The sequence below is a fragment of the Hypanus sabinus genome, chromosome 25 (genome assembly GCF_030144855.1).
Source record: "Hypanus sabinus isolate sHypSab1 chromosome 25, sHypSab1.hap1, whole genome shotgun sequence".
Classification (NCBI taxonomy): domain Eukaryota; kingdom Metazoa; phylum Chordata; class Chondrichthyes; order Myliobatiformes; family Dasyatidae; genus Hypanus; species Hypanus sabinus.
The window spans coordinates 19221744-19510101 of record NC_082730.1 but is presented as its reverse complement, the minus strand read 5'-3'; the positions used below and the strand labels follow the sequence as shown (position 1 = coordinate 19510101).

General features: G+C 42.7%; 1 protein-coding gene and 1 non-coding gene across 2 annotated transcripts; both read right to left on the bottom strand.

Annotated features, from left to right (window-relative positions):
- Positions 1-57584: 57584 nt before the first annotated feature.
- On the bottom strand, positions 57585-287014 carry cntn2 (contactin 2). The gene is made up of 23 exons (XM_059950245.1): positions 286889-287014; positions 207121-207263; positions 173243-173387; positions 170606-170781; positions 165927-166022; positions 160735-160944; positions 139248-139353; positions 132771-132952; positions 122419-122555; positions 120677-120806; positions 118639-118789; positions 115757-115884; positions 114996-115171; positions 109498-109618; positions 98005-98163; positions 93542-93691; positions 82419-82489; positions 79717-79951; positions 78793-78908; positions 76406-76592; positions 74823-74935; positions 71150-71315; positions 57585-64562 (listed from the first exon to the last, which is right to left on the bottom strand). The coding sequence occupies exons 2-23, from the start codon at positions 207173-207175 to the stop codon at positions 64462-64464; spliced, it is 3111 nt and encodes a 1036-aa protein (XP_059806228.1). The 5' UTR covers positions 207176-207263; positions 286889-287014; the 3' UTR covers positions 57585-64461.
- Positions 222425-222585, bottom strand: LOC132381318 (U1 spliceosomal RNA). The gene has a single exon (XR_009508007.1). It is a non-coding gene; the product is annotated as a U1 spliceosomal RNA (small nuclear RNA).
- Positions 287015-288358: the final 1344 nt, after the last annotated feature.

The following is a 288358-nucleotide window of genomic DNA, read 5'->3' as shown; positions in this document are numbered from 1 at the left end:
TATCACCTGCCTCTCTAAGCACAATAATATGGTTGTTCCATTTATATTTCTCAATAATGATGGCACTTTGATATTCCTCGGTCTCAGCCCTCCACCTTATAACTTCTGGAGCAACATATAGAAAATGCTGGAGGACATCGGCAGGTAAGGCCACATCTACGTAGATGTATGAGCAGTCAACATTTTGGGCCAAGACCCTTCATCAGGACTGGAAATGAAGGGGGAAGATGCCAGAATAAGAAGGTGGGTGGGAGGAGAGCGAGGATAAACTAGAAAGTGACAGGAGAAGCCACAGGTGTGTGGGGATGAATGAAGTAAGAAGATGGGAAGTGAAGAGGGGGAAATGACAAAGGGCTGGAGAAGAAGGAACTTGATAGCAGAGGTGAGTGGACCCATTTGCAGAATATCTTGAGTTTATAGCTTCCAGGTCTTCTTTGATAGCTCAATTCAATCTTCTGATGAGCTTCGAATGGGGTATTCCATTAGACACCCTCCCATGTGATCACCCTTCTACTTTTAAATGCTGTAATTGTGCCTGTCTCTATTAAGTCCCCTGATAGCTCATTCCAGATACCAACCACCCTCTGTGTGAATAAGTTGCCCCTCAAGACTCTTCTAAATATTTCCCCTCTCATTTTAAGCCCTTTAGGCTTGGGCTCCCTTACCCTGGGGAAGGGACTGTGGATATTCACCTGATCTATATTCCCCTGATTTTATGAAGCTCTACAAGGTGATCTCTCATCCTCCTGTGTTCCAGTGAAAAAAGTTTGATTATCTCCAGCCTCTCCTTCTACTCCTTTCAAGGGATCCAGTGGTAGTCCCTATTGGATCACAGGTGGGAAAGACAGCAGATAGTTGTACTCACCCATCGCAGAAGGAAGTAGACCGTGAGGCCATGTCACCTGACAGGTCGGTCTGCGTAGCAGCATCTCGACTGCGCCTGCTACAAGCGTTTCTCCGTAGCACTCGGACAACAACGTGTCCTTCTTCACCCTGGAATATTTCAATCGTCTCGTTCTGTGCGCCTGTGGAGATTTCTTCTCCATTCACCTGTTGGATTCACAAGACCATTTGAAACATTGTTGGTTTTCTGTTCTGTTTAGCTATCTCAGCAGCTCAGTGGCCAAATGCATTACCTGGGTTGAAATGGAATCACCAATTGAACTCTCATTCATTGAGTCATAGAGTTACCTAGCATGGAAATTGGCCCTTTGACTCAGCTCATCCAAACCTACCAAGATGTCGACCTGAGCTAGTCTCAATTGCACGCATTTGGTCTATGTCCCTCTAAAATAGGGGTTCCTAACGTTTTTATGCCAAGGGCAATACCATTAAGCTTAAGGGATCTGTGAGCCCCAGGTTGGGAAACCTGCTCTGCTCCAAGATGTTTTAATCCACTCTCCTCAAGCTGAAGCTGAGTCATGCTCTGGTTGCTGCGGGCTTAGCGTCTGCGAGCCTTGTGGCGATCTGCCCCTCTGTGTGACGGACTGAGACTGAGGCTATGGACCTGCTCCACCTGCTCTGAGCTTTGGGTTCATGGACTCAATTTTGTTCTGAATGCTTGCTTTATTGTTTGCATGTATTGTTTTTCTCTCTGCACATTGTTAGACTTCTTTTGAATTGGGTTCTTTCAACTTTCTTGTTTAGTGGCTGCCTGTAAGCAGATGAATCTCAAGGTTGCAAAACTTATACATTCTTTGATAATAAATATATTTGAACTTTGAACCTTTACCATACATGTGCCTGTCTAAAAGCCTTTAAAATTTTGTAATGTGCCCATCTCTACCAGTTCCTCTGGCAGCTCGTTTCATATATCTTCGCTCACTGTGTGAAAATGTTGTCCCTCAGGTCTCTGAAAATTTCCCCTCTCTCCTTAAATCTGTGTCAGTTAGTTTTAGACTTCACTAATCTGCTAAAAAGTTTGTGGAAGTCAGTACACTGCATTGGCAATTGGTAACAGAGCCTTCAACATAGATGGTTGGTAAGAAATAGACACCATTAGATGTATCATGCCATCACACAAGAGACATCTCTCTTTGTAGCCGGGAGAACATCTGAAGTAGAGTCGTAGAATTGTACAAGACAGAAATGGACCCTTGAGTTCACTTTGTCTGGCAGTGCTGACGAAGTGTCTCAGCCCAAAATGTTGACTGTTTATTCTCTCTGTAGATGCCACACGACCTTCTGAGTTCCTCTGGCATGTTGTGTGTGTTACTGTGGAGTTTCAGCATCTGTAGGATTTCTTATGCCCACCCTGTCCATACCCTTCACTTCTTTCTTTCTCAAGGTGGCTGGGGTTCTGTCGGAGTCTGTGATCTACATCTACACTGAAACTGCGGTTCTTCACTGCTCTGGGTTCCCACTCTTGGAGCTCGCTCAGTGGCCTAATGTTTTTAACATCTCCAGCAGTGACCTGGAAGATGTGTGCCCTTGTGGTGTGACCCTGCGGCCCTGTGGATGACCCGATTCCTCATAGGTGTTGCCAACTGAAGCGTCGCAGGAGATTGGAACCTTGAGACAGTGGGTGCGGCCGTTGGAGGCCTCTGCACTCGAGCAACCTTTCTCTCTCGATGGTGGGAGAGAGCTTACTGCTGATACTTGAGACTGGAGAACTCCAAAGTGACGCTGCAGACGGTGACATTGAAACAGCGAGCTGTTGGTCCCCCTCTTGCTGTGGCAGGCGTGATGCCTCCCTCTCCATTGTCAGTGTGAGAGAGAACCTGTCAGAAGTCGAGGTGCGGGGAGGAACAGTGGTTTTTGATGGACCTTAGGTCAAGGTCTCTTTGGGGGCTTTGCTATTGGTGGTGGGGAGCTGATGATTTCTCCTGGAATAAATGGGGGGGGGGGGTTGATGCTTCACTGCTGTTTGTGTGTGGGAAGAGGGGTTTTGGGTTCTACGTTTTTCTGTCATTCATTCTTTGCGGCTTCTGTTTCGAGTGTGTCTGCTGCGAGTAAAAATTTCAGGTTGTATTCTGTATACATTCTCTGATATTAAATGGAACCATTGAACTATCTGCACTAATCCTAATTGCTTGCATTAGAACTGCATCCTTCTTTGTATTGCCCACTTAATTGTCTGTCTAAGTGCCTCGTAAACATAGCAATTGTATGTGATTCTTCTACCTCCTCTGGCAAAACGTTTCAGAGGGAATTTACTGTTGAACATTGATCATTGAAGATGTCTTGGGTTAGATCCAGTTGCCTATTAGGATTGGACAAGGTTTACAGAGAATTTAATCAATCTTTGATTGCTTCTTTCATCTTCAGCAGGGTCTCCTGGCTTTTGGGGTGGAGTGGTACTGTTGCGAAGCACATAGAGCTGTTTTAAGTCTAAGTGAACAGCTTAGTCTTCGAACAGTCTGAGCCTGTTTCAAATGCTCAAAGGCCCCGAGTTTGATTCTGACTTTCAGTGCCACCAATTCTGAGTTTGCACCTTCTCTCCATGACTGAGTGGTTCCTTCCCATATCTTGAAGAGGTGTCGATTAATAGGTTAATTGGTCACTGTGAATTGCCCCTAGTGTGTAGCTGAGTGGTAGAATCAGGTGGGAACTTGATGGGAATGTGGAGAAAATATAATGGATTAGGGTAGGAGTAATCAAAGAGTGCTGCCTGTTTCTATGTTGTGTTGTCTCTAACTGTGATTGTTCCTGCTGTCACCCCACAGAAGTTATTACAGTACCAGTTTGGTAGGTGATGTTTTCGTTCACAAGAGTGGTTAATGATGGATGAATGCAGGATCTCACCACCCACTGCAGTGTAAAACCCACTGGCCTGTGCATCTTTTGTGATTCAATAGACAGCCTCTTGCCTCGGAGTGAGAAGACCATGGCTTCAAACACCACCACAACGACTTAAGAATAAAATTTGTACTGAAACGGCAGTACGAAAGACTGCATGCTTTTGCGGAACGTACTAAACTGAATGAAAATATGAGATTATTTAGCAAACTAGAGACATGAGAGTGCTTTGAATCTGGAGCAACAAGGAGGAGCTCAGCAGGTCGGGCAGCATCTGTGGAGGGAGATGAGCAGTCGACGTTTCAGGTCAAGCCCCTTCATTTGGTCCCAATTTTCTGCCGTTGCTGTTTTGGGATCTTGCCATGCACGGCCAAGGTGTCGCATTGACCTCCAGAACCCACCCTAACACTGAGGTGTGGGGTCCATGAAAGGCAGGGCAGGAAATATAAATCAATTTCAAAATCTCTTTCTCTTCGGGTGGTTTAAAACGATGATTAGACTTAACTAAGGTCAGGTTCTGACCCCCTCAGCTGAGTCCAGCACTCATCTGAGTTGAATTGATGCGCAGGAGTAGACCATAATGAATGTGGATCGCTAGAAGTCCATCGAGGAGCAGGCTAATTCTATTACCAACTGATTGCATTCAGACAAAGTGCAGACACAAGTGAGCTAGTAATGAAACATAACGCTGTAACTAAATTGAGGAAATCCATAATGTAATTAAGCCGGCCATTTATTTTTCTCCATGAAGCCAGATGAAAGTTGACAGCATTAAAGAGGACACCAATGATGTAGGGGAATAATTTGAGAAAATACTGGACAACTGAAAACTTGAGATGTGAGTGGGAGCAGGAGAGACAAGTGTGAGCCCATCTCAAACTGTGAACTTCAGATAGGATTGTTCCTTATGTAACGTTGCCGTCAGTTTGCCTCAGTCAGCACACTTTCTGCCTTTCCATATTCCAATCAGCTCTCATCTACAGATCTGCAAAAACAGAGGCTGTGGACACTTGATGTCAGGAGCATCGGAATGCTGGAAATAGCAGCTCAGGCAACATCTACGGGGACAGAAATGGAGTTAACATTTCAGCCTAAAGGTTAGAAATACACTCAAGAGCCACTTTATTTGGTGCACCTGTACACCTGCTCACTATTGCAAATATCTAATCAGGAAATCATGTTGCGGCATTGAATAATGTGTAAAAGTTTGCGGACATGGTCAAGAGGTTCAGTTAGCACAAAGACAAGAAAATTTCACGACATGTGCTGGTGATAATAAACCTGAATCTGATTCTGAAAATCTGAGATGCTGGAAATTCAAGCAACACACACAAAATGCTGGAGGAACTCAGCTGGTCAGTCAGCATCGATGGAAAAGAGTAAACAGTCAACTTTTCAGGCCAAGACCCTTCTTCAAGATGGCTGAAACATCGACTATTTACTCTTTTCCATAGATGCTGCCTGGTCTGTTGAGTTCCTCCAGCATTTCTGAATGGTCCATAAACTCGTGAACACTGTGTCATTATTTTGCTCTCTGTTTGCATATTTATTACTGTAACCTATTGCATTTTTTATGTATTGCACTGTACCTGTGCTGGAAAATAACAAATTTCACGTCATATCTAATAATAAATCAGATGCTGATTCTGATTGCACTGAAGCAAGTACGGAGGCTTGGAAAGGGAAGAACAAAAGTACTGTGAAGGAACGTGTCAGCGTGGGCGATTAATTGGAAAAGGGATTGATGGCACTGGATGGTCATGGGGAAGATACACAGCAGTGGAATTGAACCTGGGTTGCTGGTGATGCAGAGCACGTATTATGTGTTTCAATGTCTTATCTAATGTGCCTGCCACAACCACTGCTTCTGGCAGACATTCCAAATATGCTTTACAGTGGGTAGTTGAAACTGCCCAGTGTATCACTGACTGCTTACCTGCCATCAAGGACATACATACAGAAGCTTGCCAGAAAAGGGCCAGTAACAAAAATGAAAGATCCCACCCACCCTGCTCAAGGACTGATTGCCCCTCTCCCATCAGGGAGGAGGCTGCATAGCATCCACACCAGGGCCACCAGACTCAAAAACAGTTACTTCCCCAAGCCTCAATACCTCTACCCATGAACCCACCCCACCACCACTACTTCAACATTTCCTGCCACCTTATGTACTGACACTCCTGTGCTTGACGTCACTTTGTGTCCTGTATATACTATCAGCTTATGTATATAAGCTAATCATATGTATTTATACTTATTGTGTATCTTTATTCTGTTCTTTATGCTTGTCGTGTTTTTTATGCTGCTTTTGATCTGGAGTAAGTATCATTTGATTCTCCTTTGCACTTGTGTATTGTCAGTAACCAATCTTGAACCTTCAGGTCCAAGACTCAGGTCTGTCATAGGCAATGAATGTAAAGCCAGGGTTCCTGGTGATCTTATGTTCAATTACCACCCAGCCGTCAGCTTCCTCCTGAATTAAAGAACACCCAGTCTCGCTTTCTGTAACCAGCAACAACGACCTTATCTGCTGCATCCCTCTGTGCCAGGTTCTCAGCTGCCTCCATTTTTGACATTTCCTTGCTCTTAACTCCTCTGGCCATTGAGGGGCAGCAAAGCACCAGCTGATGAAAGGTTCTGCCCTGATAGGTGGACTTAATAACACGCTTCACGATTTTCTTTACCACAGGGACACAAAGCTGCAGTCATTTTGTGCCTTTGGTGTATTAATCCTACCTGGGATGTTTTACTGAAGTTTAATTAGGCTAGAAGTTTCCATTGAATCATATGGGAACATAGGAACAACAAAGAAACAGTTGGAGGAACACAATGGGTCAGGGAGCATCTACGGTGGGAAATAGACAGTCAACATTTTAGGTTGAGGCACTAGGCCTAGATCAGGCATCTTGACCTGAAATATTTACTGTCCATTTCCCTCCACATATGCTGCCTGACCTGCTGAGCTCCTCCTCTGCTTTGCTTTTCTGTTGCTCCAGATTCCAGCGTCTGCTATTTCTTGTGTCTCCCTGAGGACACAGGAGGCTCAGTGACAAAGTTAGCTGAGGTGAGAAGTACTAAAGATCATCTTAAACATGGCAGAGACCATTTTCAGGCTAGAGAGGAGTGCAAGGACCCTTTGAGTGGCTTGGTGAACCTTCCCAACATAAGCCCCTGAATCCTCTAGCATTTTGTATATAAGCTAATATTATGTGTTTATGTGTGGGTTGCCCAATACTTCCAGCATCTACAGAATCTCTTGTGTTTAAGATTTGCTGCTCCACTGTGAAGTCTCTTCGCAGTGTGCCTACCCTGAAGAAGTCCAGATCCACTCATTGACAGTTCAGCTGGACCCTCTCTCACAGTTTTCCCCTCCACTATGAACTCTGCTGCTCCCCAGCTCTTCAACCACGTACACTCACTACAGCAGCCAAGTGTCCTATGAGATTCCTTCTTCCTCAGCCCTTTACCTCTTCCACCTATCACCTCTCAGCTACTTACTTCATCCTCCTCTCTCCCCAACTCATCTACCTTACTCCTCACCTGGACCCACCTATCACCTGTTAGCTTTAGTTATTCAGAGATACAGCACGGTAAGAGACCTTTCGGCCCAGAGAGACGGTTCTGCCCAATTATACCATGTGACCTATTAACCTGCGAACCCATTCATCTTTAGACTGTGGGAGGAAACCGTAGCACCTGGAGGAATCTAATGCCACCAGGGAAGAATGTATAAACTTCTTACAGACAGTAGCTGGAATTGAACCCTGAGAGCATTACAGTAACTGCAACACCACTATGGTGGTGGCTATGGAACTTGTACTCCTTTCTCTTCCCATTCCCAGACCTTCTGAGTCTGACTTCAGTCCGCTTCTGTTTCAGTCCTGATGTAGAGTCTCGGCCCAAAACGTCGACTGTTCAGTCCGCTCCATGGCTGCCTGACCTGTTGAATTCCTCCAGCATTTTGTGTGTGTTGAGCCAAACCAAACCACGGACTGACTTCCATTACTGTGCCACCAGGGAGAGAGGCAGGGGTGGGCTTCGGCAAAGCGGAACATCAGTTTGCTTCATGGTGCCTCTGTGGCAGGACGTGGGTCCTGATCCTGGCCTTATAGGAATCCTGCCAGGGGTGTAGGTGAATCCAGGATAAGGCTTTGGTGAGATGCACCCTATGGCTGAATAAATGCTCACCCCAACATGAGTTGTAGCCACTTGGAAGAAGGTCATAAGACATAACAGCAGAATTAGGTTATTTGGCCCATCGAGTCTGCTCCATCATTCCATCATGGCTGATTTATTATCCCCCTCAACCCCATTCTCCAGCTCCTCCCTGTAACCTTTGATCCTTACTAATCAAGAACTTATCAACCGTTTTAAATACTTGGCCTCGAATTTGCTTGTTTATTGCTCTTGATTCCAGCTTCTGCAGTCCTTTGTGTCTCCCTGAGGGTCGGTGATAAAGTTGGCTAAGGTGAGAAGTACGTCTTAAAGGTGGCTGAGAGGGGAAGATAGTTTTCAGGCTGGAAGCAAGAGTGCAAGGCTTGGCGAACTTTCCCAACATAAGTCACTGAGCAACATCTGTGGCAACATGTTCCACAGACACAAGTGTGGGAGGAAGGACAACATCAGTGAGGAACTGAATATTGACTAAGAATCCAATACCTTGATTGATGGTCATGAATCAATAGTGGAGGAAGTACACAGCTATGGACATATTCAGCAAGCTGCCTTCTCACCTAGAAACGAGAGGGGGCAGTCAGTCAGCTGGTCTAACTCACAAAGAGCAGAGCGCATATGGGAGACACAGAACAATCTCCATCACTGTGCAATTGAATTGCCAGCAAGGGAAAGGGAAACTTGCATTCATAAAACATTTCTCATCTTCCTCTAACGCCAATGTTTTACAGGCAATGAACGACACTTAGTGCCCAATCACTGAAATAGAGCAGTGATTTTAGGCACAGTATGCTGAAATATGAAAGCGACCAGACATTCAGCTTAAGTGATGTCTGAAGGAGGGATAATATATCTGCATCTTTTGTGCTGTGGAGTACTTTTGTCTTTGCCAGAGAGAACAGGAAGAGCCTCGGTTTAATATTCACCCAAAGGATGGTGGGAATGTGGAAAGAGCTGATGGAGAAAGTGGTTGGACAGGCACATGAATAGGATATGGGCCAGACATGGACAAGTGGGACTGGCTTAGATGGGCAAATTGGTTAGCATGGATGAGATGGGCCGAAGGACCGGTTTCCCATCTGCATTCATCTATGAGTCTAATATCTCAAATAGGGGTAGCACCTCTCTCCAGTCCAATCTGCCAGAACCATAGGCCGCTCACTCATCTTCAGTCCTCACCGGACACTCATCCATCACCTGTGGCTCCAAGGAGGTTTCTGCATGTGATAGTGGCCACAACCCGTTACACAGCGAGGATAGCCTGTGGATCTCACACTCCGATGGGATAGGGACATGCCTGTCCCAGCCTGAGAAGCCAGCTCTGGTGGACTGGGCAGGTGAGATCCAGTGGCCAGGCAGGTGGTTCTGCAGCTCTTCATGGAGAGCAAGCTGTGCGACAAAGCACTGAAGAGGTCACGGTCATCTGCTGCAATCAAAGGAAGACCCCAACTGTGACGACACCCGTATCACTGGACTAAGACTTCCAAAGTCAAAGAGAGCGGAGCTGCCCCGGTGCAATGGTTTTTCACTTTAAAAACTCTCCCGCACAGGTTTTGATGCACATTTCTCGTCATCTACTGAGAGACTGCACAAATCTAACTCTCATCGTCAGATACAGAGGACAACCGATGTATCTGTATCTTCAACCACAATGTAGCACCTCCAAGTGTGCAGCGTGTCCTTGGCTCCAGGACGAAATGCACTTCATATACTGCAATGGGGTACGCAGCTTTTAATGGATGCAGGGGCGCAGCAGCTCCTGACTTCAGATGCTGTCCGCGTGGAGTTTGCACGTTCTCCCTGTAACTCTGCAGGTTGCCACTGTGCTCCAGGTACCTCTCACGTCCCAAAGACATGCGGTCTGGAGGCTGGCTGGTGTGAATTGAACATCGAACATCTAAATGGCAGAAGAATCGAAGAGGAAAGGAGAGGGATACTTACTAACAGCAACTTAGATGGCAGCCAATCAGCCAATTTCAGCTATCTTGGCTCTCAAATGAGCAATCCCATCAATCTCCTTGCTTTAATGAAATAAGCAGAGGGGAATGGGACTGATGGGAGCTCAAGTGGCCAAAATGAGCCGAGTGACCTCCCAGAGGGCATTTTATTAGGTACAACTGTATAACTGCTTATTAATGCAAATATCTAATCAGCTAATCATGTTGCAGCAGCTCAATGCATAAAAGCATGCAGACATGGTTAAGAGGTTCAGTTGTTGTTCAGACAAGGTATCAGAATGGGGAAGAAATGTGATCTAAGTGACTTTGGTGCTGACAAGGTAGTTTGAGTATCTAAGAAACTGCTGATCTCCTGGGTTCTCCACCCATAGCAGTCTCTAGAGTTTACAAAAAATGGTGTGAGAAACCGAAAATATCCAAGAAGTGACAGTTCTGTGGGTGAAGATGCCTCGTAAATGTGAGAGGTTAGAGGAGAATAGCCTAAGTGGTTCAAGCTGACAGGAAGGTGACAGTAACTCAAATAATTGTGTGTTACATCAGTGGTGTTCAGAAGAGCATCTCTGTTGCACAACACATTGAACCTTGGGCTACAGCAACAAAAGACCACGAACGTCCACTCAGTGGCCACTTTATTAGGGTCAGGAGGTACCGAATAAAGTGGCAGCTGAGTGTATGCTGCCATAATTAAGTAAGAAAGAATGATTCAGATGAATAAAGTTGAAGCAGGCGGTGATGTTATGTACAGTCTGGCTCAGCCCTGGGCAATACGCCTACATTATCCTGCTGCCTCCAAACAGATGGGGGAGGAACACAGGCTGTGGTGTTCTGCGAATAATAATCTCTCCTTCACATGTCTCAGTGCGTGTATTTGCATTGCTTTGAATTGCCTGTCAAATATCAAACCCGCAGCAGCGGGATTTTGCAATGTTTTCGGAATTAGAGGTGAGATCTCCACTGACAGGCCAGGGTGGGAGGAATTCATCTCTCTTGATGACTTTTTTTTTGTATATCAGCCCGGAACAGGTACCTCAGAAATCTCAGTTTCTCTCCACCGTTGCACAGCAAGCATCACTCAATGTGCTTCATGCAACCTGCAGAATCTCCAGATCCTTTCACAGCACTTCCTTGTCTGAGCCAACCTCTCACATTACATCCTCTTTATTAATGAGCAACACTCAAGCTGATGAAAAGGAAAATTTCATGTGCTGGAAATGCACGAAGAAAATAGAAAAATCTGGAAGTGTTTCAGAATCACTCCCCGCATCCCTTTTGAACTTATTCTCTCTCACCTTAACTGCATACCCTCTAAAGGTGAAAGATTAGCTCTGTTTTTCACATGTGGATTGAAATGTACAGTGAAAAGCGTTACTTGCGTCAAATCAAATTAGCGAGGATTGTGTTTGGCTATCCTGCAAGAATTGGCATGCTTCCGGCATCAAAGCAGAAGTGCCCACAACTTACTAATCCTAACCTGTACGTCTTTGGACTATGGGAGGAAACTGGAGTGAACAAAATAGAGAGAGTACAGGGGAGATTTACTGGAACGTTACCTGGGTTTCAGCACCTAAGTTACACAGAAAGGTTGGACAAGTTAGGTCTTTATTCTTTGGAGTGTAGAAGGCTGAGGGGGGACTTGATAGAGGTATTTAAAATTATGAGGGGGATTGATGGAATTGACGTGGATAGGCTTTTTCCATTGAGAGTAGGGGAGATTCAAACAAGAGGACCTGAGTTGAAAGTTAAGGGGCAAAAGTTTAGGGGTAACACAAGGGGGAACTTCTTTACTCAGAGCATGGTAGCTGTGTGGAACGAGCTTCCAGTAGAAGTAGTAGAGGCAGGTTCAATTTTGTCATTTAAAAAAAAATTGGACAGGTATATGGACAGGAAAGGAACGGAGAGTTATTGGCTGAGTGCAGGTCGGTGGGACTAGGTGAGAGAAAGCATTTGGCACGGACTAGAAGGGCTGAGATGGCATGTTTCTGTGCTGTAATTGTTATATGGCTGTATGTTATATGGAGTACTTGAAGGAAATCCACATGGACTGCGGGAGAACTACCAACTCCTTTCAGACAGCGCCAGGAAGCAAGCCCCAAGCGGTGATTGCAGCTTTGGCCCTAGGAAAAGGATGCCAGCTATCCACCATATCAGGCAGCTTCTGCGTGACGAAGAAGCAGGGTGTACAAAGTACAGAGTGAGAAACAAGCTGCTGCAGGAACTCAGGCAGTGTCTCTGCAGGCAGGGGGGTGGTTGACAGTCTGGGTCGAGACCCTGCCTCGGAACTCATGCAGGATCTCGACCGGAACGGTTGACCAAGAGGAGGAGGTAGAGAACCTAGAGATATGGTGTCATGCCAAAAACCCTTTCCCTCAATGTCAGCAAACCAGAAGAGCTTGTCATTGACTTCAGAAAGCGGGGCAGCTTACAGTCTCCTATTTATATCAACATTGCTGAGGTCAAGACCGTTGAACGTCTCATGATCTTAGGAGTGAACTTCAACATCAGTCTGTTCTAGGCCCACCCACAAAAAGAAAAGTAATCACCAAGAAAGCTCACTGGCGCCTCTGCTTCTGTGAGACGCTAACGAAACTTGGCATGTCTTCTTTGACCTTCACCGACTTTTATCAAAGCACTCTGGAAAGAAACATAGAAACATAGAGATCTACAGCGCATTACAGGCCTTTCAGCCCACAATGTTGTGCTGACCATTTAACCTACTCTAGAAACTGCCTAGAATTTCCCTACCGCAGAGCCCTCCTGTCTGAATGCATCACCGCTTACTTGCTGTGGCAATGCTCTGCAGATGACCACAAGAATCTGCAGAGAGTCATGGACACAGTTCAGCTTATCATGGAAACCAGCCAGCTATATAGACACTGCTTATCCATCTCACAGCATTGGTATAGCAGCAGCACATTCAAAGACCCCAGCCATCCCGGGCGTTCCCTCTTCTCTCCCCTCCTCTCCTCCCATCAGGCAGAAGGTGCAAAAGCCTGAAACCACGTACTAACAGGCTCAAGGACAGCTTCTGCTGCTGTTATAAGACTACTGAAAAGTCCTTTAGTATGATAAATATGATCAGAATCGGATATATCACAGGCATATATTGTGAAATTTGTTAACTTTACAGCAGCAGTACAATGCAATATATAATAATTGAGAAAAAACTGAATTCATATGAACACACACACACACACACACACACACACACACAGACACACACACACACACACACACACACACACACACACTCACACACACACACACACTCACACACACACACACACACTCACACACACACACACACACATATATAGATGCCATCAAATAAGATGGACCCTTGACCTTTCCGTCTACCTGCACCTTACTGCTGTTTGCACTGCGCTCTCTCTGTAACAATAACACTTTATTCTTCATTCTGTTATTGATTTCCCTTGTACTACCTCACTGTTGTAATGAAATGGTCTGTATGGATAGGATGCAGGACAAGCTTTTTACTGTCCCTTGGTACATGTCCTGAAGAAGGGTCTCGGCCCGAAGCATCGATTGCTTAGTCCCTTCCATAGATGCTGCCTGACCTGCCGAGCTCCTCCAGCATTTTGTGCGTGTTGCCTTGGTACACGTGACAATAATAAACCAACTCACCAGTTTACCACCCCTTCTGCTTCACAGATGCTGCCTGACATGCAGAGCTCCTGCGGCAGTTTGCTTTTTGCCTTACAAAGGGCAGGTTTTGCTGATGGGCTACTGACCTGGAACACGAAGGTGCTCTGCTCCTCGCCAGTGTTGTGTGACCTGCCGAGCGTTCCCAGAGCGTCTGTTTTTACTGAGTGCTGAGTTCAGGATGCGCATTAGGTAGGCTGGATCAGTGGGATCCCTTTGTATGTGGGCCCACTCAAACTCCACTCCCCCCCCCCCCCACCCATTGCCTTCAGCAATCTGTCGCCTCGATTCCCAAATATTTGCTTGTGAATGTTTAGCAGATTCTCGAACACAGACTGAGCCTGTAAATCTTGAGTTTCCAGTTGAATTATAGCTCACTGTTTGTTCTGTTCAACAGCTACTAACCTAGTCCCATCTTCTACACTGCTACACCCTTTTCTTTATTGAAGCCACTTGCTAGGCTGTATTTTCTCTCCCAAGATGTTATTGTCTCTTTTTAAAGCTTGACGCTGAAAGAGTTTGGGACATTTGCCTGTAGAAAGCACCATAGCTAAGCTCATTAGGACCTTATTAGTCATACAGTAACCAAGAACAGAAATGGGTCCTTTGGCCCACTTAGTACACCTCTCATCAAACATTAAGTTAGAGTAATCCGACACAATAGACATACAGTTGAAACAATGTGCTGTCTTCTCATTGCTACCATCTGGAAGGAGGTACAGAAGCCTGAAGGCACACATTCAATGATTCAAGATCAGCTTCTGCCCCGCTGCCATTTCTGAATGGACACTGAACCCATGAACACGACCTCACTACTTTCTTACTTCCTATCTTTTGCACTACTTATTTAACTATTTAATCTATATCTATACCTACCATACACCACAGTATTCCTTTACTCTCTATTATCATCTATTGCTGCAAAGTTAACAATGATGTTAAACCTGATTCTGATTCTGATTATGAGCAGAGTAGTTGGTGGTTACGGCACCAGCTGTAAGATTGGGGTTCAATTCCCTTCGCTGTCTGGAAGGAATCTGTACGTTCTCCTTGTGACCATGAGTGTTTCCTCTGGGTGCCCAGGTTTCCTTCCAAATTCCAAAGACATATGGGTTAGTAAATTGTGGGCACGCTATGCTGGCACCAGAAGCTTGGCAATACTTGCGGGCTGCCCCCAGCACATCCGCAGACTGTGTTGGTCGTTGATGCGAATGACAAATATCGCTCTATGTTTCAACATTTTAATGTACATGTGACAATAAAGATCAAATCAAGTTTAATTATCATTCAAGCCATACATAGATACAGCTGAATGCGACATCGTTCATCTGGGGCCAAGGTGCCAAACATTCAAAATAGCAAGCAAACATTCAAAAATAGCGAGTAACATAATTCAAAATAGTGAGCAGGGAACCACAGAACCATAGAACAATACAGCACAGAAACAAGCCTTTTGGCCCTTCTTGGCTTTGCTGAACCATTTTTCTGGCTAGTCCCACTGACCTGCACCTGGACCATATCCCTCCAAACCCCTCTCATCCATGTACCTGTCCAAGTTTTTCTTAAATGTTAAAAGTGAGCCTGCATTTACCTTTTTCACTTGAGAAAAAGAAACATATATATGATCCAAGACCCTGAGTGACAATGTCCAGCAACTGATGGTACAATCTTTCAACAGTGTACGGATAGCACAATATAGCACATGCAATCCAGCCTGACATTCCAGCACTCAAACACGAGCTGTAATCAGTAACCTTTATTCTTTAATCTTTAAATTGCACTTAATTCTCTCAAATTCTCATTAATCCCTCCCCTCCTTTACCCATAAATTGAACCAGGATGGGCTGAATGGCCTAGTTCAGTTCCAATGTCCGATGGTCTAAATTCTATCATCCACCTACACACTACCGGCAATTTTCAGCAGTCAATTAACCTGTCAACCCCAACATCTTTGGAAAATGAGATAACATTAAAAGTCAGGGGGGAAATGCATATGGTCACAAGAAAAACATACTCCAGAGGTTAGGGTCACTGAAACCGTGGGGCAGTATTTGTACTGGGTGCTCCATGGTACCAAGAGTTATTGGAGAAAGGGTCCCGGTATATTGTTATAGGTCAAGTGTTCCGACTGATCTTATCTATTCTTGATTGCTTCCAACTCTGATTTAGAAGTCTGCAGGTTAAAATTGTGCTCCCTGGACTTCAGAACTACTCTGGGGTGATATTCTACAGTGGTACAAGGGAACAGTGCAGAGTCGAAGAGAGTGTATTTCAAGTGAAGGATTAAACCAAGTCCCTGATGCCAACTTAAGATCGGAGTTAGGCCATTCCAGTTCAATTTTAATTGTCATTCAACCATACATGAATACCCAATGAAACAGCACTACCCTGGGCCAAGGTGTAAAACGCAGTACCATCAGTCACACACAGCACGAGGCAATATAGCACATCTAATATATCAATAAAATACAGTCACACAAAGGCAAATATAATCCAGGACCCTGAGTCCATGAAGGTTACAGCAGTCTGCAGTTGAACACAATACAGCTTGTCTTTTGCTGAGCGAACACTGGGGGCAGCACTGACTCCAGCTTGGATGCCACTCCACACTGCCCCCGGTGGAATGCACTGACTCTGACACCTCTCTTCCGGGCGGCTGTAAACAGGTGACACCATGGATCGAGGCCTAGTCCTTGCTATCCTGCTTTTTGCCCCTGCCGCCTGCCAATAAATCAGTGCATCGGACTTGCACCATTGCACATGAACAACATCCAACAGGATCTTGCAATCGCAAGAAAAGGGAATAAGATGATCATTCTTGGACCGTACACCTCCTTCACACACTGACTCCACTGATGCCTCCCTGACGCGCCAAGTCCAGCTCCTTCAGTTTCTCCACCAATGAGGAACTGGCTTATGGGGGAGACCTGCAGAACTTTAAGTTCTTAATGTCCAGCAGTGGCTTGCAATCATAAACCACACGTTTTGAAAAAGGCAATAACACTTTTGGTTGACCACTGCGATTTTACCAGAAGTCCCATTCAGGTATTCGGTTGATTGGTTATCCCTCTCAACTCTATTCTCCTGCCTTCTCCATGTAACCTTTGATGCTTTTATTAATCATGAACCTATCAACCTTCACTTTCAATATACGCAATGGCTTGGCCTCCATAGCCATCTGCGGCAATGAATTCCACAGATTCACCATCTTCTGGCTAAAGAAATTCTTCCTCCTCTCTGTTCTCAAGGTGTGACGCATAGCCAAGTGGTTAAGGCGTTGGACTAGTGGTTTGAAGGTTGTGAGTTCGAGCCCCAGCAGAGGTAGCGTGTTGTGTCCTTGAGCAAGGTACTTAACCACACATTGCTGCAGTCCACCCAGCTGAAAATGGGTACCAGCGAAATGCTGGGAGTTAACCTCACGGTAGACTGGAGTCCTATCGGTGGGGAGTGGGGGGGAAGTCTTGTACTCTCAGTCATTTCACGCCATGGAAACCAGCATAAGCACTGGCCTGATGAGCCTATATGGCTCAGGACAGACTTTAATTTTAACTACGTTCTCAAGGGACATCCTTGTGATGCATCTGATGTTCTCTGATCTAAAGTGGACATCAAAGTTCTATTTGAAGAATGATAAGGCTGTCTAATAATGTCTCCATTATTTATCCCTCAATGATATAACCAAAGCAGATTATCTCATCATTATTCCATTATTTTTATGGGAGTTACCTACATGCAAATTGGTTGCCACCTTTACAGTATTTCAATAGTTAGTAACTTATTGGTTGAGGTATGTGATGCACCATCAATAACTCACTCTGAGACGTAAAGGCGAGATATCGGCTTTTATTGACTGGAAGAAGGAACAAGCAGTGAGTGACCACCATACTACATCCTGGAGACTGAGAGGCCGGGCTCAGGCCTCAGATCGCCTTTATACCGGGGTCTGTGGGAGGAGCCACAGGAGCAGTCAGCAGGGGGCGTGTCCAGACAGGTATATGTAGTTCACCACAGTATGTGAGGCTGTGAGGCAAGTGCAAGACTGCTCTTTCTATATACGATTCTAGGGACGTAAATTGCTAACATTATAGACCACTAAAGCACAGAAAACAGGCCCTCCAGCTGAACTTCTAGCTGAACCATATTGTCTAATTATGGTAGTCCCATATGAATGTATTTAGCCTATATCTCTCAAAATCTTTCTTATCTACCCATCTGTCCAAATGTCTTTTACATCTCATAATTGGACTTGTCTCCTCCATTTCCTCTGGGAGTTTGTTACTCTGACCTCTGTGCGAAAACGTAGTCCATCAGGTCCCTTTAAAATCTTTCTTCTCCCACTTTAAACTTACACTCTCTGGTTTTAGACTCCTCTGACCTGGGAAAAGACATCTGTGCCTCTCATAATTTTATAAATCTCCGTAAGGTTATCTACAGTACCTTCATAATATTACTCATGACCATGATACTTTAATTTATCTAATTTGGTCAGATAGCCCCCACCCCACACTATCTATTAGTCCCATCACTGCACTGTAAACACTACAAACCACTTTTTAATAACAGTGTTTATACATGCCTGCTGGTATTGATATATTTATGCACATTTTATTCCATTTCCATACTTTGACTTATAGCTTTATTTTTTATATAATTCTTTATTCTTCATAATTCTCGAATGTTTTGTTTTGTCGGATGTTGCACCGTGACCAACTCGGCACAGTGAATTTCTAATACATTTATATGGCGAATTAACTTCATTCTTGATCAGCTGGCCCTTTAGGGCCCAGACGTGCACTTGAACCTCCTCGGGGAGTCTGAGGAGATCTCGGGGATAATGTGAGTGGTGCACAGAGAAGGACAAGTACTCATCTCCTGCAGAGGAGCTATAAGAACACCAGGTTCTTGCCACGGGAGAGTTAATGGTGATTTCAGCCTCTGCTGTCCATCTGTGTTCCCTTTTCTGAACCACTCAGCTAATAAAGCTTAGTGCCAGCCATCCAAATTTTGATTAATCCTTTCTAATCCCTGGTGAAATTTTGATTTTTGTCACCTGCGTCTGAATTTCTGGTTCATAATTAGAAATGCCTAGCAACAAATAATTACACTGGATCACTTCTTAAATCTGAAGTGGAAATCTGCAGTTTTCGTTGGATACTAATGTTTGGATTCAATCTGTCTACTCCATATTGGAGCTTGTCAACCTTGCTCCATATGTCCACGGTAAAGAGTAAGCTTTCATAACTTCATGATCAATATTTTCAATTAATGTGTTTCAATGGGGTTACCCAGTGAAGGGAATTAAGAGCACGTTTTTGCTCCTTTCATCTCCAAAGATTGCTTCATTACAACAGTAAGTACACTTCACTAACGTTTTATTGGCTGCAAAGCTGTTTGTGACCCTCCTTCGCACAATGCTGGAGGAACTCAGCAAATCAGGCAGCATCTATCGAGGAGTTTAAACAATCGGCGTTTCGGACCAAGTCCCTTCACCAGGAGTAGCTGTCCTAATGAAGGGTCTCAGCCCAAAACGTCAACTGTTTATTCCCCTACATCGATGTTGCCTGACTTGGCTGAGTTCCTCTAGCATTTTGTGTGTGCGTGGCTCAAGGTTTCAAGCTTCTGCAGAAACTCTTGTGTTTGCGCTTGTGGCCTTCCTCCCTTATCAGTCCTTTTCACTTTATCTTTCTTACCCCCCTTTCAAAAGTTATTAACCCTTTGGACGGACTGGTACGCAAGCTGCCACTTACATACCAGACCAGGCAGAAGGCTCAGAGGGACCTGGGTTTCTGATCCAGCTGTAGTTTCTCCCTACTCTGCTGAGCAAATCAGAAATGTGTATAGACAGCCTCCTGGGTGTCAGGCTCAGGCTTAGAGACTGAAAGGGATCACATCTGACACCACTGAACTTCAGACATTGTGTGCACTGACAATTCCTCACTCTAATCATTTTCCCTCAATATTGCACACTGGGTGTTGAAATCCCTGACTGACATATCAGGATTTCTAAATTCATTTATATTCTGAAATGAAAACATTATACAGAAAATACAGTATTTGATTTTGTATCTTTATGCTTAACGGAAATCTTAATGCTCCTTAAATATACTTGTCTTATACATACAAAGAAGAGCAAAGACAATTCTTAAATACAAGAGGTTCTGCCCCCTTCCTTTCCAGTCCTGATGAAGGATAGCTCACTGTTTATTCATGTTTATAGATGCTGCCTGACTTGCTGAGTTCCTCCAGCATTTTGTGTATGTAACAAAGACAATTCTAATGTCTTTTCCATTCCTGGCTGTGTGGTCGTGACTGCGGAGTGTGTGTGAAAACATTCTTCAGTCCATTAGTGAAGTTGATGAAAACTAAGGGCTTTGTTATAAAACTGACAACCATCTCACATTCATCCTCTTCTGGCATGTTTGTTACTGTGGGTGTCACTGACAAAGCCAGTAATTAGTGAACATCCTAATTGCTTTTCATATATTTGGTATGTCAGCAAAGGCTCTTGAAACTTTCTGTAGATGCACAGTACTTTGGTTGTATCACTGCTTGGCCTGAATGTTCCAATGTGCAGGATCACAAGAGACTGCATAGGGTTGCAGATTCCACCAGGTCCATCATGGGCACAATCCACCCCAGCACTGAGGGGATATCCAAGAGCTGGTACCTTGAGATGGCATTGTTAAATCAGATTGCTGCAGGGAGTAGGAATGGGCTCCCTCACCTCCAACCCTCTGACCCTCAACACTGGAGCCCCACAGGGCTGTGTCCTAAGCCCCCTCCTTTAATCTCTGTACACCCATGACTGTGTTGCCACCCACAGCTCCATTCTGCTAATTAAATTTGCAGATGAGTCTACATTGATTGGCCTTATCTCAAAAAATAACGAGGCAGCCAACGGAGAAGAAGTCATCACCCTGACACTGTGGTGTCAAGAGAACAACCTCTCCCTCGATGTCACAAAAACAAAGGAGCTGGCTGTGGCCTACAGGAGGGATGGAGGCAGGTTCACTCCTATTGACATCAATGGATCTTAGGTTGAGAGGGTGAGCAGCTTCAAGTTCCTCGGCATACACATCACCGAGGATCTCATTTGGTCTGTATGTACTGGCTGTGTGGTAAAAAAAGCACAACAGCACCTCTTTCACCTCAGATGGTTGAAGAAGCTCAGCATGAGTCCTCAAATCCCAAGGACTTTCTACAGGGGCACAATTGAGAGCATCCTGACTGGCTGCATCTACCTGATATGGGAACTGTACCTTCCTCAATCGCAGGACTCTGCAGAGAGTGGGGCGGACAGCCCAAAGCACCTATGGATATGAACTTACCACAATTCAGGACATTTACAGTGACAGGTGTGTAAAAAGAGCCCGAAGGATCATTGGGGACCCGAATCACCCCAACCACAGCAGCTACCATCGAGGAAACGATACTGCAGCATTAAAGCCAGAGCCAACAGTCTCTGAGAGAGCTTCTTCCACCAGGCAATGAGACCGATTAATTCACACTGACACAACTGTATTTCTAAGCTATATTGACTGTTCTATTGCACATATTGCTGTACATCTTACTGTACATTCTATTTATTACAAATTACTATAATTTGCACATTGCACATTCAGACGGAGATGTAACATAAAGATTTTTTACACCTCATGTACGTGAAGGATGTAAGAAATAAAGGTAGCTCAATTCAATAAAGACCCTCACCATCTGCAACATGTCCTTTTCCTGTTACGACCATCAGGAAAGAGGTACAGGAGCCTCACTCAGTCCCAGTAGAAACAGACTCTTCCCCTCTGCCATTTGATATCTAAATGGCTTATGAATGCAATCTTGTTTTCCCATTTTTTGTACAATTAATTTCTCTTGTAACTTAGAGTAAGTTGATGCAAAATAACAAATTCCAAACAAAATAACTAAGCCGGTGATAATAATTCTGAATCTAAGATGGTATTGAGTTGTCTTCTGAACTTTTGACAGGTAGTTCCAAGATGTTGACAGTTCTATTCCACTTTCCGCTCTGCTGATGTCTAACTCTGCCTCATTCACTCCCCACTCAGCTCCTATGTGCAAACTTCATAAGAAATTCTGTACACTGCACACTAGTGGGCAAGTACTACGGAGTCCATGGTACTCCACGTTCACTGCCTTCAAAGTCTGGAGACCAAACATTAGGTTCAACGACTCAAATGATCTGATGTTTTTTAGAACAGTCAGCTTTAAACTTTTCTGTGGTGGGTGGAGCACTCTATAGATATTAACAGATGTGGAGAGACCCTCTATAAATATTAATCTGCCATTGGAGACATTGCACATATTAATCTAAACCCTGCGAGCCTGTGTAAATATTAATACACATCCTGAGACCCTTTTCAAATATTGATGCACAATCTGGTCCTGTGCAAGTATTAATCTCTGCCTGGACATACTGTGAAAATATAGTTACCAGATACTATCTGTTTGGATAGCCTCCAACCTGGCGGCATGAACATCGATTTCTCTATCTTCTGGTAATATTTCCCCTCTCACTTCTCTCTTTCCATTCCCCACTCTGGCTCCCCTCTTATCTCTTTTCCTCACTTGACTATTACCTCTCTCTGGTGCTTCTTCTCCTTCTCTTTCTCCCATCATTCCCCCTCCTCTCCTATCAGGTTCCTTCTTCTTCAGCATTTTACCTTTTCCACCTATCACCTCCTAGCTTTGCGCGCCATCCCCACCCCTCTCCTCCTTGCCAACCCTTCTTACCCCTCAGCTGGTTTCACCTATCCCCTGCCAAATCCTGTGCAGGTATTAATCTATGCCCAGACATACTGTGGGAATACAGTAGCAGATAGTGGACAGTGCAGTGATGATGTCTCCTTGTGTGGAGAACAACTCAACTACCCCAGCAGCACATTTCCCAAGTTACTTCCATCATTTATACCTGCGTGGGTAGCCTCCAGCCTGACGGCATGAACATCAAACCTGCCAGTTTGAACTCCTTTCCCTCCTCCCCAACTTCTTATTCTGGCTTCTGTCTCTTTCCTTTCCAGTCCTGATGAAGGGCCTTGGCTGACACGTCGATTGTCTGTTACTTTCCATAGATGTCGCCCAATCTGCTGAGTTCCTCCAGCATTTTGCTTGTGTTGTTATCAGACACTCTTTGTGCTAATCTAACTCAGAAATACTCTGTATAGATCATTTGACATGCAGAGAGACCCTGTTTCCCTTTGCTCCCAGTTAACTTTTACTAACTTGTCACCAATTCAGGCTTTAACAGCCTAGTACCATAAGCATGAGACAAAAGCACCCTGGGTGACAGACTTTCAACAAAGATTGTCTTGAACAACTCTCTCTCTGCTTACCTTCTCCCTGCTCTGCTGTCACGCACAGAGCAATAGCCTCTCTTAATGTCATTTAAACTCAGCCGCTGGAGACATTAACTTGCTATTGTGTAGCTGGGGCCTGGACAAACAATTTGGTTTGTGAGGGATTTATTATCAGCCCAAACCCTATTACCGTAATGCAGGGCAGAAATAGCCAAATCTTGTTAGGCTCAGACAGCACCCGACGCAGCACACGGTGCCTTTCTTCTTAATCAAATCAATTAGCTTCTTTCAGATGTCTCTGTGCTTTACAGACAGATAACTCCACGTGCAGGTCCCATAGGTCGTGAGTTGCCAGCTGTGTCTCAGTGGGTTGCATGCGCACGGCACTGTGGATCCAAATCCCACTGCAGAGACCTGAACACAATAACCCAGGCTGTGTGCCCTGGCGTGGCACCATCAGAGGTGCCAGCTTGCAGACAACGAGCTAAGCAGAGGCACTCCCGGTAGATGTACAAGATCTCTGAGCATCATTGTGGAACTTCGGAGAGACCTCCTGGTACCCTGACAAATATTTATCCCGAAGCCAGTATCTCTAAAAGCAGGCAATCTAATCATTGTTCACATTGACTACTCCATTTGCTTTATGACAATGTACTATCTAGCTTTCAAAGGCACTTAACTGGCCCTAAAATCCTCAGGAAGATGTTGAGATGCTGAATTGTAGGGAGGCAATGTATCAATACGTGCTCCTTTTCTCAACGTTCAAAGTTCCCAGTAAACTTATTATCAAAGTACATATGCTTCTGTCACCATATATCCCCCTGAAATTCATTTCCTTTTAGGCATTCGCAGTAAACAAAGAAGTACAATGGAATCAATGAAAAGCCACACACAAAGACTGCCAAACAACCAAAGCACAAAAGAAGTCAAACCGTGCAAATAGAAATAAATAGTCAAACAAACAAACTAATGAATCATTTATCAGAATATGAGTTGTAGAGTCTTTGAAAGTGAGTCCATAGCTTGTGACACACAAGAGAAAATCTGCAGATGCTGGAAATCTGAGCAACACACACAAAATGCTGGAGGAACTCAATGGGCCAGGCAGCGTCCATGGAAAAAAGTACATGAGACGTTTCGGGCCAAAACCCTTTGTTTTCATTTTCGGTACAGTGGTTCTAGAAATTTTGTGAACCCTGTAGAATTTTCTCTGTTTTTGCATACATATGACCTAGAATGTGATCAGATCTTCATGTAAGTTCTAAAACTAGATAGACAGAACCCAATTAAATAAGTAACACAAAAAAATACTTGTTCATTTATTTGAGAAAAATGATCCAATATTACATGTATTTGTGGAAAAAGTATATGAATTTCTATATGAGCTTCTACAAAAGCTATTTGGAGTCAGGCGTTCCAATCAATGGGATGAGATTGGAGGTGTGTGGGTTGTAGAGATGCCCTGTCTTATAAAAAAGACACGCAGAATCAGGTTACTGGCAGAGCCTGCTCTTCTCATGAAAGACGTGTTTATGGGCACCATGCCTCAATCAAAACAATTTTCAAAGGATCCTAGAAGAAGTGTGGAGATGCATGAAGCTGTCAAAGGCTACAAAACATTTCTAAAGACCTGAGTGTTCATTAGTTCACAGTAAGAGAATTTGTCTACAAATGGAGGAAACTCACTATTGTTGCTACTCTCCCTAGGCATCGGAATCCTGCAACAATCACACTAACAACACAGTGTGCAATGCTGAAGGAGGTGAAAAGGAACCTAAAGGTTACAGCAAAGACCTGCAGAAATCCCTAGAACTTGCTAAAGCCTCTGTTCATGTGTCCACTATAAGAAAAACACTGAACAAGAATGGTGTTCATGGAAGGACACCACGGAGGAAAGCACAGCTCTCCAAAAACAAACATTGCTGCACATCTCAAGTTTGCAAAAGACCACCTGGATTTTCTACAATGTTTCTGGGATAACGTTTTGTGGACAGATGAGACAAAAGTTGCAACTTTTTGGCAGAAATGCACATTACTATGTTTGGAGGAAACTGTATTGGCACTGTACACTGCACACCAACACCAAAACCTCATTCCAACTGTGAAGCATGGTGAAAGGAGCATCATAGTTTGGGGCTGCTTTGCTGCCTCAGGGCCAAGACAGCTTGTAATTGTTGAGGGAAAAATGAGTTCAAGATTGTATCAAGACATTTTACAGGAGAATGTCAGGGTAGCAGTCCGTCGTGTGAAGCTTAATAGAAGTTAAATAATGCAACAAGACAATGATCTGAAACACAAGAGTAAATCAACAACAGAAGGGTTTAAGAAGAAGTAAATTCATGTTTTGGAAAGGCTGAGTCAAAGTCCTGAACTTAATCCTATAGAAATCTGATGGAAGAACCTGAAGTAGGCAGTTCATGCAAGGAAGCCCACCAACATCCTGGAGTTGAAGCAATTTTGTAAGGAGGAATGGTGTAAAATTCCTCCAAGCTGATGTGCAGGATTGATCAACAGTTACTGGAAATGTTTGGTTGAAGTTATTGCTGTGCAGGGGGTCACACCAGTTACTGAAAGCAATATTCCAACAAATACATGTAATATTCGATCATTTTTCCCAATAAATAAATGAACAAGTATTATGTTTTTTTGTGTTATTTATTTAATTGGGTTCTCTTTATCTAGTTTTTGGACTTAAGTGATGTTCTGATCACATTTTAGGCTATATTTATGCAGAAATAGAGAAAATTCTATAGGGCGTACAAACTTTCTAGTACCACCGTAAGTTAAGTTATCCACATTTGGTTCAGGAAGGTAATATTTGTAGATAATAACTGTTTCTGAACCTGGTGGTGTGAGAACTAAAAACAGTTAATACCCTTCAACTGTCAGGCCCTTGATCCAGTGTGGTTCTGTCAGAAGGTTTTGCTGAGATCAGTTGGGAGAACAGGATTCCCATTGTCAGCAAAAGGGGTAACTGTGGCAGATTTGGCAGCCACATGGGCACTGCCGCCCTTTCATGGCATGTGATATAGAACCACCTGAAAACTATAGAACATAAATCAAGATGGGGCTCTTTGTTGTGCTTATCTAATTAAACTAGTAATTTAATGCTTGTTGCTGACACGAGACCAGTTATTCTGTACGTCCTCCATTCCCTTCATTTATGTGCTGAACTAAGAGTCTTTTACATGCCTCTGTCATATTCTCCTCCCTTACCACCCCGGGCACCCACCACCCTGTGTAAAAGACTTGCTCCTCACATCTCCTTTAAATACATCCCCCCTCACCTTAAACACATGCCCTCTGGAACTAGACATTTCAGCCCTGGGGAAAAGATATTGGTTTTCCACTCTATCTATGCCTCTTCATAATCTTACAAACTTCTCCCCTTCAGCCTTCGCTGTTCCAGAGAGAAAAAAAAAGCCCAAGTTTCTCCAACTTCTCCGTAAAGCATATGGCCTCGAATCCAGTAGTACCTTGGTGAACCTCTTCTTCACCTCCTCCAATACCTCAATGTCCTTTTTGTAATGCAGCAACCAGAACTGAGTGTAATACTCCAGATGCGGCTTTCAACATAACTTCCTGATTCATGAACCCAGTCCCTCTGGTATTAAAGGCAAGCATGTCATACACCTTCTTTACCATACGATTAACCTATTTAGCCATTTTCAGGGAGCTGTGGATTTGGACCCCCTAAACCCCTTTTATGTCACTATTAAGGGCCCTGCCATTAACTGTAATGCCCTTTACATTTGATTTCCCAAATCTCAACACCTCACACTTGCCCTGCCGTCTCCAGCTGTCAGTTCTCCACCTATATCTTCAGCTGATCGATAAATTCTACTGGAAGCTCATTCCACACAGCTACCACTCTCTGAGTAAAGATCCCCCTCGTGTTACCTCTAAACTTTTGCCCCCTAACTCTCAACTCATTTCCTCTTGTTTGAATCTCCCCTATTCTGAATGGAAAAAGTCTTCCCTTATCAACTCTATCTATCCCCCTCATAATTTTAAATACCTCTAACAAGTCCCCCCCTCAGCCTTCTACACTCCAAAGAATAAAGACCTAATTTGTTCAACCTTCCTCTGTAACTTAGGTGCTGAAACCCAGGTAACGTTCTAGTAAATCTCCTCTGTACTCTCTCTACTTTGTTGACATCTTTCCTACAATTCGGTGACCAGAACTGTACACAATAATTTCTTCCCTCTCCGCCCATTTACCATCCACCTCACCTGACTTCACATATCACCTAGCTTGTACCCATTCCCCTCTCTCCACCTTCTTATGCTGGCTTCTTCTCTCTTCCTTTCTAGTCCCGATGGTCTCAGCCCAAAACATCAAATCTCCATCCCTCTTCCCAGATGCCACCTGACCTGCTGAGCTCCTCCAGCATTTTGTGTGTGTTGCTCTGGATCTCCAGCACCTGCAGGACCTCTTGCATTGATGGGACAATGCCTTTGTTCCAGAGATGCCAGCTGAGCTTCTGAGCATCTGCTGCATTGGCTGTTTTGGTTTCTTTTTTCTCAATTTTCCCTCTGGCTCATTCGAAGTTTGTGTTTTCTTCAAGTTTCAGCTGGCCGAGTGAATGTCCTTCGAGTACTTAGTCAGAGGATTGTTGTTTCATCTGGCCATGAGGAGGCAGAGTGTAAAGGAGCTTGAAAGTAGGTGAAAAGGGGATGTCAGGGGTAAGTTGTTCACACAGAGAGTGGTGGGTGCGCGGAATGCACTGCCAGCAACGATGGTGGAGGTGGATATAACAGGGTCTTTGAAGAGACTCTTAGATAGGTATATGGAGCTGAGAAAAATGGAGGGGTATGTGGTAGGGAAATTCTAGGCAGCTTCTAGAGTAGGTTATACAGTTGGCAAAACATTGTGGGCCAAAGGGTCTGTAATGTGCTGTACTGTTCTGTGTTCTATGTTTCTACATTGTGGTGGGATCAACATGCACACAACCAGTAGGATTCTCTTGATAATCAGCAAGAGAAATAGGTAACTGGGCACTGATGGGATCTCTGTAACCTTACCTGAGCCAGCTAGTGACTAGCTAGAGCATTTCATTATACTTCAAGGTTCAAGGGTCAAATTTAACGTCAGAGAAATGTATACAATATACATCCTGAGATGCTTTTTCTTCGCAAACATCCACGAAAACAGAGAAGTGCCCCAAAGAATGAACAACAGTTAAACGTGAGAACCCCAAAGTGGCCCCCCAGCTCCCCACTCCCGCGCGTACACGGCAGCAAGCAACAACCCCTCTCCCCTCATCAGCAAAAAAAAATGCTCATCAGTACCATCACTGAACCCAAGTGTGAGCTAAGCAATAGCAAAGACACCGACCAAAGTTACCCCAAAGGCTTTGCATTTCATCGGAAATTCAACAACTTATAGGTTCTCTCTTTCCCTGGCAAGGGAGAGGGAGGTGTCCCTCATTTTCACAGCGAACGGGAGACGTAACAACAACCCGCTGGTTTACGATGGCCGAATAATCACAATGAAAGGAATACGTAATGGAAAATGTACTCAGATGTAGGCTTGGAATTCAACTTTTAAAGGAGCCAAGTGACGGATCAGATCAGATTAGTTCACTGGCATGTGCTCCAGGATGCAATGAAAAGCCTGCAGTCTATACTATACATGACATTAAAGATCACAACCATAAATGCAGCACCAGTGCAACAGAATGGTGCAAACTAGGATTAGGGTTAGGTTATGCAAAAAGAAATGTTGAAGTCACAGTAATAGAAGAGATTGGAGTACGTGGCAGCACCTCCAGGAAAGGGGTTTGCAAGAAGGATGGGCATGAGCCCTGTTAAAACTACCCGTGAACAGACCAGCTTTGTTCTTGCTCAGTATGACCATCATGTAATTTAAGTTCTACCCGCCACAGCAGGGAGGGATTTCCTGGTGGCTTTGTCAAGCATCATCACTCTGCCCACCATAACATGCAGGGTTTCCCGGTGACTACCTATTTTAATTCTACTTCCTGTTCCCATTCCGACATGTCTGTCCACAATGAGGCCATTCTCAGGTTGGAGGAGCAACTCTACATATACCATTTGGCAATGACAGAATGAATATCGATTCCTCTAATTTCTGGTAAGTTCTCTCCCCTCCCACTTCTCTCTTTTCCAATTCTTCATTCTGGCTTCCCTTCTCCCCACCTGCCCATCACCTCCCTCTGATGCCCCTCCTTCCCATTTTCACATTGTCCACTCCTCTCTTATCAGATTCCTTCTTCTTCAGCCTTCACTCTTTCCACCTATCACCTCTCACCTTCTTACTTCATCATCCCTCTCCCCCACCCGCCCACCTTCCCCCTCACCTGACCACCAATCACCTGCCAGCTTGTGTTCCTTTCCCTCCCACCACATTCTTATTCGAGCTTCTTCCCCATTCCTCTCCAGTCCTGATGAAGGATCTTGGCCTGAAAGAGAGACTGTTTATTCCCCTCCGTAGATGCTGCCTGACTTGCTGAATTCCTCCAGCATTTTGTACGCGTAGCTCTGGATTTCCAACATCTGCAGAATCTATTGGGTTTACAGAATTTATGCTGCTCAGTTCTGCAACACTAATATGTGTGTGAAGCAAGAAATTAAGAAGACAATTGGTATGTTTGACCTCTATTTTAAGATTTGAATGAAGAATAAAGCATATATTATTGCATATATATTGTACAGGGATCACACCAGGAATGCTGCACACAGATATTCTTGGAAAGAGGGATTCCAGTGAAGATTCACTGTTCCTGGATGGTGGCTTTGTCATATGTAGAGAGATTGAGGAGGCTGGATATTGTATTCTTCAGAATCAGAATCAGATTTATTATCCCTGACATATGTCATGAAATTCTCTGTTTTGCAGCCACAGTAGAGTGTGATACATAAAAATATCCATGTTACAAAAATACATACATAAAATCATTATGCAAAAACCAAGCAAAATGGTGGGGTAGTGTTCATGGGTGCATGGACCACTCAGATATCTAATGGTGGAGGGGATGAAGCTGTTCTTAAAGCATTGAGTGTGCGCCTTCAGGGTCCCGTACCTCCTCCATGAGAAGAGGGCATGTGTTGGATGGTGAGCGGCCTTTGTGATGGATGAGGCATCGCTGACTGAAGATGCCCTCGATAGTGGAGAGGCCAGTGCCCGCGGTGGAGCTGGCTGAGTTTACAACTTGTGAATTTAGAAGGATGAATAGCATTGCACTGAAACATACAACAATTTTCCAGGATACAAAGAGGATGACTGACAAGGCTACATTCATGGCCACCAGGGGTAGACCATTTGCGAATGAACACAAGAAACATTAAGGGTATTGAGCCTTTGGAATTCACTACCCTGAAGGTCTATGGTATCATAGTTTCAAACTTTGAAATTTGACCCTAAATTTAACCACAACAGATACTGATAGCTGTCTAGATATTAATAAATTCAAGAGATATTGGAGGAAAATAGCGGGGTTCTGGAAGGTGAGCCATAATTTTGATGTATAATGGAACAGGCTTCAGAGTCCCAATGACCTAACCTTGCTGCTAACCACTCATGTTCCTGCATTCCTATCCCCAACTCAGCTTTTAACGTTTATTCACAAGTTGTATTTGTGAGTAATTACTGAACCTTCCTTCATCATCCTTTCATGCAGTGAGTTCAGCTCTTGACTTGCTGTGTCAATGAAACAGACAGTTCTTTCCCAAGCTCAAGCTCTTTTGCCAATTACTTTAAATCTGTTTTCCTTCACTAAAATCCTGAGGGTAGGATTGCCAATTTAGAGAGAAAAAGAAAAAGCCCTAGCACACTGCTTTGAGATGAGGAGGCTGGATTTAGATGAGTTATCGCCTGAGATGGGCTCTTAGAAACATTGATCTCCCTGAACTCACAGTAAAGCAAATCCTAAATAAACAAGTTTGTGCTGTTGTTACTGCCATCCTGTTTACCAGATCATCTCAGACATTTATCGCCTCTATATATAGCAAAAAAGTTCTTCTGATAATCTGTCTCAATTTTACCTTTCGTTAATTTCGGTTAAAGTCTCTCTGGTCCTATTTTCCTGCCTAAAGACAGAGATGAGGAGGAATTTCTTTAGTCAGAGGTTGTTGAATCGGTGGAATTCATTGTAACAGATGGCTGTGGAGGTCAAGTCATTGGGTCTATTTAAAGTGGAAGTTGATAGGTTCTTGGTTAGTCGAGTGTCAAAGGTTATGGGGAGGAGGCAGGAGAATGGGAAAATAAATCAGCACAGCACATCACAGAAACCAGTCTCCTCTCTATAGACTCTGTCAATACTTCCAGCTGCCTCAGCAAAACATCCAGCTTAATCAAAGACCCCAGCCATCCCAGATATTCTCTTCTCTCTCCTCTCCCATCAGGCAGTAGATACAAAAGCTGGAAATCATGTACCACCAGGCTCAAGGACTGCTTCTACCCCAGTGTTATCACACTCAGTGGAGCTCCTGTGTGATAAGGTGGACTCTTGGCCTCACAATCTACCTTGTTATGATCTTGCACCTCACTTTCTCAGCAGCTTTTATACTTTATTACTTCTAGATAACCCCACCCCCATCTATTACCTCAGTCACTGCACTGAACTGTAAACACTTTAAACCACTTTTTAGAATATATTTACATTGTAAATATAAGCTAATGTTTATGTATTTATCCACATTTTATTCCATTTCTGTATTTTAACCATATAACCATGTAACAATTACAGCTCGGAAAAAGGCCATCTCGGCCCTTCTAGTCCGTGCCAAACCTAGTGCCACCGACCTGCTCTCAGCTCATAACCCTCCATTCCTTTCCTGTCAGTATACCTATCCAATTTTTTTAAAATAACAATATTGAACCTGCTTCTACCACTTCTACTGGAAGCTCGTTCCACACAGCTACCACTCTCTGAGTAAAGAAGTTCCCCCTCATGTTACCCCTAAACTTTTGCCCCTTAACTCTTAACTCACGTCCTCTTGTTTGAATCTCTCCTACTCTCAATGGAAAAAGCCTATCCACGTCAACTCTATCTATCCCTCTCAAAATTTTAATTACCTCTATCAAGTCCCCCCTCAACCTTCTACGCTCCAAAGAATAAAGACCTAACTTGTCCAACCTTTCTCTAACCTCTAACTTTATTTTTATTTAATTATTTATAATTGTTGAATTTAATTGTTAATTCTATTGTGTGTTGCACCACAGCAAATTCTTAATAAATATTTGGTGCTGATCCTTATTCTGCATTGTTTTTGTTTTCACTTATTTTACCTCACTGTGTAATGATTTGATCTGTGTAAATCATATGCAGGATAAGCTTTTCACTGCATCCTGGTACATGTGACAATGACAAAGCAATGCCAGTACTAATAATGGATTCTCTGGGGTGAAAGCACTTGTTGATATTTTGGGTCGAAACTCTGCACCAGGGTTTTGGTCTGAAATGTTGACAAATCATTCTTCCACCCGCAGAAGTTGTTTCCTAACCCTAACCCACTGAGATCTTCCAGCAAGTTACTTCTAGCAGCGCTGAAGGATCTGCCATTGTGTTGCTCTAAACCTATTGCCTTTTGAACTTCAAGGTTCACGTTTAAAGATTCAAGTTAGTCACTTGTACATCAAAGCACGCAGTAAAGTTCATTGTTTGCATTAACAGCTTAGTGCTGTGAATAAACTCTTCTTGGGCTTCTATCCCTGACGAAGACGGCAGAGCCTATCATCGAAATGTCAGTGATTGGCTGGAAGCCCGAGAAGAGTTTATTCATCATAGACGCCTGGAAAGCATTAGATTCTTTTTTAAGTTTGGACTACCTTCTACCATCTCCCATCCTCTAAAATAGCATAATAACAGCTTACAAGGGATTTAATTTTATTCCCACAACCCCGGCTGGTTTCTTTGCTTGTGACTTTCTCTTGTGCCTCATTATTGACCCTCTTGCTTCTGATGACTGCAGCTCTGCATCCATTCCACAGTAACCCTTCGCTTCTAAATCTTCACTTTACTCGCTCCAAGGAGAGACATCACCATTGCCCTGGTGCACTTGCTCCTCTGAATGGCCCACAGGACTCTGAGCAGGAGCTTTGCATCGGCTTAATACCTCAATGAAGACGCAGCAGTGAATGATAACAAACCGATCAGGCAACTCATCTCATCTTGGTCTCAGTGTTTAGTCAGTGGTGAAATAAAAATTTCGCGGAATTGAATGCCCTGCCAGGGATGACAGTAGACTTAGATATATTAAGATTTAGATGTAGACTTAGGGGTATTAAGAAACTCTTAGATAGGCCAACGGATGGTAGAAAAATGGAGGCTATGTAGGAGGGGATGGTTAGATTGATCTTGGAATAGGTTAAAAGGTCAGCACAATATCATGGGCCAAAGAGATTGTACTCTGCTGTGATGTTTTATGCTCTAAGATCTATGTAATACAAATCCACAAAATGCCACGGGCAGGGGTCAGCGTCTCTGACAATGCAGCACTCACTCAATGCGGGCTCTGGGACTATCTGTCTTGATTACATTCAGTTACTGTGCCTGGCGCAGGCTTGAGTCGACAGTTTTACATCACAGGTCAGGACAGCCGCTGCTGAAACGTGCCTGACAATCTGCTGTTGCTCTGTCGTCTGGGTGGTGCTTCTGTCTTGGGTGGTGGGTATCGAGTCCCACTGCAGGGATTTAAACAGTGGTTCCAAGCTGACACTCCAGTTCTGTACAGCTGCTGTGTTTAAGGAGGAATCCTTTGGAAGAACTGTTGAACCAAGCCTGTCTTCATGGAGGGATGCAAAATACATGTCCTAACTATCAGGACCCTCGCCATCCAGGACATGTCCTCTTCTCATTATGACCATCAGAGATGAGTTACAGGAGCCTGAAGCCACACATTCACCAGTTTAGGAATAGTTTCTTCCCCTTTATCATCAGATTTCTGAACAACCATTAAGCACTGAATACTACCGCACAATCTTAATTCCACGGATGCAGCCTGACCTGCTGAGTTCCTCCAGCATTTTGTGTGCATTGCTTTGGATTTCCAGCATCTGCGGCATCTCTCGTATTTATGACCTCACTATTTTGCCTAGCAACCATGTAGAAGATGCTGGAGGAACTCAGCAGGTCAGGCAGCATCCATGGAAATGAATAAACAGTCGACTTTTCGTGCTGAGACTTTTCATCAGGACTGCAAAGGAAGCGGGAAGGTACTTTGCTGTCTTTTTGCACTGATCATTTATTTTTAAAACTTTTCTCCCTGTAGCTTATATCAAATGTTTATGTATTACACTACACTGCAGCCATAATAGAACAAATTTCATGCCGTATGTCAGTGGTAATACTGAGTTATCGATCATCGCACATTAAAAAGATGCACGGACATAGCAACCCGCTTAGAATATCTAGTCGTTACTTCATTGCCATTTTCTGAAGCTTGCTGCGTGCATGTTGGCTACACATCTCCCATATAACAGCATAACATTTTTCAGACCGTTTCACTTCAGAGATCTAGCTTACGTGTTCGGCACAGACAATGTCAGCCAATGGGCTGACTCATCTGCTGCACCCTTCTGTGTTCGACTTGCTGCTTTCTACTTCGAGGCATCGTGGGGCTTGCAAATGACATGTTTCCCCTACTTGCTGGCCTTACCTTGAGCTGGTCACAGGAAGACAACATCAGTAGCATCGTCATGGACTTTGAAGGCTGGATAAGTGCTGAAGGATAAGAACCTTATACTGTTGTAAGACTTGGGTGCTGAAATTTGCAATGGCAAAATAAATGAGATCTCTCCAAATGACCCTTTTTGCTCTTCCCCTCTTGTCACTTGAAGGGTGTCACTGACTGACTGAAATGGACAACTGTCGGGCTTATTTAACGAAGCACATTTGTTTGTTTAGCTTGGGGGCAGGGTAGGCAGGGGAAGCGGAGACTAAGAAGGCTTGAAGCCCTCCCTGTAGGTCACCCTCAGCTGAAGTTTCTCTTAAGACACATTTATGGTCGCTAATGAAAGGTCCAATGCGCCTAAGTGCTTTGCCTAATGCCTTCGCAGCGTGTTTGCTGAATAAGTTATTCCATGCTGTGGGCCGCTGGGCTGTAACCATCTCCAAAATAAATTACAAAGCGGTTGATAGCTGTAAAGGGAAATAATTTAAGAAAGCCTCTTCAATTCTCTCTGTCAATCCGATAATCTTATTGTTTCAGCAGGACAACTATTGTGTTCGGGCTGAGGCTAATCTAACTAAGGCTATTGGAAAACAACCCCAGATCTCTACGGGATATCATTCATGGATCCTTAAAGCATATCATTAACCAATTACTTTGGGATTTTGGGAAAGTGCTCTACAGTGCAGAAACAGGTCCTTTGGCCCATCTAGTCTGGGCAGAACTGTTATTCTACCTGGTCCCATCGACTCACACCTAGACTTCTCATCCATGTACTTATCCAAACTTCTCTTCAATATTGACATCAAGCCCATTCCACCACTTCTGCTGGCAACTTGTTCCATGGTCACACCATCCTCTGAGGGAAGAAGACACCCCTCAGGTTCCCCTCATATATTTCACCGTTCACCCTTAACCTATGACCTCTAGATTGTTCCCCCCAACCTCTCAGTGGCATGTACCTGCTTATCTACTGGGGAAGTGGAAGGCCCAACGTTTGTGAATCTGCAAGTCCACTGGAGACCAGAGGCCCGGTAGAGTCCTGCTTAGGGTTGGAAGAATGTGTGTGTGTGTGTGTGTGTGAGTGAGGAACAACTGGGGCTGGCTTTGTTGTTGTTTTTGTTGCCTGTGCCCTGTGTTGTTCTGCTGAGCATTGTGGGAATGTTCCTAAAGCTAATGGCATGGGAGTGGATTTGTCCTGTGGGAGAGGGAATACCTCTCGCCATTGGCCAGTGCCATCTCGAGCACTCTGCACTACCATGTTTCCATTTTAATCTGGTACATGGCTATGATCCTAGCCAGAGAAAGCACTACAGACTCGTCAGCCATGACTAGATTCTTTGACAGGTCTTAGCTCAAGACCTGACTGAGTTTTGACAAAGGTTCATTGATTAGAAACATTAACTCTGATTCCCTTTCCACAGATTTCACTTCAGCCCTGTGAGCATTTTCTGTTTCATCCTAAATGACCGGTCCACCCATTCCATTAAACACCACTTGCCTCGTTCCTTAAGCCCACAAAGGAATTTTTAGCATCCTCACTACCCATTGAGAGGCAGTGCATGCACCTCATCCTCAGTCTCTCACACCAAATGCTGGGGGAACTCAGCAGGCCAGGCAGCATCTATGGAAAAGAGTGAACAGTTGACGTTTTGGGCCGAGACTTTTCATCAGGATGTGTGCCTCATGTTTGTCATCCTTGGTGTGAAGCGTCTACTGAAGAATGTAGAGGTGTAGAGTTGTTGAGAAGACACATTGAGTTTCTAAGCAGACTGCAGAGAAGCTGTGCGTCTCTCATGCAGAGGAAGTGACGTGTATTTCAGCAGAATGTAGAGTAAGAGCAAAGGTTTAGTAGAAAATAAAGGTCAGTAACTTTCAATTTGTTGGTGTAATCATATCAGATGATCTGTGCTGGAACCAGCAGGTAGGTGCCATCATGGTGGAAACAAGGCAGCATTTCTATTTTCTTAGAAGTTTGTGCAGATTTGACACGTCATCTGAAACGCTGACAAACTTCTATAGATACACAGTGGAGAGTGGCCTGACTGGTTGCATCATGACCTGGTACGGAAGCACCGATGCTCAAGAATGGAATGGTCTACGGAGATGGTGAACACAGTCCAGTCCATTCCAGGAAGCCCCCCCTCACCACTACACAGGGCGCTGCCACAAGAACGCAACACCCATCATCAAAGACCTACACCTTCTAAGTCATGCTGTCCTTTCGCTATGACCAACAAGCAGGAGATACAGGAGCCTTAGGTTGTACATCACCAGGTTCAGGAACATTTACTACCCTTCAACCAGTGTGGATAACTTCTCTCACCTCAACTCTGAACTGATTCCACAGCCAACAGATTCACTTTCAAGGATTCTACAACTCATGTTCTCAGCATTATTTATCAGCACAATTTGCCTTCTTTTGCACATTGGTTGTTTGTCAGTCTTTGTTTATGTGTAGTTTTTCATATATTCTATTATATTCCTTCACTTTCTTGTAAAAGCCACAAGAAAAGAATCTTAGCGTGTTATATGGCGATATTGAAGATTGAAGATTCAAGTTTGTTTATTGTCATTCAGGAGTACAAAATGATTGTTGCTCTGGATCTAATGTAGCATAAAAATAATAAAAACAAAATAAAAACACAATAAATCTAAACATAAAAGCAATCCTATAAAACACAATGGACACGTTAGATGCATCGACTGATTGTATTGTATGTACATTAAATGACGCTAGTGGTGGTGGGTGGGTTATGGGTGGAGGTGTCGATCAGCCTGACAGTTCGGGGGAGGTAACTGTTTTAGAGTCTGGTCCTGGCTTGGATCCTTCATTGCCTCTTCCCGGATTCGAGTGGGACAAACAAGCATGTACATACTTTGAGAATAAATTTACTTTGACTTCTACTTGTCAGCAAGAATCTAGAGGGGACGGAACAATGGTTCCTTTCCTATTGCTTGGTTCCACCAATAGCCTTAGCCGCACTCTGCTGCGAGCCAGATTTACTAGATTTACAAACTTTACCAGATTGTTCATTCAATTTGAGCTGGTAGACATCTGACAACATCAAAACGAGAACTGCGGCAGAATATTGATCTCTATTCCATTACTGCCAGGAAACAAATACAAGACATCTTTTAAATAGACACGTGGAAAGCAAATTGTGTCGGTGCCCCACGATAACATATGTGAGCTGCTCAGTGGCAAGTAGGTTGAGGCTCTGTGGTGTCGATTCTCGGTGAAGTACAGAGAGAACATAAAATTAATCAGTGTTTAGAGTCATAGAGCACTAGAGCACAGAAACAGGCCCTTCAGTCCACCTAGCCCATGCTGGTCTATTATTCTGCCTGGTTTTATTGAACTGCACCCAGTCCATAGCCCTCCATCCATGTAATCATTTAAATTTCTCTTAAGTTTTGAAATTGAACCCACATCCACCACTTGTGCTAGCAGCTTGTTTCACACTCCCACCCCTTCTAAGTGAAGTTCCCTCTCATGTTCTCCATAAACTTTCACCTTTCACCCTTAATCCATGACCTCTAGTTCAAGTCTCTTCCACCCACAGAGGGGAAAAAAACTGCTTGCATTTACCCTATCTATATCCCTCATAATTTTGTATTCCTCTAGATTTGCACATCCACGTACATGAGAGAATCCTTTTTTTTTCATTTCACATCAAGCATTAAATGGGTGTGATTTCTGATTTTGGGATTTCAGGTTCTATTGTGTTGACTTACAAAATCAGGAATTATAATATTGAACAATAACAAAAAGGCTACAATTGCAGGCCTGTGTCTTGTTATAGGAAAGGAAGGATACGTTTTACAAAGCAAGCTAGTACCAAGCTGAAGAAGGGTATTGGTAATTGGTAAGTATTAGTGTGGAAAGACTAGACATAATGCAGTTATTTTTTCCAGCAGCAGAAGAAAATGAAGGGAGATTATTAGAAGTCATTGCTAAAATTCTGAATGGTGTAGTTAGTAAAAGTGGAGAGGGCATTATTTAACATTTAGCTCAGGATGAGGAGAGAGGGTACAAGGATTTTTTAAGATAGTGCTCTAAATGCTTTACCTGCAATGGTAGTGGGTTGTACAGTAGTGTAACACTTTACAGGTCTAAAGTGAGACTTAATTCCTGCAACTATCTATAAGGAGTTTGCATGTTCTCCCCATGATTGTGTGGGTTTCCTCTGGGTGCTCCAGCTTGCTCCCACATTCCAAAAGACATACAAGTTAGCATCAGTAAGCACAGGCATGTTACACTGGCACCAGAAGAATTGGCAGCACTTGCAGGCTGCCCCCAGCCCATCCTTGGCTTGTGTTGGTTGTTGACTCAAATGACTCATTTCACTGTATGTTTGGAAGTACAGGTGACAAATAAAACTAATTTTTATCTTTGTAAGCTAAGGGAATTATTTGAAGCATATCATAAGACCATAAGACATCGGAGCAGAATTAGGCCACCGGCCCATCAACTCTGCTCCACATTAGTTCGTGGCAGATTTATTTTCCCTCCCAACCCCATTCTCCTGCCTTCTCCCCGTAACCTTTGGCACCCTGACTAATCAAGAACCTATCAACCTCTGCTTTAAATGTGCTTAGTGACTCGGCCCCCACAGCCGTCTGTGGCAATGAATTCCCGCAGATTCACCGCCTTTAAGCTAAAGAAATTCCTTCTCATTTCCGTTCTAAAGGGACATCCTTGCATTCTGAGGCTGTGCCTTCTAGGCTCTCCCATATTGGAAATGTTCTCTCCACGTTATGAGGAGGATTTGAAAACTCAACACAGATAACACAAAAAGGTCAGGTCGAAGCAAGGTCACTGGTACAGCCAGGGAGTGCTCTATGCGGAACAAATATGGCAATGTGCCGTCTCATTTCTGAAACAGGAGTGATGAATGTCAGCTCTGTGTTCATCTTTCTGCTACCCCGGGCAGGCTGACCAAAATCAGCTGTAACTGAATGGCAAGTAACTGTAGGATCTTGATCTTAAGCCACAGTGTCACATTTCTAATGTAATTTCCATTCTTTAATGTGATTGGGAACGGTCTGAGAAAGCAGCTTCTTCTTGTATAAGAGAGTTAAGTTGTAAAGAGGACTGATTGGCTCATGTGTTCTATAGTTGGTCCAAAACAGTGCTCTCAATACTCCAAGTACTATCTGACTAGTGTCAAAAGTCCCAGCATTGCATCCTTGCTTTTATATTCCTTCTCATTTCCATTGTGAGTTAGGGGGCAAAAGTTTAAGGGTAACTCGAGGGGGGTTTTTTCTTTACTCAGAGAATGGTAGCTGTGTGGAACGAGCTTCCAGTAGAAGTGGTGGAGGCAGGTTTGGTATTGTCATTTAAAGTAAAATTGGATAGGTATATGAACAGGAAAGGAATGGAGGGTTATGGGCTGAGAGCAGGTCGGTGGGACTAGGTGAGAGTAAGCATTCGGCACGGACTAGAAGGCTGAGATGGCCTGTTTCCATGCTGTAATTGTTATATAGTTATATATGGTTATATATTCTAGTCCTCTCAAAATGAATTGCATTTGCCTTCCTTACCACTGACTCAACCTGCAAGTTAACCTTTAGGGAATCCTGCAGGAGGACTCCCAAGTCCCTTTGCACCTCTGAGCTAGTTCAGAGTTCTTCATACTATTCCCTCATGCCTCATCTATATCCTACACCCCCCCCCCCCCACTCCCACTCTCGATCAACCTTAGTTCGTTTTCTGATCATTGCTCTGGGCACAGACACCCACTCCACCCTCACTGCCTCCGTCTGGTAACTTTTACAACTACCTCATCATTGCTGATTCGCAAAGTACTGACTTACCCCGGAATCAATACAGAACTCTCCAATCAGCCTACTCTTCTGCCTTTTCACTTTCTGCCTGGCTGAGGGCAATCAATAAGATCAGAACTCTTTACTATCTCAACTCTGTTTTCTTGTTCCTGCTCTGTATTCCTTGATCCACCAACTTTTATTTATTTAGAGATTCAAGAAGGCAACAGGCCCTCCCAATCCAATGAGGTCTTGCTACTCAGTTCTATCCATGTGACCAATTAAACTGCAGGTCTTTGAAATGTGTGAGGAAACAGGACCATGCGGTCACAGGTAGAGCGTACAAACTCCTTACAGACAGCAGTGGAATTGAACCTGGGTTGCTGGCACTGTAATGGTGTTATGACAACTTCAAAGCTACCTTGCCACCCTTTCTTTTTGATTTAGTTAAGTTTGATTAATGAAAAATCTATCCAATTCATCCTTGATTGCACTCAAGGTCTGAACACAAATTCGCAATCTTCTGACTGAAGAAATTTCTCCTTGCTTCAGTTCAAAGTGGCCAATATTTATCACTAGCCTTTGATCTCTGAACTCCTCCCCCTTCAGTGTAAGGAAACACAACTTGACATTTAAGAAATTGACCATTTAAGGAACTTTTGAATGGAGTCATGAACAAATTACAGAAACTTTTCAATTTTTCCGTGAAATTTGCAGGAGCTATAGCAGTGGAAAACAAATAGAGTGGATCTCAAAATCACACAGCATTAAATTTGCTTTCACTGCTGGTGTTTTCAAACAAGTTTAGCTGCAGAATTATTGGATTGGGGAGTGAGTGTGTGGGCTGGGTCACTGGCTGAGAATTAATTTGGGTGAAGTTTTGATGGATGGAAAGTAAAAAGGGCATACGGGGCAACTTATTTGCAGTCAAAATTTCCCATTTTCTGAAAGCCACAATGGAGAGATAGGCAGGGACGGGGCTGGAGAACTCGCGGGGGAATGGGGAAACAGCAGTGAGCAGCTCTCCTACAGAACAGACTGTATAAAGTGTGTGATACAGACCTGCTGCTGTGCATGGCTACATCAGCCTTGTTTGCTGATGTGATTTGCTGCTTTTTCAATTAGTGAGGACCTGAAATAACTGCCTTTGTACTCAGGCCTCCCATGAAGCCACGAATGCAGTCCATCTCCTGCTTCCTCTCTCCATCTCCAAGAAACCTCAGTCAGTCATTACCACTCTTCACCACCAACCTTAAACATACAACACAGGACAGTATAGCACAGGGACAGGCCCTTCATTGTGCTAAACAAATTAAATTAGTAATCAATTAGTAGCCGGCTAAACTAATCTCTGCTGCCTGCACTATGTCCATATTCTTCAATTTTCCTCACAATTCCCCAATGTAATTCCTCCTCTGTGCATCAGCCGGTTTTAGGCATAAATGTAGTGCTGCCTTGTTATCGAATGAGCTCTTAAAACTTTTATTTAGACAAACTTTCTAACATTGTGGGGACCTTTTTTGAATGACTTTCAAAATCTTTGATTTGTTATCAAGTACAGATGTTGGTTAATAATATGTTTTACTATATGATAAGGATTTTTTTTCCTTTTTCCTTCTTTACCAAACAGCTTTTCTCAGAAGTGGGTTTAGATTATTTTTGTATAGTAATGAAATTATACTTTTCAAAATTACGATTCAATTTAATTTACATGAATATGGGGTAATGAAACTAACTATAAGTGTGATTCACATATATTGTAATTGATATATGATACACATCCTCCTGTGTATTCTTTTTTGTAAGAAATCAATAAAAATATTGGAAAAGAAAGACGAGCCTTCTGTGACATCTTGGCACAGGAGCAAGTCCTACAGTCAAATGGACAGTGTAGCTATGGGAGCAGGTACCATTCTTCGCAGCAAGGACAATGAGTTTCAAAGGCTGTGTTGCTCCTTCCTGCCAGGGTTTAGGACATCTCTTCTGGACTGGAGAAAGGCGGAGTGGGAGGGGAAGGATCCACTTGTCCAAGTCCATGTAGACACTTCTGTCATTGGCAGGACTGGGAAGGAGAGTCTACTGTAGATTTACAGAGCAAAACTGATAAGCAGAGCTAAAAGGGAGATAATCTCTGGATTATTACCTAAAATGTGACCAGATCAGGTTACCTCAATATAGGAAACTTTACTGAGGATGCAGAGGAGATTTACCAGGATGTTGCCTAGACTAGAGAACATGCCTTGTGAGGATGTCGACTTAGGTTGGCTGGTGGCGCAGTGACATCAATGCCGGACTCCGGAACGGAGGTTCCCGGGTTGAAATTCAGTCAGGCCATTCCTGAGTATGCTTTCCATCTGTGCCGCATTGAGTGTTGTGCTCCGAACTCGAACTCGTAAAATAAAGAAAAATACCGCAAAATGTCTATGTGAGGAGTGACGCGCCACACAGTCTTTCGTTCCGCCCCTGGTAAAGCATGAAAATGCCCAACACTGGCCTCTCAGGCCGAGTCGACGTCATCATCATTATCATCATCATCATCTTGTGATGATAGTTTGAGCAAGCTAGGGCTTCTCTCTTTGGAGTGAAGGAAGATGAGAGGTGACTTGATAGAGGTGTACAAGATGATATGAAGCATAGATCGAGTGGATAGCCAGAGACCTTTTCCCAGGATAGAAATGGCTCATACCAGGGGGCATAATTTTAAGTGATTGGAGGAGAGTAAGGGGGCAAATATCAGAGGTAAGTTCTTTACACAGAGTGGTGAGTGTGTGGAAGGCAACCCCTAGGGCAATGGTGGAGGTGTAAACATTTGGAGCATTTAAGAAACCCTTGGATTTACAGATGTATGATAGAACATAGAGGGCTATGTGGGAGGGAAGGTGTAGATTGATCATTGTAGGTTAAAAGGTAAGCACATATATCATGGGCCAAAGGGCTTATGCTGTGCTCTAGAGTTCTATGTTCTATTTGCAAAATTGGCAGAGTAAAGATCAGTTTTGAGAAGTGAACTTGTGGATCAAAAATTAGGAAAGGTGAAATGCGCTCTGATTCATGGGTCACTGACGCCAGTACAGGGAAAAGAGGGATGGGTCATTCGAACTATGCCAGAGCAATGCTGGTTGACTTGCATAAATATGACAGGAAAAAGGATTTTATCAAATTATTGAGAGGTTTGGGGTCCAGTCATGGGAAGTTTAATAAATGAATATGAAATGAGAGGAGAGGGGAGGCATGGTAGTGAAATGCTTTACAGCGCCAGCATTCAGGGTTCAATTCCTACTGCTGTCTGTAAGGAGCTTGCTTGGCTTTCCTCCGTGTGCTCCGGTTTCTTCTCACATTCAAAAGACTTATGGATTAGTAAGGGTATCTTGGCACTGGAAACATGGCGGCACTTGTGGGCTGCCCCCAGCACATGGTCAGACTCTGTTGGCCATGAATGCAAAGGAGACGTTACACTGAATGTTTTGATGTGACAAGTAAAGCTAATCTTTATGGTTAGTGTGGATATAGCGAGTAGAGAGGGAGGATTGATGAAAACCTCAGTGCTAAGGGTCCCCTATGGAGTGATGATCACAATAGCTAGGACATCGAGGGGGAGATCCAAGGGACATCATGACAGGAGGGGAGGGAAAAGACCAGCAGCAGAAAGTAAACCTGGAGGAAATAAAAAGTGTAAAAACTCAAATGTAATTGTCTTCACCTTGACCAATGCAGAGGTTGTAACAAGATGGATGAATTGATGACACAGATGAGTGTGATCTAATAGGTGTCACAGAGACATAGTTTCAGGACATCCGGGGGGGGGGGGGGAGACTCACAATGTTCCATATTGTTCAAGATTCTAAAAGAATAGGCAAAAAAAATGGAAAAGAGGTTGGATATCCTCGCTAATCAAGGAGGATGGATAGTGATATAGATGCGGGGTATGGTGAAGTGAAATTGAGTTAGGTGCAAACAGTGAATAACAGGGGCAAGCGGACAAGGGTAGGCATGGTCCAATGGATCCCAAGGTGTCCCCTTTTAAATAAAGGGAGCTTTCTCTGATTGTCTGCTGGTGGCTAATGGTATTCCAAATGGGTTGGTAGTGGGACCTCTTACTGCTTCGTTGTATGTCAATGATCTGGATGATGGAATTGATTGCTTTGTGGCCAAGTCTGTGGGTGATACGTGGAGGGGCAGGTAGTGTTGAGGAAGCAACGAGTCTGTGGGAGGACTTGGGCAAATTAGGAGAATGGGCAAAGAAGTGGCTGATGGTTTAGTGTCCAGAAGAGCATGGTCATGTACTTTGTTAGAAAGAATAAAAGAGTAGACCATTTTCTAAACAGAGAGAAAAATCAAAACCTTGAGGTGCCAAGGGACTTAGGAGACCTTGTGCAGGATTCTCTAAAGGTTAACCTGCAGGTTGAGTCAGTGGTGAAGAAGGCAAATGCAATGTTGGCATTCATTTCTAGAGGAATAGAATATAAGAGCAGGGATGTGATGTTGAGGCTCTATAAGGCACTGGTAAGGCCCCACTTGGAGTACTGTGTGCAGTTTTGGGCTTCTTATTTAAGAAAGGATGTGCTGATGTTGGAGAGGGTTCAGAGAAGATTCACTAAAATGATTCCAGGAATGAGAGAGTTAACATATGAGGAACGTTTGACCGATCTTGGACTGTATTCCTTGGAGCTTAGAAGAATGGGGGGGACCTCATAGAAACATTTTGAATGTTGAAAGGCATGGACAGAGTGGATGTGGCAAAGTTGTTTCCCCATGGTGGGGGAGTCCAGTATGAGAGGGCAGGACTTGAGGATTGAAGGGCGCCCATTCAGAACAGAGATGCGAAGAAATTTTTTTAGCCAGAGGGTGGTGAATCTGTGGAATTTGTTGCCACGGGGGCGTGGGACTAAGTGGGAGAATGGATCAACTCATGATAAAATGGCGGAGCAGACTTGATGGGCCAAATGGCTGACTTCTGCTCCTTTATCTTATGGTCTTATATTAGCATTCATTTTGAGAAGACTAGAATATAACTAGGATGTAATGCTGAGGCTTTATAAAGCACTTGTGAAGCCTTACATGGTGTATTGTGAGTAGTTTTGGGCCCCTTCACTGACACTGAAGAGGGTTCAAAAGAGATTCACAAAAATGATTCCGGTATTGAAGGGCTAATGTGATAAGCATTTGATGGCTCTGGGCCTGTACTTGCTGAAAGTTAGAAGAATGAGGGGCTCTCATTGAAAACTAAAATGTTGAAGGGCCCAAATAGAGAGGATATTTCCTATAGTGGGGGAATCTAGGACATAGGCCACAACCTCAGAATAGAATGCAGATGAGGAGAAATTTCTTTAGCTGGAGGATGGTGAATCTGTGGAATTTGTTGCAGCTGTGGAGGCCAGATCATTGAGAGTATTTAAGGTAGCAATTAATAGATTCTTGATAAGTCAGGGTGTGAAAAGTTACGGGGAGAAGGCAGGAGAATGGGGTTGACAGGGAAATGGATCAGCCCTGATCAAATGGAGGAGCAGACTCGATGGGCTGAATGGCCTAATTCTGCTCCAATGTCTTATGGTCTTATGGATAAATTATAAAGGGGAAAATGTCAAAAGCATGAAAGAAGGGAGCAGAAGTTATCATGAGTGATCTTAATCTGCATTGACTGCATTAATCAGACTGGAAAGGTTATCACAAGGAATTAGTAGAGAGCAACAAGTGATGCTTAGAGCAGTATGTTACAGAACTTATCTGGGAACAGACTTTGAGAGCTTGGTGTACTTAATGCTGTGGTTAAGAATCCCCTGGGGAAGGATGATCTCAACATAAACACAATAGATTCCGCAGATGCTGGAAATCTTGAGCAACACACACAAAATGCTGAAGGAACTCAAAAAGTCAGGCGGCATCTCTGGAGAGGAATAAACAATTAACATTTTGAGCTAAGAATGAAGAAGGGTCCATAGGTGCTGCCTGAACTCCAGCACGTTGTGTGTGGTGTTGGAATGTGCAGTGACTCTTGTGAGCTATCCTCAGCACATCCCTGGGTGGGTTGGCCGTTAACACAAATGATGCATTTCACTGTATGTTTTGGTGTACATATGATAAGTAAATATGAATTGGAATCTGAAAGAAAGTTAGTAATGAGACATAACTGAGAAGTCATATCAAAACAAGCAGCAGAAGCTTCTACGGGTCTATAAGAAGGAAGAGGGCAGCTTAGGTAAGTGTGGGATCTCTAGGCAGTGAGACTGGGGAATTAATAATGAGATGTGAAGGACAACGGATAGCAGTGCTAGAGTGACTTCTCCAGGGCACAAGCCTGGGTGGAAGGTCTGGAGATCCTGGGTTGGCCAATTATCAAGATCCCCCTCTTGGACTCACCGGTGTAGCCCAAAGGAAAGCTTATGAAGCAATAAGCTTGGCACCAGCTCGGCTGCAGAAGCTGCCGGAAGGATGTTCAATGACGTCCAGCCCCTTTAGGGGCTCCACTCCGGATTTGCTGTCTGGGTTTACTCCCGTAGCCTTTGTCTCTCCCGAGGCTGCCCACAAGGCAGTGGGGCTATTTACTTATAGCTGGGGAATTAATAATGAGAACAAGGAAATAGTACATAAATGAAATAAATACCTTGTACCTGCTTTCACTGTGGAGTACGCTGTAAAGCCTACTTTCTGTACAGAAGAACTGGGAATGATGCATGTCCTGAGAGACAAGAGACTGGAGAAATAATGGGATGGAAGGGAGAAAGGTGACTTGGTCTTGATGGTTGAGCCCTGGGATTTAAGATGCATGCCTGCAGAGATGGTGTAACCACTGGTTGAAGACTTTCAATATGGACTGAGTTCTCAGAAGGCACTAATGGACTGCAAACCACAGACGTGACTTCACTGGTTTCGAACGGGGGATGACAAGGAAGCGGGTGACCTGTTGTTGGCAAAATGCAGCTCATCAAGGAAAAAAGTAGCAAGACATTTAGAAAGCTTAACGTGATCAAACCGAGTCAGTATTGTTTTATCAAAAGTAAATTACATTTAGGAAACTTGCTGGAGTCTTTTAGGAATGTAGCCATCAGAATTGATAGAGGGGAATCTGTAGAGGTAGTGTATTTGGATTTTCAGATATATTTGAAAAAGAGCCACCTAAAAGATCGGTGGGCAAGATAAGAGCTAATACCAGTGTACTGGAGGAGGGCAACATGAACAGCGTCTCCACCAAGACAGAGCAACACCAACTCCAACTCAGGTCATGTCATTCGGATGCCTGACTCATGTCTCCTGAAACAGACCCCTTGCTCCCAGTTGAAGGAGGATCAGTGAGCAAAGGAGACGCTTCAAAGGTAACATCAAATTCTAGCTGAAGAAATTCAACATTACAACTAAAAACTGGGAGGAGGTTGCACTCATAGATACCCCCGGATGAAATCTGTTCAAGAGGGAGGTGCACTGCATGAAAACGACCTCTGCTGTGCTGCTGAGAATGAGCAGCAGCTGTGAAAGGAGAGACCGAAAACCAGAAGGCCCAGCGCTAACCACGGCCACCACTTACTCTTGTCCACAGAGCGCCAGAATATGTGGATCCAGATCAGCCTCTACAGTCCCCTGAGGGCCAACAGACAACCCCTTAGAAGAACATTGTACTCAGATCGAACTGTTGGGGGGGGGGGGGACGTGTGTAAGGATGGTTTGAAGATTTGTTTTCACATGAGAGACAGAGAATTGGAATAAGTACGTTTTCTTTTGGATGTAACTAGTGGAATGCCCAATAGACCTTGTTATTTATGATTTATATTCTTGAAGGTGAGGTGGTGCAGAGGTTAGGATTTCCAGGCTTGCTGATGACATGAACATAATTAAGTTGGAAGTAGGTACAGAGGAGATGTCAGGGGTAAGTTTTTTTAGGCAGAGAGTGGTGAGTGCGTGGAATGGGCTGCCAGTGGTGGTGGTGGAGGCAGAAACAATAGGGTCTTTTAAGGGACTCCTGGATGGCTACGTGGAGCTTAGAAAAATAGGGGGCTATGGGTAAAGCCCAAGCAGTTCTAAGGTAGGGACACGTTCGGCACAGCTTTGTGGGCCGGAGGGCCTGTATTGTGCTGTAGGTTTTCCATGTTCCTATGTTTCTAGATGGGAGGGCATAGAACATAAAATAGTACAGCACGGGTGCAGGCCCTTCAGCCCACAAAGTTGTCCAAACCAGCTAAAAAGTAAATCAAAAACACCTAAACACTAATCTCTCCTACCTTCCCAGTGTCCATATCCCTCCATCTTCCTCACATTCATGTGCCTATCTAAATGACTCTTAAAAGTCTCTAATGTATTTGCCTCTACCACTATTCCAGGCATCCACCACTCTGTGTAAAAAAACTTTCAACCTACCCCTCTCACCTGCAATGCATGCCCTCTGGTATTAGACATCCCTGCCCTGGGAAACAGATGCTCCCTGTCTACTCTATGCCTCTCATAATCTTCTAAACCTCTAACAGATCTCCCCTCAGCCTCTGAAGCTCCGGAGGGAGCAGCCCAAGTTTGTCCAGCCTATCACGATAGTGCATGCCCTCTAAACCAGGCAGCATCCCAATAAGCCTCTCCTGTACCTTCTCCAAAGCCTCAAAATCCTTTTTATAAAGAGGTGACCAGAACTGTACGCAATACTCCAGCTGTGGCCTAACCAAAGTTTCATAAAGTTGCAACATAAACTCTTGACTTTTGAAGGCATGTTACAATGAAGTATTTAGGACTCTGCAACAGGATATAGATAGGTTGAATGAGTGGGTGAAAACTTGGCAGATGAAGTTTTCTGTGGGAAAGTGTGAAATCATACATTTCAGTAAGAAGAATCTAAATGAGAATTATTCTAAATGGAGAGCGACTGCAAATGAGAAAAGTACAAAGAGCTCTAAGTGTTCTGTGCATGAATCGCAAAATGTTCGCTGGCAGGTTCAGAAATTCAATGGCAGATTGACCTTTATTGCAAAGGGGGTTGGAGTTTAGAAATAGGGAAGTATTGTTACAATTGCACAGGGTTCTGGTGAGGCCACAGCTAGAGTAATGTAAACAGAAGAAATTATGCAGATGCTAGAAATCCAGAGCAACATACACACAATGCTGGAGGAACACAGCAGGTCAGGCAGCATTCATGGAAATGGACAAACAGTTGGTGTTGGGGGCTGAGGGCCTTCTTCAGGACTGGAAAGGAAGGGGTTAGATGCCCGAAGAAAGGTAGGGGGAAGAAGGATAGCTAGAAGGTGATAGGTGAATCCAGGTGGATGGGAAAGGTAAAGTGCTGGAGATGAAGGAGTCTGATAGGAGAGGAGAGTGGACCATAGGAGATGTGAAAGGAGGAGGGACACCAAGGGATGTGATTGGCAGATGAGAAGAGGTAAGAGGATAGAGTGGGGAATAGAGAAGAGGGGAGGTGGAGGGAATTTTTTTTAACTGGAAGGAGAAATTGATATTCATGCCATTAGGCTGGAGGCTACCCAGCCAGAATATAAGGTTTTCCTCCTCTACCCTGAGGGTGGCCTCATCATGGCACAAGAGGAGGCCATGGACCAATATGTCGGAATGGGAATGGGAACTAAAATCTTGGGTCACTGGAACTTCCACTTTTGGCAGATGGAGTGGAGGTGTTCGATGAAGTGGTCCCCCAATTAAGGACTGTAGAATACTGTAACACATGTTTGGTCCTTTATTTAAGAAAGAAATTGTAGTAATGAGGGGCTTGTTTTATCATGAAGAGTTATTGAAGTTCAATTTGGAGTTTAGTAGAATAAGGAAGTTCTTACTGAAGCATATAAGGTCAAGAGTGGACAATACTCTAGATGATGAGATGTTTTCACTGTTTGGGAAAAGCTCAAAGGAGGAGACATAATTATGTGACTGGGGAGTGATCCATTAGAAAATGAGGTGTGTAGGATATTATTTTTCATGCAGACGGTGGTGAATCTCTGGAATTCTCTACCCCAGAGAGGGTTGTGAATATTCAAGGTAGGCAAAGAGGATGTAAGTAGTTTTTTGAAAGATCAGAGAATTGTGGGCAGCACAGTAGTGTAAAGGTTAACACAATCATTTTAGAGCGCCCGCGATCGTCGATTGGGATTCGATTCTTGTAAGGAGTTGCACATTCTCCCTATAACTTTGTGGGTTTCTTCAGTGTACTCCCAAAGACATATGGTTATGGCTAGTAAGTTGTGGGCATGCTGTGTTGGTGCTGGAAGTGAGGCAACACTTGTGGCTGCTCCCAGCACAATCCCTGGACAATGTTAGCTGTTTGACACAAGACTCCACATTTCACTGTATGTTTTAATGTTTCGACGTGCATGTGACAAATAAAGCTAATGTTGTTTAGAGGACTCTGGGAGACTGGCACAGAAGGGGAGATGAAGAATGAGACAGGCACTTTTCATCAGCCATGCCTACTTTGATGGTTAGGTAAGCTGAGGAGCTGATTGACCTCCTGCTGCTCCTATTCTTTTATGTTCTTCTGATCTATTTATTGAACTTCAAAAAATCTGCTGCTGGGCAACAAAAGCCTCTGCTTCTGAGAGGGTACTGCACCATCAGAAGGACTGTGCTGAGGCCACAAGATTTGCTATGCTTCCCGACACCAACATAGCATGCCCACATCTTGCTCTCTCTAACCCATGAGTCTTTGGAATGCGGGAGGAAACTGGAGCAACTGGAGGAAATCTAGACAATCATGAGAAGAATGTACAAACAGAGAGCGGTGGAAATTGAACCTTGATCTTACGGGTGGTGCTGTAGTAGCTTTACACTAACCTCTATGCAAAATGCCCGTGATGAGAGAAGGCTGCAGAATCTCAGAGCCATCTGCTCTCTTTGAGGATCCTACACTGCCTTGCTTCATACCTGGGCTTGCTTTCCGGAATTCTCTGGCTCAGACTAGGAAACCCAGATTACACCTTAGGCCATGTATCCTTGTCTCAGTTTAATCACATGCCCAGATACACTGATGAAGCATGCATACAGAATTAATATCACAGAGAGATTGAGAGCTTTTCTGAGCAGCCTGTTCCTGTGATGTACACTTCTGTGATCACAGTGGGGGTGAGACTCCCTTCCTGTCCCTGCAGAGCAATTCTCTGTACCTTCAATAACAGAGTTGTCAATGTCATTTTTGATGTTTGATTTGGTATGGAGAACTTTTCTCAAAAGGCCCACTTTATTCATCATGGATTAGATGGGCCGAAGGGCCTGTTTCTGCGCTCGAGTGCTCAATGACACTGTAATTTTCCAATAGACTCCATGGAAGGCAACAATGTTATACTTTTCCTCTCTCTCACTTTTGGCCAAACTTTCATCTCAAACAATGAAATTGAGTGAAATTATCCCTACTGGTTCAAGAGCCTGATGGTTGAGGGCTTATAACCATCCCTGAAACAGTTAGTGTGAGTCCGGAATCTCCTGTACCTTCTTCCTGTTGTCAGCAGTGAGAAGGGGGCATGCCCTGTGTGGTTGGGGTCCCTGATGATGGATGCTGCTTTTCTGCAACAATGCTCTGTGTGGATGTGCTCAAAGGTTGAGAGAGATTTATCTGTGATGGACTGGGCCATATCCACTACTTTTTGTAGGATTTTCTGTTCAAGGGCAATGGTGTTTCCACCCCAGGCTGTGATACAACCAGTCAATTTTTGCTCCATCACACATCTATAGAAGTTCGTCAAAGTTTTAGATTTCATGCCAAATCATTGCAAACTTCTAAGGAAGTAGAGGTGCTGCCATACTCTCTTTGTAATTGCATTTAAGTGCTGGACCCAGGACAGATCCTCTGAAATGATAACACTGAGGAATATAAAGTTGTTGACCCTCTTCACCTTTGATCCCCCAGTTTCTTCCTCCTGAAGTCAATAATCAGCTCCTTGGTTTTGCTGACATTGAGTAAGAGGTTGTTGTGGCACCACTCAGCCAGATTTCCAATCTCCCTCCTATATGCTGATTCGTCACCACCTTTGATCTGGCCAATGACAGTGGTGTCATCAGCAAACTTAAATATGGCTTTGGAGCTGTGCTTAGCCTCACGGTCGTAAGTGTAAAACGAATAGAACGGGGGGGGGGGGCGAGCTGGCAGCCATATTGTGCGCCTGTGTGGATGGAGATTGTGGAGATGATAGTGCTGCTGCTCTGAACCAAGGGAATCGAGAATCCAATTGCACAAGGAAGTATTGAGGCCAAGGTACTGGGGTTTATTTATTAGGGGAGGATGGTATTGAATGCCAAACTGTAGTCAAAAAAGAGCATCCTGATGTATGCATCTTTGCTGTCCAGATGCTCCAGGGTTGTGTGAAGAGCCAATGAAATAGAATCTGCTGTGAACCTGTTGTGCCATTAGGCAAATATGGAAGGATCCAAGTCACTTCTCAGGGAGGAGTTGATGTGTTTCATCACCAAACTCTCTAAACACTTCATCACAGTGGATATACTGTAAGTGTGACTGGGCAATAGTCATTGAGGTAGGATACCACGTTCTTCTTAGGCACCAGTATGACTGAGGCCTGAATGAAGTATTTGGGCATCTCAGACTACCAAAGCAAGAGGTTAAAGATCTCAGTGAACAGAATTATGAAGAATAAAGAATTATATAAAAATAATATTAGTTGAAGTATGGATAGGGAATAAAATGTGCATAAATGCATAATACCAGCATGTACTCTATTTATAAGATAGACAAATTATAAGTGGTTTAAAGTGTTTATAGTGGGGTGCAGTGATGGGGGGGGGTGTGTGGGTAATAGACAGATGGGGATGGGGGAGCTAACTTGAATGATTAACTCCTTAGGGGAAGAAACTTTTAAGATTGCACAAAATTTTTTGTTTTTACAGAAGGGAGAAGGGAGCTTTTGGCAAAGGCTGTTTGCAGGATGCGTAGTGTCTGCAATGATTTTGAAGTACTGCGATGTGTCTAAATGACATCTGGGAGGGGAATTTGCCTGCCTGACAAATGGATTACGTGCTTGAGAGTGTCAGAAAGTGGATGAAATAACAGTGGCATGACTGGGCTGTATGGCAGGAATATCCGTGAAGTGGGTGGCCTGGGACGGAATCCAAAGATATTGCTCCTCAGGAACATTCCTTGCAATGCTTGACCTCTGTGTTTGTGTAGATGTCTCTGCTGGTGGGAGGTCCAATGGGACAACAAACAGACCCAGAGCAACTGCCCTCCCTGCTGGAAGGGACTAAGGGGCCCTGAGATGTGATTTTGCTGGTGATTTTGCATGTGATTTTGCTGGTGGATGTACGGTTATGGGGGAAGCTTAGGCAGGATGGAGATCAGCAGGCTCTTGCTAACAGCTCCCAAGCCAGTGCTGACAAATGTTCTGGTGTAGGTTCTTCAACCTGAAGTGACGACCCTGTTTCCCTTTGAGGAGATGTACACGTGAATGTTTTGTGTGCTGAGAAACGACTTCAATGAGGACTTCCATCAGGGAGGAGGTACAGGAGCCTGACGACACACATTCAACATGCCAGGAACAGTTCTTCCCCTCCACCATCAGGTTTCTGGATTTCTGATCTGTCAATGCACCCATGAACACTACCTCACTATATCATATGGTCTTTTGAGAATGTTTCATTTTGCTTAAAAAAACTCCAAAAAAACAAAAACTAATTGAGAAAATAGCTGGGATTTTCTTCATTTATTTGGGCCACTATCTTGCTTAATTGGGACAAGAGAGTGTTGACTAACACTTTCTAACTAGCATTAATCGTATTCACTTGTGTGGCTGTTAGACATTACATCATGTTTAAAGTGAACAACTTTTAAATAGCATCAGCTGCGTGTGTTTCTTTTCAAAAAGCAGTGAATTTTGTCACAGATGAGAGATAAGCAGGAAGACAATTCAGAATTGTTTTGCTCATTGTGGTTTCAAGTGTTCAGTCTTGGAAATATGAGAAATGGCTGGGAGTGAAAATGAAATGATTACTTCAGCAAGCTAGGAAATACAAAGACTTGGAAGGTATACCGTAAGTTTGAATGGTACAATGAACCGAAGGATGCAACAGTTTCTAACTAACTAGCATCTGTTGCATACACTTGTGTGGTCTTTAGACACTGCGCCCTGCTTAGACTGAACTGTTTTTAAATAGTGTCAGTTGTGTGCATGTTTGTGTTTTGTAATGTATTTGGGCCGACAGACTCCGAATTAAAAAGCAGTGATTTTTGTCACTAGGAAGGCAATGAAGGTAGTTCATCAGCTGCGCTCAATTTCTGCACTGATTTTGTTCATTTACAGTCAATCAAAAGAACATGGCATCAAACAATGTATGAATTCTTTTGTCGATTAGGAACTAATATACCATTTTATTGTACTGTAGTAATATTGACAGTGTTCTAATTTGTTCCATATCTCATTTAAGTACATAGTTTGTTACTCAGTTAGACATAGTTTGTCATTTTTAAACTATTTCCTTGAAAACTGACTAATTTGGGGCAACCACTTAATTGGGCCAAGATGTACTGGTCCTGATGTGTCCCAGTGAACTAGAATCCATTGTATATATTATATAGTGCATATTAATATGTATAAATTTATAAAACATACTATTTATTAATTATTGTATATTTTATAATTTATGGTATATACTATGTACTACACTAAACTGCTGTCATGAAACACCAAGGTTCATGACATATTTCAGTGATGATAAACCTGATTCTGATTCTGAATTTGAACCATGCATTTTGCAAAGGTATTGCTCATCTAAAGATACTTGTAATAATTTTTCCCTCTGCCAGTCTTCGTCCATTAATTGACAAGATGTGGCTAGTCATGAGTGTGTTGTTCTTTTCGTTAGCTTGACATGGGCAAATTAGTTGCAGTGTAGAGTCATTGAGTTAAACAACATGGAAATAAGCCCTTCTGGCCTACTTGTCCCATGATGGCCAAGCTGTCATCTTGAGATGGTCCCATTTGCCTGTTTGGCCCATATCCCTCTAAACCTTTCCTATCCACGTACCTTCCCCAGTGTTTTTAAATGCTATAATTACACTTGCCTCTACCACTTCCTCTGGTGCTTTCATCTCCTATAGTGACTGAGCATCCGAAACACCTCCTGGGCGAGAAGCACTTTGGCACATAAGATCAAGTAAGCGCTGGAAACATCAGTCCCTTCTGTCTAGAGTTTGCCTTTTCCTCCTGTGACCCTGCTACGTGAGCCATGAAACACACACTAATTGGAAGGGTGTCCCTGAGGTTTACAGTTCTGTTTGTTCTTGTTCCACTCCGAGTCCCTGACTTGAGAACCCGAGGCAATGAGACATTGAACTAACAGCTTGTTGGCTATCCTCTCAAACTTCCAGATTGCTATTCTTCGTCTTATATACTGCAGCACACAGAGCATAATGAAACATTCCTATAACCCTTTAAGATGTAAGCACAGAATTAGGCCATTTGGGCCATCGAGTCTGTCCCACGATTTGATCATGGCTGATTTATTTTCCCTCTCAACCCCATTTGCTTACCATCTCCCCGTAACCTTTGATGCCCTTACTAATGAAGAAAACATCAACCTCTGCTTTAAATGTAACCAATGACTTGGCCTCCTCAGTTGTCTGAGGCAATGGATTCCACAGATTCACCACACTCTGGCTAAAGAAATTCCTCCTCATCTCTGTTTTAAAGAGATGTCCTTGTATTCTGAGGCTGTGCCTTCTGGTCCGAGACTCTTCCGCTACTGGAAGCATTCTCTCAATGTCCACTCTATTTATGCCTTCCGATATTCAATAGGTTTCAATAAGGTCCCACCCCCTCATTCTTCTAAAATCCAGTGAGTACCGGTTCAGAGCCATCAAATGCTCCTCATATGTTAGCCCTTTCATTCCAAGGATAATTTTTGTAGACCTCCTCTGGGCTCTCTCCAGTACTAGCACATCCTTTCTTAGACATGGAGCTCAGCAGTGCTTCCAATACTCCAAACGTGGTCTGACGTGGCCTTTGTCATTACTCTTTGGCTACTGTTTTGGTAGCGTTTACAATTTATCCTGCATTGTTATTGTTTTACTTTATCCTAACTCAATGCAGAGGGTAATTATTTGATAAGTATGAACAGTATGCAAGACAAGCTTTTCACTGTAACCTTGGTAGATGTGACAATAATAACCCAATACCAATAAACCAATACCCAATATTTCTTCTTAAGCAAAACCATGTTGACTTGAGCCTATTTATCATGGAGCTCCAAGCATTCCAGGGCTTCATCCTTTATAATGGATTCTAACATCTTGCCATCCACTGAAGTCAGGCTAATTGGCCTAACATTTGATTTTTTTTTTTGCCTCCCTCACTTCTTAAAGAGTGGAGTGACTTCCCAGTAACCTAAATGTTGACATCAACAGACAACCAGTGGGTTGAGTAGCATCTGTGGAAATTTCTGATCAAAATTCTGCAACAGGACTGAGACTGGAGAGGTGAGGTGGCCAGTGTAAAGAGCTGAAGGTGGGTGGTGAGACAGGAGCCCTAGGTGATTGTCAGAAGATGTGTAAAATGACAGGCAGGAGGTGCCAGGTGGAGGAGGGGAGCAGGTGTGGAGTTGTGATGAAGTCACAGTTGAATGGTAGATGAGGGCAGACAAAGAGAGAGAAAGAATAACCACAAGGGATTCTGCAGATGCTGGAAATCCAGAGTAACGCATACAAAATGCTGAAGGAACAGTAGGTCACGTAGCATCTATGGAAAATAATACACAGTTAATGTTTTGAGGTGAGACCCTTTATCAGGACCAGAAAGGAAGGAGGAAGAACCAGAATAAGAAGGTGGGGGATGACAGGAAGGGATAGGAGTACAAGTGGGAAGGTAGGTGAGGCCAGGTGGGGGGGGAAGGTAAGTGAGTGAGGGAGAGAGGATGAAATGGGAAGCTGGGATGTGATAGGTGGGAAAGGGACAGGGCTGAAGAAGAAGGAATCTGATAGGACAGGAGAGTGGACCCTGGGAGAAAGGGAAGGAGTAGGTAGGCAGCGGGTGGTGATTGGCAGCTGAGAAGAGAAAAGAGGGGAGCCAGAGTGGGGAATGGAAGAAGAAAGAAGGGGGAAAAGGAAAACTCACCAGAAGTTAGAGAAATTGATATCTATACCATCAGGTTGGACACTATCCTGAAGGAATATGAGGTGGGAGTGGCCTCATTGTGACCATTTGTACTACTTAAATCTGATAGATATCTTGGCATTTCAGGAGCAGAAGGCTGAGGGAGCTCAAGATGGGGTTCCCACAGATGGATGCCCACAGGGAAGATCTGGGAGATGCCATTAGTGTGACGCCAGCCTGAGTGAAAAGATGTAGGTCTAGGACCCGGATGTAACACAGGTAACCCGGAGACATTCTCAGATCAATTTCACTCCAGCCATTTGATAATCTTTGTAATACTTTATTAGGAAGAGGTTGTGAAGGCCAGATTCTTTTATTTATAAATCAAATACAATATAGTACATTAGTGTGCCTGACGATCCAAATTGATGAAGATGATTCATTCAAATTGAGGCAGAAATCTCTTGAGTTTCTCTATTTGAAATGACTAATCCCCCAGTTAGAAGTACAGATATTGGTCTTATTATTTTACCAGTTAATATGAAGCATTAATTAAAGAAAATAACATTCATTTATCTTAATTAGTGAATTTATTTACATATTTCCACCAGTTGTCATTCTGACTCCCAAAGGCAAAGTTCCAGGAACTGCCTAGCTGCTTTCTTTTGCCAGTGGCAGAGTTAAGTCCACGACTCCATGGCTTCCCTTCGCCTCACCAGCCACCCAGCAGTTGAGTACAACACCATCACCGGATATGGGCTGCCTTTTAGCCATTGCCAAAGCACAGCAACATGATGCCATTCAGCCCCTTAAAGTCATTCTGTCACTCTGTGAACTCATGCCCAATGCGAATCCACCATGCCCTGTTCATCCACCAGCTTGATTACCTTCCTCAGTAAGGTCTATCTATTCCGGATTTTGTTACAATTCCATATGGCGCCATGTATGTTTAGCATCTAATCCTGATCACTGGTAAAGACTGATGGGCACAATTTGATCTACGATGCCGCCTACCATACTGGGCACTGAGTTCATGTGTTGAGTTTAAGAAGTGCAACTCCACAGTGTCTTCAACTGAAGCCTACCAATGCCAATATTTGGCATAAGGCTTGAATGCTGTTAGTGAAGTGAATGAGTCTCTCACAGACTAAAGGTGAACCAAATGTAATTAATACTAGGCTTTGAAAGCATTGATTTTACACCAGTGACACTCCACCTCAGAGGAGTACAAAGTGACACAAGGCATACATAGTGTGGGTAGCCAGGGATCTTTTCCTAAGGCAGAAATGGCTAATATGAGGGGGGGCTTAACTTCAAGGTGTTTTTACAGGAAAGTATAGGGAAGATGTTAGAGGTAGGTTTTTACACAGAGTGGTGGGTGAGTGGAACACCTTGCCAGGGGTGGTGGTAGAGCAAGGTCCATTAGGGACATTTAAGCAAATATTAGACAGGTATATGGATGATAGAAAAATGAAGGTCTATTTGGGATGGAAGGGTAAGATTGATCTTGGAGCAGTTTGAAGGGCCAGCACAACATTGTGGGCTGAAGGGCCCGTACTGTGCTGTACTGTTCTATGTTCAATGAATGTAGCTGCCAGCTCCTTTCCTTGATGTGGAAGTAAAGCTGAGGGGGGAGTAAGTGGGTAGCACTGCTGTATTAGCTCAGAGATATGCGCCTGGTGCATCTGTTGTGCATTATCTCACAAAAGGAAGGGATTTATCATCCCCAGTAAGGTATATATTCTTGTTCTAAACTTGCTAAGAATAGCATAATGTTGAATTAGAAGAAGAATGGATTGGTGCCAGGTTCCCAGATCTAGGACTTCATTCACTACAGTTGTCAAAAATTAACAGTTACAGGGTCATCTGACTCACAGAAAGGCAGTGAGTACAATGAAGGTACAAACGTTTCGATGCCATGAAAATACCTTCCTACTTATGAAGTAAATTCACAGGGAATTCAGTCTGTAACACCAAAATTCTGCATGTTATCTGTTTAATGTAATCACCTGCCCACAATTTGACACCAAGCTGCACACCCATTGCATCTCTGAGTTCCATAGCATAACAGTTTTTTATCTGTTCTGGAAACAGCCATCTCCTTGTGATCAATTCAACAGCCCCAATGCACCCCATCCCAGTGACAATTTTCAGACCTGAGGTCCTGCAAAACTCAGCTGCCTGAATCTTACCTCAGGTTAATTCACACAAAACCACTCTGCATGCTGCCCCACTTCTGCCCTGGTTAAAGCCTCACTTTTAAAAATGCTCATTTTCGAATCCCTCACACCGTAACTTCCAGGTAATTTTAAACACAGAGTCATACAGCAGCCCACCAATCCATGACAACCGGTGGGCATCCATTGTATTAACCCCGACTTCCAGCTCTTGGCCCAGATGCCTGGCTGATTCAGATGTTCATCCTTGCCCATCTGAAATGTGTCACCAACTCTGCTGCCTGTAGTACTTCACTCTCTGGGTGAAAAAGCCCTCATCAGATCCCCTCTGTACCCCTGACTCTTACTCTAAATCTACAGTATGTCCTCTAGTTTCATCTACCTTCCAAATGTGTTTCCTACAATCTACACCGTCTATACCTCTCACAGTTTAATATACTTCAGACATGTTGCCTCTTAACCTTCTCAGGGAAAATGGACTTAGCCTCTCTAATATCACCTCATAACTGCTCACTCCATCCTAGCCAATGTCCTGGTGAATCTCCTCTGCACATTCTCCAGAACCATCACTTCCTTTCTATACGATGGTAAACAGAACTGCATACAGTAGTCCAGTTGAGGTCTAACCAATGTTTTACAAAGCTGGGGTATAACCTTCCTGCTCGTGTATTTGGTGCCCTGACTAGCTTAATTAACAGAAGGATATTGGCCTGAGGCCTATAAGCCTGGCCCCAACAGATCTCTAGCTGCCTAGACCCTGAGTTTATTTATTTAGAGCAGGGATCCCCAATCTTTTTTTATGCCATTAAGCAAGGTTTCTATATACTCCAGGTTGCAAACCCCTGATTTAGACATAATGTGAGGAACAGCCCCTTCCAGTTCAACAAGCCACACTACCCAGAAATGCACCTATTTAACACAAACCTAATCACAGGACATAGAAACATAGAAAATAGGTGCAGGTGTAGGCCATTCAGCCCTGCGAGCCTGCACCGCCATTCAGTATGATCATGGCTGATCATCCAACTCAGAACCCTGTATCTGCTTTCTCTCCATACCCCCTGATCCCTTTAACCACAAGGGCCATATCTAACTTCCTCTTAAATATAGCCAATGAACTGGCCTCAACTGTTTCTTGTGGCAGAGAATTCCACAGATTCACCACTCTCTGTGTGAAGAAGTTTTTCCTCATCTCGGTCCTAAAAGGCTTCCCCTTTATCCTTAAACTGTGACCCCTCGTTCTGGACTTCCCCAACATCGGGAACAATCTTCCTGCACTAGCCTGTCCAATCCCTTTAGAATTTTATATGTTTCAATAAGATCCCCCCTCAATCTTCTAAATTCCAGTGAGTATAAGCCTAGTTGATCCAGTTTTTCTTCATATGAAAGTCCTGCCATCCCAGGAATCAATCTGGTGAACCTTCTTTGTACTCCCTCTATGGCAAGAATGTCTTTCCTCAGATTAGGGGACCAAAACTGCACAGAATACTCCCGGACAATTTGCAATGACTAACTAACCTACTAGTAGAATGACTTCTCTGAAACACTCCACTTCTCTACCACCCTTTCCTTCCCTAAAATGTTTCCAGAATTTTGGCCCATTTTTTTTCTCACTTCACACATGGCTAACAGCCATATGTTGTTTGACTATGAATTTGTGAAGAAAGATTGATGGTTTACCGGATAGAAATTCCATAGAAATGCTGAATCACGTTGTTAAGTCCAACTCTCTCTGCAGCATTTAAATGGTTGCTTGGTAACCAGAGAACTGTGGGAATACCTTCACCAAGTGGACTACATAGTGACTCATCAGTCTTCTACGAGGAATGGGCAATAAATGCAGCTCTTGCCAACAGTCATTCAAGTTCTGTGAATGAATTTTAAAATGAGCATCAATATGTGTAATTTATGGCGCTATGCAGTCAGTGGCCTCTTTTTAATGTACCTCCTGTGCCTAATAAAGTGGCCTCTGAGTGTACATTCATAGTCTTCTGCTGCTGTAGCCCATCCATTTCAAGGTTCGATGTGTTGTGCATTCAGAGATGCTCTTCTACACACCGCTGTTGTAACGCATGGTTTTTTGAGTTAGTGTCGCTTCCTGTCCGCTTGAACAAGCTTGGACATTCTCCTCTGACCTCTCTCATTAACAAGGCATTCTTGCCCACAGACTACCGCTCACTGGATGCTTTTTTGTTTCTCGCACCGTTCTCTGCAAACCCTGGAGTCTGCCGTGCATGAAAATCCCAGGAGGTCAACAGTTTCTGAGGCACTCAAATCCCAGCGTTGAAGGTCACAGAGATTGCAGTTATTGGAATTAACTGTATGCTGAGTACCACCTTATAAGACCAAACAAAGACTAATCTTTTGAGCTTCTCTTCCCATAACCCAATATAACTCAGAACAGATTGTTCCTCTAAACTATCATATCCAATTTAAAGGGTTTGCCTATGGCTGCAAAAATGTTATGGGCAGAACGCTTCGGTACTTGGCAATGCCATTGTAAATGTTGGGCTTATATTTGACCATGTTGCAATGTTAACCAGACTTAAAGGACCCTAGTTAGGAAGCTAGCAACAAGATGTTAAGCATTTGAGAACCTCACCTGATATAGAATGAGGTTTGGAGAATGAGGCACACAGGGGGTAGTTTGCAAATTTCTGTTCACTGCTGCTTCCGTTTATCCCTTTTCCTAAACTTTAAATGGGTAATCCCTCCCGAGACAGCAGGTATCTGTAAAGGTGCACTCAGCATGGACGGAATGGTGTAATGAGAGTTAAGCACAGAGTGCCAGCAGACTGTCTGTAGCTCCAAGGCATTATCGATGGGTCTGCTCACTGACTGCAGGTTTGAATGCTGGTACTTTATGACGGTGAAAGACAGTACGCTGTCTTCATCTCTCCGCAGGGACGTGGTGGCATCTTGAAAGGTACACATCCAACAATTTCCATCTCCATTCCACTGTACTGGCTTCACACAACCTTCTTTTAGAAGACTGCCGGCACTCTGCCCCCACCAGCCCACCAGTACATCCCAGTTCTGAGACTTAAAAAACAGCTTCTTCCCCTTTGCCATTACATTTCTGAGTGCACCATGAACTCATGAATGCTACCTCTCTATTCCTCTTTGCACTATTTATTTATTTTACTTTTTATTTTGTAACTTTTTTTTATTGTGTCTTGCCACAAAACAACAGATTTCATGACATTAGTCAGTGACGATAAACCCGATTCTGATAATCTCTTTAGGGAGACAGTGAGACCCTGAAATACGACAGGTGCGTGGTTTTCAAACATTGAACCAGTCAAAGCATTTGGCCTCCATCCCTCCAGTTAACCAAATAATTAAATTAAATAAATTAAACATATTAATCTTCTCCCAGTCAGGGAAGAAGTTGAACTATTAACTCATCCTGTACAAGCCAATGAACAACCCCACCTAAGTGCCACAAGCCACTATTTCTCACACCCCTTTTACTATAGGTTAAGCTTGTTTCATCTACTACATCCTTCCATTCTCACAGACCAATCAGTATCCTCTTTACTACTTTACTCTACACAATCCTACTCTACCCCATTGGTCATCCACAGTGACTTTACTTGGAGCCAAACTGGCTCCATGTAGCCAACCAACTATAAGGTTTAATAAAATCTCATCGCTGTTTCATTGCATTAGCAACCTTATGATTGTTGCTGCACTATTTTTCATCTTGAATTCAACTCTGGACTGGTTGTCAACCCGTCTTCTACTTTGATATACAGCGGTGCCAAGGGTATCAGATGATGCCACGATCCTGGCAACTGCATAGTCTGCAATGACGGTGCATCTCTTTATGATGTGATTGGCTATCAAGGTCAAATCTGCATTGTTCTGTTATGTTATGGCTGAGTGTTCAATGAGCCATGGTCTCTTGTCCTGTATTTGGATCGCTCAACTGCAAACTATACATGCTTGTTTTTTTTCTCTTATTTTTTAAGTGAACTTAAATTTACTTTGAAACTTGCAACATTGCTTGTCCTCACAGAAAGGGCTCAATAGGTAATGATCACAATTTCCTTGAACTGCAGATGGCTTCTAAGGGTATTTGATTAATTAATATCGTGAGTTCCGTGACCTCTCCCTCTCAAATTCTTGAGTCAGGCTTTATGACATCTGGGAGCAAGTGTAGGCCATTCAGCTCCACAAGTTTCCCCTGTTAATTTAGATCATGAGATGATCTGCACCTTTACTCCCATTAGCTGCCTCAGTCAAACATGATAAACCTCATCTAACTTTGCCCACGCTCAGACTGTTAATCCTGGTGAGAATCACAGAGACCTCATCAAACAGTAAGTGTGGACCATCATACAGAAAACACTCTATTAGAGACCAAACCCAGCTTAACCTGTTCACCCATGCATGTCTTCCACTGAGGGTCACCATGACAACCATAGGAAGCATCACATTGGGATGAGCAGGAAAGCTCATGTGACAGTGGTTCTGAGGTTGGGAGGGGTCAGGGTAATTTGGAAGGATTTGTCATTTGAGTAGGTTCCTTGTTCAAGTGATTAGGAAGAGAAATTCAGGAACTTTCAAGATCCAAGAGCCAAAACCAAAAGATGTGAGAGGTGAAACTGTGCAAAAGGGACAAGTTCCACAGAGAAGCTGGTACATCACAATACCTTCTTGGACCTTGGAAACCATGTAGCCAAAATCTCCTGTCTGGAATAGGCATTGTATCTACAAATGTACAATACTTTGCATATAAAAGGAAAGATTGTTCTATACAGCTCAGTCTCTGGTATATTATTGTCCAATTTAACTCCCCAGGTTACAACCTCCAAATCAAATGGATTATGAAATCTTATTGTTGATGTTTCCCATTTTTTTTTTACAAAATTTTTATGTTTCTTACCCCAATTCAACAAATGTATGAAAGTTTCTACCTAAAATTGTAAGACAAATGTCACATTTTTAATACTATAAACAGTTTGGTGTTGGATGACTCATCCTTCATTGGAAAATGGCGTGCAGCAACGATTCAGGTGAGTGGTTGCAGTCAGAGTTCCAGGCAGCCAATAGTAATAAGTGTTAGTATGGCAGTGAAGAGAACGTTGTGGAGGACTTGCATCCCTGAGTCATTCACCATCATGCTGGTACCTGCAGGTTAAGAATGATGAGATCCTTTAAAAACTTGTCCAAAAATGACATGCAAATGTTCACACATTGAAGATTGTTGACCGATATCACCTCATATACAATGGCACTGGTCAGTAATTGTTAATAGAGCCTTCCTCTATGGTTCCTCAGTTTGTGTAGAACCCTCTGTGTTTAAATGCAGAAGAGATGTCAGCAGAGTGAGAGGGCCTGAGAGTTGAGTAAGATGTGCCGTAAATATGATTATATCAGGGAATTGGAGATACATTTACATTTCTCACTGCCTCGGTAAAGCAGCCCAGGTAATCAAAGATCCTTTCCACCCCAGGCTTTCTCTCTTCTCTCCCTTCCCATTGGGTAGAAAATACAAAAACCTGAATTGACATACCACCAGGCTCAGGGAGAGTTTCGATCCTTGTAAGATCAGATGGACTGTTGACTTCACTGTCTACCTCATCGTGGCTGTGCACCTTATTGGCTGCCTGCACTGCACTTCCTCTGCAACAGTGACACTTAATTCTGCTCTCTGTTCATGCTTTTTCTTTGTACTATCTTGACATGATGTAATGATCTGTATTGGTGACATGCAAAACATGTGACAATAACAAATCAAGGTAAAAATTTACTAGTGTTGTAGTCCAGTTCTGAATTACCTGGATTCTCATTTGATGTGAAGGAGCGGCGAATTTGGGTAACAGTAAATGACGGCAGCGACATGTAGGGACGGAATTCCTCTGATAAATCTCTGGTGAGGGAAGTAATCCTGGTGCTTAAGGGTGAAAGGTGAAGTATTTAAGGGGAATGTGAGGGGAAGCATCTTCACTCAGAGGGTGATGATAGTGTGGAATGAGCTGTCAGCACAGTGGTGCATGCAAACTCAATTTCAACATTTGAGAGATAATTGTATAGGTAGTGGATAGGAGGGGTATGGAGGGTTTGGTCCCAGTGCAGGTTAATGGAGGTAGGCAGTTTAAATGGTTCAGCACAGACTAGATAGGCAGAAGGGCCTGTTTCTATGCTGTACTTTTCTATGACCCTATGATTTTTCAATCTTGGTTAGAGGAAATTGGTACGGCCAATTCCCAATTAGCTTTTAAACTCTGATGTGGATAATTCACGGTCAAGCAGGAGTCACAAAGTCATACAGAAAAGAATCAGGCCCTTTGTCCCAACTGCCCTGAGTATGGATGTCTGGAAGTTGAAGCTTGAAGTCTGTAGCCTGAAGACTGGAGTCTCGGAGGTTTGTTCTGGAGTTAGAGGATTATCCGTGTATGTAGGAAAGGAGCTTCTTTTCCTGTTGCTGTTTTGTTGCTTGTTGATCAACGGAGCATTTTAGCATGTACATTGGTGTTGGAATGTGTGACAACATTTGCAGGCAGCCCCTAGCACATTCTTAGGTTGTGTTGGTTGTAAATGTAAATGAAGCATGTTTTGGTGTACAAGTGATAAATAAATCTGAATCTGAATCTCAGATAGTCAATGCCATCTGTGTATTTATTGTCAACCTTCTCAACTTTGCTACAACAGGGTGATATAGAGGTACATTTTGCTGTCTCACAGCTCCAGTGAACTGGGTTTCTGGTGCTATCTGTGCAGAGCTTGTACATTGTCTCCTTGACCCCAGTGCTCCTGTTTCCTCCTGCATTCCAAAGATGTGCTGGTTGGTGGATTAGTTGACCCCCTAATGAAGCCGTGTTTCAGGAGAGATCAGCATGGAGTTGATGGATATATGAGGGCGGATGGGTTACTAGGAAATAATTGGAGGAGTGGGATTGATTGCACTAAGAGCTAGTATGGATCTTTTGGACTGAATGACCTCCTTCCATGTTGTAAGAAATGAAGAAAATGCACAGGGACACTGTACATTGTTTAACACCATCTTCAACTCCCAGGTGGGCCTGGAGAGTGGATTGATGTCCAGTCCTAAAGTTCTGCGGCAGATTCTGAACATACCCAGGTGAACCTGGTGGTATGACATCAAGTTCACAAACATTGGGTAACCGCTCTCCCTCTGCCCCTTTTCCCCTTTTCTCACTCCCCTTCTGATCCAACTGGACTCTATCACATTACCTGTTTCACCTTCCACACCCTCTCCACACACTCGTCCCACTGATTTTCTCCACTCATATCCCTCCCTTTATATCTGGCCTGATTAGGAACTATCATTCCACTCATCTGTCTACCAGCCCTTCCCACCTGGGTCCACCTATTGCTTGCAAGCTCTCGCCCCAACTCCTTCCCTTCACCTTGCCCTTCGGGTTCTCGCCCTTCTATTTTTTAGCTTTGGTGAAGGGTGAGGGCCCATTCCTCTCTACAGACGCTGCCTGACCTGCTGAGTTCTTTCAACTTCTTGTTTGGTATTGTCAGTCTGCCCATCCATCTCTGTCTCTCAGATTTTGATGTGATATTGCAGATAATTGAATTAGTATTGATATTGATATCAAAGTTATTTGTGTAACTTTCATTCCTTTACTCCATGGTTCACTGTTCTTTCCTGTCAGATTCCTTCCACTTCAGACCTCTACCTCTTCTACCTACCCCCTCCCGGTTTCTCACATCATCTCCCCTCCTCCCCCCACCCATCTTCCCTTTCACCTGGTCTCATCTGGTGCCAGCTTGTACTCCTCCTCCTTCCACCCCACCACCTTCTTATTTTGGACTCTGCCTCTTTCCTTTCCACTCCTGCTGAAAGGTCTTGGCCTGAAACATTAACTGTTTATTCCCACACCCCACCACCCATGAATTCTGCCTGGCCTGTTGACTTCCTCCAGCATTTTGTGTGTGTTGCTGAAGATTTCCAGCATCTGGTGACTCTGCAGAATTATGAGGGGTATAGACAGGGCAAATGCAAGCAGTCTTTTTCCACTGAGATTGGGTGGGACTACAACTAGAGGTCATGGGTTAAGAGAGAAAGGCATAAAGTTTAAGGGGGACATGAGGGGCAACTACTTCACTCAGAGTGTGGACCAAGCATGTGAACTTGATTTTAACATTTAAAAGGAATTTACATAGTACGTGGATAGAGGGGTTTGAATGGCTGTGGTCCGTGTGCAAAAAGATGGGATTAGGCAGTTTAAATGGTTTGGCATGGACTAGATAGGCCAAAGGGCCTGTTTTGGTGCCATACTTTTCTATGACTCTATGAATATAATCTCTTGAGTCTCTGATATGGCAAATAATTCTTAGGTGAGTATCTAAAGACAACCCTCCTTATGTTCATGCAGGTATCCTGTACTACCAGATATTGAAAAGTTTAGATAAAATGGATATGGAGAGGATGTTTCCTATAGGACCGGGGGACACAGGCTCAGAATAGATGTACGTCCCTTTAGAAATGAGATGAGGAGGAATTTCTTTAGACAGAAGATGGCGAATCTTTGGAATTCATTGCCACAGACCACTGCGAAGTCATTGGGTATATTTAAAGTGGATAAAAGGGTGGCAAAGGTTACGGGGAGAGGGCAGGAGAATGAGGTTGAGAGGGGTAATAAATCAGCCACAATGGAATGGAAGAGCAGATTCAGTGGGCCAAATTGACTAATTCTCTTCCTATGTCTAATCGTATTAGGATCTAATGAGTCAGGAGGGTATGGAGGTTAAATTGTTCCCCTCATTTTAGCCTCTCCTTTCTGCCATTCAGGGGAGTTTATATTTGAGCTGACAGAGTGCTCAGGCACGAGGGAAAGACAGCTTACTTCATCTTAAACATACTGTTTATCACAAACATCTGACATCACCAGTTAAGCTGAGGCACAATAAAACGTGTCAGATTGCGGCTCTCCTTTGTTTACAAGCATATGAGAGCTCAAGCAGACGTTACTTATTGACGGCAAGGCATGAGGTAATAGTATTCCAATCTGTCTGGAGCCTCTCAGATATTCCCTGTGAGAGTAATCCGATCTCAGGAGAATCCCCTGAGTGCTGCAGACACAGAAACAAACACTTCACTGAGGCCCAGGGGAAGGGGAGAAGGTGAGGAGAACCAGGCGGAGGAACGTCCTGGCCTTGACAGGGATGGCTCCGTTCTTTCAGTCCAACATTGGTCAGAACCACTTCTCCGAGGAGTCCAGTGAAAGTCCCCGAGCCTCTGTGATCATGGCCAAAGTGTAATCCCCTCTTCAAGTGGACTCAGTTTATACTTTGAACACCAGAAATTCTGCAGATGCTAGATATTCAGAGCAACACACCCAAAATGCTGGAGGAACTCAGCAAGACAGGCAGCATCGATGGAAAGGAACAGCCATTTGGTGTTTCGGGCTGAGACCCTTCATAAGAACTGGAAAGGAATGCGGACGAAAAGGCAGGAAAAGAAGATGGGGGGGGGAGGGGGATAAGTATAAACTGGAAGGTGATGTGCGAAGTCCCAAGTAGGTGGGGGAAGGGGGGATGAAGTAAGAAGCTGGGAGGTGATAGGTGGGAAAGGTAAAGGGTTGAAGAAGAAGGAATCTATTTCCAGTCAATAGGGTACAGAAGCCCTTAATGCTGCACTGACTCCAAAATGTGCAGACTCCACCTTGCCTCTGCCCTCTGATTATCTCCCGTTTGTTTCAAGGTAAGTCCTTTCTCCAGCCCCCAATTCCTTCCAATGAAGCAAAGCTGTCCATTCAAGATAGGAGATGCCAGTCTGTTCCTACAATGATATATTTATGTTGCTTTTTCATGTTTTTCTTGCAAACTTTGTGCATCTGATGCTATGTGTCTCTGATACTGGTGCAAGAAAGGTTTCTGCTACCCTTGGGCAAACATGCACTGGTGAACAAGACTTTGATTCTTGTTAGAATGTGAACTGGTTACAAAAGGTTCACGTAGGGTCAATAGAATAGTTAGACTGGGGGAATTAAATGTAGAGCAGGTTCCCCAACCTTTTTTATGCCATGGACCCTTCCCACTAACTGAGGGTCCATGGACACCAGGTTGGGAATTCTTGTTGTAGAGAGAAAGGAAGTAGCTGGTATAGACCCGAACAGTATTTTGAACCAGATGGGCTAAATGGCTTTGTTTTTATTTATGTATACAGTCTGTGGCCACTTTTTCTGGTACGCCTGTACACCAGTTCATTAATTAAATATCGTATGGCAGCAATGCAATGCATAGAAATATGCAGGCATAGTCAAAATGGGCAGGTCTTGTTCAGACCAAATGTCAGAATGGGGGAGAAATGTGATCGAAGTGACTTTGACCGGGGAGTGATTGTTGGTGCCAGGCAGGGTGGTTAGATTATCTCAGAAACTGCTGATCTCCTGGGATTTTACGCACAACAGTCTCCAGAGTTTACAGAGAACAAACAAAAAACAGAACAACCAGTGAGCGGCAGTTTTGTGGGCAAAAACACCTCGTTAATGAGAGAGGTCAGAGGAGAATGGCTAGACTGGTTCAAGCTGACAGAAAGGTGAGAGTAACTTAAATAACCACGTGTTGCAACAGTGGAGTGTAGAAGAGCATCTCTGAACACACAACACGTAAAATCTTGAAGTAAATTGGCTACAATAGCAAAAGACCACAAACATACACTCAGTGGCTATTTTATTAGGTACAGGAGGTACATGATAAAGTGGTCACAGAATGTATGTATTCCATACATTGACAATGAACAGCAAGGACTTATTTATTAGTTGAAATGAATTAGGCATCAAGTTCAAAGTAATATTCACAAAACGCAGGAGGACTCAGTCCTAATGAACCCTCTGCCTGAAATGTCGACTGTTTACCCTTTTCATAGTCGCCACCTGGCCTGCGTTGTTCTCAGGCCAGCATTTACAGATTTTCTCGTGTTTGTCAAAGTAATATTGCTTCTGCGATCATCAAAGCTGATAGAATGGACTCGTGACCTCACTATCTGTCCTGTTATGATCTTGCAGCTTATTGTCTCCCTGCACTGTGCTTTCTGTATGCATGTTGTACTTTATTCTGCATCCCTTTACTGTCTTCCCTTGTTCTGCCTCAATGCACTGTGCAATGATCTGATCTGTATGAACAGTATGCAAGAGAAGCTTTTCACTGTATCTCATTATGTGTGATAATATTAAACCAATCCCAATTTCAAGTCTATGATGAGTTATTTACTGAGAAAGACACAGAAACAGGCTACTTGGCCCACTAAACCAAAGCTCACCACTACCACTTGTACTCTAAATCTACCCTAACTTATTTTATTCTTCCAACTTTCCAATCAGCTCCCCCAAGATTCTACCACACTGTGGCAAATTAACCCAGCAGCCGGCACATTTTCTTGGGACATGGGAAGAAACCAGGTCATCTGAAGGAAATCCAAGTCATCAAAGGGAGATTGTGGATTGCTAGAACCCAGGTAGCGCAAGGTGTGAGACTGTGTCACTCTATCCTGTGTTTCAATTCCGAACCTAGGTATGATCTTCACAATACAGCAGTACAAAGTTTCTCACATTTCTCGGGAAGTGTACTGTCACAGGAGCAACCAGGCAGGTAGTGAGTGAGTTGTCCCTGCCTAAGCCCACTTCAGTTTAAGACTGGAAGTGACAGCAGAGCTGGGAGAAATGCACTCCTTATAATTGGGCTCGAACCTCATTGCCAGAATGCCCTCGTCCGGTCCCACTTCCGGATGTTCCACTCACCTGAGCCTTTAGATATCCTGATTTTTGCCGCTGCTCCGTCCCCTCCTTCCCCGGACGCTCTGATCATTACCAGGTAGCTCAGGTCCTCGGAAAACGGCAGCTGCACAGAGTTTTTGTTGGTCTCTGTGACTTTGATGGAGGATTCGTCTTCGGGCTTGTACAGCACCTAAAACAACAAGCGGCTGCTGTTAGAAAATCCCCTGAAATGATCGGGCCATGGAGCCCATGTATCTGTTTCCCAATTCAGTGAGGTCCCGGAGGCCTTCCAGCTCCTGCACCATCCCCTTAATGCTTGATTTACAAGGAGAGCATCACTTATGAGGCCAGCTTGTGCGAGCTAAGGATTTTCTTTCTCAGGCGAAGGAGGACGAGCGGTAACTTAATTGATGTACAAAATGATGAAACGTACAATGACTGGATGTGATGTTTTATGTTCTGGGAATCAGGATCAGATCAGGTTTATTATTACTGACATATGTCATGAAATCTGTTGTTTTGTAGTTGTAGTACATTGCAAGACATAAAAAAATTAATGTAACATAATAAAAATATATAAACAGTGCAAAAGAGGTATAGTGGGGTAGAATTCATGGGTTCATGGACCATTTGGAAATTTGATGGCGGAGGGGAAGATAGTATTCCTAAAATGTTGAGTCTGAGTTTTCAACTTCAAGTAGGAATGAGAAGGGGGCATTCCCTGGTAGCTCCCAGGAGTCCTGAATAATGGATACTGCTATTGTTTCTGTTGGTTAGCCAACAAATTCTGTTGTGTTGGCCGAAGAAGTCTCTATTGATCTTACTCCAGAACATTCACTGAGAGTCCAAGATTTTTAGAAGAGTGAATTCCAGTTTTGTAACCTCTTTACCAATATATTTCTCCTCATCTTGGTCTGACTGGCTGATCCCCTTAAGCCAAGGATCTGTCACATTTACCGCGGCACCACCTGCTACTACGCGGAATGCTCTGCAAAAGGTTACTTACTACTTGAGTTGTTTGGTGGGCTAGTTATTAGCCGGGAACTTCCAGTGTTTTGAATTGTGAAGTTGGATTTTTGATATTAAGTGGAATCCCCAAAAAGGTCAACAGAGAAATGAAATTAGGTTACACAGATTATTTTGAAAATTTTGAATATTATTTATGTATTGAGATACAGCGCAAAATAGGCCCTTCTGGCCCTTTGAGCTGCCCCACCCAGAAATCCCATGATTTAATCCTACCTAATTATGGGACAACTCACAATGGCCAATTAACCTACAACCAGTTTGCTTTTGGGCTGTGGCAGGAAATCGGAACACCTGGAGGAAGCTCACAGAGTTACAGGCAGCGGCAGGAATTGAACCTGGGTCGCTGGTACTGTACAGCGTTGTGCTACACTGCCATGCCACCCTAAAAAACATTAAGATGTTCATGATCCTTCCCAAATTCTACCTATATATTTAATTGTTTTTCAATGTTGTTACAGACTCATTCAGAGGTGGATGAATCTTCAGAATTCTGTATTTCAGAGAGTTGTGGAGGCCAAGCCATTTAATTCATCCATATTCTCCTGGGTATCCTTCCTTACTTATTATGGCCCAGAAAGAAGATATTCAGCACTTTAGGTCTATTCTGGTTGCCAGTAGAGTGATTCCATAAACCCCTGTTCCATTCCCTATTCCTGATATTCCCCGGCACCCTCCCAGTGTTCTCAATTCCATCAGCTCCTCTCTGGTCCTTTTGGCCACGTCCCTACATTAATTTACAGAAGGCAATTAACTGACCAAAGCATCTTTAGGGACTGGGGCACCAGGAGGAGAGCCATGTGGTCACAGAGAGAATGTGTAAACTCAAGCGAGAGTGCACCTGAGGCCAAGACTGAACACGGGTCCCTTGTGTTGTGAGGTAGTAGAACTAATTGCTTTGACACAATAATGAAAGGGTATATGCAGAGTAATGGCACTGAGGTAGAAGATCAGCTTTGATCATATATAACATAGAAACAGAGGACAGTACAGTACAAGAGCACATGGTCCCAAACCAATTAAATTACTAATCAAATGGCCAACTAAAATAAGCCCTCCTGCCTACACAATATCCATTTTCTTCATTTTCCTCACATTCATATGCCTGTGTAAATGTTTCTTAAAAGTCCCTAATGTATCTGCCTCTACCCCCACACTGGCAGCAGGTTCCAGGTGACACTTTGTGTGAAAAACTTGCCCCTCACACCCCCTCTCACCTTAAGTGCATTCTCTCCGGTAGTAGAATAGTAGAGCAGGCTCACAGAGCCAGATGGCCCAGTCTTGCTCTTTTGCTGCACAAGAAAGCGCCACCTATCTTCAAGGACCCCCCCCCCCCACTGTCCAGGCCGTGCTCTCGTTTTGCTGTTGCCATGGGGAAGGAAGTACTCCTGTGCTTTAGGTCTCACCCCACCAGGTTCAGGAACAGTCGGGCTCCTGAATCAGTGTGGATAACTTCACTCACCTCGACACTGAACTGATTCCGTGATCTGTGGAGTCACTCTCAAGGATTCTACAACTCATGTCTCACTATGATATATCCCTGTTGATCTATCCACCCACCTTCCTATTTACTTATCTATTTACCTATCTATCTATCAATCTGTTTATTTATTAATTATTTTTATATTTCTGCAACTTGTTGCTTTTACGCATTCATTGTTTGTCATTCTTTGTAGTTTGTTAATTGATTCTATTGTACTTATTTGTTCTATTGTGAATGCCTTCAAAGAAATGAATCTCAGGGTGGTGTATGGTGACATATGCGCGCTTTGATAACAAACTTACTTTGAACTTTGTACATCAAAGGATCAACTTTCTTCACCAGTTACACGTATTAGGCATATGCTATGGTGTGTTAGTCAGGGCGTGGCATGCAACAGAAAACCCCATTCAACAATTATTAAGAATAAAAATTCATAACACCTCAGGCCTGATTTTATTCTCACAAGTCAATGAATATGTTGTAAAAAAAGATCACTCCCTACTTTTACATAGTTTTCTTATTTCGATTGTTCTTTCTCATCTCTCCTGAGTGTATACCTCAGATAATTATTATGTGGAGATTTGTGACAAATATGATTATATGATATATATGTACAGTATCTGAAATACATCTTATGGAAATGTTTGATGATAAACTTCAATAAAAAAATAAATTACAAAAAAAGAATAAATATTATACAAAAACATTAAAGGTTGGAGTATGAATATGGAATAAAATGTGTATTATTATATAAATACCAGCAAGTATTTACAATGTAAATGGCATTATAAAAAAAGTTTAAATGGTTTGCATTGCAGTAGTGATGGAGGTGACAGATAGAGGGCACTGGGGTGGGAATGGCTGATCAGACACTTTTAAGATGGTGGGAAATTTTGTTTTAACAGCCCTACAGCACTTTCTGGGAGGGAGCTTTTGGGAGAGGTGGTTTGCAGGGAGGGTAGTGTCCACAATGATTTTTCCTGTTTGATTGTTGGCCCTGAACGCATACAAGTCCTGCAGTGATGATAGATTGCAGCCAGTGACCCTTTCTACTGACCTGATAGATCATTGTTGTTTTCATATATAATGAAAGTAAAATACATGGAACCAGACAGTCATGGCTGATGTGAGAATTATCAGATTGCAATAGCCATAGATCCCGGATAATGGGAACACAAAATTGCCCACCTTGTATCCATCCACGGTCGATTCATTCTCAAAGGCCTTGACGTGGTCCCATTTAATCTTGACCCAGGAGCCGTGTGCCTTCCAAGTGATTTTACTTGGTGGCCGGTTTGGAGCTGAAAAAGGAAGAGGCCCATAACTTCTTGAGACAGGTGACCTGATAACTCAAAAATCTCAAAACAATCAGGAACTTGCCTCCAACATGCAGGAGGCCCTCAGCAGTATGGAGTGAAACGGAGCTTTGACATTTTGGGCTGAGACCCTTCATCAGGACCCTTGACTATTAGTCACCTCAACTCAGCTTTCCCCACGGCCCTGGAGAGAAAACCTAAATCTCTCAAAGGTAATCACAACCCACTAAAAGCACCCTGGTCAGTCCTCATCAGAGATTATAATGGCAGCTTTCAATGGATTCAAATTTTAAAAAGGTTAGTTTCTTTTTAGTTGTCACATAAAATCAAAACATTTAAACGCATGTGAAATGCATTGTTTGTGTCGATGACCAACACGGTCCAAGTTGTGCCTGCGGTCATTATCCAGCAGAGGTGGCATAAACATGATGTCAACATTGAGTGATGACCAACCACACAACCACATCTTTATTTTTGACGTTTCCCAAGGGAACATTGATAGCAATAGGTTTACAACACAGGTTTCAAATATAGGGCAGTAGGATCTTGTGCATTACAAATAAACTGGGGAGGTTTGTAGGGAGTTGGCACATGGTGTCACAGCTTCCTGCATGCATGTGGCCAGCTCCCACAAGGTGGCATCTGAGAGCTAGTGATCTGCATCTCCTGGGGACTGTAGAATTGTTTGAGAAGCTTCACCTCATTATGTGCTTAAAAATGCTATAACAACTCTGAGGTAACAAGCCTTGTGGCCTTGGAAGAGAAGCCCATTTTGCAAGAGCTTCAACGTTTTGTGGATGTGGTTGTGTTTTTCATACTGACTTTGGCAATTCTATAGCTTAGAACACAGAACATTACAGGCCCTTCAGCCCACAACGTTGTGCTGAACTGTTCACCCTCTCTCAGATCTATCTAATCTTTCCCTCCAACATAACCCTCTATTTTTCCATCTTCTGTGCCTATTTCTGAGTTTCTTAAATGCCCCTAACATATCTGTCTCGACCATCACACCAGGCAGGGCATTCCATGCACCCACCGCTCTCTGTGTATATAACTTACCTCTGATATCCCCCCCCCCCCATACTTTTCTCCAATCACCTTAAAATAATCCCTCCCCCCACCCCCCACACCCCAGTATTAGCAATTCCCATCCTGGTAAAATGTCTCTGGCTATCCAATTGTTTTTTGCTCTTCTTATCGTCCTTCGCTTGAAAGAGGAAAGCCCTAGCTTGCTCACCCTATCTTCATGCCCTCTAGTCCTGCCAGCATCCTGGTAAATCTCCTCTCTAAAGCTTCCCCATCCTCCCTATAGTGATGTAGCTGGAACTGACAGTTTTATAGAGCTGCAGCCTAACCTCACGGCTCTGAACTCAATCTCCTGCAATTAGCTTGAAGAACAATACCTTGCAGCTTGTCTTCAACAGTTCAAACTTCAGGTGTGTCCAGCGTACTCACGTGCTTTCCTGGTGACAACGGTGGTAGATGAGCTGGATGGTCCACTCCCTGCACTGTTGTAGGCTCTGACCTCCACATGGTACAGCGTACTGGGCCTTAGGCCGCTGACCCGCGCTGTGGTTTCTAGACCCGGGGTCCTCACTCGATCTGCCGACTCCTCCTTATCATTCCCTCTCCAATACCTGATCTTTGGAGTTGGGAGGAAATGGAAAGATAGAAGAGGGAAAAGCGGGGGGGGGGGGGTAAGGAAAATGGAGAGTATTACAAGAAAACACTGAGCTGAAAGAGAATCTGGTTGGGTGAGGGGGACTTGCTCTCTGTAGATTGGGTGATAGATGTTTGGCAGCAAACTTTACTTCTCGGTGGGACCTCGCTGCGTTTTCGTGGGGTGGCATACAGTTAGCACCTTGCTTGACAGCGATCAGTGATCAGGGTTCAATTCCTGCTGCTGTCTGTAGGGAGCTTGTCTGACTTTCCCGTGCTCCAGTTTCCTACCATATTCTACAGATGCAGGGGTTAGGGTTAGTGAGTTGCGGGCATGCCATGCGGGCGCCAGAAGTATGTTGGCACTTGCAGGCTGCCCAGCACAAACCTCGCTGATTTGACTTGCTGCAAACAATCCATTTCGCTGTGGGTTTTGATGTCCATGTGATAAATATGAGTTGTATAGATAGGGCAATTGTCATCAGGCTTTTTCCACTGAGGGTGGGTGAGACTGCAACAGGAGGTCATGGGTTAAGGGTGAAAGGTGAAATATTCAAGGGAAACATAAGGGGGAAATTTCTTCACTCAGAGGGTGGTGAGAGTATGGAATGAACTACCAGTGCAAGTGGGGTCATTTTCAACACTTAAGAGAAATTTGGATAGGTACGTGGATGGGAGGGGTATGGAGAGCTATAGTCCAGGTACAGGTCGATGGGACTAGGCAAATTAATGGTTCATCACAGACTAGATGGGCCAAAGGGCCTGTTTCTCTGCTGTAGTGTTCTATGGCTCTAGATAAAGCTGTTCCACTTGCTCCATAGAAGTCAATGGGACCAAATGTACGGTTGAGATGTTCTCCCTATAGCCCTGCATCAAAGGCAGGCATTCATCATCTTCCCTGAGTTTATGAAGATGTCTGTAGGCTATTTGTCTCAACCTTTCTGTGCTCTGCATCTGGCTGAATACACACAACAGTAGCTAGGTGAAATTTGGCTTATCTACTCTTTGACCACACATCCGAAGTATTCTCCAGTCAATGAAATCAGTTGTTAGAAAAGAAACCATAGCTCTTTTTCATTCTGGAAATTCCTACAAACAGTGAATTGTTAATAACCAGTTTGGTGACATTGGTTGAAGACCATTGGCCAAGGCAGAGAGAGTGATCCCACAAGACATTGCTGTGGGATTTCACACCTAAGGGAACAGATGGGAACTTAGTCTAGTTTCTTATCCAAACAATCAGCACTATGCTGAGAGAATTAGCTTAGACAAGGTGCTCAGCTCTTGTTGTACAGCTTCAGTCCATAATCTTCTAACTCAGAGTTGAGGGTGCCATCCATTGAGCCACACTTAATTTCAGCTTAATTCTTCCCAGTCATTTTTCTATTTACTTATTTAGAGATACCACACGGTAGCAGGTCCTTCCATCCCAATGAGCATGCACCACCCAATTAGACCCATGTGACTGGACATCTTTGAAATGTGGGAGGAAACCAGAACATCTGGATGCACCTGAGAAAACCCATGCGGTCCTGGGGGAAATGTATGAAGTCCTTAGAGACAGCGGCAGAATTGAACTATGGTTGTTGAATTGAACCCATGCTGCCCCCCCCTTACTCTATACTTCTTAAGAATATGTTGTTGAAGATGTTTTCTTCAATAAAATGAACATCTTTGAAATAAATCTGCTTTCTTTAATTCCTGTCTTAAAAGGTCAAAGTTTAAAGTAAACATTATCAATGTACATATATGTCACCATATATACAACCCTGAGATAAATTTTCTTGTACACTTCCTCAACAAATCCATAATAGAATAATAAGCACAATAAAACCAAGGAAAGACTGCACTAACTTGGGTGCTGGCAATGAAGGGAGACATTAGGGGTGGTCACTGGGAAGGGAAGAACTTTGTCCACTGGACAAGTTGTTTTGTAGAGGAAGAGAAGCCAATGGGAGGTCCATTGAGGACTCGGATACATTGCCCTTCTTGCCTGTCAGTCTTTTCTAGCCAATCAAACTTCATTTGTCAGTCTTTGTTTATGTATTTTTTTTGTAAATGTTATTGTATTTCTTTATCTTCCTAGAAATGGCTGGAAGAAAGTCAATCTTAAGGTAGTATAATAAATTTTACTTTGAACTTTGAACCTAGCCAGGCAGAGGACAGACAAAAGGACAGCTCACCTCATAGCCCAGTAGTATACCATTCATCGTGACCTGACCGACTGGCTTCCAGCTAACCTCAATTTCGGACGATGAGATGCTGATGGCTTTGACCTCAGAAGGGGCAACGCTGGGCTCTGAAGACAGGGAGGAAAAAACAATTCAGAGATAAATCAGATTCAATAAGAACTGAAGAAACATGCTGGAAAATTGTGGCACAGTGGCAGCGGATTATCGGAGAAACTCATTGGGGATTAGGGAATAACTAGGCAATTACTAAAATTCACCGCCTTCATTGATAGATGCAGGTGGATGAGAGAATGGAGGGTTACTGATATCCATTAAGTTCTCTTCCATAGATACTCAAAAGAAATTGTATCCTCATCCCTTTCCCAGTATCTAATTCTGGGAACTACATCTCAGTAACAAAAAAGCATTGCTTAGTTTAGGTTAATGTCAAAAATGCTCAAAGGAGAGACAATAAGTTGCAAGACTACAGCCCAATAAGGGGGGGGGGGTGATGGAATGGGGCTGATGGGATTATTTGCCTGGAAGATGGCATGGATGTGATGGGCCCACTGGCCTCCTTTAGAGTAACTGTAGGTAGGAGATGCAGTGAGGTTTAACAAAAAATCACAAGTGAGAAGGCATTGTTCTCCTTGGAGCAGAGATGTTGTAATTTATTCAAAAATTTCCATGAGCGAGGCCATTGGCATTCATAAATGAGTAGACCCAAGCTAAATAAAATCCAGTGGGGAGAATACTTAAATCTTGGCCAGCAAATTTCAAGAAACAGACGCTTTATCCCCACTCTCCCCCCCACCTGAGAGAGTGACAAATGCAAAAAATAATATGTGAAAGGAACTAATTGAAAGATGCAGGAAAAGTGCAGGGGAACTGGATTAATGGGTCCAGTTCAGTAATGGGGGTGATCACTGGACTTACCTTCTTCTGCAGAGTAGACAACTATGATCTGGCTGTATGGACCCTGTCCCTTGTTGTTGAACGCCTTCACTTTCACCTCGAACCGGCTATACGGTACAATGGTGTTATTCTGGTAAACGTATCGGGAGGATTCCGCTCCGAGGACTTCAGCGTTTTTCCACTCTCTTGTTCCCTCCTTTCGAAAGGTAATGATGTAACCAAAGCCTTCACCGTTCTGGTACTCACGAGGCACGGGCTTAATGCAAACCAAAAAACGAACAGCAGCTTTACAATCAGACCCCAGTTCCTGGCTGTCCTTCCTCAGGGGTCTGCTAATCCCTAGAATGCTTGTTCCTTCCTTGTACCCGTACATACAGTTCACTCCATTCCCCATCTCAAGTAAGTGCTTATGCTTCCTGATGCTCCACTCTAGATTTCTCTGGGCTATTCAGGGTTAAGTATGACTTTCAACCATAAGACCGTAAGACACACTGTAGGAGCTGAATTAGGCCATGTGGCTCATCGAATCTGCTCCACCATTCAGTCATGGCTGATTTACTTTCCTTCTCAACACCATTCCCTTGCCTTCTCCTTGTAGCCTTTGACACCCTTACTAATCAAGAATGTATCAACCTGAGGTTTAAATATACCCAATGACTTGGCGTCCACAGTCGACAGTGACACTGAATTTCACAGATTCACTGCCCTCTGGAAAAAGAGGTTTCCCCTCATCCCTGTTCTGAAGGGATGCCCTATTTTGCGGCTGTGCCCTCTGGTCTAGACATACTCTCAATGCCAACTCTATCTCAACCTTCCAGTATTCGGGAGGTTTCAAGAAGATACACCTTCATTTTTCTAAACTCCCGTGAGTAGAAGCCCAGAGCCATCAAACAGTCCTTACACATTACCCTTTCATTCCCTTTATCCATGGCTGTACACGACATGGTTGTTAGCAATTTCCGATTAAAGAACTCATAAAAGTGTTTCCTCTTCCCAGGAACACTGAGACCAAAATTTAGGTCCTTTCTTTTAATACTAGGCAGTGAAAATTGGACAGGTTGGGTTGCTTCTCCAGTCAAAGGAATGGCAAGGCTGATCTGCTTCAGCAGTTTAAGATTATAAAGGTTTTGAATGAGATCAGCTCAGATATTTTTCCTGGATGAGACTAGAACAAGGGGACGTGCATATTATACTGTATAATTACTAATAAGTCCAAAGGGGGAGAAACTCTTTTACTCAGACAGTGTATATAATGTTCAGTTAATATCACATTGGGGAGTTGAGTTAATAACAAAGATGTTTTGGAAGGGAAGTCAGTTAAATACAGGAGGGAGAAAGGAATGGAAAATTAGAGTTTTGAAGGATAGAAAGGTGCACAGTAGCATAGCGGTTAGCGTAATGATTTACAGTGCACCAGCAGTAAGATCGGGGCTCATTCGCGGTTTGTAAGGAGCTTCTATGTGGGTTTCCTCCGAGTTCTTCACATTTACATTCATCACATTCCAAATTCAAACCAGCTGGGATTGGTAAATGGTTGGGATGCTACGTTGGTGCTGGAATGCCAGTGACTTCACTGTATTTTTGGGTGCTTCGATATACATGTGACAAATAAAGCCAGTCTCACATTTATCTTTTCACGATTAGGATGAGGTGGTTAGTTGCTAGGGAATCTGACCCATTGGGGTCAGAAGAGAGGTGGCGTGGAAGGTTCTTACATCAGAACAGCGAGTTGCTGGAGCGAACTTACTCTCCCTCGACAGAGAGGGAGAGCCTGTCTGAGATACCAAAGTGCTGGGTTATGGACTGTAGATTCTACATCTAGGTCTCTTTGGGGGCTTTTGCTTGCAAGATTGTGGGGAGGGGGTAGGGGTCGGGGCTCCTGCTGGTGTATGGGGGGAGGTGTTTGAGGTTCTGATCTTCCTGTCTTTCTTTGGGGCTTCTTGTTTTGTGGATAACTGTGGAGAGTAAGAATTTCAGGTTGTATACTGTATACATTCTCTGATATTAAATTGAACCTTTTAAATCATTTGCAAGCTGTATATGTTTTAAAATTGCAGAATCATGAAGTAACATCGGACAGAAAAGTCTTTCAGCTTACCTTGTCCACACTGGCAAAGGGACCCACTGAAGCTAGTCCCATTGGCTCACATTTGTCCTCCAAACCATTTCTATATCATATACTTCTCTGAGTGGCTTTTAAATGCCATTGTTGCACCTGCCTCAATTATTTTCTACAGCACGTTATTCCACACGTGCACTTCTCTTTGAGAAGTTGCCCCTCACATCCATTCTTGCCTTAAACCCACGCCTTTTGATTATCGGTTTCCTTTCCCTAGGTAAATGACTTTGTACATTTAGCCTGTCTAAGCCTTTGATGGTTTGATGTACTTCGATAAGGTCACCCATCAGTCTGTTATACTCCAAGGAACAAAGCCCTTGCCTGCCCAACCTCTCCCTATAGCAGAGTCCTGGCAACGTTCTCATAATTCTTTTTTGCACCCTTTCCAGCTTAATGACAGGGTGACCAAAACTGTACAGAATTAAAAACTCTCCAGCTGTGTGCATGCATCCTTTATCCCAAACTTTACGTCAGCAAGAAAGAGAAAGCCTTGCTCACCTACTTGCTCAGGTCAGCTTTCCATTTAGACTTTCTGATGTTCTTTCTGCGGCTTGAGCACCCTACCCCACCTTGTGTTGATTCTATTCTGGGTTTTATTACTTACCGCCCACAGGATTGTCACCTCGTGCTGATTGCCACCTCCCCCACTGATGTTCGATGGAGCCACAGTGGGAGCTAGGAGACACAAAGAAGAGTATCTGTAAGCAATGTACTGAAGATGGTGTGGCATTGTGCATCTATTCAGACCTCAGTACAAATGAAAAATGGCAGAGACATTAACTCACTGTAATCTGTTCAACACCACTGCACAAGGTTGTAAGATCCAACCCAGAGACCTATCCCATCAGCACAAGTATTTTTCATGTGGAGATGTGAAAACATGGCAGTGTTTCTATTTACTTCAGAGTCTGGAGAATTTGGCATGACATCGAAAACCCTGACAAACTTCTGTAGATGAGAAGTTGTAAGTGTAGTGACTGTCTGCATTACAGCTTGGAGTGGGAATACCAATGCCTTTGAATGGAAAATCATGCAAAGAATAGTGGATCACAGTACATCACAGGTAAAGCCCTCCCAACCACTGAGCATATCTATATGAAATGCTGTTGTAGCATCCATCGTCAAAGACCCTCACCACCCAGGCCATGCCCTTTCCTTGCTGCTGCCATCAGCAGAAGGTACAAGAGCCTTATGATTTGTACCACCAGGTTCAAGAACAGTTACTACCCCTCAACCATCAGGCTCCTGAACAAAAGAGGATAATGACACTCATCTATTGAGATGTTCCCACAACAAATGGCCTCACTTTAAGGGCTCTTTATCTTGTTATTTCTGGCTCTTGTTATTTATTGCTATTTATTTATAGTTGCATTTGCACAGTTTGTTGTCTTCTATGTTCTTGTTCTTTCACTGATCCTGTTTACAGTTACTATTCTATAGATTCGCTGAGTTTTCCAGCAGGAAAAAGAACCTCAGGGTTGTATGTGGTGACATGTATGTATTCTGATGATAATTTTTACTTTGAACTTTGAGCTTTGGAGAGACTGGAGTGGAACTCGTGTAACTGAGCTTGTTGGTAAACAGAATAATGACCACCTGACTTTAATCTCTACATTGCAAAAACACAAATGCTAATAGAACAAATAAGCTCCATTAATTTGTTGAAAGTATGAAATTAAAAAAAAATGCTGAAAATACCCCATGCATCGTGAAGCATCTTTGCAGGGAGAAATAGAGTTAATATTTCAATGAGCTTTCATCAGCACTGAAAACACTTAGAAATTAAACCTTCAAGACTGGAGAATGTCAGAGATGGGGTGCATAAACACAAGAGATTCTGCTGATGCTGGAAATCCAGAGCAACACACACACAAATGCTGGAGGAACTCAGCAGGTCAGTCGGCATCTATGGGAATGAACAAACTGTCGAGACTCTTCTTTAGGATTGGAAAGGAAAGGGAAAGATGCCAGACTGAAAAGGTGGAGGGAGAGGAAGGATGATAGCTCAAAGGTGGGTGGGAAAGCTAAAGGGCTGGAAAAGAGGAATCTGGTTGGAGAGGAGAGTGGATTAAGGGAAAACAGGGGAGAAGGAGGGACACCCGGGAGAGATGATAGGTAGATGAGGAGAAGAGGAAGAGGCCAGAGTGGGGAATAGAAGCAGAAGATGGGGAAAGGAAAAAAATTACTGGAAGGAAACATCGATGTTCATGCCATCAGGTTGGAGGCTATCTCGATGGATTATATCTCCACCTTGAGAATGGCCTCATCGTGGCAAAAGGGGAAACCATGGACCCACATGTCAGAGCAGGAATTAAAATGGATGGCCACTAGGAATTTTTGCTTTTGAGAGATGGAATGGAGGTGCTGAGCAAAGCGACCCCCCAATTTATGTTTGGTATCATCAATGTAGGAGCACCAGATACAATAGACCACCACAACGGATTTTTAGATGAAGTGTTGCCTCGCCTGTGGGAACTGTTTGAGGTCATGAGGAGAGATAAGGGAGGAGATGAGTGGGCAGGTGTAGCATTTCTGCCACTTACAGAGATACTTGCCAGGAGGGAGCTTAGTGGATGAACAGACAAGGGAATCACAGAGGGGATGATCCCTGCAGAAAGTGGAGAGTGGTGGGGAGCTAAAGGTGTGTTTGGTGGTAGGATCCTGTTGAAAATGGTGAAAATTGTGGAGGATGATGAGTTGGATGTGGAGACTCACAGGGTTGTAGGTGAAGACAAGAGAAATTCTATCTCTGTTAAAGTCATTTTGAAGACATCTGACCTTCACATTCTGGCTCTTATCTCTCTTATGACTAGGAGGGCGCTCTTACTTAAACGGAAGGATGCTACTCCATCTAATCACGCTCAGTGGTTATGGGGTGTTATGGCATGCTTAAATTTAGAAAAAATTCGTTGTCCAATTTCTGAATCTAACCAAGATTTTCAAAATTTGTGGGGATTGTTTTTGAATTATTTTCAAAACCTTTGATTTCCCGTTAAAGTACAGATGCTGGTCAATAGCATATTTCACTATCTGTTATGGTGTTTTCCCCCTTTTTTCCTTTACCAAACAGCTTTGGCTTTGGTAGTGGGTATAGATTTCTTTTTATATATATAAAAAATTATTCATATCTCAACATACGAATTAATCTAATCTACATGAAAATAGGGTAAGGAGTTCGTAAATGTGATTCAAATATAATGTATTTGGTATTATTATAGCTTTCTTTTGTTTTATAATAGGTATTTTCTTGAACTCTGTGTAGACATTAATTGATAAAAATATTGAAAAAAAAAGTCGTGGGAAGATGGGGTGAGTGCGGATGTCTGGGAAATGGAGGAGATGCGGGCGAGGGTTGTATCAATGGTGGAGAAAGGGAAACCCCACCCTTTGAAGAAGGAGACATCTCTGGTGTCCTGGAAATGAAAGCCTCATTCTGAGAATGGATATGGTGGAGATGAAGGACTGAGAAATTAAAATAGCATTATTATAGGGTGGGATTGTCAAAATAGCCATGGGAATCGGTAGGTTTATAGAAACATAGAAAATAGGTGCAGGAGTAGGCCATTCGGCCCTTTGAGCCTGCACCGCCATTCGGTATGATCATGGCTGATCATCCAACTCAGAACCCTGTACCTGCTTTCTCTCCATACCCCCTGAGCCCTTTAGCCACAAGGGCCATATCTAACTTCCTCTTAAATATAGCCAATGAACCGGCCTCAGCTGTTCCTGTGGCAGAGACTTCCACAGATTCACCAGTTTATGAAAGATGTCAGTAGACAGTTTGTCTCCAGAGATGGGGACAGAGAGATTGAGAGAGGGGAGAGAGGTGTCAGATATGTACCAAATTAATTTAAGGGCAGGGTGGAAGTTGGAGGCAAAGTTGATGAAATTGACGAACTGAGCATGGGTGCATGAAGCAGCACCAAAGCAGTTGCCGATATACTGGAGGTTATCTGAAATTTTTGACATCAATTCCTGACAACTGTTTTGGCACTCGATGGAAGAATAAATAGTTCCTGGAGCAATCTCTTGCAATCATTCCCAATCTTACTTGTACTGATGAAATTGGAACAGACTGAAATGTTAACTCTATTTCTTTCTAATCAGTTGTTGCCTGACCCCGCAGGGTATTTCTAACATTTTCTAATCGAATTTGAAATTAATTTGGTTTTGGTTCTGATTGTTGGAGAGGGAATGCTGGTCTAAATACCAGGCGAGTTTCTCTGCTCTCCTTTGAGTAGTAATGTGGGATCTTCTAGTGACTCTCTGAACCTGGCCCCTTAATATCACCTCCCTGAACAGGAAGACACAGTAGCATCTCCAATTCCTGAGGAGAATGACAAGGCTCCTCTTCCCCCATCTCAACTGCATTTTACAGTAGCACCATTGCATCCTGACAAGATGCATCTCCATCTGGTACGGAAACATTGAACCAGAAGTCCCTACGGAGGACTGTGAGAATGGCTGAGAGGATCATAGGGGTCCCCCTACCATCTACTGGGAACATTTATCAGGAGCGCTGCGGATATAGGGCCCTTAGTATTACTAAGGATCCCTCCCATCCATTCAGTATCCTCTTTGACTTTCTACCATCAGACAGAAAACTCCGATGCGTAAAAGCAAGAATGGTCGGGATGGGAAACAGTTTCTTCCCTCAGGCCATTAGGCTTTTGAACCCCCTGCTGTATCTCATTCGGAGTGTCACTGGCTAATCTGTTCTGTACACGACAATATTTAATTTGTGCACTTTAGTTTGTTATTTATTCATGATTCATCTGTAGATTTTATCCTTAGTTTCATAAGTTATGGTGTGTTATATGTGTGTTACGTGAACTGCTGTGCTTTACAACCTGGCCCGGAGAAACGTTGCCTCATTTGATGGTATACCTGCAGATAGTTAAATGGCAATAAGCTTCATTTGACTTGACGTCCATGGGGATTCTATTGCCTTATCTAAAATGCATAATCTATGAAACTGCAGATACTAGCCATGGCTTTGCACTGGAAAGCGCTGGGTTCCGTCACTCCTGAGAAGTGACCATATGATCTCTGTTGCCAGTTCCACCCCAATAAAAAGGGAATACCACAAAAACCTAAACATTCTTGTGTATGAATCAAAAATGGATTGCAGGCGGGTAAGGTAAGTAGTTAAGAGGGAAAGCGTCACATTGATCTTTACTGCAATGGACCTGGAGTTTAGAAATCAAGGAAGAATAGCTACAGTTGTTTAGGGTTTTGATGAAGGCATACCTGGAGTGCTGTGCACAGTTTTGGTCCCCTCACTTAAGAAAGCATTCAGTGGCACTGTAGCCAACATAAAGGAGCTTCTCCAGGCTAATTCCTGGAATTAGACGATTGTCCAGTCAATAAAGGCTGAATAAGTTGGGTCTCTATTTTATATACAAGGAAACATAGTTTTGACATTAGGAGCCAACCATTTAAAACTCTGATTCATAGAAATTTCTTCATGCAGAGGATGGAAACTCTTTGGAATTTTCTATCCCAGATAGCTGAGGAAGCTAAATCATTAGAGATATTTAAATTGGAGGTAAACAACTTCATGAAAGATTGGGGAAGTGAGAGTTTGGGGAATTGGAAGAAATATTAAGGTCAGGAGCAGATCATCTAGAGTCATTTTGAATGCCAAGATAGGTTTGTGCATCCAGGTGGCCAACTCCTGCCCCTAATTTCTTGTGTTCTTGTATGGGAGGAATTGTCCTTTGAGGAAAAAAACAATGTCTCTTAGATGAATGCTAAGCTATTATTGCAGAATTTTAAACAAAACAAGGTGTTCCCTTTGGATGGCACTTAATCAACATGAAGAATGTTTAGTGGGTATCATGATAGCAAAGCAGCAAGCGTAATGCTTTACAGCACCTGTGACCTAGGTTCAATTCTCACTGCTGCCTGTAAGGAGGTTGTTCATTCTCCCTGTGACTATGTGGGTTTCCTCGGGGTGCCCTGATTTCCTCCCACATTCCAAAGACCTACAGCTTAGTCTATTGGTCATATGGGCATTGTAGTGCATGTAGGCTCATTGGGCCGGAAAGGCCTGTTACTGTGCTGTCTCTCAAATAACAAAATAAAATTTTACAGCTGATTCTGGGAGATTGCAAAGATTAGTTGCTGTGTTTCTACTTCATTGATTGAAAATAGCTTATCTATATGAACTCAACCTTTTCTTAACTGATGATGGTTTTGCACGCGCGCTCACACACGTGCGTGTGTGTGTGTGTGTGTGTGTGTGTGTGTGCCTAGTTCGAAATATCTCATGCTCTGAACCAGAGGCAAGTGTCCTAACTGCTGAGATCGTTCGATAGTTTTTGGCCAGGGGTCACGAAGAGGGAGGGGTTTGGGGAAATAATAAATAGACCAACCTCATGTTATTATCGGGGATTTAATTAAATTTGACAGGATAAGCATATTATAATTTCCTCCAGGACTTCCCTAGCTCAGCTCATTGATTGAACAATTGCACAATTCCAGCCTGATACATTAATCAATAGATTCTGCAGCTAGAATCAGTGGTCCTCTCAAATCATTAGAATCTCTACCCATGTTTTGTTGATCATACTATTGGCCGCAGGAACATTGATATTTGTAATATAAATGACTTGCATGTGAATGCACAGGGTTAATAAGTAAGTCTGCTGATGACACAAAATTCAGTGGTGTTGTTGAAGAAGATACCATAGATTACGAGCAAAACGTAATAGCTAGGGAAGCTGTTGGAGGAGCTGCAAATGGATTTTAACACAGATAACACAGGCGCGAAGGCAGAGGGGCAGCATTGCTCTGTTGGTAAAACACAAAATCAAATCATTAGAAAGAGGTGACATAGGGGTCAGAAGGTGTTGAATCTTTGTGAGTAGAGCTAAGGAACTGCAAGGGTAAAAAGACACTAATGGGAGTTATATACAGACCCCAAAACAGTGGTATGGATGTGGCCTACAAATTACAATGGGAGATAGAAAATGCATGCAAAAGGGCGATGTTACAATAGTCATGGGGGATTTAAGTATGCAGATAGTTTGGGAAAATCAGGTTGGTGCTGGATTTCAGGAGGGAGAATTTCTAAAGTGCCTATGAGATGGCTTTTGGAGCAGCTTGGGGTTGAGCTCACTAGGGGATCAACTGTTCCGGATTGGGTGCTGTGCAATGAACCAGAATTGGTTAGAGACCTTGAGGTAGAAGAACCCCTGGGGGCAAGTGATCATAATATGATTGAATTCACCCTGAAATTTGAGAAAGAGAAGCTAAAGTCAGATGTATCAATAGGGTAAGGGGCATTACGGAGGCACGAGAGAAGTGTTTGCCAGAATTGATTGGAAAAGAACACTGGCAGGGATGATGGCAGAGCAGCAATGGCTGGAATTTCTGGAAGCAATACGGAAGGCACAGGATATATACATGCCAAAGAGGAAGAACTTTTCTAAAAGAAAGATGACACAACCAAGGCTAACAAGAGAAGTCAAAACCAGCATAAATGCCAAAGAGGGGGAATATATTAGAGCAAATATTAGGGGAAGTTGGAGGATGGGGAAGCTTTCACAAATCAACAGAAAGCAACTAAAAAAGTCATTAAGAAGGTAAAGATGGAATATGAAAGTAGGGTAGCCAATAATATTAAAGAGGATACCAAAAGTTTCTTCAGAGACATAAAGAGTAAAAGAGAGGTGAGAGTGGATGTTGGAGCACTGGAAAACAATACTAGAGAGGTAGTAATGGGATACAAAGAAACGGTAGATGAACTGAAAAAGTATTTTGCATCACTCTTCACATTGGAAGACACAAGCAGAATAGTGGAAGTTCCAGGTGTCAGGGGTCATAAAGTGTGTGATGTTACCATCACTAGAGAGAAGGAAACTGAAAGGTCTGAAGGCAGATAAAGTCACTTGGACTAGATGGTGTACACCCCAGAGTTCTGAAAGAGGAGGCTGAAGAGATCGCAGCAGCGTTAGTAATGATCTTTCAAGAATCTTGGATTCTAGAATGGTTCTGGCAGACTAGAAAATTGCAAATGTCACTCTACCCTTCAAGAAGAGACAGAGGCAGAAGAAAGGCAGCTATAGGCCAGTTAGTGTGACCTCCTTGATGTTGAACTCGATTATTATGGATGAGGTCTCAGGGGTATTTGGAGGCCCATGATAAAATAGGCTGCACTCAGCACGGTTTCCTCAAGGGAAAATCTTGCCTGAAAAATCTGTTGGAATTCTTTGAAAAAACAACAAGCAGGATAGGCAAAGGAGAATTGCTTGTTGTTGTGTACTTGGATTTTCAGAAGGCCTTTGAGAAGGTGCCACACATGAGGCTGTTTAACAAGCTACAAGCCCATAGCATCACAGGAAAGATTCTAGCGTGGATAAAACAGTGATTGATTGGCAGGAGGCAAAAAGTGGGAATAGAGTGAGCTTTTTTTGACAGGCTGCAGTGATTAGTGGTGTTGTACAGGGGTCTGTGTTGTGACTGATTCTTTATACGTTATATGATAGTAATTTGGATGATGGAATTGATGGCTTTGCTGCAAAGTTTGCGGACGATATGAAGATAAATGGAGAGGCAGGTAGTTTTGAAGAAGGACTTAGATTAGGAAAATGGGCAAAGAAATAGCAGATGGACTACAGTGTCGGAAAGTGTATGATTACACACTTTGGTAGAAGAAATAAAAGGGTTGGCTATTTTTTAAATGGAAAGAAAATACAAAAAACTGAGGTGAAAAGGGACTTGGGAGTCTTTGTTCAGGATTCTTCAAAGGTTAATTTGCAGGTTGAGTCCGTGATAAGGAAGACAAATGTGACGTTAGCATTCATTTCAAGAGGAGTAGAATATAAAAGCAAGGATGTAATGTTGAGACTTTTATAAAGCACCGCTGAGTCCTCACACGGAGTACTGTGAGCAGTTTTGCGCCCCTTATCTTAGGAAGGATGTGCTGAAACTGGGGAGGCTTCAAAGGAGGTTCATTAAAATGATTCCAGGATTGAATGACTTGTCATATGAAGAACGTTGGATGGCTCTGGGCCTGTTCTCACTTGAATTCAGAAGAATGAGGGGTGACCTCTTTGAAACCTATCGAATGGTGAAAGGCCTTGACAGAGTGGATGTGGAGAGAATGTTTCCTCTGGTGAGAGAGTCTCAGACTTGAGGACACAGTCTCAGAATAGAGGGGCGTCCTTTTAGAAAGAAGGTGAAGAGGAATTTCTTTATCCAGGGAGCGGTGAAACTTTGGAATTCATTGTCACAGGCAGCAGTGGAGGAAAAGTCTTGATGTATATTTAAGGCAGAGGTTGATAGATTCTTGATTGTCAAGTCAAGGGGCTTTTTATTGCTATTTTGACCATAAACTGCTGCTACAGTACACAGTAAAAACGAACCAACAGGACCATGGTGATACCATGATGATACCATGGTGATACATGAAACAACACAAAACTACACTAGACTATGTGAGACAGCTCAAGGCTACACTAGACTGTGTAAAACAACACAAAAACTACACTAAAGACCTACACAGGACTACATTAAGTGCACAAAACAGTGCAGGGCAGTACAATAGTTAATAAGCAAGACAATAGGTACAGTAGAAGACAAATTTCAATAAAGTAATAAATGATGTAGATGTCAGTCTAGACTCTGGGTATTGAGGAGTCTGATGGCTTGGGGGAAGAAACTGTTGCATAGGCTGGTCGTGAGAGCCCGAATGCTTCGGTGCCTTTTGCCAGATGGCAGCAGGGAGAAGAGTTTGTATGAGGAGTGCGTGGGGTCCTTCATAATGCTGTTTGTTTTGTGGATGCAGTGTGTAGTGTAAATGTATGTAATAGTGGGAACTGAGACCCTGATGATCTTCTCAGCTGACCTCACTATCCGCTGCAGGGTCCCGCAATCGAAGATGGTGCAATTTCCGAACCAGGCAGTGATGCAGCTGCTCAGGATGCTCTCAATACAACCCCTGTAGAATGTGATGAGGACAGGGGGTGGTGGGAGCCCCCACCTGCTTCCATGGCTTCACATGACCCTGATCAGGGGACCAAGCAGTTTCCAGGCCTTGCCCAAAGGTGACCAGCAGGCTAGCGGAGGGAAGTAGCGCCTTACACCTCCTTTGGTAGAAACACATCTCCACTGCACCTCCCTATTCAAATGGTAACACTTAAAAAATGCCAAATTTTGGGAGGTCTTAAACTCATGGAGTTACACAGCACGGAAACAAACCCTTTAGCCTACTGTGACCATCAAGTACCTCTCCATGCCACTTGCTGCAAAGTGGACAAAATTGATTTCAGGCAACACACACAAAATGGCAGGCCAGGCAGAATCAATGGAAAGGAGTACAGTTGATGTTTCAGGCCAAGACCCATCATCAGGACTGAAGGGTGTGTTGCTTGGATTTCCAGTATCAGCAGATTTTCCCTTGTTTGAAATTGATTTCAGTCTCTGTTTCCAGACAGAGAATGTGTTGAGGCTCTCTGAGATTCCACCAAAGTTGGCCAGGATCTCTGGGAATGTGCCGCTGTTTGATAAAATCAATATTCCCTGGGATTCTTTAGGAATGTACCATTATTTTTATAGATATATTATTATTGTTAGTTTTCCCATTTTGATGAATGGTGTTTAATTTGAAATGTTAACCATTTCACTCCCCACAGACTCTGCCAGGCCACGTTGTACAAATTTCAAAACTCTAGCATTTTCTGAATTTCCACCTTGTTAAACCTTTGCTTCAACTTGCCAACATGTGATGGAGTTCCCTGGATGTTGCAGGAGCTTGCGTTAAATAGTACTAACATAAAATCATTAATAAGGGATTTCAAATTTCATTTGCAATGTCCTTGTGCTGTAAATTCCTCCAAGATCCCTTTATTTTTTTCAGTCCTTGTTTCGGGGTTGTCCATGACTTTAATTCCACCACCAATGGTGGAAATGCTCCAGAATTCCCTCTCTAGGCTTATCCGTCTCTCTCACAGCCTTTAAGATGTTTCTAATCTATTCGTCCATTTTATTGCAGTCAGCCACCCTGTGGCATTTTTGTTTCTTTAAACGTGTTTAAAATCAGACATTATTTTTTATTATTATGAATGTTGGCTTAGTATCGTCATGAGCACCAAGACGGAATGAAAGGTTTTTGTTTACCTTATGAGAATACCTTAAAGAAGTACCTTATGAGAACAGGTTGAGTGAACTCCGCCTTTCCCCCTTGGAGCGACAAAGGATGAGAAGGTGACCTGATAGAGGTGTGTAAGATGATGAGGGGCATTGATCATGTGGATAGCCAGAGGCTATTTCCCAGGGCTGAAATGGCTAACACGAGGGGGCACAGTTTTAAGGTGCTTGGAAATACGTACCGAGGGGATGTCGGGGGTAGGTTTTCCACACAGAGAGTGGTGGGTGCGTGGAATGCACTGCCAGCAGTGGTGGTGGAAGTGGATACAGTAGGGTCGTTTAAGAGCCTCTTAGATAGGTACGTGGAGCTTAGAAAAATAGAGGGCTATGTGCTAGGGAAATTCTAGAGTAGGTTACATGGCCAGCACAACATTGTGGGCTGAAGGGCCTGTGATGTGCTGTAGATTTCTAAGTTCTATGTCTACGTGCCATCCAGGCAGATCTTGTCATACATTACATTATCTGTACATTAACATAGTAAAAGGAAGAAGAATACAATATATCATAACATATCATAAACAGAATATGATCATTCAAGGAAGGGGATGTACTGAGTCTGTAACTCTTACTTACCTGCTTCTTTGGTGCGTATTGTCTGTGAGGGCAGGCTGGGATCACCAGTGCCCAAGATGTTGCTGGCTATGACTCGGAATTCATAATCCATCCATGGGATAAGGTTTATTACCCAGGCTGACTCCAGGTTGCCTTCTATGTGCTGCGGAGCTAAACAGATGCAACCCCGAAGAATTAAAGATCTTTTAATGGAAGATAAAGATTAGCTTTATTTGTCACATGTACATCAAACCATATAGTGAAAATCGTCGTTTCCGTCAACGATCAATACAGTCCGAGGGGGAGCCCGCAAGTGTCGCCACGCTTCCGGTGCCAGTGTGGCATGGCCACACGTTTTACCTGTGCGTGTACGGAATGTGGGAGGAAACTGGAGCAGCCAGAGGATCGCGCTGCCCTTCTTTGGCTTTCTTGGTTTCGAGGCTATCCGGGGCAGAAGAATATCTGAGTTGTACACTTTGATAATAAATGGACCTTTGAACTCATGCTGTCATGGGACGATTCCTTGCTGCGGGAATGCACCCCGACTGCTGCTGCTTAAAGTGTCACCCTATCTGTTCTATCCACATTAGGTGATTGGCTCCTCCTACTTGAACGCGATGGGCGTGAGACTCATGCCGATAGGTGCTATGTGCTGATTATGGGATGGCAACACTATAACACCTTGAAGAGATTATAATGTAAAAGATAAAAGTCAGCAACTACCACAATTAAAGCAGGCCGGTATCGATTTATAAGATCCCTGTCTTTTGAAGTGTGAGTGTGAGTTCACAGAGGACAAGTACTGACAACTTCACTGACCCACCCACAATTCTTGCTGCTCTCAGTGACAGGTTGAAATTACGCACAGGCAGAAGGGATTTAGTTTAACTTGGCACTGCATGCTGGTAGACCTAATGGTGGGGCTGGAGAAATGCATAGCAGACATTTTAACCCCACAAAGCCCCCTTTATGATTGCTAAATGGTGGGGGAGGGGGGTGAAGGATTACCAATTCCTGCTCGACCTAGTCCTTGGGAATTAAAAGCCCACAAGCATTTAAATAGACTTTCCTGTTCTTCTGCTCTGAATTCAATATTACTGAGACAAAAATGACTGCGCAATCATGATTTCCAATGCCCCCTTTAACTCCGAACCCAGGACTTCTGCTCACAGCAGTTTCATGGAGACTTACATCTTCAATTCTTGAAGGAATCTCATTAAATGTAACCCCTGAAATTTCACCAAGAATTCAGTGAAATTGACTCCCTGAGCAGACAGTGTTGAAGCCAAGTCTTTGCTGACTGGACCAAATGCTGGTCTGAGGGTCTGTAAATCTCAAAACACCTAGAGATGTGAAAGTACAATTGTAGGAGAAATGAGAACATTAAAGAAATGAAAAAGAACAGCATTCTCCATACCATAGCCACCCACGGCCAATTACTTCGGATGAGAGGAAAAGGTTCATACCTCTGCAAACTAACAGCTCCTGGCAAATTACAGTTTGGCCTTTTGTGTGATTAAAATGGAATGTGGGCTCCAGTGAATTGAAAATGATTGATTTCAGCACCCTGGCTGTGACTTTCAGAGATCAGCAAGCCCGTACCACTCTGTACACTGCAAGGGGTGTATAGTTAAACAGAAACCAGTGTGGACAACAGGTGGAACCCTCTAGCACCTACATGGGTGGATTTTCTCTCTTGAGCAAGGAAACATTGATGAAAACAGCTGATGAAAATCAGATGAAAGTAAGTATCAGAATGCATAAACCCTTCTCAGGCTTCCAGCGGAGTACAGTGTCAATTTTAACAGATGTTTCGATGACAAGCTCCACATCTCAACAGGGATGATGCCCAGGCATTTCTAGTCTGGTGGTATATATACACACAACTCCCGTTGTCTGGCCCTCCTGATTGGTTAGTCCTCAACCAATCAGGTTTCTACTGTCCCACCTTGTTTAAAATCATACTCCCAGGTAGGGCAGCAGAAATCCAATTGGTTGAGGACTAACCAATCAGGAGGGATGGATGACAGGAGTTGAGTATGTATACCCCTGGACTACTCGTGCCTAGGTATCATCCCTGATGAAGATGATAGAGTTTGCCATCAAAACGTCAGTTAACGTTGACACTTGTAGCCGACTGGAAACCCGAGAAGTGCTTTGTGTCATACATGCCAGAAAAGCACTAGATCCTTTTTTTTAAATGTCAGAAATTCACTTGGGGGAAAATGAAAGCTACAAGTAAAAGGGAAGAGAAAAATCACTGATTTTCAGGTTGCATGAACTCTGGATATTCAGTGGACAGTGGACATCTCAGTCCATCCATCGCACAGTGCAGAACGAACTCTTTTGAGACACAACAGACTGCAGATGCTGGAACTGGCAGCCACACATAAGGTGCTGAGGAATTTAAAGAGTTAGGAAGCACCTATGGAGTGAAATGGGTTTGAGTTTCTCGCCCTGAAGTATTAACTGTCAATTTCTCTCCAAAGATGCTGTCCGGCATGTTGGGTTCCCCTAGCATGTTATGTGTTTCTCCAGGTTTGCTCTGGTTTTGCAGATACCTGCAAAGAGACGATTGTTGTCGGGGATTAGTGTTTGGAGCGTTTTTCTCTTGGCTCAAGTTGGGATACAGGAAAACCCGGGGCCAAAGCCTCAAAGTAATGGGTCACCTATTTCTGATAACATGAGGGCGTTTTTCTTCTCTGTGTGTGCTTTGAAACTTCCGGAGCTGGCAATGCAGAGTCATTAATTGTATTCAGGGCAGACATAGATTTTGTGCAATGGGGAATCAAGAATTCTAGGGAATTCTGGGAAAGAGGAGCTATGTCCAACAACTAGATCAGCCATGAACCTACTGGATTGCCCAGCAGGATAGAGGGGGAGCTACACGTCCTTCCTCCTGTTCCTGTTCTTTATATGGGAGGCCATTCAGCCCCTTGGCCACCAATCAGCATTCTTCCCCTTTACTTCAAATAGTTCTACATCTATTGGCAATGAACCATCAGTTTTAACATTAAATTGATTAATAATGAACCTTATGAAATATTTTAATAGTTCTTTCCTGATAAGGTTTGGTTCCAAGCTTATGGTTATATTTTGCGTCTTAGATTCCTTGCGTCCCTACAGTTTAGTTCCTATATTAATAATTAAATGTACGTGTTGATCCACAATGAAACAGGGATATCGTGCTGCTCCATCATTGCCTAGTCTTCAGCTATACAATGGGTGGATTATATAACCATATAACAATTACAGCACAGAAACAGGCCATCTCAGCCCTTCTAGTCCATGCCGAACGCTTACTCTCACCTAGTCCCACCTACCTGCACTCAGCCCATAACCCTCCATTCCTTTCCTGTCCATATACCTATCCAATTTTTTTAAAATGACAAAATCGAACCTGTTTCTACCACTTCTACTGGAAGCTCGTTCCACACAGCTACCACTCTCTGAGTAAAGAAGTTCCCCCTCATGTTACCCCTAAACTTTTGCCCCTTAACTCTCAACTCATGTCCTCTTGTTTGAATTTCCCCAACTCTCAATGGAAAAAGCCTATCCACGTCAACTCTGTTTATCCCCCTCATAATTTTAAATATCTCTATCATGTCCCCTCTTAACCTTCTATGCTCCAAAGAATAAAAACCTAACTTGTTCAATCTTTCTCTGTAACTTACGTGCTGAAACCCAGGTAACATTCTAGTCAATCTCCTCTATACTCTCTCTAATTTGTTGACATCTTTCCTATAATTCGGTGACCAGAACTGTACACAATACTCCAAATTTGGCCTCACCAATGCCTTGTACAATTTTAACATTACATCCCAACTCCTATACTCAATGCTCTGATTTATAAAGGCCAGCATACCAAAAGCTTTCTTCACCACCCTATCCACATGAGATTCCACCTTCGGGGAACTATGCACCATTATTCCTAGATCACTCTGTTCTTCTAAATTCCTCAATGCCCTACCATTTACCATGTATGTCCTATTTTGATTATTCCTACCAAAATGTAGCACCTTACACTATATAATGTAACAATTCAACACACACTAATGTAGAAAGAATTGGTCTACTCCAGGGGCTCCCAGTCTTTTTTACAGCATGGACTTCTACCATTAACCAAGAAATCCTGAAAGCCTGAATCAAATCACTTTTGTTATTCCAGGCAACTCTACCATGGACGGTCCCAAGACCGGCCACGAAAGGAGGGTTGGCTATGGAGCTGGCAACCCCATCTCAGAGCTAAAAAATGCCAACAGAAGCTCCAGAGACCTCATCCCTGGGAGAGGAAGAATCTCTGAAGATGGATTACACTTGGTAACAACTTGCAAGACAGGCCCGGGGCGGAGGATTCTGGCGAACTGCTGTTGGTGGCCTATGCCCCAGCAGGGGGTGACGGGCTGAGGTAAATATGTACTATACCAGCCAGGATCAGTCCCAAACCTATAAAGAGAACAGACAGAGCGTGGTGTTGACTATACCTGTCCTGACACTCTTCCACTCCTCAGATAGCAGTGTCCTGGCTTGTATTATGTACCTGCCGATTGGGCTGTGGTTGTCGTAGCCTCTGCTCCAGCTTAGCAACACAGCTGTATCATTGATTTCCTTCACCACAACACCTCCAGGAGGACCTGGTGGACCTGGGAAATAAACACAACAACATACATTTATATAACTCCAAGGCCTTGACCATAAGCATCTGTTGCTTAGCTGCATTAGGACATAATATAGTCAAAACCTTGGTCATGAAGACAGGTTCTAAAGGGCACCTCAGAGGTGGAAGTAGAATCAGAAAGGCTAAGGGAGCGAAAGACCTCAGGGCTCATGGCTGTTGGGTGTGTGGCTGGAATGAAGGCAGGACGATGATGATTGCGACTGATGCAGCATATCATTTAACTCTCCAACACAAAGCTATGCACTGTAGGTGCTGGAAGCGGAGGAGGTAGTAAAGCAAATGACTTTGGGAAAAGTAGCAAAGGGGGGGGGGGGCAACAGGCTGATACAAAGAACTTGCAAAACCTGCCTCAGCTGTAGACCTTAGGACAGGTCTCGAAAATAAATAATGGAAGAAAAATATCTAGAGTTGAGAAAGGAAGGGCTGAGAATTGAGCCATAGAATCAGAGAATTGTACAGTATAGAAACAGGCCTTTTGGCCCACTGCATCTACGCTGGCCATCATGCCTATACCTAGTTATCTGAAGGTTGCTAGTTCGAGCCTTGGCTGAGGCTGCGTGTGTGTCCTTGAGCAAGGCACTTAACCACACATTGCTCTGTGACGACACTGGTGCCAAGCTATATGGGTCCTAGTGCCCTTCCCTTGGACAACATTGGTGGCATAGAGAGGGGAGACTTGCAGCTTGGGCAACTGCCGGTATTCCCAGGCTTGCGCCTTGGAAACTTTCCAAGGTGCAAATCCATGATCTATCGAGACTAACGGAGGCCTACAGACATATAATAATCTCACTTGCCTGTATTAATCCCATGGTCTCCAGATTTTCAGCACCACCAAGTTCAGGAACAACTACCTTTCTAAAACCATCAGGTTCTTGAACTGGCCTGCACAACCCTAATCCTACATAAGCAATGGAACACGACTGGTTTTGTTGCTGTTGTTCCTGTCCGCGCCCTGTGGTGGTAACCTTGCCGTTTCTTTAGCATTTTTGTCTGTTTTTTTATGAGGCTGTATTACTAGCTCGGTGCTCAACCCAGCACAGATGGAAAGCGTGCAAGGAGCCGGCCGGATTCGAACCTGGGGTCACTCGCCTCGAAGTCCGGTGTGGATGCCTCTACTCCATGGGCCAGCGCACTATTGGTATTGGCTTATTATTGTCACATGCACCAAGATATTGTGAAAAGCTTGTCTTGCATACTGTTTACACATTATACAATGTGTTAAGCTGGAAGAAGGTAGAACAATAACTTTGCAGAACAAAATAAAAGTTAATAAATTTATTTATTTAATAATAATATAAAAGTTACTGAAAAAGTGTAGTGCAGGTAACAATGATCATTTCGAGGTAACATGGACTTGTCACTGATTATACTTTTTGCATAATATCTTAGACAATAGGTGCAGGAGTAGGCCGTTTGGCCCTTCGAGACAGCACCGCCATTCACTGTGATCATGGCTGATCATCCACAATCAGTACCCCGTTCCTGCCTTCTCCCCCATATCCTTTGACTCCGCTACCTTAAAGAGCTCTTTCTAACTCTTTCTTGAAAGCATAAAGAGAATTGGCCTCCACTGCCTTCTGAGGCAAAGCATTCCACAGATCCATAACTTTCTGGGTGAAAAAGTTTTTCCTCAACTCTGTTCTAAATGGCCTACCCCTTATTCTTAAACTGTGGCTTTTGGTTCTAGACTCCCCCAACATCAGGAACATGTTTCCTGCCTCTAGTGTGTCCAATCCCTTGATAATCTTATATCTTTCAATCAGATCCTCTCTCATCCTTCTAAATTCCAGTGTATACAAGCCCAGTCGCTCCAATCTTTCAACATAAGACAGTCCTGCCATCCCGGGAATTAACCTCGTGAACCTACGGTGCACTCCCTCAATAGCAAGAATATTCTTTCTCAAATTTGGAGACCAAAACTGCACACAATGCTCCAGGTGTGGTCTCACCAGGGCCCTGTACAACTGCAGAAGGGCCTCTTTGCTCCTATACTCAACTCCCCTTGTTATGAAGGCCAACATGCCATTAGCTTTCTTCACTGCCTGCTGTACCTGTACCTTGTTTGTACAGGCCTTTTCTCCGGCATCCTGTCTAGTTTCTTTTCTATGTGTTGTCTGTATCTTTGTGCCTGAGATACTGCTGCAAGTTTTTCATTGCTCCTGCACCTCAACCATAAATTTGACTTGACTGCAATCAGGTACCTGTTCAGTTCTTCCTGTCCCTACTGCCTCCTCTAGCAGCTCATTCCAGGTACAACCTGGTCATGCTGTAAAGAATTTAGTCCCTTAATCCAACCCCTTTCATAGATCTCCTTTAAACCTCCTCTTAACTCCATGACCTCTGGTTATCAGCAACCCAGCTATGAGAAACAGAAACTACTTATTTATCTTTTCTATGCCTCTCATGTGAAACAAAAGCAGTTCGCAAAGCTGAAAGCAGCCAAATGGATTTGGAACTATTTTTAAGCCGCGATATTTTTAGGATGTTTGATTCGCAAGCAAGGCCAGTATATCTTTCCCCATTCCTAATATGGGGAACGGGACCATCGAATCGATCATTTTCAATCTTAAAAGATTGACTTTTATTGTTATATTCCTGAAGCACAAAGTGTGTTTTATTTAACACAAAAGTCGATCTGTGCATGACTGTGGAATCTATGGCTAAATTTATGAAATAGGCAAAACCAAGATCAGTTGCAAGTCAATTGATCTCAAGCAGGCCCTGGATCAATTTAGTAGGCATTCCCGAATAGGGTGAAAATGCTAACATTTCTGTCAGCTTCCCAGAAAGTAAAAATTGATTAGATTTCTGTTATTTTTTGTTAATCGGTATGAAGTTTTGGAATTGTTGTAATACGATGACCTGAACCAGTGTGGATCACTTCACTGACCTCAACTGAACTGATTATATGACCTTTAGACTCACTTTCAAAGTCTCTACAATCGATAGATCACTTTTCTTCCCAATTCTGATGTTTGGTCTGAACAAGAACTGAACCTCTTGACCATGTCTGCATGTTGCTATGCATTGAGTTGCTGCCTCCTGATTGGCTGATTAGGTACTTACATGAACGAGGAGGTGTACAGGTGTACCTAATAAAGCGGCCACTGAACATACTTGCAAATCAGGGTGTCGTACAGTTCGGAGAGGAGCCTGCACGTGGTGTCATGATTTTTTTTTTGTTTTACGGCAGCAATACAGTGAAATCTATATACAACTAAAAGTCCCATGCTCTGTCTGCTTGTCTGTTTGTGACTTCCAATTAGCGCAAATGGTGCATTACAACAGCACTTTTTTTTTTGTTAAATCGACTTAAAATGTGCTAACTTACAGAATGCAAGCAAAGTTCAGGATCATATACGTATAAAATTGCTTATTTGCCAAAATCAACAGCCCCGCTTTCACCCGAGAGCCAATCCACCATCATGGAAATTGGGACGCGACACCACGACGCATGAGCGCGGCCAGCCTCAGCAGCGACACCAAGCGGAATGAAAGGGCAGGGCAGCTCTATTTCGATTCTCTCAAAGGGTGCCCCAACGGGTCACCCCATTGTCTAGTACTAGATAGATATCTGATGGATAGGGGAATCAAGGGATATGGGGACAAGGCAGGGACTGGGTATTGATAGTGAATGATCAGCCATGATCTCAGAATGGCGGTGCAGACTCGAGGGGCCGAATGGTCTACTTCTGCACCTATTGTCTATTATAAAACTATAAATTTTAATAAAAAACATTTTTTTAAATTTTGCAAAAAGAGAACAAAATAGAGAGATGGTGATCATGGGTTCAGATATCTATGGTAGAAGGGAAGAAACTGTGCCTAAAATTTTGAGTGTGTATCTTCAGGCTCCTGTACTTCCTCCCTGATGACAGCATGTCCTGGTTGACGATTGTCCTTCCTGATGGATGCTGCCTTCCTGAGGCATGGCCTTTTGAAGGTATCCTCGATGGTACGGAGGCTGCTGTCCATAATGGAGACGACTGAGTCTACAGTCTTCTGAGTGTTTCATGTGTGCGATAATCATTCAGGTGTAGAAAAGCAAAGGATAAATTGTAGATGGAGGAAAGGTCGTGGAGTCTGAAGATATGAATCACTCATGTAGGTTACCCAGCTTCTGATTCGCTCTTGAAGCCCAAGTGACTGGTCCATTTGAGCTTCTGCCAATTCATGACCACTAGGATGTTGATGTTGGCAATTTACAGTACGGTTCTTTCTCGTATTGTAGATAGACAGTTTCTGTTACTTATGTGACATAGATTTTATTCACTACTTATTGTCTCTTGCCCGAGTGTTATCCACAGTTGGCCTTGCGGCATACATGCTGCAACGAACATAGATCGTTACGATGCAACGATCCCTTTGGATCACGATGTTGTGCCAATCTCCTAACTTGCTCCAAGATCAATCTAACCTTTCCCTCCCACATACCCCACAGCCCACCATTTTTCTTTTGTCCATGTGCTTATCTAAGAATCTCTTAAATGTCCCTAACGTATCAGCCTCAACCACAACCCACACCAGGGCATCCAGGCAATTATTACTCTCTGTGTAAAAAATTCTCTGATATCCCCTCTATGCTCTCCTCCAAACACCTTGAAATTAGCAATTGTGACCCTGGCAAAAAGGGTTAAAGATTTAAGGTGCATTAATTATCAATTTATGTATGCAGTATATAATCCTGATATTTGTCTTCCCACAGACAGCCATGAAACAAAGAAACGCCATAGGATGAGATCAAAAGAGATGTGTTATGGTCCGGTCCGGTCCGGTCCGGTCCGGAACCCGCTTTCCAGGTCTTGATCTGGTCCATGAACTCCGGACTCCAGGTCTTGTAGCCGCCCCTCCTTTTACCCTTGAGCCCAAATAGGATCATCTTGGCTTAAGGAGGTGCACCTGATGGCAATCGGCTTGCAAGTGGATATAAAGGGCTCTGGAACTGAGTCTAGTTTGAGGAAGTGGTTTTGTCCTGGTCCTCTGTTTGTCTTGTTAGTGCTGTTTGGCTATCCTGTTTTTGACCCTGGCTTGGAGTACCCACTGTTAATCATTGAGTTCTGTAAGTCTGTTCTTGTGGTCAGCCTGGACTGAGCTCCCTTCTGATCCCTTGCCTCTGTTGGGTAAGCAGGCTGGACTGCTGTTGCCTGGTGGGGGGGGACTCTGACCCTTTCCTGCCCCTCTCTTCTGATGGGTGGTGCCCTGCAACCTGCTGATGTGCTCTATGTTTTGCCCAGGCCCCCATGTTCCTGCCTGGGAGGTGGCCCTGCCCAGGAGCTATGTGGCCCACCATGAGGACTCTGACCCTTTCCTACCCCTTGCTCTCAATGGGTTGTGCCCTGTGACTTGCCCAGGCCCCTGTGTTCCTGCCTGGGAGGCTGGGCCCTGCCCAGAAGTAATGTGGCCCACACAGGGGACTATCCTCCCAGCATTCCTTGTCTTATAGACCCATCCTTTAGCCTAGCCAAGGTCCTGCCTTTGCCATGAACTCTCTGAACCCCAGGATCACCTTTGCATGCCACGGTCTCCCCATCTTGTTCTATCCTTCAGTTGTACTTGTTCTACCCCTGGTACTTCAGTGCCTGCGTCCTGCATTTGGGTCCAGTCTTCATGTCCCCTTGTGACAAGATGTCAAACAACCAATGTGCAGAAAAAAAAGAAACAAACTACACAATTGGCACAAAGTGAGTGAAAAACACAGAATGGAAAAGATCAAAACCATTGAAATAGTCTAGGAATGTTAGTAAAGTTTAGTTCAGTTCAATTTAGTGCTGTTTTTGTTGACTACAGGCTACAGAACCAGTCCACCCTGATCAAAATTGCACAAAATAGAAACAAAAAAAGGAGCAGTGGAAACCAGAAAAACATCATAACATGAACTACAGAGACCAATCCACAAACTATGTTCTTTAAACCAAGACATCAGCACCCCTCCAGCAGTAGTGAGCGAGGGGAAGAGAAAGATAATTGATCTTTGATAAGCACAGCCATTGTCCTTTGTGATCTGAGGGTGCAGAATTGCAGGAGGGTTGTGGGAAAGGTGGCAGAGAAGGAGCATGAGGGGTGGGGAGTGTGGCTGGGTGTGTCTGCACCCAAACCACCCCAGCCACACCCCCTGCCCTGAGATGCCAGGCAAGGTCATGTGATTCCAAACAATTGGTTTATTGATCATTATAGAATGTCTTTTTGTGGGATCCCGCTCGCTCCCCTCTCCCTTCCTCTTTCCCCAACCATAACTCCTCTCTCACTGCCCACTGTCAGTCCACAGTAGAGACCCATATCAGGATCAGGTTTATCATCTTTCACATATGTCATGAAATTTGGTTTTCTTTGTGGCAGCAGTACAGTGCAATACATAAAATTACTACAGCACTGTGCAAAATTCTTAGGCTCCCTAGTGTGCGTGCTCTCTCTCTCTCTCTCTCCCTCTCTCCCTCTCCCTCTCCCTCTCCCTCTCCCTCTCCCCCTCCCCCTCTCCCTCTCCCTCTCCCTAAAATTTTTGCACAGTACTATATATCACCATACTGTATACAAGCTTGAGATTCATGTTCTTGCAGGCACTTACAGGAAAATAATGAAATGCAATGGAATTTATGAAAAATTATAAATAACAAAGACTGACAAATAAGTAATTGCACAAAGAATAATAAAAAAATAAATAACACTGTGATGTAGAGTCCTTGAAAGTGAGTCCATATGTTTTGGAATCAGTTCATGTTTGAGGTTCACCAGATTGATTCCTGGGATGGCAGGACTTTCATATGAAGAAAGACTAGATCGACTAGGCTTATACTCACTGGAATTTAGAAGATTGAGGGGGGATCTTATTGAAACTTATAAAATTCTAAAGGGGTGGGACAGGCTAGATGCAGGAAGATTGTTCCCGATGTTGGGGAAGTCCAGAACGAGGGGTCACTGTTTAAGGATAAAGGGGAAGCCTTTTAGGACCGAGATGAGGAAAAACCTCTTCACACAGAGAGTGGCGAATCTGTGGAATTCTCTGCCACAGGAAACAGTTGAGGCCGGTTCATTGGCTATATTTAAGAGGAAGTTAGATATGGCCCTCGTGGCTAAAGGGATCAGGGGATATGGAGAGAAAGCAGGTACAGGGTTCTGATCAGCCATGATCATACTGAATGGCGGTGCAGGCTCGAAGGGCTGAATGGCCTACTCCTGAACCTATTTTCTATGGTTCTATGTTATCCACTCTGGTTGAGCAGTAATAACTGTTCCTGAACCTGGCAGTATGGGACTTAATGACCCTTCCGGATGGCAGCAGCAAGAAGAGAGCATAGTCCGGATGGTGAGGGTCCTTGATGATGGATGCTGCTTTCTTCTGTCAGCGTTCCATGTAGACATGCTCACTAATGGGGAGGGCTTTCCTGTGATGGAGTCCTCATGGGCACCAGTACCAAACTGGAACAGCTTGGCCACAAACATGGCTAATTCAGGAGTGCAAGCCTTCAGTAATACGGCGGGGATACAGCCTAATCCAGCAGTCCCTGCTGTTCTAGTGCTCTCAGCCTTCTTCACAACACATGGTCAACTAAGCTAAAGGTTGGCTTCTGTGATGGCCAAATCTCAGGGAGAAGCCAAGTTGGATCATTGGCTCCATACTCTGCCCGGAGAAGTTTAGGAATGTTTGAGCTTTGTGTTTATTCATGTATTTATTTATTGAGATGCAGTATGGAATAGGTCCTTGCCACCCAGCAACCCCCAGTTTAATCCTAGCCTGATCACAAGACACTTTGCAATGACCAATTAACATAGCAAATGGTAGGTCTTCGGACTGTGGGAGGAAAATGGAGCACTCAGAGGAAACACACAGGGAGAACGTAAAAGCTCCTTACTGGTAGCAGCAGGAATTGAACCTGGGTCAGTGGTACTGGAAAGTGTTGTGCTAACCACTATGCTACCGTGTCACTTAGCAGCATTGAGTGAATTCCTTTCCCAGAGGGAAGTTAGAGGAACTGTTGAATGCTTACTCTTGGAGAAATGTGGCTTCAGGACAACATCCCATGCACCACAAATCTTCAGGCCAAGCTATTGAGGGACTTATGCTGATATAATTTTATGACTGTATGTGTGGGATCATAACTATATGCGCACATTGGCCTTAGAGGAACATGGTTGAATGAAATTACACTTGAACTTGAACTTGATTCAAGCAGCTAGTTCATCATCACCTTCTCAAAAGCAATTAAAAAAGGGCAGTAAATGTTGGACTTGCTAGCAAAGCCTATATCTTCCAAAATAAACAACTAATGAAGTAAGTTGAATGATTCTTCACTGTTAGTCAAAAAGACTTTTACTACTCCCCAACTGCAGTATCTTTAAATCATTAGCAAAATTGTAAAGGGAAAATAAAACGCACTATGTGGACTACAACAACCAAATTCAAAGGTTATATTGCATAATTTTTATTAGAGTGTGCAGACTCAGAATCAGAATTAGGTTTCATATCACTGACATGCAATATGTTGTGGAATTTGCTGTTTTGCAGTATAGTACGCTGCAATACATAAACAATTATAAACTACAATAAGAAACATAAAAATTGAAGTAAACACATAGTGCAGAAAGGGAGCGAAAATAATGTAGTGTTCATGGGCTGCAGGATGTGTAACTGAACATTTTAAAATATCCCTTAGATGCTGGAATTCTGAAATAACGGAATTAGAGTGGAAACGAATCAGAGTTAATGCTTCAGATCCTAAATCCTATCCGAAGTATCTTCACAATTTTACAGGACCCTGCTGAAAATGAACCTCTGCACAGTTTTGATCTCTTTATTAAAGAAGACAAATACTGGCATTGGAAACAGCAGGATACTCAGCGAGTTAATTCCCAGGATCAGAGGGGTGCCCATGCTGATATTTTACAGATTAATCTTGGTGACTCCAGGCTAGTCCTAAAGAGGCTGGGAATACCATGTGAGATTGACTCAATGGCCAGGGGACTCCAGGAGACCAGATTAGAAGGATTGAAATGTGTAACCATGGCAACAAATGGCCTACCCAATGTTGGTGCTGGCAAGCTGGTAAACAAAAAAAAATGACATTCCACGGAGAAAAAAAATCCAATCAAACCTTGTTTTTGCCTTGTTTCCTTAAGAAAACAAAGCTGTGGGGAGCGATTGAAATGAAAATGCGATCCCAAAGGATTAGCCTTCCCATTTAATTATTTGATGAAAAGAACCTTTGTGGGATTGAATGCTTATGGAAACATCTGTCACACCAGCTGCTTGCTGGATCTAGAGGCCCAGAACCCATTGAAGTAACCAGCCATTTATCTACCTGCAACTGATTGTATGTCTTTTCCCTGTGACACTTGCCGCATCAGAAAGATTTGCAATTAATGTGGGAGGCTGAAGAAATTAATATACATCAATTGGATATCAATTAAAAGCTGAAAATTCAAATCCGAATCCCCAGTGATTTGAAAATTGACAGTGGGCCCATCCATTAACACCAATAAACACTATATGCAGTAATTATCCAGTAAAGCTTTTCCTTCCACTTTTCTTAATTGAAGGAAGCAAAAGGGAAATATGGCCTCAGCATCCACCCTATTCAGAGCCCTCAGAACGTTGCATATTTCAATAAAATGATCTCTATAAAAAAGGCATCAAAAGATACTAGAGGGTTACTGCATGAGAAACAATTCTCTGGTGCCTCAAGAAAGCACATCTATCAAGAACACTCACTTCTATAGGTGTGTGGTGGAGAGTATATTGACTGGGTGCATCACAGCCTGGTATGGAAACACCAATGCCGTTGAACGGAAAGTTCCAGAAAAAGTCGAGGATATGGCCCAGTCCATCACGGGTTAAGCTAGCCCCACCACTGAGCACATCTACATGGAGCATTGTCGCAGGAAAACAGCATCCAGCATCAGGGACCCCGCACCACTCAGGTCAGGCTCTCTTCTCTCTGCTGCCATCAGGAAGAAGGTACAGGAGCCTCAGGACTCGCCCCACTAGATTCAGTAACAGTTACTACCCCTCAGCCATCAGGCTATTGAAACAGAGGGAATAACTTCAATCAACTTCACTTGCTCCATCACTGAACCGTTCCCAAATCCTAAGGACTCACTTGCAAGAACTCATTATCTCATGTTCTCAATACTTATTGCCTGTTTATTTATTTATTATTATTAAGTTTTTTTTCTGTTGTGTTTTATAGTTTGTTGTCTTTTGCACACTGGTTGTCCGCCCTACTGAGTGCGACATTTCCTTGATTCTAGGGTGTTTCTTGGATTTTCTCAGGGTTGTAATGTAACATATATGTACTTTGATAATACGTTTTCTTTGAATTTATTTGGGACACACCCTCTTTTTAGTACCAGCATTGCAGAGGAGGTACAGAAGCCTGAAGACCCACTCTCAATGATTCAGGAACAGCTTCTTCCCCCCCAACTTCAGATTTCTGAAGGGTCCATATACCTATGAACACTCCTTCATTATTCCTTGTATTGTATTTTTAGAGTAATACTATGTCTTTGTATTGTACTGCTGCTGCAAAACTAATTTCATATCTCGTAAGTCAGTGACAACAAATCAGATTCTTGTTTTATTATTAGATACCTTGAATCTGTTTACCACAGAAGCAAGTTCAGTTTAACTAACCATTTTATGATGTTGAGCATGAACTATTGAATTTACCCTTAATCTTCCTAGTTCTAAGTAGGATGATCCCAACTTCTCCAGCCTTCTTGGGAATCAAAGGGCAGATTATTATCTAAATTGAGAGAGACTGCAAACGAGTGAGGTACAGATGGATCTAGGTGATATTACGCATGAGGCACAAAATAGTAGTAGGTAGTATAGCAAATAGTTGGTTTGGATTGGCATCTTCAGCACAGACATGGTGAGCTGAAGGGCCTACTCTGAAGAAGAGTTTTGACTTGAAATGTTGACTGCCTATTCCTCTTCATAGATACTGCCCGACTTGCCGACTTCCTCCAGCAATTTTGTTATGTGTTCCACTCTTCCTAATGTACTATATTCTATGAAAGCAAATGGCTCGTTAGCCTTCATGATAAGAAATCGTGTTAGAAATCAGAGGCAGAAAGTATTGTTAAAATTGTGTGGGCTGTAAGTCAGTCAGCATCCTTTGTACTGCATACAGGTTTGGTCTTATTATTATAGGAAGGTCAGACCAGAATTGGAGGAAGTCCAGATGGGCTAATTCCGGGAACGAGAGGTTTGCCCTTTCACAAACGATTGAAGAAGTTGGATCTATATTCACTTGGAGGTAGAGGAAACTTATACATTTCCAATAAACTGACCAATCTTCCTTACCTCGCACCACCAGTACTGCAGATGCTGAGGCGCCATCCACTACAGTTTGGGCTGTGCATGTGTATCTTCCGGCATGTTTCAACTGCACGTTGGTTATCTTGAGGTCTCCAATAGTTTCCCGCTGCAAAGAGAGGGAAGGAGATAGGTGAACGGGGGAGTCTGTCTCACGGAAGATCTTTCATTTCCAGGACTTAAACAATTCCTTTGGATCCGGCATCTGGAAGATTGTCACTAGTAACTCAACAAGATATTGTCTTACACTATCTGATGCTGCCGTTCACTTGCCAAATCCACCAACAGATTTGACAATTAAAATTCCACGGTGCGGAGGAGGAATACGTCAGGAATGTAATGTTAGCTTCGTCCCGTGGAATCAGACCCTGAACTTCTCCGAGTTTCAGAATCAGGTGGGAGCTACAATCACAATGTTCAAGAGACATCTGGATAGGTACATAGTGAAGTTCAGAGGAATACAAACCGAATGTAAGGAAATAGGGTGACACGGTAGCGCAGTGGTTAGCACAACGCTTTACAGCGCAGTTCCTGCTGTTGTCTGTAAGGAGTTTGTTCGTTCTCCCTGTGGCCATGGGGGTTTCCTTTGGTTCCGTGGTGGTTAGAGGGTTAACTGGTCATTGTAGATTGTCCCGTGATTAGGCTAGGACTAAATCGGGGGATTGGTGGGTGGCACGTATTGAAGGGCTGGAAGGGCCTAATCTGTGCTGTATCTCAATTTAAAAAAAAATTAAAAATGAGATTAGCTTAGGTATGCAACTGGTTGCATGGATGAGTTGAGTTGGCGCCCATTTTATCTACGTCTATGACTCTGTAATTGGCATGACTGATATTCCCTGATGGAACAACAGTAGTTACCTGGCATTTCCTTTCTTGGTAGAATTGATCCAAATCTCTTGACATTGCCAGCATTAGTTCCTATTCATATGTCATCCTAGAGCGTACCCATCAATTCTAGCTGCTGGTTTAACCTTCGTTTTACAGTTCTTACATGAAAGTGGTCACGGGTAAGCAGGCCCAGGTTCTACTGGGTTGCACTGGTTCCCTTTAGCTGCAGCTTGGCACAACCAGTGATGGGTTCCTGGGCACACCTTGTATTTGGCACAACTCACCATTTCACGATTTTGTTTTTACATTGGGAAGCAGATCCCAATCAGCGTAAGAGCCTCCTTCCCCTCACTGCCTAGAGATCGCAAGGCTTCAAAAACTTAGGGAGACTCCTCTGCACAGCACCATCCAGAGACAGAGAAGCAGCTTCAGCGGCAGGTTGCTGTCAATGCAATGTTCCTCAGACAGGATGAAGAGATCATTACTCCCCAACGCCATTCGGCTCTACAATTCAACCGCCAGGGGCAAGACATGTTAAGTGCTGGGGTTAGGACTGAGCTTAAGTTACCACTCAATGCACTTTAGTATAATATTTAAGAACTTTTTAAAAGCTATTTATTAATGCTTTTTGGGAGGGTGATTTTAGATGCATATCATATTTATACTGAGTTAAATACGTAATTAGTAAATATGTAATTAGTTTTGCTATAATAAGTGTATGGGACACTGGAAAAATGTTGAATTTCCCCTTGGGGATGAATAAAGTATCTATCTATCTATCTAATGGAAGCTGGGTGTAGAGTGATGGAGTAATAGAGTTCCACAGTACCAAAATGTTGAAGGCCAGACACGGACAGTTTCAAATACAATTAGTCTTTAAACTTACTATGCAATTAATTATTTGACACTTTCGGTGTGTTGTTTGTTAGTGCAAACAAAACATTTCAATGTTTGTTTTGATGTACAGTACGTATATGTGATCAATAATTTAGAATCTGAATTATTATTTTAATAGTTATTTTCAATAATTACTTGGTGAATCACCACTTTGTAATTTGTAATCAACACATGCTTAATTTTTGTGACAATAAGATGAATTAATCAAACTTCATCAGTGTACCACACAACTAGCTTCAGAGATAAATATTTTTAAAATTAGGCTGCTCAATTATATAGGCTTAGGGAAGAACTCCCTTTAGGTAAGATGGAATATGCAAAAAGTGGACAGAGGAAAAGATTCAAGGATTTTCTTCCTTTGAAGAAATGCAACACTACCACTGATTCTGGGACTGTTATGGTCCGGTCCAGAGCCCACTTTCCGGGTCTTGATCCAGTCCGCAGACTCCGGACTCTGGGTCTTGTAGCCGCCCCTCCTTTCACCCTAAGCCCAAATAAGATCATCTTGGCTTAAGGAGGTGCACCTGAGACCTATCGGCTTGCAGGTGTATATAAGGGGTTCTGGGACTGAGTCTAGTTGGTTCACCTTGTTTGTCTGGCTATCCTGTTTTGACCCTGGCTTGGAGTACCCACTGTTAATCATCTAGTTCTGTAAGTCTGTTCTTGTAGTCAACCTGGACTAAGCTCCCTTCTGATCCCTTGCCTCTGTTGGGTAAGCAGGCTGGACTGCTGTTGTGTGGTGGGGGGGGGGACTCTGACCCTCTGTTCTGATGGGTGGTGCCTGCAAACTGCCCAGGGGACTATCCTCACAGCATTCCTTGTCCCATTGACCCATCCTTTAGTCTAGTCAGGGTCCTGCCTTTGCCATGAACTCTTTGAACCCCAGGATCACTGTTGCATGCCATGGTCTCCCCACCTTGTTCTATCCTTCAGTTGTTCCTGTCCTGCCCCTAGTTCTTCAGTGCCTGTGTCCTGCATTAGGGACCACTCTGTGTCCCCCTTGTGACAGGGACACCTCTGGTCCATGACCACTGAGATTGGAGATGGAGTGATAGAGATTGAAAATCTTGAGTCCATTCATCAGGATCACACAGAAGCCCTGGAAGAAGTGCACTACCTTATAAAAAGCTTTAATGCTTCAACCCCATGAGATATCTCTATCTGTGAAACTTCTATCATTTTCCTACAGTTGGTCCACCTTAAAACCCAGAGAACTGCAGTGGAATTAAGTCATGATGGGTCCCTAGGGACTACCAAAGAAGAAGATAGTAAATCTGTGGAAAGAGAAGGCCCAAAAAGGCTAGTGTCAATTTGTTCCAGAAATGACATGTCACAACCATGGACTCTACTGTGGGATCTACAGTGTAAGCTGTGTAACAGGCTCAGCAATTGTGCCTGTGAGTATGCATGTCTCTGCTAATTACTGTTTCACTATGGTGGTATTTGACTCCCTTTTCATTGTAGTCTTGTTGAGATTTGACCCAAAACACAGTAGTGTTATGCTCCCTGCTTACCCTCAACCTTCTCTGGGAAAGAGGGCTAACATTTCGATTGATGCTGGAAAGGAGCAGTATTCACTTAGTTTTTGGGTATTGCCTTCAGCTGCAGTGTCAGCATCTAACTTTCAGTTTGAGAGGTTTAGTTAACGGCCCTGTTGGTCTGGTACTTATTGTTTTTCTACAACAGTTCTCATTCAAGTCGGTGAACTGTTGACCCACTTCAGTGCTCCTCCCTCTGAATTGGGCCACATCTGAAGGTTCTGATGTGACAACAGTGCAGAAACATGTACACTGTACAAATCAACAACCTTGCTGTTTGGAGCATATTCTCACTACCTCCTTGTGTAGGGGGTTGGAAGGAAAATCCCATCAGACAAAGGAAAGCAAGAGTGAGTAAGGATGGGAAGTGAGAAGAGACCAGGGCAATGGAAATGTGGAACTTATCATGAAGGGATGAGTATGGGGGAAGAGAGGAGGTAGGGGTAGAATGGAGATACCCTAAAGAAAAACCTGTTGAAAATCTGACTCTCTTGTATTTATTTGGAAAATGCTAATTTAGTTTGAACTGCAGAATAAATGATTATGTAGACAGCTCTAAATATTTTAATTGCTTATTTATTATGCACTGATGTTCCTGTAATATTTATGCTTAGGAAAACAGTTATTAACAAATGAATGGTATATTTTCTGCATGATTCAGCATTCTTTGATAAATCCCTCTTGTGAATGGATCAATGTATATTTCAAAATATATAATGTTGGTAGAACTCCCTGAAACAGCAAAAGATCCCAGGATACTTCATGAGGCTTATCAAAGACCACAAGGAGGGCTGACCAGAGGTAAGTATAGATCTAAAGGCAGTGATCGAAGCAGAGAGGTTGGGGAAGAATTCCAGTGTCTGGAGTCTTGGCAGCTGAAATCTAGATCACTAATGGAGAGGGGCCGAAAGTTGAATCATGTGATCACTGAACAGTGTGCCATAGAAATAGGCCTTGTGCCATTCCTTGACTATGATGCCTATCCACACTCGTCCTCTTAGCCTGAAATCATCCTGTATCCCTCTCTGCCTTTCAGATCTAAGTAACTGTCCTAATGCTTCTAAGCATTGCAGTTGTATTTCTAAATATGCAGCCAGGGGAGGAACTGGAAATAGTGAACATCACCTCCCAGCTTCTCACCCCCTTCCCACCCACACACCTTCTCCATCACCTGTTGCCAGCTAGCTTGTATTCCTGTCTCCCTCTCCACTTTCTCATTCTGGCTTCTGCCCCTTTCCTTTCCAGTCCTGATGAAAGGTCTCAGCCTGAAATGTCGGATATTTGTTTCCCTCCATAGATGCTGCCTGGCCTGCTGATTTCCTCCAGCATGTTGTGTGTTGCTCAAGTTTACAATCTGCTTTGTCAAACTGTTAAAAGTGAAAGTTAACCTTTTTTTGCTTAAGAGTTTTGGATTTCACAATGATGTTTATCATTGTATTGGACAACCTCTTTTCCATGAGACAGAAGAATGAAGAATGTGAATAATGACTGACATTGTGCTGACCGGTGGTGTAGTGGCATCTGCACTGAACTTCAAGGCGATTGGTCATGGGTTCAAACCCGGCCAGCACCTTGCAGGGTTTCCAACCCTGCCGAGTTGAGCATTGAGCTAGCATCTTGGCCTTTTCCTTAACATTTGTTTTATAAACGGCAAGGTTGCCACTTGATGCACAACAAGGAGCAGAGAGGAACAACGATTGACAGAAGTACATTCTGAGAAATGGTAACAGGAAAGAAATAGAGATAATTGTAACAGGCAGTAAGTGTTTCTAGAACGTTCTATTTTTTATTTCAGTTTTTCATTATCAATAATTTCACTAAAATGACAGCATTTGTGGAAAGAAAAATAATTAACATTTCAGGTCAAAGTCCCTCTGCTAGAACTCTTTATTGAAGCAGAAACTAAAATTATTTTCTGATGTCCTTTAAACTACCTCCCTAAAGCTTTCCGATTCTTCCTCCTCAACAAAGTTTTATCTTTCCCCATTTGTTTTTCCAACATTTTGCTGAAGTGCTCCATGAGATAATTTTAATCGATGCCTTTTGCATTCAATGTTTGTGAAGAAAATGCAACCTCTGAAGTGACATGAGAGAGTTATTTTTTAAGATCAGTGGTTGACTAAGCGTGTCAAGTCAGAATGTTTGACGTTGGGTGTACATTATTGAGGGGATAAACAACTGCTACTTGGGTCTGGGTGTTGTGCTTTGAGTGTTTATACTCACTGTGGAAACACGTTGGTAATGGTCCCGTAAAACATCAAAGTCGATAGGCGATTCATTCACTGACCAGGTGAAGGTGAGGTCCATGGTGGGATCATGACTTGCATGGCACTGCAGAATAACGTCTTCTCCGAGGTTGATGTCAGCATTGGATGGGGCCAGAGTAATTTTGGTGGCATCTGAGGGGAAAAGTGGGAGAAATAGACATTATGAATCAAGGAAGTGGGTTGTTGAGGGAAAAACTGGAGAACAGGAAATGAATTGGATCATGTTTAAGGTGTCAGAAAGGGAGCTAATCAGTACATACAAAATACTGGAGGAACTCAACAGGTCAGGTATACTTCCCTTAAATTCTGGGCTGAGACTCTTTGGCAAGAATGGAAAGGAAGAGAGAAGAAGCTAAATTTAGGAGGTGGGGTGAGGGGGAGGAGTACAAGTTGACTGGTTACAGGAGAAGCCAGGTGGGTGGGGGATGGGGGTGAAATGAGAAGCTGGGAGGTGATAGGTTGAAAAGGCAAAGGACTGAAGAAGGAATCTGATAGGAGTGAAGCAAAGGAAGGAGAAGAGGCACAAGAGGGAGGTGTGGAGAAGAGATGAGAGGAATGAGGAATGGAAGAAGAGAGAAGGGAAAGTGGGGAGAAATTGATGTTCATACCATCAGGTTGGAGGCTACTCAGATGGAATATGAGGCACTGTTTCTCTAGCCTGAAAGTGGCTAGTAAGAGAGCTGAAATTGCCTTGCTTTGTGGTCCATGCTGACTAACCTCTGACTGACACAGTGCCAGTGCTGTTCGCTTTTCCCAGAAAGTTCTCCGCAAAGCAGGTATACTTCCCTTCATCTGTTCGACTAATGTTCGTAATCCTCAAGGTGCCATCTGCGGTGATGGTCACTCTGCAAGAGAAAAGCAGAGGCTTACAGGAAGGACAATAGTGGGTTGAAATTGCCTTCAGATACATCCTCCTGGCCAAATGGTTGGGTTCAAGTGGATGGCAATAAAGAGAATTTGATCTGGTCACAGTTTGCATCGGGCTTGGAATTTCTCAGACCACAGGTCCCATATTGCTCACCGTCCTTTGCAATGTATGTGGCTTCCAATTCCTCAGTAGGTTAAAGGTCGTACTCATTTTTAACCTTCAGGTTTCACTGCATCAGAGGCAATTTCTTCAACACACAAAATGCAAGAGGAGCTCATTAAGTCCAAGAGCATTATGTTGAAAGAATAAAGTCAACGTTTTGGGCTGAGACACTGCATCAGGACAGTTCTGATGAAGGGCATTGACCCAAAATGTCGATTCTTTATTCCTTGGGTGCTGCCAGTCCTGCTGAGTTCATACAGTGTTTTGTGTGTGTGACTTCAGATTTCCAGCATCTACAGAATCTGTTTAAAATTTCTTCAACATGCATCTGTACCCAGAGCAGTGCCATAAGCCCCATCTTCTATACCCCCTTTCCTGTCATTATATACTCACATTTCCACACCAATCAATGCTGAGCACTCAGTTGCTCTGTTTCATTTCTTCCCAAAACACATCTCCTTGCTTCCTCAGCCTGCTTTGAAACACTCTTCAATTATCCCTGCTTTTACATGGTTTTTCTTCCTATTTGTTTAACTGGCACCTTTTCCCACAGTTCTAGAACAGTTAAGATTGGGAAATTAGTTCTTTAGTGAATCTATCCAATTTTGAGATGCAAAAGGCTGCAGGTTGGAGCAGCAATCACTCTGCAAGGGGAGCTCAAGTCATGATGTTGGGTTTCAACCAAAACAAAGTCAAAATCAAAGTAAATCAAAATAAATTTATTCTCAAACTGTGTGTTTATTACCATATGCTACCTTGAGGATTCATTTTTTTGTAGATAATTACAGGAAAATAAAGAAACACGGTACAGCAGAATTTATGATAAAAATTACATAAAGATTGACTAACAACTAATGTGCAAATGAAGACAATTGTGTAAGGAAAAAAAATCAATAATATTGAGAAACTAGGTCGTAGAGTCCTTGAAAGTGAGTTTGTAGGTTGTGGAATCGGTTCAAAGTTGTGGTGAGTGAATACAAGAGATTCTGCAGATGCTGGAAATCCAGAGCAACACGAAATGCCAGGGTTATCTCAGCAGGGCGAAGCAACATCTATGAAAATAGATAAATGAATAAATAATTAAAGTTTCAGACTGAGAACCTTCATCAGAATTGGAGAGGAAGGGAGAAGATGACAGAATAAAAAGCCCCCCCCTCCCTTTTTTATGTAAGAAACTAGGAAGTGTTGGGTCAAAAACATAGAAAGGGCAAAGTTGTAGAGATGAAGGAATCTGATAGGAGAGGAGGGTGGACAATGGGAGAAAGACAAGGTGAAAGATGAGAAGAGGTAAGAAGCCAAAGGGGGGGGGGGGTAATGGAAGAAGGAAAAATTGATGTTCATGCCATCAGTTTGGAGGTGACTGAGACAGATGCTACTCCTCCTCCAAGTGAGAATGGCTTCATCATGGCAAAAGAGGTGATATTATAACAACAATAATAGGAGAGGAATTAAAATGGTTGATTACTGGGAAATTCAAAGCGATTTCACCCAATTTACATTGGGTCTGTCCAATAAAGGAAGAATCATCGGGAGCGCAGGATTCAATAGATGACACCAACAGATTTGTAGGTGAAGTTTTGCCTCGCCTGAAAGGACTGTTTGGGGCCCTGAATAGATGTGAGAGTGAAGGTGAATGGACAGGTGTAGCATTTCTCTCTCATGGATGAATATGTGGCTTAAGGAAGATTGGTGGGGAGGAATGAATTGATAAGGTAATTATGGAGGAAGTGATCTCTGTAGAAAGCAGACATTTTGGGAGAGGTAAAGATGTGTTTGGTGGTAGGAAGCTGTGGAGAATAATGCACTGGATGGAGGGGCTTATGGGGCAGTAGGTGAGTGTAATTATCCATGTGGGTTCAGGAGCCTGATGGTTGTAGGATAGTCATGGTAAAATGTTGACTCTTGTCCTGCCACAGATGCTGCACAAGTTCCTCCAGCATCCAAAATTTCATTCAACTCCCCATTCCCTATGTCATTTTAATCCTTTTTGTTTCTACAAACATTAATCACTTCCACACCTACATAAGCAGACATTGTTCCTAAGAACAGCTAATAGGAAAATAGTTCTTAGCTCTCAAAGAATCATACAGTCCAGAAGAAGGCCATTCAACCCATTGTTCCTATATTGGACCATTACTTTGAGTTGCCTTTAACCAAGGTCATGCAAGATTTTTCATTTCATCCCCAATTCTCTTGAAGAATACGGACTTATATTATCCTCTCCTGGGAATGTACACACAATATGTAGACTTTCTGTAGCTCAGCACCGCCTCTGAAAAGGGTGAAGGATGGAGTGCTATGGGGGAGCCATCAGAAGAATAGAATCAACTGGAAAAGCTTGTTCAAAAAGCCAGTGCAGAAAACACTATGTATCATCCCATTGATCAAAGAGCATGCTCTTTGGTCCTCCTCTGTGTCCCCTACAACCAACTAACCACCAGTCCAATTTCATTCCTTCCAAAACAGGATTAGGTACACCTTGAACTTTGGCCTTCACCTAAGGTAGTCAGTGGCAACATTTCACATTCCTAGGGTCACGAGGCACATCAAGGTTCTTTGACATATTCACCTGCTGTTGTTGGAGAGAATTTCCGTTCCTTTGCTCCAAAGGATGCTAGGTTTTGGAGCAGACCGTGGGCTGCACTCAATCATCACCTCTCCTCCACGAGCTGCCGGAATGAGCCTTCTCACTGGGTTCGCTTGGAAATCCGGATGAAAAGCTAGGAATGAAATATTGTAAACCACTGAAATGAAATATTCCTTGGAAATTAGATTCAAAGATGGTGCTTGATACTGGGCTCTCACACAGCGAGGGAGGCCTGACTTCCATGCTAGGCTGGACACTGGAATTTTACACACTGTGGGACAATGGACTCTCACACAGAGAGGATTTTAAATGCCTATAGTGGGGCGCGCAGGTTTCCCACACTGCGCTGAGCACTGAACCTATGTGCAGTTGGGTAGTGGATTCTCACCCTATAAAGGAGATAGGATTTCCACAGAGAGTAAACAGTGTAGAGGATTGTTGAACATTGGAGAGAGACAGTGATAGGATGCAGAAGTGGGCTGAGAAGTGGCAGATGGAGTTCAATCCGGAGAAGTGTGAGGTGGTACACTTTGGAGGGACAAACTCCAAGGTAGAGTACAAAGTAAATGGCAGGATACTTGGTAGTGTGGAGGAGCAGAGGGATCTGGGGGTACATGTCCACAGATCCCTGAAAGTTGGCTCACAGGTAGATAGGGTAGTTAAGAAATCTTATGGAGTGTTAGCTTTCATAAGTCGAGGGATAGCGTTTAAGAGATGCGATGTAATGATGCAGTTCTATAAAACTCTAGTTAGGCCATACTTGGAGTACTGTGTCCAGTTCATAGGAAGGATGTGGAAGCATTGGAAAGGGTACAGAGGAGATTTACCAGGATGCTGCCTGGTTTATAGAGTATGGATTATGATCAGAGATTAAGGGAACTAGGGCTTTACTCTTTGGAGAGAAGGAGGATGAGAGGAGACATGATAGAGGTGTACAAGATATTAAGAGGAACTGAGTGACAGAGTGGACAGCCAGCGCCTCTTCCCCAGGGCACCACTGCTCAGTACAAGAGAACATGGCTTTAAGTTAAGGGGAAGGAAGTTCAAGGGGGATGTTAGAGGAAGGTTTTTCACTCAGGTGCGTGGAATGTACTGCGTAAGTCAGCGGTGGAGGCAGACACACTAGTGAAGTTTAAGAGACTACTGGGCAAGTATATGGAGGAATTTAAGGTGGGGGGGGTTATATGTGAAGCAGGGTTTGAGGGTCAGCACAGCATTGTGGGCTGAAGGGCCTGTAATGTGCTGTACTATTCTATGTTCTATGTTTAAACAGCGGATGATACACGGTGAGGGCTATTGAATTCTTGCCCGGTACTGGATCGTGGCTTCTATGCCCATCCTGGACACTGGGCTTTCACACTGAAGTTGACTGCGAATTTGTGTAATGCTGTCACTGGGTTCTCACTCAGTGATAGACACTGAACTCTCAGGCTGGTCTGGGTTCCTGGACTCTCACACAGTGAGGTTCACTGGAGTCACTGGCTCCACGCAGTGACACTCCAGCACTGCTCTGGAGGCTGGCTTACTCTGTGTGTGAACAATGAGAGACACAAGGCTCTCCAGTGTGCGATAAGTAGCATCAGACTCTCACACAGTGTCCAGCTCTGAATGCTTCAGTGCTGGAAATCCCACTCCTGCACAGTGCTCAGTGAAGTAGAACCATTTAGGTCAGGGCAAAAGGAGTGGTCATGGAGCAAATTCTTACTTTATATCCCAAGTTTTCAGAGAAAGGGCACTTACTAGAGAACTGCTCCTTATGTTAAAACTGCAGCAAGAAAGCAGAGTAAAAAGAGGATGCAACGAAAGCTATTCCAATGATGGGAAAATGGACAGTAATCAATCCACATCTGAGAATGCCTTTTCTCATACAACAATGCAGACTGTGGTCTTGGTTACAGGTTGGAATGTTCCCAGTTGCATTGCCAGCATTCACTGTCCATTGTTACTCCGTGAAGCTTTCAGTAACATCATGGAAAGCATCTCAGAATCTGGAGACTCAAATGTCAAATGTCCAACCAACCTTCTACTTTCAACTCTGCATTCGCATAAATAGTTCCGTGTTTGTTCTCAGCAACGCACTGGTACATTCCCGAATCCTCCAGAGCCAGTCTTGAGATCTTCAACGCGCAACTATTGACTTCAAAGCGGCTCTGAAACAGTTAAAATGGAGACCCAATGAGAGAGAAGCAGGTGATAAAAGTGGAAAGAGAATTTGGTTCTGAACAGCCACCCTTCACTTGGTGTGAATAAGACCGGTGGAGTTGGTCTCTTTGGTCGATGACCAGGAAATGGACTGATCAGCTGGGGTTTCCTCTTCTGTGATTGTGTAGTTAACTCCTACTGGGGATTGTGTGTAACACAGGATAAGAATGTAGAGGGATTTTCTGTTCTTAATATGTGAAGACTTCAGTGTCCCTGCTGGCTGTGTGAGTAAGTACCAGGCCCTGAATATGTAAATTATGGCCTGGAATTATATGTAAAGGACACTGGGACAACAGTTATACATATGAGATCATTGTTATTTAATTGCCCTGAAGATGGAAGATTGTCAAGACTGACAACAGAGATTGATCAGATGGTGTGCACACCATCCTCTTTCATAGACTTTATTAATGTCATTCCACTCAGAGGCCATTCGTCCCCTTGTGGCAGTGCTAGGCTTTGAAATAACCAATTGATCTCACTTTTCTGACACCCCACTCCTTCTGCCCTACTTCCAGTCAACTTTGCAAAGGTTTTCCCTTGGTCTATCTTGGAAAGGGCATTGAACCAGTATCAAAGCCTACTCTGATGCCCATGGCGATTGAGCAACCAGCCATATCTCAGGCTGGAGGCTCATCGAAAGAACAGAACGCAACACACTTCAATGTGGTGGATGACATAATGGTGATTATCAATCGTTATTGGACGGGGCTTCTTTGGAAAATCTAAAAATACCCCAGGGTCTTTGCTAATTTGGCCAGTACTAGAAACAACCTATGCTCTGAAAAACAGTAAGTTATGACTTTAATGTCCAGTTTACAATGCAGCTCTAAGTTGATCAGTAGAATTCCTGCTAATATGCTCAACAGGTTGAACTTCTTGAGTCCTGGTAAAGTTGCACAGCATCCAGGCTAGCCAAGGGTATTCCCAACCCCTTTTCTAACTTACTTGCTCAACCATATTCTGGGAAAGAAAGTGGTTAGTATCGAACACACACCATCAAATGCAATGTTGACTAAATGATTTGCATCCCATCTAAATTCTATCTCCACTCCCTTCACCACCTCTGTGCAAAAGTGCCACCTGTAACCCATGAACTCTGGATAGAAGATACGCAGGAATGTGTTCTCCCAGTGAAACGATATGCTGTCCTAACTTGGATATAAAAAAATGATATCCTGTCATTGGTGCAGGGGTAAAATTCCAGCAGCACAATGGGATAACTGCATGATAGGGACTTCAAAGGTTCATGGAGAAAGTAGTTCTTAAGCATCTTAGGAAAAAAAACTGGAGAATGAGGAATAACTGGCGGTTTTTCCATTTAATGTCCCGAGAATTAATACATTGAATAAATTCCTATTGAAAAGGATGGATGAAAACATGGCCAGGAAATACCTACATAAAATACATACAGAAATTTAAAGGTCAATAAAATAAATACCAGGAAGCCTCCGACTGTCCAATACAATTATCCCAATAACAATATATAACTACAGACATGGTTCTTCTAAATCAACATTCATGACCACATGAGTGGAAAATACTGCTAAGTGTGCATACCTTAGACGTTAACGGCAAACCATTCCTCAGCCACCTACAAGTAGGCCGGGGCTTTCCTGCAGCCGCACATTTCCACCAAAGGACGGAGCCGATATCAACCTCCGTGTCGCTGATGATTTGAAGCCAATCTGGCTGAGCTGGGGTGAGAAAATAAAAAGAGAGTCAGAGTGAGAGGAGATGTGAAGAAATTGAATCCTCTATATGTCAGGCATCTTACTTTCTTTATTTCCATCTGTTACCAGTGCTATGCAGATTCCTCTTTGATCAATGGGTGCTGTGGATTTGTTGTGTAAAACATGTACTTCCCGCGTTGTTATTGTTTTGCCTTATTCCAGCTCAATGCACTGTGTAATGATTTGATCTGTATGAACTGTATGTAAGACAAGCCTTTCACTGTATCTTGATACATGTGACAACAATAACCCAATCCTCCTACCAATACTTAACATCTTTAGAACGTAGAACATTATAGCAAGTACAAGCCCTTTAGCCCACGATATTGTGCCAACCCTTAAACTTACTCCAAGATCAATTTAAACCTTCCCTTGTACATAACCCTTTACTTTTCTATCATCCATGTGTCTATCTAAGAGTTTCTTAAATGCCTCTAATATATTTGCCTCTACCACTTGGTAAGGTGTTCCATGAATGCACCACACTCCATGTAAAAAAAAACTTTCTTCCAATCTCCTTAGAATTATGCTCCCTGCTATTAGCCATTTCTGCTCGGGAAAAATCTCTGGCTATCCACTTGATCTATGTCTTATTTGTTAATTTAGAGATACAGTGCAGAACAGGTTCTTCCTGTCCTTTCAGTTGCACTGTCCAACCACCCCCATCATCTCCAATTTAACCCTACCCTAATCACGAGACAATTTACAATACCCTGCCTGGTATGTCTTTGGACCATGGGAGGAAACCGGAGTGCACAGAAAAAACCCACACATCCCACAGGGAGGACCTACAGTGACTCCTTACAGAGGACACTGGGCCAGAACTCTGAACTCTGATGCTCTGAGCTGTAATAGCATCACACTAACCTCTACGCTACTGTGGCGCCTAACCTGTACTACTTGTGTCATCTTGCATGCTTTGATCAAACCACCTCTCATCCTCCTCCACTCCAGAGAGAGAAGCTTTAGTTTGCTCATCCAGGAGGAAAAGCCCTATCCAGCCTCCAAGTGGCTCTCCCCAGCAACGAGAAGAGAATCTGATCATGATCTTAATGAAAACCAACATGTTTTCTCTTTTCCCATTTCTGGAGAAGGGTTCTGTTTCTCCTTCCACAGATGCTGCCTGACCCGATGAGTGTTTCCACCTTTATTTTGGATCTCAGAGCCGTGGGGCATCACAGTATCTCATAGCTCCAGTGACCCATTTTGATCCTGACCTCTGGTGCTGTCTCTTTGGAGCTTGCACGTGCTCCTTGTAACTTCATGGGTTTCCTGCTACATCCCAAAAACATGATGGTCGATGGTTGAACAGTAAATTGCCCCAGGTACTGAGATACAATGAAAGACTGCTGTTTTCATGTCATGCAGACAGAGCATCTCATTCAAAATAACATCAATATAGTACAAGAATGAAAAACAGAAAGCAAAATGTAGTGTTACAGTCAGAGGGAGGGTGAAGTGCAAGGGCCATGACAAGGTAGACTAAGTGATCAAGAGTTCACCTTTAGAAGATAAAGTTCACCTTTTGTGTATAAAATTCATCTTTAGTATATGTGGGGAGAATAAAATCACTTGAGGTAAGATCAGTGTGAAAATGAGAGCCTGATGGTCAGAGCAGATTTGGTGGATCAAAGCACCTGTTTCTGCACAGTATCTCTCTATGATCGTATCTCATTGCTATTTCCTTCTTTCTCATAGATGTATCTGTTTTCTTCTTCAATGTCTCATTGCGGGTCTTCTTGACTATTTTGAGTTCCATGTGAGAAGGAATGAGAAATATAGGTAAAATAATGTACACAACTCCATTTTGATCTTAGAGCGGAGATTGGCCCTGTTGTTAGGGTTTGATGCATCATTAGCCATCCCACTGCATGTTCTGTGGGTAAGAGATATTCTGTGGAAAGCAGAGTGAAGGAACTGTGGTTTACAAAAGATGTGGAACATCTAGTCAAGATGAAGAAAGAAGCATAATTTAGGTTTAGAAGTAAGGATCAGGCAGGGTCCTTGAGAGTTATATGGTAGCCAGGGAAGAAGTGGCATAATTTTAAGGTGATTGGAGGTTAGGTGGGATATCAGAGGTAGGTTGTGGGTGAAGCAGACTTGAGGGTAGAATGGCCTAATTATTCTCCTATGTTTTATGGTCTTATGGAAACTCTTAGATAGACACATAGATTTTACAAAAATGGTGGGAGGACGACTACGTAGGAAGGAGGGGTTTGATTGATCTTAGAATAGATGAAAAGGTTGGAACAACATCATGAACCAAAGGGCTTGTACTGTGCTGTGGTGTTCTATGTTCTATATTTGAAGTCTAGCACTCTGGAAGATTCCTCTCTGCATTGTGCTCCTCATTTCAAGGCTATTTGAAGATTTTGATCTGCTGCTCTAACTTCCTAATGTAGCCCGGTGTTAAATTTTGTCTGATAAACCCCGTGAGGCACCCTGGATGTTTTACAGCATTAAAGCAGATGTGGTTTAATGACAGAGTGTTTTCAAGCAAGGAGACTTCTGTGGAGTATTTGTCGGCTTCAGAGCCTTGAATGTTCAATATTGTGAAGAATAGGTCCTGACTGGGAAAAGGTTGGATGGCAGTCCATAGTGAAGGTGATTTGACTGGAGATTAGAAGATGGAAGCATCACATGAAGAGGGTAGTATTGGGAACTGCCAATAGGAAGCCTAATGCTTCAGCTGTCATTGGTGATTGGTTTGCTGACTGGCTGCCTATAAGATCCTATCAGTATATATGCGATTAACTTCCATATATTGGCAGAGCTCGGAGATGCTATTGATTCCCTACTTTGTTTCAGGCATCAGCAGCTTCATGAGAACCAACTCATCAACTTTGCGATCAATAATTAAAACAACTTGGAGTAACCAGTCCTGACAGGGGACAACGTGCTGCGGCTCGGTGGATGAGCCAAAGAAGGGATGGTATGTGTAGGAATGAGCCCAGCACCAGCCTCCTTTGACACTTGACACATTTGTGGTCAAGTGAACTCTTGCTCCTGACTGAGTAAGACATCCTTGAAATTCTCTATTATTTAAGAGAGGTCTCTGGCCTCTGTTGTCTCCTTAGAGTCAAACCTGACTGGAATCAGCAAGTTTGAGCAGCTGTAGAATCAAACATATATTGGATTTCCAGAATCCTCAGAATCTCTTGAGTTTAACAGAATGAGTAACCCGCAGACTCAGCAACATTATACCCTGGTGGTTGCTTCTCAAGTGAACCTTATTATAATTAATAGCAGATATAACTGACCTGCATGCAAATAAACGATCACACTCGTACCATGTCATTAACACCATATCAGCACCAAAACTGTTGCGTTAAGACTATAAGACCATAAGACAAAGGAGCAATATTAGGCCATTCAGCCCATCGATTATGTGCCACATTCTACCATGACTATTTTATGGCCCCTTAACCCCATTAGAACATATAGTACTGTGCAAAATTCAAAGACACATGTAAAAAAAATTCCGTAAAGTGAATCTGGTTTCAAAAATAATGGAATGAAAATATTCTAAATAGCAAAAAAAAATTATAATGAACAGTAAACAGTAAAAAACAAAATTAAATCAATATTTGATGTGACCACCCTTTGCCTTTAAAATTGCATCAGTTCTCTTAGGTACACTGTTGTATCAGAAAATCAGCTGGTAGGTTGTCCCAAGCATCTTGGAGAATTTGGCATGGTTTCTCTGCAGACTTCAGCCGTCTCAATTGCTTCTGCTTCTCCAGGTAATCGTAGACAGCCTTGATAACATTGAGGTCAGGGTTCTGTGGGGGTCACACCATCTGAAACCATATACAAAAATCTGGTGTACCTAAGAATTTTGCACAGTACTGTAGGGCAGTACAGCCCAGGTACAGGCCCTCTGGCCCATAATATCAAGCCAAATGAAATAAATTAGTAATCAAGTTGTCAGCTAAACTAATCCATTATGCCTACATAATGTCCATATTTTTCCATTTCCTTCACATTCATGTGCCTGTTTAAAAGTTCCTATTGTATCTGCCTCAATCACCATGCCAGGCACCCATAAATCTCTGTGTAAAAAAAACTTGTCCCTCACATCTCAATAGACAATAGACAATAGGTGCAGAAGTAGACCATTCGGCCCCTCGAGTCTGCACCGCCATTCTGAGATCATGGCTGATCATTCACTATCAATACCCAGTCCCTGCCTTGTCCCCATATCCCTTGATTCCCCTATCCATCAGATATCTATCCAGCTCCTTCTTGAAAGCATCCAGAGAATTGGCCTCCACCGTCTTCTGAGGCAGTGCATTCCACACCTCCACAACTCTCTGGGAGAAGAAGCTCTTCCTCAACTCTGTTTTAAATAACTGACCTCTTATTCTCAATCCATGCCCTCTGGTACTGGACTCTCCCAACATCTGGAACATATTTCCTGCCTCAATCCTATCAAATCCTTTAATTATCTTAAACGTTTCAATCAGATCCCCTCTCAATCTCCTCAATTCCAGCGTGTACAAGCCCAATCTCTCCAATCTCTCTGCGTAAGACAGCCCTGCCATCCCAGGAATCAACCTAGTGAATCTACGCTGCACTTCCTCAATTGCCAGAATGTCCTTCCTTAAACCTGGAGACCAAAACTGTACACAATATTCCAGGTGTGGTCTCACCAGGGCCCTGTACAAATGCAAAAGAACATCCTTGCTCTTATATTCAATTCCCCTTGTAACAAAGGCCAACATTCCATTTGCCCTCTTCACTGCCTGTTGCACTTGCTCATTCACCTTCATTGATTGGTGAACTAGGACTCCTAGGTCTCTTTGCATTTCTCCCTTACCTAACTCGACACCGTTCAGACAATACTCTGCCGTCTTGTTCCTGCTTCCAAAGTGGATAACTTCACATTTATTCACATTGAATGACATCTGCCAAGTATCTGCCCACTCACTCAGCCTATCCAAGTCTCCCTGTATTCTCCTAATGTCCTCTTCGCATGTCACACTGCCACCCAGTTTAGTATCGTCAGCAAACTTGCTGATATAGTTTTCAATGCCCTCATCTAAATCATTGACATAAATCGTAAAGAGCTGTGGTCCCAATACAGAGCCCTGTGGTACCCCACTAGTCACCTCCAGCCAGTCTGAGAAACACCCATTCACTGCTACCCTTTGCTTTCTATCTGCCAACCAGTTTTCTATCCATGTTGAAACCCTGCCCCCAATGCCATGAGCTCTGATTTTACTCACCAATCTCCTATGTGGCATCTTATCGAATGCCTTCTGAAAATCTAGGTACACAACATCTACTGGCTTACCCTCGTCTAACATCCTTGTTACACCCTCAAAAAACTCCAACAGATTAGTCAAGCATGATTTGCCCTTGGTAAATCCATGCTGGCTCGGCCTAATCCTATTTCTGCCATCTAGATGTGCCACTATTTCGTCCTTAATAATGGACTCAAGCATCTTCCCCACGACTGACGTTAGGCTAATAGTTCTCCGTTTTCTCCTTCCCTCCCTTCTTGAAAAGTGGGACAACATTAGCCACTCTCCAATCTTCAGGAACTGATCCTGAATCTAAGGAACATTGGAAAATGATTACCAATGCATCCGCAATTTCCTGAGCCACCTCTTTTAGAACCCTCGGATGCAGACCATCTGGACCCGGGGATTTATTAGCCTTCAGTCCTACCAGTCTACTCATCACAGTTTCTTTCCTAATGTCAATCTGTCTCAATTCCTCTGATATCTTATGACCCTGGCCCATCCATACATCTGGGAGATTGCTTGTGTCCTCCCTGGTGAAGACAGATCTAAAGTATGCATTAAATTCTGTTGCCATTTCCCTGTTTCCCATAACAGTTTCTCCCAATTCATTCTTCAAGGGGCCAACATTGTTCTTAACTATCTTCTTTCTCTTCACATAGCTAAAAAAGCTTTTGCTATCCCCTTTTATATTCCTGGCTAGACTGAGCTCATACCTGATTTTTTCTCTCCGTATTGCTTTTTTAGTTAAGATCTGCTGTTCCTTAAAACTTTCCCAATCATCTGTATTCCCACTCATCTTAGCCCTGTAATACTTCTTTTTCTTTAATGCTATACAATCTCTGACTTCCTTTGTCAGCCACTGTGGCCCCTTCCCCCTCTTTGAATCCTTCCTTCTCATTGGAATGAACTGCTTTTGCATCTTTTGTATTATGCCCAAGAATATCTGCCACTGCTGATCCACTGTCTTTCCTGCCAGGGCATCCGCCCATTTAACTTTGGCCAGCTCATCCTTCATGGCTCCGTAGTCTCCTTTATTTAATTGCAACACTGACACCTCTGATCTGCCCCTATCCCTCTCAAATTGTAGATAAAAACTTATCATGTTATGATCACTACTTGCTAATGGCTCCTTTACTTCAAGATCACTTATCAATTCCTGTTCATTGCACATCACCAAGTCCAAAATAGCCTCGTTCCTGGTTGGCTCAAGCACAAGCTGTTCCAAAAATACATCCCTTAGACACTCCACAAACTCCCTATCCTGGGGTCCAGCACCTACCTGATTCTCCCAGTCCACCTGCATGTTGAAATCTCCCATAACGACTGCATTACCTTTAGCACATGCCAATGTTAACTCCCTAATCAACTTGTACCCAATATCCACACTACTGTTTGGGGGCCTGTACACAACACCCATTAGGGTCTTTTAACCCTTACTGTTCCTCAGCTCAATCCACACAGACTCTACTTCCCCTGTTCCCAAGTCACCTCTTGCTAAGGACTGAATCTCATTCCTCACCAACAGGGCCACCCCACCCCCTCTTCCCATATTTCTGTCTCTACGATAGCACGTATACCCTGGTACACTCAATTCCCAGGCCTGATCCCCTTGCAGCCATGTCTCCGTTATCCCAACAATAACGTAGTTCCCCATTTTCATCTGAGCTTCAAGCTCATCTGTCTTATTTCTGACACTACGCGCATTCAAGTATAGAATTCTTAGCCCATTCCTCCTCTCTTTGCTTAAAACACTGTCTACTGTACCTAACCCAGCTCCTTGAACTTCCATCGGGCAAATTGCACCCTGAATTTTGATGACCTTCTCAAGATCACCCAAACCTTGTACACATTTAACCCCATGCACCTTCTGACCAACCCTCTGGATCTGGATCCCTGCCCCCTGCACATCCAGTTTAAACCCCCCCGATCAGCACTGGCAAATACTCCTGCAAGAATGTTAGTACCCCTCCGGTTCAGATGTAGACCATCCCTTCGAAACAGATCCCAATGTCCCTGGAACAAAGACCAATTATCCAAAAACCTGAACCCTTCCTTCCTGCACCATGCTCTCAGCCTCGTATTAATGGGCATAATCATTCTATTCTTCGCCTCACTCGCACTTGGCACAGGTAGCAATCCAGAGATTGTCACCCTGGAGGTCCTGCCTTTCAGCTAACTCCCTGAACTCTCTAAGCAGGACCCCCTCACTCACCTTACCTACATCATTGGTCCCTACATGGACCACTACATCTGGGTTCATGCCCTCACTCTCAAGAATAGCCTGCACCCGATCTGAGATGTCCCGGACCCTGGCACCAGGGAGGCAACATACCATCCGAGACTCCCGATCTGCCCCACAAAATCTCCTATCTGCCCCCCTAACTATAGAGTCCCCTAAAACTATCGCTCTCTTCTCTTCCCTCCTCCCCTTTCTAGTTGAGGGTTCAACCTCTGTGCCAGAGGCAGGACCACTACAACTCATTCCTGGTAGGTCATCCCCATCAACAGTATCCAGTACGGTATACTTATTGTTAATAGGAATGGCTGCAGGGGTGCTCTGCTCTCTCTGCCTGCTCCCCCTGCCTCTGGACCGTCACCCATCTGCCTACTTCTTGGTTTTTTGGTGTGAAATTATCCTCTCTCGCCTTAAATGCATGGCCTTTGGTATTAGACATGATGCACAATCAATAACTCTCCGAGATATAGGCTTTTATTGGCTGGAAGAAAGAACAAGCAGCAATTGACCACCACACTACATCCTGGAGACTGAGGGCCGGGCTCAGGCCTCAATCGCCTTTATATCGGGGTATGTGGGAGGAGCTACAGGCAGTCAGTGGGGGGGCGTGTCCCGACAGGTATATGTAGTTCACCACAAGACAATTCAACCCTGGGAAATCTATACTGTCTGTCCAGAAAACATATGGAAACATCAATACCTTTGAACAGAAAATCCTACAAAAGACTGTGAATTCAGCCCAATTCTTTATGGATACTGCCTTTCCAACCGTTGAGCACATCTACATGAAATGCTGTCATAGGGAAGCAGCATCCATCATCAGAGATCCTCAACACCCAGGCAACACTCTCTTCTCATGACTGCCATCAGGTAGAAGGGACAGGAGGTTCAGGACTCGCACCATCAGGTTCAATAACAGTTCCTACCCCTCAACCATCAGGCTCCTGAATAAAATGGGATAACTACACTCACTTGCTCATCCATTGAGATATTCCCCCCACCACTGATCTCACTTTAAGGACTCATGTTCTCACTTTTTGTTGCTATTTATTTACATTTGCTTTTGCAGAGCTTGTTGTCTTCTGGTTGGTCTTCCATTGATCCTGTTATAGTTATAATTCTATTGATAATAATCGCAGGAAATGAATCTCAAGGTTGACTGCGGTGACATATATGTACTCTGATAATAAAATTTAGTTTGAACTTTGAGCTTCTACTCCATCTATGCCACTCATAATCTTTTAAGCTTCTTTCAGATGTCCACCGCTCAGCCTCCACCTCTCCAGAGAATACAACACAAGTTTGACCGAACTCTTGTTATAGTATTCTACCTTCCTGATACTTTCTGAAGCTGCTGTAACAAATGAAGTAGTTGAGGAGGACACATTATATTCAGCCTGGATAAACCACGAAAGTCAACACGATGCTGGCTATTTCACACTGAGGGTTTACTAGGCATCTCTGCACAGACAGTGGCTTAGTACTGGACCCTGACAGGGTGTGGAGCATTTCCAATTTATTTTTGTGAATGGTTCGATTTGGAACTAAATGAACTTAATTTTATTTCGGAATTTTGCCATTACTCCACCCCACATCATTCCGTCACCGAGTTTACTGTCATCCCCCTTGTTGCCAGTAACCCCACTGATAAGCACTTGATCCACAAACATAATGTTCATATTGAGCGAAAGGAATTCTTCTCAAAAGTTCCATCTTCAATAGGATTTCAAAGGTTACACCCATTCAGGTTGTCCACCGCTTTTGGCACACTTTCGAAATGCACTATTTTAACCCTGATGTTATAAGTTGTAAATTGTTTGATGATTCATTTTAAGTAACCCATAAAAGCGCAGAAGATGCAGAGCCTGACAGGAATGATATGCAGCCTTTTCACAATGGGGACAATATATCATGAGAAACTGCAGAGTTGTGATCATCATGAAAATCAGCCCCATATACCTCATACACCTCATATACTGTCTGGGTAGACTCCAGCCCCTTGGTATGAATATTGAATTCTCCAACTTCCAGTAATTCCCTCCCTCTCCCTTCCACCATCCCACTTTCACTCTGCCTCCTCCTCTAGCTGCCTATCACCTCTCTCATGATTCTGCCGCTTTCTAATACCCATAGTGCTTTCCCCTTTAATTCCTTCTTCACCTCTTCAGCCTATCCCCTCCCTGCTTCCCCTCCTCCACCCTTTGATCTTTCCTCTGATTGGTTTTTCACCTGGCACCTTCCACCCTCCCCCCACCTTCTTTATAAGGACACTGTCCCCTCTTTCTTCAGTCCTGACGAAGGGTTCTGGCCCGAAACGTTGACTGCTCATTTCAACACATGCTGCCCGACCTGCTGAGTTCATCCAGCTTGTTTGTATGTCATGAAAATCAGCTGACCCTTCATAGACTCTCTCTAAACCAATCACTGCCTTGGAAAAGCAGCCAGCATAATCAAAGAGACAGCTGAATCTTCTGTGATTATCTCCTACTATGAAGGTGGATATGAATATGCCTGCATTTTCCTACCTCAAAATCAGGGGTTCCCAACTTTTTTTATGCCATGTACACCTACCATTAACCGAGGGGTCCCTTGACCCCAGACTGTGCCCCCCTGCTCGAAGAACTCCTTCTGGTTTGTGCCCAGCTTTGCCACATCTCAGTCCACTGCTTATTTAAACAATATAATTCCTCTCACCATGAACGATAATTCTCCCCTGCGTTGAGTCCTTTCCTTTTGAGTTTTCTGCCTCACATTCATAGATGCCTTCATCCTCAAACTGTACATCCGGTATGTGAAGGACGGGCTTGTTCACGGATTTCAAAACTTTTGAGGGCATCGGTCCATCCAGCTTCTTCCATTTAATTTTGGGCACTGGACTGTAAGAAAGCAAACACCAGATCCATAAAAAATTAAAGACTGCATTGGTATAATATCTTTCACAACCTGAGCAAGTCCCAGGACATTTTACAGGCAATCATCTACTTTGACGAGTAGTCACTCAAGGAATGTAGGAAAAACTTTGGTCAGTGACAACAAGCTAAATATTTGTGATGTTGGCTGAGATGAAGCTATCTTCCAAGGTGGCAGCAGAAATCCGACATGGGAGTTTTCCGTGTGCTTAAAAGGACAGGTGGAACTCAGTTTCTCTCATTCAGATCGTGGAGAAGGCATGGCAGCATCTCTACTTCATTAGGAGCTTCAGGAAATTTGGCATGCCACTAATATTTAAAGATGCATTGTAGTGAGCCTGATATGGAGGTTTCAATGTCTAGGGTCACTAGAGGCTGCAGAGGGTTGCAGACTCAGCCAGATCTATCATTGGCACAAGCCTCCCCACCATCAAGAACATTTTCAAGAAACAGTTCCTCATGAAGCTGGAAACCAGCATCAAAGACCCTCATCATTTGGAACGTACCAACTTCTCATCATTTGTCACTAAGCTTGGTGTCAACAGGCTAGCAAAGAGAGTCCATAGAATCCTATCGACTTTTATCAGCTTTTACTCCCACCAGCCCTCTCTCCGAGATTTGTTTTCAAACTAATGATGCTACAAAATATTTTCTTTCTCTTCTTCTCCTCATCTACATTCCACAGACTGCCTGGAGATCAAGCTCCACCTCAAAACCAGAATCGGAATCAGATTTATTATCACTGATTTAAATAATGTGAAATTTATTGTTTTGCGGTGGCAGTCCTGTGCAAAGACATAAATTATGCTATATATTACTAATATAAACATATAGAAGAATTATATATGTACCATGCAGAAATCTGATGGCAGAGGGGAAGAAGGTGTTCCTGAATCATTGAGCATCGGGCAAAGCTTGGAGACTCCAGGCTCAACCCAAACGGTTAGGAACCCAAGTCACACATTAGGCTGCACAGGATTGTTACTAATACCAGAGTTTCTGACTGGCTTTCAAAAGATTGACACCTCTACCATTCCTTTACAATGAATGGATGAGGGATAGATATTGGCCAGAGCACCAAGATACAGCCAAGTCAGTGTTTCATATTTTATACCCATCTGAAAGGCAGAGGCGTATCTATTTGACATCTTATCCGAGAGACAGACTCTAGATGTTGCTGCATCCCCTCAATATGAGCAATGTCAACCTGGATTTTACACTTGGTTCTCAGGAGCAAGACTTGAACCTTGTGGTGCTCATTCAGAGGTGAAGTCATGGCTAATGTTCACCCCTCTTAGCCGCATTAACAGGACTCGGCTTTTCAAACACTTCTTTTCAAATAAACAGATCAGATCTCACTCGGGCTCTGAAAATGAATCCTCTAGCATGTTCCATTAAAAATCCTCTGAGTGCTATTATCACTCAGCCATTAATTCAATTATTTTAAATGGATGACAATTGCATTAATAGTAAGATACAAAGATATTTCATTAGAACACATTAACCTGTGCGCTACCTTAGAACATAGGGATGTTTAGAAGCAAATGGGCTTTTTATTATAATGTTGTTGAAAAAATATCAAGCAATTGTCACTTTAGCAATAGTGTATTCTGGCTGAGAAATCCCATAAAGTTAATACAAGCTTACCTGCAGCTTGTGTTATGCACTGGAATTATCAAGTTAGATAGCATTCCCCAGGGTTTCTAAATCTTGTAGCTAGATTTCAGCAGGGTGTTTTTAGTACAATATTCACAGCTGACTGATATTCAATGAATTATATTATTTCAGAAACAGTGTTAAAAATAAGAGAACAATAAAAATGGCAGCGATTCAGAGAAGATTTCTTGTTATCAGTAAGGAACAGAATTTTTTTTTTCTGTGAACTGCACTGAATATGAATCCCACCCAAAGAAGGCATAACATGAGCCTGATGAATATTAAACAACCATCTTCTCTGCACCAAGTGCGTTCCTTAACTCTGTCTGACCAGGAAAGGAAATGCCACAGATTTTTGTACCCAATAAAGTGGTTACTGGGTATGTTTCTGTATGCTTGTGGTCTTCTGCTGCTGAAGTCCATCCATTTCAAGGTTTGACATGTTGCGCATTCAGAGATGCTCTTCTGCACATCACTGCTGTAACACGTGGTTACTTGAGTTACCGTTACCTCCCTGTCAGCTTGAACCAGTCTGGCCTTTCACCTTTGACCTCTCTCATTAACAAGGCGTTGAGTTATTGCCACATGATTGGCTGATTATATATTTGCATTAACGAGCAGGTGTACAAGTGTACCTAATAATGTGACCAATGAAAGTATTCATTTATTTATTAAATGCACTTCTGCTGACTACTGACGATGGCATAATATGAGTTAAATGCAGGTGAAGTGAAAGGAATACATTGTCCATGGGACAGATATGCCATTTTTACTTAGTGAGAGAGGGGGATAGGAAGGGGAAGTGGGAAATGCTCAAGGTGATCTGTTGCCCAGCTGTTGAGGAACCAGAAAGACTGCAGCCATTTTAAATATGTATTTATCCAGGCCACTGACTGTACATTTGATATCAATATACAGTATGTGATTATATGTGATTAATAGTTGCAAAAACCTCATGTTATCTTAAAGGTTTCTTCCTCCAGGGACTTAATCTGATCAACCATTCTAGTTAGCCCCCTCCCCACTCCCTCTATCTATTACCTCAGTTAAAGCACTGCACTGTAAATACTTTAAACCATGTTTCTAAGGCCATTTACATTGTAAGCATATGCAGGTATTTATGCATACTTTATTCCATATCTGCACTTCTAAAAATATTTTTATATAATTCTTCATCCTTTATAAAAGTTTGCATTTTTTTTTGTTGCATGTCACACTGACACACCACAGCAAATTCCTAATACATGTAAATGGAAATGGCAAATAAAGTTGATCCTTGACCTTTGACATGAAAATAGCTCAATCATTTAAAGCAGGCGGCCATTTTGTTAGCCTTATTCCAGATCCCTAAATAAAAGCAGCTCCCCGGTGCATTGGTGCTGTTAGGTATTGACTTCAGGCCACTAAAGCATTCAATGCCTATATTTTATATCTTAGATAATTTTCCATTGGAAGCATCTGTGTTTTTGAAGGATTTTATTAATAGCCAGTAGAAAAACAGATAAACTGGTGATGGTTAGTGCAGTGGTAGTAATCTCTGTCAGTGAGCCATCAACGCAAGACTTGCTTCCAATGCCTGAAGTCACTGTCTGGGTTTGATGCGAAAGGCACTGTATTAATATTGTGTGTTCTTTCTTGGAACAATATTTTCAAATTAGATTTTCTGGTTGAATGGATTATTTGTTATGTCTGTCCTCCAGTGAGATTAAGTGAGAAAATATATTATCAGCTCTGTCACTGAACAAGGCAGCGGATTTGTACCAAAATCTCCTTGCTGCCATTGTAACTAAACACTAAACATGTAATCTGTTACAGTTGAGGAAGGAATGAGTTGATAATCTTGCTTGGTGTTTGTACCGTTACACTAGCAATGGTAATGATGGTATCGTAAGGTTACGCAGCATGGCAACAGGTTCTTTGTCTCAGCTCACCTATGTCAATCAAGTTGCCTAATTGAAATAGCCCCGCCTGTCTGTACTTGGCTCATATCCCATAGAACACAGAGCAGTACAGACCAGGGACAGGCGATCAACCCACAATATTGTGAAAAACTAATTCAATTAGATAATCAAATGACCAACCAAACTAATCCCTTCTACCTACACAATGTCCATATCTTCCCTTCACATTCATATGCCTGTCTGAACATCTCTTAAAAATCTTTAACATATCTGCCTCTACCACCAGTCCAGGGTGCTCACTCCAAGCACTCACCACTCTCTATGTAAAAAACTTGCCCCTCTCATCTCTTTTGAACCTTAAATGTATGCCCTCTGGTATTAGATATTTTGACCCTGGGAAAAAGATACTGCCTGTCTCGTCTGTCTAAGCCTCTCATAATCTTATAAAGCTCTGTCAGATCTCCACCAGTCCAGAGAAAACAACCCAAGCTTAAAAGTGACTTTCCTAGCCACATACAGTATCTGTCTAAATGTCTTTCAGGCTTGTAATTGCATCCAACTCTACCACCTCCTCTGGCAGCTTGTTCTACATAACCATCACCTCCTGTGAAAAAGGTTGTCCCTCATTTTGCCTTTAATTTTTCTCCACTCTCCTTAAACCTATGCTCTCTGGTCTTTGACTCCCCTACCCTGGGCAAAAATGTCTCTCAAAGACCAAACCCTATGTACCCGTTGTGAGAGGTGGAAATGGGCAAGGCCAGTCAACAGTTCTCAGGCAAATCTCTATAGTCTCTATAATCTAATGGATCTAATAGTCTAATGGATACAATGAATTACAGACAAAAACATTGCTGAACTCCAACCATACCATCAACTTTGGACGATGGAGACAGGAGGTCATCAATGCTCCACTGTGAGCTAAGGGCCCAAGAAGAAAAAGAACCAGGAGCAAATCAACTGGCCATTCTCCTTAACTATACCCCTCATGTTATATTCTTCTATAAGATCACCCATCAGCCTCCTACTCTTCAAGGAAGACTGTCCCAGTCTATCCACTCTCTAATAACTCAAGCCCTCCAGTCCCAGTTAGATTCTTGCGGATCTTTTCTGTACCCTCTCCAGCTTCATGACGTCATGAAGCCAATTACGAAAAGGTCTGCAAATATCAATGTGATTCTTGTGTAACTTTTCCTATCAACACCACGTTGCGCCGTTTGTTCCCCCTTGCTTTCCATCCAATAACATTGCTCTCCCTCCCCTCCGCTGCAACTTAAAACACACCCATAACAAAATTCTAAATTTTCAGTTTTGTTGGAAGGTCTTTGGCTTGAAATGTCAACTGTCTATCTCTCTGCACAATCTTTGACTGACTTTTTGAGTATTTCCTACATTTCCTGTGTTTATCTGCAGTTTTTGGCTTTTTCACTCCTTTTCTCTCTAGTTTTTCCAGAGGTTCCTAGAAAGTTAACTATCTCAAATCTAAGTCCATCCTGACTTAAAAGATTCACAGATCAATACAACATGGAAATCTACCCTTCGGCTTAAATCATACTTGCTGATGCCCATCTAAGCCAGTCCCACTTACCCAAATCCTTCCAAACCTTCCCATCCATGTACTTGCACAAATGTATTTTTAATGTTCAACCTCTTTCTCTGGAACCTCATTCAACATACACACCACCCTCCACATGAAGAAGTTGATTTTTACGTCCCATTTAAATCTTTCTGCTCTCACACCAAACCTCTGCCCATTAGTTTTTGGTACCCTTTCCCGGGAAGAAGACTGTGTTTGTTCACCCTCCCCATGCCCCTCATGATTTTATACAGCCCTGTGAGGTCATTCCCATTCTAGGAACAAAACCCCTCACTCTATCACTCATCCTGCTAACGCTCTCGGTATCAGTCCATTACGGGTAAGGGCCTTCCCACCACTGAGCACATCTGTAAGGAGGGGTGTCACAAGAAAACAGCATCCATCAACAAAGATCACCACCATCCAGGCCATTCAATGTTCTTGCTGCTGTCATCAGGAAGGAGGTACAGGGGCTCAGAGGCCATACCACCAAGTTCAGGAAGAGTTATTAACCCTCAACCATTATGCTCCTGAACCAGAGGGGATAACTTCACTCAACTTCTCTCACCCCAGTGCTGAACTGCTCCCGCAACCTATGGACTCGCTTTCAAGGACTCTTCATCTCATGTTCTCGATATTTATTGGTTATTTATTTATTATTATTTTTATTTTTTGTTGAGTTTTTGGAGATTGCTTTGTTTTTCATTGTGTGTGTGTTTTTTTCATTGAGTCTATGGTGTTTCTTTGTATTTACTGTGAATGCCTGCAAGAAAATGAATCTCAGGGTTGTATATGGTGACAAAGATGTACTTTGATCATTTATTTCATTTATTTCCAGCAGCTGCAGATTCACTCGTGTTTACTTTGATAATAAATTTACTTTGATCTTTGAAATATTCTTTGCACTCTTTCCTATAATGACATTTTTCCTAAAACAAGATAACAAAACTATACATGTGTGGCCTCACCAATGTCTTGTACAGTTACAACATAATTCCCCAATTCCTATATTCAGTGCCCTGACTGATGAAGGTCAACATGACAAGTGCCTTCTTCAGCACCCTGTCCACCCGGTTGACACCCTGTCAACCAACTCGTTCCGAGTTACAGACAAAAAACTATGTTCACTTACTTTCCGAGGGCAAAGCACTCCAGATTCAGGGATTGTCCAGCCAGGGCATAGGTTTCTGAGGGAAATTTTACTCGAATGTGTGGAGAGTGACTCCGACCTTCACCAGCTAAGTGAGAGAAAGAAATAAGTTTTACCTTATTTATTTATTTTATTCAGAGATACAGCGCACCCAACGAGCCACACCGCCCGGCGACCCACTTACTTAACCCTAGCCTAACCGCAGAACAATTTACAATGACCAATTAACTTAAGTCTTAGGAGTGTGGGAGGAAACAAGTGCATCCAGAGAAAACCCACGTGGTCACGGAGAACGTACAAACTCCTTGAGGATGGCATCGGATCCGAACTCCGAACTCTGAAATGTCCCAAGTGGTAATAGTGTCATGCTGACCGCTACCCTACCTTGGCACCCGAGTGATAGGCTTGGCGATGAAGGATTTCAGATACCCCAAAAGATAATGGAAAGTGACGGAAGGAGAACAAGGTTTGCTTCATGCTCTGGCTTCCCCGTGAATCAATCAGTGCACACTGAATAGATATTTCTCCTGCACTCCAAGGAAATTGCAGCAACTAGGTGAATGCAAATTTTACAATTAGATGCACTGTACTCTTCTAGAATCTACATGGAGTTCAATAAATTCAGATAATACTATTGTTTATAGTTTCATCTTCTGTTTTTTTTTACTTGCCCCATTAATGTAAGCTTTTGGCTTTCATTTACAAAACATAAAGTGCTGTTTGTATTCCATAAGTCCATAAGACCATATGACATGGGAGCAGAATTAGGCCATTTGGCCCATTGAGTCAATGGCATTCCACAGAAATTCCTCCTCACCTCAGTTCTAAAGGGACATCCTGGTATTTTGAGGCTGTGCCCCCTAGTTCTAGACAACAGGAAACATCCTCTACACAACCATTCCATCTAGGCCTTTCAATGTTCAATAGGTTTCAATGAGTTTGTGCCACATCAGTGGGAAGAGAAACACAGATAGAGACCTTTCATCAGAACTGGAAGGTAGACAGAATAAGCTTGTAAAGCTGTGGGGAGGTGGGTGTTTGACAATGGTGACCCTCTGTAAACAAGGCTATCTGTCAATGAGTAAATGGGAGCAGTTAGAGCAGAGGTTCCCAAACCTTTTTATGCCATTGTCCCCCTACCATCAACCGGGGTGGTCCGTGGACCCCAGGTTGGGGACCCCTGAGCTAGAGAGTGAGAACATAGACAGAAAAATGGGTGGTGTGTGCGTGGAATGAGCTGCCAGCAGATGTGCTGAATGCAGATTTGATTACTAAAGTTAAGAGAGGTTTGGATAAGAACATGGGCAGGAGAGGTTTGGAGGGCTGTGGTCCAGGTGCAGGTTGATGGGACAGCTTGGCATGGACTAGATGGGCTGAAGGGTCTACTCCGTGCTGTAGTGATCTATGACTCCAATGTCGGAGTTGTGAAATGCAGGCTGGGCATATCCTTTGCTCCCAGAGAGAGAGATAGAAAGTAAAGAAAGGAAATGAAGAGATACCAAACTGAATTCATATCACTCATTCTGTTTGTCATTTATCTAACCAGCTTTCCACCCTATTGACCACTTTCCCTTTTATCGCTTCCTTTTCCTTTGTTTTACTATTCGTTTGCCTTGGGATTTGGGGAATCAATGGATTGAATTCTGCAAGTGGAGAACAATCTGGAGGCAGTGCCACATTCCACAGTCAGCAACCATTGTCCAGGGGTGAGTTCCTAGATTCCTATCTTAGATGTTTTCCATCTCTAGGTTAAAGGTACTGACCAAAAACCTGTTCTATTTGAGGTTTCCAACAGTGGGAATACTTTGTTTAGGTAAACAGGAAGTGCAGTAGATCAGAGCTGATCTCTGCAGCCAGTTCCGTGATTTGCTTTGTCCTTGAGCTCTGAACTTTCTAACTGAATCCCTTCCTGTCCATCATAAGCTTTCGGTTATCTCTTCTAACTTTATTGTGAAAGAGCAGGTGAGCGGATAAACCTTTTTCTTTTGAATAATAAAGTTCCTGATAATCCTCTTTGAAAATGCAGAAATGCTAAATCTAATTATTAAAAGCAAATTGTGGAAGGGTCCACAGCAGATTTAGGTTTCCTGTTTTTGTTTTAGTTCTGGTTCCTTAAGGTTGTCATAGCTGGGGGTGAGGGTGGGGTTGATGGGGATAAGTGCAGTAGGCATCTCAATTAGCTTCCAACAACTGTCCAGCTCCTGGCTGTTGCAAATGGCTTATCTACTAAGCCCTGTGGAACTGTTTCTAGTGGCAAGGGAAGGGGCAAAGGCAGGTTACTGGCGTCTTAAAACCAGTTGCTTCGGGCAGATAGGGCTCGTCAAACTCAGATGGCAGCTCATCTAGGAGAAGGAGAACTCTGATCTCAAACCTCGGCAGCCTCGTAGCGATACCCACTCATGGAGAAGGCTTTGGGAGTAAACCCCAGAGCTGGAGGCCCTAAGGCAGTCCTACATTGAGTTCATCACTAACTGGCAAATCCTGGCGGGCCACTGGTGCCAGACTGTATGTGTCTCTGTTGTTCCTTTGAATTCATCAGTTGCATGAAGGAGGGGAGCCTGCTACATAGACAACAGATTGTACTGCTCTGGATTGCAAACTGGCTTATCAAAAGACAGCTAGGATGCAACATCCATGGTCGGCATTGAACAGCAGAGGTCTGCTCTTAGTTTTCTTAACTTCATTCCCCTTCCAATTTACCCATGCTCTCCACTGAACTGACCCCTACTGCCATTTTAATCTTGTGCACGGTGAATTTACAGAAACTCTGCCTTGAGCATTGAATGGGTCAGCAGGGCATATTATTGACACCATGGCTGAATATACAGAATAACCTGTCAGTTCCACATGTCAGCTTATCCACTAAATAAAACAAATCAGAACATCACAAGCACAACTGGATCATCTTAACTCTGACTGGAGTAAACCAGAGGAAGAAATCTTGTCCTTACTTGTGGTCCCTATAGGAGCACCTGACCTGGAGCTCATGGAACAGCACAATATAGGAACAGTCCCTTCAGCCCATGACGATTATTTACTTTTTATTTAGAGATACAGCACAGTAACAGGCCCTTCCTGCCCAAGGAGCCCACGTGACCAACTACCCTACTAATTCTTACACCTTTGGACTGTGGGAGGAAACCAGAGCACCTGGAGGAAACCCACATGGTCATGGGGAGAACGTACAAACTTGGGAATTGAGCCCAAGTTGCTGGTGCTGTAAGAGCATTACCCTAACCACTACACTACCGTGCGCTGAACACGATGCTGAATTAAGCTCCATATCCCTCTATCTCCTAATATTCATGAGTCTAACAGCCTCTTAAACACCACTATTGTACCTTCTTCCATCACTACCCTGGGTAGTCCATTCCAGGCACCCACTCGCTGTGTGAAAAAAAATTGCCCTACATATCTCCATGAAACTTCCCCTCTCACCATAAATGCAGGACCTCTGACATTTGCTATTTCTACTCTGAGAAGAAGATGTTGGCTTACCTACGCTCTCTTTGCCTCTCATAATTTTAAATACATCTACCTCAGCCTCTGACGCTCCGGAGAAAACAACACAAGTTTGTCCAGCCTCCCCTTATAGCTCACCCCTCTAATCTTGGGGGCATCTAAGAGATTTGGTATGTCAACAAATACACTCAAAAACTTCTATAGTTGTACTGCAGAGAGCATTCAGACAGGCTGCATCACTGTCTAGTATGGAGGGGCTTCTGCACAGGACCGAAAGAAGCTGCAGTGAGTTGTAAATCTAATCAGCTCCATCTTGGACACTAGCCTACACAGTACCCAGGACATCTTCAGGGAGCGATGTCACAGAAAGGCAGTGTCCATTATGAAGGACTCCAGCACCCAGGGTGTGCCCTTTTCTCACTGTTACCATCAGGTAGGAGATACAGAAGCCTGAAGGCACACACTCAGCGATTCAGGAACAGCTTCTTCCCTTCTGCCGTCTGATTCCTAAATGGACATTGAATCTTTGGACACAGCCTCACTTTAAAAAAAATACAGTCCTTCTGTTTTTGCATTTTTAAAAAATCTATTCAATATACATATACTGTATACTGTATACTGTATACTGTATATTATTGTTATTATTTTATTTTAATTATTATTATTATTATTTCCCTCTGCTGGATTATGTGTTGCATTGAACTGCTGCTGCTAAGTTAACAAATTTCACGTCACATGCCGGTGATAATAAACCTGATTCTGATTCTGATCCTGGTGAACTTCCCTGTTGATGAGACACTTGGGGTAGGGAAGAAGGGACAGATCCCAGCAGTTCACTTATTCTTTGGGACAGAAATCCCCGTTTAGTCTTCAAGAAGATATAACAATGCCACCTGATGCTTGTTATTGTAGTTATTGTCTGCTGGGTGCATTGTGTCACAGGGTGCAATGCAGAAGAATTTGTAAGGATCGGGCACGCCATTAAAAAATTATTACAAGGGGCTGAAGGGCTTCCTGGTTTTACAGATTTACATCATTTTACATCATTTACAGATTCATGGGGTGGGGGAAGGTTTCTTAATCTCTACACATGTTAAGTGTGAATTAAATTAGCTAATTAAAGTACAAATTGTGCACCCAAACCTCAGAGCTCCCAGATATATTTAGTAGACCTAATTGAATCACACTGGTAAAATTAGTGTTTCTTGTTGATGGTTATGTTGTCAAAGTGAGCACTATTAGAGTCAGAAAGGGAACTGTTTCTGTAAAAGGCAATGGTGTTAATGTAAAGTCCTGCCTGGTCATCTGGAGTAACGCTAATTACAGAGCCAGGTTTCTTTCAGTCCTCTAGATGTTAATGCTCACCAGTGTGACATTTGTCTCATAGAACATAGAACATTACAGCACATTACTGGCCTTCCATCTCATGTTGTTGTGGCGACCTTTTAATCTACTCTATGATCAATCTAACCCCTTCCTCCACAAAGAGTCATAGGAAACTACAACACAGTAAAAGGCCTTTCGGCCATTTAAACTACCTACTCCCATCGACCTGCACTGGGACCATAGCCCTCCATACCCCTACCATCCATGTACCTACCCAGACTTTGCTTAAATGTTGAAATTGAGATTGCCTGCACCACTTGTGCTAACAGCTTGGTCCACACCCTCATTCCACAATGCCCTCCATATTCTTAATCCTCTATGTGCTTGTCTAGGGGTTTCTCAAATGACCCTTATGAATCTGTCTTCTACCACCACTCTCTGTGTAAGAAACTTTCCTCCGGCATCCACCTTATACTTTACTCCGATCACCTTAAAATGATGCCCTCTCGCATTAGCCATTTCTGCCCTGGGAAGAAATCTCAGTCTAGCCCTGTCTCACTCAAACTCGCCTCCTACATTATTTGATCTTGAAGATAACTGACAACCTAATGTTCTGGGGTTGGCTGAATTTGAACTGAGTTTATAAAGGAAGTGAAGACTCGTTCATTTTTAGGTAGTGGGTGCTGTTTGCAAGGCTGGAATTTCATATCATCCCTAGTTGTCAGTTAGAAGCAATCTGCTTTCGTATTACATTGCAATAAGCTGGGTTGAATCTTCCCAAGCAGTGTTGAGATCAAATCTCTGCAAGCAACAGAGAGAATCAACTTCCTTAGCCTGTTGGAGAGAAGGACAGATAGCAGGAAGCCTCTGGGCTGATGTTTCACCCAGTGTGGTAAGTCATTCTGCTCAAACCCTATGAGTGTATATCAGAGCCAAAGGAGGATATTCAGCCCAAGATCACTGTGGTCATTCTCTGAAAGACTAAGTCTCACAGCTCTATTGCTTTCAATTAATAATATTGATTTCAAAGTTACTATGAATTGTGCTTCCACTATCCTTTCATGCAGTGCACTTCACACACAGCACCAGATAAAAAAAAATCTCCTTATGCCCTCCTGAGAATGGTTATCTTTTCTAGTAGTGTCTGTGTGTTAATAATCGGGTTGAGAGGTTGTATAGCTCAGGTCTGCACTTATATTGAAAAATATCATATATTTTCTGATGACACCAAGTTGTGTTAGCATGAATGCTTCTGTTGCCTGGCCCTCTGTGCACCACAAGAAGTGCTGGGACCAGCACATAAGTGTCATCTCAAAGAACTTACAAAAGCGCTTCTACTTTCCTAGAAGTTTGCGCAGATTTTTCATGTCACTGAAAACTTTGACAAACTTTTATAAATGCACAGTGGAGAGTATCTTAACTGGTTGCATCAAGGCCTGATACGGACACACCAATGTCCGGGAATGGAGGAGATTGCAGAAAGTGATTGATTCAGCACAGTCCATCACAGGCAAAGCCCTTGCCACTGTTATGCACATTTACATAAGAGCGCTGACACAAGAAAGCTGTATCCGTCATTAAAGACCCCCACCATCCAGGCCATGCCCTCTCCTCACTATTACTGTCAAAAAGAAGGTAGAGAAGCCTTAGGTTTAGAAACAGGTTTAGAAACAGTTACTAATCTTTAAACATCAAGTTCCTGAACTGGCATGGATAACTTCATTCATCACCACTCTGAATGGATTCTGCACTCTATAGACTCATTTTCAAGGGCTCTTTACAACGTATGTCAGTCTTATTTTTATAACAGTTTGTCCCCTTTTGCACATGCTTCAGCTAAACTGCCTATCAACTCTCCCTGGCTCCCCTCCTCCTTCATTTCCTTCCATTGCCCACTGTCCTCTCCTATTAGATTGCTTCTTCTTTGGCTCTTTACCTCTTCCACCTATCACTTCACAGCTTCATATTTCACCCCACCCCACTTCCCACTCATTTGATCTCACCTACCACCTGCCACCTTGTACTCCTTCTCCTCCCGCCCCCCCCCTTCTTGTTCTGGCTCCTTCCCCTTTCCAATCCTGATGAAGAGACGCAGCCAGAAATGTCAATTGTTTATGACCCTCCGTAGATTCTGCCTGACCTGCTGAGTTCCTCCAGCATTTTGTGTGGGCTGCTCGGGGTTTCCAGCATCTGCAGAATTTCATGCTTGTGGCAAGTCTGCAAGTGTCCTTTGAGGTTGTAATCGCACAACAGATCAGGGCGAGCCAATTAGTGTGTTGAATGTGAATAGCCGATAGGCCTTTGGCAAGAGGTTATCAGACAAAATTAGAGCAAGTGGGATTGGGTTAATAAAATGACACAGACTATGGATTGGGAATGGGAAGAGAGAGCGGAGGAATAAATGAGTTATTTTCCATTTGTGCCTGCTGAGTCACTGCAGGAACTTCATGGAGCTATAGTCTACCCAGCCCTTTTCAGTGCAACATATCTGTTTTCTGGTGACACTGATTTGTGAGGACAGTGAAAAAGCCATACGAAGTTATGATAGATGGAATATAATGTAGAAAATGTGAAGTCATCCACTGGAGAGGGAAAAAGATGTGTAAAAGGGCAGGTTATTTTGTAAAGGGCAAGGAATTAAAAGACTGTTTGGAGAGACCTGTGTGTCTTTGTACATATATAACTAGAGGTCAATATCTGGGTGTAACAGGCAATTAGTAGAGTAAATGGCCCTTACTGTCAGAGAATCTGATACAAGCGTAAAATGGTTTACTGAAATTACACAAGGCCCTGGTAAGTTGGTACCCAGAATGCCTTGTACAGCGAGTGCAACGAAGGTTTACCAGATTAATTGTTGGTATGGGGGATTATTTTATGAGGGGAGATTAAACAGATTTTGCACAATAATCTTGAGTTCTAAAGAATGAGAAATTATCTTATTCAAACAAAAAATTAAGAGGCCTGACAGATCAAATGAAGGGATAATATTCCTGTTGGTTATGTGTCATCAAAGTAGGAAGACACCCTAGCTAATGGAAACATCATCCCTCCATCTAACCTCCATCCCTCCATCCCAAGTCTAAAAATCCAAAATTGTGATGAGAGTAAACTTCTTCAAATTGGAGAAAGCTAAACTTTGGAATTTTTTTTCACATCTACAGAGGTTAAGTTCATCATATTAAAGGCAGAAATCAATACATTTTTTAATGTTGAGATGAGTACAGTATCTGCGTACAGGAAACGAGTATAGATCAGCATGATCTTAATGAATGGTTAAGCAGGCTCCAGGGGTTAGATGGCCTATTCCAATTTGCTCTTCTTTCATTCTTATGATACTTGAAAATTGTGAAAGATGTGGCCATTCTCACTGCAGGGAAGAGCTCTTAATAGAGTAACTATAGCCTTTTCTTTCAGATCAATAAACTCAGATCTTTGGAACAATCTTGCTCATCTTTATTTATCTTTGGAAAATTATTCTGTAGAGGATGATAATTTCTGCAGTATTTGGTTTCAACCGGCATCCTTCTCCAACAGGCAATTGCTGAAAACTCCACAGTGCCTTCCTTTGTTGATTTTTTTGTCATAACAGGGAGACGGCCCCTGCTGGTAATAGCATGCCGATATCAGTGGTCAGTTGTGATTGATATTCAAAGAGAGTGTGTTGCTGCTGCTCTGTGAATGTAGGCGGACATCATCACCAGCTCTGGTCCTGCTCTCATTGAACTGTAACATGCACACGTCCCAGCCAAGATCAATAGATAATAATCAGCCGTAGCAATCTCAGACTGTTTCCCCTTCCCTAGCCATAAGCCTCCCAACTTCAATGCCAGTGATAATCAAACTCGGTTCATAGCAGGAATTGCATGCTTATAGCTTAAGTAAGGTTTAACTTTAAGTTTAATTGTCATTTAACCATACAGAATTACCCATAAATACAAACAAATGAAGCAGGGTCCAGGTACTCCAGGGTCAAGGTACAAGGCGTAATACCAACAGTCATACCCAGCACAAGGCACATACAGGACCTATAAGTTAGCTAAAAAATACATTCAAACAAAAAGAAATAGTCTAAGTCCCCGATTCCAAGAAAGTTGTTGCAGTCAAACTGAATACAAGTTGTCTTCTGTCAAGTGGACACTGAAGAGCTGCACTGATACCTCTGGCACTGACTCCAACCTGTCTCTCCTGGACGCTGCAAACAGATGACACTGCAGCTTGAGGCCTGCTCCTCACTAAGACTGCAGACGTGCATCCACCGTTCACCAATAAAACAGTGAACCAGACTTGCAGCAGTCCCTATTATCAGGGTCTTACGATCACAAGAGAAGTGACGAAAACAATCACTCACTGTTCAACTGCACACTGACTCCAATACCTCTCTGTAGCAGGCTGCAGCACCGTCCGCACCAAATCCAGCTCCTACAGCTTCTCCGTCAACAAGCAACTCCCTGACGGGGCAGACCTGCATTACTTGAAGTTCTTCATGTCCCACAGCCTCTTACGATCATTAAAAATACGCTTAACAAAAGACAATGACACCTTTTGAAGCCATTATGTCTGAGTGTGCTGTCATCTTACCGGAGGTAGTTACGTTTTTCTGAAAGCCCTCACCAGCTGAGGATTAATTCTGAAGGGGTTAGTGCTTCTACTAGAGGGGCTGGGGTCTGGCTAGGTGGCTCAGTCACTAAGTTAATTCAGAACAACTGATAACGACTGAAGTGACAAAACCCGATGTTTGGACAATGATATAGGTGCCAGGCCAGGACCAGAGGTGAGAGATGGGTTTGCTGCTCCGCTCTGTGCTGAACTAAGGATCTGTGGACAGGTCTGTCCTTGTGGACTTCAGTTCAGAATGCTAATGATTTGTTTTTCTCTCTGCACTTTGGGTGTTTGACAGTTTTACATAGAAACATAGAAAACTTACAGCACATTACAGGCCCTTTAGCCCACAAAGTTGTGCCAAACATGTCCCGACCTTAGAAATTACTAGGCTTACCTATAACCCTCTATTTTACTAAACTCCATGTACCTATCTAAAAGGCTATTAAATGACCCTATTGCATCTGCCTCTACCACCGTTGCCGGCAGCCCATTCCATGCACTCACCACTCTCTGAGTAAAAAACTTAACCCTGACATCTCCTCTGTACCTACTCCCCAGCACCTTAAACCTGTGTCCTCTTGTGGCAACCATTTCAGCCCTGGAAAAAAATTTCTTTTATTATACGCTTTTTTTTTGGGTTTCTTTGTTTTGAGACTGCCTGTTAGGAGTGGAACCTTAGGTTTGTATAATGCATGCATACTTTGATAATAAATGTACTTTGAACTTTGAAAATAAAATGTACTTTGAAGTTTGATCAGCCAAAGTTCACTGTGAATAAAAATGCAACAGTTGATTCTTGGAGCAAATCTGGAATGTGAGCTCCTTCCATCCGATTATTTGGGAGAAGGTTTGCACTTATTTGAGCTTCAGGATTTCATTCATCATTTTCCTTCATTCCAAAAAATTAAGATGCAAATGTGTTCTCAAGTTTGTGTTCCTACATATTAGGATTAAATTTCTAATTCTTCAGGGAATCAAGGGATGAGAGGGACAGGGTCAGAAAATAATAGATAAGTAGCCATAATCTTGATGGATGTTCGAACAGCTCAAAGGGACAATGACTTTCTGCTCCCACCTCTCATGTTATGTCACTTTAGAAGTGCAGTAAGTGACCACTCAATGAGCAAAGAATTACAGGAATTAACATCACGCCTGGTCATCTCACAGGTTGGTTGACATGGTAGTGTAGTGGTTAGCATGCGCTATTGCAGTGTCAGCGACCAGGGTTCAATTCCTGCTGATGTCTCTAAGGAGTTTGTACATTCTCTCCATGACCATGCGGGTTTCCTCCGGGTGCTCTGGTTTCCTCCCACAGTCCAAAGATATATGGTTTAGTAGGTTAATTGCTCACATGGGTGCAACTGGGTGCTGTGGGCTTGTTGAGCTGGGAGGGCCTGTTACTGTGTTACCTTTTTATAGGCATCCATTAGTCTCGTGAGACCATGGATTTGGGCCTTGGAATGTTTTTCCAGGGTGCAGGCCTGGGCAGGGTTGTATGGGAGACCGGCAGCTGCCCAAGCTGCAAGCCTTCCCCTCTCCACGCCACCGATGTTGTCCAAGGGAAGGGCACTAGGAACCGAGCAGCTTGGCACTGGTGTCGTTGCAGAGCAATGTGTTGTTAAGTGCCTTGCTCAAGGACACTACACGCTGCCTCGGCTGAGGCTCGAATCGGTGACCTTCAGATCACTAGACTGATGCCTTATCCACTAGGCCATGCACCAACACAAAATAACAAAATGTTACCACCAAATAATAAAAATAGATATCCTAACAACAGGTACCAAATCTATAAACAATAATAAAGAAGATAATAATTTGTTATCATAATCCAATCCATTATAGGACATGATATCAATGGTCAAAACAAAAATAATTCAATGATAAGCAGCCTTACTTTGTTTGCCCAGGCAAAATAGCTTCATATGCCCAAGAGATTGCCTTTTGTTAGGGTAACATGCAGAAAAGCTAGAAGGTGTTATCTGCTTTTGTCAGGTGCTTGTTGATTGGATCTAGAATGTAACGGAACACGAAATCTGGACCAATCCGAGATTAAGGACATATTAAGGACATATTTGTTTCTTAATTACCTAGAATGAAAGAAATTGATGAATGAAATCTTGGAATTCAAATTTTACCAGTTCAAATATTACCCCAATAATTGGACAGAAAAGGCTTATATGTCAGATTTGCTCAAAGTTTCAATTGCTGCCTTTTGTATTTTTATTCACTGTGAACATTGGCCAACCATTTTCCATTGTATTGAACAGAGCTCAGTTTAATGATGTTATACTGATGGGTAGAGATGTAGAGGGATAACAGGGGATTTGTGTGGAACGTAAAAACTGTATGGGTCAGCTGAATTGCTGTATGGTTGACTTCTCTGATGTAGATTTTATGTCATTCTATATAAAATTAATTGCCCTTTTTTCGGCAGAACTCCAAATGCATTGGGACAACTCTTCCTTTTGATGTATCAGTGTTATTTGCTGCAGAAGTAAAAGAAAATATTAAACCTATGATTCAGAAATACCAAGTGCTATTACAGAACTTACTGATATCTAGGTATCATTTTTGAAATTGTAGACTATCTATTGCGGGCATGCTATGTTGGTGAACGTGTGAACTGTCCCTCAGTAGTTCCCCAGGTCATGTTGGTTGTTAAACACTGTATGTTTCAGTACTCATTTGATAGATTAACAGTGGCAGCCTAGTAGTGTAGTGGTTAGCACAACGCATCACAGTACAGGTGACCCGGGTTCAATTCCCGTTGCTGCCTCTATGGAGTTTGTACATTGTCCCTGTTAACCAGTGCAGGTTTCCTCTGGGTGCTCTGGTTTTCTCTCCCACAGTCCAAAGGCATACTGGTTGGTAGTTTAATTGATCATTGTAGATTGTCCCGTGATTAGGCTCGGGTTAAATCAGGAGTTACCGGATGGCACAGCTCAAAGTGGCGGAAAGGACTGTTCCGTGCAGATTCTCAATAAACAAACAAATAAATAAATAAAATCTGAATCTGAATCTATTACACCAGTTCTCTCACATGCATATTATCATCATTGTGTGCCATGTCAATGACATGATCTTTTGACAATGATTGTTCTTCGCCAATTTTTCTACAGAAGTGGTTTGCCCTCGCCTTCTTCTGGGCAGTGTCTTTACGAGACTGGTGACCCCAGTCATTATCAGTGCTCTTTCGAGATGGTCTGCCTGGTGTCAGTGGTCTCGTAACCAGTGTTTGTGATACGCACCAGCTGCTAGTACGAGCATCCAGCGGCTTCATGTGACCCCGATCAGGAGGGCTAAGCAGGTGCCACACCAAGGGTGGCCTGCAGGCCAGCAGAGAGAAGGGACGCCTTACACTTCCTTTGGGTGGAGGTGTATCTCCAACCTGCTACCCAAATGCATTTAGTAGCAACATGAAAGGCAACAAAAGCCAGCCAGCAATGTAGTTAATGCACAGGCAATCTGCTGGAGGAACTCAGTGGGTCAGTCAGTGGGGGTGGTGGGGGAAGGGATTGTTGATGTTTCCGGTCAAAGTCCTGCATCAGGATATCCTGCTATGTTCAGCACCCAATGTACCTGTGAAAGGTAAGAACCCAGTGCTCTGATGGCTGTCATATCCTTTAATCAATATGCCAATACTTGCCATAACGGTGTACTGTTACCTGTTACATTCAATGCCCAATGTATCAATATCAAGGGTATTGAATGGAAATACCTACAAAAAGTAACAGATTCAGGCCAGCCCATCACAGGTGAAGCCCTCCCCACAATTGACCACAGCTACACGGAGTGTTGCCGCAGGAAAGCAGCATCCATCAACAGGGACTTCACCATCCACGCCGTGCTCTCTTCTTGCTGCTGCTGTCAGGAAGAAGGTACAGGGGCCTTAGGCTCCACACCACCAAGGTCAGGAACCGTAATTACCTCTCAACCATCAGGCCCTTGAACCAGAGTGGATAACGTGACTCACTTTAACACCGAACCGATTCTACAACTCACGTTCTCTATATTAAATATTATTTATTTATTATTTGCCTTTTTTATTGATTTTGCACATTGGTTGTTCATCCCTCTTTGTCACTGCGTACTGTAGTTCTTTCATTTATTCTATTACGTTTCTTTGTATCTGCTGTGCATGCCCACAAGAAAATGAATCTCAGGGTAGTATATGGTGACGTATACATACGTTGATCATAAATTTACCTTGAAGCTTGGAAATTTTCTTTGAAAACATCCAATATAACAAACACTAATACCTGATACATCCATTACCCAATGTATCAATACTAGTAATTTCTATATCCAATATCCAGTGTACAGATACCAAATGTATAATATCCTATATACTCTTGCATGAATATCTGCAGTATCTAACTCTCAGTGCAGCAATGAGGGTGGAACATAGCACGTGAGGAAGCAATGAGGAATCGATCTGAGCAATTTCAGGATCAGAATCAGGTTTAATGTCACTGGTGTGTGTTGTGATATTAGTTGTTTTACGGCAGCAGTACAGTGCAATACATTAAAAAAACTATAAATGACAATAATATATACGAGGGGTGATTGATATGTTCATGGCCTAAGGTGGAAGAAGTCAATTTAGAAGACTTAGCACATTTATTTTTCAACATAGTCCCCTCCCACATTTACACACTTAGTCCAGTGGTCGTGGAGCATACGGATCTTGGACCTCCAGAAAGTGTCCACAGCAGGGGTGATTGATAAGTTTGTGGCCTAAGGTAGAAGGAGATGAGTTATTAACTTCAGACTTTCTGCATAATCACTCAAAGAGCTGTATAACTCATCCTCTTCTACCAAACTTATCAATCACCCATCTATGGACACTTTCTGGAGGTCCAAGATACGTATGCTCCACAACCGCTGGACAAAGTGTGTAAATGGAAGAGGAGACTATGGTGAAAAATAAATGTGCTAGGTTTTCTAAAAGTGATTCCTTCTACCATAGGCCACAAACTTATCAATCACTGTGTGTGTATGTGTGTGTGTGTGTGTGTGCGTGCGTGCGTGCGTGTGTGTGTGTGTGTGTGTGTGTGCGTGCGTGTGTTTGTGTGTGTGTGTGTGTTTAATTGAATAAGTAGTGCAAAAAAGAGAGCTAAAAAGTAGTGAGATAGTGTTCATGGTTTGCTTCATTGTCTGTTCAAAGGTGGCATGTAGCATAATGGTTAGCATGACACTTTACAGTGCAGGTAACCCAGGTTCAAAGCCCGCAGCTGCTTGTAACGAGTTTGTACGTTCTCTCCGTGACCATGTAGGTTTCTTTCAGGTGCTCTGGTTTCTTCCCACAGTTCAGAGACATACCGGCTGATAGGGTAATCGGTCACTGGAAACTGTCCTGTGATCAGGCTAGGATTAAATCGGGGGATTGCTGGGCAGTGTGTCTCCAAGGGCCGGAAGGGCCTATTCCAGGTTAATTGGCCATTGGAAACTGTTCTGTGATCAGGCTATGATTAAACTGGGCGGTTGCTGGGCAGCATGTCTCCAAGGGCCGGTACGGTCTATTCCATGCAGTATCTCAATAAAAGAATAAATAAATCTGACAGTGGGGGGGGGGGGGGGGAAGGAGCTGTTTCTAAAATGTTGAGTGTGTGTCTTCTGGCTCCTGTACCTCCTCAGATTTGAAATTCCAAATAACAATTTGAAAGGTTAATTTGTTCCTTTTCTTTGATTTGATAATGGCAATAAAATAATTGAGAGAGTTGATAGTTCGTCCTTCTGCCAGCCACTCACATTGCCAATGGCAATATTTTGCTAAATCGATCGGTTTGTATTATATAAGCTATCGGGTAACTGCTGATAACACACCTGTGGTCATTTAACTAGGGCACAATACCTCTTATAATAACAATAATCTGGCAAATAATGAGACAGTGCTTCAGATAACAACGATGCATTGCAGAGTATAAATACTTATTAATGCAGTTTTATGTTACCAATGCATCATAAAAGTGCAATTGCAGTTTGTTGGAGATACATAACTGAGTGGCTTGCATAACACTAATGATATTGTGTAGATATCGATTTAATAATTCATTGATATCAATGAGCATGATAGAATTACAAAATATTTCAGATTTGTTATTTCCCACACATTGCAGAGACATCTACTGTGACTGAAATAACTCTGAAGTGGTTTGTCTGGCTTCGCACTCCAGTCATTACAAGTGAAACGCAATCTCAAAGTGAGGATGCAACAACTATCATGTTAAGTACGTTCCAGGGCTGGTGTAAGTCTAGGCAGAGTGGCTTTTCTGGTTTGTTTGCAGTGATAGAGTTGCACAGCACAGAAATGGTATGGTAAGGTTGCACAGTAGTGTAGTAGTTGACGCAACACTTTACAGTACCAGCGACCTGGGTTCAATTCCCCTGACCAACTGGTTAATTGATGATGATGAATTCACTTGCCTTTACAGCCTCCCCTGAGCTTGTTACATATATTCATTGCCCTCTGGCGAAAAAGTTGTCACTTAGGTCTCTTTAAAATCTTTTGCCACTTAACTCAACATCTTCTAGATTTATACCTCTGTACCCTGGGAAAAAAGACTATGACTGTTCACCTTCATGATTTTATATACTTCTATGCCAGGGGTTCCCAACCTTGGGTCCACAGACCCCCTGCTTAATGTAGTGGTCCAGGGCATAAAAGAGTTCGGGAACCCCTGTCCTATAAGGTCATTCCTCAGCAACACATACATAAGTACCAGGCATCATCTATGGAACTGAGTAAACAGTTGACGTTTCAGGATGAGACCATTCATGAGGAGTCCTGATGAAGGGCCTTGGGCCAAAACATTGACTGTTTACTCTTTTCCATAGATTCTGCCTGGCCTTCTGAGTTCACCCAGTATTTTGCGTGTGTTGCTTTAGATTTCCAGCATCTGCAGATTTTCTTGTGTTTGTGAAGATCATTGCTCAGCTTCCTATGCCTCATGGATAAACCTCCTGCCTCTGAGATCTGGTGTTTTAAGGAAGACTTTGCATTGCTGGCTCAACGGTGGCCTTATTTTCATAGCATGCACCAACTCCAAACTCCATGAGAGAATGTCACAGAGCTACATCAATAAACAAAACTTACACATCCAGTTTCTGACTAAACCTTCTAGCAAGAAAAATACTATCTGCTGTTTCAAAGGAAATACATACACTTTGAAATGTGACTGCACAGCTTGCTATATAGTACCTTCAATGGACAAGCAAATATTGATAGATATTTACTGTAGCTTGATCTGGGTCTTTCAGATGCTATGATTATTAATATTAAATATTTTAGAACTGCAAAATTCACTAAATGCACACTAGATCTTTACAGATTCAAAATGTGTGAGGAATTAATTTACTGTATTTGATTTTCCCAGGTCTTAATTTCACTTAAACACTGTACAACTTCTGAGAATTTCAAATTATTGATATTGCGATCACTAACTAGAATGCAGACAATAAAACACCACAACTGCAGCCATGGCAACGGTCACTGGGCATTGACCAACTATTGTTTACTTAATGTGTTGTGAAGGCTTCCTTATGAATAATTTCATAGTACAGCCAGCATGGATCGGCACAGGAACAGATTGTTGAGAACTTAGCTAAAGTTAGGATTTTGATGTGATATTTCAGCCAGGCCTTAAGCTCCACAGCCTGAAACCCCAATAAATAAACACACATGCATACATCTCAAAATACTCTTCATACATGAAGAGCGTTCAATTATTAGGTCAAGAACACAATGGGTAAAAGAAGCCCCGACAGATGGAGCATAATAGTAGAGCATCTGGCAGAATTTTGACGTCTGGTATCTTTTTGAGAATTTATATTCCATCTGTTTAATTAACCAGTACCACTAATCTTACCAACCACTGTGTGTGTGCTTGCTTGTTGTGCTGTTTTTCACTATATTCCTCTCATGATAGCTATTCTGCATATAGTTTCGCTGGCTAGACAAATTCTCTTTATTTCAAAACTGAGATTATTAATGTGATGGGTAGATGCACAATCTTCAGTTTATGTTTGTGCTTCTCTCTGTGTGTTTTATATGATGATGATGGTGATGAGTTGTAGAGCATTAGGCTTACACAGGGTCTTTGGTCCAATATGGCAGTGGATGGGATTCATTAGGACGGGCGAATAAAGATAAGGCAGGAGCAAGTGGAGTGGCCATTGTGTGAGTGGGTCAGTGTTGGTTCATCAGTTCTGGGTGAGGTAAGTATCTGGTAAGTTTCTTCTTCTTCTTCATTCTTCATTCCTCATCTGTTAGGGCGCTGTTAGTGCAGGGAGAATGCCTCCAGGGGCTGTGGTTCATTCTGTGTGTGAGATGTGGGAATTCTGGGAGATCTCCAGTCTCCCAGGTAACCACATCTGCACCAGGTGAACCGGGCTGCAGCTCCTCAGAGAACACGCCAAGGAACTGGAGCAGCAGCTCAGTGACCTTTGGTGCATACGGGATACGGAGGAAGTGATAGACAGGAGCTACAGGGAGGTAGTGATCCCTAGGTTACAGGAGACTGGTAACTGTCAGGAGAGGGAAAGGAAATGGGCAGCCAGTGCAGAGCACCCTTGTAGCCATTCCCCTCAATAATAAGTATTCCACTTCAGATACCGTTGAAGGGGATGACCTACCAGGGGAGTTGCAGTGACCGGCATTCTGGCACTGGGTCTGGTGCTGTGGCTCAGAAGAGAAGAGAGATGAAGGGGACTGCAGTAGTGATAGGAGAATCCATAGTCAGAGGAATAGAGATGAGATTCTGTGAGCGTGGTACAGACACCTGGATGGCATGCTTCCTCCCTGGTGCCAGGGTTAGGGAAGTCTCAGATCAGGTCCATGGCATTCCAAAGGGGGAGGGTAAGCAGACAGAAGTTTTGGCACGTATTGGCACCAATGACATAAGTAGGAAAGGTGAGGCAGTCCGGAAGAGAGATTTTAGGGAGCTAGGTAGAAAGCAGAGAAACAGGACCTCCAGGGTAGTAATATCTGGATTGCTGCCTTTGCCATGTGCAAGTGAGGATGATTTCGCAGATGAATACGTGGCTGAGGAACTAGTGCAGAGAGAAAGCTTTCAGATTTCTGATCATTGACATCTGTTTTGGGGAAAGCACGACCTGTACAAAAGGGACAATTTACACTTGAACCCAAGGGGGACCAACATCCTTGTGGGCAGATTAGCTTGAGCTGTTCGGGGCGGGGGGGAGTTTAAACTAATTTGGCAGGGGTTGGGTACCAGAGTGATAGGGCTGAGGATGAGGTTGCTAGTTTACAAACAGAGGCAATGCGTAGAGAGGAGAGGCTGTTGATAGGGAAAAATTGCAGTCAACAGGATGAGTTGAAATCTAAAGGGGGGACAAAATTGAAAAGGATGATGAATACAGGTAATATATTTGAATCCACGCAGTATACAGAATAAGGTAGATGAACTTGTAGCACAGTTAGAGAATGCTATGTATGATGTTGTAGGCATCACTGAATCATGGCTGAAAGAAGATTATATAGCTGGGAGCTTAATGTCCAAGGACATGCATTGTATTGAAAGGCTGGGCAGCTAGGCAGAAGTGGTGGGATGGCTCTGTTTGTAAAAAAATGAAATCAAATAATTGGAGAGGTGACATAGGATCAGAAGTTGTAGGATCGCTGTGGGAAGAACTAAGAAGCTGCAAGGGTAAAAAGACCCTGATGGGAGTTGTACACAGACCTCTGAACAGTAAGAAAAATGTGGTCTAAAAATTACAATGGAAGATAGAAAATGCATGTCAATAGGGCAATGTTACAATAGTCCTAGGGGATTTCAATATGCAGATAGTTTCTGAAAATTATGTTGGAGCTGGATCCCAAGAGGGGGATTTCTAGAATGCCTATGAGATGGCTTTTTAGAGTAGCTGATGGTTGAGCCTACTAGGGGATCAGCTATTGGGTGTGGAGCAATAAACCAGAATTGATTAGAGAGCTTAAGGTAGAGGTACCCTTAGGAGTCAGTGATCATAAACTGAAAGGTCTGAATGGAGATAAGTCACCTGGACCAGATGGCCCACACCCCAGGGTTCTGAAAGAAGCGGGCCAAATGGCCTAATTCTGCTCCTATATCTTATGGCCTTATGTCCATGACAACTAGATGCCTAGCTGAGTTAGTTCCACTTATTTGCATTTGGCCCATATCCATCCAAACTTTTCCTATCCTTAAACTTGTCTAGGTGTCTCTTAAATTTTATATTGAAATGGCTCTACCATTTTGTCTAGCAACTCCTTCCACTGTACCTAAAACTTGTCTCTCAGGTTCCCTCTAAATCTTCCCCTTCTCACCTTCTCTAGTTTGAGACTCCCATACCGTGATAAAAGGACTGTAACCGTTCAACTTACCAATGTTTTTCATGACTTTATATACTCCACAAAGTCATCCTGCAGCCTCCAACACTCTGGGGGGGGGGGGGGGGAATCTTTCCTTATAACTCAAGACCTTTAGACGCAGTAACATCTTTGTGAATCTTTTCTGCACATATTGCAACTTAATGACATCCTGTCTGCAAATAGGCAACCAGAACTGCACACAATATTCCAAGTGCAGTCTCACCAGTATCTTGCACAGCAGTGTAGAAAGACCTTGATTTGTATACCATCTTCTATAATCTCAGAATAAGTGCCTCACTAATAATGAAGCATTTTTGAATTGTGATCTCTGGAGCAACATAGAAAATTCAGCAACCAATTCTGCTCAGCAAACTTCAGAAATAGCATTCTGCTAATGACTAAGTTACTTACATTTAGTTACCACTTTATTAGGTACACCTGTATTCCAGCTTGAAATGCAAACTTTACTCAGCCAATCATGTGGCAGGAACTCAATGTTAAAAGTGTGCAGACATGGTCAAGAGGTTCAGTTGATGTTCAGACCAAACAGCAGAATGGGAAAGGAATGTGATCGAAGTGGCTTTGACTATGGCATAATAGCTGGTGCCAGGCAGGGCGGTTAGAGTATCTCAGAAACTGCTGCCCTCCTGGCATTTTCACACAAAACTGTATCTAGAATTTACAGAGAATGGTGTGAAAAGCAAAAATCATCCAGTAATCATCCAGTTCTGTGAGTGAAAACAACTTTGAAGTGGGTGGCCTACAGCAGCGGAAGACCACAAATATACACTCAATGGCCACTTTATTATGTACAGGAAGTATTTTAGTACCTGTGGTTTCAAAATCATAAGGTCTCTCTGATCCCCTGCTGGTACCTGTCTGTCAGTCTCTATCTCTCTCCTCCTCTGACATTCATCTTCAGATTTTACTTCCAGATGGATAGCTGTGCATCTAGAAAAATGTCGGAACTAACTACATCCATGACCAGACTTTACCATTGCCAAGTTTAGCTTTCGATTTAGGGTTCCACTTTGAAGTCTAACTCTCAAAGGCAGCAGGTGGAGGCCATTCGGCCCCTCAAATGTATTCCAACATTCAATTTGATTAGATGTAATTCTCCATTCACCTAAAGTTCAAATTTCAAGGTAATTTTTTTTATCTATCTATCTATCTATATATCTGTGTGTGTGTGTATATATATATATATATATATATATATATATATATATATATATATATATACATACATACACATACATACATAAAGCCCTGAGATGAGAAAATACAAACCTGAGATTCAGTTTCGTGTGGGCATACTCAATAAATCCAATAACTATAATAGATTCAATGCAAGACCCCACCAACAGGGTGTGTGCAAAATACAACAACATGTGCAAATACAAAAAGAAAGAAAAAATAAATAAGAATAATAAATAAATAAATAATAAGTATTGAGAACTTAAGTTCAGGAGTCCTCAAAAGTGAGCCCATTGGTTGTGGAAATAGTTCAGCCATGGGGCAAGTGCAGTTCAGGGAAGTCATCTCCATTGGTTCAAGAGCCTGATGGTTGAGGGGTAATAACTACTAATAACCTCTCTGGGGTTCACAAATAACATCTGATTTGATTCCACCCTTAGGATGCACCTTGTTTTAACCTCAAACTCTGGCAAATGAGTGTTTGTACCAACAAAGACTGGAATTTATTTATTAAAGATAATATGTACTGACCTACAGGCTGTACAGTCAAAGAAATGGACTTGCTGAAAACACTGGTTGTAGCATAGTCAATGTGGCTGGTGAGATAGCAGGAATAAGCCCCTGTATCTGACGTCTTTGTTTTGGCGATGTAGAAGTTCCCTGTCACTTGTGAGATGAAGTGCCGGTCATCCGGTATAATGAAGTTTGGGATTTCACCGATAAACCAACGATATGAAGGACCTGTAGTGCAAACCAATATTAAAAGACAAATGAATCATTGTGGCAGTGCTTAAGGCAAGTTAGATTAAGGAGCTTAGATGAGGATGATAAATAAATCATGGAGTTATTGTACCCAAGTGATCCCACTACCTCTACATTATCCCTATACCTCTGTAAATGTTTCTTTTTGATATGCTTATCCAATTCCCTTTTGAGAGTTAGTATTGAATCTGTTTCTGACACTCTTTTATGCCATGCATGGAAGATCATAACTACTGACATTATGATAAAAGATCCTGCTTGTCCCTTGCACATTGTTTTTTTTTTCTATTTTTGAAGTCTTGTCTGGTTTTTGGATCTCCTCCTAGAGGTAAATTCCTTTTGCTTTACATTATCAAAGGCTCTCTTCATTTTGAACACCTCCGTCAAATCCCTAAATTCTCAGAAGTGGGACTAGGCTTCTCAAAAAGGAAAAATAAAGACAAGGAAAGAAGGACTTCAGGAAATCCTTGAAATTGGTATTGGAAAGGAGAAATGCAGATGCTGAAATTTCAAATCTTTAATGCAATAAAGGTGCAGAAAAGGTTTCAGAGGTTGACAATATTCCTGGTGTGAGAATTGTAACTATTGATTGAGGGAGGTAGAGTTGGCAGGACCTCCACCTTAACAGTAGAAAAGATTACAAGTTGACATAATAACAGTCTTTAAAATAAAGAAGGGTTTTGAAATAACAAAATATTTTTGCTTGTGAGGTGATGGGCAAGATGCCTTTGATGGTTGAAAATATATTCAATGGAGAATTCCAAGGAGTCTTCTTTACACTGAGTGCATTAGAATGTGCAATTCACTATCTTGTGGAGTGGAGAAGATCAATAGCACAGATGCATTCAAGGGAATCTGGGTAAGTTCATGAGGGAGTACAGAATGCTGATTAAGTGTGGTGAACAATTCGACAGTCAGATTTTGATTAATATTTTGGCTGTACTTCTGGGATGGAAAACTACAACCCTTGAACAATGTGGTCTAAATATGATTGACATTATTATCTTATGTATTTACATTTATTGGATTTTTTATGAACATGTTCTTTATCTTACTGTGTTTTGTTTTGTGCTGCATCAAATCCAGAGTAACAGTTATTTCGATCTCCTTTACACTTGCATGCTGGCAATGACATTAAACAATCTTGAAACTTGAATCTGCTTTTTGAAATGGTCTGGCAAACCATTCTGATGCAAGGGAGTTAGAGACTGGCAGTGAATAATGGGGTTTGCCAGTGATGTGTACAGCGATGATCAAAATAAGGGAAAATAAAACACGGGAAATTCAACAAGGACGGAACATCAAGCTGCGTGTGAGCACTTATTGAAAGCACAATATACAGCCTGAATGAAATTTCTGTTTCCTCTGCCGTCAACTGGCTGCATTTAACAAGGCACATGGCTTATGTTTGTCCGCACAGTAAATCACTTGTTCTTAATCTGATGATGCATTAACTGATATACCTAAGTCAGGATGGTGTGAAACTTTGAGGAAAACAGCAAGTGTTGCAAAGTTCACGCATCTGCAGACTGATAGAGTGCTGATGTTGGTGGTTTTGAACGACACACCCAGAATGCTGGATGAAATCAGCAGGTCGGGCAGCATCTATGGAGGGAAATGGGCAGTTGACATTTTGGGCTGAGACACTTTAGGTAAACTGGAAAGGAAGGGGGCAGAAGCCAGAATAAAAAAAAAGGTAGGGCAAGGGGGAGAAGCAGATGTTGTCAGGAAATTGAGGAGTCCAAGTAAGGGGGAAGATAGGTGCAAGGGTAAAGGGCAATTGGAAAGGAATAATGAGAAAATCTAGGAGGTGATAGGTGGAAGAAGTAAAGGGTTTGGAAAAGGAGGAATCTGAAGAAAGGACAGTGGACCATGGAACAAGGGGAAGAAGACATGAAACCAGAGGTAGGCGATGGGCATTTCATGAAGGCAGACTAGTGGAAGCAAAATAGAGAGAGGACCACTGGTATGAGCTGAAACTAAGTGGGTAGGTGGGGAGAGTAAACAAGGAACATATAGGTTACTGGAACTTAGAGATGGCATCATGTTGGAGATACCAAGACAGAATAGGAGGTGTTGCTCCTTCACCCTGCTTCGGGCCTCACTGTAGCCATAGAAGAGGCCATGGATAGACATGTTGGTGTGGGAATGGGAGTTTTGAAGGAACCATTGAAAAAGCTCTTTATCCTGTTGATGCTAGACCCTGTAGCTGTTGTTGGAGGGAGGAAATGTTCAGTGTGGTGGATAGACACTTATGAACCAAACTGGTTTGGTTGCATACCAAACCATTGCATTTCTTTAAATGTTAGAACTGTACTTCTCCAGGCTAGTGGAGAGTATTAAATCACACTCCTAATTTATACCTTGCAGCCAAAAGACTGTGAGAATTCAAAAGATGAAGGACTGACTACAGAATAAAAGTCTAAGGATCTGCTCTAGTAGTCATAGAATGTGTATGTGCACCCATTTCTGTAAATATTACAGTAATACTTGAAATCTTGTAAATCTTGCAATCTTTGATTTGTAAATCTTGTACATCTTATTTTTAAGGTATCTTACTTTTTCTTCTTTCTTACTTCTTTTCTAATATTTATATCTGTGCACTTGTAATGCTCCTGTGACACTCTAATTTCCTTTGGGATCAATAAAGTATCTGTCTATCTATTGTATTTATAAACTCGCTCCAGTCAAAATTTTGGTTGTCAGTGATGGAGGAATTGGTGATGGGAATGATGAAGATGGAGACAAGAAATACAGGAGATGGCCATTGCTTGACACTTGCAAGGTGTGATAACTTTGTCTGTCCAAGTTGCAATGAGTCTAAGTCTTTTTATATGTTGACATGGACTGCTTCATATTTTGTGGACTTGGAAAGGAATCAAATTAGCAAACATTCCCAGCCTTTCTGATGGATGGAATGTCCTTGATCCAGTAACTTTTATAACCAATGAAATCTGCCAATCTACTGCCAATATAGCTAGTAGAGTCAGGGTGTAATAAAGGCAAGAAAGCTACACTTCAGCCCAATCCTCTGCCATCTTTGATGCCCACATAAGCTTGTCCCATCTGGCCAAATCAACACGTACAAAAGCTGGATGAACTCAGCAGGTCGGGCAGCATCTGTTGAAATGAGCAGTCAGCATTTTGGGCCGAGACCCTTCATCAGGACTTGGCCCGAAACGTTGACTGCTCAATTCAACAGATGCTGCCCGACCTGCTGAGTTCATCCAGCTTTTGTATGTGTTGATTTGACCACAGAATCTGCGGTGTACTTTGTGTTTCCCATCTGGCCAAGTTTGGCATGTATCTCGCTAAAGCTTTCCTACCCATATACGTATTCAAATGTATTTTAAATAACACTATTGTGCCTCAACTACTGTCTCTGGCAGCTCATTCCATATACATGCCACCTTCTTGTGAAAAATGTTTCCACTCAGGTCCCATTTAAATCATTTCCCCCTCACCTTTAAGCTATATCCTGTAACCTGTAGTTCCCTTTCCTTGGGAAAGAGACTATGTACATTCACACTATCCATGCCCCTCATCATCTTATTACCTCTTTAAGGTCAAATGATACAAAAAAATCAGATGATGTGACTAACATCTTGCTGGTTATGGGAGCTGGTTGTGTGTAAAGTAACTTGCACCTTTTGGACTTTACAACTACCTTTTGAAAGTAATTTATTGACCATGATTTTCCAGTTGTGAAAGATGCAATATAAACACCAATCTTTCTAGATTTCGACATGCCCAGGCATCATTCGTAAGACCATAAGATATAGGAGCAGAATTAGGCCATTCAGTCCATTGAGTCTGCCCATGGCTGATCCTGGATCCTAGCCAACCCCATACACCTGCCTTCTTGTCATATCCTTTGATATCTTGACCAAACAGGAAACTATTAACTTTCACCTTAAAGTTAGCCACTGACTTGGACTCCACCACAGTCTGTGACAGAACATTCCACAGATTTTTTACTCTTTGGCTAAAACAATTCTTCTTTACCTCTGTTCTAAAGGGTTGCACCTTAATTTTGAGGCTGCCCTCTAGTTCTGGATACCCCCACCACAGGAAACATTCTCTCCACATCCACCCTATCTAATCTTTCAACATTTGGTAGATTGAAGAATCCCTGTAGAAGATGGCAGAGTTTGTCATTGAAATGTCAGTTCTAATCAATACCTGTACCCGGCTGGAAGCCTGATAAGACATTATTCGTCATATATGTTGGGAAAGCACTAGATCCTTTTTTATTAAACCAATTTTTCTGTTTGTTTAAAATATACTCTAAAATTTGACACGAGAAATCTGAGTTGATGCCTCTGCCACTCTGTAGCAAATAAAAGGTCATGTTGTGTCATGATCTAGATTGGGGAGTTTTGAATCTTCACTTGAGATACTGAGAATTTTACTGGGTTTCTGTTGTGGAGTTTACAGTATTTTGTTGATAGATGGCTTTTTGTGTGATTTACTTTCAGACTTAAATACTGATGACTGAACCAAAGTCCATAGTCAAGGAAACATTTAGGGCAAGTGTGCGTAGCACGGTATTGCAGACCCAGGAAATGCTGCACTGTCAGCAGGACTGACTCGCAGATGTGCTGTTACACCAATCTGTTTAATATCCCGAAGAATTACTTTCAGATGAGTGAATAAGTGTCCCGCCCAGAATCCATTCCTCAATGTAAAGGCTGCTAATACACTTACTATCTGTAGGATTTGTAGCATATTCTGCATTCCCTGTACAACAACAGTGACTACACTTCTAAACAGATTGGAAATACTTTCAAGAACCTTTCAAGTTGTGAAAGAAACAATGTTAGTATAAAGTCTCCCTTTCTTTTAAAGCTTGAGAAAAGGCCAAAGTCACCGAGGAATTTCATCGTTTTTTGATTGGCTCCGTACATCCAAATTACAATAAGCCATTGAAAGGAATGCGGTTTACGCTGTACAGTGATTACCTGGATAATGTGGGGGTGGGTTGCAAGGTAGAACGACTCCTGCTCCTTCCTGCACCTTTATAAGATCCCGCTCCTCTGTTGAAAACTGGGAAAGGTCTGTCAATAAAAAAAAGTGAGTTAAGTATGGGCCAGCGAGAAATTTCAACTGTGCTCGTCACGTTTCTCCTCATCATTATGTTGTGGATGTATCGCAGTGTTTTGTCAGACGTCTCAGGGTCAAGGGTGACTTGCACTCCAGCACTCTTTACTTTGAGGTGATGGAGGAATCTTATTCGGATCAATAGAGACTGTTTCTCTTGGAGCAGAGGGACAGTTGTGACGGTTGGGAGTCGGCTCTCGGTTAATCTTTCTGCCATGTGGTTTAACCATGTTCAAAATTCAATGCAAATTTATTATCAAAGTACATACAGTATAGGTCACCATATACTACCCTGAGATTCATTTTCTTGCAGGCATTCACAACAGAACAATAGAATTAAGGAAAAACACACACAAACAAATACTGACAAAAAACCAATGTACAAAAGCAGACAATCTGTGCAAATCCAATAAATAAATAAAGAAGTAGATAGGTAGATAAACAGATAGATAGATAGATAGATAAATAAATAGATAGATAATACATAGATAGATTATAAATGAATGAATGAGTGAATAAATAAATAAAGCAAGCAAGCAAACAAGCTGAGAACATGAGTTGTAGAATCCTTGAAAGTGAGTCTGTAGGCTGTGGAATCAGTTCAGAGTTGAGGTGAATGAAGTTACCCACGCTGATTTAGGAGACTGATGTTTGATGGGTAATAACTGTTCCTTAGGTGTGGGACCTAAGGCTCCTGTATCTTCTTCACAATGGCAGCAACAAGAAGAGTGCACGGCTTGGATGGTGAGCCATGCTGTTGTCAGAATAATAACAGAATAGTGACCAGGTATAATCCCAACTCCAGAACAAAATGACGTCACTAAGCAGTGATTTTAGACTTCAGAGGTCGTCACCTTTGAAAGTGATTCTTTGTTGACCTCAATATTTAAGTGATCCGAAAGAAGGGTTAATCTACCCAATAATTGTTATGACAACAAACAACAAACAATTTGATCACAGGGAATGGTGGTGATGGCTAGAAGGGCCGAATGGCCTACTCTTGCACCTATTGTCTATTGCTCAACTCAGTGGGTTGAGCAGCATCTGTGTGTGGGGAAAAGGAATTGTCAATATTTCAGGTATAAACACCAGGTTTTCTGTTGGAGAGTTTCGGCCCAAAACATTATCAATTCCTTCCTCCTCATAGATGCTGCTCAGCCAGCAGATGCAATCTTCCAAAAGGTTGTTTGTTGCTCTAGGCTTCAGCAGCTGGAGTCTTATGTATCTCCAGTGATTATGGGATGGTTATGAGGTTTATTTATTTACCTGTTGAAATACAGCGTGGAATAGGCCTTTCTGGCCCATCAAACAAGGCCACCCAGTAACCCCCGATTTAAACCTAGTCTAATCATGGAGCAATTTACACTGACCAATTAACCTATCAACCATGGACTGTGGGAGGAAACTGGAGAACCCGGAGAAAACCGCTGCAGTCACGGGGAGAACACACAAATTCCCTTTAGACACTGGCAGGAATTGAACCCTGGTCTCATATATTGTAAAATGTTATGCTAACCACTACACTACTGTGCTGCCCTGAATCACTGAAAGGGATGAACTAGTATACCTACATGGTATCTGGTGGGGATATGAGCCAATGATGAGGGGGCGGGTATGATTGGTGTTCTGGGGACGGGAGGCTGGTTAGTGGTCAACTCTTTTGCCATGACAGGAATTCAGGATGCCAAGTTTACAGATTGTGATCAAAATAATTTCCTTCTCAGCTGTTATGAAGTAGGACATGCAGCCAAATTTTTGACAATGCCCTTTGCAGATCCCACAGGAGATTTTCCATTTGCCAATAACTCATGCAGTAAGGTATTGTTCACCAATATATTCATCTGTCTTCATTTTATCAAGAGAGCGATGGGATTTAGCACCAGAATCCAAATCAGGTTTATTATCACTGTCTTGTTTGAGGTAAAATTTTGTTGTTTGGCATCACCAGTACAATGTATGAGGTGAAATTTGTATGACATTAACTTTGTATGAGGTAAAATTTGTTGTCTGTCATCAGCAGTACAGTGCAAAGACATAAAATTTCTATAAATTACAAACAAATAATGCAATAAAAAGAACTATGAAGTAGTGCTTGTGGATTCATCGACCATTCAGAAATCTGATAGTAGAGGGAAAGAAGCTGTTTCTAAATCATTGAGTGCTGCTTTTCTGGTTCTTATACTAATGGTAGTAACCAGAAGAAATCATGTCTTGAATGGTAAGGGTCCTTAATGATGGATGCTGGCTTCCTGAGGGACAGCCTCTTGAAGACACCTAACTTAGTCTCTAAGTAATAGATTAGAATACAGGCCAGAAGAGTGGAAGTGGCAATGGAAAATGAAGGCTGAGAGTAGAGATTGCCTATGAGCAATTAACCTGAGAGTACATTGTTGCCTATGAAATTCTGCGGCTGGCAGTGGGAGTGACTTCAATTCATTAGAATAGACAGGCTTTAACCCAAACAAGGTTTGGAGGAGAGGTAACTATTTATTTTTAGTGCAATACTAATATTCTGTGAGAGCCTTCTGACCCCTTGAAACCATGTATTTGCTTTATTGTCGCAGCGGAAGATTCCATTTCATTGCAGAGCAGACGGACAGTTGACCTGCTCATCAGATTTTTTCCTATAATCTTTAGGAACTAAAGGGAGTGCTGTGTGGGCTCATCAGAAATTGTGCCTCCTTTTCCAGAATGGCCTTTGGTCATAAACTCAGAGATGCCATGGAGTATTGAAGAACAGAAACAGGCCTTTTGGCCCATACAGTCCATGCTGACCTGTTTTTCTGCCTAGTTCCACCTGGACTATAACACTCCAAATGTGTCACATATCTACACCTATCCAAAAAGTACTGATGAAAAGTTGCAATTGAACCCTCACCCACCACTTTCACTGGTAGCTTCCTCAACCCTCATACCATCCTCTAAGTGAATAAGGTTCCTCTTAGATTTTTCACCTTTCACCCTAAACCTATGACCTCTAGTTCTTGCCTCACCCAACCGCAGGAGAAAAAAAAATGAGGTTGGGTGAGACAAGAGGTCATGTGTTTACCCTATTTATGCCCTTATAAATTTGTATATATCTATAGGATCTCCCCTCATACTCTTACGCTCCAGCGAATAAAGTACTAACCTACGCAACCTTTCCCTGTAACTCATACCTTCAAATTCCAGCAACTTCCTCTGCACTCTTATTGATATCTTTCCTGCAGCAGGTGACTCAACCTCGAGTCTGAATGAATATGCCATAGTCGTCACTGACTTCGTCAAGACCTACGTGGATTAACGTGTGCCTTCGAGAACATACGGTACCTGGCATACATATTGACTACAGCTCAGTGTTCCACACAATCATGCCCTCAGCTCTAATGAGCAAGCTCCACAACCTGGGCCTCTGCAAATGGATCCTTGGCTTCCTCACTGGGAGATCACAGTGTGGAAATAACAATCAACACTGGTGCACCTCCTAGGATGCCCACTGATATACCCTCTCTACACCCATGATTGTGTGGCTAGGCACAGCTCACTTGCCATCCAAAATTTGCCAAAGACACAACTGTTGTTGGCGGAATTTCAGAAGGCGACTGGGTAGATCAACTGGCTTAGTGGTGTCACAGCAACAACCTTGCACTCAACATCAGTGAGACTGAGGAATTGATTGTGGACTCAGGAAGGGGAAGTTGAGGGAACACAAACTGTCCTCACTGAAGAATCAGCTGTGGAAAGCGAAAGTAATTTCAAGTTCAACAGCTCTGATGAACTTTATTGATGCAATTACAAAGGAGGCACGACAGCAGCTATCTTTTATTAGGAATTTGAGGAGGTTTGGTATTTACAAAGATAATTATGAATTTCTATAGATGTACCATGGGCAGCATTCTAACTTAACTGGTTACTTCACTGTTTGGCATCGGAGGGGCCACTGCCCAGGATCTGAAAAAGCTGCAGAAAGTTGTAAACTTAGCCAGCCCCGTCATGGGCACTAGTCTCCCCAGCATCCAGGACATCTTCAAAAGGCTAGGTATCAAAAAGGCAGCATTCATCATTAAGGACCCCCTTCACCCAAGATATGCCCTCTACTCATTGCTGCCATCAAGGAGGAGGAATATGAGCCTGAAGCCACACACTTAACGTTTCAGGAACAGCTTCTTCCCGTCCGCCATCCGATTTCTAAATGGAGAATGAAGCAACCCATGTGTACCATCTCTGTGTTTTTTCTCACTTTTTGCACTACTTATTTAATTATACACACAGACACACAGTGTGTGTGTGTGTACTTGATTATTAAAATATACTGCTACCACAAAACAACAAATTTTGTGGCATATGCCTGTGATAATAAACCTGATTCTGACCAGGACTGCATACAATACTCTGAATTTGGCCTCACGAACATCTTATACATACAACTTTATCATTTAGCTTGGTTTCAAGATGGCTTCTGTTGCATGTTGGAAACTGTTATTATTTCCTGTCCTCTTTAAGGTTAGAGACCAGAGAAGGAAGAGTTTGTGTTCTAAGGTAATCCATCTGAAGGACTTACAACCAAAGCGCAGGAAGGCTTCTTTGCTGATGACTGTCCCAATTCTGTTTGTTGCCAGACACTGATAGGACCCAGGATCTTTGGACCGTGTTGGGTTACTGATCACTAGGTTTCCTCCAACCAAGCTGTAATGGTCATTGCCTTCGATGGTAATGTCCGTCCCATTCACTTTCCACCTGCAGAGAGGAACGAGACCAGAGACATTGATAAATTGGCTCCTGATATCACAGTGGTCAGACATTTAATCTACACTTAAAGGAAGTGACAGCAGTGACGTTGACTGCAATCTAGCAACATCACCTGGACTCTGGAGAAATCACAGAAGATTTGAAAAAATGTAATACCAAGAAAGAAGGGAGACAGAAGTAATGAAACTGTAGGCCAGTTAGGTCTGTTATTTCGGAAGATGATTTTATATATTATAAAGGAGATCATAGCTGGGTGTTTAGAAATAACAATAAAGTAGACTTAAAATAGTTTTATGAAAAGGCTTTGTATTTATTTGCCAGAGTTCTTTGAGGACATAGCAAACTGTGTGATACTGTACATGGGGGTCTGATACATGCAATGTATTTAGGCTTCCAGAAGGCACTCAATAAGGTGTTATATTAAAGGTTAATACACACAAAACCCAAGGGCTGGAAGCAATAATTTGGCATAGATGGAGCAGGGGTGGCGAATCTATGGTACACGCAAAATTCTTCTTGCATGCATCATACTTCCTGCCTATTGATTCATTAAACCCTTCATTTATTTAATTTTGTCTTTGTTACACTTTTATTTATAGTAAAGCAATAAATACACATAAATAAACAACAGGACATATCCTTTTTCCTAACTAAAGTGGTAACTATTGTTACTAATTCAATGATCAATGATAATTTCTGTTCAAAATTAGCAATGCACGAGAGGAGCTTTTAGAAGATTATTACCAATTTGGGCTCACACTTTCATAAAGGTTTGGATAGGTAATTGTCAATTAATTTCAAATGAATCCCAGGATTGTATATGGTGACATATATGTACTTTGATAATAAATTTACTTTGAACTTTAAACTGTCTGACAGAAGATAAAGAGTTAGGATTCATGCATCATTTTCATGTTGCCAATCAGTAACCAGTAGGGTTACCACAGGGATTACTACTGGGCCTCAAATATTTACAATCTATAGCAGTAATTTGAATGAAAGGTCAAACGTACTGATGTAAGGATGGTTGGGTTAGTAAGCTGTGTTAATACAAAGAGGCTGCAGAGAGATATGGAAAAGCTGAAACTGGCAGTGGAGTGTAGAGAAAAATTATAAAAGCCAATTATCATCTAAAGAGGGTGGAAAGGTATTGAGGTGTCCTGGTGCATGAAAGGTTTGGCAAGTAATTAAGAAGGCCATTAATTAAGGAGACTCATGCAACGATGGTTTTTATTGCAGAGAGAATGGAGAATATAAGTAGGAAGTTCCAATACAACTTCACAGGAAGCTGCTGGACCTCAGCCAGAATCCTCCGGGCATTTAAGGTAGGATAGACTTGCACTGGAGCAGTGCAGAGAAGATTCATGAAGTTTATTCCTGGGATGAAGGGGTGAATGGATGAAGGAAGGTCAGGCAAATTGGGCCTTTCCTCATTGAATAAGAGAATGGTGATCTTAACGAAACATGTAGTTTCGTGCAGGTGTGGGGGGTGAGTTTGAGGTGAGATTTGAAATGGTCAATATCGAGATGACAGCGGGGCAGAAGAATGAGGCGCAATTTCTTCTTCAACATTTCAAGGAGTCATCAGACATATTTGAAAGGTGGAGAAATTTGGGGCAGTGATTGGCTTGCTCATGCTCCTGTAATGCTTTTTATGCTTCTAAAACCATTTCCATTCAAGAAACTTCACTAGCCAACACCTTATAATTCATGCAACTCCATACCTTCCTATAGATTTTCATTAGGAGAAATCACTTCCAAAACAATGGTTAATTGTTTGTAGTTTAATACTTTATTGTTGGGCAGTATGATGGCATAGTAGTTAGTGGAATGGCTTACAGCTCCGGGGATCAGGTTCAATTCCCACCTCTGTCTCTGAGGAATTTGCATGTTCTCCCCATGTCTGTGTGGACTTCCTGCAAAATACCGTACAGTCCAAAACCATACGGGTTAGTAAATTGTGGGCATGCTATGTTGATGTTGGAATCATGGTGACACTTATGAGCTTCCACAGAACATCTTTAGACTTGGTTATCGATGCAAAAACACATTTCTCTACATATTTTGATATTTCGATGTACATTACATGTGACAAATTAGGTTAATCTTTATTGGATCCCCTGATATTTCTAACCTTAAGTGTTCCCAGGCTTAGTTTTTGATTCCAAGCAAATCCAGTCAGCGGGAAGGGAACCCTCATGCTACTGAGGTGCCTTATCTCAGAAACACCAAAAGACATTTCACATTCAATAAGTCACAGTGCAGTGAAGCGACTGCTGGCCGGGCAACAAAGCAACAAGCCGATTGCCACTGTTCTCAGATGGCTCACTCCTTTTCTGATTGCAAATTGAATTATTCTATTTTCAATCACACTGAATTGGTTGGATTGGTTGCAGTCCTCTCTGTGCACGCAAGCACTTGCCGAATCATGATTTTTACGCTGCCTTACCTGTACGTAGCAGGCGGGCTGGCACGCACTTGACAGTTTAACGTCACCTTCCCTTCCGCTGATCCTTCAGGATACAAGGTATTTTTTGGCTGCTCTGCAAACACTGGGCCAAATTCTACTTTGGCGCTTTGGACCCCCGCCCAGTCTGTAACAGAGAAACAAGCTGCGTTAGTTCTCAGTGTTGATTTGTTTGTGTTTTTCTGGATGTGGCTGACAAAGGCAGCATTTGTTACGCACTCCTAATTGCCTTTGAGAATGCGATACAGAACCATCTACAACCAGGGACAATCCAGGGATTGCCTCTGGAATCCGTGCAAACCCAGTAAATGGGAAGGGAACCCTCAAGTTTCTGAGGTAGCTATAATTTTATTTATTTATTGAGATAGTGTGGAATAGGCTCTTCCAGCCCTTCAAGCTGTGCTGCCTATCAACCCGTGATTTAATCCAAGCCTAATCATGGAATAATTTACAAGGACCTGTTAACCTGCCAACTGGTACACCGTTGGACTGTGGGAGGAAACCGGAGCCATTGGAGGGAATCCATATGGTCCCAGGGAGAACATGCAAACTCCTTTCAGGCAGTGGTGGGAATTGAACCCGGGTCGCCTGTACTGTGAAATGTTGTGTTAACCACTAAGCTACTATATACTCAGAGGCTACTTTATTAGGTAAACCCGTACATCTGCTCATTAATGCAAAGATCTAATCAGCCTATCATGTGGCAGCAACTCAATGTACCAGATATGTTCAAAAGGTTTACTTGTTGTTCAGACCAAACATCAGATTGGTGGAATGACTTTGATCATGGAATGACTGTTGGTTTGAGTATCTCAGAAACCGATGATCTCCTGGGATTTTGACACCCAACAGTCTCTAGAGTTTACAGAGAATGCTCTAGGGTGGCACAGTGGTGTAATGGTTAGCACAACGCTTTACAGAACAGATGATATGAGTTCAATTCCCACTGCTGCCTGTAAGGAGTTTGTATGTTTGATCATGTGGGTTTCCTCCAGTATGCTCCAGTTTCCTCCCACAGTTCAAAGACATCCTGGCTTATAGGTTACATAAAGTACACTGCAGATGCTGGGGTCAAAGCAACACGTATAACAGGCTGGAGGAACTCGGCAGGTCGGGCAGCATCCATGGAAACGAGCAGTCAACGTTTTGGGCTGAGACCCTTCGTCAGGACTGAAGAGGGAGGGGGCAGGGGCCCCATAAAGAAGGTGGGAGGAGGGTGGGAAGGAGAAGGCTGGTAAGTGCCATGTGAAAAACCGATAAGAGGAAAGATCAAGGGGTGGGGCAGGGGAAGCAGGGAGGGGATAGGCAGGAAAGGTGAAGAAGGAGTGTAAGAGGAAAGCATTATGGGTAGTAGAAGGTGGAATCATGAGAGAGGTGATAGGCAGCTGGAGGAGGAGGCAGAGTGAAACTGGGATGGGGGAAGGGAGGGGGAGGGAGTTACCGGAAATTGGAGAATTATAGGTTAATTGGTCATTGTAAGTTCTCCCCTGATTTGGCTCAGGTTAAATCGGGAGATTGCTGGGCAGCGAGTCTTGGAGGTCAAGAAGGGCTTACTCTGAGCTGCATGGCAATAAATAAATAAATAAACAAATAACAAACAAATCAATAAATAGATAGATAGATAGATAGAATAGTGCAAAAAAAAACAAAACAAGCAAAAAAAATAAACATCCAGTGAGCGGCAGCTCTGTGGACAAAAATGTCTCATTAATGAGAGAGATCAGTGGAGAATGGACAGAATGGTTCAAGCTGACAGGAAGGTGACACTAACTCAAATAACCATCCATTACAACAGTGATGTGTGGAAGAGTGTCTCTGACTGCACAACACCCCAAACCTTAAAGTGAATGGGCTGCACAGCAGAAGACAATATTACATTCTTCTCCGGTGCCTAACGAAGTGGCCACTGAATGTAAGAGACAATACGTAGAATTACATTATAAGACATAACAGGTAAGGATGGCAAATGTCTTTTGCTGAAGGATGTACATAAACCAAATGGGGTTTTGCGACAATGAGTAGCTTTTTGGGGTTATCATTGGTAGATTGCTGTTTTTCCCTACTCCAGATGTAACTGGATTTAAATCTGGGGTATGAACTCAGCGTTCTTGATTGTTAGTTCCAAGCCTCTGGACCATTAGTCCAATAATCTAACCAGTACACCCACACTGTTGACGAAGGGAAGGATCTGTTCTTAAACCTAATGGTGTGGATCTTCAGGCTTCTGTACCTCTGCCCAATGATAGTTGTGAGACAATAGCATGGCTCAGACTGTGAGAACTTTGATGGTAGATGTTGCCTTCTTAAGGCAGAGTATGGGTTGATCATATGGTTGTATTCTGTGTTCTGCATGGTTCATCTGTTGTGCATTTTCTGGACATGAACAACTCTCTTTTCTTCTATTCCAATAGACCTGACAGAATCTCTACTGTTACTCATATTATAATGAGATTGTGTTAAACTGTGTTGTGTTGTATGGATGGCAACATGATTTCTTAGCAGGGAAGTTGAAATTAAAGACAGGAGCTGATTTTTCCTTAAACACTGTAATTTGTTACAATTTGCGAGCTCTGCCTGAAATGATGAGGGGAAATAGATTCAATAATAACTTTCACTAGGGAATTGGATAAGTACTGAAAAAAACCTTACAGAGCCATTGTGAAAGAGAAAGGGGAGTGGGACTAATTGGATAGCTCTTATCAAAGAGATAACACAGCCATGGTGTACTAAATAGACTCCTTCTGTTATTTGATTGCTACTTTAGAAAGAGGCAGTTACTTTCATTGTAGTTTTCAATGAACAGAAATTTGGAATTTGACATAGAGTGAAGATCAAAAGAAGAGAGGTAAAGAAGAATATAGATTGCCACATTGGGGAAGATATTACAAGGAGTGATTGATATGTTCATGGCCTAAGGTAGAAGGAGCCAATTTTAGAAAACCTAGCACATTTATTTTTCAATATAGTCACGTTCTACTTTTACACACACAGTCCAGTGGTCGTGGAGCATACGGATCTTGGACCTCCAGGAAGTGATCACAGCAGGGGTGATTGATAAGTTCGTGGCCTAGTGTAAAAGGAGATGAGTTATACAGCTCTCGTTACATGCACGTGCAGTTCAACTCTTTGAGTGATTATACAGAAAGTTTGAAGTTAATAACTGATTGGGATGATTGATAAGTTATGTGATTGATAAGTGAGATGAGTTATTAATTTCAAACTTTCTGCCTAATCACTCAAAGAGTTGACCTGCATGTGCATGTAACGAGAGCTGCATAACTCATCCCCTTCTACATTGGCCATAAACTTATCAATTGTCCTGCTATGGACACTTTCTGGAGGTCCAAGATCCATATGTTTCTCGATTGCTGAACTAAGTGCGTAAAGGAGGCAGCTATGTTGAAAAATAAATGTGCTAGGTTTTCTAAAATCAACTCCTTCTACCTTAGGCCACAAACTTATCAATCACCCCTTGTAGATGAGAAAAAAACATAGACGAAGCCAATCAGATCAGAATGATAAAGGAAGAGATGAATACCAGAATCAGCAAAGACAAGGGCAAAATTTAACTGGAGATGCATTAGACCAGCTGTAAACAAACAAGAATAAATAGCATAAAAATGCGAAAAATCCAGGCAGTGCAATATTTCTGTACATGTTGGTGAAGAAGCTGTTGTGCGTCATGAGGGATGACTACAGAGGAAATAAATTTCACAATAAGCAGATTCCTTGCTTGCTGGATGTTGTCCAGTATGTCTGAATGGAAGAGAAATACACTAGACTTGCTTGACTGCTGAAAGCAAAAGTAGAGTTGGGGCCCGCAGCTGGGTACAGTCTGAGTGAATTGATCATAGCACATTACCCACAATGAAATATTCATAGCAAATTCAGTTCGCTGGACTCCAAAGATGTTTGGATATCTGAAAGTCACATTAATTACGCTATCTTGTGGAGAGATGTATTGTTCATGTCCAGAAAGTACATAACAGATAAAGCATAAAGAACACAGAAAACAAACACATGGTCAACCCATATGGTGCCGTAAGGTGGAAACATCTATCATTAAAGATCCCAGTGGCTCCGCCATGCCGTTGTCTCACAGCTACAGTCTGGGAGGAGGTACAGGAGCCTGAAGTCTCACACAATCAGATTCAAGAGCAGCTATTTCTCTTCAACTATTTTCTTTTTGAATCACACTTCATAACCTGAATCACTACCTTGGTATTGCAGCACTATGACCACTTAGCAAGCACTACAGTTGCTGTTTAAACCATGGTGATTGTTGTTTAACTTGGCATAATTTGTATTAAATTTACCTTTTTTTGTAAAAGTTGTGTATCTCATGCTATGTGTTGTGTATGTAATATATCAGTAACATTTTAAACATGTTGCTTGTTTAAGCATTCCTTGTTTACATAATTTGTTATGAGTTACATGTAAAAAGCATGTGAATGGCATACATTATTACGGCACCATGTCACGAGTGAGCGTCTGGACAAAGTGAAAATGAAACTAAAACACACATTCCCAGCTCTGTAGGAAGTGGGGGGTAAAGAGAGAGAGACAGAGACAGACAGACCGTATGAGAGGAGGACAGGGTACTGTGATAGGGAGGGAAGGAGGGAATGACAGAATGTGAGAAAATTAGAGAGAGAAAGTGAAAGGCCACAGGAGTGACAGAATAGAGAAGGACAGAGAGAGGTAAGAGAGGAAGAGTAAGAGAACTAGTGAGAGGCAGTAACAAGGAGAATGAAAAAGGGAAAGAAAATTAGGGGAAATTGAACACTTGTAAGAGAGGTCAATTAGTCATAGAAAAGTACGGCACAAAAAACAGCCATTCGGCCCAACTAGTCCACACTGGAAACTGCTAGTTTATTGACCCGCACTGGGACCATAGCCCTCTATACTCCTACTATCCATGTACCTATCTAAACTTCTTTTAAACATTGAAATCGAGCTCATATGGACCACTTGTACTGGTAGCTCATTCCAACGACTCTCAGAGAGAAGAAGTTTCCCCTCACATTCCCCTTAAAATTTTCACCTTTCACCCTTAGCACATGATCTCTGGTTCTAGTCCCGTCCAAACTCAGTGGAACGAGCCTCCTTGCATTTACCCTATCTGAACTCCTCATAATTTTGCGTACCTCTTTTAAATCTCCTCTCAATCTTCTATGTTCCAAGGAATTAAGTCACAACCTATTCAGTCTTCCCTTATAAATCAGGTCCTCCAGACCCAGAAATATCCTTGTAAGTTTTGTCTGTACACTTTCAAACTTATTTACATCTTTCCTGTAGGTAAGTGACCAATTCTGCAATCAGTACTCCAGACTGGGCTTCAACAATGTCTTATACAACTTCAGCATAACATCCCATCTCCTGTACTCAGTACATTGATTTATGAAGGCCGATGTGCCAGAAGTTTTCTTTATGACTCTTAACTACCTATGACACCACTTTCAATGAAATATGGACCTGTATTCCCAGATCCCTTTGTTCTACCACACTCCTCAGTTCCCATAATGTTCATGGTGTAAGGCCTATCCTGGTAGGTCATACCAAAGTACATTTCACACTTGTCTGCATTAAATTCCATCTGTCATTTTTCAGCCTATTTTTCCAGCTGATGCAGATCCCTCTGCAAGCCATGATAGCCTTCCTCACTGTCCACTACACCCCCGATCTTGGTGTCTTCCGCAGACTTGCTGATCCAGTTAACCACATTATCATCCAGATCATTGATATAGCTGACAAACCACAGCAGACCCAGCACCAGTTCTTGCAGCACACCACTAGTCATGAACCTCCAGTCAGAGAGGCAACCATCTACTACCACTCTCTGGCTTCTCCTGGAAAGCCAAAGTCTAATCCAATTTACTACCTCATCTTGAATGACCAGCCTCCCGTGCGGAACCTTGGCAAACGCATTGCCAAAGTCCATGTAGACAACATCCACTGCCTTGCCTTCATCCACTTTCCTGGTAAGGTTGGTCAGGCACAAAGCCATGCTGACTTTCCTTAATCAGTCCCTATCTATCCAAATACTTATATATCCAGTCCCTTAGAACACCTTGCAATAACTTTCCCACAACTAATGCTGGGCTCACCGGCCTGTAACTTCCTGGCTTATGCTTAGAGCCTTTCTTAACAAATGGAACAACATTGGCTCTCCTCCAATCCTCTGGTACCTCTCCTGTCACTAAGCATGATTTAAATAATCTCTGCTAGGGTCCTGGCAAGTTCTGCATTTGCCTCTTGTAGGTCTAAAGGAACACCTTGTCAGGCTCTTAATTTGCCTCATGACGGCAAACACCCCCTTTTCTGTCCATGAAGTTGGTGCCCCTTTGCCTCACTTCCATAGACTCTGTGTGCATCTCCTGAGTAAATACGGATGCAAACAGATTATTTAAGATCTCCCCCATCTGTTTTGGCTCCACACGTGGGTTACCATTCTGATCTTCCAGAGGACCAATTTTGTCCCTTGCAATCCTTTTGCTCTTAACATATCTGTAGAATCCCTTAGGATTTTCCTTCACCTTGTCTGCTAGGGTAACCTCATGCCTTCTTTTAGCCTTCCTGGTTTCTTTCTTCAGTGTTCTCTTGCATTTCCTATACTCCACAGGCACCCAATTTGTTCCTACCCGCCTAGACCTGCTACGCACCTCCTTCATTTTTCTCTTAACCTGAACCTCAATATCTCCCTACACTTGTTATCTTTATCTTTTATTCTGGCAGGTACAAGCATGCTTTGTTCTCTGAAAATTTCACTTTGGAAGGCCTCCCACTTATCAAGTGCACCTTTGCCAGAAAACAGCCTGCCCCAATCCGCACTTGCCGGATAATTTCCGATACCATCAAAATTGGCCTTTTTCCAATTTAGAACCTCAACCTGCGGACCAGACATATCTTTTTCCACATTTGCTTCAATACAAACGGAATTATGATCACGAGAGTGGCATTGTGATCAATTCATATGAGGCTCTGAGCTCTGATCTATTCATGGTTTATAGTAACAGACACAGAGAATTGATTGAATCTCACTGAAACTGCCTTTGTACATTTACTTTTTTCAAAAGGTATTTGTCAAATTTCATGCTCCAGTTTACCTGTCAATAAGATAGAGTAAGTAGTCAACTTCACATTATACAATCGGAGTTCTCATTGCAGCTGTTAACTAGACACGGTTGTACTCCAGCTGATAAAGAACACAAGGTCCATCCATGGGAGTCATTGGAGTTACTGTTCCCTAAATATTGCATGTCTTTAACATTATTGAAAGGTGTTCTTGACTTGGTAGAAGCCATAGACACAATTTCGTTTTTGCGGGATATATTAAGTAAATATTTTCTCGGTTAAAGAAAGTAAGTTGATTTAGTGCTGACTGAGAAGAAGACTTAATACTAAAGCTGGCTGAATCAGCACAACACAATCCTGTTGTACACGAATTATTGATCCTTCGCAAATGTCATCGTTCAAGGGGAAATTCAAGAGTCGAGCTGCACCTGAGGAAGCATATTTAACCCGAAATATTCAAGGAGCAACTGGATATTAAAGTAATCCAGTTACTGAGTCTCTCAGCATCAAATTTAGCAAGATTCCAAACTTGAGTGATGTGGCTGTCCAACAGAACTGACTGGGTGTAAGTAACAGAGGCCAGTGGAGGCCAGGTCATTGTGTTATATTTAGATCATTGAACATGACAGCCAGTACAGGGCCTTTGGCCCACAACGTTCTTTAATTTAAAGTGGAAGCTGGTAGGTACTTAACTAGTTAGGGTGTCAAAAGGTTATTTTCTAAATGTTATTTTATTGAGACAAATTCTGACCCTTCGAGCTGCACTGCCCAGCAATCTCCTGATTTAATTCTGGCCTAAGTACTGGACAATTTGAATCAACCAATTAACCTACCAACTGGTGCCTCTTTGAAATGTGCAAGGAAACAAGGGAACCCAGACGAGACGCACAGGGCCATGGGGAGAACACACAAACTCCTTACAGACAGGAGTTCAGACAGGCGGGAATGGAACCCTAGTCAGTGGTACTATAAAGTGTTGTGTTAACCACTATGCTATTGATTGGTGAAGGCAGGAAAGCGGGGTTGAAAAGGGCGATAGTGCAGCCATGAGTGAATGGTGGAGCAGACTCAATAGGCCGTATGGCCTAATTCTGCTCCTATGACTGGAAGAGCACTGAAGAAATTAACTTCAAAGAGCTTTGTGATGGCCTGAGGCTGTGACAGAATGTTATAGAAATACACAGACCCTGAGCTGAAACGTTAACTCTGGCTCTCTTTGCACAGATGCTGCCTGGCCTGTTAAATGCTCTCCACCATTTCATGCTTCCTTTTACTCGAGAAGACCCTGCCTGTGGCTTGCTTATTCATCCAGTGAACGTGGAGGATTTTATAAAGTTGATGCATCTGTGCCCCGAGGTGTTTGCTGTACCGTATCAGATCGATGGCAAGGATGCGGCCGAGTGCGAATGCGGCCGATCTGTCATGCGGTAAATCGATCGGCCGTCTACACGTGGACGGTTCACTCTCTTTTGTGTCCAGTTTGAGTCTCCCACACTGTAAGTTGCCTAGCATGTACCATTACTAACAGGACTCAGTAAAAATGATACTCCACTGTCGCCGTGCATACATAGCAGTTGATGTCAGGAGTTCAGACTTCAGAGGCTTTTGGAGCTTGCTCCGTTAAGTCCATGTGGTGGCTGATATGCAATGACTATTCACTTTAAAGGAAATCAGGAAGGCAATCACAATCCCAAGTACATAGATTAGCCTTCCTACTCCTTCCTTCCCAATCACACAATGGCAGAGGGCTGCAGCTTCTTGCACCAGAGCATTGAAGTCGCCCAGAAACGATTGGCTGTCTCCCTTTAGTAAATTGATAAAGGCCATAGTAAAAGACCCATTGACCCTGTTGTAACTCTGAGATAACTATAAGACCTGAAATGGGCTGCAAGCATGTTTTATGTCATAGAGAAGGACATGAAACAAAATGGGGTGGGGAACCAAGAGAGAATGTAACACGAAATAAAGAGGGGAGTGAAGGCTTTTTAATTGCAAATGATCTGACTGGGCTAGGTTAAATAGATGACCCAATAGCTCTGAATGTCTTGTTTGACAGCTAAACAATAAGAGTGAAATATCGTACTGCAATACACACAAAATGCTGGAGGAACTCATATCAGGCAGCATCTACAGAATTGAGTAGACAGTCGATGTTTTGGGCCGAGACCCTTCTTCAGTCTTGGCCTGAAACGTTGACTGTTTATTCACTTCCATAGATGCCCCCTGATCTGCTGAGTTCCTCCAGCACTTTTTGTGTATTACTTTGGACTTCCAGTATCTACAGGCTTTCTTGTGTTTAAAAAATCATACTGTTAATTTTCTTTAGCTGATGTGCAAGTATAGACCTTCAAGTATGAATGAGTATCATCCAATTACAGAAAGAGAAAATGCAGGAAAGACTAAGAGGTCAGGCAGCCTCTGCGATTGAGAAATAAAGTTCATGTTTTAGAGTCTGATTCTGTTTGCCGGAACTGGGGAAGAAAGAAAACAAGTTAGTTTTGGGTTATAGAGAAGGCGGAAATGGATGGGAAACTCTGATTGTGCTAAGACAAAATAGATTCATGGGGCAGTTAGCATTTGTAGCCCATTTGTAAAGGAATTTGGCAAGTAGCTTCTGTCAAAGAGTGGTGAGTGTTGATCTTGTAGACGTTTCACACCAAATTAAGCGAAGTAAAGCAGTAAGTGGGAAGAACGGACTACGGTAAAACTCTGTTAGTCAGGCATGCTCAGGACTTTGGAGGTGTTGGAATGGCAGATTTTCTAGATGATTGGAGTACTGCTTCAATATGTATTTAATTCATTTTTTTGGATGTTAAGAGTGTAATAACATTTCTAAGGAATACATCAAGTTTCCAAGGAGTGCGAGAAACAGAATGAGGTGAATTTAAAGCGACCCTGGAATCTGTTCCCCAGTGGAAGCAAGGGAACCCAAGTAATTTCAAATGAAGTGAGGGAATTGGAGTCCCAGTGTGCTATAGCAGTGGTTCCCAACCTTATCTTATGCTGTGGACCAATACCATTAAGCGAAGGATCGTGGACTCCAGGTTGGGACTCACTGTGCCTGAGGGAGTGCAGGAAATGGGCCCCAGTGTGACAGAGGGAGCGTGGAAATGGGCCCCATTGTGACAGAGGGAGTGCAGGAAATGGGCTCCAGTGTGACAGAGGGAGCGTGAAAATGGGCCCCAGTGTGACAGAGGGAGTGTAGGAAATGGGCCCCAGTGTGACAGAGAGATGGCAGGAAATGGGCCCCAGTGTGACAGAGAGAGTGTGGAAATGGGCCCCAGTGTGACAGAGGGAGCATGGAAATCAGCATCTAGTTAACCTTTTAACTTAATAGAAATCTGAATGTCTTGCTCTGTACTGGTGTCACTAAACAAGTAACTTCATGACAAATTTCATGATAATAAACTACATTCTGATTTTGATTCTAAAATGGCAAATTATCAGGATTTCCAAATAACTTGAGAGCAGATTATTGGAATTTTATTGTAATCTTCTTGATTTACATATGTGAGTTAGGGGTGGGGAAGAAAATACACTGGATTAAGACAGACTTCATTGGAAACTAATGTGAAGTTACTGTGTAGGGGAGCAAGACCAAAAATCAATGAAAGGTGAATAAATGGGTAATTCCAACCATCCAGAGAAGCATATTTATAGATTTGGTAAAAAAATGTTTAACTACAATTGGAATGGAAGACAGTTCTGTTTAAACTAGGCCATACACTACAAGATTAAAATAACTGGGTTTGAATCCCATAAAAGCACCAGAATTATACATAAAACAACAGGGGAGTCTAAAAATAAATAGTTTTGGTGGAATGTAACTACGGAAACATAGATTGAGGACAAAGAAAGTAATAGATTAATGTGGCTATTGATTGTTGTAATAAATATCTCCTGAAGGATAGTCAATGGATTTTTTTCCATACAGGTTGTCAATAAAACAACTAAACATTAGCTTTGCAATTGCAATCATTCTGATCATGGCCAGAAAAGCAGCAGAGTTGAACAGAAGCTATGAAGGAACATGGATTTCCATGGGAAAATTTCCACATTCAGTAATTCTTTGGACCTACATTTGTCAGAAATCTTTGACCTCAACCAATTCACTGAGATGAAGCTTCACGTACCCACATCATCTTAATGCTACACCCCAATTTCCTAATTTTGCATGATGTCTGGGACAAGTATCCCCAACAATCACCTGGGAGATGGTTTGGAAGGGAAGAGAGAGGGGAGCTAAAAGCTATCTGAAATTGAAAAATGCAATGTTCTTAATTCTATGATTTGTAAAGGCTCCACAAAATATAAAATTTACTGTAAACCAGTGAAGTTTCCTCCAAAAGTTTTCTCCTATAATTCCTCCTAATTTGCTGTAGGATCTACACTCACCAGACTTTGACAGAAGCTGCTCTGGCTAACTCCCTGCCAAACGGTTTACAAATTTTAATAGCCACATTAAACTATTTGGTATCAGCACAATTAGAGATAGTTCATTTGATTTTCTCATCCATTCCCCACCTTCTCTATAACCAAAATTCAATTTCAACAAGGAAAGGGTTCCAGACACTGGAAGTGAGATTGGTGAGAGCTAATTTGGAGTATTAAGTGCAGTTGTGATTACCTACCTACAGGAAAGATGTAAATAAGGTTGAAAGAGTACAGAGAAAACTTACAAGGATGTTGCTAGGTCTGGAAAACATGAGTTATAGGGGAAGATTGAGGAAGATTGAATCGGTTAGGACTTTATTCCTTAGAATATAGAAAATTGAGAGAAGATTTGATAGACTTATACAAAATTGAGGGATATAGATAGGGCAAATGCAAGCAAGCTTTTTCCACTGAGGTTGAGTGGGACCACAACCAGAAGTCATGGGTTAAGGGTGAAAGGTTAAAGGTGAAAAGTTTAAGAGGAATGAGAGGGAAAACTTCTTCACTCAGAGGGTTGTGAGAGTGTGGAATGAGCTGTCAGCACAAGTGGAGCATGCAAGCTCAATTTCAACATTTAAGCAAAGTCTGGATAGGTACATGGAAGTGAGGGGTAAGGAGGGCTATGGTCAATGGGACCAGGCAGTTTAAATGTTTACCGCACGGACTAGATAGGCCAAAGGGCCTATTTCTTGTGTTGCATTTTTCTATGACACTATGACCTCATTTTATTCATTTTGATGTGCAAAATGAAAAAAACTCTTACTTTAAGATTTTGCTTTTAGTCAGAGCTAAATGTATGTCAGCTTTTCCAGTAGTACCAAAAAGAGCAATCAGAGGGTTAGGTTCCAAATAGCAATTAGGTATGTGAGATAAAGTTCAAAAAACTCTCCAGAATTTCCCCAAACTAGGGCAAGCCCAGTACATATGAATAAGAGAGGCCTCGCCCCCTTTGCACTTATTACAACAGGGACTAATATCAGGATAGAACCACGACAATTTAGTTTTAGACATATGCACCCTGTGTACCACCTTGAACTGTAAAAGACAGTGGCGAGCATATAGAGAAGTTGAATTAACTGACTTGAGAATTGAATCCCAAGCCTCATCAGACAAAGAAAAATTTAAATCATGCTCCCAGGCAGCTTTTAATTTTGTTGAAGGGGGTTTGCTTCAACTATCTCGAATAGTAGAATTTAAACCTTTACCCAATGGATTCATATGAAGAAACAAATCCACAACATTTTTATGCGTTATCTTTTGCCTCCCGTTTGGCCAGTCGTGCAATCCTTCTGAGGTGGAGAGATGCTGCCCCACCCACCCATGCTCAATGGCTTAGAGATATTAGGTTCTGCGTAGACCTTGAAAAGATTCATTATTCACTTCTTAATTCAGATATAAAGTTCCAAAAAGTGTGGGGACATTTTCCTGAATATTTTCATAATTCCCCTTTAGATTAAGGGTGCATACCTCCCTTTTTATTCTTTTGCATTTAAATCCTTTACTTCCAGCTTCTTACGGTTAAGATTTATGTTATTTTATGTGTAAGCATACTATAGTTTAGGTAGTAGGCAATATACCTTCTTTTTTATTAATACAGCTCTGTGGTGATATAGTTCTGATTAACTTTTTTACGTATCGTAAGGTTGGCTTGGAGTTGGGTAGTGGGAGGGTGGGGTGGTAACTAACTTTACACGATTCTGCTATGGGTGCTTTGCTTAATTGTTATGAATTGTACTTTGATATGTTTGTTTTGCACTGTATAAACCTCTTTTTTATTGTTTTTTTTTGTTTTGTTGCATTGTAAAATCTCATAAAAAATTTAAAAAAAGATTTTGCTGCTGAGATTTTTTTTGTATCTTCAAGCTTTGAAGATTCAAGATTGCTTATTGTCATCAAGTGTAAAGGAAAACAAAATGATTGTTACTCTGGATCTGATACAGCACAAAAACACCATAAACATAATGAACAGAATAAAAAAACAAAAAATAATTAATATACAAACAATCCTATAAAACACAATCTGCAAGTAACTGTTATATACATAGATTGATTGTACATAAAATGTGCTGAGTGATGTGTATGTCATGGTGGAGGGGTGGGTTAATAGATGGAGGTGTTGATCTGTTTGACTGCTTGAGGGCAGTAACTGTTTTGAATCTGGTGGTCCTGGTATAGATGCTGCATAGTGTCTTCCTTGATGGGAGTGGGACAGATTGTCCATAAGCAGGATTGTTGGATATTTCATGATATTGCTGAAATGCAGAACTGTACATTTGCAGATGCACGTTTATACATGGAGTTGCTGTCATACCGATGAATATCTATCTTCTGGGGTGAAGCCCAGTCTGGTTCGTGTGCTCTCTCCAAGATGGCTGCCTACTGAGCATCAGGGTTGCCATTGAGATGAGGGAGAATGAACGGAATGAAGGGTGAACTATGTATGGATGGCAAAACAGTGCACCTAACATCTGCTGTTGCAACTACGGGCAGCCGAAACATCAGTGACTGAACATTTGCTGGAGATATACTATAATCTTTCTCAATGCTGTCTGTGTGTCAAAGGGCAGTAGATATAAATGACTACAGAGTCTCAGTGAGTATAAAATCGACGTATGGGGAATTGACATCTGCTCCTGGATGAATGGCAATAAGAAGTCATTTCCATTAAATGACAGAACACAGAAACAGGTATTTCTCCTTGCCAGTCTTTGCTGATCATCAGCTGCTCACCAATGCAATACCAATCTTCCAGACTCCTGCCCACAGCTTTGTAATCATTGGAGACTCAAGTGCCCATCCAAACACTTTATAAGTTGTGCAAGTCTCCGTCTCCATCACCTCTTTTGGCGGTGGGTTGTAATTCCAATGACCATTCTGGTAGACAAACTGCCCTAGGCTTGGAGGCCTGTCAGGGTGGGAAATGGGCTTGTTTTGCTGTTGTTGTCCTATTTCATCTTGGTGTTGTTGCTGCTTGTGCTGTTCTGCTGACTATGGTGGGCCTGCTATATTGGTGCTGGAACGTGTGGTGACTCTGGTGGGCTGGCCCCAGCACATCCTTCGGTGAGTTGGTGGTTGACACAAATGACACATTTCACTGCATGCTTCAATGTACATGGGACCAGTAAATCTGAACCTGAGCAAATTCCTCCTCGTTTTCCCACCATTTAATTTAAACCTATGGTCTCTTGCACTGGACTCCTCTGCTACAAGGAAAGCAGAGGAGGCCTCCTCAGTAAATGTATTTATGACAAGTTTGGATATAGATTTTTGCATAGTAGGGGAATTAAAGGTTATGAGAAAAAGGCAGAGAGGTGGAGATGAGTTTGTGACCAGGTCAGCCATGATCTCATTGAATGGTGGATTAGGCTTAACGGCTGAGGTGGCCAACTCCTGTTCCTATTTCATATGTGTTCTTATTTCTTATCATTTCTTGCTCTCAATCTTATCTACACCTGTCAGAATTTTCTATACCTCAATCAGAAAACAAATTCTGCCTATCCAAGTTCTTCTTGTCACTGAAAAGCTCAGTCCACAGCAATATCTTGGAGAATGTGAGGCTGGAGCAGGTAAGTTTTACATCATACCTCTGCATATAACAATGAACTTGACTTTAAGACTTTCATCTCCTTTGCACTGTCTCCGATGCTGTTGGGTCCTTTGGAAAGTGAAGCGACTAGAATTGCACAGAGTATTTTTGCTGTGGCCTAACTAGCGTTTTATATAGTTGTACATAACCTCCTTACTGTGACATTCAATGTCCCGGCATAGTACAGTAGTGTAGTGGCTAGCATGACACTTGTTATGGCAACTGCAAAATCAGGATTCAATTCTGTAAGGAGTTTGTACGTTCTCCCTGTGACCGCGTGGGTTTCCTCTGACATTCCAAAGATGTATGAGTTAAGATCAGAAAGTTGTCAACATGCTACGCTGGCACTGGAAGCATGGCAACAATTATGGGTGATCCCCAACACATCTTGGACAGTGCTTGTGTTGATGCAAACAATGCATTTCACAGTGCGTTTTAATGTTTTAATGTACATGCGACAATTAAAGTTAATCTTTCTTTCAGCAAATGCAGGCATGTAATCCTTACACCTCCTTAACCTACTTACAGTTCTTATCTATTAAAGCTGTCATTATCAGGGATCTTGGCTTTGTACACTAGAGTCCGATTATTCCTTAATATTCCCCAGGGCCCTATTATTCAATGCATAACGTCAACAAAATACATCATTCAGCACTGATGTGATTTATATTCTATTTGCCATTGCTCTGCCCATTTATCAGCTCATCAGTATTGTTTTGTAAGCTGCAGGTGAATGGTTCAATTTGCTGTTAGGTGGGAGTTCAGCCAAAATTGGGAAAAGCTGCTTTAAAGCAAAGTGCTAAATGCTTTTTGTGTGTAGTTTTCACATAAATCAGCACTCTATATTTTTGTAATCCAACTTTTAGGCACAGATTTTTCCCCTTGGTTATTTGTGAAAAAAATGCTTCTTAATTCATCTGAAAATCACAGCTGCCATTTTGAAAGTGGACCCAGTTCTGCTCGCGTGTTCTGGAGTTGCCTACAGGATGGAAATGTTACGGGCTTCCGGAAGGCATCTCATTGGTACATTAAAGCAAAAAAATTGCTGGAAACACTCAACAGGTCAGGCAGCATCTGTGGAAAGAGGAACAGAATTCACGCTTCAGGCCAAAGACCGTGCATCAGAGCAGCACACACCCAAAATACTGGAGGAACTCAGCAGGCCAGGCAGCAACTGTAGAAAAGAGTAAACAGTTGACATTCCGGGCTGAGACCCTTCAGTAGAGTCCTGATGAAGCGTCTCGGCTCAAAATGTCGACTGCTTACTCTTCTCCATAGATGCTGCCTGATCTGCTGCATTCCTCCAGCACTTTGTGTGTGTTGCTTTGGATCTCCAGCATCCACAGATTTTCTCCTGTTTGTCACCCTCCATCAATAAAAGGTGTAGACTTAAAACGCTAACACTACTTCTCTTCCTACAGGCGCTAACGGACATGTTGAGAGTTCTCCAACTATTTCAGACTTGCAGAGTTTTGATTGTCAATGACAGTAATGTCTGATTTTTTTTTCTTTTCTATTTAGAGCAGGAATAAATGCCTTAAACTCTCCCAAGAAAGAAACCAATCTGAACATTTTGAACATAGGCCTTGAGTGGAATGAAAAGATAGTAAATGTGAACAAAATAAGGACTGAAAAGATCCACTCTAATTAGCAGGTGTTTAAGGATGCTTCCGGAGAGTATGAATTGAAATCCATTCCAGCAACAGAAACGCCTGTGGAAATTATTTGTTTAGTAGGAGAATTTAGCATGTTATTTACATCAGCTCAGTTCTTTTGAAAAGTAAATTGTAGACAAATGAACTTGGGGAATTATAACTGGAGCCAAAGCTAGGACAAAGTGCAATAAATGGAGGAATCGAACCTTTGGGATCCATGATTAATGAGGACTTCACTAAGAGCAATGCTTTCAAAAATTGGTAGTGAAAAGGCTGAAAGAAAAGATACCTACAGCACAACTGTGATAGTGTAAAGCTGGAGTAAGAGAATAGATACTGAATAATTGCCTCACATTTGTCTTTCTTCACATTTGAAGATGGTTTAGTGAGAGACTGTGGTACATTCAGGGACTCAGGTGCAATAGTAAGTGAATGCTGATTTATTCAATAACCGAGAAAAGGGAGGAAGGCAATTCTCCTAGCTGTCCTGAAAAATATTAATCACTCAACCATACCTTTGCTAAAACAATGTATTAGTCAAGGGATTGAGTTCAAAAGCTGTGAGGTAATGTTGTAGCTCTAACCCTAGTTAGACCACACTTCAAATACTGTGTTCATTTCTTGTTGTCTTATTACAGGAAGAATGTGGAGGCTTTAGAAAGGGTGCAGAGCAGATTTTCCAGGATGCTGCCTGGATTAGAGAGCATGCTTTATGAGGATAGGTTGATAAAGCTAAGGCTTTTCTCTACGGAGTGAAGGAGGATGACAGGTGACTTGATAAAGGCATACAAGATGATAAAACATAGTAAAAGCATAAGAAATAGGAGCAGGAGAAGGCCATCTGGCCCATCGAGCCTGCCCTGCTATTCAATAAGATCCTGGCTGATCTGTCCGTAAACTCAGCTCCATCTACCTGCCTTTTCCCCATAACCCTTAATTCCCTTACTATGTAAAAACCTATCTAACTGTTTCTTAAATATATTTAGTGAGGAAGCCTCAACTGCTTTTCTGGGCAGAGAATTCCACAGATTCACCACTCTCTGGGAAAAACAGTTTCTCCTCATCTCCGTCCTAAATCTTCTCCCCTGAATCTTGAGGGAATGCCCCCTAGTCCTAGTCTCACCAAAAGGCATCTATTGGACAGCTAGAGACTTTTTACCAGGGTGCAAATGGCTAATGCTGAGGGTATAATTAAAAGCTGATTGGAGGAAAGCGTAGGGAGGATATCAGAGGTAATTTTTTTTTTACATAGAGTGGTAAGTGCATGAAACCCGTTGCCGGGGTAGTGACAGAGGCAGGTATATTAGGGACAATTAAGAAACTCTTAGATAGGGACGTGGATGAAAGAAAAATGGAGAGCAACATAGGAGGGAAGCAAGCATTTAGTTGATTTTGTAGTAGGTTAAAAGGTCAGTAGAACATCATGGGCCAAGGTGGCTGTATTTTGCTGCACTTTCCATGTAAGTTAGATGGTTTGGTCATTATCCCGTTACCCTTTCCATTAGCTCACTGTATTCAGTCCGCCTGTGTAGACGTCACTCAGTCGTACATTTACCCAAACCATCCAACACCCTAAACCTGTTCTATGCCTCATCAGTTTTATTCACCCTGTATTACCTTCAGCTGGTACCAGATTCTGCACACTCATCTACACACAAGGATGCAGTGTAATGACCACTTGTCTCCTGCTCAGCAGGTCTTTTGAAACCCATGCGGACCCAGGGAGAATGTGCAAACTCCACACAGGAGGTTAGGACTGACGCCAGATGAGTCCCAGCTCTATTACACCCAGCACTATTACATCCAGCTCTATTACACCCAGCTCTATTATACCCAGCACTATTACACCCAGCACTATTACACCCATCTCTATTACACCCAGCACTATTACACCCAGCTCTATTATACCCAGCTCTATTACACCCAGCACTATTATACCCAGCACTACTACACCCAGCACTATTACACCCAGCTCTATTACACCCAGCACTATTATACCCAGCACTATTATACCCAGCTCTATTATACCCAGCTCTATTACACCCAGCTCTATTACACCCAGTACTATCATACCCAGCACTATTATACCCAGCTCTATTACACCCAGCACTATTACACCCAGCTCTATTATACCCAGCTCTATTATACCCAGCACTATTATACCCAGCTCTATTATACCCAGCTCTATTACACGCAGCACTATTACACCCAGCTCTATTACACCCAGCACTATCATACCCAGCTCTATTACACCCAGTACTATCATACCCAGCACTATTATACCCAGCTCTATTACACCCAGCACTATTACACCCAGCTCTATTATACCCAGCACTATTACACCCAGCTCTATTACACCCAGCACTATTATACTCAGCTCTATTACACCCAGCTCTATTATACCCAGCACTATTATACCCAGCTCTATTACACCCAGCACTATTATACCCAGCACTATCATACCCAGCACTATTACACCCAGCTCTATTACATCCAGCACTATCATACGCAGCACTATTATACCCAGCACTATGGCAGCCTTTTTTTTAACACTTTCAAACGTACTACATTGAAATGTGACTACATTTCAAAAGTACACTCACAGGTGTGAGGTACTTCTACAGTTGTAAAAAGGCACCAAATACTTTGCAACACCCACCTACTTTCCCTCTCACACGGTTTCACCTATCACTCTTTCCTCTTTCCCCACCCTTCTTGTTCTAGATTCTCCCCCTTCCTTTTCAGTCCTGATGAAAGGACTCACCCCAAAATGTCGACAGCTTACTTTTCCCCATAGATGCTGTCTGACCCATTGAGTTCTTCCAGCATTTTGTGCATGCAGCTCAGGATTTCCACCATTCGCTGAATCTCTTGTGTTTGCAAGACTTTTGATTACTTTACAAGAATTTTCAGGAATAACAAAAGAAAGTTTAGACAGTACTGGTGTATTCAAAGAATTCACATCGATAATGTTAAGCTAAGTGCCAACATTCGCTCAGTGGCTAACAGTCTTTGCTTTGGAGTCAGAAGATTACAGGATTAAGTCCTGCTCCAGAGACTCACGCAGTTAATCTAGGTCGACAATTCAAGCAGAGTTGCACTGACAGGAGTGACAATTTTTGGGCACTAAAATGAAGTTCTCAGATGAGCATAAGGGACTCTACCACATGATGTAAAGGACGGAGACATTTACCTGATACATTAGCCAACAGAGACGCCTCAACAAAAACAAAAAGGAACAGTGTTATTTCACTGAATAGCTGTTTTGTCTTCTATTTTCCTTCATGTATTACACTTTAAAAGTAACCCGTTGTCTGCAATGGATATCCAAACAATGTGAAGGATGCTACACACTCTAAGTGCCGGAGGTTTCAGGCTGAGACCTTTCTTAAGGATTAGTCCTGATGAAGGGGCTCGACCTTCGCATCATTATTCCTCTCCATAGATGCTGCCTGACCTGCTGGGTTCCTGCAGCGTTTTGTGCGTGTTGCTCTGGATTTCCAGCGTCTGCAGAATCCCTTGTGTTTCGGAAGCATGCTACGTAAGAGCAAGGGAGAATCAAAATGCAAGTTATGGAGGCCAGAAATCTGAAACAAAAGTTCTGAAAATACGGCATTTGGAGAATGATGGAAGATACTATTTTTTCGTGTTAAAGATCCTTTGTCCGAGAAAAAAAACACAGAGTGCTGGAGGAACTCGGTGGGTCAGGCAGAATCTGTAGAGGGAAAGAAACAGTCGATGTTTCAGGTCGAGACCCTACATCAGGACAACCTGTTCTCTTGTGTTTAAGAGAGAAGAAAGGTTAGATTATGTTGTAAGGAAGTTGAGAGGGGGATTAAGTAGGGCAAATGGGAATACTTGTCATAGGTTCAAGCCAGGATTTTGTAGGGATGAGTTAGACCATAAGACTGTAAGACATAGGAGCAGATTTAGGCCATTTGGCCCATTGAGTCTGCTTCGTCATTTCATCATGGCTGATTTATTATCCCTCGCAACCTCCTGCCTTTCCTCGTAACCTTTGAGGCCTTGATTAATCACGAAGCTATCAACTTCCACCTTAATAAACTGGACTGCACAGCAGTCAGTGGCAATGAATTCCACAGATTCTCCACTCTCTGGCTAAAGAAATTTTTCCTCCTCTCTGTTCCAAATAGTCATCCCTCAATTCTAAAGCTGTTCCCTCTGGTCCTAGGCTCCCCCACTGTGGGAGACATTATCTCCACATTCACTCTATCTAGGCCTTTCAATATTCGATAGGTTTCAATAAGATCCCCCCTCCCCACCATTCTTCCAAACTGCAGTAAGCACAGGCCCACGGATGTCAAATGCTTCTCACAAGTTAACCCTTTCATTCCTGTGATCATTCTTCTGAACCTCATCTGGTCCCTCTCCAATGCCAGTAAATCTTTTCTTAGGCAAGGGCTCAAAACTGCTCACAATACTCCAAGTGCAATCTGATCTTTGCCTTATGAAGTCTCTTCAGCACATTCTTGCTTTTATATTCTAGTCCTCTCAAAATGAATGCTAACATCACATTTGCCTTCCTCACCACAGACTCAACCTGCAAGTTAACCTTCAGGGAATCCTGCACAAGAACTCTTCATGGAGTTTTGAATTTTCTCCCCATTTAGAAACCAGTCTGTCCCTTTATTCTTCTGCCAGAATGCATGAACAAGCGCTTCCCCGCACTGTATTCCATTTGCCCATTCTCTCATTCTGTCTTCTGCACACACCCTGCTTCCTCAACTCTATCTGCCCCTCCACCTATCTTCGTGTCTTCCGCAAACTTAGCCACAAAGCCATCAATTCCTTCATCCAAGTCATTGACATATAAAGTGAAAAGGAGCAATCCCATCACTGACCCCTGAGGCTCACCACTAGTCACTGGTAGCCAACCAGAAAAGGTCCCATTTATTCCCACACTTTGTTTCCTGTAGTCAACCAATCTTCTATCCATGCATTAGGGGTTTCTGCCTTTCCTGTAACACCACATGCCATTATCTTGTTAAGTAGCCTCATATGTGGCATCTTGTCAAAAGCCTTCTGAAAATCCAAATATACAACATCCACTAACTCTCCTTTGTCTATTCTGCTTGTCATATCCTTAAAGAATTCCAACAGATTTGTCAGGCAAGTTTTTCCTTTTAGAAAACCATGTTGAATTTGGCCTGTTCAATCATTTTTATCATGTTCCTCCAAGTACCCTGAAACCTTATCCTTAATAATCCACTCCAATGTCTTTCCAACCACTGAAGTGAGGCTAACTGATCTATAATTTCCTTTTTTCTGCCTCCTGCCTTTCTTGAAGAGTGGAGGAATATTTTCCAGTCTTCTGGAACCATTCCAAAATCTAGTGATTCTTGAAAGATCATTACAAATAGAATAGAGCTTTATTGTCATTGCTCAAGACAACGAGATTATGGATGTCTAATGCTTCCACAGTCTCCTCAGCTACCTCTTTCAGAACCCTGTGGTGTAGTCCATCTGGTCCTGGTGACTTACCTACCTTCAAACTTTTTAGCTTCCCAAACACCTTCTGCTTGGTAATAAAAAAACAACGCTCACATCTGCACCCTGACATTTTTGCACTTCTGGCATTCTGCTAGTATATTGCACACAGAAGACTGACACAAATACTTATTAAGTTCATCTGCTGTTTTTTTTTGTCCCCCATTACTACCTCTTCATTGCCATTTTCCAGTGGTCTGATACCCATTGTCACCTCTCTTTCAGTTGTTATATATCTGTAAAAAATATTTCTATCATTTTCTAGATTATTGGCTAGCTTACCTTCATATTTCATCTTTTTTCTTTCTTCATGGTGTTTTTAAATGCCTTCTATTGTTTTTTTAATAGCTTCCTAATCCTTAACTTCCCACTAATTTTTGGAATATTATATGACCTCTCCTTTGCTTCAATGCTGTCTTTGACATTTGTTAATGAAATCTCTTAAATGGCGATGAAGAATTGTGATGTGCTGATACTGGCGGGTCAGGCTATATTAATGGTGAGCGAGAACAATATGAGCAAAATCAGACACCAGAGATTCTGCAGACGCTGGAAATCTTGAGCAACACACACATGTACTCGAACATGCTGGAGGAACTCAACAGGTCAGGTAGCATCTATGGAGGAGAATAAACACATCATGTTTTGGGCAGAGACACTTCATCCAGGCTCAGATGAGCCGACATCACAAACTGACGAACTGTAGCAAAAGTACCAGCTGTGGTATTGACGGAGAAAACAAGTGATCAGAAGGTGGAGAATTCAATGTTGACTTGGAAAGATGTACGATGCTTATCAAAAGATGAGGTGCTTTTCCTTCAGTTTGCGTTGTGGCACCTCTTCTACTGATAGGACTTCCTCTGGGAGGTTGGAAGGCATCTGTTTATGGTCATTGGCCTAGTTTTGTTTTCATCTCTCCCCCACCCCCACATCTTGTTTCACAGATGCTATATGAGCGTTTCCAAACCTGTCAATTTTTTGTCACATTAAATCAAGTTATTCCTTCATTTGGAGGAGAAAAGAACTGGGTGGAGACAAGTCAACGAATAGAAAAATGGAAGACAAATTTTTGGTCTCTATCCCTATGGGAGTGTCCCAAGAGGAAATAGGCTGAAAAGTTCATCGTCTAATCAAAATAAACCTTCACTTTAACTTCATGGATATGTCATGTTACATTCTAATCCCAGATGGACACCAGAATTCTTTGCATGTACACTCAGTGGCCACTTTATTAGTGCAAATAATAGTGCATTAATGCAAATACCTAATCAGGCAATCAATGTACATAAGCATGCAGACATGGTCAAGAGGTTCAGTTGCTATTCAGACCAAATGAAAGAATGGGGAAGAAATGTGATTTTAAGTTGACTTTGACCTTGGAATAATTGTTGGTTCCAGACTGGGTGATTTGAATATTTCAGGATCTGCTGATCTCCTGGGATTTTCATGCACAACAGTCTCTAGAGTTTACAGGGACTGGTGTAAAAAAAAACAAAACTAATGCAGTGAATGGCATTTCTGTGGGTGAAAATGTCTTGTTAATGAGAGAGGTCAGAGGAGAATGACCAGACCGCAAGACCACGAATGTATACTTAAAGTGGCTGCTTTAATAGGTACAGGAGATACAGAATAAAGTCACCACAGTGATTATGTTGACATTACTGTTCTGTCTAAATACTGGAGCCCCCTTACCCACAGCACTTCGTCAAGGGCAATTAAGGATGCATAAATAGATGCTGGTCTTGCCAGCAGCACACACGTTTGATAAATGGACTGAAGTAAAACAGGTTTGTAAAGTTGATTCCGCTTTCCTTTCCTTATAATCCGATGTCACATCTACTCTGCTCACATTTTATACAACACTCCAGAGAGCTTCAGTTTAAAAGGAAGGCATTTGTCCCTTTGAGAAATGACTATGCATTGCGTCTGTCTCCTGTACTTTAGAGTGATGTCTTTTGGACGTGTTCGATTCGCGCTATCACATTGGCTCACTGGAAGCCCTTGTAGATTAATGGCTGAAGCTGACACTTTACAATGTTTAAGAAATGCTGAGTCTTTACAGCAAATAGTTGCACAGCAGTCTGATAGGCTGAGACTCACTCCTCAAGAGCACTCACAGCATTAGGTTGTACTTGTGGATCTAAAACCTGCAAGATTAAGCATTGTCGGGAGAGGACTATATAATAGAAGTCAGAAAAACGGCAGACAAGTAAATCCGTAAGCAGTTGACGTTAAGGGGCAGTGTCGTAGCACAGGGGCAACACAGTAGTGTGGCAGTTACCGCAATTGCTCTACAGCGATAGCGATCGCTGATTGGGGTTCGGTTCCCCGATAAGGAGTTTGTACGTTCTCCCTGTGACCATGTGAAGTTCCTCACACATTCCAAAGAGAAACTGTGGGAGTTAGGGTCAGTGAACTCTGAGCAAGCTACTGGAAGTGTGGTGACTCCCACAGGCTGCTCCACCACAATCTTTGGACCGTATTCGTTATTGTCACAATTCGATGCGTTTCACTGTATGTTTCGACGTTTTGATATACTTGTGATAAATAAAGCTAATCATATCAACACACATGGAAACAACCAGGCAATTAACTGTTTTGTATTCATTTGCCTTCGATTTCAGTAAGTGTTGAGGGCTACGAGATGTTCCAGCACCAGATAATTACAAGAATTGTTGAGATGCCTTTAGATCTATATCAAATGAGCTAAGATTCATCTTTCTGCTTCTTCTGAATCTCGTTAAGAATAGATTTAAGATTGTTTAATGTCACTTCCAATACGTAAGTGTAAGGAGAACAAAATAATTGTTACTCTGGATCTGATGCAGCACAAAAAGAAACAAAAGATAAGGAACACAATAATAAAATACAATAAATATAAATACATAGCATAGCTTATATACATAGATTGTTTGTATGTTCATAAAGTGATGCTAGGCTGTACTTATGGTGACTTTCAGGAGTTAGTGGGTGGAGGTGTAGATCAGCCTTACTGCTTGGGGAAAGAAACCGTTTTTGAGTCTGGTGGTCCTGGTGTGGATGCTACACAGCCTCCTCCCTGGTGGGATTGGGAAATACAATCCATGGACGGGTGGGATCCTTCGTGACGTTACTGGCCCTTTTCTGGCAGCTTTCTGTATATATGTCCTTGATGGTGGTTAGGCTGGTGCCACTGATGTGTTTTGACTCTGCAGTTCTGTTTCCACGCCAAGCAGTGACGCAGCTTGTTAGGATGCTCACTACTGCGCGTTCTCTCGAATGACATGAACACGGATGCACGGATGAACACAATGCCTCCTCGGAAAGTGGAGGCATTGGTGAGATTTCTAGACTGTGTAGGATGTGTACTGGCACTGTGAGAGGTTGTGTGCGATGTGCACTCCCAGGATTTTGAATCAGCTTGCAGTTTTGACTGCTGTGCCGTTGATGTAAAGTGGGATGTGAGTGGAGCGATTTCTCCTGAAGCTGATAACCATCTGCTTTGCCTTGTTGTCATTAAGAAGAGGTTACTTGCCTGGCACCAGGCCTCGAGCTCTTTCACCTCCTCTCTTTTGCAATCGTAGCAGCATACATTCAGTGCCTAGTGAACTAAAACCACTGAAACAATTTGACCTGCACCACAGATAGGCAAATGTTTTTTACTCTGATGTATCAAGCATGAAATTTCTCGACAATTACAATCTTGGTTTGTTCATTGGGTGATACAAACTATTAATTATTTGTATCTTACCAGCACTGCATGCTTGTATACCTCAGAAGAAATTTAAAATGTCTCCAGCTCTGTTCCTTGAAGGGCAATGCAGTGGACTGATGAAGGTCTCTAAAATGATGTAGGATTTGATAGTGTGAACAGACCATAAGACAATAGGGCAAAGGAGCAGAATTAAGTCATTTGGGCCATGGAGTCTGCTCTGCCATTCCATCAAAATGAGTTAGTTTCCCTATCTATCCAACCCCCTTTCTCCTGTCTTCTTCCCGTAACCTTTGGTACCCTTACTAATCAAGAACCTCTCAACCTCTGCTTCGAATATACCCCATGACTTGGGTATATTGCCACTGCTGTCTGTGGCAACAAGTTTCACAAATTCACCACATTTTGGCTATAGAAATTCTTCCTTATCTCTGTTCCAAATGGATGTAGTTCCATTCTGAGGCTGTGCCCTCTGGTCCTAGAGTCTCCCACTAATGAAAACATCCTCTCCATGTCCACTCTGTCCGGGTCTTTCAATATTTAGTGGGCTTCAATGAGATTCTTCTTCTCTGAACCCCAGTGAGTACAGGACCAGAGCCATCAAATGCTCTTCATATGTTAACCGTTTCATTTTCAGGACGATTCTCATAAACCTTCTTTGTACTAAATTCAACACCATGACATCCTTTCTTAGAATCCAAAACTACACACAATACTCCAGGTACAGTCTGACCAATGTCTTATAAAATCTCAGAAATAAGTGTTGAAATATGTTATTTAGTTCAGAAGTTAATGGTCAATATTTATTGAAATAACAGCTGAAAAAGAAGCTGGAAAGGGCAAACTGGGCCCTCAGAATGGAGAAATGTTGGAGAATTATAGCAATGAGGATAGCCCATACTGCTCAGTGTTGTAATTTTTGTGAGAAGTTAGACCAAGGTGAGATTTAATTAAGATGTGCAAGACTATGAGAAGCTGAGGCAGATGAATAGAAATTCAATTGTATTCAATTCAGTTCAAGCTTAATTGTCATTCAACCATGCATGAATACTCTTAAACACAGCCAAAAGAGACAGCGTTACTTCGGGACCAAGGTGCAAAACGCAGTACCAACAGTCACACAGAACACAAAGCACACACAAGACAGCAAGCAGAAATGGTATCACAATCGTGCAAAGAAAGGGTCGCAAAACTCATGCCATCAATCCATAGTCAACTGTAATAGAGTCCCTCTCCTGCTGAGTGAACAGTAGGGGGCAGCACTGACCCCAGCTTACACACCATGCTGCGGTGCCCATGGTAGAGTGCACTGGCCCCGATGCGTCAATGCACCCTCCCTAGGCAATACCGTGACTTGAGGTCCATCCTCCCACATACAAGACAACATGTAGAATATCAGTAAAATACAATGATGTAGAATATGCATGTATGTATAGTCCAGACTCCCCAGTCTGAAGTGTTTAGTTTCCATCAGCAAAACATTGTAGAGTCCAGAGTTAAAATGAATTAATAGGATAAGAGGAGAACTGGAGGTTTTTATAATAGTTCGTAAGTACAGGAGGTCTGGGACTCACTGCCTGAAAGGATGGTGGAGGCAGACACCCTCACTACATTTAACAAGGACCTGATGTCAAAGTGTCCTTGAAAAGAACTGTGATATTGTTGCAGGGTTTGGAGGCTTGTGCGCTTCAATGACTAGGAAACCTATGTCGGCTGGAGTCAAGGCTTTGTGCCTTGGCTCTTGGTAGGGCCACCCATGCCAAACAGGTCAAAGGGTAAAGGCCAGACTAAGAGTCGTTTGCTGGTCTCCCGGGTTCAGGGGTTCAGCTCAAAGCTAACAACCCTGACTGGTAAAACAAAATTGTTATGAAAATGCAATGAAGAAACCTTCTAAATCTGTGTGCGATAATATTCCTGAATCTCCTCCTGGAACTTGAACGGCTGACAGAAGTGAAAACCGAGCTACTGAGATGATGAAGGAAGCCATTAACACCATTGGGAATGGAGGGCCTTAATTACTGCCCTAAACGCCCGTGGGTAGTAGAGAGATGGCAAAGTGTAGCCTATTCAATGGGACAAATGATCTCTGGCTTGGATGATCTAAGCTTTGGAAAGCAGGATGTAGATTTTGATTAACTCTGTTAGAGAGAGGCTGATTATCCTTTATTTGATATTAACATAATTAGAGAGAAGGCACGCCAACAGCTGTACTTCATGAGGAGTTTGGAGAAGTTTGGTATGTTACCAAAGGCTCCATCAGATTTCTACAGATGTATGGTGGAGAGCATCTTGACTGGATGCATCATTGCCTGGTGTGGAGGTGCCAATACGCAGGGTTGCAAGAGGCTGTGGAATGTCACAGACTCTGCCATCTCCATCAAGGACACCCTCACCACCAGCAAGGACATCTTCAAAAGTTGATGCCTCAAAAAGGCAGTATCCATCATTAAGGATCTTCACTACCTGAGACATGCCTTCTTCTGATTACTGCCAATAATCAGAAGAGGTACAGGAGCCTGAAGACCCGCACTCAATATTCCTGAATGGTGGCTGAACACTATCTCACGGATTCTCTTTTGCAGAGATTTGTTTTTTGTAACTTGTAGTAATTTTAGCCTGGGAGTATACTGCTGCCAAAACATTTTGTGACATATGTCAGTGGTGATAAAGCTGATCTGGAGTGGGTGGCTTGGGAATGGGTTGGTAGGTGCAGTGTAGAGAGGTGCTAAGACCTAATAGTTCTGAACTTCTCGCTGCTTGATTCGACTGGAGACTTCCAAAGGCTTGTAATAAGTCAAGGAGTGCAGACACTCTTTGTCTTCAGCCCAGCATTTTCCAACATAGTTCAAGCTTTGTGCATTCAGAAGAAATGACCTTGATTTAATAAAGGTTAAATGCTATTATTAACAGATCAATTGAAGTGTGTACTTTCATAAATAAGGCAAAGATTCCTTCACTGGGAAGATTATGCAGGATGATTAGTGTCAAAACAACTGTACAAATTCATTGAATGGTAATAGATTGAATGGATCATTAAAAGTCAGATCCTAAATCTAAAGATAGAGATTATAGATGCTTTGGAGCAGGACCTTTGTTTAAAATGGCATTCTAATCCTCCTCTGACTACTGAGCCAGCTGCGGCATAATGTAAATTGGATCAAGTCCCTTATTTCAGGAGCTTAACCATGCTGACCCCAATGCAACACTGAGATAGTGCCTTCTTCCTGATGTGACATTAAACTAAAGATCCCAGGACATTCTTTATTGTAAAAGGGAACTCTCCCTTACCTTTGCAATTTTAAAATGTTTTAGTTCCTGTTGTTTGTGATTAATTATACAACTTGCTGATGAGCACCTGACACCCAATAGTAGCTTTCTTTGTTGCTACACTGACTTAATAGACAAAGTTGGATGCATACTCTGTCTTAAAAAATACACTCTGTGTTCTTAAAGGGCAAATGCAATAAGAGAACTAAAAGTTGGATCCATTACATTCGGTCATTTGTGTACAAACGTGCATAAAATGAGTCAACCCAGGTTAGACTGTGCTAGTTATCATTTTGAAGCTAGGCCCATTTCAAAGTTCAATGTAACTTTATTATCAAAGTACATATATGTCACCATACACTACCCAGAGATTAATTTCCTTTAGCGATACAGCATGGAATAGAACCTCCTGACCCTTCAAACCATGCCTCCCCAGCGACCCCCAACAAACCCAATTAACCCTAACCTGGTGCTGAAATGGTTTCCACAAGAGGACACAGGTTTAAGGTGCTGGGGAGTAGGAACAGAGGAGATGTCTGGGGTAAGTTTTTTACTCAGAGAGTGGTGAGTGCGTGGAATGGGCTGCCGGCAACGGTGGTGGAGGCGGATATGATAGGGTCTTTTAAGAGACTTTTAGATAGGCACATGGAGCTTAGTAAAATAGAGGGCTATAGGTAAGCTTAGTAATTTCTAAGGTAGGGACGTGTTCGGCACAGCTTTGTGGGCTGAAGGGCCTGTATTGTGCTGTAGGTTTTCTATGTTTCTGTGTTTCTAATCATGGGTCAACTTACAATAACCAATTAACAGACCAGGTACATCTTTGGACTGTGGGAGGAAAGCAGAAGACCTGGAAAATTACCCACACGTTCCATGAGGAGAGCGTACAGGGACTCCTTACAGAACAGAATGGAATCAAGCTCCAAAGTCTGGAATGCCCTGAGCTGTAATAGTGTCGTGCTAACTGCTACGCTATCGTGGCACCTGTTTTCTTGTCAGCATTCGCAGTAGATACAAAGAAGCACAATAGAATCGATAAAAAACAACACACAAGCAACTGATGCACATAAAGCAAAAAGTGCAATTACAAAAAAAACAATCCAAGCAAACAAACAAATAATGTTGAGAATATGTGTTGTAGAGTCCTTGAAAGGAGATTGTAACATTCGCCCATATCTTGCTCCATATCCTCTAAACTTTCCCTATCCATGTACTCATCCCAGTGTCTTTAAAATGTTGTCATTGTATCTCAAGATTTAATGTAATTTCCAATATACAATTGTAAAGGAGATCAAAATAATTGTTATTTTGGATCCAATGCAGCACAATAAAACTACAAAAGGTAAAGAACACAGGGCCTGTCTAGAGTAACCCATCACTCTATAACTCTCTGTGAGAGGAGAACAACAAGTGGGAAAGTGGGTGAGTGGGGGAGGGGGCAATGATATAAGAAGCTGGAAGGTGACTGGTGGAAGAAGTAAAGGACTGAAGAAGGAATCTGATAGGAGAGCAGAGTGGAGCATGGAAGAAAGGGAAGAAGGAGGGAAATCGGAGGGAAGTGATGGGCAGGTGAGGAGAAGAGAAGAGGTGAGTGGGGAACCAGACTAGGGAATGAAAAAAGAGAGAAGGGGAAGGGGGAGAAATTACTGGATATTAGAGAAATTGATGTTCATGTCATCAGGTTGGAAGCTACCTCGCTGGAATATAAGGTGTCACTCCTTCAACCAGAGTGTGGCTTCATCATGATGACAGAGGAGGCCATGGATTGAGGTGGGAATGGGAACTTGAGTTGAAATGGGTGGCCACTTGGAAATCCCAACTTCAGTGGTGGACATATCAAAGGTGCTCATATTATCTGGCTGCTACCTCATTTCCATTTATGCATAACGGTATGTTATCACATTAGCATAGGGTCATAGAGTCATACAGTACAGAAACAGGCCCTTTGGGACCAGCTTGTTCGTGCTGACCAACGTGTGACAGGAGATGGAATAGCAACAGTGCGGTGCACTGGCAGATCTGGACCAAACTTGAGTGACAGAGGACGTTCAACCGCAGTGGCAGAGCTTGAAAGCTATCACCTCCTAAAAAAACGGAGCCAATCGACATAGGTGACAAAAAGGCCTCACTCCCAGATGAGCTCAATGACCTCTATGCTTACTTCAATCATCAAGACATAGAGGAGCCTTCACAAACTTCCACAAGACCTAACAACCCTCTGATTTCAGTCTCCGAGGCCAACATGAGAGCACCTTTCAGGAAGGTGAATCCATAGAAAGCATTCGGCCCAGATGAGGTACCTGGCCAAGTAATAAAGGCCCATGCTGATCAACTGGTTGGAGTATTCACCGATACCTTTAACATCTTGCTTCAGCAGTCTGACTACCCACCTGCTTCAAGCAGGTTTCAATTTTATGGTAACATTCCTCAATGACTTTCATCCAGTAGTATCTACATCCACTGTGATGCAGCTTTGAGAGGTTGGTGATGAAACATATCAATTCCTGCCTGAGGAAAAAATTGGATCTGCTCCAATTTGTCCACTTTCACAAATGGTCAACAGCAGATGCCATTTCATTGGCTCTTCACTCGACCCAGGAACATCTGGACAGTGAAGATGCATACATCAGGATGCTCTTCATTGATTACAGCTTGGCAGTCAATACTATCATCCCCTCAAAACTAATCAATAAGCTTCAAGATCTGGCTCAATACCTCCTTGTGCAATTGGATCTTCGATGTCCTCACTTGCAGACACTGGTCAATTTGGATTGGCAACAACATCTTTCCCACGATCTCCATCGACACAGGGGTATCACAAGACTGGATGCTTAGTCCCCCTGCTCTACTCACTTTCCACTTATGACCATGTTGCTAAGCACAGCTCCAAAGCCACATTTAAGCTTGTTTTCGACACACCGTCATTGGCCGAATCGAAGGGGATGACGAATCAGCATATAGGAGTGAGATTGAAAATCTGGCTGAGTGGTGCCACAGCAATGACCTCTCACTCATTGTCAGTAAGATTAAGGAGCTGATTATTGATTTTAGGAAGGGGAAACCAGAGGTCCATGAGCCAACCCTCATCGGGGGATCAGAGGTGGAGAGGGTCAGCAACTTTAATTCCTCAGTGTTATCATTTCGGAGATCTGACCTGGTTCCAGCACATAAGAGCTATTCTGAAAAAAAGCATGGCAGAGCCTCTATTTTCTTTGCAGTTTGCATAGATTTGGCATGACATCTAAAGCTTTGGTAGATTGCTATAGATGTGCAGTGGAGAATATACTGACTGGTTGCATCATGGTCTGATATGGAAACACCAGTGTCCTTGAATGGAAAATCTCAATAAAAGTAGTGGATATGCCCCAGTTCATCATGGAAAAGACCTCCCCACTACTGAACACATCTGCATGGAGCATTCTCAGGAAAGTAGCGTCCATCATCTGGGACCCCCACCACCCAGGCCATGCTCTGTTCTCACTGCTGCCATCAGGAAGAAGGTACAGGAGCCACAGGACCCACAGCACCAGGTTCAGGAACAATTATGAGCCTTCAACCATCAGGCTCTTTAACCAGAGGGGATAACTTCACTTGCCACATCACTGAACTGTTCCCACAACCTATGGACTCACTTTACAGGACCCTTCATCTCATGTTCTCAATATTTATTGCTTATTTATTTATTATTATTTCTTTTCTTTTCATTTTGTATTTGCATAGTTTGTTGTCTTTTGCACTTTGGCTGTTTGTCCAGCCTGTTGTGTGTGGCCTTTCATTGATTCTATTGAGTTTCTTGTATTTACTGTGAATGCCCACAAGAGAGTGACTCACAGCCTGGTGACATATATATACTTTGATAAAAAAATAATTACTTTTAACTTTGAGTCTGTCAGTAACCATATAACCATATAACAATTACAGCACGGAAACAGGCCGTCTCGGCTCTTCTAGTCCGTGCCGAACGCTTACTCTCACCTAGTCCCACCTACCTGCACTCAGCCCATAACCCTCCATTCCTATCCTCTCCGTATACCTATCCAATTTTACTTTAAATGACAAAATTGAACCTGCCTCTACCACTTCTACCGGAAGCTCGTTCCACACAGCTACCACTCTCTGAGTAAAGAAATTCCCCCTCGTGTTACCCCTAAACTTCTGCCCCCTAACTCTCAACTCATGTCCTCTCGTTTGAATCTCCCCTACTCTCAATGGAAAAAAGCCTATCCACATCAACTCTATCTATCCCCCTCATTATATTAAATACCTCTATCAAGTCCCCCCTCAACCTTCTACGCTCCAAAGAATAAAGACCTAACTTGTTCAACCTTTCTCTGTAACTTAGGTGCTGAAACCCAGGTAACAGTCTAGTAAATCTCCTCTGTATTCTCTAAGGTGTGGGGCTTCCATGAATGACAGTGATGTGTGTATATTCTGGACTTACTGCTGTAGAAGTGGCTAATTAGTAGCAAGATCTGACCCTGTGAGGTCAATAAGTATGTCAGGGTCCTGATCCTCTGCGACTTATCTCAGTCAAGGAATGGACATGAGAGTTGGAGTATTTCTGAGTTCCAGATGCACTTGTTCAAACTTCCACTTGTCAGAGGCTCCTCTCACTAACCAAGTGTATGTTACACATAGCAGAGCTTACCTGTTAGCCAGCTTGTGACTGAAAGCACCAAGGCGGGACCGATCGACAATCTCATCCTGAAGACCGCACGAGACGGGCCGCCGCCAGCGAACTGTGAGAGGGTTTCTGGCACCGCTAATTCCCCACCGATTGTCTGTGCTCACCTGCAAAGCAAACACCATCAGTTCACACTTGAGATGAGATTAGTCGGTCTGTGAAGAACTAACTCTTCGTTCTTTGAGCAAACACACAGCACTGCATCATTGGAGTGTGGAGGTGGGCAGAGACCGGGTGGATATCGGCTAGACGTTTGTCTCTAGCTGGATTTGATCAGATGTCCGTCTTAAGAAGCATTTGATATTTAATTCCATTGACAGCAATAGACAGTTTGTTTTACTTGTACTCACTATGTGGACATTGCTGGCATGGCAAACATATCTAATCGGTTTTCTATTTAAGAGTCAATTATATTTCTATGACTCTGGATTTGCAATCGAGTAAAAGTGGCAAACAGGTTTCCTCTGGGCTACTAACAGGACCTGTTTTTAAAGAAGTCCATATGTCAATATTGCCCATAAGTTGGTAAATACACAAAATTCACTCAGTATGTAACCAGACCTCCACAGCATTGTAATGAATGGCATCAAAAACGCTAAGGACTGAAAAGAACGAACAGTTCTTTAAAGTGGAAAGAGCATGGAATCTGGTTCTGCCATTTTTAGGAATAGAGGTATCTATGGATGATGGACTTTGTAGGAGTTTGCAAGTGTGTCCTGCAGCGCAGTGGCATAGCGATTAGCTCTACACCTTAGAGCGTCATCTGTAATATGGGGGTTTGATTTCCGCCCCTGTCTGTAAGCAGTTTGTGTGTTCCCCCTGTGACGGCATGGACCAGGGTGCTCCAGTCTCCAGGATATCCATTTAAGTTGATGAGTTGTGGGCACACCACAGAAGTATGGAGACACTTGCGAGCTGCCTAGCACAACCCTCGCCGATTTAATTCGACTCAAAACAACGCATTCCACTGCAAGTTTTGATGTACAGTACATATGAAAAATAAAACTAACTTTTGTCTCTAAGTGTTCATAATCTGGGGAAGCCATGTATTTCCTTTCTTAAGGAACACTGAAGAACCAGATTCACTTATTAAAGGTAGATCCAACTATTGTTAACTTTAAATTCTACATTTACTTTAATTTATATAATTCAATGTAAATTCGTTACCTGCAGTAAAGGGATTTGAACTGGTGACCCTGCATTGCATGTTCAGTTTTCTTAATTATAAGGCCAGTGGCGTTACTGCTATTGCTACTAGAAGCCTTAAAACGGCAAGCTCTGCTTATTGACTCCAGTGAAACTTAATATTGGCCCCTTCGTTTTGCGCAACTTTTTGAGCTAATGACTGCAGAACTATACCTGCTGTAAGATTAATCTAACCTTCTCTCCTACACAGCCCTCCATTTTTCCTTCATCCTTGTGTCTTTCTAAGAGACTCTTCAATGCCCCTGATGTATCTGCCTCTCCCACCCCTCCTGGCAGCACGTTCCACACACCCACCACTCTAATGACAGACCCGCTATACTTCCCTCCAATCACTTTAGTCACGTCAAGTCACTTCTTATTGTCATTTCGACCATAACTGCTGGTACAGTACACAGTAAAAATGAGACAACAATTTTCAGGACCATGGTGTTACATGACACAGTACAAAAACTAGACTGAACTACGTAAAAAAAAATAGAGAAAAACAGCAACTACACTAGACTACAGACCTATCCAGGACTGCATTAAGTTCACAAAACAGTGCAGGCATTACAATAAATAATAAACAAGACAATAGGGCAGTAAACACGAGGAAATCTGCAGATGCTGGAAATTCAAACAACACACACAAAGTGCTGGTGGAACACAGCAGGCCAGGCAGCATCTATAGGGAGAAGTGCTGTCGACGTGTCGGGCCGAGAAGTTGGTGTCAGTCCAGGCTCTGGGTATTGAGGAGCCTGATGGCTTGGGGAAGAAACTGTTACATGGTCTGGTCGTGAGAGCCCGAATGCTTCAGTGCCTTTTCCCAGACGGCAGGAGGGAGAAGAGTTTGTATGAGGGGTGCGCGGGGTTCTTCATAATGCTGCTGCTTTGCGGATGCAGCGTGAAGTGTAAATGTCCGTAATGGCGGGAAGAGAGACCCCGATCATTTTTTCAGCTGACCCCACTATCCGCTGCAGGGTCTTGCGATCCGAGACGGTGCAATTTCCGAACAAGGCAGTGATGCAGCTGCTCAGAATGCTCTCAATACAATGTAGAATGTGATGAGGATGGGTGGTGGGAGATGGACTTTCCTCAGCCTTCGCAGAAAGTAGAGATGCTGCTGGGCTTTCTTTGCTATGGAGCTGGTGTTGAGGGACCAGGTGAGATTTTCCACCAGGTGAACACCAAGAAATTTGGTGCTCTTAACGATCTCTACCGAGGAGCCGTCAATGTTCAGTGGGGAGTGGTCGCTCCGTACCCTCCTGAAGTCCCTTAAAGTTATGCTCTCTTGTATTAGCCATTTGAACCCTGGGAAAAAAAAAATCCTTGGCTATCTATGCCTCTTATCATCTATATCATGTCATCTCTCATCCTTTCTGCTCCAAGGTAAAAATCTTTGTCTTGCACAGCCTACCTTCATAAGTTACGCATATAGTAGTCCAGGCAGGATCCTGGCAAATCTCCTTTGCTCCTTCTCCAAGTTTCCACATCCTTCTTACAATGATTTCTCATGCAATTTCGCAAACAAAACCAAGGAAATTTCCCCGCCAGGTCTGAGATACCATCAATGCAAAATGACTAGGGGAATCTGGTTAACTCTCATCAAGTCAGCAGGCAAGTTATCCAAAATCAATTCAAATAATCATTAGCTATACTTTGTTTCTTTTGACCCTTTCCAACTGCCAATGCTCTGCTGAGTCAGAAGAGTTGGTGCCAGACAATCTAACTGGGGTAGCTGTGCAGTAATTTCCTTTAATTGAGTATTTTCCTTTAATAGGAAGCTAATGATCAGTGTATTGCAAAAGCAGAAGATGGGTATATGGCTTGTGGATTAAGGTGCAAAGCTGATGTGTTTATCATGAATCCTTTGCAATAGTTCATAAGCAAGTGTGCTTGGGCTTTGAATGATTTCAATAATACCTGAAGAAGTGAAAGAAATGGAGCAAAATGGAAATTAGATACAGTTCAGTAAGTATGTACTTATATTCTGAAGAAGAATTAGACCATAAAATGCAGGAGCAGAATTAGACCATTTGGCCCATTGAGTGCTCTACTATTTATTATCCCTCTCAGCCATATTAATTATTGATGCACTTACTAATCATCAACCTATCAACCTCCACTTTAAGTATGCCCAATGACTCAGCCTCTAGAGCCGTCTGTAGCAATAAATCCCACAGATTCACCACTGTCTAGGGGGGAGAAATTCCTCCTCATCTCTGTGTTCTAAAGGGCCGTCCTTCTGTTCTGAGTCTGTGCTCTCAGGTTCCAGACTCTCCCATTATAGGAAACATCAGTTTAAAAGCAAGAAATTAAAGAGCTTGCTAATGGACTTGTTAAAAGCGGAAACGGCTTCTCTCGGTCTATACTATTAAAATGCATTTGCAACATTAAAGCAGTTGCAATTTTTTTGTGATAATATTACACTGTTAAATGCAAGAAAAAGATTGATAAGAAATTACTATTTTGGAATGATCTCTGTCAAATTTAAGATTCATGGAATCCTGGCAAATGCACTCTTTTCTTCTACGTCTGCACTCATCTGTATAAATATGACCGATCACTGCAAGCAATGGCATCGCTGTTCATAAAAATAATAGTTTCTGTACCACTACAGTGCTAACTGATCACAGCCCTGTGAAGTAAATGGCAAGAACTGTTGGCCACCATCTCTCCCAAGCCACAACTTCCCTTGCTGTTTACTTCAATTCCAATTTTGTTTGGATTACAATGATACACAGAGGAGACTCAAACAACCATGATGTTAAAAATATAAACTGCCTGCACAATTCACAGGTCTTTCTGGACCTGCTTGTGGTATGGTTGAACAGCGTCGATGTTACAGGCCTCTGAGCCAGTGCTCGTGAAGTGTTTGCTCAATGAAATATGGGAATGTTCGATTCAACTAATTAAAAAACACACAACTCGAACAACAAGAGTTCACCAATGGTGACAACAAAGGTAGCACTTTGTTATGTAGTTTATAAGTGTCCTTTTAGGGAAGGGATCTGTTGATTTTATATGGTCAGGCCTAAATGTGATTTCAGACCCACTCTGGTATGGTTGACATGATATTGTCCCTTAAATGACCCAGCAGCACTTCGTTTAAAGGCAGTCAAGAATGTGCAATATATTACCCCTTTTCTTCTCCCCCTCCCTTTGATACCACTCCCCTGTCCCTTGACCAAACACTACCTCTACCTTTTTGAAAATTTAACTATTTTAAAGATATATATTATATACTTACTGTAATTCACAGTTTTTTTTCTATTATTATGCATTGTACTTCTGATGCAAAGACGACAAATTTTTATGACATATGCTGTTGATATTAAATCTGGTTCTGATTCTTCCATAGTCCGCTCTCTTGTCCCATCAGATTCCGTCCTCTTCAACCCTTTTCCACCTTTCACCACCCAGCTTTTCACCTCATCCTCTCCTCCCCCAACCACCTGCCTTCCTCCATAATTGGTCTTTCACCTATCACCTCCCAGCAAGTACTCCTGCCCCACCCCTACCTTCCTTGGCTTCATCGTCCTTCCCTTCCAGTCCCGATGAAGGGTCTTGGCCTGAAATGTCGACTGTTTATTCCTTCCTGTAGATGCTGCCTGACCTGCTGAGTTCCTCCAGCATTTTGTGTTTGTTAGCAGTACTCATACTCTATGAAAGATGTAGGGTAGAATCAGCCACAATGGCATTGCCGATTCCCACATGAATGTGAACCTGCTGCAATGCTCTCAGAAATGTCTTCATCCAGTTTGCAGCTTCCTGTAAATCTCCCACTTTTGCAGCATCTTACACCCCAAATTCCCTTTGTCTCCTTAAGCCTTTGTCCTCCTTTAAAACTACTTAAGAGTTACCTCTTTGACAAACAGTTGGTCAATTTTTCTAATTTCCCTTCGATACTCTGATGTCAGTTTCCATCTGAATATGGTCCTACAATGTTTTGTTATCTTAATGCCTTCAAAGTCCAAGATTTGATCGATTTAAGAGCCGAACTGAATTGGAAAGGTTGGGTTCTGGCTGAATCTAAATGGTGGAGTCTGAGCCCAAGGGCATATTGAAGTGACAGAGAGTAAGGAATGACCCAAGATGAGGACGATTTAAGCGCTGGGCCAGATTGAAAGGGTGAAGGATCCGGTTCGGCTTGCTGCTCCTTGTCTCTGCACTGGCTGGAGTCTGTGTCCTACAACTAGTGGACTTCAGGATTGGCTGCAGTTATGCCGGGTGTTATGAACTTCAGTTCTGAATGCTGTGTGCTTGCTTTTATAGTTTATGCAATTCTCTCTCTCCCTCTCTCTCTCTCTTTGCATGTTGGCTGTCTGTTTTTAATGGGCTCTATTGGGTTTCTTTGTTTCATGGCTGCCTGTAAGGAGACAAATCTCATGGTTGAATCAAGTATACGTACTTTAATAATAAATGTACTTTGAAACAGTAAATGTGTTTCAACCTCTCAAACCTTTTCCTATATTCAATTATATTTTAGAATTTCTGAATTTTAAATCCATTTAACTGTTTTGCTTACATAACCCTTAATAACCTTGCCCAAGAAAAATCTCAAAACTTTTTCGGTTTTGTCTATCTTTAATTGTAAAAGAGGTACATCCTAAAATCAACAATGCATTTTGATTATCTCCCATATTAAGTTTACACCCATGTTCTTTGTATTCTCCCACAAGCTGTTCTAGATGGAGGTCCGCCAAATACAGGTACTTCTGAAGTTAGCACAGTTCTGCATGCTTTTGATCAACGGCGTTGCTTGGTACCTGACACAGAAATCTTCATTCTCACTAATTGTCGGTAACCTGGGCAACTATCTGTGGCAGTGAACGTTCACCCTTTGGCACAGCGGTCCAGGGAGCAGCAACATCTTAAGGCAAATGGAATCATCCCTGCAACAGCAGGACACCAAGATGCAGTAGCATAACCACTTTATCAAGTTCTGACCCATTAAGGCAGCATTAAGCTATTCACAAGACTGTCTTTTCCAACACAATAATTAACTATTAATAATATACTTAACATTGAGAGGTAGCCATCAGACATCATTAATGTTCTTCAAATGCAATTCCTTTCCAATTCCTTAAAAGCTCAGCAGCCCCTTGTGATTTAGAAGTATTAGTTAGTAGCGCCTTTTTTCTGTAATGGATATAGAGAGATCAATACTGCCTATACATGGCTGATAAATATTATATTTCTCTTTGTCTGACCGAAGTCCTTGCATTACTCATTCACATTGACCCATTCTCCGGAGGCACTTGGCTGTCTTAAACTACTTTTTCTATCTTAAACCACTTCCTCCTGCTTTTCAAAACCATGTAATGGTCAGGAATCATAAATGAGATGTATTACTTCTCAGTACTCCTGAAACCAAGAGCATTTAATTCAATTATCCAAATAAGGAATTAGTAAAAGCTTCGTATTGTGTACATATTTTATAGTCAAGAGAAAATCTGCAGATGCTGGAGATCTTTTGCAGTCTCGGATTCACAATAACATTTTTAAATGTTCCTCATTTTGAGCGACAAAGTCTATCGCAGACAAAACCCTCCCCGCCATTGAACACATTTACAAGGAGTGCAGCCACAAGAAAGTAGTATCAGTATCAAGGACACCCAGCATCCAGACCATGCTCTCTTCTCACTGTTACCATCGCAAAGGAGGTGGAGGAGCCTTAGGTCCCACATTACCAGTTTCAGGAACAGTTATTATCCTACAAACATCAGGCTCTCACGACCAGACTATGTAACAGTTTCTTCCCCCAAGCTATCAGACTCCTCAATTCCCAGAGCCTGAACTGACACCAGCTTACTGCCCTATTGTCTTGTTTATTATTTATTGCAATGCTTGCACTGTTTTGTGCACTTTATGCGGTCCTGGGTAGTTCTGTAGTCTAGTGTAGTTTTTTTTCTGTGTTGTTTTTTACGTAATTAAGTCTAGTTTTTGTAATGTGTCACGTAACACCATGGTCCTGAAAAAACATTGTCTCATTTTTACTATGTACAGTACCAGCAGTTATGGTCGAAATGACAATAAAAAGTGACTTGACTTACTGAATTCGGATGGATAAATTCATTCACCTCAACTCAGAACTGATTCCACAACCTACAAATCAGAAGCGTCTGGCAGCTTCGGGCCTGTACTCACTGGAATGTAGAAGATTGTGGGGGGATCTCAAATGTTGAAAGGACGAGATAGGGTGGATGTGGAGAGGATGTTTCCTCTGGTGGGGATATCCAGAACTAGAGGGCACAGCCTCTAATTGAGGGGTGACCTTTTAGAACAGAAGTAAGGAGGAATTTTTTTAGCCAAGCCTGTGGAATGCTCTGCCACAGACTGCAGTGGAGGCCATGTCTGTGGGTATATTTAAAGCGGAAGTTAATAGGTTCCTGATTGGTCGGGCCACCAAGGGATATGGTAAGAGGGCAGGTGTATGGGGTTGAAAGGGATCTGGGTTTAGCCACGATGAAATGGTGGAGCTGAATGGCCTAACTCTGCTCCTATGTCTTATGGCCTTATGGTGTAAATTCAGCTTCAAGGGCTCTACAACTCATGTTCTCAGTATTATCTCTCTCTCTCTCTCTCTCTCTCTCTCTCTCTCTCTCTTCTCTCTCTCTCTCTCTCTCTCTCTCTCTCTTCTCTCTCTCTTTCTCTCTCTCTCTCTCTCTCTCTCTCTCTTCTCTCTCTCTCTCTCTTCTCTCTCTCTCTTTCAGTCTAGATATCTAATTGCACAATTTGCCTTCTTTTCCACATTTGTTATTGGTCAGTCTTTGTTTACATACAGTTTTTCAAAAATTTATCGTATTTCTTTATTTTCCTGTAAATGCCTGCATGAAAATGAATCTCAATGTAGTAGTTGCTGACATATACATACTTTGATAATAAACTTACTTTGACTAACTTGCAGGGAGTGGTTGATAATTCTTCCCAGGTTTCTACATTAATGGCACTTGGATGAAATAAGGTGTAGGGAGGCTGATGTGAAGTAAATGGTCAGGGTTCTGCGAGGTCCATTCAGTACGATGAAAAGATAGCCAACACGTTTGAGGAGAGAGGCTGAGCTATCTGCATGGATCAGTTCATTGTTATATACCCTGGAAAGTTTTGGTCATATCAGGCAAACCAGCATAATGACAGCTATCTTATGCCTTGGTCCCCATTGGAAATTTCCCATTTTCCTCCATCCCACCACCTGAAATAAGTGGACAAAGTTCACAGATAAAGTAAGTATGAAACATCCGGGATTTCTTTGCAAATCAGAGATTCAGTGCAAAGACAATCACTCGTTTGAGCCCATGTAGACGTCTTCAGAAAGTCAATTGTAAATTGTCTTTTTATTAGAATCCCAGGGAGCAAATTACGCCCAAATCTCTCTAGTTGTGAAGAATCCTGATAGACAAAATCCTCTCTCTTCCTTCAGATGTAGGGATTTCATGGACCAAATCCTTAACCATTTCATTCCACTACGGTACCGAGAATTCCAATGGATTAAATTCCATCTTTCCCCCTATGTCTCTCTGTGGTGTGGATACCTTGACCCAGAATAATCCACTGGTGATTGTGTCATACTGTGTACATGCAGTGGGCACTTTATCAGGTACACCTGTACACCTGATCATTAATGCAAATGAAAATATCTAATCAACCAATCAAGTGACAGCACCTCAGTGCATAAAAGCAAGCAAATATGGTCAGGAGGTTCAGTTATTGTTCAGACCAAACATAAGAATGGTAGAAGAAGTGTGACCTAAGAGACTTGGGCTATGGAATAACCTTGACTGTGGCCAGACAGGGTGGTTTGAGTATCTCAGAAGCTGCTGATCTTCTGGGGTTTTTACAGACAACCGTCTCTACAGTTTACAGAGAATGGTGTGCAAAACGAACAAAAAAAAATCCAGTGAGTGTCAGGTCTGTGGGTGAAGACACCTGGTTAATGAAAGAGGTCAGAGGAGAATGGCCAGACTGGTTCAAACTGACTGGAAGGTGACAGTAATTCAAATAGCCATGGATTACAACAGCGTCATGCAGAAGAGCATCTCTGAATGCACAGCATGTCAAATGATAAATTGAATGGGCTACAGCAGCAGAAATGCATGATTATCCACTCAGTGGCCATTTTATTAGGTACAGGAGCTACATAATAAAGTGTATATTGAGATAAGCAATGTAAGCCCTGGATGAGTGTGTTCGTGCCAATAGTAAAATAAACTGAAATAATTAAAATAACTCATCCTGGAACATACACATACACTCTGACAAAATCAAACCATCCACTGTTGTCCCGACCAATCAGTCTTCATGCTTTGATGACATCAACTAGAATGCCTTTCGCGATGAGGATGTCTCCAAGTTCACAGAAGGGGTCACGAGCTTCATCCGGAAGTGCATCGAGGACGTTGTCCCCCAGAAGTCGGCCAGGGTCCACCCCAACCAGAAAGCCTGGATCAACAGTTCCATGTGCACTGTACTCACTGCATGAGACAGAACTTCTTCATCGCTGGTAACCACCAGGAACTCAAGAAATGCAGCTGCGATCTATGCGGTCATCAAGTCAGTGAAACAACAACACAGGGACAAGATCCAGACACGTTTCTCCACTAACAGCACACGCAGCTTATGGCAAGTTCTGCACACCATCACAGACTTTAAAGCTAAACACAGTGGTGTTTCCAACATCGCTGCCTCTCTCCCAGATGAGCCAAATCTTATTCACACTTGATTCAACGTCACCAGTACCTAGCCCCTGAGGAGGCCTGCAGATGATGTCATCTCTGAGTCTGAAGTACGCAAGCATTTCCAATGAGTGGACAGCCAGAAGGCTGCAGGACCAGATTACATCCCAGTACGGGTATTCAGACTGTGCTCAACACAACTGGCTGGCGTGTTTGCAGACATTTTTAATCTCCCCCTCTCCCAGTGTAGAGTGCTCTCCTGCTTCATAGCATCCACCATTGTCCTGTAACTAAAAAGACCAAGGTAACATGTCTGAATGACTGGCGTCCTGTTGCACTCACCTCAATAATAAGCAAATGCTTCCAGAGGCTGCTCAAGGATCTGCAGCATGCTACCATCCAAACTGGACAGCCTACAATTCACTTACTGATGACACAATAGCCACAGCTCTGCACACTGTCCTTACACATCTGGAGAAGAGGGATGCTTATGTGAGAATACTGTGTTTGGAATGCAGTTCAGCATTCAACACCACAATTCCATCCAGGCTTGACAAGAAGCTCAGAGACCTTGGCCATCACCCTGCCTTGTGCAGCTGGATCCTGGACTTCCTGTCAGATCGCCAGTAGGTGGTAAGAGTGGGCTCCCTCACCTCTGCCCCTCTGACTCCCAACATAGGTGCCCCTCAGGGCTGTGTACTAAGCCCCCTCCTTTACTCTCCGTACACCCATGACTGTGTTGCCACCCACAGCTCCTATCTGCTAATTAAATTTGCAGATGATACTACATTAATTGGCCTAATCTCAAATAATAACGAGGCAGCCTACAGAGAAGAAGTCATCATCCTGACTAGTATCAATAAAACAACCTCTCCCTCAATGTCACAAAAACAAAGGAGCTGGTTGTGGACTACAGGGGAAATGGAGCCAGGCTCAGCCCTATTGACATCAATGGATCTGGGGTTGCAAAGTTGAACACCTGTAAATTCCTTAGTATACACATTACTGAGGACCTCACTTGGTCTGTACACACCGGCTGTGAGGTGAAAAAAGCACAACAGCGCCTCTTTCACCTCAGATGGTTGAAGAAGTTCGGCATGAGTCCCCATATTCTAAGAACTTTCTACAGGGGCACAATTGAGAACATCCTGACTGGCTGCGTCACTACCTGGTATGGGAACTGTACTTCCCTCAGTCGCAGGACTCTGCAGAGAATAGTGCTGACAGCCCAGCGCATCTGTGGATGTGAACTTCCCACTATTCAGGACATTTACAGTGACAGGTACATAAAAAGTGCCTGAAAGATCACCGGGGACCTGAGTCACTCCAACCACAAACTGGTCCAGCTGCTACCATCTGGAAACGGTACCACAGCATTAAAGCCAAGACCAAAAGGCTCCAGGACAGCTTCTTCCACCAGGCCAGCAGACTGATTAATTTACATCGACACAATTGCACTTCTAAGCTATATTGACAGTTCTATTGTACATCTTACTGTACATACTATTCATTACAAATTACAATAATTTGCTCATCGCACGTTTAGACGGTGACGTAACATAAAGATTTTTACTCCTCATGTGTGTGGAGGATGTTAGAAATAACGTCAATTCAATTATTTTTCTTGTGCGCAAGCAGAACGGTATGGCCCCTGTCACCACACTGTTCTGAAGCCAGGGCAGGAAACTTGCTGTTTTTGTACAGATTTGGCTTATCAGTTAGGGATAAATTGTATATCTTGGATTCCTTGCTTGTAGGATCAATTCACAGTAGAGATGTTAAAAGTCAATCAGAAGTTCAAGCGGACAGTGTTTGATATTTTGAAGTTAGTAAAGGGCATAGGACACTCTGTTTTAGGAAGACCTTTCTGGGAAAGTCTCTCGACAGACGCCTTACTTTTCTGGCTTGAGCACACACTTTCATGGTCACCATAGTTACATCTGTAGTGAGCAGGGTTGTCTCCATCTCTCTTACTCTGTTGCCTCTGATCTTTGCCTCACTGCATCTTCCACACTGGTACGTTCTGTATACTTGTTACCAATACTTTTTCAGTATTGTCCTGTTCGCTTGAACAAAACTGAACTGCTGAGTAAAACCTTTAATGTGCCTCTTTGCAAATTTTAGGAGCCATGAGTCCAGCATTATAATTTCTTGGCAAAGAAACTCCAAGACTCAGCTCCTTTGCAAATTTGATGGTGGTGGGAAGCCCATGAGCAGCTCTGACTTCCAAGGAGGACTTCCAAAGCAGCACATTTGGAAGACAGATCTGGATTTAATTGGACTCTATTATTTTCTTAGCTAGTACTACGACTTTGCCTAGACATGCATTTTCTGTGACAGTTACAACCAGGAGCTAAAAGGCATGATGCCTGACAGGACCATGCTCAATTTAGCACAGCATTAGACAAATTACTGAACACCAGTCTAAGGACAACAGCCTTGAAAGGCGGCACAGAGAGGCAACATACATTATGATACTGCTAGGCAGCCGTGCTTGCAAGCCACGGTCATAAATATTAACCTGAAAACAAACAGCAACATTCTAAAACACACATTCGGCACCGATGAAAGGCCCCTGCCCAAAACATCATCTGAGAGATTGAAACACTGAGACTGAAGACGCTGCACTCGAACAATTTCTCTCTCTCTCGATGGTGAGTGAGAGTCTGTTGGTCCTCAACTTGGCGGGGTGGGGGGGGGGTGCTCGGAGAAGTGACGCAGAAGACTGTAATGTCAGAACAGTGAGCTGTTGGTTCCCCCCCGCTCGTTGTTGCAGGGGTGACATCGCTCTGTCCTTCGCAAGTGAGAGAGAGACTGTCTGAGATGTCGAGGTGTTGGGACAGACAGTTGTTTCTGATGGGCTCTGGTAAATGGTCTCTGGGGGTTTTACTATTGCTCGCATGGTGGCGGGGGGGGGGGTTGATGCTTTTACTGGAGCAAGTGGGAGGGGAATGGGGGGGTTGAGGGTTCTAATATTTACTGTCATTCGTTCTTTGGGATCTTTTTTCTGTTTCATGGATGCCTGCGATGAGTAAGAATTTCAGGTTGTATACTGTATACATTCTCTGAGGTTAAATTGAACAGTTTGTTTATTCCTCCAGCATTTTTTTCTGTGTGCTGCTCAACATACATTATGAATACCATTACAGAGACAGAGGCTGTAAGGGCGAAGGAGGCTGCTCCCGCGTGCACTTACATGGACACACAAGGACCGGTCAATGAAACACCTTCCAGGAGGCAGGTCATTTGTCCTGGGAGTCACGAACAGTTGCTGGGCCAGCTTAGGTAGGAGGTGGCTACAGCTGTGCCTTCTAAAGCCGCAACAACAATAACAAAACAAGATAACAGCAGCAAAACAAACCCTTTTCCCTCTCTTAACCCCATCACACAAACCTACTGCCTTGAGGAAGGTCAATGTAACGGTATAATTACTATTATATTAGCCTTCATCAAGGTCAGAATCAGAATTAGGTTTAATATCAATGGCATATGTCTGAAATTTGCTGTCTTTGCAGCTGCAGTACAATGCAATAAATTATGATAGAAAAATATGAATTACAGTAAATACAGTATATAATTACAGCATACAGTTAAATTAATTAAGTAGTGGAAAAACAGAAATAAAAGAAGTAGTGAGATAGTGTTCATGGGTTCAATGTTGATGCACCATCAATAACTCTGAGACATGGGTTAAGGTAGGCTTTTGTTGGCTGGAAGAAAGCACAAGCAGCAAGTGACCACCACACAACATCCTGGAGACTGAGGCCGGGGCGGTGTCTCCAATCGCCTTTATACAGGGGTCCGTGGGAGGAGCCACAGGAGCAGTCAGCATGGGGGGACGTGTCCAGACAGGTATATGTAGTTCACCACAAATGTCCATTCAGAAATCAGATGGCAGAGGGGAATAAGCTGTTCCTGAATCATTGAGTGTGTACCTTCAGGCTCCTGTACCTTCTCTCTGATGGTAGCAATGAAAACAAGGCATGACCTAGGTGATGAAGGCCCTTAATGATGGATGCTGCCTTTTTGAGGCATTGCTTCTTGAAGATGTCCTGGATACTACAGAGGCTTTCATAATATACTTTGTGCTGCTGCAGAAGTCTTAATGAGTGCGCCTCACTTCACTGTCTAATTCAATGCAGAAATCCTATTATGTTACAATTAAAAAGTAGTTGATATTGTTGCTCCGTAAGCTGTTTATGCAATTTGTGAAATTGTAATAGTTACTAAGCCTCTGCTTAACTGCAATAAATAAGCTGGGAAGGAAGACACAAGGGAAAATCAAAACGAGATTTATTATACATGAGGGATAGATCAGGAATCTGCCCCTTTCATTCAAAGCAAGAGAGATACAAGAGAAATCCTTGTGCCGAAGGACGTACCGTGGAGGAGTTTTGATTGAAACTCATTCCCTTGGTATATAAAATGTTCAGTCATATAAACAGGTGAACAATGAACAGGAATAGGACCCTAATGTCTATCACAAGATAAAATGCTCCACAAGTTCTTCACTTTCAGTTGTTCTTACTCAAAGTTTGCCATTGAACTTTAATTTACCTTATTTAATATTCTGAAGTGTTTGCATCGGTTCTGAGAATAACGGACTCCCAAATCCACCAATTTAAGAAAAAGCTTTACTTCTTAGGGAGACGGTACTTTGCAGAATTTAGTATGCATGATTCTGACCTTTGGTCTTTAAATTTTATTCTTCTGATTTCATGAAGGAATTTGGGTCAATGGGTAAACATATCCCACTCACTAGAGTAAAAGATTAAAATGTTTGCTATTGAATTTTTTTTTTCTCTATCTAAGTGGTTTGACTCAATCAGAATTTGGCACTCAGGGCTAGGTCACTACAATCTGCTAATGGGTGAACTATTCAACCCTCAGCAACATCAGAGAGGAATTAGAATCGTTGCACAGAGTGAAAGGGAAATCAGAAGGAGCTCCTCTCTGTATATGTCTCCTGTGCTTGAGTTCCATTGAACCCAATTCACCTTTCCACTTTCTCCATTCCTCATTTCTATGTTCCTCTACCTCAGCAATCATCCAAGAAGTCTCTTGTCCTCCACAGTCCATGTTGGTCATTTGCCACTTCTTTTGACCCGCCATTGTACCTCTCACAAGAGAAGCAGAGAGTTATTTATTTAGAGATAAACTGTGAAGTAGTCCCTTCCAACCCAACAAGACACACCAAACCAACAACCCACTATTTAACCTTAGCCTAAAACCGGACAAATTGCAATGAGCAATTAACCTTCTAACTGCTACATCTTTGGACTGTAGGAGGGAACCGAATTACCCAAAGGAAATCACACGATCATGGGGAGAATGTACAAACTCCTTACAGACGGCACCGAAATAGAACTACGAACTACAAAGCCTCGAGCTGCACTACTGTTGTACCCCTAAAGTGAGCACAAAAGCAGTCCCCCATTACCACAAGTTTTGCAGTTGAGTATCCCACAACTAGAGTCATCGCAGATGGCAGCACATCCAAAGTGCAATGGAATAGCCTCACCTGGGAGAGTTGCCTTTTTGATTGCAGTCTCTCCCCTGCCTGGTGTCAACACACCCGACGTCCAATGGGATAGCCATATCCTGGGAAAAACGTCTTTCTGATCACAGTTTCTCCCCTGCCAGGGAGGTTGAAGGAGGGAGTTCTACTGTTCTACTGGTCCACAGGAGATGAATGTGAGAGGTTGAAGGAGGAAGGAATAGAGCTCCCTCCTTCAAACTCGCAGCTTCTCCGCTTACCTTTCTCTTTCTTAAAACCATCCCACAGGGATAACAAAGGCTGAGAGGGATATGGGCCAAGCATGAGCAAAATGGGACTAGCTTAAATTGACAACTTGATCTGTGTGGATGAATTGGGCTGAAGGACCTTTATCAATGTTGTCTGACTCTGGGACTCTATGACTCCGTAACTCTTTTACCAAATCTTTAGGTACTTATCCTCCATTTTTCTCTGAAAATAGTCTCAGAATATCTTAAGTTGTTAATTGCAAAGCTTGTTGAGATTGGGTACAGTTATGTTCTCCAGTACCAAAATCAGGCTATTTTTTGCTGAAGCATTTATTTTTATTCCAGTATGACAATCCCTGGAGCCTTGCTGCGATGCTATCTTCAGTACGCTGTGTCTTGGAACACCATGCAGTGCTTCCATAGAGAACAGTGTTGTCAAGTTGAAGAACATACCTCCAACCATGAGACTTGTAAAACCAGCTACAAATTGCTAGTCTTGGATCGGTGGATAATACGCTTGTGGAAGTCAGAAAGTTGTGAGTTTTAAATCCAATTTGAATAGAAATCTACAGGTATAATCCAGTGAGGGAAACTACTGAAGGAATTCAACACAACTGGAAACACTGTCTTTTGGGTGAGATTTTAAATGTAAAATTATATGTCACTCCTCCAAAGTGAATGGAAGATATCATGTAGTGACACTTGAAAAAGTCCTGATAAATTGGCTAATATGAAAATAAAAACAAAACATACCTAAAATCTGAAATAAAAGCGGAAAATACTTCCCCACCTACGAGGGGTGACTGATAAGTTCGTGGCCTAAGGTAGAAGAGTCAACTTTAGCAAACCCAGCACATTAAGTTTTCAATATAGTCCGCTCCTACATTTACACACAGTCCAGTGGTTGTGGAGATGAATTATACAGCTCTCGTTACATGCACATGCAGGTTAACTCTTTGAGTGATTATGCAGAAAGTTTGAAGTTAATAACTCATCTCCTTCTACCTTAGGCCACAAACTCATCAATCACCCCTGATGAGTTATTAACTGGTGAGTTATTAACTTAAAATTTTCTGCATAATCACTCAAAGAGTTGACCTGCATGTGCATGTAATACGAGCTGTATAACTCATCTCCTTTTACCTTAGGCCACAAACTTAGCAATCACCCCTGCTGTGGACACTTCCTGGAGACCCAAGCTCCACGACCGCTGGACTAAGTGTGTAAATGTAGGAGGGGACTATGTTGAAAAATAAATGTGCTAGGTTTTCTAAAACTGACTCCTTCTACCTTAGGGCATGAAGTTATCAATCATCCCTTGTACTTCTGACAAAAAGTCTTTGATCAAAAAGCTTTGTTTCTCTGCTCACAGATATAGTTAATTTCAACTAATATTTGTCACCAAATTATCAATAATTATTGTTTGTAATCAATAATTCTTTATTGTCTGGAATCAATAAGCAACACACACAAAATGCCAAAGGATCTCAGCCGGTCAGGTAGCATTTCTGGAGGGAAATAAACAGCCGATGCTTTGGTCTGAGGCCGTTCACCAGGACTCAGGTTCTAATGAAGGGTTTCAGCCCAAAATGTCAGCTATGGATTTCCCTCCATAAATGCTGCTTGACATGCTGAGTTCCTCCAGCATTTATGTGTGTTGTTCAAGATTTCCAGCATCTGCAGAACTTATTGTGTCTCTACTGATTAAGGACCATATAATGCTCTTTATGGGTCTTGTTTCTACATAAAGTTTCTAATGTATTTTGTACATTACAATAGAAATTATATTTCGAAGATTCAAAGTACAGTTATTATCAAAGTATCTATGCAGTATACAACCCTAAGATTCGTCTTCCCACAGACAGCCACGAAACAAAGAAAACCATGGAACCCATTCAAAGAAAAACATCAGCCCCCCCCCCCCCACATGCAATAAGAATCGCTCAAATGGCAACACAAAAATCCAGCAATAAACACAGAATATAAAACACAAAATGGAAAGAATCCATGCGTATTTTGTTCAGCTCAGTGTTCGTTATCTGTAGGCCCCCCCAATTCAAAAATAGCAACAAAGAAGGAGTGACCAGAAAGCGGAAACACGTCATAACATGAACTACAGAGCCCGATCCACAAACCGCGTCGATTAAATCTTGTTCAAGGTAATTTATTGGTCGCAAGATTTTAAAATCAAGGGAAGTGCTTCAGAAATGTAGGGAATTTCCATTTGTTTGCTTGTGTTGTGTCCCAGTTTAACAGAGCTGTCAGAATGGGTGGAAAAACACTGTTTTCCCCTTTTCTAGTGCTGTTTCAGTCACACACTGAGATAGTCCCCGCTCAGGGAATGAGACAGGGTATGGGTCTTCACGTAGCTAACTCCTCATTTTTCATTCAAACATCAGGGTATAGTCCTGCCTGTTTGCTTTATTGGGAAGCATTTTCAACATCGTGTGATTTTTATAAAATTCCATTCTCCCCGAAGTAGATTTTGTAGGCAGGAGTGAAAAATAGAAGACAATATCTCTGGATATGAATGGAACATCTCCATGTGTAACAAACTGGAGAGACTGGGTTTATGGTGGTAATACTCAAGTGAAGTAGTAAGTATTGTGTCTGAGCCAGACTCCTTTTAATTGGGAAATAAATTGCACCATCAGAGAACTGCAGATGACAAAAGACTTCATTTATCACTTTATTCACGAAAGTCTATTAATAAAGGGATATAGAATTTGCATTCTGCTGCACTGGAAGGATAGTAGTTTCTGTTCCTATAACCTGGGGCTATCTTCGCAGTTTAGTCATTAGAATGTTGGAAGCAGCTCACAGTCGAAGTACAATTTCACTTAGTGAATTGCTACATACGCCTTGAAGTTAACACTATTACAGGTGCCTACTCCCACAGTCAAAGATAAAAGTCTACTGTAGATTTGCTCTAAATCAACTTGGAAAAAACTTGGTCATGATGGCCAAATCTAGGGTTCTACCCAGGGGAGTTCCAGTGAAGCTAAGGCCAAATATGGGTGCTGAAGTATCTTCCTGCGCAACAGTATGATCGCGGATCTGCTCCTGTCAAATACTGACCCTTATCAGCCACGCTCAATTCAACTGTAACTCGGCCAGGCTCTTCCCTCAGTCTCAGTGTCTAAGTTCAGGTACTTGTTAGTGTATATTGTGTGCACGTGTGACTCTCTCTCTCTGTACATGTTTGTAACTTAGTGTGTAAATCTGTGTTCATGTGTCTATATATGTTGGGCTTTATGTGTGACTAAGTTTGTGTGTGAATCTCTATGTGTAGTAAGAATGTGTGTGTGTGTGTGTGTGTGTGTGTGTGTGTGTGTGTGTGTGTGTGTGTGTGTGTGTGTGTGTTTCAGTGACCGTGCATGAGTGTGGATTTGAATCTGAGTGTGTATGTGCCTTGTTCTTTAAGGTGTCAGAGTCGGGGGATACCAACCCCCTCATCGAAACCCGAGGCTTCAGTCTGTCATTGAAAATGATACTTGACACTCCAAGCAGTCTTTTTTGCACTTCCATAAAATGGATAATTCTAAAATTATCACATGGAAATTTACTAAATAATTCTGAGAAAGGTGGATGTTTCAGTGCCCAGTTATGTCTCCCACTACCTATTAAATGCTCCCAATGGTGTGCATCTCAAATAGCCTCTAACAACAAAGGTCAGCTCCTGGCCTTCACTATTAGACCCGGCAGAGCCGGAGAAGAGGCAAAGGCGGGTTACAGGACCCATAAAACCAGTTGCTTTGGACAGGTGGGGCTCGTCAGCCGTGGTTGGCAGCTCATCTAAGAGAAGCAAAACTCTGATCTCAAACCTCCGCTGCCTCGCGGCTCTACCCACTCATGGGGAAGGCTTCGGGAGTAAACCCTGAGGAAAAATCCAGAGCTGGAGAGCCCAAGACAGTCCTATGGTGAGTTCGTGCAGACTGAAAGATCCTGTGTCACTCTCTGCCATTCGTTTATTTTCACCAACTGCACGGAGTGGGGGCGGGTGGAGCCTGCTATCTGGTAAACAGCTTACTCTCCATATTGTACCATTCTGGCTTACATATTACATTCGACAGCTGGGACACAACATTCATGATCGACCCTGACCGATGGAGGAGTGTGTGTGTGTGTGTGTGTGTGTGTGTGTGTGTGTGTGTGTGTGTGTGTGTGTGTGTGTGTGTGTGTGTGTGTGTGTACGCGCGTGCGCACGCCCGCCCATGCATTTTCCACAGGTTGCACATTTTCATCATCTACAATATTTTGCCTTGGTTTTAATTTAGATATCTCAGGAGTTGGCAGTGGCTGAGTTGTAGGATCATTCTACAGCAGACCCATTGATCCAGCAAGACTGGACTGTGCGTAGAATCTTTTATATTTACACATGCACAGCTAGGACATGCATCCATGTGTTTTCTCTCTCTCTGTCTCTCTCTCTTTCTCACACACACACACACACGAAGGCACACATATCCATGTGCTTATATGCACACATGCAGACACACACAAGGGCACACACAATGCGTGCTTTTGCTCATACATATACACGTATCGACAGAGCTGCATAGCCAGATATACATACATGCACATATCTATATCTGTGTGTGTATATATATATATAGAGAGAGAGAGAGAGAGAGAGAGAGAGAGATACACGTATGCACACACATTCATTACCCAGAGGGAGGTGAATCTGTGGAAACTGTTGCCACAGGCAGCCGTGGAGGCCAGGTCATTGGGTGCATTTAAGGTGGAGGTTGATATGTTCTTGATTAGCCATAATGTGAAAGGATACGGGGAGAAGTCAGGAGAATGCGTTTGAGAGTTTGAGAGGGAAAATAGATCAGCCAGGATGAGATGGCAGAGCTGACTCGATGGGCTCAATGGTCTAATCCTGCTCCTAACTCTTATGGTCTTACATGCACTCACACATTGCAGAGACCCATTGAAACATCATGCACTGGTCCATTTCTTTACTATCATATGCTTTGTTTATGCGTACTTTGGGATTTATTAGTGTGAGTGTTTTTGTTGTTGAGTGGTGGACCTTTTCCTAAATTTTCCAAATTTACTAACAACAAGTTCATGGGTCATTTCAGTCTGCTTCAATGTAGTGAGGCTCTTTTTACACTGCCCATATGATAAGTTCTCTAAAGAGAGACCAATTACTATATGTGTCACCATAAATCTTCCAAACTATGGTCTCTAAATGGGCAACAGTTTATCTCATGCTGAGTTAAAAGCACATTCTCATTAGGAAATGCATAGAAATTGGCTTTACTCTCTTCAGAGGGAAGCCTTGGAGCCAACTCCCAGTCTATACACCTGGTCTCTGTCAAACAATGATATAAAACACACCAAGACATTCAACACAAAGTACACTGCAGATGCTGTGGTCAAATGAAGACGTACAAACAAGCTGGATGAACTCAGCAGGTCGGGCAGCATCCGTTGAAAGGAGCGGTCAACATTTCGGGCTGAGACCCTTCGTCCTGACCTGCTGAGTTCATCCAGCTTTTTTGTATGCCAAGACATTCAAAACAGGTCCTCATTCCTTTCTCAGTGTAAGAAAACATTGCAGAACTCCATATGCTCCCCATCTGCTTTGCTGTTTTTTTTTATCTGGAGCCATTTGCTGCCAATTCTTCAGAAAGCTGATGCTAGGTAATTACTGGTCCCTTGGTGCCTGATTAAGTTCATCTGCTCTGCAGCAGGTACGAGGTGAGTCAGCCGCTGGCCCCTGGAGAAGGCGATGAGGTAACCCAGCAAAATCTTCCTCCCAGCTCGGGGCTTTGTCTCACTTCACACGAGAAGTAGTCTTGGAGACCATCAGTCCCTTGAGTGATCATTTTAAAAGAAGCTCCGCGGACCCTGAATGGTGGTAGGAAAAGGGTGATGGAAAAATACTAAGGAGTGAGCAGTATGTTATCTCCAGACTGGGATTCACCTTTAGATACATCGTAATGTATAGGTCATTCCATGATCTTGGCACCTCCCTGTCTATGCACCTTTTATCGATACCTACTAACCCCTGAGAACATATGGGTCACAACACATCTCCAGCTTTCTTTGCCTGACATTGGCAATCATACCTTCTCCCACCTAGGCACCAACTTTCACTCCAAAACTCTGAACATATCTTCCTCTCTCTCCCGCCTGACCAAGCCTTTGATCATGTGTTCCTTTCTCAGTGTCAAGCATAGAAACATAGAAAACCTACAGCACAATACAGGCCCTTCGGCCCTCAAAGTTGTGCCAAACACATCCCTACCTTAGAAATTACTGGGCTTACCTATAGCCCTCTATTTTGCTAAGCTCCATGTACCTATCCAAAAGCCTCTTAAAAATCCCTATCGTATCCATCTCCACCACCTTTGCTGGCAACCCATTCCACACACTCACCGCTCTCTGAGTAAAAAACTTACCCCTGACATCTCCTCTGTACCTACTCCCCAGCACCTTAAACCTGTGTCCTCTTGTGGCAACCATTTCAGCACTGGGAAAAAGCTTCTGGCTATCCACATGCCCAATGCCTCTCATCATCTCATACACCTCTATCAGGTCACTTCTCATTCTCCTTCACTCCAAGGAGAAAAGGCAAAGTTCACTCAACCTATTCTCATACGGCATGCTCCCCAATCCAGGCAACATCCTTGTAAATCTCCTCTGCACCCTTTCTATGGTTTCCACATCCTTCTTGTAGTGAGGCAACCAGAACTGAGCACAGTACTCCAAGTGGGGTCTGACCAGGGTCCTCTATAGCTTCAACATTACCTCTAATGTCTAAGTAATTTTATGCTGCTGTGAAGTATCAGGGGATGTTCTATAACATTGAAGGTGTTCGGTAAATGAAGCAAATGCTGTTGCATGGCAGCTGTAGCCAGGGCACTGTAAAGCGGAGTTGAGACAACTTGTAATAACGAGATTAGGTTTTACTTGGTAAATTTTAAACTGGTTGATGCAAGTCTTTTTCCGAGGGTGAAAAAGTCATATAGCAGAGGGCTTAGCTTTGAGGTGAAAGTCACTGAGTTGTAAATCAACACAACACAGATACAGGCCGTTCAGCCCTCCCAGTCCATGCTGGTCACCCTGTCCACCCAGCTAGACCCCAATTCCTGCATTCGGCACAAACTCTTGGAGCAGGTGAATGGGTGACGCCACAGCGCAGCAGTTAGTGTGTCGATCTTACAGTGCCAGCTACCTAGGGTCAGTTCCGCTGCTGTCTGTACGGAGTTTGTACATTCTCCCCGTGGTCGCAGGGCTCCCTCCAGCTGCTCCAGCTTCCACCCGCATTACAAAAGACATCCATGTCTGTAGGTTAATTGGTCACACTGGGAGGCACAGGCTCATCTGGACAGAAGATTCTGTTACTGTGCCTACCTCCAAATAAATAAAAATTAAATGATACTCTGTGTCTGCCTCGATCACTTCCTCTGGCAGTTTAGTCCATATGCTTACCACTTTCTGTATGAAAACATTGCCCCTCAGGGCTCTTTTAGATCTTTCCCCTCTCACCCTAAATCTATGCCCCCTATTTCTGGACTCCCTGATACTGGGGTGAAGATCATTACCATCCAACTTAACTATGTCAAGGAGAGGGAAAGTTTAAAGAGGAATTCTGGGTGCCTGGAACGCAATGCCGGGGAGCAGATACAACAGCAGCATTTCAAACATATCTAGACAGGTAGGGAACGAAGGGATGCTGGCAGATGGGATTAGTTTAATTTCGTATCACAAACACCAAAGACAGCATGGGCCAAAGGGCCAGCGAGGTACTGTTCTAAGTTGTAACATAATTTTAAAATGATGAGTGAAAGCCTATGGAATGTTCACTTGAGCTGTCGCTGTCTGGACAAAGCCTTGAGTAGTGTATGGATGTTCCAAACTTCTCAGGTCCCCACAGACCCCGCCCAACGCATCTCTTACATCAGGCAGTTAGTCGAGTGAAGATCTTCACAGACTGAACCTGGATTTTAGTGGCTCCCGTTATCACCTCCTCATTCCGACCAGTGCAGATCTGGGGTGCCGCGGTAGGGGAGAGGCGAGAGCGGTGTTACTGTAGCTCACGCCATCAGAGTTCGGAGTTCAATTCTGCCGTCCCCTGTGAGACGTTTGTATGTCCCTCCTGTGAGCATGTGGATTTCCTCCAGCAGCCCTGATTTCCTCCCGTGTTCCAAAGACAGGCTGGTTAACTGGTCGGTGTAAATTGTCCTGTGATTAGCCTGGGGTTACATTAAGCTGTTCCCCCCTCCCTGATTGTGGCCCTCACAGTGGGAAAGACGGTTAGCAGAGTATGGACTGGCTGTTGCCCTTGGTTGTGCTAGGAAACTGGGTAGATCACTCTCGGTCGCTACAGTTCCATATGGAGACACTAATGTTTCAACAGACTTGCTGCCTGCTTTGTGACCGCTGGCCAGGATGGTCACATGATGTGAAATTCTGACCCATGTGGGACTGGTCCCTCCATCACACAAGGCTGCTCGATTTCCTGAAGCTCTTCTCCAGTAGGATTTAGGGTTGATGAGAAGGAGGGGTCCTCCTTTAAAGAAGCTTGCAGGGAAGCCAGAAAGGGGCGTGATTGTCATCTCTTGGGATGTGTGAGGAAATTGGAAAAACACTTGAAGTCACACTCAAGCTCCTTGCAGACAATTCTCAAGGTTCAGATTGAACCCGGGTTTCTGGCACTGTGATACAGTACCATAGTGGTGAACTGCAACTTCACCCGCCAACTACAGAATAGGTGGTCGAGATTTACCACCATATCGAACAGTGTTCATGATCTGTAAACCAGCACCGTCCAATGCACCACCTCCTTGACATTGCTCTCCAATGTAACATGGTTAATTGAGCTAGCTTGCACTATTGTTATGGGATGGAGTTTGCACTTTGACAATGCACCAATTAAAGGAAAGTTTTCACTCCTCTCTCCTAAGTAGCATTCTGAAACTGGACTCCCATGGTAAAGGAAATGATTAGCATGGACCTGCTGAGTTCCTACAGGATTTTGAGTGGGTTGCAAAGAAAGCTACTTCTATTTGGTAACCTTATTAATTCCTCTCTAGATCCTAAACACCTCAACTGAATAAGTAATTAATCTTCTGTAGAGCAAGGAATACGTTTGATTTATGCAATCTTTCTAATCTTTGAGAACATCAGAATCCCCTCTGCAATTCTTCAAAAGTTATATATTTTTTAAAGATACAGTGTCCAAAAATGTACACAGCTCTGCAGACTTCTAGATAATTCCTTTAGAAACATAGAAAGTCTGCAGCACAATACAGGCCATTTGGCCCTCTAAGCTGTGCTGAATGTGTACTTACCTTAGAAATTACCTAGTGTTACCCATAGCCCTCTATTTTTTTGAGCTCCACGTACTGAGTCTCTTAAAATACCCTATTGTATCCGCCTGTGCCACCGTTCCATGTACTCACCACTCTCTGAGTAAAAAATTTACCCCTGATATCTCCTCTGTACCCACTTCCAAGCACCTTAAAACTGTGCCCTCTCATGCTAGCCATTTCAGCCCTGGGAAAAAGCCTCTGACTATCCACACAATCAATGCCTCTCATCATCTCATACACCTCTATCAGGTCACTGCTCATCCTCCGTCGCTCCAAGGAGAAAAGGCCAAGTTCACTCAACCTATAAGGCATCCTCCCCAATCCAGGCAACATCCCTGTAAATCTTGTCTGCAACATTTCTATGGTTTCCACATCCTTCCTGTAGTGAGGCAACCAGAACTGAGCACAGTACTTCAAGTGGGGTCTGACCAGGGTCCTATATAGCTGCAACATTACCTCTCGGTGCTTAAACTCAAACCTACAATTGATGAAGGCCAATGCACCGTATGCTTTCTTAACCACAGAATCAATCTGTGCAGCAGCTTTGAGCGTCATATGGACTCAAACTCCAAGATCCCTTTGATCCTCCACACTGCCAAGAGTCTTAACATTAATACTATATTCTGCCATCATATTTGACCTACCAAAATGAACCACTTCACACTTATCTGGGTTGTACTCCATCTGCTACTTCTCAGCCCAGTTTTGCATCCTGTCAGTGTCCTGCTGTAACCTCTGACAGCCCTCCACACTATCCACACCACTCCTAACCTTTGTGTCATCAGCAAATTTACTAACCCATCCCTCCACTTCCTCATCTGGGTCATATATAAAAATCAAGAAGAGTAGGGGTCCCAGAACAGATCCCTGAGGCATACCACCGGTCACCAACCTCCATGCAGAATGTGACCCGGCTTTCTGCCTGGTCATTCCCTGTTGGCATTCTATTCCTTGTTGTCCCTAAATCTCTTCGGATTTTCAGCTGACTAACTTTGTTCTGTGCATCATCTTCGGTGAACTCTTGGCAGAGGGAAACAGAAGTGAATGAATTCATTATTCATCTCGGCGTTGCCCCAGTTTATGTTCTGCTGTCAATTAAATCGACGAGGATTGTGAGGGGCAGCCCGTGAGTGTCACCACACTTCCGGTGCCAGCATAGCATGCCCACAACTCACTAACCCTAAACGTATGTGAAAGATCCCACTCGTGCTCCCTGAACATTCTTCTTTTCTCAAAGACCTAAAAGCACGCATCACCGGGCTCAAGGGCAATTCCTGTCCTGCTGTTATAAGACTGTTGAATGGTTCCCAAACACTATAAAGTGGACTCTTGGCCTCACAACCTACCTTGTCATGATCTTACATGTTATTGTCTACCTGCTCTGCACTTTCTCTGAAACCGTATTCTACATTCTATATTGTCTTACCTTCATCCTACCTCAACATAATGAACAAACACGAGGAAATCTGCAGATGCTGGAAATTCAAACAACAACACACACAATATGCTGGTAGAACACAGCCAGCCAGGCAGCAGCTATAGGGAGAAATGTCGTCAACATAATGAAATTACCTTTATAGATGGCATGCAAAACCATGGTTCTTTTTTATTCTACCTCAGTATGTGCAACAATAATAAACTGATTAGACAATATTGCTAAATGTTAGCAGCCTTATTAAAGCAAAGCAAGTTCTTATTCAGGCATAGATTTGCATGATTACTTCATTGCACTGTTCCTTGTTTGATGATTATCTGAAATGGAGCTTCATCACCTTAACTTTTAGTTATTTCAGGAGAATTGCAATAAGCCTTGGTTAGACTGCATGGTTAGTTGTTCTAATCTTCACATCATTATTATATAGAGATGCAGTGAATGAGCAGAATGGTTAGGCTGGAACTGAGGGGCTGCATCTCTCAGAAAGGGCTCAACAGCTGAAGCTCCTCTCCCTTGAGAAAGTTGAGGTGTGATACACTGTAGAACATAGAACATAGAACAGTACCTTGGCCCACAATGTTGTGCTGACCTTTTAACAGAGATTAATTTAATGCTTCCCACTCACATAGCCCTCCATTTTCTTTCATCCTTGTGCCTACCTAGGAGTCTCTTAAGTGTCCCTGATGTGTCTACCCCTGGCAGCTCGTTCCATGCAACCGCTTCTCTGTGTAAAACCTCCGCCTCTCACATCTTGCCTATACTTTCCTTCGATCATTTAAACTTGCTCTGATGTACAAGTCATTTTCACCCTGAAGAAAGAGGCGCTGTTCTTTATCTCAAAGTGCAAAGTTCAAAGCAAATTTCTGATCAAAGTCCATATTCTGTGTTTCACCAGATACAACCCTGGGGTTCACTTTCTTGCAGAAGTTCATAGTAACTGCAAGAAACACAACAGAATCAATTGAAGACTGCATCCAACAGGATGGTCAGGCAACCAATGTGCAAAAGACAACAAACTGTGCAAAGACAAAAATAATAATAATAATAAACAAGCAATAAATATTGAGAATATTGCAAAGAGTCCTTGAAAGTGATCCATGGGTTGTGGAATTAGTTTAGAGTTGAGGTGAATGAAGTTCTCCATGTTTGTTCAGGAAGCTGGTGGGTGTAGGGTAATAACTATTGCTGAACCTGGTAGTGAGATTCTGTTAGTAAATGAAAGGCACAGTCTCAGGGAGTTGCACCAAATAACAGAACTGCTTTTAAGCACAATCTGGACAAGCCCTCCTGAGGGATCAAGGAACAGCGTTAGCTGGAGGCTGAGCTGGAGATTTACATGGACCATTACTTCATTCATTCATTATGTGCCAGGTTGTACGACACAGGTGATCTTGGTCTTGACCATGATTGTCTTTGACAAACTTTTCCACAGAAGTGGTTTGCCATTGCCTTCCTCTGGGCAGTGTCCTTACAAGACGGGTGGCTTCAGCCATTATTAACACCCTTCAGAATTGTCTGCCTGGCGTTAGTAGTCACACAACCAGGACATGTGATATATAGCAACTGATCATACGACCATCCACCATCTGCTCTTATAACTTCTTGTGATCCTGTTCGGGGGGGGGGGGGGGGAAGGGGGCAAACAGGTGCTGCACTTTGCCCAAAGGGTGTTCTGTAGGGTAGTGGAGGGAAGGAGAGCCTTAGACCTCTTTTGGTGGAGATGCATCTCCGTCACCCAAGGACATTATTACCAGAACAAAGATCTTGGGTCTACTTGTCTGTGCCATGCTGCATATTGTACGTACATGCCTTACCACATTAAATTCTTAAAGATTATGATGTAACGATTGATGCACTCAGACACTAGAGAATATTATAAAATTATACAATAAACACCCACTCAAAAACTGAGCATTGTTATCAACTACCTTGGAATGTGTTGCCTGGCAGAGAAGTAGTTTATGGGCATACTTCACATCTCAGCTTTGAATAGTTTCATGCCTCTGGGCATTTGTCATTTTAATTGAATACTCCCATTTGTGAAAGAGCTTTATGAACTTTAAAGCAGGCAGTGAGGTGAGGCAGTACACAATGTTTCAGCTGGAGATGAGGGGGAAATGGGTTTTGTTGTATCTCAGCTCTAAGTATTGTGCCTTCTCTATGTTACACTTCTATAGCAACTGGTGTCACTTCAAGGCACATTGCCAGTAAGGGAAGGCATGTTGCCAAAGTGTGAGGTATGTTGCCATTAATAGAAGGCAAATTACTAGTCTTCCAGTCATTGAGGTTTGGGGCAAAGCTCTAGATGATTGGAGATCTCTCTGCTAAAACTAACATACACATTTATTCTCGCCTACATTCAATTGTTAGCTCCTTCACCTGATAAGGTGGCCACTGAGTGTATGCTCATGGTCTTCTGATGCTGTGGCCCATCCACACCGAGGTTTGATATGTTGTACAGTCAGATGCTCTTCTGCACACTACTGTTGTAACGTGTTCTTAGTTGAGTTACTGTTGCCTTCTTGTCAGCTTGAACCGGTCTGGCCATTCTCTTCTGCTCACTCTCAGTAACAATGTGTGTTCACCCACAGAACTGCTGCTCTCTGAATTTTTTGTTTTGTTTATCACACCAGACTCTCGAGGCTGTTGTATGTGAAAATTCCAGGAGATCAGCAGTTTCTGAGATATTAAGCAACCCCATCTGGCACCAACAACCATTCCATGGCCAAAGACACTTAGATCATGTTTCTTCCCCATTCTGATGTTTGGCCTGAACAACAACTGAACCTCTTGATCGTGTCTGCATGCTTTTATGCACTGAGTTGCTGCCACAGGATTGGCTGATTAGATATTTGCAATAACGAGCACGTGTACATGTGTATACAGTAAGTGACCACTGAGTGTACAATGGCAAGTGAAGAACAAATCTTTCAATTGTACATCAATCAGAGAAAAATGAATAACAAAAAATATAATGTTACTCTATAAGATAATAGGTTGGTGGGACTAGGTGAGAGTAAGTATTCGGCATGGACTAGAAGGGCCGAGATGGCTTGTTTCTGTGCTGTAATTGTTATATGGTTATAATCTGCAGAAGGTCTAAATTAGTAATCAAGTCATTTAACTTTATCAGAGCATTCAAAATATTGAACACTCTCAGGCTGAGAACAGCAAAGCTCACCTTCAACATCTTCAACAATATGCATCAGCTACAGCCGATGATAACAACTGCTATTTAAACTCAACGAAATTCCCACTTCATCATGAATTGGGGCCTGAAGTCCAGAATTCTTTGCCTAAGCTGCACTGTTCTTCTCTTGGGATGCCTCTTAAAATTATTGATCACTTATGTTATAGTAGCTGAATGTCAGATTTTGTGAGATGACGTTTCTGTGAAATGCCTTTCAGTATAGGTTCTGTACTATTTATAACTGCATATCATGTGCAGTTGGCTTTCTTACTAAAGGAAAGGTGCACCAGCCTGTGATGCGGCACTGTGAAAGTTCATTAGACTGGTCTTGGGCTGAGGGAATTAGTTTATGATAACAGATTACACAGAGTAGGCCGATATTCTCTTGAGCTTAGAAGCACTAATAGTTCTGAAATTGCCTTAAAAGAGAGATGTTGAAAGGTTATTTCACCTTTCAGAGGAGTCTGCAACAAGAGGTCTTGGTCTTGGAATGAGGGGTCATTTATTAAGGAGCGGACGAAGAGGATTTTTTTCTTACAGAGGAATACTCTACCTCAGGGATTTGCAAAGACCGAACCACTGGATGTGTTTATAACGGGAAAAAGAGATTAATGGACTGCAGGGGAATCAAGAGTTCTGGGGTTCAGAGAGGAAAGTGGAATAGATCATATCAGTCTGGATTAGACTTCTTGTTTCTGTTAGTTACACTGTACAAGTGCAACTTGTTGCCATACCAACAATGATTATTTTTGCTCTCTCTGTCTCCTTCATTGAGAATTATAGAGATACAGTATAGCATAGACACTATCCCTTCAGCCCACCAAGTCCAATCTAACCATTAGCCAGCGCACAAAGAAAGAATCCTGATGAAGGGTCTTGGCACAAAACATCAACTGTTTATTTCCCTCCAGACATGCTGCCTGACCTGCTGAGTTCCTCCAATAACTTTGTGTTTTGCTCAAGATTTCTGGCATCTGCAGAATCTTCTTTGTCTCTTAACTATCCTCATGATCATGTGCACTGCCGTATCATCATGGTCTTCCTCTCTGTGTCCATGACCATGATTATTCTTGGCAGATTTTTTCACAGAAGTGGTTTGCCATTGCCTTCTTCTGGGCAGTGTCTTTATAAGTTAAGAGCCCTTGGAATTACAGGGGAGTTACTAGCATGGGTGGAGCAATGGCTCATCGGCAGAAAACAGAGAGTGGGAATAAAGGGATCCTTTTCTGGCTGGCTGCTGGTTACCAGTGGAGTTCCACAGGGGTCAGTGTTGGGACCGCTGCTTTTTACAATGTATGTCAATGATTTGGACTATAGCATTAATGGATTTGTGGCTAAGTTTGCCGGTGATACAAAGACAGGTGGAGGAGTGGGTCATGTTGAGGAAAAGAGAGCCTGCAGAGAGACTTAGATAGTTTGGGGGAATGGGCAAAGAAGTGGCAAATGAAATACAATGTTGGAAAGTGTATGAACATGCACTTTGGTGGAAGAAATAAACAGGCAGACTATTATTTAGATGGGGAGAAAATTCAAAATGCAGAATTGCAAAGGGAATTGGGAGTCCTTGTGAAGGATACCCTAAAGGTTAATCTCTAGGTTGAATTGGTGGTGAAGAAGGTGAATGCAATGTTGTCATTCATTTTTACAGGTATAGAATATAACAGCAGGAATGTGATGTTGAGGCTCTGTAAGGCACTTGTGAGACCACACTTGGAGTATTGTATACAGTTTTGGGCTCCTTACTTTAGAAAAGTTACACTGACATTGGAGACGGTGCAGAGAAGATTCACGAAAATGATTCCAGGAATGAAAGGGTTACTGTGTGAGGAATGTCTGGCAGCTCTGGGGTTGTATTCCCTAGAGTTCAGGAGAATGAGGGGAGATCCCATAGAAACATTCCAAATGTTAAAAGGCTTGAACAGATTAGATATGGCAAAGTTATTTCCCATGGTAGAGGAGTCTAGGACAAGAGGGCACGACATCAGGATTGAAGGACATCCATTTAGAACAGAGATGCAGAGAAATTACTTTAGTCAGAGGGTGGAATTATGTGGAATGTGTTGCCATGAGCGGCTGTGGAGGCTGTGTTCTTGTTTAGCCAGGGCATCAAAGGATATGGGGAGAAGGCAGGGGAGCGGGAATGACTGGAAGAATTGGATTAGCCCATGATTGAATGACGGAGCAGACTCGATGGGCCTAATGGCCTACTTCTGCTCCTATATCTTATGGTCTTATGGTCTGAGACGGGTGACCCCAGCCATTATCGATAACTCTTCAGTGGTTGCATAACCAGGACTTGTGATATGAAGACACGGGAGGGGGGTGTGGAATAAGTGGGTTCTACACCTTTCCCGAGGGTGAGCTGCATGTTCGTGGAGATAAGGAGTGCCTTACACTTCCTTTGGTATCTCTGCCCCACCACCCATTTACACAAACCTTATGTTATTCTATATTCTCATCGACTTCCACCAGATTCCACGCTCACCTACAAACTAGCAGCAATTTACAGTGGCCAATAAACCCACGAACCTGCATGTCATTGGGAAGTGGGAGAAAAGCGGAGCACCCGGAAGAAACCCACATGGTTACAAGGACAATGTGCAAACTCCACGCAGATGTTGCAAGAGGTCGGGATTGAAATCGGTCCCTGGAACTGTAAGGCAGCTGTTCTATCAGCTGTGCCACGCAACCTCCCTTTGGAGAATGCCAATTTACTGCAGATTTCTGTTCACTTTTGGATGCATTGCTGATGTGGCTTGGGTCATAGAGTTGTAGAGTAATACAGCACTGAAAGAAACCCTTCAGATGATCTATTCCACGCTGCCCACAGCATCATTCCTGGTAGTCCCAACAGTCCGTGTTAGGTCCCTAACCTCCAAGCCTCTCTGCTCCATGTCTCTTAAATGCTGCAATTCTATCCACCACCACCACTTCCGCAGGCCGCGTAATTCAGGTACTCACTACCCTCTACGTAAAGAACTTACTTCTCAGTTCTCTTTCAAACCTCTCCCCTCTTACCTTGCATCTGTGCCTCTAGTTTTGGATTTTCCCCACCCTGGAGAAAAGACTCAGACCTTCCACCTTACCTTTACCCCTTATGTTTTTATAACCTTCTGTTAGGTCACCGCTCATTCTCCGGGGTCAGGGCATCCTAAAAGTTGCCTCTCTGCCGCTTTTTCAAATTTGTATTCACACCACAAAGCAGAAGCTTCATGATCTTCCTTGTTGGAAGTAGGTGCTGGTTTGTTTTTGCTGTCAGCTGAGCACAGAATATCACTGAACGGAAACTCAAAGCTCAGAACTTCACACCCTCACACCAGCCTGCCTGCTGCTTTGTAACAATGGTAATTTAATAAAGGTGAGTAAATCTAAAAAGAAGTACAGGGGATATACACTGAACGGACACTTTATTAGGTATCTCATGTATGTAGTGAAGCGGCCACTGAGTGTATGTTCGTGATCTTCTGCTGCTGTAGCCCGTCCACTTCAAGGTTCAACATGTGTGTTCAGAGATGCTTTTCTTCACACCACTATTGCAATGTGTGGTTATCTGAGTTACTGTCACCTTCCTGTCAGCTTGAACCAATCTGGCCATTCTTCTCTGACCTCTCTCATTAACAAGGCGTTTTCACCCACAGAACTGCTGCCTACTAGATTTTCTTTTGTTCTTTGCACCAACCTCTAAAATTCTACTGACTGTTGTGCCTGAAAATCCCAGCAGATCAGCAATTTCGGAGATACTCAAAACACCAACAACCATTCCATTAGTCCTGATGAAGGGTCTCGGTCTGAAACGTTGACTGTTTACTCTTTTCCACAGATGCTGCCAGACCTGCTGAGCTCCCTCAGCATCCTGTGTGCGTCACTTTGGACTTCCAGCATCTGCAGATTTTCTCGTGTTTGTGCTTCTACGGCATGTCACTTAGATCGCACTCCTTTCACCATTCTGATGTTTGCTCTGAGCAACAACTGAACCTCTTGACCATGACTACATGCTTCTATGCATTGAGTTGCTGCCTCATGATTGGCTGATTAGACACTTGCATTAAAAAGCTGGCGTACAGGTGTACCTAATAAAGTGGCCACTGAATATAGGTGGCAGTCCTATGTGAAAGGTTAAAGGCAAAGGAACTAATGACCAGTGTATACGCTTATGGTCTCTTAATGATGCTGGATGAAAGAACTGGCTTATGTCAGAGGCATCATCCACATTCTGGTGAAATTGACGTCTGTGTGGACACTAGATTGGTAACAGATGTCAGATAGAATGCTGGCATTCAATTCAAGAGGACCAGAACATAAAAACAAGGATTTAATGCTGATTCATTAAAGCATTGGTCAGACTGCACTTGGAATATTCTGGGCAGTTTTGTGCCGCTCATTGAAGAAAGGATGTGCTGGCACCGGAGGTGATCCAGAGGAAGTTCATGAGAATGATCCTGGGAAAAAAGGGTTAATTATGAGGAGTGTTTCATGAATCTGGACCTGTACTCGCAGGAGTTTAAGGATCAGGGGACCGGGGGGGAATCATTGTGCGCTGCAGGGCCTGTTCCTGTGCTGTACGGTTCTATCTTATTGAAACCTATTGAATATTGAAAGGCCTAGATGGAGTGGACATGGAGAGGATGTTTCCTGTAGTGGGGGAGTCTAGGTCCAGAGGGCACAGCCTCGGAAAACATGGGTGTCTCTTTAGAACAGGGATGAGGAGGGATTTCTTCAGCCACAGAGGGGCGTGAATCTCTGCGATTCATTGCCGCAGATGGCAGTGGATGCCAACTGACTGGGTATTTCTAAAGCAGAGGTTGTTGTATTCTTGCTTAGTAAGGTTATTGTAGATTACAAGAAGGCAGGAGAATGGGATTGGGAGGGATAATAAATCAGCCGTGGTTGAATGGCAGAGTAAACTCAATTGGCCGAATGGCCTAATTCTACTCCTAAGTCTTAAGGTCTAACTCATGCATGTATCAGCAACCGTGTCTGCCTTTCGGAATCAAGTTAAGAATAAAAACAGAAAATACTGTAATTACTCACCAGGACAGGCAGCACCTGTGGAAATGTAAAGATAATTAACATTTCAGGTCAAGTAACTTTTTGTCCAAACTTTCCCTGTTTTTCTTCAAATTGCTTAATGTCTTTCAATTGTAAACAGAACATCTTAAAAGCAATTACCCACCCAGCACTGCAAATATCTCTAAAATCCTTCTATCACTGAAATAATAATTTTAAAAGATTGTTATATTCATAACATGGCTGTTAACACAGCTAGTGAATTTGTTGTGCTATTGTAGCTGCGAAAATTGAATGGAACAATTTGTCCTGCGTTTTTTTATGATAGCTAATCTTAAAAAAAATGTGATGAAGAGAACAATACATGCTTTTAAAAACTAATTTTTATTACTTTTTATGCACATAATAACATTGCTGGAGGTGCAAGGTTCTTTCAGGGCAGGATTGTGTAAAAACAGGTCAGTGATTTTCCCTTGCCTGAGGAAAATTAGCTAGTCTCAAAATAATGGATGGGCCAGTTGAGACCAAATGGAGGAGAAACTTTTTCAGGTAAATAGCAGTGAGTTTTTCAACTTCTCTGGAGGGCTGTGGAGGCCCAGTCAATGACTGCACTCAATACAGAGATTGATTGATTGATTTTTCATTATTAAAGGAATTGAGGGGTTATGGGGATAGAGCAGGAGTATGGAAGGTCAGCATTGTTATTGTTACATGATAGATCAGGCACAAGATATATATGGCCATTCCTACTCTTTCTTCCTTTGTTCTAAAGACATAAAAAAACATAGGACCTCCATCATCCAGGCCATGTTCTCATCTCACTACTACAATCAGGCAGGTGGTACAGAAGCCTCAGGTCCAACCCCAGCGGTTGGGAAACAGTCATTACCCTACAACCACCAGGCTCCTGAACCAGTGTGGATAATTTCACTCTCTTCAATGCAAACTGATTTCACAACCTATAGACTCACTTTCAAGAACTCTACAGCTCCATATTATTTTGTTACTTTTAAAAAATTACTTGCATGATTTCTCTTTTTTGTACATTGGTTATTTATGGTTTTTACAGAAATAGCTTTGCATATCTTTATTTTTCTGTCAATACCTGCAAGAAAATGAATCACAAGATAGTATACAGTGATATGTACTGACAATACACGCTTTGGTGATAAAATTACTTTGAACTTTTATCTTTGGGAAAAGCACTTTAAACTTGCTGGAGGAAATGGTGTGAGATCTCTTCATGAACCATGCATTCTTGCAGGAGAGTTACTGCCACTGTGCTGAAGGATATCAAACTTCCCAGACGGGTGAAAATTCACCCAGCCATAATGAAAGATGAGTGATGTAGTTTGAAGAGGGGAGAGGGGTGGGGGGGGGGGGAGAGAGAGAGAGAGAGAGAGAGAGAGAGAGAGAGAGAGAGAGAGAGAGAGAGAGAGAGAGAGAGAGAGAGAGAGAGAGAGAGAGAGAGAGAGTGTGTGTGTCTTGGGTGACAATGAAAAATTAGAGGAACTGAAACAACGTGGAATCACTGGCAGCCACATATGCTCCTTTAACTAAGACCAAATCTGGCCTCAACCATCCATTCAAGACAACTTCCACTTTCCACTGCCAGAAGGTAACTCACTGCTGGTTACCCAGCAATGAACTTATCCTTGTGCCTGCAGTTTTGATGGGCTGTGCGAGCTAGGGCTTTACTCTTTGGAGCAAAGGACGATGAGAGTCGACATGATAGAGGCGTACAAGATAATTGATGTTAGAGTATGTTAAAAGGTCAGCACAACATTGTGGGCTGAAGGGCCTGGATTGTGCTGTAATATTCTATGATTGGTCCAAACATTTCCTCCTTGATCTCCATCAGCACAAGTGCAACACAAGGCTGTGTGCTTGGCCCGCTGTTCTACTCACTTTATACTTATGACTGTGATGCTAAGCATAGCTCCAAAGCCATATTTGTTTTCTGACAACACCACTGCTGTTGGCAGAAATCAAAGGTGGCGACGACTCAGCATATAAAAGGGAGATCAAAAATCTGGCTGAGTGGTGAACAGCCTCTAACTCTATGTCAGCCAGACTAGGGAGCTGATTATTGACTTCAGGAGGAAGGAGCTGGAGGTCTATGAGCCAGTCCTTACTGGGGGATCAGCAACTTTAAATTCCTCAGTGTTATCATTTCAGAGGATCTGTCCTGGGCCCAGCACGAAAGTGCAACTACAAAGAAAGCACACCAGGTCCTCTACTTTCTTAGAAGTTTGCGGAGGTTTGGCATATCATCTCAAACTTCTATAGGTGTGTGGTGAAGAATATATCGATTGACTGCATCACAACCTGACATTGCAATGCCAATGCCCTTGAATGGAAAAGCCTACAAAAGGTAGTGGATATGGCCCAGACCATCTTCCATAAAGCTATCTCAAACATCAAGCACATCTTCATGGAACGCTGTCGCAGAAAGTAGCATCATCAGGGACCCCCACCATCCAGACCAAGCTCTCTTCTACGATCAGGAAGAAAGATAGGGTCATCAGGACCCACACACCAGGTTCAAGTCAAGTCAAGTTTATTGTCGTTTCGTCCATAAATTGCTGGTACAGTACACAGTAAAAGCGAAACAAAGTTTCTCCAGGACCCTGGTGCTACACGAATCAACACAAAACTACACTAGACTATGTAAAACAGCACAAGGCTACACTAGACTACGTAAAACAACATACAAACTGCACTAGACTACAGACCTGCACAGGACTACATAAAGTGCACAAAACAGTGCAGGGCAGTACAATAATTAATAAACAAGACAATAAGCACAGTAGAGTACAAATTTCAATATAATAATAAATGATGTAGATGTCAGTCTAGTCTATTGAGGAGTCTGATGGCTTTGGGGAAGAAACTCTTGCATAGTCTGGTTATGAGAGCCTGAATGTTTGGTACCTTTTGCCAGATGGCAGGAGGGAGAAGAGTTCGTATGAGGGGTGCGTGGGGTCCTTCACACTACTGCTAGCTTTGTGAGTGCAGCGTGTGGTGTAAATGTCTGTAATAGCGGGAAGAGAGACCCCGATGATTTTCTCAGCTGACCTCACTATCTGCTGCAGGGTCTTGCGATCTGAGATAGTGCAATTCCCGAACCAGGCAGTGATGCAGCTGGTCAGGAGCATTATTGCCCCTCAACCATCAGGCTCTTGACTAAGAGAGGATAACTTCACTCACCCCGTCACTGAACTGTTCCCACAATCGACTGTACGGACCCTCTTTCAAGGACTCTTCATCTCATGTTCTTAATATTTATTGTATATTTATTTCTTCTTATTATTTATTTTTGTACTTTCACAGTTTGCTGTTCTTTGCATGTTGAGATTTTGTCCGTCCTGTTGGAGGCAGTCTTTCATCAATTCTATTGTTTTTCTTGTTTTCACAGCTATTGCCTGCAAGAAAATGAATCTCGGGGCTGCATGTGGTGACATATGTGTATTTTGGTGATAAATTTACTTTGAAATTTGAGCTAACTTTTAGGTCATTTTCCATTTGTGAAATTTAACTTGTTGGGAATTTTTCTCTGGTGATGATCGCCTCAGTGGTGCCTTCCAGCACTATAATACGAAAAGAAATGAAGAAAAAAATTCTTTGTTCAGTAATTAAGAAATACATTTTAGGGTTGTCCACCCATCACCAATCCACACAATTTCTGATGGCTAGAATGTTCAAGCTTCAGTAGAGTTTAAAATTGTGAATCCCCTGTCAGCAGTTGTTGATAACACAGAACCTTTTCTGACATCAGTACAAATTAATTGGACACATAGTCCTTTGTTTTTAGTAGGAAGAATGTGATCAGCAATAACAAAGCCAACTTGTACTTGTGGAGAATTCCTCATTCATGGGGGAGATTGTGAAAGGTCTTTACAACAAAGGAAGGGAAAGAGCAAATGTTGAGTTGGAAAAACCAACGGGAAAAGAAGGGTTTTGCAGCAGAGGTTTCATAGAACATGGACTTGATACCAGCAACGAATAAACGAATTATTTTATGCCAGTTAATCACTTTTGCACTGAGGAGAAGCTAAGGGGTGGTGTTGTCTTGGACTGCATACAAATAGGTAGGAGGGAGGTACTGGAGACTTAAAATGGACGGAGATGGGCCTGGACCTGGCGCACTTTCAGACACTGTGGGAACCTGGAGAAGAAATTGCCGAGCTTTGCTGAAAGTTTTGTTTAATTTCTGGGCACATATGAGGTCCCAGAGGATTGGAGAGTTGCCAGTGAAGTAACATTACGGACTGTATTTAGTTGGGATAACAAAAATGAGCCAGGAAACTAGAGGCCGATGAGTGTGATATCATGGATGGGTAAATTGCTGAGGGGATTCTGGGGGAGAGGGGCTACCAATATTTGCAGAGATAGATTTCGGTTTGGAACAGAATGGCCTTTTGTGTACGAAGTCATGTTTGACAAATCTCTGGGAGTTCTCCAAGGAGGGTAGATGGGAATAGGCGGTGGATATTATCTACATGGATTTTAGCAAGTCCCTCATGGCAGGGTAATCTGGAAGATTATATAACAAGGGATAAGGAAGATAGTGGATTGAATTCATAATTGTCTGAGTGACAGAGGATGAGAGGTGACCTGATAGAGGTGTATAAGATGTTAGGAGGCATTGATTGTGTGGATAGTCAGAGGTTTTTTCCCCTGGGCTGAAATGGTTGCCACAAGAGGACACAGGTTTAAGGTGCTGGTGAGTAGGTACAGGGGTAAGTTTTTTACTCAGAGAGTGATGAGTGTATGAAATGGGCTGCTGGCAATGGTGGTGGAGGTAGATATGGTAGGGTCTTTTAAGAGACTTTTGGCTAGGTACATGAAGCTTAGAAAAATAGAGGAATATGGGTAAGCCTAGTAATTTCTAAGGTAAGGACGTGTTTGACACAACTTTGTGGGCCAAAGGGCCTGTATTGTGCTGTAGGTTTCTATGGTAGGGAGCAGAGGGTGATGGTCAAAGGTTCTACCTCAGATTGGAGGCCTCTGTCAAGTGGTGTGACCTTTATTTTATTTTGTGTAATTTATATGAGCGATCTGGATATGAATGTACAAAGCAAGGTTAGTCATTTTGAGGATGATACTGAAATAGATGGTGTTGAAAATAACATAGAATATTATGAGAAATTACTGGGGAACCTTGATTAATTAGGTATGTGGGATGAGAATGTGTTTCAATTATGATAAATATGAGTACTGCATTTTGAGGGATTTAACCAGGTTAAGGATCAGATGGTAAATGGTGGGCCCTAGGAATATCATGGAACAGAGAGACCAAGGTGCGCCTGTTCGTACAACAGTTCACTGAAATCAGCATCACAGGTAGATAGGGTGGTGAAAGAGTTCAGCATGCCAGTCTTCATCAGTCAGGTCACTAAGTATAGGAGTTAGGAAGTTGTGTTACAGCTACAGTACTCTCTAAAAGTCTTACACACATATATATAGCTAGGGAGCCTAAGACTTTTACACAGTCCTGTAGTGATTTTATCGATTGCACTGTTCTCACAAAAAAAACCCATTTCATGACATATGGGATAAACCTGATTTTGATATGGGTCTCTATTGTGGACTGAGAGTGGGAAGGGGGCAGGAAGAGGGGAAATCATGGTTGGGAAAAGGGATAGGGAAAGGGGGAGGGAGCGGGAAGCACAAGAGAGACTTTCTGTAATGATCAACAAACCGATTGTTTGGAATCAGATGACCTTGTCTGGTGTCTCAGGGCTGACTGAGTCTGCACCTACGACGTACCTTGTCCCGGCACTCCTCCTCTGCCACCTGTCCCACACCCCTCCCTTGCCATTCCCAACATCCGATGCTCCCGCCAGGTTTACAAACTCAGTCTACGCTCCACATTGACAAATACAGTACTGCCCAAAAGTCTTAGGCAGCCTTGCTCTATATAAATGTGTGTCTCAGACTTCTGCATAGTACTATATATAAGACTCCAGTGAGATCACACTTGGGGTATTGTGTACAGTTCTTGTCACTGGTTCTGGTTTAATAAAAATTTATTAAACTAGACAGAGTGTAGAAAAGATTTATCAGGCGGTTACATGGTTACATGTCATTCAGGCGTCTGAATGACAAGGAGAGGTTTCACGGACTAGGAATTTATTCCCTGGAATGCAAAAGATTGAGCGGTGACAAGGTTATAAAAGATCATGAGGGGCATAGACAGGGTGAAATCACATAGATCTTTTCTCAGGGAGGGGGTTGCTATAAACAAGGGGGCATAGTTTTAAGATCAGAGGCAAGAGATTTATAAGGGATATCGGGGCAGTTTCGGCACACAATGAGTGGTGCATGTTTGGAATGAGCTTCCAGGAAGAGAGGTTGAGGTGGGTATGTGAGCAGCACTTACAAGTCATCCAGATGGATAGGAGAGGTTTAGAATGCTATAGGCCAAATGCAGGCAGGTGGGATGAGCTTGCTGGGCAATACAGTTGGCATGGGTGAGATGGGCCAAATGGCCTGCTTCCCTGCTGTGTGACTCTATGACTCTGGTTGTTTAATTGCACTTTGACGCAAACTCATGCTCTCTCAGGGATGTAATGCTTTTGTCCATTCTGATGGAGGGATGAGGTGGTGCAGTGCGCTGGAACATTGCCTTTTCATTTTGAGAACACTGTGTTAAAATCAGCATAAATCGAAGAGATGAAGTGCAATAAGAAGAACCACGAATTATTTTTGTACTTCTCATTGTCCTCTGTGTCTCGGCCAAGGCGACGATGAGATGGCATGCTCCACTGTATAAGGCCATCTTTTTCTTGTTGAAACAGTAGATGTACAAAGAGGAAATCAGGGGCTTTCCTTGGGATTACAATCCCTCACTAAATGGCTATCTATCTGCTATAAAGCCAATCCCCATAAAGGGTTTCATGTTGTCAGAGATATCATAAAAAAATAAAATGAAGAGAGGAAATGTGTTATTGTATTTCGTCACTTCATATTACCTGGCAGCCAAATCATCATCTTTGACACAACTGGTCAATTTCTCCCCATCCATTTTTATCACCCCGTTAATATATCCATTTACTTTTACCTCTAGTGCATTTATCCAGACCCACTTTAAATACACTCAGGCTAATTGCCTCCCAATCCACCTTAGAAGACAAAACTTAGAACATTACAGCACAGTACAGACCCTTCAGCCCCCGATGTCGTGCCAACATTTTAACTTACCGCAAGATCAATCCTTCCCTCCTACATAGACCATTTTTCTTTCATCTATGTGCTTATCTAAGAGTCTCTTAAATATTACTGATGTATCTGCCTCTACCATTACCCCAGCAGCTTGTTTCACACACCCACTACTCACTGAGTAAAAAAAACTACTATTGTTTAATGTTGCTTGTTGCTTCTGAAGTAGGTGGCCACCAATCTTACGGCATCAAGTGGCTGCACCCTAGAGCAGAGAGCTGACATCATGACTGGTTTGGTGCATTTAGAGGGGATGTCTTAAAGGGGAGGTGCACAGTTGAAGTCAAGTCTTTTATTATTAAAACTGACCCAGGACGTTTGAGGAAGGACACAAAGGGTGGACTTCACAGAAGATCTTAATGCAAGGGTTGTCATGATGCCTTTGGAGTTTAGAGGAATGAGGGGGTGGAGGAATCTTAATGAAGCTTATAGAACACTGAAAGGCCTAGATAGAGTGAATGTGCAGATGATGATTCCAATCTCAGTCCAGAGGTCACAGCTTCAGAATAGAAGGTTTAGAACAGAATTGAAGAGGAATTCCTTTAGCTAGACACAATGTTCCTTCTAATATGTAACGAACAGTTTGTGCAAAAATCTTGTGCTGTGCAATTTTTTTGCCCAGCGGCAACAACATGTGTGCACTGAATTTTTTAAGTTGATGTAATCCTGAAGCTATTCTGTGGATAATAAATTACCAAGTCCAATTTGTTGTCCATTGTTTAAAAGAAATAGTGGATCAATAAATCCTTCAATAAAAACACTGTAACTAAGTCAGTTCGAAAATCTGCGGACAAATCATCACAAACTCCACGCTGTCAACGCCGTCCGCATCAGAAACCGGAAAAGGATATGTGACTGCGTACGATCGTGAAATATACTTAACATTCCCATGAGGTGGAGGGTGACAACCTTTTGTGGGCCATTTAAATTCTGTAGTGCGCTAGTAGGAAAAGATGGCGCACGCGAGCACGCTTTACAGGGAACGTTGGCCAGAAGTGGTGAATCTGTGGAATTCATTGCCACAGATGATTGTAGAGGACAAATCATTGGGTATATTTAAAGCAAAGGTTGATAGGTTCTTGATTAATAATGGTGTCAAAGGTTACAGGAAGAAGGCAGGAGAATGGGGTTGAGAGGAATAATAAAAATCAGCCATGATGGAATGGCAGAGCATACTTGATGGGCTGAATGGCATAATTCTGCTCCTATGTCATATAGCCTTTTTAGAGAGCTTTGTGGAGATGCTGCATACTGTTGTAGGAGAGTTTAGGCTGATAGTTTAAAGAAGGAGATAACCTAATGAAGAAAAGTGGAATTAGTATAGATATGGAAAAGGTCAGCATGGATCAAGGAATGAAGGACACGTTCTGTGCTGTACAAAGATTTTAAGGCTCAGTGTTCTATGGGATGTTCTCAGAAATAAATGCCAACTGTTGCTGGAAAATTATAATCTTGGTAAGGGTAGTTGTCAACTGCCAGCAATGCCCATGTCTTGCAGTGATAAAACTTTGCAGAGTGACGCGATCCAAGGATGCACTGAACTCTGGACAGATAAATCCATGAATATTACCTTATTCTTTTGGCTCTCTTTTTGTACAGCTTATTTAAATTTGCTGTACATATATTTTTGCATTTATATTATGTATTATACTGTACTCCTGCTGCAAAACAACAAATTTCACAACATGTATGGGTGATAATATACCGGATTCTGACTCTGAATAGCACTCGAGGGATACACATAGTTAAACTGTACCTATAATTTTAATTGGTACAGGAGTAAAATCCCAGGGATGTGCTACAAGGTCATTTGTCTGGGGTCAAGGTGACAGAATTCTTTTTTAAGTGGGTGGGACAGTGGTCAACTTTCAATCCTAACCTCGGGTGTTGTCTGTGTGGAGTTGGCAAGCTCTCCCTGTCACTATGTGGATTTCCCTTTGACCGTTCCAGATTCTTCCCACAGCTGGACGTGGTGAGTTGGTTGCTTAATTAAAAACACACAAAGGCCTACCATAACGATTACCGCATCACTTTACCACATCAGCTGTAAGACTGGGGCTCAATTCCCATTGCAGTCTGTAAGGAGTTTGCACCTTCTTCCCGTGACTGTGTGGGTTTCCTCCGGGTGCTCTGGTTTCCTCCCACATTGCACAGACATAGGGTGAGGTTTAGTGAGCTGTGGGCATGCTACGTTGACACCGGAAACGTGACCACATCCTTAATGATTTGACTTGATGCAAATGACACATTTCACTGTAGATTCTGATGTCTTGATGTACATGTGACAAATAAAGCTAATCTTTAAAAGATTCTTATCTTTAAAGTGCTGGAACTACATGTCATGTCTCATGGTGGGAAGAGGACCAACGTTACAGGTCGAAAACCCTTCATCAGTCAATTCTTCACACTGAAGCATTTAGTCTTTCCACCGATGTGGTCTGACTTGCTGAGTATTTATATCATTTTCTGTTCTTATTTTAGAGTTCTAGCACCTGCATTTTTGTTTTGACTTTCATGTTCATGGTGGAAATGGTGGATGCGGGTTGGACTGCAAAACCTGAGAGAAGTTTAGCTAAGTACATGAATGGGAGGGGTATGGAGGTCTATGGAGATGCAGGTCAATAGGACTAGGCAGGTTAAATGGTTCAGCATGGACTGAATGGGCTGAACTGCCTGTTACTGTGCTGTTACTAGACACTAGACACTAGTTCTATGACTCTTAACAGTTTAGGCTGGACTAGATGGGCTGAAGGGCCTGTTTCTGTGCTGTAGTTTTCTATGAATATGACTAACAGTTTAGTATGGACTAGATGGGCTAAAGGACTTGTCTCTGTGTGCAGTGCACTATGACTCTATGATGTGTAGGTTAATTAGCCTCTGTAAGTTATCAATGTGCTGGTGGATAGTAGAATTTGGGGGAGTTGATGGGAATTTGGGGAAAGCAAAACAAATAATGGGATTAATGTAGCATTGTTGCAAATAGATGCTTATCATGAGCACAGAGCTATGGGCTGAAGGGCCTGCTTCTACGCAGCCTGACTCTATACATCCATCACTCTAATGCTCAGATTGCCACCTGCCTATCACCCACCTACTACGGTATTTTGAAATATCTCTCGATTTTCCTCCCCCCCCCATACACTCAGCACTCCTCCTAACATACCAGCGTATATACACTGCTGTCTCCAACCATTACTACTGCACTGTACAGTATGTGGTTGGAGAAGATATGGGCTGTCAGGGACATGGGCACTTACATGAACTTATTCATGAGGTAAAGCAACCAACTTAATCAACAAACCATCTAACCTTCTAACCTTGGTCATTGTCTCTCCTTCCTTCTCCCACTGGGCCTGAAAGCATGTACCACCAGGTTCAAGGACATCTTCTATCATAAGACTACTGAACAGACCTTGTATGAGACGATGGACTCCTTGACCTCATTGTCTATCTCATCAAGGCCTTGTACATTACTGTCTGTCTGCATGGTATAAACTTTCTCTGCAACACTATACCGTAGTCCTTATTTCATTATTGATTTTCTCATTTGTTACCTCGATGTACTGGCATGATGAAATGATCTAAATGGCTTGCATGTAATGCAAAGATTGCCACTGTATCTCGATAATGATAAACACAATTTACCAATGCTCATCATCCTCAGCAAAGTAGCTATAGCTGACCATCACACACAGAATGCTTGAGGAACTCAATACGTCGGGCAGCATCTGTGGAAATGAATGAAAAGCTGACATTTTGGGCCAAGACACTTCATCAGGATTGGAAAGGAAGTGGGGAAGAAGCCAGAATAAGATGGTGGGAGAATGGGAAGCTAGAAAGTGATAGGTGAAGCCAGGTTGGTGGAGAAGGGGGGATGAAGAAGGAAGCTGGGAGGTGATAGGTGGAAAAGGTAAAGGACTGCAGAAGAAGGAATCTGATCGGAGAGGAGAGCAGACCATGGGAGAAAGGGAAGGAGGAGGGGCGCCATGGGGAGGTGACAAGCTGGTGAGGAGAAGAGAAGAGGCAAGACAGGGGCCAGAGTGGAGGAGTGAAATAGAGTTTGCCACGGAATAACTGACCATGGCCAGGGTCGTGACTGGTGTTCTCATTCCAAATCTTCACATCCCCTTTCCCAGCTCATCCCACAATCTTTCCAGCTGGAGAACCTGTGGTTGGTGGAAGAATCCACATATTACATCTCAATCCTTCCCCACTCCGTTACTCTTATGCAATGTTCCCTTCAGGTGGCAGAGCACTAAACTTGATCAGATAGACAGAGGACGGTGAAGAAGAAGACAGACTATCAACCGGATTTAACTCCATATACCCCATAAGCAATTTTGAAGACCTTGTGGAACCAGTTTCTGCATGTAGACAACCAATTGGCAAGAAATGCCAGCAGTCAGCATGGCCACGAAATATGCAGCAGGTGCTAGATCAATTGAGGGTGAGACACAAGAGGCAGCAGATGGCAGAATATGGAGGAACACACAAAGATGTCGGAGGACCTCAGTGGGTCAGGTAGCGTCTATGGAGGGAAGTGAATAGTTGACATTTATCCGACCCATTGAGTTTCTACAGAGCTCTGCATATTGCTAGTGAGGTAAGTTTTCACATAAGCTTTGAAATGGAAGACTCAAAGAAAGATACCAGCTTGTGGAAGAAGGTTAGCCTCCACTGAAATTCTATGTATATTAGCAGACTCACCAGGAATCCTTAGTGCACATTAAGGAGCTTGGAGGAGTCTGGCACTAACTTTATAGTGGGCTTTCAACAGAGTGAGAAATCCCTTCCAACCAGTATGGATGTTGTGGGCAACTGCATTAAAACATGCGTGCATGCACCCCACTTGCTGATAGTGTCACGTCCATCGGAAACGCAAAGTATTGAAATGGAGGTTCAGGCTTTTGCCATGTTAACTCAGGTCACGTAGTGTGGTTGCACGGTGGGTACGCTGATGTGCCGGAGAGCATTGGGCTTCCAGGTTTTTCGAGCACCTGTATTTAGTAATTGTGGTGTTAAATAGAGCTGTTATGCCTTTCTGCTTTCTGTTTAATCTTAACAATTTAACTAACACACGCTTTCTGTTTTCCATGATTATTTAACGCAGACTCTTGTTTAGCGCTGTGGCAGAGTCCTTGTGTTTGTAGAGAATGATTTGTCTCGCGGCATCGCTTGGTCGTGCCACCGATACTCTACTGGTATTCCAGTAGCTAACCTTGTGTTTCTGTCTCTTTGTGGGTATCTGCCGCTCCTCCGCACCTGCGTTCAATTTTGCCAGCGCTCACTGCGACAGATTCTGTCATTTCTCTGCACCTGGGTTCAGTCCTGCCAGCAACCACTGTGACACTGATGGGCCAATAATGAAACCTGTGAAGGCTGTGGACATGATTTAAATAAATACATTTTGAAGGCGGTTTTTTTTTAGTAGAAGTGGGCAGGAAATTATCAGGATATCATGAAATTTATCTGGTTTAGTTATTTCTTCTCAGAAAGGTAGCCTGCCATTCTTACTCAATCTGACAATTATTTAGATCCAGACCTACTGCAGATGCATTTGAAGGAGCATGTTAGGAAAGGGCTGTAAATGGCATTTTCAACAGCTATCGACACCCATGCGTAGAGAACGTCCTTTTGCAAGTGCAGGCTCCTTCACTGTAGCTCTGAACGTGAATGTTCAGAGGGATTTCAAGGTCTCACAGCTGGTTGAAGAATGACAGTTACATGGACAAGTGACACCTATTTTCATTAGAGGCACAATCTTTAAGCGGAGCTTTGACTGAGATGATTAAAATCATGAAAAGTTTATATAGAATAAACCCAGTAAAATGTTTTCAATTAGCAAAAGAATTCAGAAGCAGAAGGCAAAAAATAAGATGTCCAACAAATAAACAAATGCACACATGAAATGAAATGCAGAAAGAATAAGTAAATTTAGGAAGGACAACAAAATTCTAGGGGCGTATAGCCTGATGGGAGTTCGGGGAGCTGGGTTAAGCACAATAGGCAGCGATTCAAACAGAAAGAGGAGAAATGGGCTAAAAATTCTATATCTGAATGCACGAAGTGTCAGAAATAAGGCGGATGAACTTGAAGCTCAGGTGCGAATGGGTAACTATGATGTTGTTGGGATAACAGAGACATGGCTGCAGGGAGATCAGACCTGGGAAATGAATGTACAAAGTTATACGTGCTATCATAGGGACAGAAATGTGGGCAGAGGGGGTAGGGTGGCCCTGTTGGTGAGGAATGAGATTCAGTCCTTTGCAAGGGGGGACATAGGATCAGGAGGAGTCTGCGTGGATAGAACTGAGGAACAGTAAGGGCAAAAGGACCCTAATGGGTGTTGTATACAGGCCACCAAACGGTAGCATGAATATTGGGTGCAAGTTGAATAGGGAGTTAACATTGGCATGTGGGAAAGGTAATGTCACAATAGTTATGGGGGATTTCAACATGCAGGTGAACTGGGAAAATCAGGTTGGTGCTGGATCCCAGGATAGGGAGTTTGTAGGGTGCCTACGGGATGCATTCTTGGAACAGCTTGTACGAGAGCCGACCAGGGACAAGACTATTCTGGATTTAGTGTTATGTAATGAACAGGATTTGATAAGTGATCTTGAAGTAAAGGAGCCATTAGGAGGTAGTGATCATAATATGATAAGTTTTTATCTGCAATTTGAGAAGGATAAAAGCAGATCAAGGTGTCAGTGTTGCAGTTGAACAGGGGAAACTATGGAGCCATGAGGGAGGAGCTGGCCAAAGTTGACTGGACGGATATCCTAGCAGAAAAGACAGTGGAACAGCAATGGCAGGTATTCTTGGGAATAATGCACAAGGTGCAAAATCAGTTCATCCCCCAGAGAAGGAAGGATTCAAAGGGGGGAAAGGGGCCACAGTGGTTGACAAAGGAAGTCAGAAATTACATAGCATTAAAAAAAAGGAAGTATGACAGAGCTAAGGTGAGTGGGAGGACAGATGATTGGGAAGTTTTTAAGGAACAACAGAACTTAACTAAAAAGGCAATACGGGGAGAAAAAATGAGGTATGAACACAAGCTAGCCAGGAATATAAAGGAGGATAGCAAAAGCTTTTTTAGGTATGTGAGGAGAAAGAAGATAGTTAAGAACAATGTTGGGCCCTTGAAGAATGAATTGGGTGAAATTGTTATGGGAAACAGAGAAATGGCAGAAGAATTTAATAAGTACTTTAGCTCTGAATTCACTAAGAAAGACACAAGCAATCTCCCAGATGTATGGATGGGCCAAGGACATAGGGTAACAGAGGAAATGAAACAGATTGACATTAGGAAGGAAACAGTGATGAGTAGACTGATGGGACTGAAGGCTGACAAATCCCCAGGTCCAGATGGTCTGCATCCTAGGGTACTAAAGGAGGTGGCCCTGGAAATTGCTGATGCATTGGTAATCATTTTCCAATGTTCTTTAGATTCAGGATCAGTTCCTGAGGATTGGAGAAAGGCTAATGTTATCCCACTTTTTAAGAAAGGAGGGAGGGAGAAAACAGAGAACTATTGACCTGTCAGCCTGACATCGGTGGTGGGGAAGTCCATTATTAAAGATGAAATAGTGGCATATCTAGATAGCAGTTATAAGATTGGGCCAAGCCAGCATGGATTTACCAAGGGTAAATCATGCTTGACTAATCTATTGGAGTTTTTTGAGGATGTAACCAGGAAGTTAGACGGGGGAGATCCAGTGGATGTAGTGTACCTCGATTTTCAGAAGGCATTTGATAAGGTCCCACATAGGAGATTGGTGGGTAAAATCAAAGCTCATGGCACTGGGGGGAAGACATTGACATGGATAGAAAACTGGTTGGCAGATAGAAAGCAAAGGGTAACAGTGAATGGGTGTTTCTCGGAATGGCAGGTGGTGATTAGTGGGGTGCACAGGGCTCGGTATTGGGACCACAGCTGTTTACGATTTACGTCAATGATTTAGATGAAGGCATTGAGAATAACATCAGCAAATTTGCTGATGATACTAAGCTGGGTGGCAGTGTGACATGTGATGAGGATGTTAGGAGAATTCAGGGTGACTTGGATAGGCTGGGTGAGTGGGCAGATGCTTGGCAGATGACGTTTAATGTGAATAAGTGTGAGGTTATCCACTTTGGGAGTAAGAACAGGAAGGCAGATTATTATCTGAATGGTGTAGAGTTAGGTAAGGGAGAAATACAAAGAGATCTAGGAGTCCTTGTTCATCAGTCACTGAAGGTGAATGAGCAAGTGCAGCAGGCAGTGAAGAAGGCTAATGGAAGGTTGGCCTTTATTACAAAGGGAATTGAGTACAAGAGCAAAGAAATCCTCTTGCATTTGTACAGAACACTGGTGAGACCACACCTGGAGTATTGTGTACAGTTTTGGTCTCCAGGGTTAAGGAAGGACATCCTGGCTGTAGAGGAAGTGCAGTGTAGATTCACAAGGTTAATTCCTGGGATGTTTGGACTGTCTTAGAGAGACTGGGCTTGTACACGCTGGAATTAAGTAGATTGAGAGGGGATCTGATTGAAACATATAAGATTATTAAAGGATTGGACAAGATAGAGGCAGGAAATATGTTCCAGATGCTGGGAGAGTCCAGTACCAGAAGGCATGGTTTGAGAATAAGGGGTAGGTCATTTAGGACAGAGTTAAGGAAAAACTTCTTCTCCCAGAGAGTTGTGGGGGTCTGGAATGCACTGCCTTGGAAGGTAGTGGAGGCCAATTCTCTGGATGCTTTCAAGAAGGAGCTAGATAGGTATCTTATGGATAGGGGAATCAAGGGATATGGGGACAAGGCAGGAACCAAGTATTGATAGTAGATGATCAGCCATGATCTCAAAATGGCGGTGCAGACTCGAAGGGCCGAATGGTCTACTTCTGCACCTATTGTCTATTGTCTATTGAAATGTTTTTATGCAAATCTCTAGGTTTTGGAATCATAAACATGAGATTCATGAAATCCAGAATAACGCACACAAAATGCTGGAGGAACTCAGCAGGTCAGGCAGCATCTATGGAAATGAATAGACAGTTGATTTTTCAAGCTGAGACCCTTCATCAGGACTGGAAAAAAAGGGGGAAAAGGCCAGAATAAGAACATGATGGGAGGAGAAGGCATACAAGCTAGAAGGAGATAGAGGAAATCCTGATGAAAGGTCTTGGCATGAAACAACGGATGATTATTCATTTCCATAGGTGCTGCCTGAAATGCCGAGTTCCTCCAGCATTTTGTGTGTTTGCCTCTAGGTTCTAGTGTGGGGAATAGTTCTTTTGAAGCCAAGTTAAAGCTCCAGAGATTTTGAGAAGATGCTAAAAATGGGATGAACTGGAGTCTTCCCTCTTCCTTTCCAGCCCTGAAGAAGGGTCTCAGCTTGAAACGTCAACTGTTTATTCATTTCCGTAGATTGCTGAGTTCCTCCAGCATTTTGTGTGCGTTATTCTGGATTTCAACTGGATTCTTTTATGACAGCATTAGCATGAACTTGTGGGCTGAAGAACCTCTTTTACTGATGTAGTGGCCTATATGTCTTGACATTCAAGACACATGCACAGGAGAGCAAACCCTGCCAAAAAATAAGCAGACTGAGCAGATCTGCTACGTCACAGGGTTCTTTTCATCTACAAAGAGTTTTGCACCTTCAGATCTTATTCCAAATTTCAAGCCTTTAGATATTTTTCTTTATATAACAGATGAACAAGCAAACAAGGCGTGTAATGTTTTCAGATTTACAGTCAAAAATCAAATGGGTGAGGTTATAAAAACATAATTCAAAGGACAGAGCTAATCCTTTTCATGAACTTTGAAGCGCACACTTTGTTGTCTCCATCTGATTTTCTTACTCATATGGGAATTCTAATAATTAACATTAAAATTCAAACAGATTTAATCTCTTTCTGGAGTTTCCCGTGCATCAACTCAGCTTCAAGCTGATCTTGACATTTAATAAGAACACCTCTTTTTTAAAAATTTCCCCAAATGGAGTTTTAATTCAAGATTCAAGATTGTCTAATGTCATTTCTGGTACACAAGTGTAAAGGAGAATTAAATAATTGTTACTCCGGATCCAAGGCAGCCAAAAAACAAACAGTAAGATAAACAGCACAATAATAAAAAATATAATAAATATTAATATGTAAGAGAATGTACATAGTGTAAGACAGACTCCGCAGATGCTGGAAATTCAGAGCAACACACACAAAATTCTGGAGGACCTCATCACACCAGGCAGCATCTATGAAAATAAATAAACAGTCAACAATTCGGGCCGAGACTGTTCATTAGTCCCGATGAAGGGTCTCAGTCCAAAACATTGTTTATAAACATTGTTTATTGCTTATTAGCTTCCATGGACCCTGCCTGACCTGCTAAGATAGGCTATATAATAGATTGATTGTATGTACTGTACATAAAGTGATCCTAGGTACAAGAGAGTCTGTACATAAGGAGACTGACAGGAAATAATAAAGTAGTGGTGGGGGTGACGTGGAGGGGTGGGTTAATGGACAGAGGTGTGGGTCAGGTTACTGCTTGGGGAAAGTAGCTGTTTTTGAGTCTGGTGGTCTTAGGGTGGTTGCCAAATACCCTCCTCCCTGATGGGAGTGGGGCAAACAATATTGAGTCATTCACACTCAACGCTAGCTTGTTAGTCGGCAACGACACCTTGGCTTCAAACAGTGTTTATAATGTAAACGAATGTTCAGAAGTGCTTTACGGTACAACATCAAATAAAATTTGACACTAAATTTCAAAAGGAGATGCCAATATCTTTATACACAGGATGTGAGTGTCTGTGACAAGACTGGCTGTTTTATCTCATCCTGAATGTTAATTTTGAAATATTAAACATTATTGATAAAACTTGCATTACACATTATAACGTGTGGTATATTCACTTGTTAACACTCACAGTAATGTAAGCTCAGCTGTACTTTCATTTGTACCTACTGTAACCTTACATCCCCTTGTCCCTAAAGTGTCCATCTATCTCTGCCTTTAAAGTATGCAAAGACTTTGTCTCCACTGCCCTTTCAGAATAGGAATTCCAATGACTCCGGACTCTGAGAAAAGGAAATGCTTTGCAACTCTTTAAATCAGTGCCCTCTTATTTATAAACAGAGATCCCTAATCCTGGATTCCTTCCCTAGAAGAAATATGCTCTTCAATTCACTCCATCTAGACCACTCAGAGTCATTTATCTTTTAATCAAATCTCCTCTCATTCATCTGCACTCCAGTGCGTACTAGACTTGCCTGTACAACCTTTCCTTTAATGTGACTGGTCCATTCCAGGTATCAGTCTGCTAAACCTTCTCTGAACTGCTTCCACTCCATTAGCTCCTTTCCTTCAATCTAGAGACCATTGTCTTTTATAACTGAACCCTAACACACCCTATTTTAGTTTCAGTCTCTTAACCAGAAACAAAGTAATTCTGTAAAGCTTTCTAATTATTTAGTAGAGCCAGATGCTAGTCTTTTGCAAATTGTGAACTAATATCACCTCATCTATCTGCTTCTCAAAGCCCTGCAATCTCTCACCATTTGGATAATACTGCATGGGTTTTCTCTGGGTTATAATTTTATGTACGACCCTACAAACGAGCTCCCATAATACTATTAAATTCACAGGTCTGACTTAAGTGCAGATATTCATCCCTACAAACAGCAGATCTAGTTTCCCCACTCTTGCTCCCTCTCTACACTCAATTAATGGAAGCACAGAAGATTAGCTTTACTGATTACATGTTCACCAAAAGAGACATTGAAATGACTTCTTGCGTCAGCTCCGTCGTTGGCACTAGCCTCCGCAGTATCCAGGGCATCTTCAAGGAGCGATACCTCAGAAAGGCGGCCTCCATCATTAAGGACCCCCATCACCCAGGAATGCCCTCTTCTCATTCATACTATCAGGCGGGAGGTGCAGGAGCCTGAAGGCACACTCAACGATTCAAGAACAGCTTCTTCCCCTCTGCCAGCTGGTTTCTGAATGGACAATGAAACCATGACCTCACTACTTCTTTTATTTCTATTTTTTGCACTATTTAATTTTATATATATATCTATTTATTTACTGTAATTCGGAGTTTTCCTCTGTTATTACATATCGCATTGTACTGCTCGAAATGTTAACAAATTTCACGACATATGCCAGTGATATTAAACCTAGCTCTGATTCTGATTCAAATCTAATTGGTGAGGAGTGTATTGGGCATCAACACCACATGCCCACAACCCACTAACCCTTTCTGTACCCCTTTGAATTTGAGAAGTAACCAGAGCACCAAGAGGAAACCCACGCGGTCGTGGGGAGAACCTACCAACTCCTCACAGGCAGCGGCGGGATTGAACCACAATCACTAACTGCTGGTGTTATGACGTGGTGTGTGAACCTCTACGCGACCTTACCATCCTTATTACACTTCCAGTAATTCTTCTTGCTTATCGATCCTATATATTTTTAATGCTACTCATTATCATGCCGTGGAGGCATGGCTACCATACCGGGTGATTTTTGTATATTTCTACTTATGGACCAAATTTGCATGTAAACAGGACCCATTTGATTCCCAGGGGGGGCCTGTTTTTGATTTTCTCACATTTGCTGCGTTTTTGTCCATCCAATTAACCTCATAAATCTGGATGACATCAGTTTCCCTTTTACATAATTTCCTTGACCTGTCCGAATATGTTCACATGTTTCCAGGCATCAGGCAATTTAACTTTGCCTCACCCACACCAGCCTGGACTGGGTCAGTTTGTAAAGTTTTATCATGGGCAACTCCTTTCGTTGAAAAATCCAGGGCAATGCTGGCTGTTGACCCTCTTCTCATTGCGACCATCAAGGTACAGGAGCCCGAAGGCTCACACACTACGATTCAGCAACAGCTTCTTCCCCTCTGCTATCAGATTTCTGAATGGACATTGAGTCCATGAACACTACCTCACTACTTTTTTTTGCACTACTTATTTAATTTAACTATCTTATATTTATATAAAATATAAATATAATTCATAGTTTTTTATTATTATGTATCGCATTGTACTGCTGCTGCAAAGACGACAAAATTCACGACATATGCCAGTGATATTAAACCTGATTCTGATTCCGACAGCAACCTTTACCAAGATGATAATTTTCCGACAGCAGTTGGAGCTTGTCTCAATTCTAAAGGCAGAGCTAGACGGGTAGTTTAGGGAGATGAGTGTGTACGGTTACAATGAAAATGGAGCTGAGTTTAAAATAAAGCAGCCATAATCTTATTAAATGGTGGCGCAGTCTGTAGGGTGAGTGGGTGGGGTCTTTGTAGTTTTGCTGGCTGCTTTTTGGAGACAGTGCCAAGTGTGGGCAGAGTCCACAGAGGGGAGGGTGGTTGTTGTGATATGCTGAACTGTGTCCAAACTTGCTGAACTTTCTTGCAGCCATGTGCAAAGCAGTTGCCATACCAAGGCTCTAGCTCACTTGTCTAAGTAAAATCACCACTAAACTTCCAGGACTCTGTTGGGGAGCCTCTTACTCAGGAGAAAGTTTTGAACTCAGGAAATTTGAGGAAGAAATTCCAGCACCTTGGTCCAATCAGGTCAACATATTTCCCACCATTTTTTAGATGAAAATTGTAATACAATTTTGGCATAGGATTAACTGAAGAATCTGACTTGTAGTCAGATTTTAAGCAGTTTATGTGATCAAATTTATTGGAGCATCTACAAAATTAAAGCTTAAATAACAACACTTCATTTTATTCATCGTCACCGATACAAGGCACGAGACTCATATCCCATCACTCTGCGCTGGTAATCCAAACCTCATTAAAAAGCTTTCTCTTGTAAGATGATTATCTTTGTCAGGAGATTAACACGCTCATGAATCTGCACATTTGTCCTGAGTTTTATGATGCACATTATTAGAAATTAAGAGACATTTGTACGAGAAGATCGCATTACATGAGGGTGAAAGCAGAGAGAGAGATCTATATACTGCAAAGCCTCGGGCTAAAATGAACTAATTCAGTGTGGAGAATAATCCGGTTCAGCTACACAAAATGCAAATAGATCTTGTATTTCACCTGTGCGCTTAGTAATGCAGGATCAGAGCTAAAGCCAAAAGTACTTTCTAAATCTTAAGACATAACTCTTCGACCAAACTATTGGTTACACTGCTAATTGTTTCCTTAAGGTATGGAATGAAACTATTTTTATTTTATTTTATTTAGACATGTAGCATGGTAACAGGTCGTTCCAGCCCAATGAGCCTGCATTGCCCAATCGTACCCTTGTTACCAATTAACCAATCAATTGGTACATCTTTGGGATGCAGGAGGAAACTGGAGACCCACGTCGTCACGGGGAAAATGTACATACTTCTCACTGACAGTGGTGGGAATTGAACCCGGGCTGCTGGCACTGTAATAGCGTTATGCTAACCGCTACGTTACCATCAGTAAAATGATTTGGGGCACTGTCACATTTAAGATTATCAATATAAATTGGACAATCATTTGTTCTGTTAATACATCGCAATTTTCCAGCCGCGAAGTGTTTTAGAGCCGTCCAACCTTTCAGATTACCTACAGAGTATTGTGTATGCATGGAAAAGAAGTGAATCGGGACTCTGAGGCTGATTAAAGGAAGTGTGGTAAAGGTGATCAAGTGTGTACTGTTTATGGAAATATGGATGGCTGTAATATGTACTGAACATGTATCTATCAGGATGTAACAAAGCTCTTCCCACAATCTCCCATTATGTGTGGAGAGTAGGAGGAACTGTCTATTAGCATTTTCTGAAAATTAGTTTAGTCTTGTTCGAATTGAGATATGGGCAAAATGCAAGAGGTACTGCCAATTTGCAAAGTCTCTGCCTGACCAGTTAAGTCATTTGATCAGCAGCTCCCTCTAAATAATAACAAAACGCTTAAACAAACACAATTTACATAATAATGTTAAGCCTTCCAGAATATGCTGATGTCTCTAAAGATCTATTTCAATGAGAACTGTCATGTGGCTTGAATTCATAAACAATGCCACTGTTAACTGTGTGCACTCAGACCTTGGGTTTCAAACTTGAAGCAATGTTTCTCAGAATGAACATGTTTCAGAATGTTTCAGTGGGGGCATGCTGCAAATTGGATCAATGGTTATGTTCATTCTGCAGCCAAGAGGCTGGGTGGCCTCTCATTTCTCCCACTTCTTTTCATATTATTCCTCTTGCATCTGTTGAAATGTTGAAGAGAACTTTGAAGCATTAAAGAGTAACTGTCGACAAACCAGGAGAAGCTCAGTTCAAAGTTCAAAGTAAATTTTATTATCCAAGTACAGTACGTATATATCACCTGATACAACCCCCAGATTCATTTCCTTGTGGGCATATTCAATGAATCTATATTTATTTAGTGAGATTTAGTGAGCATGGAGTAGGCATCTCTGGCACTTCAAACCACACCACCCAGCAATCTCACAATTTAACCCTAGCCTAATCAAGAGATAATTTACAATGACCAATTAACCTACCAATCGGTACGTCTTTGGACTGTGGGAGGAAACTCACACTGTCAGCAGAGAGAATTGAACCCAGGTTGCTTGTACTGTAAAGCGTTGTGCTAGCCACCATGTCACCGTGCCACACTATATAAAATAATAACTATAACAGAATCAATGAAAGACTGCCCAGCTAGGGTGTTCGACCAGAGGGCAGAAGACAACAAGCTGTGCAAATTCAAAAAGAAGAAACAATAATGTAAATAACTAAGCAACAAATATTGGGAACATGAGGTGAAGAGTTGTTGAAAGTGAGTCCATTTAGGAACAGTTTCATGATGGGACAAGTGAAGTTGAGTGATGTTGCCCCCTTTATTCAAGAGCCTGATGGTTGAGCAGTAGTAACTGTTCCTAATCTAATACCACTAGCACATTATTAGGGCAGTTAACCATCTGTTGCATCACCAAAGCAGTATTTTTTCTCTAGTGTTTGTATTAGAAGTTATTTAATAAAATAGCTTTGCCATTTAGAAATAAATGACTGTGTAAAGCAAGGTCAAGGATCACATACAAAGCTCTCTTACCCCCCCACCCTTCATCTCTCTCCCCCCTCCTTCTCCATTCATCATAGTAGTTGACTATTGGCTGAGCGGGTGACATGGCTTCATACAACTACCCCCTCATCAGTGGCCTTCCCCTCAATATTTACAGTTCAAAGAACAAGCCCAGCGTCAGCTCTCTATTGGAAAATTCAGAATGAGTAAATCAGTAAAATTCCTAGTTTCACATCTCGGAGAAACAGTTCCCACAGTCCAAAGATGCATAAACAACTTTCTGCCTTTAAAAGAGAGACCACATTGAACTATCACGGCACTGAAATGCAACAGGTAGCACTCACTTTCCCTCGTAACAAAGATTCACTGCATTCTTTTGTGTTCAGCTGCAAAGTGCAACGCATATATACTGTATCCTAATTTTAGACCAGGTTTCCTCTGCTATCAATCTGGCTGCTGGCTAGATAGTCTTATATAATTTAAGACACACAGAAGGATCTTTCAAGATGAGAATGTAATGGAGAATTTAACAAGTCTGTTTCCAGATACGTCAATTTGAGGTAGGATTCTATGTGATGAGTGCATCACTTCTCGACTTTCCAAAGCCTTTTTACAGGGCATATGTCAAAAACATGATTCCATACTTTCCACTTGAATGCTGAAGAAAATTGGTACTATTGAAGATAAAGTTACATGCTTGATCATCACCCCATCACTATCCTAAGCATGCATTATCTCCAGCTCTGTTCCGTGTTCGCCATCTACAAGATAAACTCTGTCACCTTGTCCCTTTGACAGAACATTTCTCTTTCCAGGTTCTTTTGGACAGAAAGCTTTCAAGCCTCAGTTGCATGGGAACATCACCACCCCTGTGATTTTGACTTTAATTATATACACCACACACACAAAATGCTGGAGGAACTCAGCAGGTCAGGCGGCATCTATGAAGGTGAACGAACAGTTGACGTTATGGGCCGAGGCCCTTCATCAGGACAAGAAAGTAAGGGTGCTGAAGGTAGAATAAGGTAGGGGGAGAGTGTGGCGAACTACATATACCTGTCTGGACATGCCCCCTGCTGACTGTTCCTGTGGCTCCTCCCACAGACCCCTGTATAAAGGCGATTGAGGCCTGAGCCCGGGCTCTCAGTCTCCAGGATGTAGTATGGTGGTCAACCACTGCTTGTTCCTTCTTCCAGTCAATAAAAGCTGATATCTCGCCTTTACGTCTCAGAGTGAGTTATTGATGGTGCATCAGAGAGGAAGGAGTATAAACTGGCAGGTGATAGGTGAGATCAGTAGAGGGGGAAGGTGGGTGTGAGAGGAGAGATGAAGGAAGAAGCTGGTAGGCAATAGGAGGAAGAGGCAAAGGGCTAAAGCAGATGGAAACTGATGAGAAGACAGTGGAACATGGGAGAAAGGGTTGCAGGAAGGGAATCAGAGGGAGGGAGGCCTAGATGGAGTGGATGTGGAGAGGATGTTTCCTGTAGTGGTGGGGGGGGGGTATAGAACCAGGGGCCACAGCCTCAGAACAGAGGGTCACCCGTTTAGATGAGGAGGAACCTCTTCAGCCATAAGGTAGTGAATCTGTAGAATTCATTGCCACAGATGGCTCAAAATAGAGGGATGTCCACTTAGAACAGAGATGAGGTGGAATTTCTTTAGCCAGAGGGGTAGTGAATCTGCAGAATTCGATGCTACGGACGGCTGTGGAGGCCAAATCATTTAGTCTATTTAAAATGGAGGTTGTTACATTCTTGATTAGTCAAGGTGTCAAAAGTTACAGGGAGAATGGGATTGAGAGGGATAATAAATCAGCCATGGTGGAATAGCAGAGCAGACTCGATGGAGCGAATGGCCTGATTCTACTCCTCTGTCTGATGGTCTTACAGTGACGGGCAGCTGAGTACAAGAGGAAGGGTGTGAGGCTAACCAGAATGGGGAATGGAAAAAAGTGAGAAGGAGAGTCCTGATAACATTCTTCATCAGGATGGATTTAATGATTAAAGAATGAAGTCCAGTGCACAGCAAGTTGTGGCCAGGTCAGGTCACACAGTGATTATTTAAGGAGATACAACGATGAGTAGGTCCTACTGGCCCTTCGAGCCATGTCACCCAGCAACCCCCGACTTAGAAACATAGAAACCTAACAGCAAAATACAGGCCCTTCGGCCCACAATGCTGTGCCAAATATGTCCTTACCTGAGAAATTACCTAGGGTTACCCATAGCCTTCTATTTTTCTGAGCTCCATATACCTGTCCAGGACTCTCTTAAAAGACCCTATTGTATCCGCTTTCACCACTCTCTGCATAAAAACTTACCCCTGACATCTCCTCTGTACCTACTTCCAAGCACCTTAAAGCTGTGTCCTCTCATGTTAGCCATTTCAGCCCTGGGAAAAAAGCCTCTGACAATCCATACGATCAATTCCTCTCATTATCTTGTACACCTCCATCAGGTCACCTCTCATCTTCTGTTGCTCCAAGGAAAAAAGGCCGAGTTCACTCAACCTATTCTCGTAAGGCATGCTCCCCAAACCAGGCAACGTTCTTGTAATTCTCCTCTGCACCCTTTCTATGTTTCCACAACCTTCCTGTAGTGAGGCGACCGGAACTGAGCACAGTACTCCAAGTAGGGTCTGACCAGGGTCCTATGTAACTGCAACATTACCTCTCAGCTCCTAAACTCAATCCCATGATTGATGAACCGTATGCTTTCTTAGCCACAGAGTCAACCTGTGCAGCAGACTTGAGCGTCCTACGGACTCAGACCCCAAGATCCCTCTGATCCTCCAAGAGTCAACCCTAGCCTAATCACGGGACACTTTACAATGACCAATTAACCTACCAACTGGTACGTCTATGGACTGGGGGATGAAACTGGAGGAAACCCACATGGTCACAGAGAGAATGTACAAACTCCTTACAGATAGCAGTGGGCATTGAACCTGATTTGCTGGTGCTGTAAAGCGTTGTGCTAACAACTATGCTACCATACTGCCCCACGGTACATATATAAAGAAAAGTATTATCTCCAATCACTTATAAGAGAAAATCTACAGATGCTAGAAATCCAAGCAACACACACCAAATGCTGGAGGAACTCAGCAGGCCAGACAGCATCTATGGGAAAGAGTATGGTTGACGCTTCAGGCTGAAACTCTTCAGCAGGACTGTTTTGCCAAAGGCACAAAGCGTTGACTGTTCCCCTCCATAGATGCTGCCTGGCCTGCTGAGTTCCTCCAGCATTTTGTGTGTGTTGCTCTCCAATCATTTGCTGCACTCTCTAGTTATTCAATGAATATCATGTCATTAAGCTCTTAATAAATGAGGTATGATTTACAGTAAGATTCTACAACACTGGAAAAATTGCAGATTTTATTTTGGCCATGTTGTTTTTGGGCTACATCTTAAACCATTTGGTATAATTGATGAGAATCTTGTGTTATCTTCATCTGGATAATATTTTATCCAGTCCTGCCTCAGAAGAATCGCAAATAATATATTTATTGTTGGTTTTAATATCATCACAACCCAGCAGGTTTTCTGATCTAGCCCAACTTCAACACAATCTCCTCCTCTCTTACTGTCTCCTGGTAATTTGCTCGCAAATCCAATCCTGCCTCAATATTGCTCTAGTGGATCACAAACTACAAACTACTTATCGCCACTTCAGTGTGCGGGTGCACCCCCGCCCCCTATATGCAGAGCCACTTCTTCTCTGAGATTATTACTTGTTCACAGTTTTTTCATTAACAGTTGATCTAACGCAGATGAATCTTTATTTAGGTTAGGTATGGTAATGGGGGTGGGGAAGGCATGGTAGATTAACGATCAGTGTAACACTTTACAGTGCCAGCGTCTTGGTTCAATTTCCGCTGCTGTCTGTAAGGAGTTTGTTTGCTCCTTCTGTGAATGTGTGGGTTTCCTTCAGTTTCCTCGCATTGCAGAGGCATATGGGTTAGGGTTAGTAAGTTGAGGGCATGCTATGTTGGTGCCAGAAGTGTGGAGACAATTGTGGGCGAGTACAATCCTTGGACAACGTTGGCTGTTGACACAAATGATGCATTTCATTCTTCGATGCACATGTGAAAAAATAAAGCAGATCTTTAATCTTTTCTATAATTTTTGATATTAACTTGTATAAAAGGTGAAGGTTTTTTAAAATTCTCACTGTTTTTATTAAATATTCCATGACCTCTCCCTGCCCTACCCCCGTAACCCTCATCAATCTCTTCATGCCTCCGATTCTGATCCTTTGTACCTCTGATTTTAATTGCTCCAAGGAAATGGCGTATTTCCCCCTAATTACGGCCCTAACTCGCTTTCCCAAAGTTCGCCATGTTTCTTGCGCCTTTAGAATGTTTTTTAAAGCCTACATTTCAGGTAAAGCTTTTGGTCATCAGCTCTTATTTCTCCGCTCATGGGCTTGCCTGTGAAGTGTCATGGAATGCTGTCCAAGAATTGCCTGTAAAAATGGAGTACTTCAGAATATAAATCATACCCTGCAAGCTTTGGATGACATGGAATTGTCTAAGGAGGGAAGAGAGTAATTTTACACATACCTAAATGCACAGACTGAATAATTTAATATGGACCTTTGGCTCTTGTTTTACATTGCTAAAGTGCAGGCACTGATAAGAAAGCATGCAGCAGATGAGATTGTTACATTTTCCTATCATAAATACATATATCACAGTCTGATCAGCAGTTTGCATTCTATACTTTTCCCATCACTTCAATACTCTGAATTCTGCCTGTTAATGGGCACTGAGCAATGACAGCTTTGTACCACAGAGGTACAATTATTATCAGAGAGTCACTGAGTTAATCAGCACAGAATCAGGCCCTTCGGCCCAGCTTGTCCATGCTAACCAAGACGCCACTGTCATCTATTCGCACTTGCCAGTGTTTGACCCATATCATTTAAATCCTTTTCAATCCAAATACCTGTCAGTTCACTGCATATGTTAGAGCGATTATGGGTTTAGCATATATACATTTAGCAATTGACTTTGGCTACCAGTCTTCACATCTGAATGTTGTATTGCGGATTTAATTTGGAGTGCAGCTCTGAACAATGGGTTACTAAAAGCTGTGAGTCCCGGTCCAGACCACGCTGATTAAAATTCAGATGGATGTCTCTGGTGGGGAAGTGAATCAGGAGCGGTGAAGGTTGTACGTAGTTTCAAAGAAAGCATTGTCCACACATTGTAAATATGGAGCTGTACTTTGATGTTTGGCACATCAAATACCGAACCCCGTGTTGGTTCAGCGAGACCTGTCCACCAAAAGCATCTCCATATGATGCCTGCTGTACCTTGTTTTGTCGAATAAAGAAGCTGCTTTATATCTACCAGTAATTTCCTCTGGTGACTTCATTCACGCAACAGCATATACTCAACATTTTCAGTGTCAAGTATTTGCCGCTCTTAAATATTTCTCATCTCAACTTAAATCAGGGGTTCCCAACCTTTTTTTTATGCCATGGACCCTTACCATTAACTGAGGGGTCTGTAGATCCTAGGTTAGGAAACACCGCCTTAATCTATATCCTCCAGTTTTAGACTCCCTTATCCTGGGAAGAAGACAATCCACCTTATGATACAATATACTTCAATAAACTCATCCCACAGCCTCTTATGCTCTAGGGAAAAGAACTCCATCCTATCTAGTCTCTCCCTTATAACTCAAGTCCTACAGTCCTGATGATCCTTGTGAATCTTTTCACAGATTATACAGCCCTGGTATGTTAACGCTCTGTAAGATTTAACATCTATTTCCAGCAGTCTATTACTCTTCCATCCCATGTGATCATGAGATTAATTGCACAACTATCACATGGACTGTTCCGTCTGCACAATGCATTGCCACTTGATGCTGGTGCTCTCTGTACAATACTAACGTTTCACTATGCTTGTCTCACTGTACTCGGGGGTTTATCATAAACATTTTCTCCTGTCCTGTATGAATCAGTTAAGACCACAGAACCATGCTCCTCCACAGTAATTCTGCCTCCTCCACTATCCTATTATTAGAGACTTCCTAAATTGTGACTGCGACAGAAATCATCTGGGATTCTGTAACCTGTCCATGGCCCTAGCCTATTGGAAATGAATGCAAAAACTACCATGAAAGACAGGACTGGCAGCTTAACACAGCATGATATTTTTTTTAGCAAATACCACAGATTTGTGTATTTAATGGCTGCAGACTATGGCAATTTTCACTAGAAAGACTTAAAGGCAGCAACCGTGTTATTTTCTGTGTAGATCTGAATGGCTTATTATTGTGTAAAATGAAGGGGATAAATAGAACAAGAATGAAAGTAGGAAAAAATGCTCAAATAAGCAATGGTCAGCCTCTGGGAGATAATTGCAATTCAGTTATTTACAGATTATTATTATGCTTAAGAGTATTGAAAAATAGTCAAGGAAGAACATTATAATGCCTTTCAGAACCTTAGAATATTCCAAAATACAGCATCCTGACTACTTGAACACCGAATTCTCCAACTTCTCCAAACTGCTGACTCTGTTCCTTTTCTCTCTCCTGATCCACCCAGTTCTTCCTACATTCACACCATCACCCTTCACCCCATCTGTTTCCCCTCCTTTGCACATCACTCATTCCACTCGCTACCCTTACCACTCTCCTCCCTGCACCTCCCTTGATACCCTGCTCCACCTTCTGCTCCTGTCAGGTTCTACTGTGCTCAGCCCTTTGTCACTTCCAGCTGTCACCTCCCACCTTCGGGCACTATTCCTAATCTCCTCTCCTCCACCTTCTTATCACTCTCCCTCCATCTGGATCGATCTATAACTTTATATTGAGGTACAGTTTGGGATAGACCCTTCTGGCCCCTCAAGTCATACTGCCCAGCAATCCCTCCAGGGTTAAATCCCTAGCCTAATCACAGGACAATTTACAATGACCAATTAACCTACTAACTTGTACATCTCTGGACTGTGGGAGAAACTGAAGCACCCAGGAGAAACCCACGTGGTCATGGGGAGAATGTCCAAGATCATCACAAGCAGTGGCAAGAATTAAATCTGGGTTGATGGGACTGTAAAGCGTTGTGCTAACCGCTGCATTACCATGCTTTAACTCCACCCCTCCCTCCAATTCTATATGCGGACTATCTCTCCTCTTATCTTTCCAGGTGAGGTGTCTTGACCTGATTTGCCCATTAATGCTGCTTGAGCCATGGACCAGCTATTTTATGGACCAGCAATATTACATTGCTAACACATTGAAGAATAGCTACTATTTTAAAGGAGAATGTGCAGGAGCAACATATCTATCTCAGAAGAAAGAATGTGATCATCTGTTAGTATTTATTCATATAGGTTGGGGGATAAATAGTAGTTAAAATATACCATGGAGAATTTCTTTGACCTTGTTCCATGGAATCTTTTGTGACCATTTAAGAAAGGTGATTGATGCACCATCAATAACTCACACTGAGACGTAGGCGAGATATCGGCTTTTATTGACTGGAAGAAGGAACCAGGAGTGAGTGTCTATCATACAAGGTCCTGGAGACTGAGGCCGATCTTCAGGCCGCAGGTCTCCTTTATACAGGGGCCTGTGGGAGGAGCCACAGGAGCAGTCAGCAGGGGCGTGTCCCGACAGGCACATAGTTCACCACAGTGATGAAGCCTTGGCTTATCATCTGAGCTAAAAGATAGAACCTCTGACATTTTCACTAGGAGTATCAACCCAGATTTGGCCTTAACTCTCTGGAGCAGAGCTTCAACCCACAACCTTCAGATTCAGAACCAAGAGCACCGACCACAGCAAACTACGTGGGAAGGAAGGATTCGTGTGAATACGTCTTCTTTCCAGCTTTCTCAGCCAAAAACCAGATGAAACATATAAACCCAAGAGTGAATCCACTTCCAGTTTCCCTCAAGCAAAACAAAATAAAGAACAGAATCTGTGCAAAAATTCTTATTGACATCAGAGTAGATGGTAGATAATGGCTTAACATGATATTCAATTGAGGCAATGTCGCAAAGACTGCATTAAGAACAAGAGCATACCCTCATTTCAATCATGATTATTTCTCTGAGTAGTGTTTGTTGGTATTTATGTATTGAAAACAATTAGCAGAGATATTATTAAACAGTAAATGCTTCTCTCTAAAAAGCATTAAAAGTCATTGCATAATCTTTCCTATATGTGTGCTTGGGTTATCTACTTCTGTCTCTAAGTTTATATGCTTTTAAGTAAATATAATGCTCCTGTATAACTACCTGAATGTTAATATATTTTCACTGTGCATCTATCTGTGTGTGGTATTTACATAAATTAGTTTGTCACAATCCTTCATATCCTCCAGAACAACCCCTCCATTGAAATTCAAAAGAGATACGTAAAAGAGATTAATGATCAGATCATTTATTTGTCATATGAACATCAACACGTGCGGTGAAATGCGTCATTTGCGTCAAATCAAAACAGCGCACAAGTGTCGTCCAGCACCAGCATAGCATGTCCACAACTCACTAACCCTAACCTGTACTTTTGGATTGTGGGAAGAAATCCACCTGGTCACGGTGAGAAATTACAAACTTTGTACAGACAGCAGTGAGAATTGAACCCCTCTAGCTTTTCTTCTTAATATTTTTCTTTCTTTTTAAATCTTTTTATTAATTTTTAAGCAAACATAAATGAAACATGAATACAGAGAGTTTGAGAGTACATAGTTAATAGTGTAAGTAGGCATTCAAATATATGATAATCAATATATATAACCTCCCAAACTCAAAGTATTTATGAACAAAAGAAATTTTTAAAAAACCCCAAAAAAGGGAAAAAACACTAACCAACATGGGCCATTGCATTATGTCAAATATACACAGTAGTGCCAATAACTCCGTACCTCCATCCAAATAATTAAGGATAATAAAAGTGAGATTTAGGAAAAGACAATTTAACTCATATGAAAATGTTGAATAAATGGTCTCCAAGTTTCTTCAAATTTAACTGAAGGATCAAAGACAAATTAATATTTAATATTTTTATTTTGCTCCATTAGAGTTTTATATATACACTCAGTGGCCACATTATAAGGTAGCTCCATTTCCTGTACCTAATAAAGTGGCCACTGAGTGTATCTTTGTGGTCTTCTGCTGCTGTAGTCAACCACTTCAAGGTGTTGTGCATTCAAAGATGCTCTTCTGCACTGTTGTAGCATGTGGCTATTGGAGTTACAGTCACATTTCTGTCAGCTTGAACCAGTCTGGCTATTCACTTCTGACCTTTGTCATTAACACATTTCTGCTGCTCACTAGAAACTTTTTTGTTAGTTTTTTGCACAATTCTCTGCAAATTCTAGAGACTGCTGTGAATGTAAATTCCAGATCAGCAGCTACTAAAATACGCAAACCACCCTGTCTGGCACCAACAATCATTTCAAGGTCAAAGTCACTTCGATCACAGTTCTTCCCCATTCTGAACAATAACTGAAACTCCTGGTCATGTTTGCATGCTTTTATGCATTGAGTTGCTGCCACACAATTGGCTGATTAGATATTGCTTTGACAAACAAGTCTACGGGTATACTTAATAAAATGCCCACTGAGTGCACACAGCAAAAAACAATCATTTGGTCATCTTGCTTCTCATCTTGGTCCTTAATAGTACTCTGGTAAAGCACAGTACAGCATGGGTGACGTGGTAGTGACGTGGTAGTGTCATGGTTACTGTAATACTTCATGGTGTCCACCTGCGAAGAAAGATGGTTTCAGCGGAAGCGGAATTACCTGAATAAGTTTAATGAGTAAGATGTGATGCTACCAGGATTCACTTTGATGAATGAGATCCAATCCCTAACAGATGAGCAACTACACCTGTTTATTTTGTCAAGACTTTTTCAACAGCATCTACCAACAGCCCAGATGAAGTCAGAGGCCACAGGAGGATCCACTCTCACCTACAAGTCACACAGCGCCCTGAATCAAAAATATGTTTTCCCTCATTGCTGAAAATCCTGCAGCTCTTGAGTCAACGAAACCATGGGAGCAATTCCCTCACGACAGCTTGAACATGCTCTTTAACATTCTGAACCATGCTGTTTACTACCGCTTTAATATATTCATATATGTAAAACCTCCACTGGTGCATAAAAAAACCTCCTAATGGCAGAAACCTCCATTTGCCGGATGCGTAGTATGAAACCAGATCATACAAACAGGCCTCGGCTGTACTGTCAGATTCAAGTCATTCTTCAAAGCATCAGATGCTTTTTAATGAGATGTTTAGCTCTGAAATTCAGGAACATTATAGTTCCATATTAAGGTGCATGCAAGTTATTTCTCATGCAGTGATGGGAAACGGAGAATCACTAGGTTGGGACTGACAAGTGTGTTCCTTCTTTTTGGCCCCATATTTTCAATAGAACTATCTTCTAAATATTTCTTACTTCCTGTCAGTTTCTCTCATACCATACCTTCATGTACACATCACCTGGAAGGGAACTACCAGCTAGGTTGAAGAGCCGGGCTCGATGCTCTGAGACTTTATCAGTAATCCTAATTCATATGACAACGTCATTGTTCATATAGGGATACCAACATATTACTATAGATATGATCATGCAAATTAGGAGCAAAAGAGGTCACTTAGTCTCTAGAGCATGCTCCCGTATTTAATTAAACACTTGATTTTATTATTGTAACCTCAGCACTGAGTTTCCTTCCACCCTTTCCTTGAAAATATGCATTTAACCCTGCTTTTAAAATATTCAAAGCCCCCGCCCTTTCCAACACACTTTGAAGAGATTTACTAACATTCATGACCCTCTGAGAATAAAATGTTGCCTCATCTTTTGTCTTAACCTCTGATTTTAATCAGTGGTTCTCCCAGAGGAGGAAAGATCTCCTTCACATCCACCCTGTCTGGATCACCTCAGTCAGGTCCTTTCCTGCTCCTAAACTGTAATGAATACAAGTCCAGCCTCTCCAACCTTTTCTCATAGGGCAACCCATCCATTCTAAAACTGAGTTGAATAAAACTCTCCGAAATGTGAGGATGCATTAAATTCCTTACCAAGGTAAAGAGAGCAATACTGCATACAAGGCTTCACAGATGAAGTACAATCTCCCTAGCTTTCCATTCAATTCTTACAGTCATTTTTAACTCTCAGTATTTCCTGCTATATCTGTACCAATTCTTGACAAATTATGCACGTCATGCAGCAGGATTCTGTGAGAGCTCTGCAGTATCTCACACTTAGATCTTGCACTTCCTATTTTTAAAACTTTTCCTGATAAAATTATCAGTCCACATAATCGTCAATTTGTAAGAACTTTGGCCATTCACTTAACATGCCAATATCTGTTGGAGGTCTCCTTCTGTCGTCTTCATAACTTACTCTCTTACATTTCTTTGTGTCATTAGAAAACTTAACAATGGTACATTTGGTATCTTTATCAAGTTCATCTCTACCACCCCTGCACCATCTGATTCCTAGTTAAGCAAAAGTTATTTTTAACTTTGTTCATGGCATCGCCCCTCCCTAGTTCTGTCATGCTCAACACTGAGGAAACAAAATTCTTCAAATCTGGCCTCTTGGTTACACTGGACAGCAAAGATTTTGCTTCTTGAATACCTGTGGGTGTATCTTATGGATTTTGGGCTGCTGATCATGAAAATTACCATGAAGTTTCCCTATCACACACCATTAAAAATCGCCTATATTTGTAATTTCAATTCATGATTCACGTCAATTAAAATGTTGCCCACAATGTAAAGTGAAAGCATGAAGTGCAATATGTCAATAAAGATTCATTTTCTCCATTCCTCTTAGGCTCTTCTTTGCAAATCTTGGTGCTGTCTGTGATGAACATGGTGAAAGTTTTCACCAGGACATTGCAGTCATGGAGAAACAGTATCAGGCAACTGGAATTCATCAATGCTGGCTGATTATTGTTGGGCACTTAAGCAAGAAGCCTCAGACACTGAGTACAAATGAAAATCATCAACAAAACATTTTTAGTTTAGTTGACCTATTGCAAAACATCACACCTGGTATGCAATTAAATGCATAATACTCAAAAGTTAATTTCCTGTTTCTCCAAATTCCTATGTGATACAACTAGTCTGAAATTACATTTGTGTTCAGCTTCAAGCGGTCTATCATAAACAAAAAAAATTCTGAGGAAGCAACACTTTCGAAAAAATTTGTTGTCCAGTGTTATTGGTAGCTGCATCTTAATTGTTGGAGACCTGAAGAATTTCCTTCTAGATGCATTTCTTTCCTCCCTTATGGTGTCACTTAAAGGCTAACTAACTAATCTTTTGGTTATCTGGCCTCAGCTCTCCTTGGTCTTTGATAGTACTTCAGTAAAGCACAGTATGGTATTGCTGACATGGTAGAGTCATGGTTAGTGCAACACTTCGTGGTGTCAGCCTATGAAGAAAGATGGTTTCAGTGGAAGAATTAAATTACCTTTAATGAATGAGATGTAATGCTAACAGGATTTACTTTGATGACTGATGAGTACAGTAACTGCACCTATTTATTTTGTCAAGACTTTTTTGACAGCACCTACCAACAACCCAGATAAAGTCAATGGCTGCAGGGGGATCCAATCTCACTGACAAGTCAAACAGAAACTTGAAATGAAAACATATTTTCCTTTATTGGTGAAAATCCTGCAACTCCTGAGTCAATGGAACAGTGGGAGCAATTCCCTCACAAAGGACTTGCACAGCTTGAACATGCTGCTTACCATTCTGAACCATGCTGTTTACTACTGCCTTCTTACGGACAGACGACGAAGGGCAATAAATGCTCATTTTAAAAATGCACTTGCCCATCTTGTGAATGGGTGAAAAGAAATTACCTTTGGTGCAAAAATGCTGAAGAATAAGCATCTTGGGAAGATAGTGTGTGTAGGTGTTTTGTTTTAGAACCTAGAACAGTGCAGCACAGCACAAGGTCTTCGGCCTATGATGTCAACACCAAGCACAATGCTGAATTAAACTAAATGGCTTGTGCCTATATGTGATCCATATCCCTCCTTTCCCTGTACATCCATGTGTCTACCTAACTGTTTCTTAAACCCCATGATTACATTTGCTTCCACCACTACCCTAAGGCAGCTGGTTCCAGCCATCCACCACTCACTGTGTAAAAATCCTGTTCCACACATCTCCTTTGAAATACCCCCATCGTCCTCTTACATCCTCTAGCCTCTAGTACCTGGTCTTTCTACCCCAGGAGAGGTTCTGTCTATCCTATCTACCTTTCTTAAAATTTTACAAACTTCTAACAGGCTTCTCCTCACTCCAGAGAAAACAAACCCAAATTTACCCGAGAAGACATGAAGAGTTTACTGATGGATTTCTTCAATAACTTTGCTAAGAACATTGTTACAGTTAACAGAAGAGAGAAGACAATTCTCATCACCCTTGCCTTTCCACTTCAAAATCCAAAAAAAAGAGTATGTCTGCTGGTGGCTGTAAAAGAAATAAACACAATTTTTCCAAATGCATCAACTTGACTTTAAATCAACTACCTGGGCTAATTATTTTCAGAGTGCTTGCAGTTCTTTATACATCCCAAATCCTCTCACTTATCTTCCAGAGAGCATGAAATGGCCAAAATTACTACCTTGCAAACCTTTTACTGTGCTCGCTATCTGATCTGGTAGTTGACTTTGACAAGTATTTCAATCTTCAGGTTCCTGAATACCCAGCTGGACCTGATCCTTATGGGATCTTGACATCGATGGATGTTCTAATGCTCAATATACTTGAGCCAGCCTTTCAATAATAAGGCTGCTTACTTTTTAAATGATTGTAAAGGGATAAAGGCTTTTTTTTTACCCTGCTGTGTCTACTCTGAAGAATATCGATTCACCTATCATTCCAAATGAAGAGATAGCAACTTCCTAATAGTTTTCCTTCCATTCACATCCCCCCTTAAATGTCTACTGATGGAATAATGTTATAGAGAATGAAATTGTATTTATGTATCACCTTTCCTGATCTCAGGATGTTCCAAAGACCTTTATAAAATAATTAATTGTCTCTGAAATGTTGTGACTTAGAGAGTACAGAGCAGCCAACTAGAAGCTGCTTGGTCCTGTAAATATGATTATGATCAAATTTATCATTTCTTAAAAAATCTAGATTAGCTGTGACACAGGGAGAGCTTTCTCATTGCTTTTCAATAGTATCCCAAGCTGGGCTTCAGTTTATCTACCTCAGAAAGGTATTTAATTGTCTGGAATAGGGCTCAAACACAATACCTTCTGAGGCAAAAGCCTTAGCAATGGAGGCAAGCATGCCATCACCTTGTGTTAGACCACAATGGGAATTAACGCTACCCACTTGGCTCCTTTGGCAAGCATTCTGTTTATTACCGTCAGTCAGCAAAACAGTTTAAATGGAACTCAAACTAGTTGCCCATCATTTCAAGGGCTTGGTGGCAATGGCATCATACAGTACAAAAACTGGCCATTCAGCCCATTTTGTCCATGCCAACCATCAGATACTAATGCACCTTTATCACATTTTCTCTTTCACATCTCTATGTCAACTCTCTCCTTTATTTTCCTGCTGCCCACCTTGACTAGGGCCAACTTGCAGTGACCAGCTACCTCATCAAATGACGCATCTTTTGCGAGCGGAAGGAAACTCATCCAGCCATGCAAACATGCAAGCTCCATGCCGGCACCACGGTGACGATCAACAAACGCCATCTCGTTGGCATGGCCAGGCGGTAACGCCGACCACGGTGCCACTCATAACCACTATAATCACCAAATGATATGTCCGTTAGACAAAATACTGAATTGTTTCTGAAAAGTTGTGATTGAGGGAACAGAACAACCAATTTGAAGACTAATTGGTTCCATCAATGTGATTACGAACAAATTCACGATTTTTTAAAATAGAAAGTTGCGACAAACTTGGGTCCGTCGTTAAGACTTTTGCCTCAGAAGTTACTCTTTGAACCTTTTTCCCGACTCTTTAATATCTTTCTGAGGTGGGTAAGCAGAAGCCTAGATCAAATGAACCTGGGAGACTATTGAAAAGCAAGCAGTGTGTGTGTCAGGAACATAATGATCGTAATGATATTGGTTAAGAATAACTATTGCCAGAACATCAGAGAGAACTCTCTGCATGTTTCACATGTTCATCTGAAGAAAGGCTTCAGTGCAAAATAATCTATACACGTAGAAGTCTATAGCCTGTGGGCAATGTGGAGACAACAGCCTAACTCCAGTAATTCCGCTCTGTTTTGCTTCATGCATCTCAGCACAAGCAGAATGAAAATCCCTCACTGTCAGTGTCCTTATAGGCTTTATTACTTACTGTCGATTAGGCAGGAAACTCATAGCGCTAAGCCTTGTCTTCACATGTTATCAATGACCCGCTTCTGTGTATACTCCAGAGGACTGAAATTTGAGTTTGGGAACTCCAAGCTTTGCCGGCTTTACCTTGTCAGTCGCTTAGACCACGTGACTTCGCGCAGGATTTTAACACGGAATTAATGTTCTGAATGCGCGGGCCCAGGGGAGTAAGACTGAAATAACATTCTAATCCAGTTCAACAGAACGGGGCAAAACGCAAGGTAAATAATTGGATTGCGAATCCGGGGCAGGCAGGGCTGTGAGCAGTGAGCATTTTCGCATGCTGGTTGTTCAGTCAGCAAGCTACAAGCTCTCAGGCGTCAGTAAGAAAGATCTGCGTTTATATAACACTCGTCGTAAGCTTAGAACACCCCAAAGCACTTCACCACCCATAACGAGCAGTCACCATCAGGAGGTGCAGGAGCATGCATTATAAGCCACGTCCTCCTGCAAACAGTAACGCAGTGAAAGCCCAAATTATCATTCCCCCCCCCCCCCCTCAGTATTGCCGATTGAGACACAACATCCCCGCTCGCCTTCAGAAAGAGCTGCGGGATCTTTTTACGTCCATCCGAGAGTATGGGTAAAGTCTCTGCTCATGAGCCGTACTGCCGCGGAAAGGATTTGGGACGAGGCATTGTCGCTAAGTGTTAGCTTTGCAAATTCGGCTCGGATGTTGCTGTGTGTTTTGAATAACAACCTGCCGCGAATGGGCTGAAGGCAGAGGAGCAGCAACCTTAATGCATCACAGCTTTATTCAAACCGATTCCGCATTTCTGTGTACCTTCGTGAATCATTTATTCTCATCCATCACACTTCTGAATTCCCTTGAATGACAAATCCACATTGTTGCGTCCCCAGTCTTTCCACGACCTTGCTCTACCATGTCGTTCCAACACATCCCAACACCAATTCTACACTTGCGAACCACTAGTGGTCCGTTGTAGGCTAAAAGGTAATACTCTTACTTATAGACATAGGAACAGAATTAGGCCGTTCAGTCCATCGAAGTGCTCCACCATTTCAACCCAGCCGCTAGGTTTCATTAGGAGTTTGAGGAGATGCAGTATGTCACCAAAGACGCCCCCAAATTTCTACAGATGTTCTATGGAGAGTTTTCTAACCGGCCGCACCACCGTCTGGCTTGGGGGGCGTGGGGTGGGAGGGGGACTACTGCACAGGGTCCAAGCACGCTGCAGAGAGTTGAGAACTCAGCCCGCTCCGTCATGGACCACTAGCCTCCATAGCATCCAGGACATGTTGGAGGAGCAATGCCTCAAAAAGACATCATCCATCTTTAAGGGCCCCCATTACCCAGGACATGCTCTCCTTTGGACTAGGAGGAGAAGGCGGTAACAAATTCAGAAACAGCTTTTCCCCTCTGTCATTAGATTTCTGAATGGACATTGAATCAATGAACAATGCCTCTTTTTTTTTCTTTTTTCCTTACTTATTTAATTTAACCTTTTAAATATATTATTACTGTAATCTCTTTTTTACTATTATTATGTACCGCAATGTACTGCTAGGGCAGAACAGCAACTTACATGACAGTGATATTAAACCTGATTCTAATTCTGATTCACCTGTCTCCTTCCCATAACCCTTAACACCCTGACCAATCAAGAATCTATCACTTAAATCAAGAAGCTTCCACTTTAAATATACAGTACACAATGATTTGGTCTCCACCACCATTTGGAAGATTCACTGGCTCTCTGGCTAAATAAATTCCTCCTCATCTCCACTCTAAAGGAATGTCCTTCTGTTCTGAGGACCTGTGGCCATACACTCTTCTACTATTGGAAATACCCTCTCCAAATCCACGCTATTTAGACCATTCAATATGCAATAGGTTTTAACGAGATCCCCCTTTTGAGCAATGTGGTTCTGGATTCCGGTCCTGCAGATGTGAACAGAGTACATCATTCAGGAGATGTCCTGCTGTAGTACTGAAAATGTGCTATACTATGAGGGATACTGCCTTTCAAATGAGACTTATTGTATATCATGACTAGTCCATCTGCATTATCAGGAAGACAGGTAATCCTAGAACACTATCCAAGATGAACAGTGAATTCTTTTCTGGATAACATTTATTGCCCGGTGAACATCACTTAGACGGATTATTATTGCTTGTGGGATTTTGTTCCCTGCAAGTTGGCGGCTGTATTTCAACTGTGGCATGATTGCAAGAGTCTTTCTTTAGCTTTCAAAGTGCTTTTGGGTGTCCTGAGACTGGGTGAGCAGCTCGAGCAACACATGGACTCCGAGATGAAATGTTCACTCTGTTCTCTTTTTCCACAGATAAGGCCTGACTAGCCTGACTAGTCCGTGTGCCAACATTTGCAGGCTTCCCCCAGCACGTCCTTAGGTGTGTCGATTATTAACGCAAATGATACATTTCACTGTGTGATAAATAAATGAATCTGAATCTAGAGTTTTCTGTTTTAGATTTCCAGCTCTGTATTGTTGTAATATTTTTATTAAGGAATAATTCTTTCTCAGTTTCTCATTTTTGCTTTCAGTTTCGGAGTTTTTAATTGCCTCTTCTTTACCATCAATAGCACTCTCCCCAGTCCTTGGCATTCTACTCACTGTCAAACCCCATTTTGAAATCAATCTAATTCTCCCTGTTATTCATCATATGTTTCAAAACTCTCCAACATCACTGCCTGGCATCCCTTTTTAGCTCTGTGAATGATAATTGGCTGTTCACTATGTTCAGAGTTATAGAACATTGAAACATTATAGGGCTTTCAGCTCATGATGTTGTGATCACTAAACCTACTCCTGATCGATTTAATCCTTCTCTCCCAAATAGTCCTCCATTTTTCTTTCATCCATTTGCCTATCTAAGAGTCTTTTAAATGTCCCTGTTGTATCAGCCTCTACCACCACCTCCGGCAATGTGTTCCATTCACTCACCACTCTCTGTAAAAAAAAAGCCTATCTCTGCATCCCCCCCTATACTTTCCTCCAAACACCTTAAAAATATCCTGGGAAAAGGGCATTGGCTGTCCACCCTATTATGCCTCTTATCATCTTATACAGCTATATCAGGTCACCTTTCCACCTTCTTCACTCCAAAGAGAAAAGCTCTAGCTTGTTCAATCTGTCTTCATAAAACATGTTCTCTATTCCAGGCAGCATCCTGATAAATCTCCTCTGTGCTCTCTTTAAAGCTTTCACATCCTTCCTATAATGAGATGATCAGAACAGAGCACATTACTCTAAGTGCAGTCTAATCAGAGTTTTATAGGGTTGCAACATTACATCGCGGCTCTTGAACTCCAACCTCTGATTAATGAAGGCCAACACACTATACACCTTCTTAACCATCCTATCAACTTGCACAACTTTGAAAGGTCCATGGAGATGGACCTCAAGATCTCTCTGTTCCTCCACAATGCTAAGAATCCTGCCATTAACCTTCATGTTTGAGCTTCCAAAGTGAATCATTCACACCTCTCTAGATTGAACTCCACCTGTCACTTATCAACCCAGCTCTGCAACTTGCCATGAACCTATGGCAACCTTCCACACTATCCACAGCACCACTGACCTTCATGGCATTTGCAAATTTACTAACCCACCCTTCCACTTCCTCATCGAAGTCATTTATAAAAACACAAAGAGCAGGAGTCCCAGAATAGATCTCTGTGGAACACCAGTAGTCACTGAACTCCAGACAGAATACCTCCATCTACTGCCACCCTCTACCTTCTGTGGATAAGCCATTTCCAAATCCACACAGTCAAATTTCCATGGATACCATGCCTCTTGACTTTCTAAACCAACTTGCGATGTGGAACCTTGTCGACCGCTTTACTAAAATCCATATGGGCCACATCTACTGCTCTACCTTCATCAGTTTGTTTTTCTTCCTACTTCTTTGAAAAGTCAATCGGGCTCACAAGGCATGACCTGCTTCTCACAAAGCCAGGCTCACTATCCCTAATCAAACCATGCTTCTCCAAATGCTCAGAAATCCTGTCTCTAAGCGTCCTCTCCATTAGTTTTCCCACCACGGATTTAAGACTCGCTGGTCTATAAAAACTTGAGGTCATAGCTCCCTATCTATTTCCCTCTTAGAGTTAAATTCCTCAGTATAACCCCTCTTAACCCTCTCCTTCTCCAGTGAAAACACTCTATTTGACTTTGGTAATCCCTTGCTTGCAAATACTATGGGAGGATGGGATGAATCAACAGTTATGGCCCCCCAGCCCTGCACCACACTGTAATGTTCCATCTAGTCATGACAGTGGAAAGAATGTTGTTAGACTTATGGATTGGGAGAGTCACGGGTACACATTATTGAAGGTTGGTGGGTTTAGCTAGGATGGGGCTTGGACAATCAATAACACCAGATACTGCGGAAGAGCCAAACTCTTTGCTGTTGCTTTGTTACTCTGTGAAAAAAGGGTCAGTTTAAGCAACAAACATGGACAGGCTCTTTTTTGTGCTGAGCCTGATGTCAAATTGAGTTAATCCTTTCTGCCTGCTCATGATCCACATCCCTCGTTCCCTGCATATTCATAAATGCTACTGTCGTATCGGCTTCCACTACCATGTTTCAGGCATCTACCGCTCTCTACGTAAAGACACTGGGGAGAAAAAGATTCTGGCTACTTTAGCAGACCTTAGCAGAACACTAAAAGTGCCTGTTTTTTGTTTTTTTTATGAGGAAGTGGGTGCCATAAAATAATCTGGAGTTTTTTCATATTTTAACGGAAGGGGACATTCATGAAGGCACTCACTTTGAGTATGGTCAGCCTGCCATGCTCTGTTAATTACTGACAACGAAAGAATACATTGCATTCCATTGTTACTACGTTCACTCTTTAGACTCCAAATTGCCTCAGAGTTCAAACCAAAAGCAAAACAGCCAACATTCTGCTGCTGTAACATCATGGGATTGCAAACCAACATTAATCTTTCCAGAGGCTCATAGGTAATGATGTTGTCACTGTACATTTTACATTCATGCTGCTTGGCAAATACTACACCATGTGGTTGAAAAGGCTGAGGAATGGAGAAAGACAGGAAAGAATGAGGAGAAAGTGGGGTAGAAATAGACAGGGAGAGGAAGATAGAAGGACGGATAAGATCAGAGGGAAAGGGAAGAACAGAAGAGGGATAGAAGGAGAAGGGGAGTGGTAAATTAAGTAGATGGGGAGATGGATGGAGGCTAAGAATGAGGGCAGAGAGAAGAGTGAAAGAATGAGGTAGACTGATAGGAGGAGAAGGAAAGAGAGAGGGAGTGTTAAAGGAATGAGAAAGAAGTAGAAAAAAGGAGATTGCACAAAAAGAATCACAGAGGAAGAGGAAAAGTGAGTGATAAAGAGAGAGTGAATGTGAAAGAGAATGAAGGAGATAGAATCTGGAGGGAATATATATGAAGTGTGAGTGTGAGGAAAAAAGAAATAAAGGAGGATGAGAAAAAGAATCAAAGTGAGGGAAGGACAGCGAAGGAACGCAGGAGGAAGAGAGAGTGTGTGAAGAAGTAAGAGAGAAAAGGAACAGTGAGGAAGTGGCAAGGAATAAAAGAGAAAGGGAATGATAAAAATAAACACGGATGGGGAGAGGACACAAGTACAGAGTGAAACTGGGGAGTGAAGGAAAGGAAGGGAGAAGGGAGTAGAGGGAAAGCGGGTTCAAGGGGAGATGAGAGAGAGCTAAATAAAAGACAAGTAGAAAGGTGGAGCAAGCATAAAAGAACTAATAACACAGGGAGGGGGAAATAATGAGAGATAAAAAGAGAGAATGGACAAGAAGAAGGATGAAAAAGAGAAAAAGAAGAGAGAATGGGACAGAATGAGAGTGAGAGTAAAAGAGGCAGAACATGGAATAATGAGAACGAAATATAAACGGACAGCAAAGAAGGGCTATGAAAAGCCGTGCAACTGCAAAAACGAGAGAGGAAGATAAATAAGGAGAGAGAAAGTGAGCGGGAGAGCGAGGGAAAGTGACAGAGTAAGTGAGGGAACGAGGGAGAGGGAGAGATAGAGAAAAAGAGAGAGGGGTAAAAGAGAGTGAGAGAGAAAAAGTGAGAGAGAAAGTGAGTGAAAGAGAGGGGGAGAGAGAGAGAGAGAAAGAGAGAGAGAGAGAGAGAGAGAGAGAGAGAGAGAGAAAGTGAGAGAGAGAGAGAGAGAGAAGAGAGAGGGAGAGGGTGAGAGGAGAGAGCGAGAATGAGGGAGGGAGATCAGAAAGGCTGTACCATATGGTGAAACGGGTGCCTTAGAGGATGCTGCACGAATGCTGACACGATGGAAAGTGACCGAGCCTCTTTCCCCAGCTGCACATTGCAGGCGAACCATCCCGAATTATAGGCAGAAATGTCCAGTGGCCTTTCAGTACAACAAATACTGGCAGCAGACGCTTGCCTGCGGTCTGTGCTCAGTGCTACAGAACGTTGCAGCTCATCTCAGAGGCGGATGAGTGACACTGATACAATGCTGCCTTAGATGTGCATTCAAAAGAAAATCAGACCCGTTCATTAAGAGCACGCACTGATTGAAGAAGATGACCCTACCTTGAGCATCAAAGAACTCCAGCAGCCTTTGCACGTCCTTGAAGCAGAGTACCAGTCTGTCAGGAATATTTTTGATTCCCCCCTTTCCCGAAATGTTATTCAGAGCCCTCTGCATGTGTTTCACTGGGCACTGCAGCAACTGCACTAGGATGAGCTCCTCCTATTCCAGTAAACGTAGCAGCTCCTGGGAGCCTTCCATTTGCTCAGCCCGAGGACCACTGAGAGGAGCTCTTCATGCATGATTCATACACTGACAGTATTTACATCACAGTTATCCTCTCCCTCTCCCTTTCTCCATCACTTTCTCACATTCTTTCATGCCCACCTCTTTTTCTCTTCCCATTTCTTTCATACACTCCTTGCTCTCTCTTTCTTTCATTCTTTCCCACAAACTTCTTTCTATTTCACTCCCTCTCTTAAATATCCTTTTCTCTCTTTTCCTCACTCTTTCTACCTCACTCACGACTCTAGTTCTTTTTTACTTCCTCTCTGTCCCACACTTCCCTTCTTATCATTTCCTCTTTCTCACCCACTTTCTTTTTTCTTCCTTCCTTGCTCATACACCTATACGCTCTTCTCTCTCTCTCTCTCTCTCTCTCTCTCTCTCTCTCTCTCTCTCTCTCTCTCTCTCTCTCTCTCTCTCTCTCTCTCTCTCTCTCTCTCTCTCTCTCTCTCTCTCTCTTTCTCTTTTTCTGAAGTTTGCTTCTTAGCTGCTACAGGGAATGTTACGGCTGGTGTTGTTAAGGGTGCCATTTGAACCATGCCTGTTGCTTGGTCAGAGACGGTCAGATACAGATAGAAGCCAAATTTACTTAATGGCTAAGTGGGCTAATGAGTAACAGGACTCTGCTCCAGTGACCAGCTCAGAACATACTACATTTCTTACATTCTCACTTTTTCTCAATCCCTCTATCATTAATCTCACATACTTCTCTTACACACTCACATACTCTCTTTCCCATTCCCTTTCATTCTCTTTCATGCATCTTTTTCCCTTTCATTTATTGTCTCACTTGTGGACTGTCTAATGTACTTGTCATTCACACTCTTTCCCTTACATTCCCTTTGCCTCTTTAACACTCCTCTTATCTTTCTCTTATTTCTTCCTTCAATCCCTGACATCCTTCCTCACACTCCCTCTCTTGTTCTTTCATCTTCTCCTCCTCACCTTCTCTCAGCCTTCTACTTATCTCTTCCTTTTTCTCTCTTTCACATAATCAAACACACTCTATGTTTCTCTCTCTCTCACACACACACATACACACACAGCTATATTCAAAACACCCTGTTTCTCTCTCTCTCACACACACAGCTATATTCAAAACACCCTGTGTTTCTCTCTCTCTCTCACACACACACACACACACACACACACAAACAGAGCTATATTCAAACACCCTGTGTTTCTCTCTCTCTCACACACACAGCTATATTCAAAACACCCTGTTTCTCTCTCTCTCTCACACACAC

Coding starts and splice junctions, on each gene's coding strand:
- cntn2 (XM_059950245.1), bottom strand. CDS start 207,175: ATGAGATTGTCGATCGGTCCCGCCTTGGTGCTTTCAGTCACAAGCTGG. Junction 122,556..132,770: donor GGGGAGAATTATCGTTCATG/GTGAGAGGAATT, acceptor TTCTCACCCCAG/CTCAGCCAGATTGGCTTCAA. Junction 64,563..71,149: donor CAGGATATCTAAAGGCTCAG/GTGAGTGGAACA, acceptor CTTAACCTGCAG/GTACCAGCATGATGGTGAAT.